A 288,358-nucleotide genomic window follows, 5' to 3' on the forward strand; every position below is an offset into this window, starting at 1 on the left:
CTAAAATCAAAGCATTCATCCATCCTTGACTGTGGGAAGTAAAACGTGGAGCAGGTCCGAGCGACGTGGGCTGGAGTGCGACCGGCACGCTGGTGTGGGGAGTGATTGTGTCCTGTCAGCCTCTGGTTAGTGTTCTGTTCTAATCTGCTGGGCTCCCTTTGTGAACCTGTGGACGGTGCTTCTGTTCCGAGTGCCATGTGAGAAACAAACGCTTCAGTTTTGAAATGAGAAAAAAAAAAGATGTTTTACTTACTATGTTATTTTGATTTACCTTTATATTTTTGTTCGTTTGTTTGTTTTTTGTTATCCAAGGGTTTAAAGTTCAAAGCTCATACTCTTATGTGGGGACTTGCCAACCTGCACTCCTCTTTAAATGTGATGAAGTCTTTCTGTTGGTTTAAACCATGTGTGCCAAATTGTATGTATATTCCTCTGTCCATGCTTTGAATATTAACAGTGCATAAAAAAAAATATGAAGAAAATTCTGTTGTTGGATGCATTTCCGTCAACCTTGAAGAAAAGAGGAAAAAAAAGAAAAATTCACACAAGTTGTCACATTGTGTCAGATTTATATCCCAAAATGCTCACAGGTGCTGACAGAATTTTGCTGCAGTTTATAAAAGGTTTAACACAATCTGTATTTGGTGATTGGTTGTAGTCTTGCTGAAGCATAGGCCTGCATTGTGCCTCTCTCCTTACCTCAATCTGAGATGTATTTAGTAAATGCTTTTCGCTGTGTTTTACCAGGTCTCACATCATATCAGCCCCAATAGGATGATTCCCTCTGTTGGTTTACAGCTATAACATCAGTATTACAGTGAAGAGGAACAAAACATGGTGGATTTAAGACTCAAAACTCCACCGCACCAAAAGACGGTCGTAAATCTGCAAATTTCCCCCAGCTCCAAAGCTCTGTGCTATTCCTCTCTATGGATTTCTTTTCTTTCAGTTTGTTTCCAAAATGGTTTGTATAACAAGTGAGGGACCAGATGTTTTTTACACAGCTGTGCAGGGAAGCCAGTACTGTAACACAGCTGAGCACAGCCTCTGCTTATTGGCTAATCATAGCTCAGTTCTGGCCTGCCCCAGACACAACATTTCCGCTTTGCAGTTGATCTCAGTTCACTCAAGGATTATTAAGAGTCATTCCTCTTTTCCTGTGCTGCATCTGCAAAACCTCTTGGCCGGTGCAACAGTTGCAGTCCAGCAGCCAGCCAAAAACTCCTCTCCATATCAGCCTCTTCCTTCTGCATACACATTCAAAGAAAATAGAGCATTACTTTGACATCTGGAATTTGAAATTGCATGCATTCATCTGCATGTGGAAAACAGATTAAAATCCCTTTTCTTTTTTCTTTCAACATTTTCCCCGGGGTACTTTTGAACTGAGATGCCTTTGACATGAACTCAATCAGCGGGGTGGGTGTTTCGCGTCTTGAATTCGGGTTCAAGTGGATCCGTCGGTTAAAGTAAAACCCACCCCTTCCTACTGTGGCCTGCAGCCTGAGAGCTTTTCCACCGTGGTGAAGCTGAATTGTAATCTCATCTTGAAATGGTTTCCCAGTCATTCCAGACACTTATGCAAGAGTACTTAACAACTCAGAAATGCAAGGGAGGAACAAAAAAAAAAAAGTATTTCAAAGTTTTCCAGAAAAATTAAAGTGTTTTGTTTTTTTGAACATTTTAGATTTGATTATACTGTCACTCATAGTTTTAGATCTAAAGAAAGTGAGTACAGTGAGTGTTGTATTTCCAGCAGCTACTTTTCTATCCGTCTTGGCTTGAAGCTGTAGTCCCTCACACCCACCCACCGTTTGCTTTGTGGTGATTTATTTCTTCTATATGGTTTCTCAGGTCATTCCAAACAGCAGTTTTCCCTATGTAGGAACCCACTTAAATCTCAATTTACTAACACACACATCATTGTTTCACTGAGTTAACTGCACAAACTGTCACACCGATTTTCCTTCACAGTACTCACATTTTAAGTAAGCTTTAGTGTTCTAAGTCAAAAAAGGGAGGATGAAAGTGGCTTAGTTCCACATTCAGAGCCACTGTGTTCGCTACACTACAAACTCAAACGACCACATCTGCCTGCAGCTATTATCCTTAGAAGTCGTTTTTGAGATATTGCAATGCAGCTGCATTGCAGAGATGCTAAGGAAGTACAACCTGGCTGGGCGTGTCATGTACAGTACTAGAATGCATGTTTAGTCAACAACAACAACAACAACAAAATAAGGCATGTGTGTATGTACCGTTCTGTGTCTTTCACATTAGTTTAGTAGTCATGTAGTTGTGTGGTGTGTGTGAGAGAGGAGAATGCCAGCCTGCTGCCCCCCTGCTGCCCCCCTGCGTCACCTGAGACCCTTCAGCATGGGAACCTCCATGGCAAGCTGGTACATTTACAAGACATCTTAACCTATCTCTGGGAATGCTTCAGAAACCCACTTCACATCCATCCTACTACACACCTGTCAGTGACCGCTGGTAACTTTCTACAAGGCATACCCAACAGGTTGATTTCTATATTTCCTATACTCTGTCCTTTCTTGTCTTGTTTTGGACAAGAAAGGACAGAAACTCTGTCCTTTCTTTTTTTTTTTTTTTTTTCCCCTTCTTTGTTTTTAAATGGTTGCAAACACACTTTCTCGTCTCAACTTTGTTTTTTAAACCCTTTGAATTGATGCTGCTTCTGTGCTTGACTCTGGGTTTACTGCGTGGTGCCATGTTCTCCACATGGCCTTTAGAGCTTGTAACGCTTCAGTGTGTAATGTTACCATATGCCTTACATGTTTTCCAGGACTAATAAAAAAAAGCATAATAAAAAAAGACAGGAAATGTGCTTTTTTTATTTCTGTGCCCAGAAGCAAAGACAGATTTTTGACAATTAATTTATTAAATTCAGAATATTTTACAAATTACTGTCTGTTGTTCCTAAACTAAATGATGACTACAATCACACAGTGCGGTGCAAATTATTTGGTCTATACAGTACTGTGCATATTGAAGACTTTAATATTCATTTGTTCTGCAAAATAACCTGAAACGGTATTTTAAAAAAATTGTCATGTGAAATACTATAGGCCCTTCACTCTTGAACAACTTGTTAAAAGAAAATTGGTAAAGGACGTTACAAAATTAAAATTCAGTCTTCAATGACTCCATTATTTAAAAGAGACTACAATTAAAGGATGGTCAGATATCAACATCTCACTATAACAAAGTGTGATTGTCAACTAATCAAAACCGCAAAACAGTGCTGTAAACACAAAGATCGCCAATATACTGCTATTTTTATATATAAAACAAGGAAGAAATACATTTTTTACATGTTTTAATCATGGGGCTTTTCTGTTGATTCCTCAATTCCAAGGGAGGTCAAGACCTCAGACAAGCGCGTCAAGTAAGTGGAATCTGGGTACCCATTCCTGAGAGAGACAAAGAGAACATTGTTCAGGTCAGGTCCATGGACTGACTATGACCTTTAATTCTGCAGCTCTCTCAGACATCCTCGCTGGCCTCACTCACCCTGATTTGCCTCCCTGTAAGCTGGTCTTGTGTGGGATGCCGTCCCAGGTCACCCTTGCATCTGTCCCTTTGCCTGTCACTGTGAAGGTGAGTCCCTGCCTGAAGGCTTTCTCCAGCCTGGGCAGCAGCTTCTTTGTCGGCTGACAGTCTGGAAAGTAGGCTTCAAATAGCCCTCCCTTAAATGGTTTTCCAGGAGATGGATGCCCATCCTGATAAAACGCAACACAAAGAGCGCAGTCATGAACAAGGTCTCGGTATTGCAGTGTATAAGCTGAAAGGCAGCCTATAGCTGCATGCTATTTTGCAGGAGAAGGTCAGAATTGTAACTGCAGCCTATTTTATTTTAACAACAAAATAATGAATACTGGCTGATATCTGCAGATCTCAGCCGATCAAGAAACACACATATATGAACTCATAGCAACAATGTGAATCAGAATATGCCTCTGAAGTTTAGCTAATTCTTTCTTGACACCCTGTAGGAGTCAACTAAAACACAGGTAAAAGACAAACTAATGCTTAAAATTAGAGAAATCATAACTCAGAGCTTTAATATGTCTGCACACACCTGATGTGTAACAAGGGCTCTGTACAGAATTGAACTATTTATAACGGATTTAAGAAAAGGTCCTAACTGAGCAGCCTTTCTTATTCTGTCTCATTTGTAGTCTCTGAAATGAAAGCTTAGAAGGTGCGCCAGTGTAATTTCTCATTCAGATAAAGCACAACAAAATATCAGCGAGAAATGTTTTTAAGCCACTCACCGCTTGGATACCATCAGGAATGCTGTAAGTGATCTTGATAGTACAGAACTTGTTGTAACCTGGCAAAGTGATGTTTAGTTTAGATTTTACAATTTTGCCCAGGATGCCCCGAGGTTTCTGCTCCGTCTCATGACAAACTCTGCAGCGGACATGTACCGTGTCCAAGCACTTTGAGCAAAAAGTAGTTCCACATTTTGTTCTCTGCACAGATATCCCAGTTTCTCCACAAACACAGATGTTCCCCAGCCTCTCCTGGCCTGGTTTGGCTTCCCCTGGGGTGTTCTGGATCTCTGCTTCTTCTTGACCTACACTGCCTATCTGCGTAGCAGGTAAGGTGGTCCCTTTCTCAGTGCGGGTTAATGTTGATCCGACACCATTCAGACCCCTCACACTATCATTTCCTGGTGTAGACTGACTGACAAATGACTTAGCCTTCTGTCCATCCATCTCCATTGGATCTATAGGCTTGACTTTCTCCTTAATGACATGATCTTGCCTTGCCAGACCAATAGATCCACTCACAATCTCCCTCCCACCAAAGTCACTTCTGTAGGTTGTCCTCCATTCCCGACTCCTACTTGTACCATCAGCATTGCCTGGTTGGCTCTCTCTAATCACCTGAGAGTTACTGTTAAAGTGCAAGCTAGTGCTTTTATCTTCATTCATTTGAAAAGAAGTTGGGGAATATTGGTATTTGTCAGGTATTTGAGCCGAGTCTCCAGAAAATACTTCCCGCAGGGTAGCACCTACCTGGGAACACAACTGCCGTGGACCAAGAAGATATAAGCTCTTGGCTAATATCTCGATAGTAACCTTCTTAAAGCGGCTCCGCACTTCAGAACAACAAGCTTGTAAGGTTTCATCTGCTTTGTCAGTGATACCCAGTTCAGACAAGGACACCTCCTGCACAGAGAAGTCTGAACTAACTGAGTCAACCAGCTTCTGCAAACCTAGATGACATGAAGTCACTTTGGATGAGTTTGCTCCTCTTATGGTAACAGTCAGCTCATGACTACCTAAGCTGCTCTCTTTTAACTGGACATCAGAAGCTAGATCTTCCACTCGGTAGCTGTATGATTCTTTTATATGTTTCCACATTATCCTGGATACTGTAAGATCTGCAGTATAGACTTCCTGCTTGTCCCTTCCTGTTTGGGTACTGAAGCTAGAAGACCTGCCCCTGGCTCTGACTGTGGACTTGCTGCTATCTTCTTGACTCTTCTGACTCATAACTTGAGCCTTCTGCTGAGGCGTTCCTGAGAAACTACTGGCTCGCTTCAAGGTGGATCTGGATCCAGCAGACTGAGGTGCAGGACTTCCTGACAAACTGGACTGTGTACCACTAAAAGGGGATGATGAATTCTTAGGTCGAGCATCTGTTAAATCTGGATTCAAAGAGGTTCTATTTTGAAGCGAGGAAGATGCCAAACTAGATCCAGTCTTGAACAAAATGTCTCCTCCTGTGTTTTGGGGTACTGCTCTGGAAACTGCCTCACCAGAAGTCCCTGCTGTTTCTGAGAGTACATCATACCCTAACATTGGCCCTTGGCGTGTTTGTCTGCTGGGAGATGAGTTTGTTCGTAAAGTGAAGTCAGCTGGTCGACTGCTTAACGCAGCTAGCCCAGAATCCTTAAACCGGGCAGCTAATTTATACCTTCTGGCTCCTTCAGCTCTTCGTTCATCTTCCTCTGACTTCAGCATCTCATCTAGCTTATCATCCCCCGATGCTACAGTGGAGGGTGTGGGGAGAGTGAATCTCTCCTCATCAGTCTGAGGGTATAAACTTGAACCATATGAGGGAAATCTCAGGAGACTAGCTACATCTTCCTTTTTATCTCGCTGGTTAACATTGTCCAGGAGAAGAAACTGCTTGGCCTCTGACACATCACTACTGCTTCCAATAATATAAATATTTTTTTCATCTTCATTCAGAATAAGTTTGGGAAGTCTGACACTTAAGTTCTCAATTGCCCTTTGCAGGCCTCCACTGGGGTGCAGGATAGCTTTGGGCAGCTGGGATCGACGGATTTTGGCCTCAATGTCCTCATGAAGCTGACTTATAGCCTTTCTGGCTATCTTCAAGCGCTCCTCCTCTAGACCATCCTCCCCAACTGCTGCTGTAACATGCAGAAACAGAGTGGTCAAACCCTGACTTGTTACATCCACCACTTCAACCCCATACTGCTTCAGGATATGCTGGTATTCCTTCCGGCAGTGTTTCTGTAGGTACTGAAACATGTCTCCATCCATAATTAGTGAGAAATCATCCGCAGAGGTTGTAGAATGCTGCAAAGCAGCTCCATCTGCCTGACCAGTGTCCTCCCAGGTATAACCACCAGGTGTCAGGTCTCTTTCTGAACTTAAACTGTAGTTGTCAGTTGGCCTGTCAATGTGATTTTTTTCTTTGTTGTCTCTTTGCTTGTTGGCTTTTCTGCTCTGATCTTCTGACTCCTGTGTATAATGCTTCTGTGCTTTTTGAACAGACCGGAAACCACTGAAAGTAGGCTGACTCAAGTCTTTTGAGTTTTCTGCTGAGTTTGAGCCTCCAGGATGACCCAGTAGTTGTGCCAAAGCTGCCTGCACTGTGGAGTAAGAGCCAAATATTGTAGAGCATTTCTCAGTAGCAGTATAGTTGATCTGGACATCGTGGTGGCTCTGAAGAAGGCTTGTCAATGCCATGATTCCCCCTGGAAGCTTGCTGTAGTCAATTGTTGCTGATAAGCTTAAGACGACCTATGATGATGAGAAAAAGAAAAGAGAAAAACAAATTAATTACTAATAATTTTACACTGTATCTGTTGAAATTGTGCAGAGCAGCAGCTAAATCTACCTGATCTGGAGCGAAATCTTCACAATGCTCAGTTACCGTGAGCTTATACTTCTTCCCATCCACATCCAGAACGTGTAGCCTGTGGTGAATAACTCTCTGTGCCACTGTGCGAGAGGGGTCATCAGAGAGAAATCAATCACAGTCTGTGAAGCATCCTGACTAAGTGTTTCTACAACTGGCCACTCCATTGACTTCAATGCCAACATTCCAGTTTAGTGTAAATCACTGGTGGCAGCAGACAGTGTAGTACAGTGTATTACTTTTGTAAATGAATGCCATCTTTGGTTGGTTTACAGTTGTTTAGTGTTAATACAGTCAGTATAATATGTAACTAATCCGCCCTATTTTCCTTCGGGATTAATAAAGTATTCTGATTCTGATTAATGAACAGTATTTTTGCAATGAAAGACCACTGACACAGAACATTTAGTTATTCAGACAGTAATCACTCTGATCTACACAGCAGATGAGGAGACGTGAACATACACTGAACCTACTGACCTCCGCTGTCCTCGAAGGTGATGAGAGCAGCCAGAGGCGTTGCCTTGAGGAAGGTGACAGAGTCTACTTCCCCTCCTCCATTTCTTTTTCTAAGGAAGTAAATCAATAGCTTGTCTTTCAGTGTGTTATCCTCGATGTCTGTGGGCAGTCCACACACCTTCACAGTCCTGCCTGGTTCTGCCATCTGCTGGAAGAAACACAATCACTGTTGCTGTGAGAAGGAAAACTCTCGAAGCTGAATGCAAGGCTAAACACTAAAATGTTTTCATTTTGCATTAATGGTGAACATGAAAATCAAAATGATGATGGCTAAAATTTAGAACATGACATCTCTCAGTGAAAGACCCCACAACTGTGAATAGGAATTGAAACATATTTGATAGTCCAACTCCCTCTGTTGGGGGTTACCAGGAAAGTACATCAACACAGAAAACTATCCTCAGTTTCCATCAACAGAGAATATTTTTCATTAAATTGTAGGGAAAAAATGTCTAGACACTTTGCAGCTGGTTATTTGAAGCAACAGCAGGCTAACACCAAAAAAATATATCATTGTAATGTCAAAACTACTGAGATATCCAGACTGCTATGTGGAAACGAAAGACTAGAAAACGCGTAGACTTCGTGTATTGCGTACATGTTTGTCCAATATCAACAGGAGTGTAAATTTCGTGTGTAAAATTGTACCAGTGAGGTTAACGCCCCTTACTCCCCTTCTTCCTGCTTCCCACGACTAGTCTGTAACTAACTGACAAATAATAAGCTGCTCTAAAATGCCTTTTTTAAACCAGATGTTGCTTGTAATACACGGCAGATGTTACTGGATTCAAAGTTGCCAACACCTGTGCTAATTGTAAAATAAATCTGATCAAATTAATAAAAAAAATTAATTCAACTTGCGAAAAAGAAGCGCTTTTGTGTGCTCGTGTCTACACGATGTGAAAACACATCTGCGAGCGTTAAGAAAAGCCACACTGCAGCCAGACGACTGTCAAGGAAGTAGAGAAAATCAAAAACATCTCGACTGCCAATCTTCTTAGCGCATATCGACAGATCTTCTATTTGCGCCCGAGGCAGTTACGGTGTGTCGCATTCTTTGGATATCTTTCAGATTTGCAATCATCACTGACCTTAAAACGCTTCCACGACCGTTTCTTGCTTTCTTTCAAAGATCGTCACTCTTTACGAGCAATGGAAGAAAAGTGAAACTACCGGTTGTGCGATTTTTCTTCCCCGCGCTAGGGGGCGACAAAGTGTCATGTGAGTCGGTGCGTGCAGAAGTTTGCGGGTCTATTATCTGTATCATACAAATTCCCAAACTGTTCCTTTATACGTGGTTATTATTATGATTAATATTAGTAGTAGTAGTAGTATTTGTTTGTTTGTTTATTTGTTTCTTCTTTCATCTGCCTTTTTTAGGGGTGGCTACGGTGGTTCATCTGCCATCTCAATCTGTCAGCACGATTTTTTGGGCTTAATTTGTGAAAATAAATTAATTAATTAATGTATAAAAATACAGGAAAGGTTCTGGTAGCCCACTGTCCAGATTTTCAAGTAATTATAAAACTGAAAGTTCTTGTTAATTCATAGAAAAAGTAGTTTTTTTTTATTTTGCTGTTGACTCATTGTAAAAAAACTGAAACAAGAACTGTCATTTCTTTGCAAATCTAATACTTAATTACATTAATGTAGTATGAAAATGACATGGTCTTTATCAGTAGAAAGAACTGTAAGATTTGTGAAAATGCAGGTAAAAGTCCAAAATTTATGTCCTCCTTCAAGTTTGCCAAATCAGTCTAAGGGGGCAGATTGGAGTAAGGCCCCCGGGCCTTACATTTGACACATTTGACGCTCTGGAGCATACCTCTTACCTCTCTTTTCCAGTTACACCCTACTCTTATACTAGTATTCCTACTACTACTACTACTACTACTACTACTACTAATAATAATAATAATAATAATAATAATAATAATAATAATAATAATAATAGTCTGACCTCCCTGACATCCTCTAGTTACAACAAGAGCCAAAACGTTATTGTCTAAGGAATGTAAAATACAGTCTTGAGTCTGAGTCTTAGTAACCAGTATACTGATGCTATGTAGCAATATGTGTTCTGTTTTCTACATTTTAATCAGTATAAGCCAAGAGCGGATGATAATAATGTATTTTAATTATATTTAGGCGAGCCGCAGTCAGTAGGTGGCAGTAATTAGTTTGAATACTGACTAAGTCATAGAAGAAGAAGACTGTTTTGTTACGTCCAATCAGATGCTTTGTTGCTTCATCCAGTGCGCAGGCGCTGTGTAGCAGATATTTCATGTGCTGTACGTCGTGTCCGGTGGAGGTCACAGACATCCGAGCAAAGTGAGGTAAGTTATGACATACGTTATGTGTGTGACAGTAAAATTACTTAACTTTTTATCGAAATGTCATTGTATTAGCCATTGGAAGTGAAACGGAGAGACGTTTTATGTGCTATTTACAAGACAGGTAGTGTTACAAGATTAAACGAACACGAGCGACCACTTTGCATCAGCGTGGGATAACATGCGTGCAGTCACCCGGCGTGCAACTTGGATTTACCTGTCGCACGCTTTTTAATCGTTTTACGTATCTTATTGTCTTATCTGTAGTATTGCATCGGCCTTAAATCTAAGCTGCGGTGCTCTGTTTAGTTATATGTGCTTGCAAGATGTCTCAGTTCAGTTAGTAGATAAGCTAATGCTAGCTAGTTAGCCAAATTAGCTAACAACCACAGCCTTGGTGTCAGTCCAGCTCAAGGCCAAAGCCAACTGTTATTTGAAAGAGGGGATTTAGCCTGGATTTCCAAGGTCCGTCACAGGATTATGGTGCATTGCGTAGGTGTAGAGGTGGAGATGTGTAGAAAGACATTCAAAGTGTTTTCATTGTCACCAGGTTGCTGTCATGGCCAAGTTATTTGAGTCCATTGGGAAGTTGGGGCTTGCCCTCGCCATCGGTGGAGGTGTCGTGAACTCAGCCCTTTTCAACGGTGAGTCCTAGAAAGATCCATGGTCTAATGGAATTTTACATGTATAGGAAAACATGCTCAGTCATCAAGCATAAAAATGATTCATTTGGTAAAAATATATATTTTGTATAAACCACATTTCCGAAAGAATTCAAGAGGTTTGGGAAGGCAGCAAAAGCTAATGAATAGCTAGCTACCTGATAGTGTTGCATGCAGATGAGAAAAGCAGTTGTTTTAGTTTTACGAACATATGTTATTCTGAAGTGAGATTTTGGTATTACACTTAGGGTTACACTTAACCTCTTTTGCTAATTTAGGATGCCTTTGGTCTACTCTGTGTAGCACCTATATTAGTTGCCTTTGTTTGGTTAAGCTGATGAATTCATCAGCATTCCAGATCATAAACGAGAAAAACTGACCTTGAATTTATTCCTATTTATTCTATTTATCCCTTTTGTATACTCTTTATTTATATATGTCTCTGTATTTATATATGTGTATATATGGTATTCTGCTCACGTTCTGTAACTTCTGTTGGTGCTGTGCTATTTGGAAACTGAATTTCCCAGAGGAATCCACCCGAGGGATTAATAAAGTTCTATCTTATCTCTTAATAAAAATAAAATTAAAAAATAAATTTTTCATGTTAAACTATTTTTTCTATATGTGATTCTCTGTCCTCCTCGTTGCAGTTGATGCAGGTCACCGGGCTGTGATCTTTGACAGGTTTCGAGGTGTTCAAGATGTTGTTGTTGGTGAGGGAACCCACTTCCTCATCCCCTGGGTTCAGAAACCTGTCATCTTTGATTGCCGCTCCCGTCCACGCAATGTGCCTGTTATCACAGGCAGCAAAGGTATGCAAGCACTCCAAGGAACTTTAGTTTCTGCAAATTAAGTGTTTGTCAAACTAAGAAGGCTTAGCTTTGTGGTGTGGCGAAGACTTGAATTAGCCACTCTTAAATGTTTAGTTTTTCTAACATTAAAAGACATGTAGAGAGGGTATGTCAGATGTTTTTGAACACTTAAATTTTCCAGTTGTTACTGAAATTTATATAACTCGGTGTATGCTGAAATAAAGTGTACAACAGTAACAAAAACATTTAGAATTAAAAAATAATAATAAATTAAAAAATCATGGAGTGCCATATTCTAAATTTGAGACACTCTTCAGATGAATCTTGCCATTCCTTCTACAGTGGCAGTGTAGCCAGATTTTTCCCTAGAACTGCGTGCTTTGCTCTTACAAGTTGTTTTGATTTCAACCCAGAATGCTGTGAAGTGGAATTAATGGGTTAGCAAGTTCTGTCTGATGGCTCAATTTTTAACTGGCTAGAATGCCATGGCAACTCTGCACTGAGATCTAAAATGTTCTAAAAGACATTATCATCAGTTTGTTCTAGCTGAAGTTATATTTTGTAAGAGCAATAAAGAGTCTTAACTGAGCAAATATGTTCATACACAAACCTCTTGAGCTGTGTCTTAGTAATATGAACAAAGAAAACCCATTGTTACAGTTGTGTGTGTTGTGTTGCATTCTAATGTAAATGCAGTAAAAAAAAAAAAAAAAAAAAAAAGAAGAAGAAAGAAAGAAGAACCACCAACAGAAAGAAAGAAAAAAAAAATATTCATATGGTAAAATAAGAATAGCCGTGGGGGCTTTCCATTAAGAATTCAAAAGTCTCTAAAGGGCATTACAAAGTGATGAATACTTTGACCACCTGTCAGTATTGTTTGCATTCTCACAAACCATGGTTATTTAAGTTTTGAGATCATGATGGTTTTGAGATCTATTATTCGACGTCACACTTGGGGTTGACCTACTTTTTAAATCTATCATCAGTTGTTTGTTGCACACTTGTTTGGTTAAGTTGGTGACTGTGTTTTCACAAGGTATGTGCTTATAGGGCTTTATAAATGTTTTTTTTTTATACTTTGTCCTGATTTATGGCAAAGTCTCTTTCATTTGATTTGGTCAAGAACTTAAGTGTTTTCAACTTGGCCTTGATTTGCTTAAATGGCCTAAATGGACTTTCTGAATGTACAGAATTAAATGGCAATGTTAAGTTTATTTATTTATTTGGTGAATTCATGACTACAATCATTCTAGTTCTTAGCTGTAGCATTAAAAAGCATTTATAGCTTAATGTCACATACGCCTCTTGACCACTGTTCCCTCTAAGCTGAGCCCGTGAGCAATCGTGCACTGCTGACACAGTCTACGCGCACAGAAAATCAGCGAAATAAAATAAATACATGTATTTACTTTCATTCCAATTCAGGCTGGATTTTTTTTTTTTTTTTTTTTTTGTGCACAGCGCAGATTTTCTGTGTGGAGAGACCATGTTAGCAGTGCGCGATTGCTCACGTACTCAGCTTAGAGCGAACATTGCTCTTGACTAAACTAGGTACATTTTGTACAGAAGAAAAGTGAAATGATGCACTCCCCCCTTCTAGTGTTGCGCACACACACAGCCTGATGAAGAAAGTCTGCCATGATATAAGTTCACAGCCGCTGCATTATTGGTTTTTCCTGGAATTGTAGGTTTTGTTGAACTAGCTAATACAAAGAAAACATTCAATTGTGTTGAATGTCCTTTGTAGTTTTGGCCTCAGTGCATCCCAAAACAGCTGAGGGAATTTAAATCTGGAGACTAAACTTCCTGCCATGTTCTACCTTTTATTTATTTGATTCAGTTGCCCCCCCCCCACTATTCTGATAGCTATATTATTGCCCTTATAATGTGTCAGAGGTTACTGTAACATGATTCATTGCAATGCTGCTTTTGTGTTATTTAAACTGTCACAGGTTTGATTTAAAAATGTGGAAAAATAGGAATGTTTGAACCCACAACTCTCATTTGATTTGATAACTGTGTAAACATTCCCAAAGGAGGAACTTGTTTGTTTGTATTTTACACAGAAAATTTTAGTCCATGAACACAAACACTTGTTTTAATGTGTAGGCCAATGTATACAGTGTGATTAAGGTCTGAACCATTCACCCTACAGATCTGCAGAACGTTAACATCACGTTGCGTATCCTCTTCCGGCCAGTGACAAACCAGCTGCCACGCATCTTTACCAGTATTGGTGAGGATTATGATGAGAGGGTGCTGCCATCTATCACCACAGAGGTCTTAAAGGCTGTAGTGGTGAGTAACAATCCATTAAAGGCCAAACAAATTGGCTGAATGTATAATGAACAGAGTCAAAAAGCGCTTAATGTTTCTCTCTCTCAGGCTAGGTTTGATGCTAGTGAGCTCATCACTCAGAGAGAGCTTGTGTCCAGGCAGGTCAGTGAGGACCTCACAGAAAGAGCCTCCACCTTCGGCCTAATCTTGGATGATGTTTCACTGGTATGAAGTTGATGGAAAATTATGCAGCATTGTTTTATACTATCCTTGGGTTGTGTGTTTAACTGCAGTAACCTGCTGTATTGTGTTCTTTCAGACACACTTGACCTTTGGCAAGGAATTCACAGAGGCTGTTGAGATGAAACAGGTGGCCCAGCAAGAGGCAGAGAGAGCCCGTTTCGTTGTAGAAAAGGTACTTCTAACATTGCATGTAATCCCTGTACTATGAGCGCATTCTAAAACTGTGCATACAGCTTTATCGTTTTCATTTTATCATTTTAGGCAGAGCAACAGAAGCAGGCAGCCATCATTTCAGCAGAGGGAGATTCTCAGGCTGCTTTACTCATTGCCAACTCTCTGATGGAGGCTGGTGATGGTCTGGTAGAGCTCCGTAAGCTGGAAGCCGCTGAAGACATCGCCTTTCAGCTGTCACGCTCCCGCAATGTCACTTACCTGCCCTCCGGACAGGGCACATTGCTTCAGTTGCCCCAGTGATAATGTCACACCCATGTCTACCACCTCCCCTCACTGTCTCCAGCCATTACATAGGCCATGGACGTGGTGGTTGGAGGATTCAATAAAGGATTCTCCCAACATCACACACATTCCTCCCACTATTTCTCTAACCAAATCAGGACTGGGCTCCGCTGATGGCAGTATGGTGGGAGACAAAGTGAGAGACCTATGATGGTTAAATTTATGAAGTCCTTTTATGTAAGGAAGTGAAGGGGTTTATTACTCTGTGATAACCTAAAATATATATATAGTACTCTGTTTTGAGAATTGTCAGTGCAGTAAATTCTGTCAAGATTCAAGTTATGTCAAAGTGAAAGCACTTAATGAGTGGAAAGCAACAGTCACTTGTACATCAAAGAAAACATGTGATTTCTTTAAACAATAAATGTGAATGGTAAATGCCATTCTGTTGTGCTTGGAAATTTCATCAAATTGTGTTTGTTTTGAAATCTAAATGAATTGTCAATCTTTCTGATGACTGCAAGGTATGTGTCTTGACATTGTTTATTCATTTGGCTTCAGTCATTCAGGCTTACTAGAGAATTTTATTTTAATTTTTTTAAATGTCTGCCGCCTTCTTTCAGATACCTTTGTCACACTGATGTTACTCCGAATCAATTGGAATATGCTTAGCAAGTGGTACAGGATGGTACTTGATTCTTTTCTTTGCTATCTTCAGTTTGTATGGAAAAAAAATCTAAGCCCCGTGTTGCAGAAAAGAATGAGTTATTAAATCGCCTTTCTGCCACTCAATTGTCAGTCTTTTTGGCCAAGGCACAGAGATGTTTTACACAGGCATAACTGTCACTGGGGTGGGGGGTGGCATTTATTTTGTCTTGCTTTAAGAAAATAAAAGGTACACCATTTTAAAAAAAACTATATACTAAAAAAAGTGTTTCAAACTGGAAGGAATAGTATTTTTTTAATTAAAGGGAAGATTTATTTTGTATTGACAAAAGTAAACTATGAAGATAATTTGATTCTTTAGAATGAGACATAGTTTCGACACTTTTTTTTTTCTCCTGTGTTCTTTATATACATCCATGCATTTTTTTTAAAATGTTTTAATATCGCAGAAATATGTAGTTCAGTCATTTTCCCGAGAGTCTTCATGGAAATAAACTGGAGGACTTGAGTCAATTAAAACAACTGTTACCAAAAAACCCCCGAATTAAAATAGAAAAGATATTAAAGTTTAAGAGTCTGTGATAAAAACTGATTGCATTTATTGTAGTTTTAGAATTTTTCCTCTGGGAGGATTAAACGGCCATCGGGGTCTTCTCATTATGATTTCATCAATCAAGGATTTAAGCTCAGCACGTGCGCGCGCGCCGTGCCCTGTCTGCTTTGGAGGGGAGACGAAAAGAATCCAGACCAGACAAGCTGCCGCGCGCCCATCCAGACAGCGGCCTGGATGCCTGGGATGAGCGCGGGACGACGGTAGTACACGCGAGAGCTTGGCCGGGCCACGTAGCGGGGTTGAGGACACCGGTGCGCAGATATCTCCGCAGTCTATAGCGGACATAAACAAATAAGCGCCCACATTTTGCACACAAAGACCAGTGGCAGTGGCCCGTCTAAATGCATATCCGTGAATGAAAAGAGAGCGAGAGAGAGAGAGGGAGGGAGAAATGCGTGTGCAACCCTGAATCTGTGCAACTCTGATTGCACGAACGCAAGAAGAAGGTCGCCCTGACGGAGGTAAGCCAGCAAACCGACAACAAAATATCGCTGTTTTAGTTGATTTTAAGCACTTACATGTGTGACACGCATGACAGCTGTCGGAAACGGCAGCCGTGGTTCGCCGGTAGTGCGGGGCCGAAGCTACGGTGAGAGCAGTCTGCGAGCCCGGCTAGCGCTGACTTTATGACAGTGTCGAGTTGAGTGGGTTTACCAGTAGAGCAGTCTGGGTTTTGTTGAGAAAGCGGCATTTTTCATACTGCACCACAGCAAGAGAGAAACACTGATGACAAAGCATGACATCAGCTTTTCGTTTAGCTTCACGAGGGTCCAAAAACTGTCAGACTTTCCCTTCGGAGTGCAGCATCGAAATTAAATGTATCGTTAATGCTAAATATTGACGTTAACGCTAGCTTTGAGCTAACTAGCACCAACCTGGGCGGTTTATGATTTTTTTTTTTTTAAAGTGAAACTACTCTTTTGTTGGAAGCTACTGCCTGTCTGCAAACACCAGCCTTTAGATTGTAGTGCTTGTGTATTAGTATGACTGTTATCCAAATGAAGTGACCTTAACTGCACTAAAACATCTAATGGCTGCACCTTGAGCTAATGTAGCCAAGTTAGCTTGTCATGTGTGTGCAGGTTAGTACCTATGGACTACTGCTAGCTAGCTAAGTAGCCTAAGTTGGCCTGGCCTGCACAACGTTACTGTTCGTTGTACAATGTTGCCTTTTTGTTTTAACCCTTTCTTTGCTTCGAACACACTGCAGCGTTAACAGCAAGTCTTGTAGCTGAATACGCTGCATCCAACCCGACGAAAACAAATTCATATGCGCATGTGATTTACTTCGTTTTGATGCATATGAAGCCCTTTTTTATTATAGTCACGTTTCGGTGTGTTTTCACAGTCTAAATCAGTGTCAAAGTAAGTGCTAAAGGCTACCATGTTTTCTTTCCTTATCCATAATAGAGATATCCCAGAAGTAAACAGCTCAGCAGTGTCTCCTAAAAAGCTGGTGTGGAAGAGATGGGAGCTGACATATTCCTTGACCACTTCGTGTAGTGCCTCAAATGATATGTGCTATATCAAAAACCCTAGGTACTGCTCTCTGACCTCGATTATGGGTTTGAGGGCCAAATACCTACCGAGGCATGGAGCACCCCTGTAGTGCACCACACAGTGAGCTGGTTAAGGTCTTATGAGTTTGGACAGAGTCAAGAATGTGAACCTTCACAAGGTCCTCCACAAGCTGCAAAAGGGAAAGCTCATTAAAGTCTAGACTCAAGAGGGTGCATGGATTTGAGTAGCACTGCTGCATAGTACGAAGCAAACGTGACACATTTTGACTTCAAAGGTCTCCTCTGCTTAACTGTCAAAGTTTAGCCAAGTACTTGTCAGCATGTGTACTATTTAATGCTGATGGGTTTTAAGTGTTGTATGCTGCCGTTGCAGTTACACTCCCATCCTGTGTCATACAAATATCTTAAGCCACAGTAGCATCTATCCGGTATGTGACTGGCTTTGTGGCTTACATATGAAATGAGTTCTGGCTTCTCTGAAACGTGATTGAGGACAGCTATGAATTGGCCATTGCTGAAAAAACTTTGATTTCTCTGCAACTTTTGCTGAGCATTAGTAATTCTCTGGCTGACAGGTCATTTCAGTAATCCAGACATTCATTGATGCTTTTTTTCTTTTTTTTGCATCAGGGTACAAAGTTCATCTTTGAAAGCTGTTAAAGCTTCAATAGGCAGTCGCAAAACGATCTACATTTCTAAAAGTTTGACCTCCCTATCCTACAAGGTGAATGTGTAAACGAATTACTCGTGATATTGAGAAGTCTGCGCTCTGCTTGATTCCCACATCAAAGGACTGCATTATTTCACAGAGAGCGAAACCCCAAAATGACTCATCGTTGATAATGATAAGCAATAGAAGGGTTATACTCAACAAGGTTGTATAACCACACTGTTTATGTGCTTTTTTATTTTTATTTTAAAAATGATCTTTTTAATCAGTTTTATATTGGTATAGTAATAAATTGGCTGTGTTGTTGTGCAAGCATGCCTTTTTTTCAAACGAGAATGTAAACCAGCATAATTGCATGTTTAGGCGTGGGGGTTCTCTTGCAGTTTATATTGCTCTGTCATCTAGACACAGGATAATCTATTAGGCTTTGTGTCTAGGACTACCATGTGAGTTAAGTTGCTCTGTCAGTGCCGAGCTTGCCCTCCCCTTGTGGTCTTAATGCTCTCAGAGCTCCTGTCCAATTCTCAGAAAGGATCAGAGTCAGCCTACACAGGAAGGCAGGTGTGCCTTATATGTGCATACCCAAAGTCTACATAAATGGCTTACTTTTTTGCATGCAAAATGAGGTAGAACCAACTGATTAATCTCTGGCTTAAAAAATTGCTTTAGTTCATCTTATCTCTGCCTTCACTGCAACATGCTTATCTACAGAGGATCAAATTCACCAGATATACGCACCAAGTCTTGAGGTGAAAAGACAATCTTTGGGAAAACGACCAGTGAATTAGAAAGAAAATGTTAAATAAGATGGCTTTAGCTCACATTAAGTTTGGATCACCAAAGTTTCATAGCCTATTTTTAATTAATCTGGTTTTATTCAAGATTATTTTCAGCAGGTGCAGCTTCTGTTGCCAGGTAGGATTAAATCAGTGGTAGTAAATGTAAGACACCACAAATTACACCAACAGTTTAACTGACAAATAATGATCTGGTTAAGCCTCAGAGAACTCATTATGATTAATATTTGATCACGGTAAAATAATTAGGCTTATGCCTTAATTACAAAGTGTGACCCATCGTTTCAGCTGCATTTCCAATTATTTGCACAGTAATGCTCCTTTTTCTGGCATTTACAGAAACTCTTTTCTAATGGTGACTTTAAATTAAACATCAGAACAAAGTAGAGTTCATGGGTGGAGTGGGGGTGTGTGTGAATGTGAAAGTACCTGTTAGCCTGTTTGTGATTTCTTTGTAGACGGTGGTGTGTCAGTTCTTGAAATTTAAGCATAAGATGTTTGTGAAGATTCTGAGGAGAGGATGTTTGCTGTCTCCTGGAAAGGAAATGTAATTTTTGTTTATTGCATGGGGGGAGGTTTTCTAGCGAGCAAACCGCCCTGGTGCACACTCAAAATGGTTTGTAGGGTGTAGGGTTGTTCGAGGTCAGCAACCTGTCATCCAGGGTCAGTTCCAGGATTACATTTACACCAAAGCCAACATCATACATAAGTAATACATTACTCTTTGATTCAATGTTTTTTGAGCTGTTACTTGCATGAGCACAGTGATAATACTGTTTGTTACAAGAAGTGCACTACTTCGGTTTCACTGAAAGGTTGACATACAGTTTCCTGTGGTTGTATTTGCAATACAAGCTCCTAAGCTGTGGTTACACTATACTCTCCAACAGTCAATGGGAGGTTTGTGCATGTGTGATGTTGAAGAAGATCTTGTGTTGTTTAATCAGTGTGCTTTAGAACTTGAATCTGGCTTTTGCTTTCTGAGAAGTATTTCTGTAAATGGTCTCTAACCACCACTGGAACACAGTTAGGACTGAGTGAGTACCAATTTATTTATTAAGTTTCAGATTGTTGGTAGTTTACAGTGATTGCATCTGTGTTTGTGCATAGACAACCGATGTTGTTTAACAAACAGGCTGTTTTCTGCTCTAGCATTGACATCGATCAGATCGTCTTTAAGAAGATATGTTACATATTTTCACTACTGAGAAGAAGTTGTGACTTGTTGCACTTTAGTTGATCTAAATATGTCCTTATTGCAAGCATGAATGTTGATGTGTCACTCTATAAAGCAAACTGTCTCTGCTTTATAATGAGGTGTTTCAGTTGTGGTTTAGAAATATTTAGACTGCTCATTTGTTGAAATTGAATTCACTCGCATTCATGTGTGAAAGCTGTGGTTTCCACTCCTACACACAACACTGAAACATTTGTGGCCAAGTGTGGCACTCACTGTTCAGAACTTGACAATATGGCTGTAGTTTCAGGTCACACGGAACACTCTCATCTATATTATTCTGTTTCTTTGTCTTATCTCATAGGTAATGCACAACAAATGGCTGTTCAAGCAAGACGCAGAGGTCCTTACAGCATTTCCGTTTTTGGTATTCAGCTCATCTTTACCTGCTCTGCTGTTTGAAGACTGGCGCTCTGCAGGGCAGCAGCCTGCAGCTCAACAACTGGAGGGGATAATTTTAAATGTTGAGAATCAACGTTAAGACTTTGGTTTTGCTTTCTGATTCTTAAGCACATGGTACAAAAGTTGGAACTGATTGTATGTCTATACAGCTGCAGTTCTTTGCTTGGACAGCATGGATGCTCTCTTTGAATCCGGTTGACTGTCTCTCACCTCATCCCCTCCTTCCTGTCTTTTCAGTAGAAGGAGGGTGGGGGATTAGTGTGGTGTCCCCTGCCTCTCCTTGTAGGATAGGCTAGTCTACCTAGTTACCACCGCTGTTACTCTTTTCCGTTGCCCTGTGCTCCTACTAACTGTACCCCCTCCATACCTTCTCCCTCTTCATGAAATCCTGTCAAAGCCTCAAGGAAGAGGTTTCCATCCCTAGTCTTGGCGGGATGTCACAGGAGGAAGGACGCAGGGCACCGGTGTCCCAGTCCTACTTTCACTCTCCTAACCCAGACCTGGACTTGACAGGAAAGATTTATAAGAGGGAGGTTGGTGGCAAGCCTTATTCTGTGTTAGTGGACAATAAAATGGCAGCCAAGACATCCATGGGAGATCAGAACATTGGTCAACACCAACATCAGCAGTATTTCAGAGAAGGGGGGGCTGGGCAGGAGGTGGGGATACAGGGGTCCCAGACAGGCAATGATGGATCCTCTGATGATACTGAAGATGATGATGAAGATGAGGAGGAAGAAGAGGGTGAGGATGGTGAGGAGAGTTTCAAGCGTGAGCAAATCATTGTGGAGGTCAACCTGAACAACCAGACACTTCATGTATCCAAAGGGGACAATAAAACTGGAACCACAGTAGATGACTCTGAAAGAGCTGGAAGTGATGATGACGACGATGAAGAGGAGGAGGAAGAAGAAGAGGAGGAGGAGGAAGATGAGAGCCCTGAGGAGGAGGAGGAGGAAGATGAGGAGGAAGATGATGTTGAAAGTCAAAGAACGCGGTCAAAGAGAACCCGTCGAGGGTCTAGTAGTGCAGCTGCTTCCAGCCAGCCACGGAGGAAAAGTCTGCGAACAGCTCTGGGTGCTACCCCTGCTGGAATGACCACCAGAGGGCGACGGAAACGCACAGAGCCTCCAAAGAGCAAAGGCAGGTCAGCTAGGTCAGCTCCCTCCTCTTCTCCTACTGTACCATCAGGAGGGAAAGCAGAGGTGGAGGAGAAGGAGATGCTGGCATGTGAAAAATGTCCTCGAGTATTCAACACACGCTGGTACCTGGAGAAGCACATGAATGTTACACACAGACGAATGCAGATCTGTGACAAGTGCGGCAAGAAGTTTGTCTTGGAGAGTGAGCTAGCCTTGCACCAGCAGACTGATTGTGAGAAGAACATTCAGGTAATCCAAACCTTTATCTGATATTTGTGTAGTTACTCTTGTAAATGTTATTCTGGAGAAAGAGGTTTAATATATTCTTACGTATAAAGATGTTTAGATAAATTAGAACAAGACTTTCCTCTAAGCCATGAGACTTGTGCACCTGTACTACAGCCTTATCTGATGCTCCAACCCCAGGCTCCTCTTTGACACCTGCGGACACAAATTCTTATGTATTAGTAATTATAATATTGTATTTTTCTGCATATATTTAAGTATATTTCTGGCAGGTTTCAGTTTATTTCTAAATTACATTTGAACTGAAATCAGTCATATTTAACTGATTAGAATTTGTAGTCATGTATTTAAAAAAAAAAAAAAATTAGGGGAAAAAAAATATATATATCCATCCATCCACCCATCCAATTTAACTGTAGTATTAAGTCAGGATGCAGTTTTCTGCCACTAAAGGTGGCTGCTTGTTCAAGAAAGGAAAAAAAAAAGGCAAATGATATGTAGTTATGTTTTTTTACAGAATTAACTGTAAATCATTTAGTGGAAGTAATGACCAAAAAATGACTTGGCTTTAAAGTGAGTTATTGTGGTATGTGAAAGCAATCACTTTGTTTAAAACTTTTTAATGTGACCAAACTTGTTACCTGATGACTATGATACCCTCTTGGTTGATGTTGGCATTTATTTTGTTAGAAAATCTAAAGGCAACATTTGACACTTTAAAAAGTTCAATTTTCAAAGAGAAAACAGTGATTGCTAAAAGTTTCAGTAACTTGCTAGCAGCAGCAGATTCGGAGCTCTCTCAGCTCATTTATGTGGCAGTTTGAATGTAGCGGCAGCTGAGAACTGAAAGTGGGTTTTCAGCTGTTAGCTCACAGGAGAAGAGTGTGGCTTTTTAATAACTAAGGTGGCCAACAGTCATTTCACGGGGGATGCAGCTTTCAAGGTGCTTCATGCTAGTGATTTTATGCAGCCATTATACAACATTCATCACTCACTAATTAAAACAGATATCAGTTATGAAATATGCAGAAAGGTCAGTAAAAAGCACATATAACAAGAAATTTAATTTAGCTGAATTAGATATTCCTGAATTCCAGAAGTGTTCGACTTGTCACATTAGCCATGATATTAACCTTGAAATTCTGCAGTATTTCTGTAGCTTTCTTTCTTCTTTTGATATTCATTAAGTTTTGAAAAACGTCTAAAGTTGTCATGGACTGCTATATTAAAAATTCTACCTAGACAATGGTAATTAGAAGTTATTACCATGAAAGTAAAAGCACACAAAAAATGCCATAACATTTTATCTCCTGAAACATAACTTAAGCTGCGGTGTGCTTTGAATGTTTTGAGGGCCATATTGTTTTCAGCCACCACAACAATACAGCTGTAGGAGTTTGTGTTGAATTTACTTCATAAGCTATTGATAACAACATCGTCATGGTTTGTGGTAAAATAGCACAGAAGATTTCTGTCAAATATGCAATCTAAAAATACTAATTGTATTTTGTTTGAAAAGTCATGTGTGCATTACTGGTAATGCTTAAGCAATATTTTAGATACAGGACATCTGAAACTGACGTTATTTAGATCAGCCATCTATTATCAAAAATATTTCAGTGAAAGAAGGTGCATTGTGGTTTTACTTCTCTAAAATTGAAAAAGGCGACTCAGCATCTGAATCCCCAAGGGTTATACAGCTGTTTTTAGCAGCTTTATTTAGCCCTTGGTTTGTTCTGCTTGATTTGCATCTGCAGTTTAAAGAAAATGTTATTTGAGCAGCTTCCTCTGAGCCACCCGAAACAGTTTGAAACAATTACAGGGTATAAAGAAACCTGTTCTCACGTCATGGAGATATAATATGTGTAATTGTGCAACTGTTTCTTTTTTTCTGTTTCTTTTTTGTTTGTTTTCCCCCCTTATTTTTTGTCCTTGAAGCAACTCTCAAATGAGTAATTTCTGTGCATGTGTACTAACAATCTAATTTAAAAGGCTCTGAATTATGAAGTTCAGTTTTTCCACTTTCATGTTTTCTGTCAGCTTTTCTGATAACCAGAGAGAACAGTAGTTATATTACAATATAAAACAAAGGGAAATTAGGAATCTTTTAAACATGTCTATACAACCATTTGTACTATGGCAAAATGTGGATCTTTTTTGAGTAGGCTGACGTTAAAACACGAACATCTGTATATAAACACACTTGTGATGCTACCAGCAGTACCGGTGGCAGCTGTGAAAGAGCTCCAGGGTGAGATGTAAGAGTATGTGCACACAACTGGTTCCACAGTGTTTCATTTTATTATTTGATTGATTTTTGTTAACATGGAAAAAAGGAACGCGTTGTTGGAAATGATTCACATGATATCTTGGCAATCACATGCTAAAAGGCAGCTGGAAGAAACTGTATTTTTTTTTTTTTTTTTTTTTTTTTTTTTTTTTTTGGCCACTTTGTTTGTGTGGATACTTTTTCACAGTTCATCTGGTTGTTATCTTGTCACGCTGCAAGATATTTTATTTTAGGGAGACAACAGCCTAATCATAAAACTCATGCTAGACAGAAATTACTGCAACGCCCAGTTTGATGTTTGGTCATGGCCAAACATCAATGTATAGTACTTGTCTGCAACTGTCCAAGTACCACTGATTTATACTTTGAAATTAAAATGGTCTTTTGATCGGGTTGCATTATGTTCGATATGATTTAAGAAGGAAGTATTACTATTGAAGTTTTTTGTTGTTGTTGTTGTTGTTGTTTTTTAAATCAAGAGTAATGATTTAGTTATGATGATTTGGCCGCTTCCGTTTTTACTTTGATGGTAGGATTTAGAGGGATTTCAGCAAGATAAACCCTTGCTGACTTTTTTTGCCCAGCAGAGGGCGCTGGAGTATAATAAAAGAATTCTGGCTGATCAAAACAAAATGCTTAAAATTAATATTTTTTTTGTCTTCTCTTTATACATTTTTGTTGTTATTGTTCTTCAGTGTGTTTCCTGCAGCAAGTCTTTTAAGAAGCTCTGGTCATTGCATGAGCACATCAAAATTGTGCATGGCTATGCAGAAAAGAAGTTCTCATGTGAAATCTGTGAGAAAAAATTCTACACTATGGCTCACGTCCGAAAGCACATGGTTGGTAAGTTGCGGCTGCTGTCTGTTACTGTGATATCTAGAAGTGTGAGACACCACATGGCTTTCAATTAAATAATATTCACCTGTACAAGATCCATTTTTTTTCTTATAGATACTCAGCATAGTGTCTTTAGTGACAACATGCTGCCTTTTCTTTTTAAATATTGTGAAATGTAAATTCTTTTGTATGATCATGTCTCATCATAACATTTATTCAAGCAATACCAATTTAGTTAAAACTTTAATTTGATTAGTTTGTTATGATTTAGCCATGTCACTTGCATTTTTTTCTCTTAAATCCAGCTCATACGAAGGACATGCCATTCACCTGTGAAACGTGTGGGAAGTCATTTAAGCGCAGTATGTCTTTGAAAGTTCACTCACTCCAGCACTCTGGAGAGAAGCCCTTTCGTTGTGAGGTAAGATGTCTAACAATAGACTTCAAACAGTGACCGAATCAGTATTTCCCCTACATAAACCATCCAAGTATATTTGGGTGTTATTATTTTTTGTTTGTTTGAGAGAACAATGCATCCACAGTCAGTTTACTTGTGGACAATCCTTTGACCTATATATATAAACTTCAGGGTCTGGGCTTTTCCATCTCCTGTTTTCCTCCAGTCTCCTGTTGTGGACTAGAGCTTATGGCTGTTGTCCTCCCACTCTGGAGATCCTGTGAGCTGAAGGGCTGTTGCAACCAGAACCTGTTTAGGGTGGAGAACAGATTCATGTGCCACTATAGCAAACTCATGGAGGCCTCAGAGGAGTATGGCTGCAGATGGTAGACCAGCAGTTCATCTGCATAATAAGAGACTTAGATGCAGCATTTCTAAGTTATTTATTTGTAGCACATAAAACTTAAAGGGTATTATTTGCTCATTGACTTATTTATTCACTTAATCCAGTGCTTTTGTGTCCCAGTCCCCACCACAACTAAAGTTTAAAACTGTGGTAAAACTTAAGAGGAAATAGATTATTGCTAATCCATGTATCTAGAGGATTTATGTACCTTAGGCACAGATTTCGTTGGTTGGCCTTCTTTGAGTTCCTACTTGTTATGGGGAAAAAAAAAAAAAATTTAAATCACATCGGGGCGATCATGGCTCAAGAGTTGGGAGTTCGCCTTGTAATCGGAAGGTTGCCGGTTCGAGCCCCGGCTCCTCGGTCGTTGTGTCCTTGGGCAAGACACTTCACCCGTTGCCTACTGGTGGCGTCAGAGGGCCCGGTGGCGCCAGTGTCCGGCAGCCTCGCCTCTGTCAGTGCGCCCCAGGGTGGCTGTGGCTACAATGTAGCTTGCCATCACCAGTGTGTGAATGTGTGTGTGACTGGGTGGATGACTGGATGTGTAAAGCGCTTTGGGGTCATTAGGGACTAGAAAAGCGCTATACAAATACAGGCCATTTTATTTTTACAATTTCACAGGGTTTTGTTGCAGTTGAAATATTTGCGTTAAAGATCATTTACATAACATGGAGGGCATATAATAGTGGTGGTTTAATTTACATACTGTCTTCAAATACCCTTGAACAAATAAAATTATATAAGGATGAAAGTGCAGTGGCTTTAGAAATTTTTATATAAGCAAACATTTAAATTTCACCACCCCCCTTCTTATTTATTTTTGGTGTGAATTTTACTGTGGATTTTATTTATTTTAATTCAATTATATGTTTTAAACTAGTTTGATCACTTGAATGGAGTGACAGAATTTTTTTTTTGTGTGCTGTAAAAGCAGACTTACACCAGTAAGTTTCAGCTAGGAGACATCTGTGTCCTGTGGTTTGTGAATAACCTAAAATAGTCAGTGTCTTCCAGATGTTGACTGTGCACTGTGTGTTTTGCATTCAGTGGACAATGTTCTACAGAGGAGCTGAAGCCAGACCATGTCAAATATTAGAAAACCACACAGGAACACAGTTCACCTATTAACTGAAGCGTTAAATAGCTGAAGGAATAAATGTTCAATGTATGCATGTGACGTCTGTGAGAGAAGCGTTTTGTTATGTTGTGTGACGTGATCGTTGCTTTGTTTTGTTTTCCCTGTTCAGCTGGGTTGGGTACAGTTGAAACAGTGTTTTACTTCAGCCAAAGACCTTTACATTCCCCAACTGTTTAAATGGGGGTCAAACCAGAACTATGTATGGAGGTGGAGTTACTCTAATCAGATGTTTGAGGTCGTCATCAAATATTCAACTTTATCCTTAATAAGTATATAGGCTGTTTATAGAAGCAGCTTTTCTTTTTCTTTCTTTTCTTCCCTTACTGACATTTATTTGGTCAGGTGGTGCCACATTAAGATTATGAATACTTCACTTCAAGAAAACCCTGACCAGGAAAGAAAACAGATTGCAAATACAGTGTTGCTCCATGCACCAAAATAACCTGAGCAGTGGTGCTGGATTGTGGAACTAACTGCGTTTCTTAAGCGTGATGCGTCATAAAGCAGTCCCTACACAGCAGTGTACACATAACTCTAAATAATGCCACACAACAGTTATATTTAACAACAACAACAGTTATGAAAATGTTAAATAATAACATTGACATTTTCACAAAATTATCATTTGGGACAAAACAAGGAAGCAGCCAAAAGCAATAAGTGATTTATTGTCAGAGCTGAAGCAGCTTTTGTCACATCAAAAGCTGTTTTATGATTGAACAATGTTACAGTTCTGTCTTAAACCCTTACTGATTTACTTGGGTTACGGTTGTCAAAATAAACATTTCACTTCTAAACTATTTTCACATTAGAAAATGCAGAAAGAGTAGCGCATGATAAATGTTTTATCTAAATCAGATTGTCAATTACTGTGTGTCAGCAAGTGTGCTTTTTTTTTTGTGTGTGTGTGTGTGCATGCTGTTGTACTGTGTGTGTGGACATGTTATCTGAACGCATCTGTTGTTTCTGCTGTAGAACTGTGATGAACGGTTCCAATACAAGTACCAGCTGCGCTCCCACATGAGCATTCACATCGGACACAAGCAGTTCATGTGCCAGTGGTGTGGCAAAGACTTCAACATGAAACAGTACTTTGATGAGCACATGAAGACACACACAGGTGAGAAACAAGTGTGGGTCTTTTAAGTTCCATAAGTGTTCTGGGAAAATCACACATGCCAATCAGGCCAGTGTCCTTTGGGATAATCCATATGGCTGAAACCTATGGACTTTCTGCAAAAATATGAGTGTCAGTATTAACCTGCTTTTTAAATGCAGGAAACCAATTCTAGTTTCAGAGCCCTTTTTAAGTGGTGAGGCATTTCTATGAAATCAGGAAGCTTTATAGAAAACTCATCACTTTGTTTGTAGAAACTGAACGAGGCTGCACTCAAATATAGTACCCTAGTTGTAGTTTCTCCACAGCAGGAGATTCCAGTTTCAAATAATGTAATGTCTCCACTGTGGATTCTTCAGTAAATAATGTCACTAACTGGTTACACACAACCCTCAAGTCTGATATATGTAAACAGTATTTTATTTTTTTTTGGCATTGATCATAATCTATATAAAAATAAAACTCCCTTTTTTTCTTTTTTTTTTAATTTACATTTCTTTTTCTGCAGTCAACTAAAACAAAGAAATGACTACTCAGCAGATACTTGCTACTTTAGTCGACAAATGTCTTGCCCTTTTGTTTTCCATGTTTGCATAGTTTCCTCCCAGCTTCTATTTAAATGCAGTCGTGCAGAAGCAAATTACAAAGACCAAGTTGGCCCAGCTATTGAGGGGAAAATTACATTTCATACAGACCAGTTGTTTCCTAAATCTTTTTTGTCCTTTGCTTGACGGTTACAGCACTTTGTACTCTTATTGAAATATAACAAAAGTCTCAAATGACTATAGATTTATTTTACTTTATAAATCTAAAGTTTATCAAGCATTTACCATCCTTCATTGGCCTGCTTTACCAGCCACCCAGTCACCATACTCATCCTAAAAAAAGAATCAGATGGGGAGTTGCCAACAGGAACATTATAGTGGTAAGAGCAGGAGACTTTGCCCAGAATTTTTAATGAGAGGGATGTTCACATCAAAGAGGAGCCTTGCATATACTGTGGCTTATAATGACTACCCAAACACATGCTGTATTACACCCCTTTGATTTTCTGTCTCTGCTGCATTGCTATTTCTAAGACCACTGCTAAGCAGTGATGCTTGTATGTCCTTCACTGTTTTTCACCAGCCGTGCCTGTCGTGGGTGGACACACTGCACTCCATAGGCTCTCACAGTTCTATTTGTGATGTGTAATTATGCTACCCTCTCCTCTCCCTGCTGCTACCAACCAATTTAACCTCATCCAGGAGGAGACACACCCAGTCATGCTCTGTAATAGGAAGCATACACTTTCAACACCCAAAGTTTGGTTCACTGCATACAGATTTTTTTTTCCATGTGAATTCTCATGAGTGAATGTAAGGTAACAGTTACAGAAGACTAGCACATTAACTGTCACCTTTTGATATTCATTTAGTGTGGAGGAGCTTCACACATAACATGCAAGAATAAGGCATTTAGAGAGCCCTTCAGCAGCCTGTTAATAGATGGCTGTGTGGGTGGTAGCAGGCACATTCAGTGGCTCCATGGAGGGAGGTTAATGAGAGCGACAATCCAACGGAGCTGCTGTTGTTCACTTTCACATCTCCTCTGCTCAAAGTGTGAATTGTAATAGCTTCCTGCGGAGTGGGTGGGTTGACAGCAAAAACTTATTTACATATTTAAAAGAGAACTGTTGCTCTCTGCAGAGGGAAATGGTTAAAGGGGAGGGGGGAGGACAGTTAACTTTGTTGAATATTTAACACTTTCTAACCCTCACTTTTGACACCGAATGATTTTATTGTAATGCATTTTTTCCCCCTGTGCTCCATTCTTCTTGTTAATTGCTAAAAACTGTTCTTTTTTTTTTTTCCTCATTCAGTGTTGTTGTTTTTTTATGAATCTATGCAGGGGAGAAGCCTTTCATTTGTGAGATCTGTGGGAAGAGCTTCACCAGCCGACCCAACATGAAACGCCACCGCCGCACCCACACAGGCGAGAAGCCCTATCCCTGCGAGGTGTGCGGCCAACGCTTCCGCTTCTCCAACATGCTCAAAGCACACAAAGAGAAGTGTTTCCGGGTCACCAGCCCCGTTGTTCTGCAGACTAGCGGCCCACCTGTGCCTGTCCGGATCTTTTCCAACACCTTCTCATCTTCCTCAACCTCTGGCCCTGGGCCCTCAACTGCCACCCTGGCCACCACCTCAGCAACCATGGGCCTCAACCCAACAGGAGGGTCTATTCCTCCTCAAGGCACTGTGGGGCACACATTTTCCCATGTGCCACTCCACTCAGCGCCCTCTCACCATCATCCCCACCCCTCATCAACCCAGCAGCACCTCTCAAGCACACCCCAACATGCCCAACCTCACCCCCACCACCACCTAGCAGTGCCCCCTGTCTCCCACCTCCCCCCACCTCCAGCTCTTTTTAAGAGTGAGCCCCTAAACCACTGTGGGCACGAAGACAGCAGCTACCTGCACCACATGGCCCCTCCCGATAAGGGCCCCGGAGCCCCGCAGCACCACTGAACTGTGCTGCTGGTCTGTAGGCCAGCACCGAACCGCGCCTTGTTCCACGTCTTCTCATAGTCCTGCCTCAGTTTTTTAGTTTCAAGGCCCCCAAAGCCATGTCTACAGAGAAGGCGTAGCGTGACCAGCACCATTACTCAGTATGTGTCTACACAGGAGACTTCAGGCACTGAAATCAAATGTGTGTTTTATAAGTGCTCAGAGTCCAATAAACAGCACTGTAATTACGTGCTTTTGTTTAAAACATTTGTGTATATAGTGCAAGTAAAACACAATGCATTACACAGTTGTGCTAACTGTTATGAGTACTTATCTTTTTCCTATTAGAAAAGGATGAGATGGATCGTGAAAAATGTGGTTGAAGCTCTTTCTGTGTGGACATAAAGCAAAGGTGCTCCTGTCGAACAGATTCATGTAACTCAAACTAAACTTTACACACCCCTGTGTGTTCTGAAGATACAGACTTATGTACCCTCAGTGTACACATCATGTAACACCTCTACTTTAATATCCTGCTCAACTGACAAATATTTTCTTCAACAATTTCTTCTACAGAAAACAATTTTAGTGCAAGTTCTCAGTCTGTACATTATTTTCATCAAAAGCTGCTGATGGAAGTCGTCTCATGTATTACCTGGGCTTCACTGATCAAAAGATCAGTGTCACTGATTTCTCCTTATGTCAACTTGACCATAGGGTTGCACATTGGTCAGGGCTTGAGCTTTCTGTGCAGGTCCTCCCCATAGCAATACTGCACCTGTCCTCCTAGTTGTACTGCAGAGCCTTGGGGCCCCACAGAAACGTTTAATGAATGTTGTAACTGGTTCTACCTGAGCCTTTCTCTGTCTTAAGGTCAAGTCCTGGCCTTTCTGTCAGAGGGGCAACAGAAGTTGTGCAAGATGCAGTGCCATAGGTTACAGTAAGGAAGGGGGGAGGAACTTTGTAAAAGGACATTTGGTCAAAAGATTTTGTAAGTGGTTAATTGAATCTGGACTTAGTCTGAGATTCATTACATGATAAAATGGTGCTTTCCATTCCAGTACATGAAATGTTTCTTTTGTTTTTGCTTTTTTCTTAATTTTCAGAAGTATGAACTACATAATAGCATTGTATTGTCATACAGAACATGTCTTGCCAGTTGAGCTTTTCTACTGCGCATCCAAGGTTTGACTAGATATTTTGCGATCAAGACAACTCTAGTTATGCAGGACATTGCCTAGGCGCGCACACACTCATTCCTCACACTTTTTCAAGCACACGCATACACACAAAAGACCACATGGTCACTGATTTATTTACTTTAATCAGTGCTGCCTCAGCTTTCAATACTGTTGGCCAACAGAAGCTTTTAGATAACGGATGACTGTCGAGTACTGCCACTGTGAGGGGCCAACCACGTGGCCCCATCAGGATATATCCCACCTCCCTTCGCTGCTGTCGATGATACGGGTTATCATGTTAAAGGTCAATTGACACACACACAGTATACACAACTGGGACCTTTACTCATCAAAGTTCTTAATGGGAAATTATGCATATTCCTCTCAGCCTATATTCCACGGTTTGGTGTGGGGTGGCGTTACTTTTTTATTTTCTTTTGTACTTTGATCGTACTGACATACTTTGATCCACACAGGCAAATGCATGTCTAAAGTTGCTGAAAGTTGCCTACGCAGAATGATGGCCGATAACTCATATGTATGTTTTTTTTGTTTTTGTTTTTTATTTTTGTTTGGGTTTTTTTTTTTTTTAATTTAATTTTAATGTCTTCTGCTCAGTTTTAAGCTAATGAATGCTTCTGTCATGTAGATATACTGTTATTAGCACATGATAGGAAATGACAGGATAAGAAGCAGTGGTCATACAACTTCTAATACTTGGAATTCTTGTATAGATAAGCATATGTTTGATCAAATCAGCTAAAGAAATTACATTTATTAATGTAATAGCCAACAGTGTGAATGTTACTTGTGTAAAAGAAGAAAAAGGTTGGCTTGCGTTGGAATGAATTTGGGATTGCTTGGTTTTCCCCTTCATCCAGTCTGATCGTGTGTTTAGAGTGTGTCTGTGTGCAAGTGTGTATGAGTGCATGCAGTCTGTGTCTGTCTGATTGTCCCCAGTGCTCTTGTACCAAAAGCTGCTTTTACACAGTGTGCCCCAATGTACGCCTATTTTGGGATACCTGACCTGAACAATAGCAGTAAATCTACCACGACCCTCTTTGTGTCATTCTAATGGTGTTCAGTCTGAAGTGGTTAAGCTCCATTGTTTAGTCTCTTTTTGGATTTGAGACCTGCAATTATCCTGCCATTTCTGTGGGTCTTAATACTGCTGCATTATTTGCTTATCATCCTGTCCCCTCTGGTTCACTGCTGTGATTCAGCATTTTGCAGTATGGATTTTTGTCTTTTTTTTTTTCTTTCTTTTTTTAAAAAGCCTTTTCACTTGTGTGTATTCTCTGCACTTTACTGCTGCGTGGGTGAGGCGCAGGGAAGGGAGAGAGGGGTGGGACTGACAATGCATTGTGGAACAGAGAGCAGTTGTGGCTGCACGGGAAAGGGCGGAGATGGAGGTGATTACTTTGAGTGGATGTTTTTTAGGCAAGGAAAGGAGGAGAATCCCAGGTGGAGGTGGGTAGTGTGAATTGGACCATGGCAAAATAAAGAACATTTTCTTTCAGTGTCTGCTCAAATCAAATCATTGAAATACACTTTTTGTTTTCTCCAGTATGGGCTCCCTTTAACGTGAAAGGGATGTTCCTCCTGCTTTGGCGACTTTACACTAGCCCCTCCACGCACTTCTTTGTTTTTATCAGTTCATGGAGTTTTCCCCCTTTTCTGTGTCATGTCTTGTTTTCTCGGTTTGCAGAATGATTCTCCTCCTCCTTTCTTTGTTATATAGAATGCACTTTCTACTAAATTTCTTGGGTAGTTAAGGAAAAATAACATTGTATATTCTTTAAAGATGTTTTAAAAAATCAATATACTTTTCCCCTTTGTATTTTTAACCACTTAATGTAGCATTGCGTATTTTATTATTGTATCTGGTACAAAATGTGCAGCTTTATGTCCTGGTTTGACGTCTCTTTTTTTTTTCTTTTTTTTTTTTTGTATGTTATCTGGGGATTGAGGAGAAGTTGGGGGGGGGGGGAAAGTTGGGCCTTTTTTGATAATGTACATTTAACTGACTGCTAACTTTAAAAGTAAAAACAAGTAGCCATGATTATTACATCTGAGTTTGTTTGTTTTGCTTTGCTGGATGCAGATGGTTATGAAATGCAGCAGGTCTGTTTAACTTTCATACCTTACTTTCCTGAAAAGTGTAGCTTGCTGCCACTGCGGCTCTTACTCTGCTATTTTTAGGTTCACTGGGTTCTTGGCACAACATGTTACCTAACAATGGCTGCGGGCTACACATGACCCTCAGGGTTCAACAACAGCTTTGCTTTGCTGAGCATTTATTTGACAAGAGAAGTTTTAGATCCTCTTCTTTGTGAGCACTTCCTGTTCACTTTAAAGTCACAGCAGGCTTTATTGTATTTGAGGGCAGTGATCTTGACAGTCAAGTACCCACATTGTACCTCTTAGATATGCAAATGCACCTTGAGGCCATATAACTACTTACATAGATTACAAGAGTGTGTTTAAAATCGACTTCTTGGATATCTCTTGTTGCATCTCAGCCAGGTTTATTCATGCATTAACAGCGTGCACCTCCACTGATGTCACATTAAGGCATTTATTGTTGCTAGAATACCTCCTAAAATGCTGTGTATCCTCCATCACCATAGGAGGTTTTAAGTGGTGCACCAATGAGTCACATAATCCTATAAGGTAGCAGAGCGGGCTGATGGGTAGAAAAAAGTGTGAGTGACTCACTGTTGGTGAGTGGGTGGTCAGGTACCAAGGCTCACTCCATGAGCAGGGGAGATAATAACACACCGTCTGTACATCTCCATTCCCATTTGGGCTTCAAAATAGTCGGCCTCCCCAGCTGTTAGTCATTACGCCTTGCGGTGTTGAGGAGGGAGGAGGCCCCCCCTCTGTCTGTCAGCAGGCAGATAAAGAGAGGAGGGCTTCATGCCATGTTTTTGTAGGCAAGTGTGCACCGCTCTGAAACTTGCAGTGCGGTTCATTAATCAGTATACTTGCAGGGTTTTATCTAGACTGCTGTCTCGTGGAGAAACAAGCAGGCAACACAAACTCCCTTGCTGCGATGCTAATGTTTCCCTGTAGTTAATAAACGAAAACACAACACTGCTCTCAGATGTGAAATGATTTCGTTCCAGTCATCCTCACAAATGTCTCGCATGTGGTACTTTGCCCCCGTTCCCTGTGCCGCCTTTGCAACAGAGTACTTATTGGCCGGAAATCCAGATCATCCTGGATGAGGGAAGGTGCTTGTTCTCTTTGTAAGAACATGAGAGAGCATTAAAACTGTTCTGTTTTAAGTGAATGTGGCTGAGTTACTTTAGCAAATTCAGATGAGATGGGGTTATTCAGATGTTATCCCTGATTCTCCACTCCAAATTGGAATTACACAAAGACGTATAAATGGGAAAACTTGAGAGCTTGACCTTGTCCCATTGACCTCCCACTGCTACCAGAAGTGCTTATTCTCCACAACTTTTCTTTTTTTTTCGGTAAATGCTCCATTGTGTGGATGTGGCTATGCCACGTTTGGAGCCATGTATAAATACTAATGGGCTACATTTACGAGACTGGCGCACATTTCTTCTATGGTTATATTCAAGGAACGGACTATTTACTCTCGATGGGTTTTTCTTCTTCCTTCCTCCCTCCCCCTACTCCCACAATCCCCTCCCCCCTCCACCTTTTTATATCGTGAACGCGCGCAATAGGCTGCTATTAAATGGGCGGACTCGGAGGCGCGGTCACGTTCAGAGCGGCTCCGGTGGGTTTGAGTGGCACATAAAAGTGCGCGAGCCACCGGCGGAACTCTACCTCTCCTCTATGAGACCGGATCGGAGCTGACTGACACCGGGGATCGGAACCAGAGCCGGTGACTCATCTGTTATTATTATTATTAGTAATAGTAGTAGTAGTAGTATTTTAAACCTCAATCCAGCGCACATCGCCTTGACTGCATGATGTTTGTGCTGCTGTTATGTAAAACAAAACCCTTCTAGATTAGCAGCTTGATAAGTAGCCATGGCTTTTCTTACTAATCAGTAAGCTTTTTTTATTATTATTATTATTTAAAGAAAAGTCTAAAATCCCTATTAATAGTTGTTTTGTTTTTTTTATGTGTGCTTTGAGCTCTCTGACCTTTTTTCGGCATTTGTCTGCCTTTTAAGTTTGTCCCGTACTGCGTTTCCACTGATTCAGCATTCATTGTATTTTTCTTCCCATAAAGGAACAAACCAGCTACAGTTTGAAGTCAACTGGTTTGATCTGGACATCCACTGTAGACATCCGGGAAAATCCAAGGTAAGCACACGTCCTGTGAAAAAGTTGAATAGGGCTGACCTGCCCGGATATGTAATCTGTAGCTTATCGTTTTGCTTGCTGCATAAGTGAGTCTTACCTTGTTTTTCGCTCTTCTACACAATACTTGACCCCCCCCCCCCCCCCCCCCCCCCCTCCACAAATCCATAATTTGCTGCCGCCTCTTGTCTGACACAGTTGTTGGTTGGCTGCTTTATATTATATTTATAGATTTTTTTCGTGCCTTTTCATTGAAATTATATTATTGCTATGAAATCTATATTTGACTTCTTTGCCTCCACCCAAACCCCCACACCCTCCTTTATTGCATTGATGTTTCCCAGAAGGTCACCCTCCACCTCACCGCGGCCCATTGCGTGGGATGCTGGAGAGCAGAAGAGCGGGGGTGGAGATTTGATGCCACTTGGCAATATTAAAAGTTGTGGCGTAGTAAATCATGGGGGATTCAATCTTCAACTGCTGTTATGTCCCACCCCATCCCCCAGGCGAGGAGGAACCCCAGAGACCCAGGCGCTCAGAGATCATGGCCTCCCACCCAGCTCACATCTCCCCTGACAAGCGCTTCCTGATCTTCTTTGACTTCGACGAGACCATCGTGGATGAAACCAGCGATGACATGGTCGTGCAGGCCGTCCCGGGTCAGCACCTCCCTGGGTGGCTGACGGACACTTATCAGCCCGGCCGCTACAACGAATACATGCAGCGGGTGCTGGCCTACCTGGCGGAGCAGGGGGTCACCGAGAGCGACATACGCAGCGTCATGGAGAAGATACCGGCCACACCCGGCATGCTCACCCTCTTCCAGTTCCTCCGCAACCGGCCCGCGAAGGACTTTGAGGTGATACTGGTGTCCGACGCCAACACTTACTTCATAGAGTGCTGGCTCCGGCGCATCGGGGCCCGCCAGCTGTTCCACCGGATCTTTTCGAACCCCGCGACCTTCAACAAGGACGGGCGGCTGGTGCTGCGGCCCTTCCACTCTCACGACTGCCCCCGGTGCCCAGACAACATGTGCAAGCAGGTGATCGTCAAGGACTACGTGGCCCGCAGGACGCAGGAGCGGGGGCGCCCGTACCAGAGAATCTTCTACGTCGGGGACGGAGCTAATGACTTCTGCCCCGCGCTCTCCCTCGGTCCCCGCGACGTGGCCTTCCCGCGGAGGGACTTCCCCATGCACCGGCTGATCACCGAGACCCACGAAGCCCAGCCAGGGGAGTTCAAGGCTGTCACGGTGCCTTGGGTGAGCGCGGAGGATGTGGTGCAGCGGCTCCGGAAACTGGTGGCAGATTAAAGGGCCACACACTTAGAGAGTGTAACACAGAGGGGGGGGGGTAATCAAGGGGCCAGCTGACACTTTAAGTCATATTCTCAGGTAAAATATTCCCAGAAATTGTTGTGCACGGCAATAAGATATTTGTACCATCTGCAAGGGTCATTGTGTCTATCTGGCAACCAAGACGTGCCTCAGTCCAGAATCTCACGTTTTTGTTCCCCAGCCCTGAAATAGAAACCCGGTTTAATCATTAGACATCAAGACCTCAGCTGTTACCCAAAGTGGGGAATCAAATGTAATGATATAAGCATATTACAGCATATTTCAGTATAACTATAAAGTTTGAGAGCATCTGATTAAATATCCTTCAGTGTGGAACATGGAGTGATCGTAAATGTTAAAGTGGGTCAGTGGTGTGAGAAATCACTGCAGCAGTCAATAAAAATCTTATAAATAACATGACAAATATATCAACCAACTGACTTGAGTGCTCCCGAATAGCAGTTATAACTGTTTTATTACAAACTGCACATTTTTGAATATGCAACATTAAATCCATTAAATAAAATTCAGACTTACACTGCCATGTGATGGCAAAGGGCATTGAAACTGACCAAACAGTATTTTCTACGTTCCCCAGACACTACCTTCTGTCTAATTGAGAACTGTATGAATGACCGTGTATCAAGAGTGTGTGTTTATGTTTATCAGTCTGTCTTTATTGTGTAGGCTTCGCCTACTGAAACTATCAACACCAGCAGGAATAAAGCCATCGACTGAAACTGTGTCTGTGCACTTTTTATTAAATTGCCAGAATCCACGAGCAGCAGCGAACGCCCCCCATATCGTTCATAACGGCGGGACATAGTGTCACATTTTCTGTTGCAACGCTGACAACTGCTAGGATATCCCTCGTCTGAAATTTTTAGACTGCTTTAACTCCCATCACAAACTCACACGCACCCACAATTTGCATGCCATAACAATTACAAAGTCATTTGAAAGAGACTGCAATTAAAAACGGGCTTGAAATGACACCTGAAAGCTACATTAAAACACAAACCAATGATTTTTTTTTTTTCCAGAATGACGTCTTATACGTTGATATTTGTTTTAAAAAAGTATTTTCATCCTTTATTAGAAGGCATGCCTGACTTTTAGTGTATAAAAATATTACAAAATGTCTTTACTTTCATCTCCTTTATCTCCTCACGAGCATATTCATTGCTGTCTAGTGTCCTCTTGTGGCTAAAGGGTGTAACTGCATACGCGATGTTAAGGTCTTCATTCAGGTCACCGATTAAGATTTATGTCTACAACACGGTAACGTTTACATTTTCCGAGTCTTTCGGCTAATATATTCTAAAAGCAGTTATCAAAATAACTCTAAAAATAGAGGAAGTTGTAGTTGCATATGAGGATCACCTGAGGGCAACAATTGCACACGGACGTCAGTGAAGATATAAAAAAATAAAAACAAATCATTACATAAATGCTCTGTGAGTACACACGTTTTATTTTGCAGCAAGTGTCATTTGTGGATGGTGAAGCGATTTAGCAATGAACCCTTCGTTTTGAAAACGTGTGCAGTAGTGGCTTTGTAGCCTAAATGGGGGAAGTAGTGAGCTTTGACATTCATTGTTAACCGCCTTCATATTAAACAGCCGAAGAAGAAAACCGGAAGCGTCTGGTGCGCATGGCGCTCTTTGAATAATATTTTCTTCTCTGCTTATAAACACAACTCTCGGTTTGCTCGAAATCGATAATTAAGTTATTCCCACAGGATACAGGTACGTGTATTTAGCAGCATGCAGCACTGAGTTATCTTTAACTAAAATCTCTGAACAACAACAACGTAACTCAAACGTCGCTTTCAAGCCATTCATTTCTGTGCTTGTTAGCCGGCTAGCACGGTCGTCTTAGGATCGCTAGTGCAGTAATAGAAGAGCTGCTTATGTCAAACGGAAACGTCTTAGTCAAGATGCATTTTCTGTGCTGATTATCTGTGGACCGAAAACTCGAGTGAACTTGATAAAAGTAACTGAACTGCGACCCTGCATGCTATGCAGCGGTTAGCGTTAGCATTCGCTTTAGCGGTGACTTACAGTGACATATACTTTTTCATGAATGTTAACCGCCACTGGCAGACAGAAAACAAGCTAAAGCTAACTTATATTAAAAGTACATTTCATTTTCCAGTGAAGCATTAAAGTGAAGAAGTTACTGATGTGTTATTGATGACTCAGTGACACGTTGCGTTTTGGCTAACTTTAAACAGCAATAAGATACGTTATACATTTTAAATATCTCGTCTTTTCCCCCTCTCATATATATATATATATTTCTGCTGAAACGTTATGCGTTTTGTATGCTACAGTGGATCGTATTTATTAAATTAACTTTGCCACCAGATTCACTTGCTCATTGATATATCAACCCCTCATTTAGTTCTCTGCGATATGGAGGCTGATTTGTATGACGAGTTTGGGAACTACATCGGTCCAGAGCTGGACTCTGACGACGATGATGATGACCTGGATGCAGAGGACAGAGACGTCGACGAGGTATGCTTAACACTCAAGAACCAGCAGTAATTACCAGGTAGTACCGAAGTTCGTGTTTGCAGTGTATACATGAGTTTGTGGTATTTACAATTTGCAGGGTGATGAAGATGACGAGGATGAGCCAGCGGATGCTGATGATGATGTCCCTGGCATGGAGGTGGTCCTGCATGAGGACAAGAAGTACTATCCTACAGCAGAGGAGGTCTATGGGCCTGAAGTGGAAACTATTGTACAGGAGGAAGATACACAACCACTTACAGGTAGGGCTGCTTAAATTGATCTAAAGATGGAAAAAAAAAACCTTGTTGACCAAAATCCAAGGTTTCTACATACAGAAAAGAGGTTTTTGCCTTCTCTCAACAGAAAATTACCAGCACCATGACTAACATTATTATAAATGTAAAGTCGGCATTATTTTAAAAATGGGCTTTAATTTAGTCAAAAATAAAAAAAATGATAGGAAAATGCTTAGACTTCTGTCAAGTAACAGATGCTCATGGCTTTAACTTTATGAGGACCAATCATGCTTACATGTGTAGTCACTAACGAGAAACCCCGAAGGTCTTGTCATCTTGGTCGAGCTGAACTTAACAGTGAATTTGGGTTTGTTAGGAAGCAGCATAAGTGGAAGAACATAGATGGATGAAAACAGGCGCAATAGTACACTGGGCAAAATTAAAGGAAAATGTAAATGTTTTGAAAACCCACAGATTCCCTCTCTGTATTTTCAGATACATTTTAACAGTAGACTGGATTTTTCTGTACTGTAAACATAGTCAAGGAGTGCAGTCTTAAAAATGCTTCTTTTCATAATCCTGTACACAATATTGTCTTTTTACTCCTTCCAGAGCCGATCATCAAGCCTGTGAAGAACAAGCAGTTCACCCTGATGGAACAGGAGTTGCCTGCCACAGTTTACGATATGGAGTAAGAAATTTTCAAGTGTTTCGTTGCATCTGAAAATGCAATTCAGCATTTCACAGACTGATCTCGTGTAATATTCTTTACACATTAGTCCATCTACATGCATTTACAGTGTGTCTTTAGCAAGCAGCATTAACCCTCTTCTCCCTCGCCAGATTTCTCGCAGATCTGATGGACGGGCCAGAGCTGATTCGTAACGTCACCCTCTGCGGTCACCTTCACCACGGCAAGGTTAGAGTCTGCCTTATTCCTGCTCCGGGCTCAGGCTTCTTTAAATATGCTCTTCCAGTCGTGGTCCTCCTCCAGCATGTAGCCAAGCGAACATGTGTTCCTAAGATGAAAAATTGAACAGATTTGGAACATTTTGGAGCATATGCTAATAACATGGCTGCACTTTAGAGCCGTCTGTGGCTCACGGGAATCTAATGAATGTGTTTATTCCATTCAGACCTGTTTTGTGGATTGCCTGATTGAGCAGACACACCCAGAAATCAGGAAGAGAGATGATGTGGATGTGAGTGTTGTGTACAATAATTCAAAATGTTTGCAGTCTGTTATACATAAATTCTGTATATGACAGCTGAGACCAACATGATCTGTTTTACTTTTTCAGCTCCGGTACACAGACATCCTCTTTACCGAACAAGAGGTGAGTGGCTTGGTTTAACTGCTGTAATGCTACATAGCATTCATTACTAAATAATTCTATCAATATTTATAAGTATCCAGAGTCTATTAAGCCTGAATATCTTCTTTAGAAGACTGTATTGATGTTTTCCTTGCTTTTGCCTGATCCATGTTTTTATAGAGAGGGGTTGGCATCAAAAGTACCCCTGTCACAATGGTCCTGCCTGACTCCAGAGGAAAATCCTACCTTTTCAATATAATGGATACACCAGGTATTGTATTCACACTGGATCCTTTAGTTGTTAGATGCATATTTTGAGGTTTTATAGAATGAGCTAAAAGTTGCTGACAAAAAACATAAAAACTAACAAGTCTACTTTTGTGCTTGTCCTCCCATAGGCCACGTGAATTTCTCTGACGAGGTCACATCTAGCATCCGCCTCTCAGATGGCGTTGTCCTCTTCATAGATGCAGCAGAAGGAGTGAGTCAACTCCTATTTGCGGTTCTCCCAAACCAACACCATCTATATCTTTTTATGTCATTATACGTGTGTTCTTCAGCTGCCCATAGATCTCACAGATATTTGTGTATCTCTGCCCAGGTGATGCTGAACACAGAGCGTCTCATCAAGCATGCAGTTCAGGAGCGAATGGCGATCACCATCTGCATCAACAAGGTTGATCGTCTCATTCTGGAGCTCAAACTGCCGCCCACAGATGCTTATTATAAACTTCGCCACATTGTAGATGAGGTCAATGGTTTGCTGAGGTAATACTGGGAACCCCTCGCTAACAGTGTCTGAAGTGTTTTATGTGATTTTTTTTTTCCCCCCCCCCAAAGGAAATTACCATAAAACTATTTGTTAATAATAAATATTATTGTCTTGGTGTATGTTAAGTTACTACGTTTAAATATTTTCTAATATGATATCTTGGTGGTATGAGGTAGTGTGAAGCTTGCTAGCACTGCACTGCTGACAATAGCAGGATTCTTTATTTTGTCAGGCGGTAAACATGGTCGCAGCAAGAATTTCTTTTAAAGGAAAGCCACATTAATCTGGAACTGACCACCCAGTGACACTGGTTGCTGATTGGCTATTTCTCTTCCCTCTCAGCACATATTCTACAGATGAGAACTTGGTGGTGTCTCCTCTCCTTGGAAATGTCTGCTTTGCCAGCTCTCAGTACAGCATCTGTTTCACCCTGGGGTCCTTTGCAAAGATCTACTCAGATACCTATGGTGAGATGACTTTTGGGCTTATAAAGTAGTGAAATCAGTGCTTCACTACAGCAGTATTAATATATTGCTGTTTTTAACCATAAAGCTTTGTCTGAATATAGAACCATGTGTATTTCTGCTATTTTGACCCAATTTAATTCATTTAAAACATGTAAATGCATAAGAAACATGGCATCCTTATACAGTTTATCTATTTCAGTTTTTATGTGTTGTTTATGTTTTGTTAAATGAACCTTTTTTGTTTACATAGCATAGTTGATGGATTAAATAATTTCTGGTTTCTAAAGTACATTCGATAAGCTAAAACCATAAGATTACAAAATACTCTGAAGTTAGGGGGCTTTTAGGTTGTAAATCTAACAAGTGCTTATGGCTTTTACTGAAAGCTGATGTATAATATATCGTTTTGATATTTTTCTGTCTTGAAAAATAATCTTAACACACGTGATTTTGATTTTTAAAATGGTTCAGGAAGCCTGAAAAACAAATGTCAGAACTGAAGAATCTTAGTTCAGTCTGGGGGCTTCAAAGCTTCGACTTTCATGTGACCAGCCCTACAAAAAGCCATGACTTTATTTCATACACTGCACAGTATCCTCTTACCCTTTCTCTCTCTGTTTGTAGGTGACATCAACTATAATGAGTTTGCCAAGAGGCTCTGGGGAGATATTTATTTCAACCCCAAAACGTGAGTAGCTAATGTGGATACGCAGCTACGCTCTTAATACACCATTACTATTATTACTACTACAGCAGTTTTCTCCTCTTCCTAATTCAGTCGCAAGTTCACGAAAAAAGCTCCCAGTAGTAACTCCCAGCGCAGCTTTGTGGAATTTGTTCTGGAGCCTCTCTACAAGATCCTCTCACAGGTTCGATGCATTTAACGTCTTATTTATTTATTTATTTATTTTTTTAACATATGCACAACCAGGTAGCTCGGTACATTCTGGCTGCAGGAAGGGTGGGATGAACTCGCAAAGCTCTGTGTGTAATCCTTACCTAAATCCTCTTTGTGCCTAGGTGGTTGGGGATGTGGACACGTCTCTCCCTCGAGTTTTGGATGAGCTTGGTATCCATCTGACTAAGGAGGAGCTGAAGCTGAACATTAGACCCTTGCTGAGGCTCGTCTGTAATCGCTTCTTTGGAGAGTTCACTGGTATTGCCCGATTTATTTATTTTGTTTTGTTTATATATATATATATATATTATTATTTCTTTCTTTTTTCAACTTAAAATACTATACAGGCTTGTATGCTTGGCTGCGTAATCAATAAAGTAGTAATAATACTATAGACTATTAGCTTGTCTGTATTTTGTAGCTGTAATCTGTAGATTAATGGTCATTCTTTAGAAAATCTGAGTCTCATATCTCCAGTACATCAAATATTGAAATCTTGGCGCTTTTCTTGCAGGCTTTGTAGACATGTGCGTGCAACACATTCCTTCACCACAAGAGGGTGCTAGGAACAAGATCGAGCACACCTACACCGGAGGTCTTGACTCAGACTTGGGGGAAGTCATGGCAGAGTGTGATCCTGATGTAAGTTTAATGGAAGGTCAGGTTTGTTGTGTGCTGAGAAGATGCAGCAGTTAATTACTAAAGGTGGCAGTCTCCTTCCAGTGGAATTCTTTCAGGTCTGATGCAAAAAAAGTCAAAGGGCTCCTTGAATTGCTTGAAAAACACAAATTGTTAATTGATACCTTTACTAAAAGTTATGTTCCAGTGTTTAAAACTTTCCACTTCTTCATCATTCCTCTTATGTTCTCATGTCTGTCGTCCTCAGGGTCCTCTGATGTGCCACACCACTAAGATGTACAGTACAGAGGATGGCGTTCAGTTCCATGCTTTCGGTCGGGTGCTGAGTGGGACCATTCAGGCAGGTCAGCCCGTCAAGGTCTTGGGAGAGAACTACACACTTGAAGATGAGGAGGACTCTCAGGTCTGCACTGTGGGGCGTCTCTGGATTTCTGTGGCCAGGTATACTTTTAAAGCTTGAATTCTTTGTTTTGTCACAAATCAGGGATTGGTTATTAAAATTTCAGTTCATCCCACTATTTTAGGTATCAGATTGAAGTGAATCGAGTGCCCGCCGGCAACTGGGTTCTCATTGAGGGCTGTGACCAGCCGATCGTCAAGACCGCCACAATCACAGAGCCCAGAGGGAACGAAGAGGTGGGAGATCGGCAGAAAAATATGCCCAACGTCTTAGAAAAATAAAAAAAAGAGTCAAATCCAGATTCTCATGTTTTTTTTAACTCTGCCTTTTAGGCTCAGATTTTTAGGCCGTTGAAGTTCAACACAGCATCAGTCATCAAGATCGCAGTGGAGCCAGTGAATCCATCAGAGCTGCCCAAAATGCTCGACGGACTGAGGAAGGTTAACAAGAGCTATCCTTCTCTCACCACAAAGGTATGACATCACACATATTTCAATAGTTTTCTTCTTTTCTTTTTTTTTTAAATAACAGCCTGAGCCTGTTATTTTAAAGTCAGTATGTTTTAAAAGATTTCAGTGTAGTTTTACCTTTGAAAGGACAAACATTGGAAGTGTCACTGCTCCAGACTGTAATCTAAACAACAGTTAAATGAATTGACTGGTGTGTTTGTCTTTCAGGTGGAGGAGTCTGGAGAGCATGTCATCCTGGGGACAGGAGAGCTTTACTTGGACTGCGTCATGCACGACTTGAGGAAGATGTACTCTGAAATCGACATTAAAGTAATTTTTCCTCCGCATTGCTTTACTAATGATGTACAACTTGTGGCATTTATTTCACGTCTCGTAATGACAACTTTAGGGACCACGAGAATTAGTAAGAAAATTTAAATGATGAGATTTAGTTTTTGCTGCAATTTCCCTGAAAGTTATTAGGCTGTAGCTGGAATGTTAGTCTGTTAAAGGGGAGGAAACGGTGTGTTATCCACTCCGCTGCCAACCCAGATGTGCTTTGATGTTTTTGAAGAAGTTTTTTATTTTGTGGTTTTTATTTACTTTTTTGGTAGAAAAATGAAACATTGCTTTCTATTTGTAATTTCGCTCCTCGTCCCCCTCAGGTTGCCGACCCTGTTGTGACTTTCTGTGAAACGGTTGTGGAGACATCGTCCCTGAAGTGCTTTGCTGAGACGCCTAATAAAAAGTACGTGTCGAGGGTAATATTTTTAGATCTTATCCAAACAAACAACAGCATGAGGGCAGTCTGGGATAGATTATTAATATAATTTAGAGCACCCGGCTCTAAAATAATTTTCTTTTTAAGTTTTAAAGTTTCAAATCTAATGCATGCTGTTTTGCAGTTTGTAGTGTTTGATGTTGAGAAGCTAAATATGTGCACTGTTCAGAGTGTTTCAGTCAGTCTTTCCCTTGAGCTGAGTGTCTCTCCAACCCATAATTAGTGATTGATAGATGTATGATATGATTGACAGGAATAAGATCACCATGATTGCCGAGCCCTTGGAGAAGGGGCTGGCCGAGGACATCGAGAATGAAGTAGTGCAGATATCTTGGAACAGGTAGGTGAAGACATTACTCTTATCCTCACACGTATAGAAGATAGAATGAACTAAAATTATGTAATTTACTTTTTTATTTTAGACGTGTTAATTTCTTCCTTTTCCTTCTAATATGATACCAGGGTTATAAAATACTTAATACTTCAGCGCCATCCTGACCAATATTTTATTTTCATTTATCTTATTGTAAAAGTCTACAGTCAAGCGGCGCTTCACAAATCTAAATAGTTTACAACATGGAAACTGCTGGCAACACTCAAGAAACAGAAACAGATCAAATTTAGATTTTCCAGAAAAGACCTAAAAAGGAAAGAAATGCCCAGTTGATTAATGGTTTGGGGTTTTTTTTATTTGTAAATGAAAGTAAAATGAACTCATGCCAGAATGGTGGGCACATAGAATGAAAAAGGAAGGAAAGAAAGGGTTCATGATCCAAACAATACCACATTATCTATCAAACGCATTGAAGGCAGTGTTATGTTAGCGGAATGCATGGCATCCAGAGGCACTGGGTCACCGATTGCTACTGATTTTGTGACTGCAGCAAGAAGTAGCAAGATGTTTTTAAGTTATAGAACTATAGTTTCTGCTCACATTCAGTTAAATACTGCAAAACTAATTTGAACATTACAAGAAAAGATGCAGAAAAACGCATTGGAGCAGCTTTTTAAGGTAAAAGACATGCACATGTTCTTAGATGGCTAACTCGGTCACCTGACCTCAATACGGCCGAGTATGATTTTGGTTTTTTTTTTTTTGTATATATATTTTTATTGAAGGAAAAAAAAAGGACTTGTTACAATAAGGTGCATTGCTATTATTTAGTTCCCCCCCCCCCCAAAAAAAAAAAAAACAGAGAGAGGAAAAAAAAAGAAGAAGACTTTTTCTTAGTCCTTTTGTTTTACATTCAGATAGCGAAGAAATGAACTCGGTGGCTTGACAGTACATATTATGAAGTTGAGGGTCAACCTGACATTGTACGATACATGGGAGATACACCAATTCAGGGCTGGTCTTACCTAAATTCAGGGCGGATGGGGGACACAAAGCTAATCCATTTATTCCATATTTTGTAGAATTTGTCTTTTCGAATTTTTAAAAAGAATGTCAATTTTTCCATTTCAAATATTTCAAAAAACACATTAAACCAATCCTCAAGTGTTAGCGGAGTTGGATTTAACCACTTTCTGGTTATTGGTTTTTTGCTGGCCACTAATAGTGCTTGTAAGAGCTTTGTGTCCCCTCCCCGGACCGAGCCAGCAACCAAGCCCAAGTACAAATTTACAAATTTATCTTAAAAACCTCACACAGAGTTTTATGAATTCCCAGCCAGTAATTTTTTAAGTTAGGGCAGTCCCAAAAGATATAGTAATGATGTGCCTCTTCTGATCCACATCTTCTCCAGCATTCCGCTGTCCCATTTTTATATTTAGATCTATATATCTATTTATTTAGATTACTGAAGCCAAAACTAAAAGCACAAGGCCAGGAAAAGCATCTCAAGAGAGAGAACTATTTTTTTGTGCCAGACTTTATACAATCAATGCTGGTATTTTACATTAAGGTATTAAAAATAATCCATGCATTTAAAATTTGGACAAACATTTTACAGTTGGTTCTATTGGTTTGTCGATTTTTCTAGCGCTTGCACAAATGAAGGGACACTGTATTAACAAAAAAAACCTCAATGGTCAATGAAAGTCTATATTTTAGTCACATCTTAATTGCCTCTTATGTTTCTTTTTCTTTAAAATGTATTACTGGTATTCAAGACTATTGGGTGAAGGAAATGTGAAATACAAAAGCAGCTACTGTCACCAATATATCTATTTAAAGTGTATATAAACAACTTTCTGTATTTTAACATTAAGGCAATATGAAGAACAAACGTCTGTGCATTATGAATGTATGTCTTCATTTTTTTTAAAAATCCTCCATGCTATATTGATCAAGTCACTTACAGTAATTGAATCATTCACTAAAAGCATGGATGAATTTCTTCCTCTCTCTGACATGATTACATGCATGAGTGTGTATGGTGCTCGAGAGAGGCTTCCAGTCAGTACATGTCTGAGCTCATTGGTACCCAGCAGAGCCAGCATGGGATACTCTTCCTCTTCCATTAACCCCTTTACCCCCCAGCGAGCCAATATCTTTAATGTTACACAGTTGCACAGTGGTGCAGCCCTCTTTTCAACTGGGCTCTGTTCTTTTCTCATGACAGGAAGAAGCTGGGAGAGTTTTTCCAGACCAAGTACGACTGGGATTTGCTGGCTGCCAGATCTATTTGGGCCTTCGGACCAGACACTACAGGACCAAACATTCTTGTAGACGACACACTGCCTTCTGAGGTGAGGTTTTAATTCAGCCATGCAGCTCAGTCACAACAGTGTGTGCGCCTGTTTGTCTATGCAAAGATTTAATGCTAGACGCTTTTTCCTACTTGAGCACAGACTCTTCAAAACAAAATAAAACTCTTTGACAGTTTAAAAAAGCATCCAAAAACATAACAGAAAATGGGGCTTTTAAAAGCACAAAATTCAAATTGTTTTTATGCAAAAGAATTTGTCATTTGAAAAGCTGAAACCCTGTGAGTATTTGGCAGTTTGACTTTTTTCAGTCTTGCCGAAATTCATGCATTAACAATAGAAACCCAGAGGAGCATACTTGCACCAAATCTCAAAATCCCCCATATTCATATGAACATCTGGATCTGAATTAGTTTGTGATACTTCAAGGTGATGACACTATTTCTTCACTTTTCAAATTAACATTTGTGTATATGAGACATATGGTCTCGTTTTTGCTCGATTCCAATCGGGAATTTCAATCACTTCTAAACTGGTCCAAGGTCCACATCTGGTTTAAAAAAAAAATCATGCAAATGAGCACAGTTTTTTGAGTAGCTTAGAGACCGACAAACTGAACCAATCAGAACTTGTTGGCAGTGCTCTTAAACCAGGGGTCTCAAACTCCAGTTCTCGAGAGCCGCTGTCCTGAAAACTTTTCCATGTGTCCCTGTTGCAACTCACCTGAATACAGTTAGCAGGTTATTAGCAAGACTCTATAGAACTTGACTGCATGCTGAGGTGGCAATTCAGCCATTTGATTCATGTTACAGCAGCTCATGAGTGAATGAACACGGTGCAATAAAAGAACTTTTGGAAGTACATTTTTCCAAACACTTACATTTACTTAAATTGACTTGAGTAGGGTTTGGGGTTGCCACTTAAGCATGCAGTCAAGTTTTGTTCTCTCTGAATGACCTACTAATTTATTCAGGTGTGTTGCAACAGGGACACATGGAAAACTTTCAGGACACTGGCCCTCGAGGAGTGGAGGTTGAGATCCCTGCCTTAAACTATGCCGTTATATGAAATTTGTGACAGTAGTTTAGTTATCGATGATTCATTTTAATTTTTATTCTATAAGATCAAAAAAATACATTTCAAAGAAACAAAAGTTTAGAACATCCACTCTTGGCTAACTGTGCTTAGTTTCTACCCGTCAAATCATACAAGGATATTGAACTGTCAAGGTTTTAGCCAATCCTCCATCAACTTGTGTTTCACCTACAGGTGGACAAAGCACTGCTTGGTTCAGTCAAAGACAGTATTGTGCAAGGCTTCCAGTGGGGCACCAGGGAAGGACCTCTGTGTGACGAACGTAAGTTCTCTCTTTGATCCCCGCACCACTGAAACACGCTGCTTCTATGGAGAAAATCTTTGTTTTGTTTGGATTGCATCTGGTGCTGGAATTTCCTCCTAACCTTGTAGAAACTGTACTCTGTCAAAATGTGCCTTTCCTCATCAGTGTTATTTAACCATAATCGTGTGTTTTGCTGCCTTCAGCCATCAGAAATGTCAAGTTCAAGATCCTGGACGCGGTCATAGCTCAGGAGCCTCTCCACAGAGGAGGTGGTCAGGTCATCCCAACAGCAAGGAGAGTGGTGTACTCTGCTTTCCTCATGGTGAGCTCATTCTTCCCCCGATCCCCATTCTTCTCATCTGCCATTAGCTTCTCCAGTTTTTCCTTTCACCTGCACTTTCTTTAATGTTCCATTACCTTGATTAGAGTATGGATCTTTGCTGATGTGCGGTCTTTTTAATTGCAGTGTGATAATATTTCTCTTTCATGATGTTGGCTTCTTTCCTCATCTTCTTTGGCTTGTATGCTGCTGTTTTCATAAATCTGTCAGTCAGCTGTACATGCCATTGCCGTATTTTTAATTTTTTTTTCTCCAGGCTTTTGTCCTTGCTTTAATGTATACTGTCCCTTATGTCTCAGGCCACTCCGAGGTTGATGGAGCCATATTACTTTGTAGAGGTTCAGGCTCCAGCTGATTGTGTGTCTGCAGTTTACACAGTGCTGGCTCGAAGGAGGTTTGTCTGTTTTCATTATATATCGATGTAGGGTTTAGTGCAAAGCAGTGCAAATATTAGTAAATACAAATTCCTTCTGCTTTTTAATTATTGGTGTCGTGTTTGTCATTAATCAGGGGTCACGTCACCCAGGATGCACCAATTCCAGGCTCTCCGCTCTACACAATTAAGGCTTTCATCCCAGCCATCGACTCGTTCGGCTTTGAGACAGACCTTCGCACGCACACACAGGGTCAGGCCTTTGCTCTGTCTGTGTTCCACCACTGGCAGGTAAGATTTAAAGACATTAACTTGCTTTCCAGCTCATGTTTGTTCAGTAAAGTCAGTAACAACATCAGTGAAAATCCAGGTGGAAATGCTAAGAAAACGCAGACATTCAAGGAGCTTTGGAGACGTCTAGAGGTGTCAGACTTACACATGGAGTTTGGTATGCGCTGTACTTTAATACAAGTAAAGAAAAAGCTTAGATTCATTGAGAATGAAATAATGGCCAACCCTCACCTGCTTGCACCTGAGGAGCGGAATAAGATTTTATCAAAAGAGACAAAAAAAACCCACCCCAAAGATACGGTTAATTTGTGAATTTCATAGTGAATATTCACTAAACGACAGCGTGATTTTTGGTTCGTCTGCTGAAACCCATGCACTTACTTGCACGGACAAACTCTGACACCACATAAAATTATGGCAGCTTGTGCAGCAGAGTGACCCACGTCGTGCACATGTCTGCCACTCTGGTTAAAACGCTTTTGATGTGGAGTAGAGGGGAGTGTTGAGTCATTACGTTTTAAGTATAACGTGGCTGTCCGGGTATCTTTCTGCACATGTCTGACATGTGTTTGTGTCTGCACTCTGCAGAGCTGTGTCAGGGAAAATTAACTCTACTTAGTGTAGATTAATACTTTGCTGCTCTGAAATTAATCTGAAAGAAAAAAGGATTATCCTGGATGGAAATATTAAGTATTTTTATACTCCTAAGTTTTGTTTTATCCTCTTGAGGTGAAAATGAAAGTGTGACAAGAAGCTAGGCATGAATTATTTATTCATAAGCTTGTTGAAATACTGTAAAAAGATGTATTATAGGTACACTGATCCTTTGGGACATGAAAAATAAATGAAACCCACTGATGACAAATGCACACAGGGTTTTTTTTCCTCCCTCGTAACTTATTTCAGTCAACTTGTTAGGTTCCAAAGTATTGTGTGTAGTTTTTTTCCCTGAGAATATAAATTACCCTTCATGTTTTAGGGCAGTTACCAACTCAGATTTCCCCTGGGAAAATTCCTAATTTTATTTTCATTTTTAAAACTGCAGCAGAAATATTTTGATATTTTGCAATTATGTGAACCAGTGTGATGAATTATTTCCACCTAGCTCAGTTGTAGAGTGTTTGGAGAAACCCTCCCTCAAAAAACAAGGGAAGTCCCCCCCAGCAGACTTCCAAGATGAAGTACCAATCACCATGACCACCTATCCTTTAATGACTCTTCAAAAGGCAGCCTCTCTTTCTGTAACCGATACAATCAACAGTATGAATGTTCACTGCTGACTAGTCCTGCCAGCACATATAGATTCAGCTGTCCCAGATAATAAGAATATAGCACAGTGAGCTATGCTGTTTGCCACATTTAACTCAAGAGGCTATATTGTGCCTCCCTCATTAGTTTGATCATGTAGTGCCAGTATTGGCATGCTATCAGTGCGCTGCTGACTTATTCTTGTTCGAGGCTCCCATCCATCTGTTGATTAGGCTTCAGCCATGCTATTGATGATATTTTTCCCCTTTTCCTCTACTTTTAATCTCTCCTCGAGGCTGAGAAAGTCTTAGTTACTTGCCTCACACTACTTACTTCAGATTCAAGCTTTCCTCTTCTTCCTGGATTTAAGAACTGTATCACATCTCACTAAAAACTTTCAAAGGTTATCCAATGAGTTAGTGGATTTAATAAATTGTTTAAAAACCTTCAAACTAATTTCTTCTGACTCAACTTGTTAACAAGACGCTGATGCCATGTCGGTCACAGACGAAAAGAGTGACAGCACTTTCACGTTGCGCTTTCCATCATGTTGATGGACGCACCCCTGACTCAGTAACAAAGGGACAGACTTGCAACTGAATCAGATATTTAATGAAATGCCCACTCAGCTTGTTAATGCTCTGAGTTTGATGTGCTTCGCGTTGTCAGATTATTTCACAGATTGTGCACAGTTGAGTAAAAAGGGGAAGAATTGCCATGTTGACCAGTCACAGCTGCCATTTGCTCTTTCTCTCTTTATTTTTCACCATGACGATCGTGTTTGTCTTTCAGATTGTGCCCGGTGACCCTTTAGATAAGAGCATTGTGATCAGGCCCCTCGAGCCTCAGCCTGCCCCCCATCTAGCCAGAGAGTTCATGATCAAGACCCGAAGACGCAAAGTGAGCCTTTTGACCACTTGTTCATCGATACTTCTATAAAATGTGCTTGTAAATTGTCTTATTTTCTTTATGCTATCTAATTATTTTTTGGGTTCTCCGAAGGGCCTGAGCGAGGATGTGAGCATCAGCAAGTTCTTCGACGACCCTATGTTGTTGGAGCTGGCCAAACAAGACGTGGTGCTCAACTATCCCATGTGAGATCACAGCATTCACTGCAAACTCCAGCAACACCACCAAGACCTCTGCTGCTCAATGAACAGCAAATCCTGCTTGTTTTAGAAGTTATGGGGTATAATGTTGCTACACCTTACCCATTGCAGAGCAGCTGTAGTTGTCAAACATCGCAGAAGTTTGTTGCTTCATCAATCTCTTGTATTTTTATTTTTTATATGTACAAACTGTCATTGTTTTTGTAGAGGAAAAAGAGACATATGGTGTTCGATCTAGCGTATGTCTAAATAAAAGTTTGTAAGTCAAAGGTTGAGATGTCTGGTTCTTTCTAGTGCTGCAATCTTTTAACTTAATTTTACATTTCAAAGTCAACGTATGGGTGTATTGGATTTGAAACACCTGGATGGGAATCTTCAGTGTTTGTGTCTGTGGGTGAAAATGTTGCTTAGTTGGACTTTTTGCTGATGGCTTGAGTGAGCGGTGCGTGTCTGTCTGGAACTCAGTGTGGGCAGTGACTGATAGGTTGTGGGATGATTTGAGGCAGCCAGGAAGGAAGCAAAGGTTAGGGTCACATGACCAAATAAAAGGGGGAACAAAGGAATGATGGAGCATATCAAAGGAGACAGATGTCATTGGATTAAATGTTTGGTCTTCCTTCATCTTGAGTGTGTGCTGTAAACTTAAAAGGCCTGGAAGTGACACAACCCAACAAATGACTTCTTCCTATGGATGTAGTTTCAATGGTGTGTAGAGAATGTGGAGTGGCTCAGGTAATTTCAGGTAATTAGACGAAGGGGTAGGGTTATCCAAATTTGTGTCAGGCTAATCAGCAGTACATTTACAGTGAAATAAAATTGGCCCGCTGTGTAACTTTTCTGTAGCTGTGAAGTTGTGTGAATTCAAATTTAACAGGAAGGAGCTAAGAATGTAAAATGAACAATGCCAGGATTTTTTTTTAAAGGTGTCAATAACTTATATAATGCTGTCATATAAAATCCACTTTAATGATGTGATTGGGTTTTTAAGGATGCTTCATAAATCATAAATCCATATATAATAGTTTCTAAAGGCCTTGGTTATGAGTTTTCAGTTGCCCAAGTATATTAAGAGCTCATCTATAGGCAGGATAAAATTTGGCAAACAATACAAACTGCCTTCTCAACTGATGGGATCACCAGAAGTCAGTTTATGTAACTTACAGAGTATAGCATTACTTAAATGCAGGTTTGATATTTTTGGGGGGGTTTTGTATGGGAATTGTTTTCCAAAAGTTTGGTGGTGCAGTATCCCAAATAACTCCTTCTGAAAAATCCAATAAAAGCATGAAGAACTGCCTGCAACTCAGCATTTAGGAGACCGTCTTTTTGAGCAGTTTAAAGTTACACAATGAGTGATCCTCCAGCCAAATCAGCAGCAGAGAAGTGGATAATGCTGCAGGAGCAGTTTGAGAGGCACCATCTGCTGTGAAACTTGATTTCAAACTGACCACAGCCACTGCTCTTGGTGAAAGATGAAACTTTCAAGCCTGTAGGGTGTAAGCATTTGAACACAAAACCTATATACTGAGTACATTATCACTCTAAAGAGCAGCTTTTAACTTCACTTCAGGACACATTGGTTGGCGTATCTTGTCACACCTTCGGAGCACAGCAGTGTCTGAACAGCTCGGTCCTTCATCACTCACCACTGACAATCCCTCAAACAGTCCTGGAGGTGATGGAGATTGGGAAGGTTAGCCCTGGAATAGGAAGAGTTGAAAATGGCAAGCTACTTTTGACATTTGGACTGAATGTCAATCCTGTTCAGGGTGACAAGTGATTTTTGTGTATTTATTTATTTTTGGCAAATGTGGGTAGATAGCAGGGGTGGGGTGGGGGTTTCTCTGCCCTTTACAAATGCTTCAGGGAAGGAGAATTGAAAGGAATTGGATATTTGTGAACAAGAACTCACTAATATGAGCAGCGAAGCTTCCTTTCTCATTGATGTATTTAGATGCAGGTTCTGTCAGAGGTTTACATCCAGTTACCTCTGTTCTAAAAGAATATGATCAACTCTGCGCATTTGTTAAGTAAGCGTGCACTCAGACACGGTCCCATCACTCCTCCCTTATGTGCTGGCGTGAGATCGTGCCTGGCCCCGGGCGCAGAGACGGATGGCAGCAGTTCTTGCCGGTCTGAACACAAGGCCCCGGAGCAGTCATTACAATCTGTGGTCCCTGTGCTAAATATAGACAGGAGCAAGGTTCTGCCGTGGTATAGGGCCAACTAGGGGCACTCTCCTCCTCCTCAGTCAGGCCTTTTCCTTTGCATCTTCATCTGATTTAAACATCTCATCAATCACCCTTTCCCACAGTTTGTCCGTCCTCTGCTCTTACTTTTTTATTCGTGCTTTCCTTTCTCACTGCAACTACACACCTCTCAGGCTCTGCCATGTGTCTATGACTCAATCACACTTGTCTCTTCCTGCTAACATCATGAGCGAATCTCTCCCTCTGGATTATCCGGCACAACGTGGACAGCTATAGGCACTGAGAGTCCAGGCAGACAGTTTCATAATAAGAATCTGTTTATAGCGAAGATGTAGCCACAATTATCTACTCGCTGAAGGAAGATGATGAAGGTTGAGTCAGCCTCCAAACAATGTCATGACTACAGCAACTACAAAGAAGGCAAAAAAGAAAAAAAAACTATACAAAGTGAAGCAAAACAAACAACGAGTACTTTCAGACTGGATGTCTTGCTGCTTTGTTGAGGCCTTTCATACGTCTGCACCAGGGGCCTGCTTTCTCATAAGTAAAAAAGGCCGTCGATCTGAACGATGTTTCCAAACCTTCCCAGAATATATCCTATTGCTCCTCCTTTCATATCTACCTTCCAGCAGATCCATGAAAATCTGAGGTAGGGGATTTGATCTGGCACACAAAGAAACACATGACTGTGTGACTCCTGCACCCGCGGGCACCCAAAGAACCAACAGTACTGATTCATTTCCTATCAGGGGATCCAGAGGTTAGTTCATGCCAGAGTTTAGCTCACATACTCATTGAGGCTGCACATGCATGGGTGCCTGCAGAATCAGAGAGGGTGGATGGACTCGTGAGCCACCCCGCCTTTAGAACAATGAAGCTGCAACCTCAAAGCTGCTAGCTGTCTCAATTTGCCAAATGAACCATATGTGTTCCCATGCTTGAGGCCTTCTAAACAAGCAGATTGAGACCAGACGTGGGCCCTCACTCAGTGGTGCGATTGAGATGGTAATGAATGGTAGAACACCTTGAAGTGATCCAAATCATTTCACGAATTACTCATCTGTAAGCCCCTTTTCACTGTAAGGAATCGAAGAACCCTGATCCCTTCAGTCACTTCCTTGGATATCGTTTTTGTTTTTTGCCCTTCTCCCCCGTCCCTCTTCTCAGCTGTTTTTCTTTCCCTCTTTCTTTCTTTCTCCCCCTCTTTCCCCCAGTCAAGTCTGTCCCGTATTCAGCAAGTGAAAATAAAATAAACAATAAAAGGTGAATCAAATGGACCATTACGGCAAGGCTGGGATGGTCAATTTGGTAAAGTAAATCCGTTGGGCATCTTTCTTCGGCTTTAGACAATAATTCTGATGGCAAAAGAGCCAAACGGGACAGGCAAAAAAAAAAAAAAAGGATATCATTTGCAGCCCAATAATTATTCATTGTTTTTTGTCAATGGTTAAATTAATTAACCTAGTTTTTTTTCCCATATAAAAAGCCAAGTACGTCAAATTGACACTTTATTTGTTCTTTATGGATTTGGACCACAAACGAAACTACACCAGACTAGACCAAGACTAATCTTGCTAAATAAAGACAGTTTTAACTTTGCATTTCTTTCTTTATTTTTTAGGGGTTTTTTTGTATTTCTCCAGTTTGCTTTTATGGGAAGAGAAGTGTCCCCCATTTGCTCTGAATTAAATTTCCTCTTGACTGCTGTAAATATTTTTATAATGTAAACAAAACATTTTTTTTAGCAAAACATTACAAACATTCTGAGCATGTTTTGAAATTTTTTGATTTTATTTTTAGATTTATTTCATAAAATGTCTTCTTTCAGACTAGCTGAAAGAAAATTCACACTCACCGGCCTCTTTATTAGTAACGCCTTGCTACTACTTGCTCTGTTGGATCCTCCTTTGCCTTCAGAACCGCCGTTATTCTTTGTGGTATAGATTCACCGAGGTGCTGGAAACATCAAGAGATTCTGGTTCATTTTGACATCATAGCATCACAGTTCTGCTTTAGGTTTGTTGATTGCACATCCATGATGGGAATCCTCCTTCCTGTCACATCCCTAAAGTAGCTTATTTGGATTGATATCTGGTGACTGTGGAGGCCATTTGAGTACAGTGATCTAATTTTCATGTTCAAGAAACCAGACTAAGATGATTTCAGCTTTGTGACATGACCACCATAATTTACATGGTGGTCATAAAGGAGTGGTCATGGCAGATCCATGTTTTCATGCTGTTTAGTATAAATTCTGATCCTATTTAAATGTTGGAGCAGAAACTCAAACTTAGACCAGGCCACATTTTGAAGTTTTCTGTTGTCCAGGTCTTGTGAGCTCGGCTGCTGTAGCCCACTGGCTTCAAGGTTCAGCGTGTTGTACATTCAGAGATGCTCTGCATTCTCTGTAAATCCTCGAGATGGCTGTTTGGGAAAATCCCAGCAGATCAGCAGTTTCTGAAATACTCAGACCAGCCAGACTGACACCAACAGCCATGCCATGTTCAAAATAACATATGACATTGTCTCCTCATTCCGATGCTCAGTTAGAACTTAAGCAGGCCTTGTTGACCATGCCTGATTGCTTCCATGTGATTGGCTGATAGATTAGATTTGCACTGATGAGTAGAAAACATGTTATTTTTATTGCACTATGACAGGCTTGCAAAACAGAAAGAAGTATAATTACTATAAGTCATTAATGGAGCAAAATCAACTGTGAGGACTATTTGTTGTTTGTGAAAAATGGATAGAATTTTCCCCAAAGCCCATATTTTCCCAAATCACGGTCAAAATACATATTTTTTTTTTTTACCCTTCTATTAAATTTAATAGGTAATAAAAATATATTTCCAAAACCGAATCTGTAAATCTTCCACCCCAGTGTGCCAACAAAAATGAAACGATGCCTTTGAAACTGGGTTTGAAACACACATTTTATTTATAATGCCTCATTGCCATACTAAGGAAATACACTTGCAGTACAATAGCACATTCCACCCCCCACCCCCCCGTCCCCGCCCCCAATATATCTGAGACCCCACCAGCGTCTTCCGTTAATTGTGGATAAGCAGATTAAGAACATAAACTCATGGCAATACTAATTTGAATAAATAAATAAGTATTACCTCTAACATTCCCAGTGCTTTTTTATAAAAATATATTAAATGTTGTATTCAAATGATACCATAGCAGATAATTATCCTATTGATTATTCCATTATAAAACAGCAGAAATACGCCGAGCCTCTAACTGTGATATCTGAACGGCTGCACCACAAACAAAGACTACAAGTACAAACTGCCCTTTCCTTAGGCAGATGTTTATGGACCCGAGATGTGTGACCTGTCGGGTACGCGCACTACCAAAGACACGTACGCGCAACATCGCTGCTCCCCTCCTGCAAAGATGGGTCTCCAAGCTTACAGTCAGAGACTCCAGCTGTCACTCATCGATATCCGCGTTCAGCTAATGTCAGACTGCATGTGGAAAACGGCGAAGGCTCCGTTCCCGATAAATACGAGACAAGGACACCGCTGGATGGAGGTGGACCTCCAGTGATCAACAGATCAGCAACTCCACTGTTCACTCCCCCTGTGAGGACAAGACGAGGAACCCGAAAGACAACGCTGGAGCCAAATGGCACATGTGAGCCGCTGACGTATTTATTAGCAAATTCTCGAGCCGGTCATAGTGATATGGACAAACTAGCGCTGAAGATTTGGTTTTAAAAAGCCGATACAGCTGTTATCAGAGCTGGTGTGGGTTCGGTTCTTGTCAAGATGACCAGACTATTGTTTAGCATCGCTGTAATGGAATGGGCCCGCAGGAATTTTGGCACCGGTTTTACGCAACAGACCACATAGTTGAATCGACGTAGCTCGACCGAAGACAGAATAGCGTGGCTGGCATGGACAAAGACTGCTTACACATCTCGTAGTGATGCTCTGAGACTAAATTGAAACCCAATAGTGAAACATCCTGCTGGTTCCTCCCGAGAAGTGGAGCTGATAATCAACGGCGGGATTCAAGTTTGGACCTCACCAAGTCCAAAACGACCTTTCCCTCCCAAAAAACGGATCATCTTATATCTTAAAGCATCCTCACAGACTCGCATAGCGGTAAGAATACGCCTGTCAATTGCTGTAATAGTGTTACAGTGTCCCTCCTTTGTTCCTAAAGGGGCTAATTTAACCCAGCGGGCACCCTGCTAAGGTTGCTTGGGGGGTCATAGACGCACCATTTGGCACCATAACGCACAGAAGACGGTTTCAGCTTTTCGTTTCATTTCTGTTGGACCGAATCTCCTCTGTTGTTTGGCATGTGTAACAGAGTGGTCAAGGCCAAGCTGTGAGCAACAAGAAATCAACTTCTTTGTACAAGTGTGCTTTGGGGAAGGAGCTGCAAACGACACGTCTAATTAATATAAACTGTCAATTCAGAGACACATATCCGCACAACAGAAAACAAATATAGGTTAAAAATCCACGCTGTGTATGCTTTGAGAAACAAAACCAAACCCATTTATTCTCAAATCATATCAGCATGTAGATGATGTAGAGGGCGGTGCAGGGATTCTCCTCAGGGTTTCGTTAAATCCCGCAGGAGCTTTTGAGATTAGTTGAATCGCATGCAGATTCTATAATGGCATTATTGGTAAAATCTTTGTTTTGTATAATTAATGAATTGATTTCACAAGTACTGGACGTATATGTATAGCTTTTAGGAGGTTTGCATTGATTTAAATTTATGAATAGAATTTTGGCAACATTTGAATTATTTAAATTAGACCAAAAATGTTATCTGCATCAGTAAAGCTCATTATAATTCAGGTTTATTTCTTATGAAATGTGCTTAAACTAAAAGAATATAACAATAAGGTTGTTCATACCATTCCAGATGTAAATAACTGTGTATTTAAAAAATATATATTTTAATATAAAAAAAATCAATTCAAATCAGAATATAAAGACAGCAAATTAAAAAATAAATAAATACCTAAAAGCACTCCCCAGGTTTTTGTGAGTGTCTTTATCCGTGGTGCTCCATACCTACATATATTCGCTGATTCAGGGATTATTTCATAAATCCAGAAGTCAATATATCAAAAGTAACATTCCCACCACTTAAAGCTGAGAAGCAGCCAGCACCCAGCATTATTCACCATGATGAGAAACCCTTTCATTGTGCTGGACGTCTTTGAATTATGCCACATTGGCTTCTCTGTCGAGCATTTGTCAATGCCATACGAGCAGTGTCTCACATATGAGCCTCCATAATGAGTTTCTCCCCCTGTGCTTCAGAAAAATCCTCGCTATATGTGCAGCTATTGTGATGGATTTGGGATATGGCCAGTGAAAGAGCTTAGGGCTAGTGAGTGATGCTTACTTTGCACATAACATATGGATGCTATGTATTTATTTTGAATTTATTCCTTGGTAGGATTCTAAGAGCAACATGTCAACCTCCATTTGCCCTCCATTCTTTGTTCTATATTTCCATCAAGTAAATGCAGTTTTGGCATTTCACAGCCTTGCAAACTATAGATTTAATTAACATTTTCTGCATGTGAAACTACTCTGCAAGGCAGTCCATCTGTGCTGTTGGATTCTCCCCCCACCTTTTTACCCTTGTACCCCACTGGAGACCATTATTTAACTCTCACTGTGCAATGGGGGTGGAACCTACGCCAGTATGGGAGGAAGGGAAGGGAAGTCCACCCCTGTGTACTCCAGCACTGCGAGAAAGATGAGGAGCACATTCTCTTTGGCAGCAAGAAAATGCCCCATCAGTTAGTATCATGATGAATGCGTTACTGTCCTCTTTTTATATTCAATACAATGCTTTTTTGCATTATTTCACCCCTGGGGACACTAAAGAAACTCATGACCTGGCAGATATAAGTGATAAATTGTGCATGGATGTTTACTAAATGACCAGAAGATGTCCCAGAAAAGTTGGAGATATGTTACATTAGGTGTCTGGTAAGTTGATTTATCCAATCGATCAAAGCAAAAAAAAGAGAAAAATGCAAAAAAAAAAAAAAGCAAAAAAATGAAGTAAGAAAGAAGAAAAGTGCTGAGCCTTTACAGTAATCCCCCCAAAAATGTAACTTTAAGTCAAGTCCAGAAGAGACAAACAAAAGAAAAGAAAAAGACCAAGCAGGCTATCCGCTCTGCTGAAAAAGCATGTGATGATTTCCAAATCGCAAGATCAAAGCTTGAAATTTAGAGTGTACACTACAGAATGTCACGTACCTGAAATGAAAGAAATGCACTAGTTATTGAGGACGTGTTAAGCTTAAGCTTTGATTATATATGCATTAAAATATGTATATTTGAATGTACCTGTACAAATATGTACATATGTAAGAAACATTTTACCTTTGTAGCTGGTGGACGTGGGGCTATATTCCTAAATACTTTAAAGCTGCACATTTTAAAAGCTCCATGTGTAAAAAATGAAAAAGTTAATACATGTTATTAGTCGGATTGTTTCAGTTGAATGAGTCTATTCCTGTTGTTTGGCTCAGGACCAAGCCACAGGATACAGTGTATTAAATGTTCATGTATAGATCTCATTATGGCTTACTATGAATGGTCAGTACTGCAGTATAATGTAGAATGCATTAGCATTGTCTTCTTTCAATTTACAGTTAAAATTTAGTATGATGCTCCTTAATTAAAATGAAGATGCATTCAAGTTTCTTGAGCCTTTGTAGGACTTTTGACGAAAACAATATTTTGCATAGTTTGAGGATCACAGCTCAATGGCGGAGAAGTCAATAATAATTTTTTTCGGATTCAAAATAAAATCTTTGATGCCAATATTACTACACAAGAGTGGAAATGTAAGAAAAGTTTATAGATGTCAGTTGGATGTTTGAATCATAAAGAAGTGAAATATGTTTGCTTCCGAAAGTCTACATACATCTTATTGTATGATTCATTATCTGTTTTGTAAAATTTCACAATGTATTTTTATTCTATGAAACAGGTTAAAAATTAGCAAAACATGTTTTCTTGTATTAAGTTATTTTGCATTAGTTTGATGCTCCTGCCCATTTTAGGTTTGACACCACAGTATTACATACTACAGTATTACATGTCTGTGAAGGTTCTCAGTCATCCAGGTCATCGTAGTCAAAGGAGCTTGCAAAGAAAAGCATCTGGACTTCTTTAAGTTACTTGAAGATGTTTCACTTCTCATCCGAGAAGCTTCTTCAGTTCTAAGGTCACTCCTCCAGATGGTTTGAAAGAGGAGTGAAAGAAGCCATCTATGTCCACTGTGAGCGACCATCTTTGAACAGAGGCGGTGGTTTATGACACCAACTGTCTGCCATCTATAATCCAGTTTTGAGTTCCCTCCCCAGACGCCTTAACGCCCACTCACATCCTGGGCCATCTGACCTCAGGAATTCACATGATAAGGTGGGGCCAGGTTTCACAATGAGCTCACCTGAAACCCTGGCTGATTGGGACCCACACCCAGATCATCAGGGGGTCCTTTTGTCCCTCTGTGGGGGGATACTCCCACTAGGCTTATATCTGGGACTCTCCACCATTTGACCTTAGAACTGAAGAAGCTTCTCGGATGAGAGGTGAAACGTCTTCAAGTAACTTATAGAAGTCCAGACGCTTTTCTTTGCAAGCTCCTTTGACTACAGTATTACAGTGTATTTTGTTAGGCACCCAAGATAACAGCAACAATGAAGCCCTGCAACTCTTCAAATGTAAATAATAGCAGTAAAGAATCATTAATACAAAGTAGTTTTAAAACCATGAAATTCCTCTTTTAGTTTCCACCGCTGAAAACTGCCTTAATCTCTAAAATATATTATGTGTATCAAATTATCTACCTTTGTGCTGTTATTCGAACGTTATTTTACGATAATCACTTGCAACTAAATCAGCCGTCTGCAATTACCATAATTGTCAGCTGAAATATCTGCGGGATGTGTTTAAGTCAATTACATGCTTTATGGCAGCTATCTTGAATAAATGAAGTAATTCACTTCCTGCTTTTTCCAGTTCTTTCCTTCAGAATGTGTGATGTGGAGCCAGTACAGTAAGAGCTAAATTTTATGCTTTCAGCCACTACTTCAAAAAAAACCTATCCCTACTTGCATATTAGAAGCAGGTGTTGTGCAGCACAAAACCGTCAGTCATCAAAACATGCAATGTTACTGGAACCTCAAAGAAAACTGTTTGAGTGACGAGGGAGTGCAGTGTAGTAGATAAAGTGGGAAAAATGTAGAGATGTTGGGAGATTCTTCGCCACTGCAGCGTCTCCTAACTGGCTTTGCCCAACATGAAACATCAAGGTATTATGTCTATATCTTGTTTAGCAGACGTGAGCACACAGGCAGGCTTAATCCTCAGAGTGCAGCACACTGAGGGAAAAGTGTCTTTATGCCTGCCAACTAGTCTGGATTCCCTCTGCTTGACACTGTGTACTCTGCTCTGCAATTTCTGGTTGCCAGTTCCTGTAAATGACTTTAAAGTAAGAGCAGAAGGAAGGTGGCTTGCTCTCTTTGTAATTACCGAGCGTTTAGAATTTTAAGAAGTCACCAAATGCAAATGATAGTTAGAGCAGAATGTGCGTTTTGCTGCATTACTTCCATGTTTGCTCTATAAATGCACATTTGTACTTTGTTTATAACTTGGCTGTCTTTGGTAGTACAGTTGGGATCTAATTTACGGATTTGCATGATGTGGTGGAAATGTTTCTGCAATGAGCAAATGATTCTGGGAGAATAATTTCATTTAGAAGATTTAGTGAAAATATTGAAATTTGTTTCACAACACTGATATAAAAATAACTGGTAACTAACTGCATCTGGTCTCTTAAGATAACTTTGAAGATTTTAATATGTTTTGCAAATACTTTTCGTTAAGCTAAACTAAACAGATTTTGACCTTCACGTGCTTCCCAAATTAAGTAAGTTCAGTGGTGAGATTATTGTAGTTTGATGTGTGCATGTGAGTGCAGTTGAGCATGCTCTGTGTCCTGCGTGCCTGATATTTAAGGGGAGACCTTAAATATTGGGCATCAAAGAGTAGGGGAGGGTTGTGCATGCTCTCTGTGACTCAGGATGACTCCTCTGGAAAACGAGCCCTGGAGTCGGCCCTGACCCCTCGCAGTTGTGTCGGTGCACGTGTCGCCGTGATGCCACAGCAGATCTCCGAATCTTTAGCTAAAAACAGGCGATGGGGAGTGTCTGATTTTGTCTAACAAAGGGAATCCTGAACACCAGGATTTTTGTGTCATCCTAGTTGTATTGCTGCAGCATGTCGTAGTCGTGCAATACACGTGTCCAGATCGCAAAGTCCCTGCAATGCAGTAGTGTTGTGTACTTTGATTTAAAACTGCAGTATTGCGATATAATTCTATGACACACTCTTTCCCTGTAGAGTTTGATTAATATGTTGATTAGTAAACAGGAAATTAAGTAGCAACAATTTTCATAAGTGAGCATTAATTCTAACTGTAGAATAACAAACTTAATTTATAAAGCAATTTCCCAATAAAGCTGCAAAGTGCTTCACAGAAAGAAAGTAAACACTTACAAAAACAACAAATAGGAGCAAAAAATAATATTAAAATATATATGCCATAAATCAAACATCTATAAAGCCCTTTCAATAAAAGAATTTTTAAAGTAGAATCTTTCAGGGAAATAAAGTTGCCATTCTGCTCTTAATTGGCAGATTGAAAACCAGCAGAATACTTTTAAAGATCAAGATAAATGCCCAGGTGGATAAGAGGTTAGTAGGTCTATGATGTATTCGGGAGCAAGGCCATTCAATATTTAATGATTCTTTTCAAATTAATGCTTTAAAATAATGAGTAGGATTTTATGAAGCAAAAAGCCAGTTCCGGGATCTCCATTGTGAGGATTTTTGACTTTTTCCCATTAACCCTCTCAAGGCAGGCGTTGCAGATTTGCAACAGTTAAAAACTAACAACCTGATTACCCCACATACATATTTTATGAGTTTTTTTACTCAGAAGTACCACTAAAGGACTTGGTTGTGCATTAGCAACAAAAGGTTTAATTTGAGCCTGAGAGGGTTAAAATATAACTTCCATTTTTTGAGTGGAATAACTAATGGAATAACTAATAATTAGTCACAGCACTAACTAGGTATGTCAACAGCTTTAGCTTGTTGGATTTTATAGTTTTTGAAAGTGAATTTTTCTGCCATTCAATGTGATGTAAATGCTAAGAAGGAAGTAAATTTATTCAGCTTTAATTGAAATAAATGGCACAGTTACATCCTTAATTACTAGCACCCATTCCAGTATGACATATTCAAAACAGACCACAGGTAAAATCATTTATACTGATGTGAAACAGAGAAAACTAGTAAATGCCTCCTTGCAGAAGGCACAATAGGGGACATTTATTGTAAGAGAAGAAGATATAGACAGACAGAGAGAACCCCCCGTGAGTGTGGATGAAATTGGATGTCACTTTCACCTACCCAGCACTCATGAAGACATACGGGCAGTCCAGCAAATGAAAACAGTCGTGAGGGACCTTCCCACTGGGAATGTCACTATGACATACTGGGATCAGCTTAGACATACATACCATGAGCCTGGAAACATACATGCAGATGTACCGAGACCTGCATGTACAGAGATGTTTGCGCTTCAGTCAGTGTTGCACATGCATATTCAAACTGATATGTCCTGCTCACGAATCTGTGTATGCTGACACATTTACATATGAGCATAGCTGTCATAGCCCAGGCTGTGATTCGGGGTGACAGGTCTTATGCCACTTCCCTCGGGTCATCGGAGGGGCGGAGTCACAACGTGACAGGGATGGGGGCAGAGAGATGTCTTTCATTCACTGTCACTCACCAATGACACAACCTTTCCTGTGGTTTACTCACATTCCCGGGTTCAGCAGTGATGAGGTAACGTTTGAGCTTCTGCACTGTGTGCTCATGTGACTCATACCTGTTGTTTTGGTTTTGTCTGCGGTTGCTCATCTTAATCTCCTCTTGTTGGTAAACTTGTATTAATGTAAAGTGTCAGTCTGACAATCATCAGAAGTTCTTTAGTATCTCAAATTATATATATGTGAAGGCATCTTTAATATATCTGACCAAACTCTCTTGGGTTTCTTTGCTTCCGATTATTAGAAATCTAACAATTACTGTGCCTGTGTATACTCTTAGTTGATTCATTAAATTTTTCTTTCAAAATTTTGGAAAATACCCATTATAACATTTTAAAGGCTGAGGGAATGTACCCAAAACAAAGAATTTAAATTAATCATCATATGTTTAAATATACTTGAAAAAAATATTGAAAAGCTCGACATTCTTCTTCTTCTTTGGAAAAAAGACTGAAATAAGTTTTTTGCAATTACCATAGAAAAATGTTATATTGAGTGTGTTTTAAACATGTTTTAGTTTGATAGAATGCAGGTTAATTTTAAGGAACATTTCTTTATGAGAATGAAAAGCTTGTAATGTTTTATCTTAAATTTTGTTTCAAAAATTGCCATGGTTCCCCCTAAGAGTAGTCAGTAAAGAGTACAGGAAGTATTGTGGCCTGGGGGACCTCTGACATCCCTCACATTACTCTCCTGTCTGTTCTTTTTAACCTTTTTACTCCCCATTTGAAATATCATTGTCTTGGGTGTAATATTTTTAAGGACAGATGTCATCCATGATAAGAAGAAATGAACATTAAATTCAAATAAACTTAAAATAATGTTATTTTGAAAAATGTATTAAATACACTTCAATCCATTAATTAAAGTAAGTGGGATCGATATTGAAAGAGTAAATGAAAACAAATTTCTGTGGGTAATGGCAGATGAGAGACTTAGTTGAAAAGCACACATTAAATATGTCAATTTTGAAGATTAAAGAAGCACTGTAATAATAAAAGGACATTGCATCTACTTTTTCTTCTTCTTCTTAAAAACGCACAGTTTGGATTTTTTACTATGAGTGTTGTTGGGATTATACAAATTGACTATTTTTACAGCTTGAGACATTTAAATATGCAGATCTCGTGAAATTCTGAACAACATAAATTTGTTCAGAGGAAAAAATAATGAACTACAGGGAAACATTCAAGGCATGCTTTCTACAAGAATAAGCATCTCTTATGTAAATGTATAAGGATAGGATTAAAATGAATGTAGATAATAACAGGTAATGTAAAGGTTAAATTTAAGGACTGTTGATGTGACTTTTCTTCAGTAAAATTCTTTGCATGGCGTTTATACTGTTTCCTCTGCATGAAGTGATCTCATTTTTTTCCAAGACCAACATGAAAAACGGTCATTGATATGATAAACTATCATTGCACTCAGATGAACCCTAAATACTACCTCAGTGAATGAGTTTTTGCTATATCTAAAAATAGCCATGTACTATTTCAGTGTATAACTCATCTTCTTCATGTGCTTTGTTAAAATAAAATCTAAAAATCACACAAATGCATTTAATGTCCTTTATTTTATAAATAATACAAAATTATTTTGTGTACAATAGACAGTTTCCCATTCAATGAAAAAATACAAAATACCACAATGATTAAAATCATGTTTTTTTTAATTAAATTTGGCAGAGCTGTATTTGAGGTTTCACAGAATGGGTTCAATGATGTCATCGTTATCAACTCTAATACATCAGCTCTAATCTACAGATTTGAATAAGTTCAAATTTATTCTAGTTTTCAGATGTCACTCTGACCTGGTGATGGAATTGTGGCCTCACAATGTTACAGCTGGATCTGACTAAATCTGGATGTGTTTCAGGTCAAAAGAAAAAGAAAAAAAAACGAGCCCTGGACAGTCACACAGGCCCAGAGACCGGTTGACAAAAACGGTGTATTTCAAACAGTTGCAATTGGTTGCTTGCAGTAACTGTAAAAAGTGATTGCTAAAGCTCCGTTCACACAGGTAAGCGATTCCCTGGTCACAAGGAAAAAGTGCTTATTCCACGAACAGTCGGCAAGTGGCTGCTGTACTGTTTATTGCTGGCAGTCACCAGTATGAAATTCCTATAAAGAGAAATATATCTCGCTGCATCCAAAATGTGCTTATGATTACTTTGGTTGCCAGCATACTCCCGCAAACTCCCATAGTTTTGTAGAAGGTTCTGACTTATGTGTAAACAGTCGCAAACTGCTCGACATGTGTTTGTGAAACTTAAAGAAGTGCAATGCAAAAAAGAAACTGAGAATGTTGACCTTCAAAATAAAAGTTGTGTCTTAATTCAAAAGAGACAGCTTTTCCTTTAAAGGCAAACATTCTCTGTCTCCAGTTTACATTTAACGGTGAATTTACATTGAAATTGTTTCACTACAGCTGAAAAATAGGTGAGGCACCCTTTGTTATTTTGGATAATTTGGGAAATCCTAAAAAAAACCCTCATTTTTGACCCAAAAGGTCACTGATATCAGATTTTGGAGGGCCATAATAATCAAAATCAAAGTTTTCATAGCAAACGCACATACGGTTACACTAGAAGCCTGTTTTTCAGCCATGTGATCACATAATGCTGTTAAACATTATCAGCACAGGTGCAGTGAAGGAGGGCACACATATTTTTTAATGAAACACACAGAGTTACCTTTATTATCTGAGCAAACACATGCAAGTCATCAGCAGAATGCCACTACAACTGTGGAGAGCATGTTAGGGGATCTGTGCCACAGAGCTGCACATGGCAAAAGGCATGCGCTGATGTGACCGTAAGCGCTCACGCCCGATTGGCTCAGCTGGGGCAGCCACGGCTGGGTGATGTCCCCCTCGCTCTCTGTCACAGGCGGAGCTAAACAGAGCAGCCAGGTTCACAGACCGCGGCCGAAACCCTGTCACTGCCTTGCCTGGCAGACTCTGCCACACTCTGAGAGGCACACACACACACACACACACACACACACACACACACACACACACACACACACACACACACACACACACACACACACACACACACACAAACACAGGCTAAAATGAGATGAAAGCTAGATGCAGGGCAGACTGCATGAAGTGCGATATGTAAGACGTTTTTTTTATTTTTTTGTTGCCTGCATGTGTAGTCTTAATGATTTATCCACAATAACCCTGTGAACATATTACTTCAATTTCATCCCACGCCTTCTTTTCACAATACCCCTGAAGGTCACCAGCTCCATTACTGGGTCACAAAGCTCATAATCATTAGCTGCTGATAGACTCACTGAGGTGTCTCCAATCATCATTCATGAAATGCCTTTATTGATGCATTCTTACATTATAAAAACCTCCAGCTCCGTCTTTTTCTTTAACGTGTTTGAAACATAAACCAGAATAGTGTCCCTTTGATTTACTTTTAAAGGAATTTTGTTGAATTGAACAACTGCAGGGGGTTACACTAATAAAAAGATAGAAAGAGACAAGCTAACACTGGGTTATTTTTAGCCACTGTTCCATATACAACATGTTCCTCCTGACACAAAGATGCTCTGGGGTCATGTTCAGTGTTTATACAGCCTCCAATGGAGATGTCATACCTAAGACTAACTGGATTATTGGTTAAAACTCAGACAGAGGAAAGTAGGTTTTGAAAATATGCTGCAACCTGACTCCTGGCTTCCTCTAATACCTGTGAATATATATTCATAATGACTGGTGTTTTCTGCTAATCTTTTACAGACCATGTGGATCAGGTAAGTAATGATAGAAACTTTCTGTCCTGTCTTCTGTCCCGTTTCGTTAACCAGTTAAATCATGAGAAACTCTTCTTGATTTTTGGAGTATGTTTTATTGCTAGACTGTGATAGCACCACAGAACTTCTACTTACATTCAGATACTTTACAGTTGTGTGAGGAAAGCCCCACACACAACCTCTCAGCTTCTTCTTGTCTGCATCATTTTTGGGCACCAAAACACCGAGTCTTTTTTTCCTCCACTTTCTTGTTACATCACCCACACGTGACGTGTCTTCCAGGACATTCCTGTCCCGTCCTTTCCTCTCTGTGTCTTCTCCTGGAGTCATGTTTAAACAAAGTAACATTCATACATGAGTGGGTTTCTATGACTACGAGGCCCCAGGATTTTTTGAGCCGTAGACCACCATGGTGCGATGGGTATAGGAAAAAGCCCAAAGGCGAGCACAGATGCTCTCGTGCTACTAGTGTTGCCTTGATAATAGCCTTATGGGCTAAAATTTGAGACTCCACATCTAAAATGAAAGAAAAAAAAAAGGAAAAAGCTGATTCACTTGACAGAAGTGCTTAAGGCCTAACTTTAAATAGCTCATTGCAATTTCTGTTTCCTCTTCTTCTGTTTTTTTTTTTTTTTGTCCTTCTGTTGGACGTAGGACTGTCTTTAACTCTTATGAAGCCTTAGGGCGGCCTGTTTAAATAAAGGGTAACTCAGGTGAAGATCATGTTTGTTCGAAATGATAATGATTTAGTAAATGCATGCGCAGACGGCAGGGAGAGCAACATCAGTTTCCTCGACTGGAACAGTGCAGTACTTTCTGGATTTTATCACAGCTCCTGTCTCCAGCTTGGTGTGGGAAAAGATGAGCAGTCTAGAACCAGCTGTCTGCTCAAACCTCCAGAACTAGTTCCCCTTAAGGTTTGAAAAAACATAATCCTTTATGTATGTACACATTCTTATTTGTGTTGTCTTTAGACTTGTAATCCCCACAGTTTCAGATTTGGCACATTTTGCATTACCACGATAGCAGCAGACAGCATAGTTTAGGACTGCTGCAGACAAAACAAGCCATTTCCACCCTGAAGGGGTCCCTGCACTGAAGCCAGTTTGTATCTGTTATTAAAGATACACATTGTGACCTTCTACAAATGGCATTTCTAGAGGGGTGCAGAGTGTGGCACGTTCAGTTAAGAGGCTGAATAGTACTAATATGATTCAAGTAGATACAGCTTTGTTATGCTTTAATTATGTTCGATCAATTTTGATGGAAATACAGATGAGACGATTGCATCAGGACTATATGATTTTAGTGATAATATAACGCCATTCAAAACAGAGATTACCCTAAGCTACTTGTGCAAATGCTGACATTGCTATACAAAGCTTTGATGGTGTTTAAAGTTTCCATGACTATAACAGCTTATATAAAAACAGGCAATAATAGGTCACCTCTAAGTGACATTGGTGAGTTGGCATGATAGTGTTTTCCTATGGCTCCTTTAATGAGAAGCAGATTGAGCCAGATGTTGCATTAGCATTAACAATCATAATTAGCAGGTGGACATCTGAATGCACACAATCACACACACTCATATAAAGAGAAAAATCAGAAAATACACTGTGTTGTTACTGCCCATAATAAACAGCTATAAAAACTTATCTAGAGAGTATTGTCTATGTATGAGTAGAAATCAAAACAACTTTGGTCTGTAACCCTTCTTACGTTTTGCACTCATCTTTACTTTATCGCTTATTATACCAGGAGCCGTTCATAGCACTAACAAGAAGAGACTTGATTCTGTTTACTTTATTCTTGATGTAGATACAAACATTGGGTTGTGTGGTCTTCAGAGTGATGAAGGAGATTTCATTAGGCCTTTGGTGGTTGTATAAGCAGGGTGCCTAGTCTGTGAGGTACCCTGAAGTATTTGCCTTAGGCAATAATGTATTTATGGAGTTAATATTTTTGGCTTAAAAAATATATTTTTCTTGAGCCACTCCTTAATAAGACACTTCTTTTTATAGGTTTACATACACATGTAACCTCAAAAGACCAATTTCTGAGGGTATAAAAACTGTTACTCTATTATTTTCTCTGTCCTTTCCCCCTTTTCCTCTTGTTGGGTAATTGTCGTTCGATAGTATCCACACTGTAGCTGTGAATGCAGGCTTTTCTTCTTTTACTCCTGGGTTTTAGATCCAATATCAGTGAGAGCACGATCAATTATTTTGCACAACCAGACCTGTCAGTTAACATGGCAAGCCCGATTGCATCATTAAACTTGTATTGGAACAAGTGTAACTGCAGGCAAGAACATATTGCTGGAATAGGGCTCGTTTTGTTCCCCTTTCCTTTCAGTATGTTTCCTTCTCAGCTCTCCAATCCTCTTATGCCTTTTCAGTCTTTTCTCTTCTCCCCCCTTCTGCATCCATAAAGTGTTTTGTAGGAAATTTGATTGCCAAGTTCCGTTTACATTCACCCACCATCTGCTGAAATTGGCTGCAACTGTGAATCATTTCTTAATATTGGCAGCTTTGCATTGACTTGCCTCCTTATTTTTCCTCCATTTCATCTTTTCCCAATGTCTGGCATGCTTTGACCTATTAGTAGTGAGCAAAAACAACTGTCCAATCCGTAACTCTCAATAAAAGACAGCTCACAGGAAGAACACTTGAACCATAAGTGGTTGGACTGTAGAGATAAAAGTTTTTTACTGGGAGTATATGCTAGCAGATCACACATGAAGTATGAAACTGTCTGCTTTTGAAGTGGTGCAGTCAATATTTTTCCAGCGAGTGATTCAAAGAACTCATTGATATTCATATAACACATTAAAACTACAGTTTGTTGTTTGTTTTTTTTACAACAAATCCATACTTAACTTTATGTTATTTATGTTATTTATGCTTAACATTTATATCATCGGTAGAGGATAGAGGATACAATTTGTGCTACTCTGTTACTATGTCACATGTAATATTACTTCCCTGAAAATACTATAAACCGCTGGGAAGCTTCATTTATCAAAAACATCACCTTTGAAACTCTTGATCTCATTTGTTTACATTTTTTAACAAAGCTAAAGTTGTACAATCAAGTACAACATTACAAGTACAACTATTATAAGATGCAGTTGAGTAGAAGTGGAAAGTAGAATCAAAAATGTAACTAAAGTTAACTCAAGGAAAGTAAAGAAAGCAATTACCAGAAGTACAGCCCTTCAGTAAATACTTTGGTATGCTTAAGTGCCACATCAGCATGCTAATATCCTTACACAATATTAATATGTGCCTGTTTAATGGCTTCTGCGTGCTATATGCCCACTATCTTAGATTACCAAATGTGCTAATGCTAAACAAACTAATCACAAAGTAGTGCCCTGTTATAAACCTTTGGTTAGAGTCATGTAGTTAAAACTCAATGTACTGAGTGAAATTGTAATCGGTTGTATATGGATGCTGCTATTGCATGTCATTAATTTTATCCGCTCCCTCCTATAGATTGCGCTCCTCTTTCCAGCTTCTTTCCCCCCTTTATCCTCAACCCAAGGTTTCAACTGTTCACGGTCTCTTTGTTTTAAAAGAGGTTTTCCTTCCCCACAGTCATAAAGTGCTCGCTCACACCTGACCGTTTTCTCTGGAGGTTCTTTGGCTTACATTATGAAGTGCTTTGAAATGACTATTATGAACTGGTACTGTATAAATAAAATGGAGTGTTACTTAATGTAACGCCATCATTAAGTCTTGAATGTGAAGGAGTGTCTGACAAATTTAGAGTTCTCGATCCTGTAGAGATTGAGATGCTTCAGATTGGATCATAGTGGCTTATTAAAAACCGACCAAGAGGCCAACATTGCCATAGCTACATCTGCACTGGTATCTTGGGAACAATTAAGGTCATTGCCACTCACCGTTACACATTTACCTCTTGGGTCTCACCTGTTAATTTGGTATTTACAGTGACCCGAGTGTCACTGTGTGGTGGCAGTTTGTGAAGGATTTTTTAGTTTGAACTCTATTTCAACTCTGTCTCTGAGTGTTATCCTTTGATAAACCTTGGCCCTTCCTTTACTCCTCAAGGAAAATACAGTGACAGTGGAGTGATCGCATCCATGGTGCAGTCAGATGAAAGTGAATGAAGGCTGATGAATGCTGTGACACTGACAGAGACTTGTTATCTAGATATTAAAGTATAATAACTTGAAAAATCCGTGTCCTCTGCCAGTCAGTTTCCCAGTGCTGGCCTGTTATATTTATGACTGATGTCTTCTGGATTTGTCAGATGAAACAGGAACAGGGTCAGAGTTTTGTGTTCAAATGTTTTGGCTGGCTGGTGCATCCTTGAGCAAGACACTTGACCTCTAACAGCTCCTAGCACAGGGTGAAGTATTGCCTCGAAGCAAACAAGTCATGAAGAGAGAAGATGCAGGGGGAAAGCAAGAGATCAGTATTCAGGGCTTACGAAAGTAATTCTAAGATTTATTATCAAATTTAATTATTAGAAAATTAAGATGAATTAAGGATTTCTGTTCAAAAGCTATTTTAAAACACTGAAGATGTTGGTAGTCATTCAGTATTCTGGCTGCACACCACAGGTGGCAAGATTATCGGTGTTAACTAAATAATTTATTCTAACAGAAGATTCAGTTGCAGATTATCAAGGGTCCGTGTCATTAACTTAACCCAAATAAAATCTTAATGAGAGCACTGGGAGCTCCTCTATGCATCGTGTGTGCACATGCTCCCATGCATGTTTGTGAATGCACTCACATTTATGCCACTGTGAACCCTGAATGCAGCGGGATCCCTCCTCCTTTCTCCACACAAACTGAGCCAAAATCATCATCTCGGCGTTCAGTCACTGTGATGGCAAGGATGTCTCTACTTATCTGCAGTAAACAAATTCAACCGTGGCTGGCAGTGGCATTTGGCCTCTGTGTGCTCTCCTTCCTGGCAGCATGTGTGAGTGGAGCTGCTGCAACTGGAGCAACAGAGGATCCTGAAGCCGACGGTTTCTCCTCTAACGTGTCTGATTTAAACAGTGCGGCGCCGCAGGCTGAAAGTCACATTTCATTAAACAATGCTAATTAATTTTTGCGGGAAGTCATGCGTGTTTCAAACTGATTGACTCATTGTCACACCCTAAATAGATGAAGCATTAACGGTCCACCACATGTGATGCTTTGAGTGTCAATTTCACGCCAGCTGTAGGGGTGGAAGTTATGGTCTTAATGTTTGTAAAGTCAAATTTTGGGTATTAAGAAAAGGGTAGCTTCATAGGGCCGCTGCTAATCAGTCACTCATTACTGTTGTTGCATTGTAATAATCCTCTGGGACCTGTTTGTGCTTTATGTTCCATTAACAGCGAGTCTGTCATCTGTATGGAGAGCGCTGACAGAGTTAGCTCTGACAGCAGGGGGGCGGATGAGCGCTGTTGGCAGGTATCAGGTCTGCTTTGGCTCGAGACAATGAGCTTCATGGTGAATCTGGGCTTCTGCACAGGAGCAGCCTAATGCTCTTAAGACTCCCTTCATCTCATTCCCTCTTTCCCGCTTTACCTTGCTTAACCCATATGTCTTTTCCCCATGCATTCCCACTATCATTCCTCTAAGGTCAGTGTAGCTGAGCTCAGGGACCCATTATTCATGGTCAGTCATAAGCCAGCTCTTTAATCATATGACAGAGTGCAAGAAATCAGTTTCATCAATAAGTGGAGAATTTGTGCTTTCTGTGTGTGTGCATGTTTGTGTGTGGTAATTGACCCTTGTGTTGCAGTTGGCATATCTTTTTGCACTGTGGTGGATTATTCCTGTCTCCCTGGGCTTGTTAGTGGTTTGTTTCACATCGGTTCCATGTCACACTGAAAGCACACAAAGCCCCGCGTGGATAAGAGCGCGATAGTGTGTCTGCTCTGGGTTCCATCGACACAAAAAAAAGAAGTTAAGAAAAAAAAGAAAAAGCCATAGCTAATTGACATTAAAACGGCATCATTTCAGCCTCATTTGTTCCTGAAAAACCTCAAGGCAATTTGTCTCCAGCAAAAAAAGTTAAGTTAATTGCTGCTTCTTTTATGCTTTTTGTGTGCATAGCTAAAGGCTTTGTTATCCCTCAACGATGCAACTTGTGGCTGACATCAAAATGAAACATTTTACAAAACAAGAAAGAGCTAGTGTGCCTCCATTTTCCTACTGCAGTGTCTGCTTTAAAAAAAAATATCATAGCGCAGCCATTACTATTAAAATGTTGCCTTGAATCACGGTCCTCTGTGATGGTACAGCACAGAAAAGAACGATGGAAGAATCCCCTCATGAAAACAACATTTGATTTTGACAACTTTACATTCCCCACTAATATACAATGGCAAATGTGTACTCACCAGCCACTTTATTAGGTATGCTGTTCAGTGGCTCGTTAATGCAAATATCTAATCAGCCAAGTAGACATGGCTAACAAGACCAGCTGAAGTTCAACTGAGCTTCAGAATGCCGCTTTCAGAGTCACTTACTTTGAAAGAAAATGGAGAAGGCATGGGTTTTGGTGCCTGATGGGCTTGTAAGAGTATTTTAGAAACTGCTGATCTAATAGGATTTTCCCACACAACCAGAGAATTACAGCGAATGGGCCGAGTGGGTGAAAACACCTTGTTGAGGCCAGAGATGAGAGGAGAATGGACAGTCTGCTTCGAGCTAATAGGAAAACAGTAGTAACTCAAATAAACACGTCTTACAACGAAAGAATAAGAAAGCATTTCTGACCTTGAAGTAAATGCACTATGGCAGCAGAAGACCACACCTAGTGCCACTTCTGTTAGCTAAGAACAGCAAACTGAGGTTACAATTCACAAACACTCGCCAGAAGTGGTCAGCATATTTCTCGCACCTTATTGAATCTATGCCACTGAGAATCAAGGCAGTTCTAAAGGTAAAAGAGGGTCCAGCCCACTGCTAGCAAAATGTAGTTAGCAAAGTTTCCAGTGAGTGTACATTAGAGAGATAGAAACAAATGAACACACTGTTTCATACCACTCTCCACTTTTATTTGAAATCTTAATTTACCAACGCAGCAGAGAAAAAGGAAATATTGCCCTTGTGAAGCAGGTGGCATTTAAGGAGTCCCCTACATAGTTAGCATCTGGAAAAAACAACAGCTCTATACTCTTTTCTAAACTTCAATCACATTTGATTGAGTGAATGGTTTATAAGGATTAGGAGGTGGGCTGAATATTAGAATAAATAAGGATCCATAATGGGTCCAGAGGGAAAGTGTCTCAGTGAGCTTCAGCCACACCGTCCCTCTGTGCTAGCTGAAAGAGAAGGAGAAACAGTGTTTAGAGGAAGGGCTTTGAGTATTACCAAGCAGGTAAGTGAAGGAGAATTAATATGACATGTGGTGTTGTTCCAAAATTTAAGTTGTAATAACCTGATTTAATACTTTCTATATCTGTAACACGTTTGGCTGTCAGATTAATAAAAATCTCTAGCATGATGTATTTTTTCTTCTTAGCCAATCAGCTTGTGAAACCAATAAAAAAATAGAAAGAAACCTTATTACTAGCATAGAGTGGACTTGAAAAGAGAAGACTTGCTGGCTAATTCTCAACTTTGGAGTTGGAATCCCCTAAAGGAAAACAGGAGGTGGCAGGAGGTGAACTTAGATTTGTGATTGCTGTTGTTAAGTTGCGCAGAGCAAATGCAAGTGCAGCACAGATACCCAATAAATGTTGAAGAAGTCCAAATCATTTAGAATTGCACCTGGATTCTTGTGCTCTAATATTAAAGCTGATTCACCAAATTGATCGATTTGTTTTTATCTTATGGGATTACACACTACACTAAATGTCTTTTGCAAACATTCTTCAGACATAGTGAAACAAGCAAACTGGATATTTTTTGGGCTTTAGGAAACGGTGACATGTTTTTTTTTCTAATAATATATGATTTAAGGAAAAAGTGTTTTTTTTAAAGGAATTTATTTAAATAATTCATAGTTGAAGAGGCACATCACATGTAAAGTCAAATTTGGACTCTAGTGTGAATGCAGCTTTTTTCTAAACTTGTAGTATAATTAAATTGTCTATATAAGGGGCTGTTGGCTTCACGTGGACTCAGACTAATGGAATAAGCCATTATGCAAATCAAGCAGTGTATCTGATATGTAGGAAGCGAGAGTCAGTCCTTATGGTTCTTGATGGATGATGAAGAGAAGGAAGTGGAAGAGGGGGGGATGGAGATGGCAAACAGCAGGAAGAGTGACTGTATTGGGATTTGTGGGGGTGGGCAGTGAGATAGAGCGGATTGTGGGGGAAGGAAACACTAGTCAGCCAAGTCCTTGCATTTCATTTATTATAATACCTCTATACTGTGAGCCAGCCTTTGAGTAAGCTTCATTTTTTTGCTGTCTGTGCATTGGCACTGACTGGGATGTTGCATGAGAGCGTTGTCTCTGCTCAGCTCTCAGTGCCATGAGCTGAAACAGGGGACTCCATTCATGCGCTCTGATTTTGTCTCATTAGCCTGTGGTTACCATAGTGGCTCCATAGTGTAGTAGCTTACAACGAGTGAAAGAGTCTCAGTTTGGATCTAGGAGGAGACATAAATCCCTTTGAGTTGCATCATCTCGCAAATCTGGCAAATCCAACATGCAGAGTTACCCACTGTGGCGGCCCCTTGTGAACACAGGTGGAACCTAAAGTATCTTAGACTGTGGGTGCCATATGTGCTGAGCTGCCTTTATGCATTTGTATGTTGTTTCTATAGAATAAGAGAATTTACATTGCTGGAAGTGTTTTCCAATTTATCATATTTGTAAACTGGACATATGTCAGCAACCATTATTTTTTTAAGATGGCAGACAGATGATAGCAACGAATCAGGGAAGGCGGGAGGAGCTGGTGTACTCGTTTCAATTTCTGTCAAGATTTTGCCGCCCTCTGGTCAAGAGTTTTGAAATTGACCCTTGTGTTCCCCTTGTCCAAAAAGCCTACTTTAGCTCTTGATCCGGAAGAGTGGTTTTTGTTTTTCCTTTCACACTGATGTCAAATTACAAGCAGCAGAGAGGGAACAAGTGTGTTTGAAACACACCATCAGAGCTCTCCTCTGGTTCATCTCCATCACCATTCTGCTCTTTGTTCCTATCAGTCTTTCAGACAGCAGAATGGCCCCTACAGTATAGACCGAGGCTGAAAGCTGCAGCTGCTGCACACACTGAGCAGAGGCGAGGGACAGCACTCCCCCAGTTACTACACACACACACACACACACACGGATGGAGGAGAGAGCTGCTCCTCCCTGTTTGTCTGATGTTTTGCTTTGCTTTAATAGCAAGACTGATGCCATTTAAAACTTTCGCTTCATTTCACTCAATGCAAATCCAGCTGCATTAGTGGGTTGCCAAAGTCCTTCACTGACATAGGACAGTACATGCAGTGGCTCTACACAGCCAGCTCAACCTAATTAGTCCTAATGTTAGTTAAAAAAAAGTACAGCTATGCAGAGACTTTTTTTTTTGCATATGACTAAAATCTATATTTAAAAATACCTTTCTTGCCCCCAGAATTATATTACATAATTTTAAATACATCACATCTACCACGTCCTGAATAAAGAATCATTAGTGTGTGAAATTAGCAGGGTTTTTTTTTCTTGCTGTTTGTTTTTCAACCAGACAAACAAAACTGAACATAAAAAACAAACAAAAAAAAGCTGTCTTCTAAGACCTTTTCCCCTATGTGCACATTTTGACAGTTGTTCAAGGTGACAAGTAATATTTATAATAGTTACTTTTAATAGAAATGATATCAACACTTAAATAAAAAAGAAAAAAACACTGACACTTAAAATGTTTGAGCAACTTTGCTGATTTTGTTAAAAGTTTAAAATGTTCTTATCATTGTCACACAACTTTGGATTTGAGGACCCAAATACAGACTACAGGGGAAAAAAGCCCCAAAAGTCAAAGTCTAAACATGAGGAGCCAAGGACGAAATGGAATACAAACTTGGGCCCAGCTCCAGAAGACAGGTTCAACAAAGCCTGAGTCTAATCCTTGGTGGAAAACTCTTAGTTTTCAGTTGCAGAAAAGCTGGAAAAATGAAGCCATCATCACTGGATTTCTGATAGCATTCACCATGACAATGAGTAAATGAAGAACAGCGGCTTCATTTTTATGAAGCTATGTGAATGATGCCATTTGGGCGATCGTGGCTCAAGAGTTGGGAGTTCGCCTTGTAATCAGAAGGTTGCCGGTTCGAGCCCCGGCTCCGACAGTCTCGGTTGTTGTGTCCTTGTGCAAGACACTTCACCCGTTGCCTACTGGTGGTGGTCAGAGGGCCCGGTGGCGCCAGTGTCCGGCAGCCTCGCCTCTGTCAGTGTGCCCCAGGGTGGCTATGGCTACAATGTAGCTGCTATCACCAGTGTGTGAATGGGTGGATGACTGGGCTTGTAAAGCGTTTTGGGGTCCTTAGGGACTAGTAAAGCGCTATACAAATACAGGCCATTTACCATTCATCATAAACACCAGGGGAGAAAAATGTAATTGTCATCTATGCAGTCATCCAAATTTACCTTTACAGGTAAAGGTGAAACCCGACCAAATTTTACTTTTGATCTTTAAGTTAAAACTATCCAGCTTCACCCTGACAAGGACAAAATGCAGTTCCTAAAGGACAAATATGAAATAATGAGATAAAAAAATAGATTACTTTGACATGCGATATTATTTAGATTCATTAAAATTCATTTAGTTTATTTTCAATAAAAACAATGGTTCAGACTTTGCACAACATAATTTGATGACTATATTTGAATATATGAAAATATTTCAGCATAAAATCCAGTGACACAGACTGCCTGTATTCAAAAACCTCACTTTGAACTACATTTAGTCTCACATTACAACTTTCAACTAAAATATTCACAAAATCTCCAACTGATAAACAATGACAGGTATTTATTCACCATTGTGACTGATACTACTACTTCTTCTTCTTCTTCTTCTTCTTCTTAAAATGCTGATGAATACACTAATCCATGCTAAATGTTTTAATGTAGAGAAACTAGCAGACAACCTGACAACTGCCTTACTGACCCGAGTCATGGAGATACAGACTTCATATTTTATTTTGCTATATTTTATTCAGCGATCATCATTTGTGCCCTTGCATAGATGACCAATTAGTAAAAAAAATGCTAATTATTAAACACAACCAATATCTAACCAGGGTTTCAGTGCTTGTGAAGGTGCTTGGACATCAGTTACACAAATGAAAAAGCAGGAGTGAAGGAGTCAAAGAGAAACTTTGTTGACCCTGGCACCTGACACAGTTCTTGTGGGGCAGGGATAGCTCTGTAGGTAGAGTGGTGGGCCCCATGATCGGAAGGTCGGGGGTTCGACTCCACTGAACGGCTACCCTGAGGTACCCCTCAGCAAGGTACCGTCCCTACACACTGCTCCCCGGGCGCTGCACTGGTGGCTGCCCACTGCTTCACTGGGTGAATGGGTTAAATGCAGAGGAACTATTTCCCTATGGGGACTAACACGCACACTTTACTTTACTTTACTTTACACAGTTTAAGTTTAAAGTCTCTTTCTAGAACAAAAAAGCCAGAAAGTTCTCTCATGTGTCAACAAACTCAGAGCTTTCACTAAACTTGCTTTCTGGAACAAAGCCTTGGGAAACACACTGAGACAAAAAGTTGGACTGGACTATATATACAGAGATCACTGATTAGGGATTAGACAAAGGAGGGGAATGAGATGCAGAGGAATGCAAATAACAACAGTTAATCAGAAAACAAAATAATCAGAGAATCAAGGCAGGCTGTCACAAAGCATCTTTAACTCAGGACATAGAAGAAAACGAACCTTCAAGCATTTAAAATCTGGAGAAAAAACCCCGGACAAAACAAAAGAGAGTACCATAGACTTGAATATTAACACTTAATAAGGGAACACAAAGGGACGAACATGGGAACAAAAAGAAAGGAAGGCAGACAGAAACAGAAACACTCGGGCAACTGCTGCTACTGACAGTAACAGACATGAACCAAAACACAAGATAACACAAAAATGAAGAAACAAAGCTCAAGAAAGGGATAAGATATAAGGCAAGTTTAACATAGACAAATTTCTTAGTTTCTTAGTTGTCTTCACTAAACATAAAACCTCAGAGATAATGAACATTTCCACACGGGCAATCGGTTTTCTTTGTTTTCACTAGCCCAGCCTTTCTTCTTCAGGCTCTGCTTGCGCTCACATAGAAGGGACGTTTGATGTATTATTTGACTCTTCTTCTGCACAATGTTGACCAGTTGAATCCCCCCCCCCCCCTAACTCCAAGGCAGATGCATTATTGGAGGAATGTGTGACAGAGCTCTCTAAAAGAAAAGAAAAATATAGCAGTAAAAGGGAAGATTGCCATTGCAGATTGGACAAGAGATTAATGCTGCAGATCAAAAGAAGCATGCAGAGAAGTTAGAAAAAATTTATATGTTAACTCTAGATAATATGCAATATTTATTTTATTGTGTGTGTTCTTACTTAATTCTGACATGACAGCAGTACATGAATTCTCACTGTGTCATATACTAATAAACAGGAGGTTGAAATCACTTACGCTTGTTGTCAGATTCTTCTCAAATTAATCTTACTGATTGGTGATAAACAGTCTACATGTTATGTGTTTAGCATGTGTTACCATGGTAACACCGTAAAAAGACAGCCATATTTGTTGTTCTGGCTGTTAGCTTCATAGTATGCCTCTCCAGGCCCGGTAATACAGAGCAACTCCAACACACCCAGGATATCTTTCCACCGTCTGGTTTCACTTACCCTGACAGCAGCAGTTGGGTTCAGGATCATAAGCAGGTTATTATCACCTTGATAAATCTATCATGGGATTCCAAATCTAGCAATCAGTACACTTAAAAAAGTGTTAAAAAAGTGGTGCTGACTTTACAAAGAAACTATAGTACTGTGGAAAAGTCTTGAGCCAACCTTCACTTCTTTACATTTTGTTTAAAAAAATGAGATTCTAACAATTCTAACAAAGTCAGCATTTGGTACGACCACTTTTATTCTTCAGCTCAGACTGAATTCTCTTAGTAAGTCATTCTTGTCATTTCGTTAAGTAGTCCTCAGGAACAGTTCTCAGGGCTTCTTGAATGACATTCGAAGCTCTTCTTTGTTGGGTGTCTTTTTTTCCATTCTCTGTTAAGACGATCCCACACTGCTTCCATAATGTTGAGGTCTTGGTCTGTCCAGGTGTGCTTTTACCACATTGGCAGTATGTTTGGGATAACTGTCGCCGTTTCCAATCAATTAATTTCTGGATCTGGCATCATGAATCAAAAGCTGATGGTACGTTGGAACATTTTTGTATTCATAATTTCATCAATTTTGACAGTATCCCCAACACCACTGGCTAAAATCCAGCAGCAAACCATTCCAGAGCCATTGTGTTTTACAGGTAGACACTCACTGTTATACCTTTTCTCCTGACCTCTGTAGATATTGATGATGGTTTAAACCAGATATTTGAAATTTGGATTCATCACTCCGTAAGTCATCTTGGCACTGATTTTCAGTCAACATCAGCCTTTTCTCCCTGTTTCCCTTCATTAATAATAGCTATTTGACAGCCACTTTCCCACTGAGACCATTTTGGGGGACATTTTTCTCTGTTATTGGGTAGTGCAGCAGTGATAAATAAACAAGAAGGAAGGGGAGACATGCAGTGAAGTGCCACTGGTCAGACTTGAACATTTGCCTTATGGAATATGGTCGCCTGCTCACCCAGTGAGCTAAACTGGCTTTTTTCTTTCTTACTTTCTTTTTTTTTTGTCTGGTCATAGCTGAATTTTTTTCCTTTCTTAAGGGCATCACTCTCATACATGGTTTTTCAACAGTTTATTTTTTTAGGCTTGCCACTTCTTCTTTTGTCATCCACTGTACAGTTTCTTCCTATCTTTTAGACCCACACTACATGCCGTTCTGTGTATGTACTGTATGGGGTAGGTACAAAATTGGCTAGGTACAAGGAGTGGACTGTAAACAAGACATCAATCAGCCAATGTCCAGAGAACAACTTTGAAAGACCTTTAGAAAGATTGGAGAACTATTGCTCACACCACTTAAAAAAAAAAAAGTCTGGCTTCTTGGATGCAAAATAAAGATATAATAAGGAAAAGATGGCGGGTTCAAGGCTTTTCTACAGTACTGCATACTACGGGGAAAGTATGAAGAAGTTAAACACAGGGGTTTTAAGAATTTTCACCAGTGGGCCTGAAAAAGATGGACCATATTAATAAAGTTTAACTTTAACCAGGAAGGAAAGTCAACAAAGATTCTGCATGGTTATATTTGAGATTTTGCATATTAGTCTATTTATATTGGCGTAATATATTATGCTTATTATGTGAACACAACTATGTTTAGAACTCCTTGTCAAAGACCAGTTTCCCCATGGGACAAAAAAGTTTATTTTTAGCTTATCTTAAAGTTCCCTCACTGTATCTGTATATTTACTACTAAGATATGTTCCAGGCAGGACCTTTTTCTTTTTTAAAGTAGCCTGTTGGGTAATATATTAAGCAAAAAGCCCGGCATACTTGACTCCAGACAATTCACCAGTCTAATGGGAGCTGAACCATTAAATTGCCTGTTAATTGGAATTTCAGCACTAACATTTAAGTATATATAATGTATTTAATATACCATGGCACAAAGAAAAAAACTGCCCGTGGCTTTCCTCAGTGTATCTGAAGTGTCAGATTACTGTGTAGGTTCTGGCTTTCAGAAGGCTTTACGGTCACAGTATACCTATATTGCGTATTTAATGCAGAAGTACAAATCTCTTGTTAGCATTTATTAGAGGTAGTCCTACTCCACTTGGAAGCTGTGACTCTTTTGTGTCACATAAAGCCATAAAAATACATGCACACATATTACCATTTGCATTAATGTGCAGCATGTTTTTGCCATCCCGCAAATTAAATTCCTATTTTGCAGCAATAGTTTGGGAACCAGTGGTGTGGTATTTATAATGCACTTCTATGTTTTATCATATTTAAAGAACTGTTCTCTTCCTTTATCTATCTTCCCTCTGCCCAGCTTTTCAGCTCCTGCGGTATTAAAGATACGCTGCTGTAAAAGAAGTCATCTGTAATCCTACATGTGCTGTATGGCCCCTCTAAAGAAGGCTCATCAAGGTGAAACTCTTGTATGATTTTTTTAGACACTAAAAGCATGATAGCAGGTTTTTTGGGATGAGAGGGAAAAGCACACACTGTGCATCCAGGTGTGTGATATTTAGCAGCAGCAATCGCCTCAGGAGCAGAACCGTCAAACAAGTGAGCGCACTGTAATGAAAGACTAGCCACTTCCCTGGAGAATGTGAATAATGTGAATAGGAATAAATGACATACAGTACTTTGCAGGAAAATACACACACACACACACGCACACACACTTTTTCTGCCCTTAGAACCTGTCACCAGTGGGTAAGGTGCTCCGCATGCGCACACACAGGCAAGCACGCACACTGAATACATCCATGCCTGAAGACACAACAAGAAATAATAATTGTGAGTCAGCCTCACATATGCATACAGACACACACATACAGTATATACACAGACACCGCCAATAGCCAATCTGCTTTTTCCATAGGAACACATTTTGTTGTTACGGGAGACATTATTTCAAATTAACCACACATTTTATTCTCATTGAGTGGATATTTTACACACCTTTGATTCAATAATACAGACCCACAGATTCTTCCTCAGCTCCATCTGCCCTGCTCCTCTTCCTCAGTCCTTCTCTGACAGGTCTCTATATTTGCAGGTGAGCCCGAGGAGATGATAGCAGTGTGTTTTTGTGTGCGTGGGTGTTTTGGGGACTTGCTCTGCATGATTATGTATGATAACATACGCATGCTGAAGTATCCATTCAACTCAGGTTAACTCGTCTCCTCAACACTAATTACAGATGTTAATCTAATCTGCGGCCGATGAGTTAAATGAGGCTTTTTATGGCGAGGCATGAGATGAAGTGTGGCTCAGTGATGTACGTGTGATAGGAACACACAACCTAAACCTTTTAAGAATTTACTATCTCAAAAAAAAGCAGTTGTCTGTTTTACTCCAACTAATGGCTGCACCTATATGAGAGTCAAACAGCAAATATGAATTTCTGCACTTTTTGTCTCTTTTCTATGCCATTTGCAGCATAGATTATCTCTTCTAAAATTAAAAAAATGCTGTCACTGGTTTGCAAAATCTTGTTCACTGTCACTGGCATTAGCTTGCTTTATAACTAATGCATTTAGAGTAGATAAATGCACGCCCATCTAAAGCCTTATTATCCACACAGCTATAACTGTGTGATGATAGCATTATAAGATAAAATACGTTTATTTTAAGATGTTTAAATGCAGGGTTTTTATGGTTGAATTCTGCTAAAAGAAGATATATGAAAAGAAACGAGCAGCAACAAAATGCAGATCTAAGGAGCACATTCAGAGAATATGTGGTATTAGCCTGTCTCCCCTAAAGCCTTTCCACAGAGCAGAAAGCTTTTCTATTGTCTGCCACCGTGTTGCCTCTGACATGCAGCAGAGCTTTATCACATGTGCAAAGATTCCTGTTTACATACAGCAATTGAAGAGGCAAAATGGGAACCTGTTGATCTACAGATAAATGTTCCACCACTGAGCTGTACTCCCTCATGATTTGTACGTGCTTTATCTGTGAATTCAGCTCTGTTTGATAATGAATTGTATCCACAAAGCCCGAGTCAAGGAGGCAGCCTCTCTCTGAACTGCAAATATTTAACAGCCCAAATGTGTTTGTTCACTCGTGAGTCTCTGCATGTTTGTGTATGATAATGAACCTGCGCTTGTAGCATCCATCCTCCCTCTATTAATTAATTTGCTCCATGGCACAGATAAAAATCAACAATAGTTTATTATTTCCCAGGATTTTTGCTTTTTATCGTGGAGGAAAAAAGGCTTTTAAACATTTCCACACATAAGATGAAGATACATGAACCTTACAGAGAACTCATATACAACATGCTCTATAATAGCCAATAAAAGGATCAGAAGTCACCTGAATATGAATGTAATTTATATAATGATCTTTAAAAGAATACCTGACACTATTATTTTTTTTAGCTTGAGAGATACAGTATGAACAATAATTAATTTATTTCTTTTTTTGGACATGGGCATTCTGTACTCTGGATTATATAGCAGGCTGGTCAGTTCATTACTGTTTAATGCTATTTAGAGTGTGCATTCATTTATGGCATGCTTTCTTAGGCTCCAGTAGTTGCCTGGAAAAAATACATACAAAGACAAATCTGAGTGCCCCCTGTGTTTACTTTATATGCCCATAAGTCCATGAGCGCTGCTTACGGTAGACTGAGGTTCATTTAATATTACCTCCTGTAGAGAGGCTGGAATGCCCTGAATGCAACAAGCAGGGGAAATTATTGTCGCAGAGCGAGAACTACTGGCATTGTTATACAGGACAGGAGATTGTATAACAACTCAGCCACAGGTGCCAAACTGGATCCTATCAACTTCTTAAAATCTGCAGTTTTCTGTTCTAATTTCATTTATTCACTGGAAGGGTTTTTCACAGAGGAAATAGATTTTGCAGATGATCAAATTAAACAGATGACTATAATGATCAAGCATTTTCAGACAAAACTGATGAAGCCCAGCTGAGTGACCCCACCCCCTTTTTTAAACTTGTGTTTAAACATTCATGCGTGATAATGTCACATTATGTGTGATAATGTCATAGTTAGAAAAGGGCATTTTGATCCATAGTCTGACGCTTTATCTTTGTGCTGTTCCTCCTTGTTCTTCTAATTTAGGGTTCACATATAGTTCAATCCATGAATAATGTAGAAAATTAAATTTCCCTTTGCTCTCTCTGATGTATTTAATGTTTCTATAGTGGTGGCTGCCTATGTATCCAGCTCATTTCCTACAAATCTAAGAAAAAGAGTACTTCCTATGATAAGGGTGATTTCAGAAAGGCATGAAATGATTTTTCGCTACAAAGGCAGCATTGATTGACTGGTGATAAAGATTCTTAAAGGAACACTGCAGCCTCTATAAGCACCCATGATTTTAATTAATATAGGATTTTTTTTTAAATACAAATGATCTGTTCTGCTAGTCATAACTCTAACCCTTTGCACTGCAGATGTGCCATACAGTATATGCATTGCCAAACTTCATTACAATAACATATGCTACGTCATCATTTACTTTGCAGCTTTCGGATCGTGTGATGTTGTTACCATTTTTTCATACTACCACTGTAGTGCAAAAAGGGGGCACCCAGATTTGAACTGGGGACCTCTTGATCTGCAGTCAATTGCTCTACCACTGAGCTATACCCCCTTGGTGTTAGCCCAGGAAATGACCTGTATATAAAGGCAAATGTAGATCAAACAAATGACGGGTTTTTACATGTTCTTCATTTGTAAACAAATAAAAGTTGTTTACATCCATGTAATGAACCCACTGACCTGCTGTACTTCCTGATTGGTTCAGTGGGATGGTTGCATCCACTTAAACTTTGGTTGTGAATATATAAAACCTATTAATCCCTGTGAAGGGAGACGAAAGTGGTAGCTAAAGTTAAACTGGAGCAGTATAAACTACTCAGACCACAAGAATGTCTCTTGCTCCCTGATTAATGTTAATCAGGTGAAGAAACTCTGCAATAGCACTAGAATGGACACAGAAGGCAGCAAGTAACCCAATAAGAAGAGGGGCTGGTTTGGTATTTATCGTAGAAATAGATTGCAGCTGAAGTGAAGTGTAGAGTCACTGGAGATGCCGAGATTTGAACAGCAAACCATTAAATTTAAAGGGAAATATTTTGTTTAATACCACCTTCTGCACAAGACATGCAAACATGCTTTCTGATACAAACTGCTAAGCCAACCCAAACATTAAAAAATGATACTTGCTTCTGAGTTTCTTTCTACATGCTGGCCCCATTAGATACATGGCCTTTAAAAGTAAAATGAAATATATATAAGATATCAAAGATTAAATATCTTTAAGTATCCCTATCTTTTCACAATTTTCCTTACCTACACGTGAGACTAATGTAGTAAAACAGAGAAAATAAGATCCCGCCACATTTATTGACAATGCATAAGATTAGAATTTAGGGAATTTTAAGGTTCTCCGTTTGCATTTTATTCTAAAAATCTAAACATGAATTAGAAACTCAAAGAAACTCGATCACTGAAGCACACACAAGCAGTCAGACCAGCCTCTCCTCTTTTTATTAGAACGTCAGAAAAAAAATGACAATTTATTCCTTGTTTGGTATTTTTTGTTTGTTTGTTTACATAAATAAAAACATTTCCACTACTAATTGATGTGGAAACGGCATTAACGTGAAAAAAAAAATAACTAAAATGAAATGTCAAACTTTCAAAATTTCTTTGAGGATGATCTCCTTAAATGTTTCCCTCTTGTTTAAACATCTGTGTGTCAGTGTGTCATCTCAAATTTCTGTTTGTTGATTCATATGTTTACAGCAACAGCCTGCCTCCACTCTGTGAGGTGTTCAACCCACCATTGAAGAGCTTAATTTGACGGCTGGCATTTGAAAAATTGTGGTACTTTAATTTGGTAAAATTACGACAGTCTTGAGAAAGTTTACCATCAGGAAGTCATTGATCAAATTTAACTAACTTTTGTAAACTTGGAAATTCCGCACTGCATATGCAAATGGGTCCAAAACACTCCACACATCTTGTACAATTTTTTCATAAAGCTAAACTTTTTGATGAAACCCATATTTTAAGATGACTCGGCTGTCTTGGGCTTCATGCATATTAATAGCTACTCATCATTCTACGGCTCTGAAAGAGAGTTCTTTAATGGCCCGGGTGGAAGTATGTTGCAAAAATACCGACAAGAAGCCAAATGACAACTTTGTCGCTTAAGCCTCTTCTTTAAGTGCTTCACTGTTTACATGGACGATACACAGTAAAATGAGCCAAATTAGTTTGGTTTATGCAAGCCGAGTGAGGGATTATGGGTGTTAAGCGGTCCCAATCTCCTCAATCCATCTATGAGCAGCCTGTGTTATGACGTGCTCATATATACACATTTTCTGAAGGCTGCTCATATGCGCTCAGAATATAAAATGCACACAGAAGACTTAGAAGAACCCAGTGTTGATGACTTGCCTCAAATGCTAAGCAGTGAAACTGTTGATTGTTTGCTTTGGTGCTGTATGGAAAATGAAAGGCTTTTCCTTTGCAGTATGACAAGATCTGCATGTTATCTAGCAGCACGCATGACTACTGCATATATATGCAAGCATATGCATGTGTGACACAGATGTTTGCAGTTCAAAAAAAAGGCATGTTATTATGGATGGTTTTTGCACATGCTATTGGTGTTAACAAATTCTGGTTTCTAGTTTACTCTTATTTGAGTAATTGTATAGTGTGCTTCACATAGGGTGCAAATGGAATTGCATTAAGGATCTCTTGATTTGATTTGTGTACTCACCTTACAGTATAATGTGTCATGCTGAGAGACGTTGTTGTCAATGTGGTGCTATTTAAGTAAATACTGAAATTAAAACGAAAAACTGTGGACAAGGGAAGCAGTTAAAAACAGTCAAAGTTTGTGGCCTTCACAGAGGGCAACCAGAGTTGAACTGGGGACATGTTGAGCTGCAGTCATATGCTGTAACCCACAGCTAAACCCCTCTGCGTGGCAAACTAGCACTGACAGTAACATGGAGTATGTCCATTTCATGTCAGCAGGGAAAAGAATGAAACCATCTCTCCCCCTCAATGTCTGTGTAATCACACAAACACAGATGGTCTTTCACAGAATGACTTACTGTGTATTACTTGAATGCTAAAGTTTGTCACATAGTCTGATTAGAAGTAGCTGTAAATCACGATAAGCGTGCTTAAAAAACTATCACAAATTTGACTTAGCTCCAGTTAAGGACTTGGGTGTTCATTCCCATCATTACTCTGAACTTCAGCATCAGCACCATCATTAAAAACGACTCAAATGAATTGACATCAAAGGAAAGAATGTTCCCAGAGTTACTACCAACATTAAAAAAGACTCACACATAGGAAGGAAACTTGGCAAAAAAACATTTTTAACCAAAGCTGTGGCTTTTGAGCGACATGATATGAATTTAAAGAAGAATTATACTCTGTGCTTTCTCAGCGTATGATCTGTGAAATTGGTCCGCTCAAAGGAGAGCGATAAGAAAAGAGGCTGCGATAGCGTGCAGTCCTAATTTGAGCAACCACCACTGGTGAGTGGATTTGGACAATATCAGACGAACATCTTTTATTGTTCGTAGCGTGCATGATTATGACTCATGAGGAAGCGAGGGGAGGGGAAAGAGGGAAGGAGTGAGGAGGGCATGTGGACGCTGGAAGAGATGGAGGATTATGATTGAGTCTTCATGCTTCTGAAAGCACCAACTAAAGTCCATAAACGTTGGCAATAAATGTTCATGTTTTATGTTTCCCAACCTTCAATCGAGAGTACACTTTGTTCTTTCATTGTTGCCCATATGATGTTGGGAAGGGATGGTGTGAGTGTGTGTGTAGTTATCCACTGACAATAACTGACTAAACCTTTGGGTCTGAAAAGTGAACACAAGTGAAGTGAAAAGCCTGTATGTGGGAACACTGGGAACTTCATTTAGTGTACCCACTTCATTAGATACTCTTTATCTTCTTGTTAATGCAAATATCCAATCAGCTGATCATATGTTGTAAACATAGTCAAAACCTGCTGAAGTTCAAACCAAGCATCAGAATTAGGAGGAGATGTGATTTAAGTGTCTTACTAGGAAGGCAACAGTAACTCAAATAAACACTACTGACAAGCAAAGTATTGAGTATTGTATAGTATACATACTAAATTGAGTATTGTTTAAATAGCACAGCCTACCTGAATGTTATTGCTGATCATGTCCATCCTGTGAACATAACAATGAGTTTATTGTGATCAAATGACCCACACAGTAACAAGATCTCCATCCAGCACTGTGGAATATCATGGAATAAGAGATTTGCATCGTGGATGTGCAGCCGACATATCGGAAGGATCTGCATCGTGTTTTATTTCAATATTAGGCCAGTTTTGAAGACAAAAGGGGGTCCTAACTGGTGCTAGCAACATATAGTGAATATAAAAAATAGTTTAGTGTGCGTCTACATTAGTTGTCCATGTCTATGGGTTAGTTTATGCTGGGGGAAAAAAATCGAACAAACAAAAACCCCACAAAGAAACAAAAGAACAAGTTCATGTAAAATTATTGTTTTGATTGTTGCCTTTATTTTTATTTTTTTATTGATTATATTCATAGTTTAGTAAGTGTTATGTTTTCTTCTCTTTTCTTCTGTCCTGGTGAAATCTGCAGCATTTAACATTCAGTTTTTATGGTGCTTTATAAACAGAGCGTTACTTCTGTTTTCGTCTTTTTCGTCTTCTCCTTCTTCTTCTAAATATAGAGCAAATGAAGCATGTTATAAGTCTGTAGAAGAGGGAATTAGTGTAAGTGTGAGACATGCTTACCTCTTTTGCCTCTCCTTTGCCTTTGTTCTGAAAGGTCACATAGAATAAACATGTAAAGCCTGTTTTAGTAGCTGTAGCAGCAAGTAGTACTTATGGCTTAAGGGTATAGTCAGTACTGTCACAGTTACTAATTATATGAGATTGGGCATCCAAACCAGGCAGCACGGTGGCACGGTGGTTAGCACTGTTGCCGCACAGCAAGAAGGTCCCGAGTTCAATTCCACCATCAGGCCGGGGTCTTTCTGTGTGGAGTTTGTATGTTCTCCCCGTGTTTGCGTGGGTTCTCTCCGGGTACTCCGGCTTCCTCCCACCGTCCAAAGACATGCAACTTGTGGGGATAGGTTAATTGGATAATCCAAATTGCCACTAGGTGTGAATGTGCGAGTGAATGTGAGTGTGAATGGTTGTCTGTCCCTATGTGTTAGCCCTGTGACAGACTGGCGACCTGTCCAGAGTGTACCCTGCCTCTCGCCCAATGACAGCTGGGATAGGCTTCAGCGTCCCCCGCGACCCTGAAAAGGACAAGCGAATGGATGGATGGATGGACATCCAAACCTCCCATGTCATGAACAGCTGACAGTGAACTGGCTAAACAACAACAGCTGGTTAAGCTGTTTTGCATTATTGTACTAACCAAAATAAAAATTTCCCCCTGATAAAGAGTTTAATTACATCCTCACAACGTATGAGACTTTATTTACCATGTGTCCGAGTGCAACAATGTTAGACCCACTTCAAAGAAAGTTTGAATAACAACAACTAACAGCAGCTAACTCCAGATGCTAACAGCAGTGGCAAAAGCAGTAGCGCTTATTGACATTGACAAGTTCAGGATATCTTCAACAGCTCATCTCAGTATCGCTGTCATCACATAGAAGTTAGCTTCACTAACTCTTCCACTTGTATTAGTGTCCTTTTACAAAGTTTTACTGCCTCTTCCTGATTAAATAGACATGGATTCATATTGACAGCTGAATTAAACGGTGGATTGACATCCGCTGTAGCTTGGATTATGCACTTGAATTGGGAGGGTTAAGAAAAAAGAATTCAGTTGACAGCAGTGAGGTTTCACATACTGTAACCTTCAATATAGAGATTAAATATCCTGTAGATATACAAACACATTAGTCATTTCAACATTCAGCTTTGTTTTTCTCAGTTCAGTTAAAGCAGACAGCACAACTTGTGGCCCTTAAACAATGCTGCAAAAGCACAAAGAGCTCTAATTACAAACCTACCTTTAGATTTGCTGAAATCCTCCTCATGTCCTGCTTCTCTCCAGTGGCTAGAGGTCTCACAAAATCAGTGAGTTGAGAATTATTTACCTCCAAAAGCCCTCCTATGTTTTGACTGTCTGTCAGTCCTAGACCTCCCCCCCTCCTTTACCCCTCCAAGGGGTATTAACCCCCCCCACCACCACCACCACCTCTTCCTCATCATCACCACACATACAAACACACCCCCACCCCCAACCATGACCCAGTTTGGAGGGGATGAGGGGGGTAAGTGAGGACCATTGTGTGAGTACCACAGGGAGAGAGGCAAGATGCTCTGCCTCTCTCATTCCTCTCCCTTTCAGGAAGGACTCACACTTGGTTAAGCACACACACTGAGACTCTTCATAAGAGAACGTCCAGAAAGCCGAGTGTTTTGTTGTGAGGTTTTTGTTGTCGAAATGCCGCTTTTGATTTTAGGTTAGGTTTGTTTGATGTCAGGCGAGGTTAAGAGCCTGTAAAGGAGACTATAAGTGAGACGAGGAGATAGAGATGAGCGGGCCTCATGTTGAGAGACAAAGGACACAGTACCTGGCATCCGGGAGAGAAGGAGTAGAGTGAGTATGCTGCTTCATCACTTTACTTTGCTCCTTGTGTTGTTTTTTATAAAATTTCCAAGTATTTTTTTAATCTGAAACGATGTCAGGTTGCCTGACCAAAGATCCAGTATTTCCAAAACGAGACAGCAGATGAATGACTTCCTGAACTTGTTTGTAATCTTCTGGAGAACTTACATTACTATTTCTAACAGCGTAAGGCACAGATGCACGTGGAGAGGCTGCTCCTGCCTCAGAGATTCTTCCTGTAACATATGGAACTAGTTTTCCGTTGTGTTCCTTCCCTTCGGAAACTATTAATGAGGGATTTTTTTCTTTTTTTGCCACAAACGCAGAGAGGCATGCTTCTTGAAAACCCGCCTCTTATATGTAAAATGAAAAGGACTTAATTTAAGCAACGAGCTCCTCATTTTGAGATCTCCTTATAGGCCGGGGTCCATGACCATTTTTCTTTTTTTAAAAAACTGTCAGCAGTTTCTGTTTTTATCTCTCACTACTGAGATTGATTTGAATTCCTTTATCTTTTCTGCTGCACATTTTATGAACCAGAGGCCCAAATCGGGGTGCAGTGCCTACTTAACTCTTTGGAATTCATAGTTTATTTGTGTTTCATGGCCGCCCACATTGATCACTCTGCAAGTAAGTTTGATGTCTGTTTGTATGTGTGTGTCTGTGTAGAAACATGAACCATAGAATCTGAAAATAGATGTTAATTATAGTGTTCAAAACCATTTGTCATTGAACCTAATGCTAAGTCACTCTTGATGTGCATGATTTTAATCACTTGAGAGAATTTTTTAAACAGAGTTACTGCTCAGGAAAAACAGAAGATAGTCAGAAAATGTTGGTAAGAATTTCCTTTTTAGCTATGCTGGATTTTTGGATGATTTGAAACACAGTACAGAAAATCCCTTTTCTACTTAATCCACACATTTGCCAGCTGTCAGTCCTCTACTGAAGCTGTAGACATTAAGATTTATTGTAATTATTATATCATGATATAGTTGTTATCTTTTAGTCAAACTGCAGATTCACAAAGCAGAAGCTAATGACCTTGTTGTGACTTAAATTTGGTGGTTTTATGTTCGGGTCTTATTGCTACAAAACAGCCATGATTAAACCCAAATATGACGATCCAGGGGGTTATCATGGACAGATGTCTGGCCAGCTACTGCGTGAGCAGATTAGTTTGATCTGTGCCGTCTGCGTAGGACAAGTTGGGACTGTGAAGGGCAACGGTGAAGCCTGAAGATGCCACTGGCAGAACAGAGGGAGAGGGCACTACGGTGCTGACCCCCACACAAGGACAGGCAGAGGAGTTCTGACTCTAGAAGATGCTCTTGGTTTTTCCTCTGATAACTCTGAGGCTTCCTTTTTAATGTTAACAGAACAATCAGCATTTATGGTGAATTGTGGAATAAGACATGTCACTCTCTTGGTATGATATAAAATGCAATAGCAGAAAAGACTAATGACAGGCTACAACACATACACAACTGACTTCACTGTGCCTGAATTCCCATTGCAACGCAAATTAATTATTAGCTGCAGTGTTCATTCTTTGGAAAGAAATATGTCTTTTTTGTGATTAAGCTTTCCAAGGACAGCATATTAAATTTCTGAACACACTACAGCATTTAGAGCACGGGCAGCTTGGAACTCAAGCACTGGAACTCCGCTGATTAAATTCCTGTTAATATAAAAAATTGAAAATGTGACTTTATGACAAGCAAGCAGTGCAATTAACTCTTCTCCCAGTGGAATAGTTCTTTTTCTCTTGCTGGTTTGCCTGCCTGTCAGCCACGATATTCTGCTTTAGCAATAATTGCTGAATGTTTATTTTCACTATATGACTTTGTAGATGTGATTTTTATTTGGTGAAAGAAGATAACCCATCAGCTCAACTCTATAAGTACTAAGTACTAGTATTGTACTTGTCTTGTTGGATTTAGTAAGTACTAAATGCAACAAAACCTTGACACGGGGCATTGTTGAAGACAAGTAATATAAATAAAATATAAATAAAATACAGAGGACAAAAAGGGAAGCAGACATAAAGTTTAGGTAGCATTGTTTTCACAACACGTTGCTCACCTAAAACTGCTGCAAAAACAAAATATAATACAGGTTGAAATTATTTAACCTTTTACATTAACATGCTGTGATTGTCAATGTGATAACGCTTCTGGTTAGATACTGAAAAGAAAGAGAAACTTTGTCTGCCACTAACATCTACAGATAGGTCCCAGAAGGCAGTAAAAGTTCAAATGAGGAGTGTTTTAAAGGCAGCAGTCCAACAGCAGATCAGCAGGATCAGGAGCCAAATCAGCGTCGACTGAATAAAACGCTGACAGTGATATTTTTTTTCTTTACAATCACTTTAAAAACACTAAGAGAGATCTAATTGATGATTAGCAGACTAAGAAAATTAATTCCCTGTGGGAAAACAGTCTGTACTTTAATGGCTGTGGACTGACTGATCAATGACCACTACTGTAATTGTACAGGTTTGCTGGTCTGTGAATGAGTACAGTCGGAGTAAAGTGCAATATGTTAATTATGGAAAATGTTCCCAAAAAAATCAATGCAATCGCAATATGCATTTCTAAATATGGTGACCAGTAATAGAGTCATGCATTTATACAAACAGAAACAAATGTATAAATATACGCATTAGTGTGCTTCACTTGATTAAAGTTCAACCAAACACTAATAAATCTATTAGCTTTACATGCGATCATTAGAGGTTTTTCTTTTCTCTGTTTTACAGTACATTTATTATTCAAACTGCCCTGAAACGTAGCAAAAAACCATTAGACATTCAGTCCTTCTTGTCAGGGTAGTACATAAAGTATAAAATAAACCTATGCAAAACATGATATATATGTAATTTAAGTACAGCGTTCAATATTTAAATGCACAACTTGCTCCAAAAATACTCCAAGTTAGTGTGTGCCAAGTCACAGGCAGGAAACTGAGGGGGCCTTTGAACTTGCAAGTGTGTCTGCTTGTCTGTCGGTCTACATACTATATCTGGATATGAGTCTCTGTGGATCCTGCAGGAGAAGAGTTAGTGACTGAGGGGATCCCTGCGGTGACGCTCACTGTAACTGTCTGTTTGATTCAGTACGTAAGGGCTGTGATGTGGAGTTTTCAACCCCCGAGAAGTGATCGTGTTAACTTCTGACCTTGTACTTCAGCGTGGCTCCGATATATCAAAGAGAGACTGATATATCTGTGTTTGTTGACCTGTGATTACACAGCCATGACCTTTTCGCAGATGGCTGTGGAGCCATTGATCCTGACTGTGATTCACTTTCAAAGCTCATTAGTTGAAAATTGCTGTGTTTACACTGGAGGGGATTTCCTTGTGACTCTTACCATTTTTAACTTTTGAACTAGAGTCTGCTGTGCTTTTTGACGTTTTCTTGTGTGACATGATTTCCACCAATTTGCTGTTCATTCTTCATATCAAAATTTTTGACAGAAAGTCTGCCTGTTGTGTCTGCACGGTGCTATTCGGGAGGCTGACTCACCTCGGTAACTTAATGCACAGAGTCAGCTTCTTACCCCTAACTGCCCCACTAGCTCCTGAAGACGTAAATTGGATGAGAAAGCAAAATGCCAGGTTATATGCAACTAAGGTAGCAGGAGGATTAAAAACAGGCAGCTATGTGCCTGGATCAGAGCATCTCTCCTGGTCAGGGTGAAGCTTTTCAATTCCTGGTGCAAAAATTACCTAAGGACTTAACACGGGTGAACAAGGGCCCATCAAAGGACATAGTGAAGTTCCTCTATTACTTGTGGATTTTCAATGATTGTTTTAACCTAAGCCTTAAGCTAAATGCATAAAAGGGTTGTCATGCATGTTTTACAAACCTACAGAACATTTTTTTAATCTTTTTTTGTATCTATAATTGAAAACTATGGTGGGTTAACTATATTATCAGTATGTTTGGATAAAAGGGTGCAGTATTGCTTTATGAGCTATAATGCTTAACCAGTAACACAATTTTTAACAGATGAATAACATAGCGAAGTAGAAAAACAGCTGCAGAAACCAAAATTGTTTTATATATCAGTCTGTGCTCTGATATAGATGTACTCACCTCTGCTCTGGAATTTGGGTATTTCACCACCTGAGTCAGTAGGAGTTAACTCTGTTTTAGAGCCAATTGAGGAAGTGCAGTTTTGGGCTTCATTCGCTAAATTTCTTTAACCACATGATTAGAATAGACCAAATAGAGCTTATATCAGATATCGGGGAAAAAAAGATTTGCAAATACAAGCCAGTAAATTAAATAATAAATAAAGCAAGCTTGCAGTTCAAGTGTCTGGGATCTGTAAAATTCAAAATAAATCAGCTCCATGACTAAACAAGTCAAAGTAGTGCTGGACCATAATGCATATTACTCTCAGGAGCTGTAAAGTGACCGCATATCAAAAATTACTGTGTGAATAACACCCCAAATCAGCAGTACCTGTTAGGTGAAGAGGTCACAGCAGAAAAGGTAAAAAATATAGCAAAAGGTCCGATGTGAAAATACCAGTACCATAAAATAAGAAGTAGAAAAGTAAAGAAAGTAGACAGAGAGAAAAGATAGAGTAAGATAGATAGAATAGCCTTATTTATTCAAACTTTCACCTCTGTGGTTGCTTTTTTGTCTGTGGAACTGGATATTATTAGCTAAAGGACAACTGTGCAGAAGAATTATGTAAAGAAATGCTGTGATGTAATGCAGGAACAGTCAGACAGAGCTCCACGATGAAAGGACACTGTTATGACTCTTTGTGCTTATGGCAACCTCTTGCTCCGCTCCGGCCATGTGCTGCTTACTCATATTTGTTGCTCACATACTCTTAGAGTTGGCGCTCTTTCAAGGACTTCAATGCTTACTCTAACTGCAAAAACACTCTCAGAAGGAGCTGTTGTGCACTCACGTGTTGGTAATACGCACACCGGAGCGTACTCACACAGAGGATTCCTGACATTTACCTCCTGTGTCTCAGGCATGCCCTTATATGGTCAGAATGATCAATACTTACGACATGTTTTATCACAAGCCTTCTTCCAAACATTCCCGCCCTCTTGACTCCTACTGGAGACACAAAGCAGAGGGCTGGGAGCTCATGCGTCTCTGCTATAGCTACATTTTCTCTCTTAATGTAGCTCATTTGAACTAAGCTCTCAACCTGCTTGGTAAGGATATCGTCCCTGGAAGCCCTTTAAAGCCCAAACTAAGCTCGTATTCATGCCTGGATTTTCCTCTCAGTCAAGCTGACAATAAGCCATGCGCTACTGTGGCTTCATAAGGGGGAAAGTTCTGTGGAGGTGCCACACTCATCCCCCAAAGCCACCCTCAGGGACAGCAGTGTTTGGGTTCAGCTCCACTGCCTGAGATAATGTGGGTCTGCTGTCTGAAATCCCGCTCCAGTGGCTTGTGCCTGGCCACCTGCTGGTTCTGCTAGTGAGGATGGACAGCCTGGAGCCCAGACCTAACCTACATAGGCAACATGTCTCTATCCCTGAACTGCACATGCACACATGCAGCAGAGTAGAGTTCAATTCCATTTACCTCCCAACCAGAACAAACCAGTGAAGTTAATACAATCCTGAAAACTGCACCTCATACAGAAGAAGGCTCACTAAGAGGATTTATTTCTTCTGAAAGAGATAGGCTGTTAAATAACGTGTGTGTGTATTTGGTGATAGCAAATTCCCTATTTGGATTATTTCAGCTCCTTCTCAGTGCTGTTTGATGGTATTTTTTTTAATACTGAGATCCTCTTTCCACCCTGTTTGGTCTGCTAATTCTCTAAAAAGCCCAAAGTTGACAGCAACCTCACTGTGGCACTGAGCTAAAATCAGTGGGCTTGCATTTGAAATGTATAGAGCAACAGATCAAATTAAGAACTTAGTGACTCCGTGAGATCAGAGGGGAACATTCATTTTAATTAAGGCAATTATTATGTCACACCCTTAACCATCTTGCTGCTAAACTTGCAGGGCTAATGCTATTTCTGCATGAATTAAAGTCTTATTAATATTTGGACAAAAGTGACTAAATGCTTTGATCGTGTTTTGAAATGTTGGTGATACTCGTGTGGAGGCATTTACTGTCAGCTCACTGTACCTTCCTTGTTTCACTCTTGTCTTGACACTTTTTCTCTTTCTTTACTTTCTCCAGAGTCTGTGAACAGGTGAGAGAGGGACACTGTCTGCCCCACTGTCCAGCGACACCATGAGCTGGAGCTTCCTCACGCGGCTGCTGGAGGAGATCCACAACCACTCCACCTTCGTGGGGAAGCTGTGGCTCACCGTGCTCATCGTCTTCCGCATTGTTCTTACTGCCGTTGGGGGAGAGTCCATCTACTACGACGAACAGAGCAAGTTTGTTTGCAACTCAGGCCAGCCAGGCTGTGAGAATGTCTGCTATGATGCCTTCGCCCCTCTGTCTCACGTCCGCTTTTGGGTCTTCCAGATTATCTTGGTGGCAATGCCTTCTCTCATGTACATGGGCTATGCTGTCAACAGAATTGCACGATTAGATGAAGCCAAAGGAGGAGCTGGATCTGTTGCTGTTAGGACAGGAGGAGGGGGCTACACGCACAGAAAACCTAGGAAAATGTGCTTTGGAGCAAGACAGCACCGAGGCATTGAGGAGACAGAGGAAGACCAGGAGGATGATCCAATGATCTATGAGGTGCCGGAGATCGAGCCCCCAAAAAGGCCACGGGACCCACTGCAGCCCACACCCAGACCCAAAATCCGACATGATGGGCGTAAGCGAATCCGAGATGAAGGGCTAATGCGGGTCTATGTTTTGCAGCTGGTGACTCGTACGGTGTTGGAGGCTGGTTTCCTTACAGGCCAGTATTTGCTGTATGGTTTCCGTGTGATGCCCATATTTGTGTGCTCAGGGAAACCTTGTCCACACAGTGTTGATTGCTTTGTGTCGAGGCCTACAGAGAAGACCATTTTCCTGCGCATCATGTATGGTGTCACTGTCCTTTGCCTCACACTCAATGTTTGGGAAATGCTCCATTTGGGCATTGGTTCCATTTGTGACATTCTTCGCCGTCGCCGCTGCCCACCTCAGGAGGATGAGTACCAGCTGGGCCTGTTGGGTACCAGTGGGGGTGTGGAGGGCTCAGTAGGGGCAGCAGGTCCTGAGGCAGGTTCTGAGGGAGGCGTAGGAGGAGATGGTGCTGCCGATTATGTTGGCTACCCCTTCTCGTGGAACACCCCGTCAGCTCCACCTGGTTACAACATTGTTGTGAAGCCAGAACAGATGCCCTACACAGATCTTAGCAACGCTAAGATGGCATGCAAACAGAACAGGGCTAACATTGCCCAGGAGGAGCAGCAGCAGTTTGGCAGCAATGAGGACAATTTCCCCACTGGAGGAGAGGCCCGTGTAGCCCTGAACAAAGACATGATCCAGCAGGCTCATGAGCAACTGGAGGCAGCTATCCAGGCCTACAGTCAGCAGCACCGGGCAGAGGAGCAGCTTGGGGACAACCAGGATGACAAGCCCCAAAGTAACATTATCCAGGCCCAACCTCAGCCACAACCCCAGCCTCAGAAAGAGCGCAAGCATAGATTTAAGCATGGGAAAGGCGGGAGCAGTGGAGGTGGAAGCAGCAGCAACAGTAGCAGCAGCAAATCAGGAGAGGGCAAGCCCTCTGTATGGATTTAACCCCAGAAACAGTGACCCGTATTGAAAACATGTAAATATTGGAGACTGGATGATGAGCTGTTGCAATGTTACTTGGATATTTAAACACCATTATGCCTTACAGAATCCTGCAAGCTGGAGAAGATGCGTGTTTGCGTATAATGGTGTGTAAAGAAAAAAGAGAGAGAAAAAAACATGTGATATTGCAGCTGACAAATTGTTTTGTCTGGGTAATCACTGTTTAACTTGAAACATCACACCAACACAAACTATGTTAGGCTACAGTCTGTCGTTTACATGTGTCGTTCTTCTCAAGTCCCAAAGCAGATTATTGACCTCTGTTTTCTTCCCGTTCACCCTTTCAGGAGAATCCCAGGATCATAATGTGTTCTCTTGCAAAATTAGACTGATTCCAAATTTCGATGATCACAATGTAAATGCAATAAAATGATGCATGATTCCATGGTGCCGCCCAAAGGATTGGCTTTATAGTGCAGTGAGAAGATCAGCTTCCTGAAGGTTGTGTCCTGTCACTCATGTTCCATGTCTGCTTCATTAATAATGTTATATTGCTGTGACTTTGCATTTGACCGTGTGTTTGTAAATGTTTGTTGTGTATTTTTTGATAACAGTAGTACACCAGCTGCTACAGAAACCTATGAGTACAGCTGGTGGATTTTTATCCAGTCTACATCTGAAATTATCTGTGAAAAAATAAATAATAAGGTGCAGAAGCAATCCAGATTTTATAGTTTATTCTTAAATATCTCATTTTCTCCTTATGGCTTTTCATGGCTCAGTACCATCGTTCCTCTATCTGCCTTGTGTTTGGCTGCCCCCTGGTGGTGTCTTCAATGGGGCTTGATACTGAGGAGAAGATACCAGTTGCCAATGCTACCTGCATCCAGCAACACCTTAACCAGCTGTAGTGTTCCTTTTCTATTGACAATACTTGTGTCACTTATGTCTTCCCAGTGCTACAAGTCCAGTGTTAGATGCACAAGGCTGCAATATTACAACATTGTAATGGAAAAGGTTTAAAGCCATTACTATAACACAGTGAGACCAAACACTGTCTGTGTGATGCAAGTTGTCAGTGCCAAGATTTTATGCTAGGCTGCCACGAAGCCTGGTTGTTTGTAGCTTTGGAATACTGTGGCCATGCTACTCCACTTGTGGAAATATGCCTATGTGAGACCAACCCTTTTGTAAAAGTCATTTTTCTTTTTTTTTCCTTCTTTTTTTGTACAACAGTATGTCTTGCATTTTTTCATATGGGATTTAAAATGATAAAACTTCAAAATGGAGTCAAATTTTATGTTCCAGACAGTGTTTTATATGAAAACACTCTGTTTTTCAATTAAAGTTTTGTTTTGTTTTGTAAAATAAATAAACAAAAAACAAGATCTTTTGAAAATGAATTAGCTGTATGAATATTTATGTTTATTGTGATTTAAATTGCCTTCTAATTGTAAAGAAAATGTTAAATAGGACATAGTATATTTTTATAATATGTTAACTACAGTGACTTAAAGAAGTAAAGAAAAAACAGTCTTTTCCTTGTATGTTGCCGTATCAGTATTTAATGTATGTAAAAAAAAAACCTCTGGGCTGTATTTTAATAAACAGTGTCACTCCTTTTTCAACACTGGTCTGAGATCTGCTGAACACCGTTGTGGGTCATTGAATCCAAGTGCCAAGTAATTCAAATAATTCGAGCTCCACAGTAGCTTCCCAAACAAGCTGTATGAAGGCAGGAGGAAAAACAATTAAAAAAGAAAGTAAATAAAGCTGATTTAATACATTTCATGTTAAAAGTCTACAATTCTCTCAGTAAACATTAAATGAGTTAAACAAAGCATCACTTGCGAAGCAGTGGTTGAACACATAGCTTTCTAAATATGGAATACAGTGCAGCAGAGTGCTTGAAAAACCTTTTTGGATTGTTCACCACTGGGCTGCATGTCTATTCATCAAGCCCAGCCATCATTAGACAGACATAATTCACCCGAAGCAATCCAACCAGCCTTACCCAAAGCAGTGATTGGCTTGTCTGAAGCGACCCTAATCCCAAAGAGCCATAGGTGATTTACTGAGAATTTGCCGGTCCCTGTCAGTCTTTTCCCTACAAGGCATATCAACCCTCATTACATTCTTCTCCAGTAAGCAAAGTTTCTCCACTGCTGCTGTTTTTTTGAGAGAAGGCAATAAGATCCAGCAGGGACCACAAGAGGGCGACATCCTGTTAAATAAATGACATCTTCAGGAGTGAATGAGAGCGAGTAAAGGCCAATCTGTTAGAGTGCCACGAGGGTACTCAGCGACCCCATCTGCTTAGATCTTGATGACTGCCAGCTTGTGTTTATATATTCAAAACATCTCCAAGTTGTATTGTTGAGAAACTGAGAAATTTGGCCAGCTATCCAGGTCAAAAGAACTACCCTGTGGCACATTTGTGTGTTTGGCATGACCTGTTTTCTATTCTGTGCTGAGTGACTGGAGAAAAAAAATAGAATACTAAAACAGAAAGTGTTCACAAATGGAGTTTATGCCCCTATGTATTCTGTCCTTGTTATCTACAGTAACATCCACTATTAACCAAACATCTCCAAAATCTTATAACAAGGGCTTTTTTTCTTAGAAAAATACAAGAAAAAAAAAAGTTAAGATAAACTAAGATGCCCTATCTGATACACAATAGTGTGAATATGTGTTTTAGCTTTGTGGCAGTGGATTTACAAGACAATAGAAAAAATTCTCAATACAAAAGTGTTTAATCCTCCAGCTCTCGCTGCATGTCTGTGTAGAATTCTTACATAAACGATTATGTTTGTACAAGTACTTCAGAAGCTACTTATCACAATTTTTGCACAACTATTTATAAGCATAGTGAGGTCAATAATTGTATCTGACTTTTTAACCCCTGAGCTACCAAGCCGCTTAAATAACTACATTATATTCCTCATACTGTTTCTATATCTGTGATAGATATTCTATTATATGTTAAATTAAATAATTATGGTCTTCCATTATTTTTTATATCACTGAAGATTGATAAAAATCAATCTTGATAGTCATGATAAAAATCTCTGACTTTTATCATGACTTTGGTCACTTTTAGTCATTATTCTGCTGCAGTAAATCTTGCTACTTTACTTTCTACTCTATATATATATATATATATATATATATATATATATATATATATATATATATATATATATATATATATATATATATAAGCGACAGCAATATCAGGAAGAAGGAACACGAGAAGCTGGAGAAATACCAAGGGCTCAGAGAAGAGCTCGAGAGGATGTGGAGGGTGAAGGTAACGGTGGTCCCCGTGGTAATCGGAGCACTAGGTGCGGTGACTCCCTGGTGAGTGCTGACACTCACCAGTCCCCGGCCCCCCTCACTCACCAGTCCCCGGAAGGAAGGGGGCCGGGGACTGGTGAGTGTCAGCACCACAGTCCAGGATGAGACAAGGAACATCCAAGAATACATTGGGAAGATGGCCCCAACTGACCAAGTGCTCAGTGAATACCTCAGGCAGCAGAAACCCAAGAAAGAGGAGGGAGACGAGGAACCATCATGGAAGGACAGGCCCCTGCACGGTATGTACCACCGGCAGATAGAGGAGGTGGCTGATATCCAGAAATCCTACCAGTGGCTGGACAAAGCAGGACTGAAAGACAGCACAGAGGCACTAATCATGGCAGCACAAGAACAAGCTCTGAGTACAAGATCCATAGAGGCTGGGGTCTATCACACCAGGCAAGACCCCAGGTGCAGGCTGTGTAAAGATGCCCCAGAGACAATCCAGCACATAACAGCAGGGTGCAAGATGCTAGCAGGCAAGGCATACATGGAACGCCATAACCAAGTGGCCGGCATAGTGTACAGGAACATCTGTGCCGAGTATAACCTAGAAGTCCCGAGGTCAAAATGGGAGATGCCCCCAAGGGTGGTGGAGAATGACCGAGCTAAGATCCTGTGGGACTTCCAGATACAGACGGACAAAATGGTGGTGGCTAACCAACCGGACATAGTGGTGGTAGACAAACAGAAGAAGACGGCCGTAGTGATCGATGTAGCGGTTCCGAATGACAGCAATATCAGGAAGAAGGAACACGAGAAGCTGGAGAAATACCAAGGGCTCAGAGAAGAGCTCGAGAGGATGTGGAGGGTGAAGGTAACGGTGGTCCCCGTGGTAATCGGAGCACTAGGTGCGGTGACTCCCAAGCTAGGCGAGTGGCTCCAGCAGATCCCGGGAATAACATCGGAGATCTCTGTCCAGAAGAGCGCAGTCCTGGGAACAGCTAAGATACTGCGCAGGACCCTCAAGCTCCCAGGCCTCTGGTAGAGGACCCGAGCTTGAAGGATAAACCGCCCGCAGGGGCGTGCTGGGTGTTTTTATAATCCAAATACATATAGATTGCTTTAAAAAACCTCCTATTATATCTTGTCACATCACTGTGCCAATTCATGTTAATGAAAAATAGTAGCAGTATGAAGCATTTTAACAATTAAAATGATTAACGATATATATCAGTATAAATCTGGGATCATAAATAATCCCACTTGGTCACTTGAGGGTTAAAAAGTTTCAGCAAACTAAATTAACTTGAATGACAGTGGCTGGATTGGCAGTACTGGCAAAATGATGAGGTGCGGGTATTTATACTCAAACATTTTATGACATAATGTAGTGAGAGAAAGATTTTGCAGTTAAAGACAATAGAAATTCCAGGAAACATAAACACACCTTGTGATTTTCAAGAAACTTTAAGGCTGAAAGACTCTCATCACAGTTGGAAGATTTTGGTCTCAGTTGAATTATCAAAGAAGAAGAAAGAGGTATGTGGGAACTTTTCTGGAAAACCATAACTGGTCTTGTCAGCATCTGGGGGAGGAGCAATGTTCGCACATTTAAAAAAATATTTTTTTTTAAATGGCTGTTTCGGATTAAATGTTTTGTGATTGTTCACAAAAACAGCTGTGTTGTTCCCTTAGATGTTTCCTCTAGTTAATTGTGTAGGTTGTGACAAATGAAAGAAAATGTGCTGAAAAACTCAGATTCTCATTTGAGTGTTTTTCTATGCCTTTTTGTAAAATATATATTTCTTTGAGTGCCATTGTTGTGTCCCTTTTTTCATATTCTTCAGCGAATGCATTTGATTTGCATGTGAAAGGGCCTATTTTACTATAAAAAAATAAATCAAAAGATACATTACATAAAGTCTCTGCATCTTTTGTTTTGGGTTCACAGCCAGTAAAATGGTTTCCCTGTCCTGACACACTGAGTGTTGTCCTCTTCCTGTTGTCAACACAAGATTTGTGTTTGATTTTGATTGGTGAAAAGCAGGAGGCCCCCACCATCCTATCAGGAGAATTACAGTCACACAAGTTGATATCACCGGCAGGAACAACCGACGAGATTGAAGAGATGTCATTTCAGTTTGTGTCACCCCTGACATTTTGTTTGTCGCTTTGGTTTGTCGTTCACTTGGTGAGTTTGTGAGGAGAGAACATGTGAGTCTTTGAGGCCTAGTGTTTCCTCCAAATAGCCCCTGACTCAAAAAGCTTTTATATAAAAATGAATATATCCTCACTCTCTTTTTTCATCAAGTTCAGAGTCTAGAGAATACACAACAAAAAATGGAAAGTAGACAGTGCATTTTTGTTATTTGCTGATATAAAAAGGGTCCCTGGAGAGAGTAGCCTGGGGGAACAAGTGGAGTGCTGCAGCTGGGTGTTCAAACAAGGTCACTGCTACTATGACTGGAATCCCACGAGCAATGTCTGGGATAGGAACTTGTGGCAGCGGGCTATTTTGTCTATAAAGAAACAAACATTAGAGCCCCTAATTGGCTAGATGCAGTGACCCTATTTGTATGTCATTTTAAAGAAATTTTACACAGTTTCTCTAAGCGGGCATGGGGCTGCCCTAGTAGCCTACTTTTGGAATTTGTTTTACAAAGTCTATGAATTCACAACCACATGTTTGAATGTGTGCTTCATTTACAAGAAGGGAAGAAGAATGTGCAGTAAAATATAGGCCATCAATATCACAACTGGACAAAAATATGATCAAATATTAATTCTAATAATAAATTAAGAACACAATGTACCCATCTTCTCCCAGCAGAATAAGAAAACATGTACAAAAAGCTCAAATAATCTCAACATGCCACAACTCACTATACGCAATGGCCTCCACAGTCACCAGATCTCAATCAGATAAGCTTTTGGATATGGTGGAATAAAACATTTACATCATGGATGTGCAGTTGATGAATCTCCATCACATCAATATTGAACACAATATTTGAGGAATGTTTCCAGCACTTTGTTGAAAGGTACTTCTGAAGTGAACAAAGGGGCTGTACTGTTTATATGATTATAATTACACATCACTAATCAAAATTAAAATCTGGAAAGCTGCACAGCACCTCACGATGAAACCTATAAAAAGAAATGATTCATGTTTCCTTTATTACCTACCTGGGGGATATAGCTATCTATCTATAGATAACATAGACAAAAGTCATACGTCAGAAGTGACCAAAGCAGGTGGGTCATTACAGTATATGAGAGATTTAAAAGTGAAATACTGTACATTATATATACAGTGGAGAATTTGCTAAATTTGCTGTCCAGTTTTGGGTGCTATGGGAAAGGGCATGATCTGTAACTCAGGAACAATAGGATGTAGCAAGCGGTTTGGAGATGAAGGAAATAACTGTGCACTCACTTAAATATGAGTGAGGGTTTAATATTTGATGTTATTTAAATGTTTTTGTATTTTTTTACTTCAAGTTTCTGATGGAAAGGATCAAGATAACATTCAAGTCATCTTTAAGCTGACAGAGTAACTATGCTCAAACAGCACTGCCAATCCCACGGTCAAAGTGCTGTGTTTTTGAGCAGGTGTATGTTTTTATAATGAAGTATGTAAAAATAATTTCAAGTTAAAATTTGGAAAATTGGAAACAACAATAACTTAAATAATAATTTAACCACTTGATTTAATGTATGCTGGTTTTACCCGACAGTAAATGTTAAATAAAATGGTTAAATAACTTAATACATTCTTAAAAGTCTTTTAATTCTTTTTTTAAATGAAAAAAGTTAATTTATGGTCCATTTCTAACTTTTGAAGTAAAGCACTGTGTGTGTGATCATTTCAAAGGTTGTGGACACAAGTAATGATTAATGGTTTGAGTTAAAAGTATATAAAACAGTGAAATAAAATAAATAATCTGCTCACTTGGAAAAGATGTTGCTGTCCTGCCAAAAACACACGTTTCTATTGCTAAATTAAAATACATCTTGCTTGCTTGGAAGTGCAAACAGTGTGGTATTTCTGGTTACAGTGGTTATGGACTGCATTTTTTTTAGCCGTGCGTGTCAGTGCAAATGAACCCACATCAAGATACCATCGGCCATCCTGACAAACTGAACCAACTGCATATAAATGTCTTTTCTTTTGCTTAAATTTCCATTGCCTTTGTTTGTATTGGCAGAATTTAGAAAATGATACCAGTCTATAGTGATTCTATTTATCACATTATAGTTTGCATCCAAACATCATGTCACATTTGGCCTCTGAGCTGAGTCTGTACAACATACTTGTGTTTTTGCTCCCTACCAAGAATTAACACCACAGTTCTTGACTGTTGCTCATTTTTGTTCATTTTTATTCTGACAGCTTGGTCCTTCAAGCTGGATCTCAACATCTCCCCCACTCGCCTCGGGAACATGACTGAAACAGTGCATGGGGGAGTCTGGGGCTCCTTAAGATAAAAGACCTCCACCCCAGTGGTTTTAAAAATGCTGTTTCAGGATGTAAAAAGCAGGACGTGATATATGCTGAGGTGTAACCTCTGAGGGAAATCTAAATATTTTGCAATGGATTTTAACTGCTATTTGTTTGTCCGGCTTGATTTGGTGATGGGCAATTTAAAGATTCTTCTCTTCTGAATGTCAAGGTAATCATGCAGAAGGAAAAGCCTCCATGAGGTTGTCTCCTCCATGGAATGTTTCATTACAAGATATAGTTAAATGTGCAAGTTATCCTCTGACTGTTCTTTATGATGTACCCATGGCTAAGACATAAACAATTTACCTTTACTCTGTCTTCTTGGAAGGCTTTCTGACATTAATAGGAGGAAAGTGGTTGTGCCAATACATCAGAAATTCCTTCATATCTGATAATCTGTGCTGGTTCTCCCAGTAGAGCTATTTTTTTTAAAGTTCATCCATCCATTATCTTCCACTTATCCTTATCAGAGCAGCAGAGGCCAGGAGCTTATCACAGCTACATATGAGCCGGGGCAAACCCTGGACAGGTCGCCAATGTGACACAGGGCTAACACAGAAAGCCACTGCAACCTTCTTGCTGTGAGGCAACAGTGCTAACCATCGTGCCACCACGTTGACTGCAAATAACAGATTAGTTGTATGAGGTTAAAATGTAGTGGCACATTGTTGCAGCAAACAGTCACCTCACAACAAGAAGGTTCTGTTTTTGAGTTCACTGGTAATTGGGGCCTTTTCATCTGAAGTTTGCATGTTCTTGCTCTGCCCCTGTGGGTTCTCGCCCAGGTACTCTGACTTCCATCCACAGTTCAATGACAGACCGTTTAGGAAATTACATTAAATCACATTCTAATCTCAAATCTCAGCAGGTTTTCAGTCTGTTAATGGCTTCACGACTCTAAATCATCAAATCATAATACTTTTTCTGTCAGTTTAGACAAGAGAATCCCACCACAGCCTTCTTACATGCTTTGCGTGATATTTATTAGCCTGAATGTAATTTTCCCTCCCATATTGTGCTTTTCATTAAAAAACATATACACACACTCACATTCAAAAACATTCAATTTTTTTTTTTATTTAACACACCAAGAATGACCAAGTTTTGTAATTTTACATTATATTACCAAAAATATTTCCTCACCAACATAAATAATTAAATCCAGGCCACTGCCCCTTCCAGGAAAACAGTACTTGTCTGTCCGCACTGTGCCAAGTCTCAGGTGGAAACATTTGGACATTTGAATTTGTTCCTCCCAAGGCCACAGAAATGGTATTGCTTCTGTTCTCTCGTCTGTCCCCAAGAACTAGTTGTCACCTGTTTTACAATCACCCAAGTGAAGCCTGAGCACGCCTTGATTGTGCATCTGCAACATCTGGTCAAATTCAGCTGGCATTTTATGGAAATACTTATTAACTTGTCTGTCATCATAGTAGTGGTTAGTCAGAGTCATGCCCATTTGATGCTTTCAGTAATCTGCAGTACCAGTAGAGGTAGATATTTTATGAAATCATGGGAAAGCTTTTAAAGAGACATCATTAAAACTTTTACATATAAATACATATTAGCTTAATCATTTCTGGCTATGGTTACAAGCGACTTCTTGCCTTTAAATATGGTAAATGGACTGATTCTTATATAGCCACATTCACCCAATCACACCCATTCTCTCAAGCACTTTTTCTATACTGAGTGCTTTTCTAACTTCATTCACACACATTCATACTCCAGTGGATGCATCGGAGAGCAACTTGGGGTTAGTATCTTGCCCAAGGATACTTGACATGCAGACTGGAGGAGCCAAGGGTCAAACCACCAACCTGACATGCATGAACTTCTGCATGCATGTCAAGTTCATACAAGAGAGAGGCAAAGCATGATAATGGATAAGAATTAACTGCAATTTTAGTGGGTGCAGAAAACATGTACAAGTCCCACATGCAAGGTTATTCTCTTTTATTGCACAGAGTACATAGCAGTAAGTCTTTTTTAAAAGGGTTGTATTCTATGTGTTAGCTAAAGTTGAATCAATATTGACAATTAATGCTGAGTTTACCTTGTGCCTTATATGAGTGGTCAATGGAGCTCCAATACCAGGATTCATCATGGAGCAAAGCCTCCATTTTAATCTAGTTGACCAAGAATATGAATATGTGTGGACCCTGATGAGGGAAGAATTAATTTTAATTACCTCATCATATACATCATCATCATAGACAGCATAAAGATTTGTGATACATTTGATTTTCAAATCGAATTATTCAGCTGTAACATGACAAACTGTACAAAATGAAGGTGACAGAAAATCAAGATAAAAATATGGGAAAACAGATACAATGCAGTTTGAAACGTTTATTTTTTTCAGTAATTATTCTGTAAAATTTTAATGGACTGATGGGATGTAACGATCTAAATCTGGATCCATGATCCTTATCCGTTCTGGATACATCTTGCAGTGCAAGTCGGCCCATACATCATTTGATGGTCCATTGTCATACCTGTGATACCTGCAGGTATCACACGTTCTGAGTAGAGCCACTGAGACTGATTTAGGTTTTCAGTGGAAAATATGTTGAGGTTCAGAATCAGAATTTCAGAAACTTAAAATGTTGTTTGACATAATTTAAAACTGAATCTCAATCTGTGAACTAATTTCAACATGAAATGTTCAGAACATGACCACGCTCTGTGCAGGCTGCATTTAAAAAGTATGTTTGAATTTAATTTAATTCCGTTTTAAAATCATTTCAACCTTAACTTCACTCAAATATTCACATCATCTCCAAACCCCAACCATCAGAGACATCTTTCCATTAGTGTGAACAGTTAAAACACAACAAATAAGTGATCAGTAATCATCAAACTTTACATGGATGTTGTGTTTTTGTTTTGTTTATTGTGATTACAACAGTAACTTACAGTAAGTGTTTCCAGTGCAGGGAAGCTGGCAGACAGTGTGACAGCTGCTTTACAGTCCACATGGAGTGATAAGTATGAATGAGGAAATGAGGGTTCATAAACTCACTAATCTTGATTACTGGAATGATGGTTTGACTACAATAAGATAGTCAGATCGACAAACATACTGACTCTAAAAAGTAATTCATCAGGCCTTTTACCACCACTTGATTAAATCCATGGCTGCAACATAAAAATTCTAATTTATTGATTAAGATAGACCTTCTAAGTTGCAAACTTTATTTTTTTGGGTTGTGTTGAATTAATAATGTTGGTAATTACATTGAATTAATTTTATATGTAATTTGAAATTAAATCCCAATGTTAGTGGGTTCAAAATAAAATTCAAGTTGTAATTACTTAAAGAAATTTAATACATAACTTATTTTTTTCCACTGTAACTTCTGATTTCAAATTCCCTCCCCTACTGACTTAACTAGCCCGGGCAAATTCACACATGTTGCGTTGCATGGTGCAAGCTTTTGTAAAAGACACATCAAGGTAAGTAACATTTCATTTACAAATAACAGTTCTACCAAAGCAAAACATTTGTGCTAGTCACCTGTAGTGGATTTGTGTATGATGTGATGCTCATACAGATAAGGAAATACTTTGCACTACCACATGTAGCTAATGCTAGCCATTCTAAACTTTAGCACAGCAGAGGATAAGACTTATAAAGTTTCATTTGACAAAAGTCTTCAGCTAGAGAGTGCAACTGTGGCTGGGAAAAGCATGGTTAAAGTTTTGCTACACAGTGCAATCTAATTTCGATCATAGGCTGATTTTGTTTTTCTTTTTACCAAAATTAGAAGCCTTTAAACTGTGAATAGTTTTGTCAGAGGGATAAAAAGAAGATAAAAAAGAAGCCTCTAGGTCCTAGAGGCTTCTTTTTTTCCATCTGGGGTAGCCTTAGATCACATCTATCCTCTTTAAATAATGTATTAGAGCATTCATTAATGCAGTATAGCTAATAGTCTGCAAGGTTTAATTCTTCTCTTTCTGTGGTCTACAGATAAAGGAGGAGTTCAAGAGAATAACCACTGTAAGCCTTGAATAGCTACACTTGACCATTGCACCCCAAAACTGATGGATGTCATTTTATCAAGGGGAGGAGCTAAGGGAGTGAGAATCAGGCAGATCAAGGACATGCTTCTTGAGGTAGGACAACTATTTAGACTTTGGGTAGCTTTGAAATGCACTTTGTTGGCAGTCAGCCATGTATTTTATACTCATACTTTATTTTTTCTTAAATAGCACAATACAATTGAAACACGCAGAGAAGTAGCCATCTGCTGCCTTATCACTTTCCTTGGAGAGAAGGAAGAGATCCTTTTCATGGAGTTCGGTATAAGTAATTCAGCATTGTGTGTGTGTGTGTGTGTGTGTGTGTGTGTGTGTGTGTGTGTGTGTGTGTGTGTGTGTGTGTGTGTGTGTGTTCCATTGATCATCTGAATTCATTAAGTTTCAGTAAGTATAAAAGTCTAATCTATAATTCACTAACCTATTAATTCCTTAACTTAAGGTTGGCCTTAAGTTAACGCCGAAGAACTTAAGGCCAACCTTGAAAGGCGGGTGATGAAAACTGCCATCATCAGTGACCGGTACACCCCTGGATCTAACCATAAGACTGCAACCATTGTGGTGGAGGAAACAAAAATCATGGAGGGCCAGAATTTCCCAAGGTGCTGTGTTTTGCTCATGGGCATAATATATGCTCTCAATCTGAGCTAATGCAAGGATCTGAAATATACTTTTGAAGTTGTTCAGAAGCTGTTCCTTGACCTTGATGGAACCATCATTATGTTAAAGATGTTGACTCTTTTTCAAAAATTGTTAACTGTTTTGAATCCTGTATGTGTAACATTGATCTTAAAGGTGTTTGCTGCATTGTGTAATAGAAAGATGCAAGATCTTGTAAAGTTTGGTAGGCATTGAAAGTTAACATTTACTGAACACTTGCATGGAAGTATTACTGTAACAAAATGTTTTCTAAGTAGATTTTTTTTTACCAATTGAACACATTTGTTTCTGTGGTGTTAAATACATAAAGGCATATACTATAACTTGGCTGAGATGGTATAAATCTAAATTTCTGGTTTATTTTCACTTTTTAAATACAAAGTGTTGAAATGCCTACAGTTAAAAAATAAAGTTTTTTGATAAAAAAAAATGTTGAATGAATTCCTTTCTTAAAAGCTATTACAATAAAAAAATAAGAGAAAGCTAAAATGATGATAATAATGATGAAAATCAGCAACTTAATATTTTAAATAATGAACTTTAAAAAATAGTTTTTGTAATTGCTGTAATTAATTACATAACACTTAAAAATCATTTTTAAATAATGTGGAAAAAGTAATTGGAGGAAGAAAATTTTTACGAGTAAACAACTTAAAAATATGTTTTTAAGATACCAAATATTACATAAATGGTAATTAAAATCACCTTTGATTATGGAGGAAAAGTTAATTCCCCTAACTCAATATAGTTTGTTGGTTCAATCTAATTTCAACATAAGTTATCGTAACTCAAAAAGAGTAATGGAAACTGTTGCGTTAATTTTTTTTTGTTGAGCTTAAACAATAGTTTTTAGAGTGCACTGCCAGTATGTCAAGACAAATATCCACACCTACTGTAAGGAGATAGTAGTCAGTGATTGTTAGAGACAATGTCATATTTATCACAGTTTAATAAAGTCCATTTTCTGAGTGATAGCAATCAAAAGGCTGTTGATGGTCACTGCTGGGACATATGCTGACTCCACAATTGTCAGCATTTTGTTTGTGTTATAAAAGTACATAGTACAGTTTGTATCAGACACAGTCACTATGATTGATGATTTACAATTAGAGTAATTTAAAAGTAGTTCACAGTGTTGGGGGGGGGGGGGGGGGGGGGGGTTGTAACATTAATAAACAACATATATAGATTTGCCAACATCTTCCCTTGGCTGCTTGCTTTAGGGGTTGCCACACTGGATCATCTGCTTTTAGCATGCAGCTCCTGTACGTAGGGCTCGAAGCAAAGAATAAAACAAAGCAAAGCTAAAAACAAACAAACAAACAAAAAAAAAAAAAAAAAAAAAAAAAAACCTTTCCACCTTATATATGTAACTACATCAAAGCAAAACAACCAAGAGTTTGAGTATTATTATTATTGATCTTTTCAGTTTTTTTTTTGTTTTGTTTTTTAAAGAAACCTGTTCCCCTTATGTCATATTGACTCTCTCTGACTTTAAACAGCTTCTGAGTACTGCGCCAAAGAAAGTTATTTTGTGCTTTATACATTATCTGTGCCATTTTATATTCAACGAAATCATAAAATTTCAGGGTATTCAAATTAATAAACAAAATGTTAGTTGGTTCTATATAACATTTTGTTTATTAATCTGAATACCCTGAAATTTTATGATGTGATGGCATGATGGCTTTTCTTTTGATCTGAACATTCACATTAAAATATGTGAATTCTCTCACCTCAAGACATGTGTTTAGACAAATTGAATACTTGGTATTGACTACATCATAACATTTAAATGGTTGATCGCTCTAAATACCTTGGATTCTGAAATAACTACCCACAAGTGAATGTCAACATATCCACAATTCCGAAATCTTTTGATAAGTACTTATTCACGTTCACTTAATTTTCCCTCTCCTTTCATACTGTTTATGAAACAACAACAGCCATGAACAGTTCCAGTATGACCAGAATACACCTAACCCGCAGTGCCCTGCCAACACACGTATCTGATATCCACATTCCTGTGTTGTTCCTGGATCAAGAGAAAAATGTTGGTCTAGGATCAACATTGCAACAGACAAATCAATGCCAAAACTTTGAGATTTTTGCTGAATTTGAATAAACTTAGAGTGGCGTTGGGCAGAAATACTGTGGGACTGGGCAAAAGTGACAGAAACGGGAGCGAGCAGTAGTGGTCACAAATTCAGCGGCGCTGGGATTTTAAAAATTGTTTTGCAAAGGACCGATAAAAAGATAAATTGACACAAACCATTACCTTTGCCTGCATCATATGTAGAAATAATGTGTAATTTGTACTATACAGAGACTATGGTGTAGCTTATGAAAGCGGCCAGCAAAGTTCTCTATTCAAGTTCATCCATTCCCTTGCAGTCAATTTAGAAAATGGCAGCAGTAAAAGAAGTAGCTGGAAATGCCTAGGAAATGACAGTACTGATCTAGCCAATCACAGTCATTGTAGACTTCATCCACTCAGTGTTTAATTTAATTTCAATGGAGGTGCAGGCTCAGTTACTGAATTATGGCATTGGGTTTCAGGGAGGTTTGAAGTTATGCTGTACATTACCTGTGGTGCAGATTTAACACAGAAGCATGAATCTCACTTAAAATCAGACAAATGTGGTAGTTGTGTGATATGATTTTTGCACTTTTATCAGGCACTATACATTTATCTTCTGCTGGTACCAAAGTACTTTTCATGGTTACATTTTTTAAGATATTGTCAAAATAGTCCTTAGAGTTTTGTTTTCTAAAAATCAAGAGAATGTAATTGAGGTATTTCAGAATACAGGGTGAGAGATATTTGTAATAAAGCACTAAAATGTACAGAGCAATGGCCTTATAAAGGCAAAAAAGTTACTGGATTCATCCTGAGGCTATAGAGAAGGCATTTGACTCTGTACTTTGCTTCTGTGCTGTTGTCTATCCCTGGGAACTATTTTTTATCTGATTTACAGTCTCCCAGGTGAAGCCTGAGTACCCCTTCAGTGTGCAGCTGCAACAAGTGTTCAAACTCAGCCGGCATTGCGTGAAAAAACGTTTTAACCGGTACATCATCATAGTAGTGGTTAGTCAGGGTATAGAGGTCATATGGGTGGTTACTAAAGGGCCAGAATCCATACAGATGTACATTTTCACACAATTCCAGGGCCATGCTAACCATAATGAATCCAGTGCTGAGCCGCCTTTCTTTCAGGCCTTCAGAGCTCCAGAATTGAGCCAGACTGTGGAGGTACTGAGCGTTGGAGAAAACAGGTCGAATAGGGCTTTCAAAGTCCTCTATTGTATATGCAGCCCGCTGACACATAGCAGTATTCCTGCCAAAGGAGAAGGCAGGAAGGAGCAGCAGAGAGTTGCCGTACTTGTGCAGACTCTCCACAAATGGAAGGCGACGTCCAGTCAGCGCACCATACCTGTGCAAAAGAAACAGCTGACTTTGAGCAACAACGCATACATAATGTGAGGTGACAAGTAGGGATAGGAATCGAGAGCTGGTTCTCTAAAAGAACTAGTTCCCAGTGTTTGCCTATCAGTCACATTTGTTGTACTTGTCATCAGCTGTTTTAAGTTCATGTGCCAGAGGAGAAAAAAATAGCGGTGTGGCCTACAGTGTAGATTTGGACATTTAATTATTTTTTATTTAATTATTTTTGTTTTTATTGGGAAATACCTCAAATATATACAAAAATTTTAACAACAGCATGCAATTAAGTTGCAGAATGTAATGTCTTTGACATGCTGCTTAGCGGTGACTCAATGTGAAAACAATGAGGACCCAACGAGCCTCAATAAGAGAGTTGATAAGAAAGCAAATTGGAAGGTGATTCTGATAATAGAATCAGAATCGTTAAATTCTTATCAGTTCCCTTCCCTAGTGACAAGGAATTATTTCTTTTGCTCACTTTTGGAAAATGATGCTTGGATTTGCTGTCACAAGGCTAGTTTTGCTGCCAACATCTTTCTCATATCCATTTTCCAAAGGAGGTAAGTTGCACCTGAACAAACAAAAAAGTAGACACAGAAATGGTTAAGTGGAATTTCCACTCTGGATTTGGTCTACATTGGACACTTTTCTCACCTGATAACAAAGTCAGCAGAATCAATCATTTTTCCACAGCCACTGTCAAACAGGATCCCACCATTCCCAACAACCGAACAAGTGTCCCATTGTTTATTTGAGAAAGGATTCTCCTGGAATAGACAGCGAAAGACAAGGCATTATGAAAACACATTTACATTGTTGCTGATTTCACATGTTGAAGGAAAAAGGATTTTAAAAAGACATTTTATTCTAGTTTTATAGTCTGATGCTTTTTATGCTTGCTATTGCTAATGATAGGTCTGTCGTTTTTATAGATTACAACCATGGGAATATTATATCCAAAAGAACAATGATCACAAAAGTGTATATAAATAGTCATAATTATTAGAAATTATTAAAAAAAATGACAAATAACTTTGTTTATTGTGTGGGTTTTTTTCTCTTTTGGAAAAAAAAATGGGCAGCACGGTGGCACGGTGGTTAGCACTGTTGCCGCACAGCAAGAAGGTCCTGAGTTCAATTCCACCATCAGGCCGGGGTCTTTCTGTGTGGAGTTTGCATGTTCTCCCCGTGTTTGCGTGGGTTCTCTCCGGGTACTCCGGCTTCCTCCCACCGTCCAAAGACATGCAGCTTGTGGGGATAGGTTAATTGGATAATCCAAATTGCCACTAGGTGTGAATGTGCGAGTGAATGTGAGTGTGAATGGTTGTCTGTCCCTATGTGTTAGCCCTGTGACAGACTGGCGACCTGTCCAGGGTGTACCCTGCCTCTCGCCCAATGACTGCTGGGATAGGCTCCAGTGCCCCCCGCGACCCTGAAAAGGACAAGCGGAAGCGAATGGATGGATGGATGGAAAAAAAAATTACACACAAAAGTAAATAGAGCTGAAACAGACTATATAAATACAGCGTCTTATAAATGCAATAGCTCCTCTAATGGACAGTGTATCAATTGGGATATGCTCTGATATTAAGCATCTCCAAATAAGATCATATTTAAGCTGTTTGGCCTTTTTAGCAGAGATGCAAAATGCTCCAGGCTTTTAATAACAATTTTGCTTAAATATGTTAACGGTACAGATTTTCAGACAGTTTCTCTCTTGTATGGCTCTGCAGACCGGTCAAGTTTGAGGCTTGAGGCAGACCAGACTACAAAACGTGTATAATTATATAATCACAAATGATGAATTATATTTGAGTTTCTTTCTGTGCAGCTATAAATTGATACAGAAAATGGTTCATCATAAAAATGTATGTTGTCATTGAGGCTGTAACATGTTGCTTTTCAGTTTCATAACCATTTTGATTTTGAGGTTGAAAAAAAATTCAATGCTAGGGACGATCGTGGCTCAAGAGTTGGGAGTTCGCCTTGTAATCAGAAGGTTGCCGGTTCGAGCCCCGGCTTGGACAGTCTCGTCGTTGTGTCCTTGGGCAAGACACTTCACCCGTTGCCTACTGGTGGTGGTCAGAGGGCCCGGTGGCGCCAGTGTTCGGCAGCCTCGCCTCTGTCAGTGCGCCCCAGGGTGGCTGTGGCTACAATGTAGCTTGCCATCACCAGTGTGTGAATGTGTGTGTGAATGGGTGGATGACAGGTTGTGTAAAGCGCTTTGGGGTCCTTAGGGGCTAGAAAAGCGCTATACAAATACAGACCATTTAGATTTCAGTAAATTGCAGATTGCAGTCACTTCAATTCTGTTTTCTTATTCCTCCTAGTTTGAGTGCATAATCCTTGCTATAACGGCTGCTATACAACAAACAAACTGCTGTTTGTGTAAAAATCTGTATATTTTAACCTATTTGAACCGAGAAGGCTGACAGAGAAAGTTCTATTTGCCAAATAAGACTGAAACCAATTAAGTGCAGTGCCACCAATACCCACTACATCATTTAATCGAGAAATTAGAATATTGTGGTCTACTGTGTCAAAGGCAGCAGTTAAATCAAGCAAGACCAGAACATTGTGGTTACCAGAATCAAATGCCAGTAGGATGTCATTAAAAACCCTTAATAATGCAGATTCTGTGCTATGTATTTAGTTATAAATACTATATACACCATATACACATGCAGAACCCAAGAAAATCAATTGAGATAAAAAAAAAAAAAAAAATACTGTTCACACTTTTTCAGGTTAGAACAGCACAAACAAAATTATCTCCAAAAGCTCATTTCAAAAGCAAAAGAGAGTTCAGTTGAAGATACAAAAAAATAGAAAAGTTGCGAAATAATCACTGTGTCAGTCAAATAAAACATAAGAGAACCAATGAAGATATCAAAGAAGCAGCACAAACAGTTTCCATGAATGAAAATGAACCTACCTTCAAAAACAAGTCGAATAAGTCCTTGTTCACCTGAAGAGTCCTCTTTTCCCCACTGTAAACAATATTCGATCCTATAGGAGTATTGTTCTGTGTCACAATGGCGTTGTCAAAGCCATTGCATGCAACTCTCAGATTAGTTCTGTAAAACAACAAACACTCAGTTAACACTGACTGACTTTTTACCAGATGAGTAGGTTCATACACTTCTGATGTTGCTGCATGTTTAACTTATGTTAGTAGTTATTGCCAACAAAAGGAAAGGTCAGTAATCTGTTTCTGAATGTCATGGCAAGGAACAATATTTTTTTCTGTTTATCATGTTCAATGGAAAGATAACACTCGACAGAGAGATAACATGGAAGGACACCTACAGAGAAGGGTGAGCAAACAAAAGGTTATTTGCTCACCTGTTGTTTGATCTTAACTATCCAACACCATCTTATTAAGATAGTTAAGATCCACAGTTAAACAAGGGAAGATGAAAAAAGGAGCAAACAAAACAGTTAGATCCAGTAAAAATAATAGCATAAAAAAGTTAACCCCATATGTTACTAGAATTTTCTCATTTTATTTTCTAGGGTTTAGATTAGTGACTACCACCACTGCGAGTGTTGACTCCAAAAGCTGTAAGCAATAAAGACAAATGCAACTCCTGATAATGTTTTTTCCAGCTCAAAACCTCTCCATTATATACTTATAACATCATTTGTCCATATGGCAAATATCTCTCTGCTCTTTGTTGTGCCATCAGTTTTCTTAAAGTTCCTCTGTCCTAAACTCCTTGTGCGTCTTTACTCTTTCTTTCTTGTCTGTAGTTGATTCAGTTCATATAAAAGGTGTATATATATGTATATGTATATATGTATGTATGTATATGTATATATGTATGTATAAACCAGCCCATCATTATCATTTCCCCTCCGGTTGATATACTGGATATCATAGCATTATATCTCATATGCAAGACTAGGCTCCTGTTTGCTGTATGGTAATCTTTTTACATCCAATTCGTATTCTTCATAGAAGAAATATTAAGCATTAGTACTTACCTGAATTTTAAGTAATTTTTCTCGTTCTTCTTCCAGGTTTGATTGTAACGCTGATGTACTTTGTCAATGATTTCCCTGTGACACACACACACGTCCAAACACAGTCAGCAGATCATACCTGTACAGCTGACATGACTTCATTTTTGATGATGGCATAAACAAAGAGGTTTCTCAGGGAAACAGTGTGACAAATCATGCTTTTTCTCACTTGCAGGGTTTGCAAATTTCTGACAGCTTTGGGGCATGTTTCTTTTGAGGAGGTGGTTGGAAAGGTTCCTCACAACTGCAAAAGAAAATATTTTGTTGACAGATCAGACAGTTGAAAAATGCAGATACTGCAGTTAGATCTGCACAATAGCTAAGATTACATATTACAACAGCATTTTTTTTTTACTATGGTCGGTTGAGCATGATGTCAAAGTGCTGTTTGAAATTCAACATTGTTGTGCGTTTCTTCATTTTTTCATTTTTTGTTTCGTATGTATTAAAACACGATTCTTTGATCCCCATGATAGAACAGAGAAAACCCGACTCATAGTGTCCAAAATATTTATAATTCTTTTTATTCAATCATCTTCCGGAAGAAAGAGCCCTGCACAGCCCCAAAAGCCAGTTGCAGAAACTCTAACATTAGAATTTAAAAACGTCTCACATATAGGTGTTATTTTGGTACTTTACACGTCACACAGTTTTGATACAAACACTCCTTATATGGTACAAGTTCCTCTTTTCTGTCTGGCTTCCTGTATTTATTAATATACTTGTATAGCTCTACACTAACTTCCTGTTTTTCAGTCTGGCTGAGCACTTAGTTTATGAGTCAAAAGTGGCCTTGCTTTACAAACCTTCATTATTAAAGTACATAAAACAATATAATAAGAAAATAAGCACTAAGGATATATTAATTACATGACAGTTCTCCCCCTTTTCGTGTTTCCTAAGAAACACGACATAATTTCTAATTTATCCCATTAAGTTTACTTGCATGTTAAAAAGCTAAAATATAACAAAAGAGATTATGCTAAACAAAACGAAACCTTTGAATTGCCCAACCCTGTCTGTCCCCTCAAAGGGTTGTATGTTTTCAATGTTTCCTTATTATTTTGTCATAATTACTTCTATCCACAACAAATAAATCAAGCTCTAAGACAGCACCTGTGAAATGTGAAATATCCTAAATCTACTTCCTACACCCCCTTTTTACCCAGAATCCCAATTTAAACCCACTTCTGACTTCCCTCAGTGCTCACTGTAAACTCCAAAAAGATACAATTAGCTTTTTCTGGTAAAAGGTCCTAGATTATTTTGTCAATCTTTGGAAAACATCCTCTATAGAGTTAACCCGTTTCATCTTTAAAACTTAGTCCTGGTTTCTTGGCCCCCTTTAACAGGTAGCGCATATCCGGACTGAACACTGTGTTTGGGCAATTTACATAACATAGAAATCCTACAAACTATTCAATCTACACAACAAATTGTCTGAAACTGGGTGATTCTCTGTGCTCTGTGCTTCCTTTGAGTCCCCCTTTCTCTGGTTGGTTCCATTCGGTCTGGGGCTTCCAGGATTCTCGCCATCCCTGTGGTTGCTGTGGTCCTGAAATCTTCTCCTGTAAAGGATAGAAAACAAAACGCCTCTCTCTGCTACACCTCAATAACCTACTGTGTTCATCTATTGTTCCCTTAATTATTCAAAGTTGGTTCAAAATATCATGTTCTGGGCTCTATCCTTTATATTAACTTTACTTAATCTTTACTTAATCTTAATTTACTTACTCTCAATGTTCTTTATGTGTGTTAGCAACACTTTTAATTTTATTAAACACATCCAGAGTAAGATATACACCATCACCATATCAGCATAAAAACAGACAGAGACGTTCCTCTTTCTGTCACATTCTTCCATACATGGCAATTTGTTTCACCTCCCTTATGATTCCTTGGGACTTACAATTTCTTGACTCTTCTAGGCAGCTCAAATGCAGTTAGAAGCTAAATGAATTCCAGGCCCTCCGCCTGGCCTAAGTTTAAATCATTTGTGTTTGTAAGCATGTATGCGGTTTAACCTTCTATTGCTCCAAGTCACTTACACAATAGATCGTCGGGTCATCGCTCCAAACGAAGCTTAAGACCTTGAATAGACTGAGCAACAACTCTTTCATGAGCACGATCTGCAATGTGTGTATACAATGATTATAGCTGCACCTTTAATAAAAGTTTTAGTCTGATGTCAGTAGCTTTAAAAAACATTGTAATGCAATGTTAAAGCCTATATTGCAGCAGTAAAATATTTTCTTTATTCCCAGGATTATCCTTCCCTCTCTTGACCTTTCAAAAAGAAATGTCACCGCACTTTGTGTCGTGTCACTCCTCGGCCCATTCGGTCCATCAATGGCATCATGGCCACCGGAACTACCGCTCCGGGGTCCACTGCCCTCGTTATTACCTTTTCCAGCAGTCCTCTGGCACAAGGAATGAGACAACAACCGCAGGTGACCAGTATCCCTAAAAAAAAAGCGGCAGTAGAAAACATTGCAGACACGAAAATCCCCTTCCATTTCCCAAACACGGAGGTCATCCAGCTGTCCAGCGGATTGTCGATTCCCGAGTGTTCATGCATGGTTTTAGACAGAGTTTTCAGCCCCTCCAGAACTCGGGTTACTGAGCCATCTGGAGCAGTATTGTTTGGGATGAAGGTACAACACGTCTCCCTCTAGTACCAGCTCTTTTAATAATTTACTTTTTTAAAGGGAAAAAACCATGGTCACTTGGACAAGTCTTTGTTATTCTATAACTGCATTTTTATATGAAAAGTCTAGCGATCCCCTATTTGACTCATAAATATTACTTGGGTTGTAATTATTTTCCTCTATCAAATTTAATTTACTGCTACAGTGGCCTGCTTTTGTTAATAGTAACATGAGTAACATCCAACATTTTCTCCCCTTTAACATTTGGTATTTCCCCACTATATAATGTACTACCATAATCTATACACCCAGTCAATAAAACAGAATTTTCTCAAAGCAAACATCAGCAACCCAAAATCAGCAGCCCCAGAATTAAGTCTTCCGCTCCTCCTGCTCATGGCAAAACAAAACAAAACAAAGCAAAGCGAAGCAAAGCATCCCCTTTCTCTTGCCAGCGTGGTGAATTGTTTGTCAACATTTATTCATCCCACCCTTGGTCCAGTCTTTATCTCAGTGTCCAGTCAGTCCAACCTTTAGTCCACAGCATCAGTCCAGTCACAGTCCATTCACACACATTCACTCAGATATTGCTGATAGTGGAGACTCCGCGCAAATAATCAGATTCTCCACCCTCAGCAACATGAGCTCATTCATTTGTTTTATTTTGTTTGTTTTTTTTGTTTTTTAGGAAAAGAGTTCTTTATGCTCTTGGACTGGATTGACTCGCTGCAATCCTTTTAGACAGGGACTTACAACCTGATCAGGTCCCCACAGGTAGCCTTTTCCTCGGCCCATTGTAATCTGGAAAAGCTCCCCTTAAATTTATTCTCCCGAAAATATTTACAGCGCTGTTAATTCAATCTTTCAGGCCTGCTTAGAACAAAAATGAGAAAAAGAGAGCTGATTATTAGCTCCTCAAAACACAAAACATAATCACCTGACAGGATTTCTCTTAAGTGCACTATTACAATTTTAAAGGGCCCAGTTCTAACCATGTCCATGATTAATAAAACTCCCTCTATTAAAATAAGAAAACAACCCCTCTGGCACAAGGAATGAGACAACAACCGCAGGTGACCAGTATCCCTAAATCAACCGACAGAATCAACCCATCACTAAAACAACAACCCCAAAAAATCTTAATCACAGCAAAGTTTTGCTTACTAATTTAACCATATGTTGGCCTCAGGTTCTTCAGCGTCCTGACAGTCTGAGGTCAACTGACATAATTTCACCTGCTAAATACACAGATAATCTTTTTAAAAGCCACAGTTTTGCACACCATTGATATTCTCATTAAGCCCTTTCTAAAGACGTTATAACAATCTATCATCACTAAATACTAAATTTCCTTTCCAAATTTGGACTACTGCACTTAGTCACAGACCTGACCACTTTATTTAATTATCCTGTATGTTACCAAGCCATTCTTCTCACACAGTCACAGTGTGTCTTTCAGTGCAAGCTTCACTCATCCAGTCAGACAGGAAACCCAAGTTCTCCTTTTTCATTTCCCGTCCCCAGTCATTCAACTAATTTGCATACTGAGTCAAATCTCAAGAAGTTGCGGTTTTGATGAATCTGTGCAGCAGCACTTCTAATTCACTATTCTAAAAACGACTTTAAGCTTTAATCACCTTTTCCTTTTCACAAAAATCACTCTATTGTCATTGAACTTCCCTGAGTTATTCCTCAACTTCAGGCTTTAAGTGTGTTAAATTCACACTATTTTAACACTAATGAAAGATAGCAAGCTGATTTTCATTCCATGTGTGTGTGTGTTATTAATCAGGTTTAATCAATGTCTATGCAGTGGAGCTGCAGATCCACCAGGGCATGTTCTCAAAGCTGCCTTTCCTACACATTTCTCTGCTATAATTGGATCATTTTCTAACTACTTTGCTATTAGTCCACTGGTCTTTGCATCACTTTTCATCACACTAAGCGACTTGGACAATATGATAAACAGACTCACATGCTCAAGATGCTGTCTAATCTTCATGAGCTCTCTTGTATTTGTAAGTGTTAGTAAGGTTAATACATTTTCTGTTTGTGTGTGTGATTTTGTATATGTTTCTTTTTGCAGTGTTTCAGACTCCTTCACAATTTTCCCACTTAAGCAGTCAGTTTTCTTTTTCCCAGGTTTGCTAACCCAAATTTTGATTTCCCGCATTAAATAACAGCATTCCAACAGTCCAATACCAGGCAGTTCTCTTTCCGCTTTGTCCTGCATTCTCAACTGTTTCTCTTTAACTGCCATGTGAGAGCTCGCTTGTCAGGTTTAGTGACACATGGCACTGCAAATAATTCAACCAGAAACTTGGCCTGAACATTTCCAGTGATCTTAACCTATAACTTTCTTCCAACTTCTGCTGGTTGAATTATTTACAGCGCCATGTGTCACTAAACCTGACAAGCGAGCTCTCACATGGCAGTTAAAGAGAAACAGTTGGGAATGCAGGACAAAGCGGAAAGAGAACTGCCTGGTATTGGACTGTTGGAATGCTGTTATTTAATGCGGGAAATCAAAATTTGGGTTAGCAAACCTGGGAAAAAGAAAACTGACTGCTTAAGTGGGAAAATTGTGAAGGAGTCTGAAACACTGCAAAAAGAAACATATACAAAATCACACACACAAACAGAAAATGTATTAACCTTACTAACACTTACAAATACAAGAGAGCTCATGAAGATTAGACAGCATCTTGAGCATGTGAGTCTGTTTATCATATTGTCCAAGTCGCTTAGTGTAATGAAAAGTGATGCAAAGACCAGTGGACTAATAGCAAAGTAGTTAGAAAATGATCCAATTATAGCAGAGAAATGTGTAGGAAAGGCAGCTTTGAGAACATGCCCTGGTGGATCTGCAGCTCCACTGCATAGACATTGATTAAACCTGATTAATAACACACACACATGGAATGAAAATCAGCTTGCTATCTTTCATTAGTGTTAAAATAGTGTGAAGTTAACACACTTAAAGCCTGAAGTTGAGGAATAACTCAGGGAAGTTCCACGACAATAGAGTGATTTTTGTGAAAAGGAAAAAGTGATTAAAGCTTAAGCGCATTACCACCATGCCACTGCAGTCCAGATTACTCTCACAGATGGATGTGCTAATCTGACAAACTAATAAAGGTCTTCAAAAGGCGAGGAGGACAAATAGGAAGAAGACTGCAGAACATTCTGGAGCCCACGGCCCAGGTAAGAAAAAAATGTATTTGTGTATACACTTTAGGGAAAATAATAATTTTAACAAAATGCTGCTTGTCACTCTATGCCAGGAGTATGTTGAAAATCACCTGGGATTTTCACAATTTACCCTGGGTGCTTTTTCTTTTACCTGCGTTAGAACTATGTGTGGAGTTCATAGTTGAACACCTCTCTATGCTCTGACAGTATTCTGCTTCTTTGCATGGAGATTTCACTTCATGCATTACCTTTTTAAGCATTCTGAGGACTCAAATCACATGCTGTAATGAATCCATTTTTGTTCACCTAATGTGTTAATGTTAAAATTTTTTGGAATAGTGACACAGATTGAAATAAGATTTGGTATAATGTTCTTTGACCAGTGTTCTGTTTAATTAAATTTTGGAATTCTGCATTTTCTAGGCCACAGATGAAGCCATTATCCAACGATCTAATAAGGAAACAACCATGGGAATTTACATCATAAACTTCAAGGACTATCCCAATGGCAGCCCTGAGGACATCGGGATAGTCCTTGAAGGCCAGAGAGTCTGGCAGGATTTGGATAACTATACCCTAGCAGCTGCAATGCTGTTTGGACTAATGTACACTTTGAACCTCACCTACCCACTGGAAAAGTATACCTTCGAGGTATTATAGAAACTGGTTATGGAGCTCAAACAGAACAGCCTTTCAAAGAAGGCCCAGGTTTTCAGGACCAGACTGTACGATTGAACAGTTTTCCAGTTATGATGTGGGAACAACATGTTTACCTCTTTGAATATGTACCATCCTTTCTTTTAAGCCAGCACTGGTAAAGTTGCAGTACATAGTGAAACTTATTTTTCTGGCACTTTTCAACTTGGGGCCTTTATTACTGCAGTTTTCACTTTTCAAGCCATTGCTCTTTTAAAAAAAAAGTCTAACTTTGAATGTCCATTTTTCTCAATGGAAATGGTGCCTTGCACCAATTTCACCAGTTTGCAATTTTTTTCCCAAGGTGCACCACTACAAACAGACATCGTGTAGTATTAGTGGTTGTGATGTTTAGTGATAGAAGCAAGCCAATACTAATCAGTTTAGGTCTCTTGGTTGTGTGCCTGTGGGTTATAATGTTATTTTAAGTCTCTTCTTTGTGTCATTTTAATAATTACACCCCTGTTGCCATATTACCTTATGGCTCTTACATTTAAAAAAACCATTTTTTACATAAGCGCGATGTCATAAGGCCCCACAATGTTGAATTCAGGTTACAGCAGATAACTTTGAGGAATGTTGTGGAATGTTTTTCAAGAGATGCATTGTACAAATATGACTCATGTATATTTTGGAAGCCTGAATTGAAAGTCCATTGTTACAACTGTGTAGTATTTTCAAAAATACAGGTCATTGTTCAAAAATGTTTTGCTTATTTCTTTGATTGAGAGAAAGTGTACAGTACATACAGTAAGATCAGCCTTAATTTAATTTTATTTATTGAACACTCAATTACACTGTAAAAACTGTGATTGGGGTTAATTAGAATCTAATAGGAGAGTAATAGTAATTATTACTCAGTAAAAACGTGTATGAGTAGTTTTAATCAAATCTAAGCAAAATTCAACAATTTTGAGATGTTCAGTTATTTAAATTTACACAGTTTTGTTTGGGGTAAATTCAGCAATGGTTTGTTGAGTAGATTTAAAAAAAATGTTTGAGTACTAAAAAAATTTAAGAAATCTAATAGATTTAACTGATGAAAGCATTTTCATTTTAATCATTGTACACTTCCGCCCATAATCCTTTGTGCCACGTGCAGGACACACGCGCTTCATGAGTGGACGTCTCCATTTTGTCAGAGGTAAGACTTCTTAATTTGTTCAAATATAAGACACGGTTTAAACAATAACGTATATCGGTTTTGAGTAAAGGTTTTAAACAGTATGATACGTCGAAATTTTATTAATAATCATCACTGTAATGATAGTATCGTATTTTTACACAAATGGCAGTTAGTGGACTGCTAGCACAAGGTCACTTTCCAAGCCTTCATGACTGTGTTACTGAACAGCTTTAACTAACCACATGTTTTACCGTATTAAAAAATATCAACGGTATATTCCGATGAGTTTTAACGTCTTTCATCCACGTTTAAAAGTTCATGAAAAGGTTTTGCGGTCAGTTGTGAGTGATTTTGTCAGCCACAGTCAGTTTTTCAAACTCCAGTTTCCAATAATGGCGGCAGCTACTAAGTTTTAAAATTACTCTTAGTAATCTTTCTGGGTCACAAAATAAACTTTTAACATATTTTCAGGCGCGAAAGTAGCTGTGTAAACATCAAATATCTGCTCGGTTTATCAAGATATCGCATGTTTGCAAAAGTGCTTCGACGTTTTCGGAGCATCTGCTACCCACCAGCTCGATAGCAAGCCGGGAGCTCGAGGGTCACTGAAGCCGCTGAGAACGGCACAACTCCCGGCACATCATTTTCAGATCACCGCGGGGTTTCGCTACTCAGTTTAAACGTAATGTATAAGTCACTTAGACAACCTAAAAATGTTATTGTTTGGTTTTTTTCAGTGTTTTATTTGTTCGTGAGTAAATCGGTTTGGCTGAGATTAAAGTTATTAGATTAGATTAGATAAAATAAAACTTTATTAATCCCCCGGGTGGGTTCCTCCTTGGTTTTTACACAGCTGACTAAACGTCAAAAATGATAATGTTGCTTTCCTTTCAGGTAATGGAAGATCCCTCAACTTAAATTCACCTGATCAGCATGGGATTGAAGTTGCAGGCTATCATAGCCAAGGTATTTTCCACAGACATTTCAGCTTGGAATTTTATTTAAAGAATTTTTTTGTCAAATTTCATTTGCATGGTGCACAGCTCCACTAATTTGTTTGCATGTTTTTGTCAGTGCAAGAGGACGCCAGGACGTCACTGATATAATTAACAACACAATTATGGGTTTCATGTTTTAATTGTATTTTAAATACATGTCTATTCTTAGTAAAAAAAACAAACAAAAAACAAACAAAAAAACACAAGTACAGGTATTGCTGGGTTTTTGTTTTGTCCCAAGAAGGAAAAACCCTTTCTGACTAACATAAACTAAATTAGATAAAAAAAAACTAAATGACTAAATTAATGTAATTTACTAAAACGACACATTTAAAGATTGAACCTGTCAAGCATGTTGACAATACCTTTGTGTTGACTGTCAGCACCCAGGCATGTGCATTAACATCAGCTAATTATCGCACATAATGCTCCATGTGATGATAATTTGATATTTAACAGTTTTTTTTAATACTGCCAATTCTCACAGTTTTGTCTTAATAAATGGTCACTTATCTGATGGTAATTTTTGGAATTCTTGCTCATTTTCAGTCACCAAGCAATCCTAGCAATAACATAACCAGAAATCTGGTTATTCAGTGCTTGATGGTGTACCTTGGGGAGTCCATTGATCAACTGATCAAAGAGTACAGTGTAAGTGTTGAAGTAGAAACATTATTCTGTTTTTGTTATTCATATGTGTTTGTCAAGTTTCAAATAATTTGAGGCATTATCATGTTTTATTTGTCATTCAGCTACAGGATGTGTCCAGGAAATATTTCATGTGTGCAACTACAGTCAGAAAACCCATGTGTTTGTTGTTTCAGGATGCTGATGAGGATGGTGTGTCACAAGATCTTTCTGAACAGAGGATGAAAATCTACAAAATCAAGGCTGTTGGATCTGAGGAGGATGACATTGGCATTGTGCTGGAGGGTGTGAGAGTTATGCCTGCTCTGGGCAATTTTCCAAGAGCATGCGCAATGCTGGTTGGATTGACATATGCAGTCGATCTTGCCTATCCCAAAGAGCTAAAATACACCTTGGAAGTATTCCAGAAACTTTTCCTTGAACTGGATTGTGCTAAGCTCTCACCAAAAGTGAACAGCCTCAAGAACAAGTTATTGGCTTAAACGAGGACTCTGAAAGAATGAAAGGGAAGTAAGCTCACTGAAAACCTTTGGTTTGTCTTTGTTAGATGCAGCTATCTTTTCAGTTTTTAAGTTAATTTCATCTTATTCATATCTTACCCAAATGACCTGCAATGTGTCAGGCTGTATTTGTGCTCTTCATTTTAATTTTGTTTTTTATTACCTACAAGTTTCTTAGGAATATTCTGTTTGAAAGGCAGCAAATTGGAGGAATCACTAGTGAAGCTTTTCTTTGTTTATAGTGTATGTTACTATAAAACATTGGTTTAAAACAACTTTAAAATTTAACAGAAGTGCAGTCCTGTAGCTGTAGAAATGTTACTTCCTCTTACATGTGTCTTAGATTTTCTCAGGTTAAACATCCAAATTGGGATAAAAGGTTGATTTACATTATTGATATTCCATGTACATGAGTGAAAAACCTTTGTTCTACAGTTATATTGAGTGATTCAATTTAACAAAAGATTGACAAACTAAAGTTTTTGTTTGTCAATCATAAATAAGTAACAGAGATAAAGGAAACGGTAAAGGATATTCAAATTTCATGTTCATGTTGATATTACAGTCTAAAGATTAATTTCTTTTTTACAAAACTGGTTTACATTCATGCAGTTTATGTTGCTGTTGCTCTGTACACAAAGCTGTGTGATAAACTGTTTATGACACTAAAACAAATTTACAGCAGAGGAATGTATTTAGGAGATCAGGAGATTGTTGATGAGAATTCAGTGTATACGAGCAGAAAAATGTTATATTATAAATTACTGTGTTTTATTTTCCACAATAAAACAAATTACTGTTTTGATGTTTTCTTTGTGAAATTGATTCATTTTACTCAGAAAATAAGTAAAATTCATTTCATTTTCTCTTATTATTCAGTCATTATTTTTAAGGTTTATTTGGAAAATTATTGAATCCAATTTGAGTTTTACTGAAAAAACAAGAAGATTTCATTTCTTTGTAATGGATATTTTAGGAAGTTTTTACTAAACCTTTGCCAGATAGTTAGTAAATTCAAAGTAATTTTTCTCAGACACTTATTTCATATCAATTATTTTTTTTGGTAAAGTTGGGCAATTTCAACCTTCAGTTTGAGATTTTGACCCTAAATCCAACACATATTTACAGTTTAATTCTATTAATATCTACTTTTGTTTTCTATTTGAATTTAATTAACATTTTCTCTACATTTTACATAAATCTTTTGAAATTAAAATCTACTTAATTATTTCAAGTGTCACTTTGTTGCCATAACTTTTTTAAGTAACCTCTAGTCACAGTTTTTACAGTGTATATATTAGATTATATATTATATATTAGAAATTTGTTATAAAATAAAATAAGCTTACCATAAAATAATCTTGTCAATATAACACATAGTAGTCCAATACAATTAACACAAAAAGTTCATGTCTGATAAACAAGTGGTTTCTATAAATATTTGACCGGAATGAAAAACATAACAACAACATAAAAAAGTCATGTTCGTGTTACCGGAAAAATGTCTGCAGGTATAACATAAAAAACTAAGGTTAACCAAATATAACTTAATTTCGTGCAACCGCTTACAATAATTTTTTTATGTTTATCCCACTGATTATTTTTTTCAGTGTAGGTCGGGCCCTTGTTCGCATGGTACTCTCAACAACTAAGTGATACACCTATCTTTTGTCTTCCTATGGAATCACAACAATTAAATGATACCCGCGGTGGGCTTTTGCAATCCTGAACAATTTCAAACAATTAACCGGCTGTTGAAAAGACGGAGCGGGTCTGTGCGACTGGTTTTAGAAGTATCACTGCAGCGTTTATTTTCTAAAGGGCTGAATGTTATTTGTATGGAAGCCCGTTTCCGCCACTAAAAAAAAAAAAAAAGGATCCATAACTCAAAATTTCGAGTTATTTTCTCGAAATTTCGAGTTATTTTCTCGAAATTTCGAGTTATTATCTCGAAATTTCGACATATTAACTCAAAATTTTGAGAAAAGCAACTCGAAATTTCGAGTTAGCGCTGCCAATCAGTAATCTACGTGAATGACGTCATTTCCATGTTACCCGGAAGCTGAAGCCCTCAGCTACAAATGCTACAGCTAAGCTACCGGTATTACATCCAGTCGTGAATGCACAGATTGCTAAGTGTTTTCAGCCTGGCTTCACAAATGATGAAATCCCTGTGTTATTAGCTGATTCACATGGTGTTACTATCAGCAAACATACTTTAATTTGTTGGGATCCGTTTTTGAGTGCGTGGTCCTGCGCCATATGCTTCCGGGTAACAAGAAAGCGACCTCATTCACGTATATTTTTGATTGGCAGAGCTAACTCGAAATTTCGAGAAAAGTAACTCGAAATTTCGAGTTATATTTCTCGAAATTTCGAGAAAAGTAACTCGAAATTTCGAGTTATATTTCTCGAAATTTCGAGAAAATAACTCGAAATTTCGAGTTATGGATACTAGCTTTTTTTTTTTTTAGTGGCGGAAACGGGCTTCCATATATTTGCGACCATCTGTTGTGTTAAAAACTATTCTGAAACCATGAAACCCCTTACGGAAGAAATTCCCGTTTGATCCATTTTTAAATAAATAAAATGCTTGCATCACTGCATGCTGTGACATCAGAATCACAAAATGAGTGTGATTAAAACACAATTAGTTTGAAAGAGCGATACTGGCTGCTTTGGGGGAAAAGGTGACATCGTGTTCAATGTGTTTTAGAAGTAGCCCAATAGCGTTTATTTTCTAAAGGGCTGAATGTTATTTCTGACCATTTACTGTGTTAAAAAACTAGCTGGCTCTGTCTCTCTCATAGTTCAACATTCCGAAATCCCGATTTTTAAATAAAATGATCGCATCAACCCGTGAAAAAAACCCCAGTAGATGCGTAAAAACTAGTTAGATTAAAAACTAGTGGTTTGATTAAATGAAACGTTTGTGAACAGGCTGACATTGCCCATTCAGAAGAAATTCCCATTTGTGCCGTTTTTAAAATAAAATGCTTGCATCGCTGCATGCTGAGACATTGTCAGAATCACAAAATTAGTGTGATTAAAATACTGCTACCAACACTTTTGACTAGATGTAAATAAAAAGCATTCCAGCTTTGTTAATGCGCACTGTGAAGCAAAACGGCTTCCACCCCGCCATACAAAAACAAAGAATTGCTCTTAAGAACACATATGTCTGCATAACTGAATGTTGAGGCACGCAAAAGCCATAAAATAGTTTAATTAAAAACCCTATGGTTTGTTTAAATTAAAACCCAGTTAAAAACACATAAACTCATATAACCTCTCTGACGCCCTGTGTGTTTCCACACATGAACTCGCGTACCCAGAGCACACCTGAACGCGCACACGCACGAAACCATCAAACAGGTTGCCAACCTTTTGCCATCGTTTTACTACTAACACTGAAGAAGCGCTTTACTTTTGACACTTTAATTAATTTAATGATACTGTGTTTATTATAATACTTCTTCAAGAGCCTCTTTAGTTTTTGCTCTTTGAGCACAAAGGTAGTTATGTACTTACTTGCTGTCCAACATGTACCAGACAAGGGTGGTCATCACGGTCCCCAAACTGAGGAAAGTGAACATGAAAGACAAGAAAGACTTCATACGATGTCCTCTCATACCTCTCCCCTCCTGTTAGTCTTACACTTCAGTCTGTCCAAATTTTCTCTCCCCCTCTTCCTCCTTCTCCCGCTTTTACCTTTCACAAAACTCACTTTTTTTTATCTGCCCTATTCCAGTTGCTTAGGTTTTCAGTTTTTTCCCACTCCTACTCAGATTGCTCTACCTCAAGCATTACATGCCAGCTCAATGAAGACTATGAATCCCATTATGAACCCTAGCCTGTTTGGCGCCCTGGGCGAACACTCCCTCCCCAATGAGAACAGGACAAATCAACAATTGACAATGACTAATTAATACTAAAATCTGTAGCATATTGTATTGTTTGGAGTTTAGTCTGTTACTGTTGCTAGTTTTACCATTTCTTCTTGGATCGACTGTAACCCACATAATTTCCTTAGGGATTAATAAAGTATTCTGATTCTGATTGTTTCAGGATACATGAGCTGCCATTATCCAATCACACATCTGCTTACCTGTATCTTTTGCTCGTTTCTCCTTCTCCTCTTTTCTATTTTTTTCTAAACAGAGCACCTGATGGCTTTGAACTTTTCTTGTCCATCTTCCATTGATTTTCATTTTGCACTCCAATATGAACACCCATCTCTCAACCCGAGGATCACCACAACATAACCTAACAGACCTACACCTTAGTTCACAGATTCACTTTGTCTAGGGTGCATTTCTGAGATTTCACACAACCCAGGATTCAAATCATGAATACATAATGGTCTTGGATTTACAACATTATAAATGAAATGTGCTCTATTTGGAAGCAGCCGGCCTTTTCGACGGGTTGTGTGTGAGACTTTAAATCATCAAACTGTAAATTTTAAATTGTTATTGATCCCTTTACCCCGAGTCCTAAAGCGTATATTTATTTTCTTACTCTTCTTATATATATTGTTTGTTTACTTGCACTGCTGTAACTGGAGCCTCGTCGTCTCGTCTCTCTGGATTGTATGTAGCGGAGATGACAATAAAGTTTACTTTGACTTCGGCAGCAAGCAGGCGCACCGAGGGCTCTCGCGCTCACTTTTCGCGTATAGGATTTCGAAAAAACATCAGTGCAAATTATAAGTCTGTATTATAATGTCTGGTGTTTTCGTGTTTGTTGTTTTGTTTTTATTTTGTGAGTTGGTTATTAGATGCTGCTCCAGCCGGTCAGTGAATCCCCCGCCGCCCCGCCCTCTCCTCCCTGCGCCGCAAGCAGCAGGCGCACCTCGCAAACGAAGGGCGCCCTTACTCCCCGCAAATGGGCGATAGAAAACCGATCGGTGCGTATGCCATTCCCAATGTGTGCTGGCTGACGTCGGGGGAGCTTGAGTACGAGCATTTTTTATTTTTTTTTTGGCCAATGCCCGTTATGCCGCCCAATCAATCAGATGAACTCTTAATACCAACCAAACGCTTATGAACACATAAAAGCTTTCAGCTGGTGTTTCTCTAACTAAGTAACGAACAGCTGGAAAAATGAGAGAAGTGGGAAGTGATGATTTACTTGCTCTCTGTTGCCAAATGACTAATGTTAGCAGAATTAAATTCTTGCAGTGATTAGATTAATACTGGCAAAGCACTTTTTTCAAAATTAACTTAAAAAAAGCATGCCTTTAAAAACACATCTGATAAAGTATTAATATTTTAAAATTGTATTATATTTTACTTAAAACTACATTATACAAGCATTTCACATATCAGTACATGCAAGTGTCCACTTTGTGGCAGCATTTCTTCATCACTATGTTGTCACTGTTGCATATATATTATACCTGCACATTGTTACTGCTCTTTTGAAACAGATGCCTCCCAAAACAAATATTTTTAATAATCAACTATTTGCTCAAATTACCACAGATATTCAGATATTCTTGTGTATTATGCTTTTGGTCCCTACCAAGAACTAACGCCCCAGTTCTTGACTGTTGTTCATTTTTGTTCATTTTTATTCTGACAGCTTGGTCCTTCAAGCTGGATCTCAACATTTCCCCCGCTCACCTCGGGAACATGACCGAGACCGTGCATAGGGGAGTCTGGGGCTCCACCCCAGTATTGTTTAGAAGTGCTGTTTCAGAATGTAGAGAGCGGGAGCTAGAGGCAACTGAAAGAGTGACGAGAATCATAAACCAGAGGAGCAACTAGAATTGGGAGCAAGTGGCCTGGGACCGCGAAAAGGAAACCTCACATGGAAAATAAGATAGGCCTGCTACTAGAATCCTAGAATCTGACTTTTCTAGACTTTTCTAAGAGAGACTAGTCATTTAAAAGGGTGTGATCAAAGCCCAATGCTCAAACACCACTTGTTGTAGAGACCCACCTTTTGGCACATCCCATTTCCTCAAATTCTGTTCCACAGCAGGAACCAGGACCTTCAACAGAAAAGGGTGAAGCCAGGAGACTGGGTGTTCCTTAAAGTCATTAAGAGCAGTGAAAATAGTGGAGAGAAGAACCTGGATGTGTCTAAGCCATTGTAAGTCTGCCACACACGTCAACCACAAAGACAACAAATAAAGCTGAGGTAAAGCAACACTTTCAAATGCACTTTAAAACTATCTATGCAATGGAACCTGTACCTGTGCCCTAGTTTATCTGGTTATATCTTTTACTGTGGTTTTAGGCCTAAAGGCAAACACTTTCTCACAAATTCTATAAAAGAGACCTACCCACATTTGAATGGCACGTGTATATATATATATATATATATATATATATATAAAAACACCCAGCACGCCCCTGCGGGCGGTTTATCCTTCAAGCTCCGGTCCTCTACCAGAGGCCTGGGAGCTTGAGGGTCCTGCGCAGTATCTTAGCTGTTCCCAGGACTGCGCTCTTCTGGACAGAGATCTCCGATGTTGTTCCCGGGATCTGCTGGAGCCACTCGCCTAGCTTGGGAGTCACCGCACCTAGTGCTCCGATTACCACGGGGACCACCGTTACCTTCACCCTCCACATCCTCTCGAGCTCTTCTCTGAGCCCTTGGTATTTCTCCAGCTTCTCGTGTTCCTTCTTCCTGATATTGCTGTCATTCGGAACCGCTACATCTATCACTACGGCCGTCTTCTTCTGTTTGTCTACCACCACTATGGTGGTTGGTTAGCCACCACCATTTTGTCCGTCTGTATCTGGAAGTCCCACAGGATCTTAGCTCGGTCATTCTCCACCACCCTTGGGGGCATCTCCCATTTTGACCTCGGGACTTCCAGGTTATACTCGGCACAGATGTTCCTGTACACTATGCCGGCCACTTGGTTATGGCGTTCCATGTATGCCTTGCCTGCTAGCATCTTGCACCCTGCTGTTATGTGCTGGATTGTCTCTGGGGCATCTTTACACAGCCTGCACCTGGGGTCTTGCCTGGTGTGATAGACCCCAGCCTCTATGGATCTTGTGCTCAGAGCTTGTTCTTGTGCTGCCATGATTAGTGCCTCTGTGCTGTCTTTCAGTCCAGCTTTGTCCAGCCACTGGTAGGATTTCTGGATATCAGCCACCTCCTCTATCTGCCGGTGGTACATACCGTGCAGGGGCCTGTCCTTCCATGATGGTTCCTCGTCTCCCTCCTCTTTCCTGGGTTTCTGCTGCCTGAGGTATTCACTGAGCACTCGGTCAGTTGGGGCCATCTTCCCAATGTATTCTGAGATGTTCGTTGTCTCATCCTGGACTGTGGTGCTGACACTCACCAGTCCCCGGCCCCCTTCCTTCCGCTTAGCGTACAGCCTCAGGGTGCTGGACTTGGGGTGAAACCCTCCATGCATGGTAAGGAGCTTTCTTGTCTTTATGTCAGTGGCTTCTATCTCCTCCTTTGGCCAGCCTATTACCCCAGCAGGGTACCTGATCACGGGTAGGGCGTACGTGTTGATGGCCCGGATCTTGTTCTTACCATTCAGCTGACTCCTCAGGACTTGCCTGACCCTCTGCAGGTACTTGGTGGTTGCAGCCTTTCTAGCGGCCTCTTCATGGTTCCCATTCACCTGCGGGATCCCCAGGTACTTCTAACTGTCCTCTATGTCTGCAATGTTGCCTTCTGGTAGTTCAATCCCCTCAGTTCTGACTACCTTCCCTCTCTTTGTTACCATCCGACTACACTTCTCCAGTCCGAACGACATTCCGATGTCATTGCTGTATAGCCTGGTAGTGTGGATCAGTGAATCGATGTCTCGTTCACTCTTGGCATACAGCTTGATGTCATCCATGTACAGGAGGTGGCTGACAACTGCTCCGTTCCGTAGTCGGTATCCGTAGCCAGTCTTGTTAATGATCTCACTGAGGGGGTTCAGGCCTATGCAGAACAGCAGTGGGGACAGAGCATCTCCTTGGTAGATCCCACACTTGATGGTGACTTGTGCTATGGGCTTGGCCTCTAGTGTTGTACGCCACATCCCCATTGAGTTCCTGATGAAGGCTCTTAGGGTCCCATTGATCTTGTACAATTCTAGGCATTCCAGTATCCAGCTGTGGATCCAAGAAGGCCTATGTTGAGTCATAGGCCTTCTTGTAATCAATCCAGGCAGTGCACAGGTTGGTCAGTCTGGTCTTGCAGTCTCGGCTGATTGTTCTGTCTACCAGTAGCTGGTGTTTTGCGCCTCTGGTATTCTTGCCAATTCCTTTCTGTGTCCCGCTCATGTATTGACCCATGTGCCTGTTCATCTTAGCCGATATGATGCCTGACAGGAGCTTCCATGTGGATATCTGCCACTGTGATGGTTACTGGACCCTGTTCAGGGAGGTCGCTGTGGTCTGCCCTCAGATCCTCTAGCCACTGAGCATTGCTGTTATGGGTTGCATCCTTCTCCCATATGCTCTTCCAGTATTGCTCCGTCTCCAGCCTTGGTGGTGCTGTTCTCTTATTGTTCCCTTGCCACTGAGAGTACACCTTTGCTGGTTCTGTGGAGAACAGCTGGTTTATTCTCCTGCCTTCTATCTCTCTGGTGTACCTCCTCAAGCGGCTTGGCAGTTTCCAAGGCCTCAGGTATGGACAGCTTGCTGTATTTCTTAGGCACCTTATTTGTCGCACCTTTCTGCAACTCCGTTAGTTGGCTAACCTCCATGCTACTTTGATCTTGCCCTCTTGCCTCCTTCTCCATGGAGGGTACTGCCCCTTGTCGCTGTTCAACTTGTAGCCAAGCATCTCACTGATCACTGCTGCCGTATTGTAGATCAGCTTTTTAGTGTCGGTAATCGTGGTTGTAGGTATTGCCCGTAGTGCTGCATTAACATCATCTACCAGACCTTCTGAGGGTACTTCACGTAATCTTGGTAATCGGCTACGGGGGATCCAGGTTTCAAGCTTGGCCATGATCCTATTTTTCAGGTCAGTTCCTCTCGCACTCAATGATCCTTCTCCTATCGCACTTGGGGCTATGTACCCAATCTCGGGTGGGGGTGATGATATCGCCCCCCTGACCTGGCGTCCTGACTCCTCCTTGCCGTAGCATTTGTGTTGTACCTCGTCAATCTCTAGCTGTGAGAGCAGTCCCTTCGAATGTTGGAACACTGAGCTACTAGTTGTTTCGCCGTCATTGTGGATGTTGGGTATCGAAGAATCCATAGGTCCCTCATCCTATTCATGTAGCCCCTTCTGCCGGGGTTACTTGCGTAGTAGCATTCCAACAACGCCCTGTTTTCGTCTCTTGCCCACCGATGCCTTCTTGTTCCAGTAGCCCACTTTTCGTCAGGGTGCCTCAACACCTGACGCGGACCTTGTTGATCCGGGCCACGTCCGAGCCGGCATGCCTTCATATTTATCTGTCTCGCTCATGTCTGCGGTAGGCTGGGGGTCTAGCCTTAGGACCCTTACTGGATACAGACGCCCCAGGCAGGAATCGAACTTGCGATCCTCTGTTCCAAAGGCGTGTAGTCTAACCACTACGCTATCCAGCTGCTTATATGTGTGTATATATATTGGAGATATATATATATATATATATATATCTCCAATACATATACACACATATAAGCAGCTATATATATATATATATATATATATATATATATATATATATATATATATATATATATACATATACATATATATATATATATATATAGACCCCATGGGGGTTCCAAGAGGACTCCCAGATGAGTTTAAAGCAAATAACCAGATAGCTGCAGGGTTTTAATCCATGTTCTGGTAGCTAACTATTGTTAAAATGTTGATTGGATAAATTAACTATATTACAAACAACAAAGATTCTTGAATTACTTTAGAGTTGCAAATAAGAGACTTTTGGAAGAGCAGAAAGATAATATACTTTAAAGGCATGTTGAAAGTCTTATCTTCAAAAATAATAAAAATAAATAGAAGCTTAGCAAGAGAAAGAACTCTTACTCTTCCCAAAGAGCCTGAAACAAGAAAAGTGGAGAAAATGAGGAGGAAAATCTTGTCCTAAAGGAATTGCTAGACAATATAAACCCTTGTTTTAAGGGGCAAAAAAGACAACATAATTCCAAACTTATTAGACTATAGTGGGCGGGATGCAGATGTTGAATTCATCTATCACAGGGGTGGGGAACGCCAGGCCTCAAGGGCCAGTGTTGGCTCATTTTTGCAAGACATAAACCTGAAGTACAATAATCATCAATAATCATCTTTAACTCTGGGAATGGGACCTTTTTATTTATTTATATTTTTCTTTTTAGATTTCCACCTGAATATGTTACTCTAAAATCATCTCGACAATTCTGGAAAACAAAACCAGCGTGGGTTAGCTGCCAGTAAAATTATGCCATGATGTCAATTTTTGTAAAACGATATAACTGATGTGCATGATATTGTTATGAAGGAAGATCAGGTTATTAAAATGCTCGTCTCCTGTTGATGTGTCATGTTGTGTTGTCCTGCATGGCGTCGATCAGCAGAATCTGCTGATGTGCAATTGAATTACCTGCTACTGAAGGTGGAAAACAAATCATCCTACACTGTGACTTTGTTTGGTCTTATGTGAAACCTACAAATATTTAATCAAATCCAACATGTGACATCCTGTCACAGAGTTATTCTGATAGATCAGGGGTGGGGGAACTCCAGGCCCCGAGGGCCGGTGTCCTGCAGGTTCGAGATATCACCCTGGGTCAACACACCTGAATCAGTAGTAATGAGTAGTTCATTACAAGGCCTCTGGGAAACTTCAAGACATGTTGAGGACGTCATTTATCCATTTAAATCAGCTGTGTTCAAGGACACATTTAAAACCTGCAGGACACTGGCCCTTGAGGCCTGGCGTTCCCCACCCCTGTGATAGATGAATTCAACATCTGCATCCCGCCCACTATAGTCTAATAAGTTTGGAATAATGTTGTCTTTTTTCCCCCTTAAAACAAGGGTTTCTCTCTCAATCTTGCCAAGAAACATCTGGAACTTATTACATCATCTGTACCTTCAGTTAGGATTTTCTCAAAGACAAAGTTAGTGAGCTAGAAAAGAAGTACAAGAAAACATTTATTTTCCATTAATAATTTGTACACTTTATTTTAAAAAGACACAAGTGCAATAACAGGGAAAATGTCTTATTATATTATTGTTTCTGAACAAAAAAGTGGAGTGTGCCATGTGAGATTTAGAGCAACAAATACTTCCCTAGCAGTCTGTCTAATTAAATATCCAGGCCTAGTGTGTGGTTTCACCTCATTACAGGCTACAACTTGGCATGCCAACGCACTCAGTACACTCTGACAGCGCCTCAGACAGCAGCTCCATTACAGACTACGGGAACCTGGACACCAGTATCTCATAAGGGTGGAAGTACAATACTGTACAGTAGAATACAATAAAACTTTCAAAATAAGATCCCACAGGTTTCAAAGTGTCCGTGATGGGGTTGAATTAGGATTGTGATTTCATGCATGATGTGGGAAGTTGTAATATCTAAAATATTTGGCCAATAATATTTAAGAAATCTACTATCAGATCAATTTATTAGACATGCAGTTCTTTAAGGTAATCAAAAATGCACCTCTCTGAGAGAATCATACATTGTCGTGGTCCCTCGGTCCTACCTGGCTGACATATCAGGGTTTGTTTTGTCTCTCTCTAGGCTTCCGTTTCTTTCTCCTCTCTTCTGTCTGTTATTGTTTGTTGTTGTCTGTGCTGTGAGGCAGTACTCATTCGTGTTCCTACCCTTGAGTCTACACACCTGAAGATAATCAACCCCCTCTGGCCTCTGATCTCATCATCAGCCATTACTTAAGGTAGTCATTACTGGATTGTTGAACTACCTTGTTAGTTAAGCACTGGCTCCTAGCTTGTATTTTGCTCGTGTGTGTTTGCCTCAAAGGATCCGACATTGTCTTCTCCCTCTGCACAGACCTTCCCTGGATTCCCCTTCCTGGACTGTGGTAGTGTGCCTATTTTGAGAGAGTATTGTACTGGAGAGACAATTGAATGTTTTCGGATGCAGTTTCACCATGGACCCCTGGAGACCCATTTTTCCACCTGCACTGTTATTTATAGCATATTCTGGTGAAAACGCTGTAAATAGAATGCACTAAACTTTAAAATCATAAAACATAAATTATCTGTCTGCATCACTAACAGCTTTAAGCATAAGAAAATTAAGTTGTTGTGAACCCATGCTTTCATTTAGTGTGAAACATGTTTAACAACCATTTAGTAAATACAATAACTGAGGCCTTGGTTATAAATTCCACGTTACTTTCCATGTCCGCAGGTCTGCTGGACTCTACTTGAGTCAGAGTGACTTAACTTCAGGAACAGCTATGAGGGTGTGTGCATGGCATCATGGGCCTGCCAGTTTTTTGTCACTAATTGCACATTCACCCCAGATGGCAAACTTCAGATAAGTATGACGAACAGTTACTCAGCCATGGTGTCTCCAGCTCTCTGCACCAAGGTTTAAGTGACTAAGCTCCCTTAACCTTATAGTTAGAAGAGAAGGTTGTATGTTACTTTTCTCTGGTAGGGTGTCCCTAGGCAAATTAGACAATTTTCATTTCTTCCTATGTTTCATTGGCAACCTAAAGGTTGAATGCATAGCCATCTATCATGAAATCTTCTGTCTATTAGGAAGTATCTCCAATGGTATTAAGTCAAGTGTCTTAGTGCCCTAGTGGTCAGTATATTGATAGGAGTTCCACAGAGATATATTTTAAGAGCTCTATTATTTACCATTTATATAAAGAATAAATATGTCATGTATATCTTTACACTATTTTATATGCCACTTGAGAGCTTTTTCTTTTATCTGGACATTGCAAAACTGTTGTATTCTTTTGCTATATTTCAAATCTACCAAGAAGAGGCCAAGAAATCTATCAAGAAATGGAATGCTCATCATTGCTACAGTAATTACAATCGCTGGTCATAGGACTTTCTAATATTAGCTGTGCTTCTTATTGAAATCTGTATTTAAAAACACAAAACAGGATTATAAAAATAATAAAAGGGAAACAATGCATATAAATATATGTATATATATACACTAACCACAAAAATGCCCAAAAGACAGCAAGTTTTTAAGCACTTGAGATACTAAATCTTCCAACTGAGACATCCAGATAAATCTTTCCCCACCTGGTTAGAGAAGTGAAAGGCGCCACACTTTTTGATATTTATGTATTCATTTGAATTTCATTTTCCTTTTATAACATACTGTTAAAAACAAAATATACAAATGTTCACAATATGTTGCCGTTGCTACAAGAGATGTCAGGTGTGATAATTCACAGCTTTATAATGCAGTGTTATGCTAAGAAACCTTGCATAATACTCCACGTAACTTGGCATGCACCTCACAAAACACGTAACTACACATCAGCGCCAATGTGTAGTTACACCAGAGGATACCCACAAAGGTCTAATGTCTCTTGTGGAAGCAAAAGCGGGACCTTAATGGCAGGAGGCATGTCATTTTAACATCGTGGCTTATTAGGGGCATTTCTGCATGACAAAAATCAATGCTAATACTTTAAAAATACCAGCCTAAAAGGCAACATTCCCACCTACATCAGACACACCTAAATACTGGTACAAATATTGCATAAGAAATTGTTCTGAACAGAGGTTTTCACTCTAAGTGCAAATTTTACAATTACATTTTTACATTTACAATTAACAATGAGATAAAAAGAACTTACACAACTAACATTTTACCAATAAATGTATGTTGCCACTTTGTGGCAGTAAGTTTTTTATCACCGTCTGGTCACTGCAGTGACGAAGCATAACACACATTTGTGTGATTTTATATCAGGCACTACACATTCATTACCAGCTGGTACTAAAATACAAAGTGGTTAATAGTTTAAAAAATGTCAAAATAGGCCTTACATTCAGTGTATTCGTTTTCTTTCTAAAAAGCTTTTCAGCACGAATGTCTTCATGTAATAGAGGTATTTCAGAATATAAGGTGAGATCAATCTTTCATGAGGCACTAGACTGAGAGCAACTGCCTTACACAGGCATCAAACAGCATTAAAATCATTTCAGACTCCAAATGGAACATCTGTTTAATAAATAGGGTTAAAGAGGCACTCATCAGTGCAAATGTCTTGGTTGCTGGAAGGTAAGGAAGGTGTCTATGTGGCCATTTTCCATCTTTCCACTAACCAAAAATAATGTCTAAATTTTCTTAAACACATATGAAATGAATTGAGTGTCTAACTTCATCCTGAGGCTATAGAGAAGGCACTTAATTCTGCACTTTGCTTCTGTGCTGTTGTCTATCCCTGGGAACTATTTTTCATCTGATTCACAGTCTCCCAGGTGAAGCCTGAGTACCCCTTCAGTGTGCAGCTGCAACAAGCGGTTAAATTCAGCTGGCATTGCATGAAAACTCGCTTTAGCTGGTTTGTCATCATAGTAGTGGTTAGTCAGGGTATAGAGGCCATATGGGTGATTACTAAAGGGCCAGAATCCATACAGATGCACATTTTCACACAATTCCAGGGCCATGCTAACCATAATTAATCCAGTGCTGAGCCGCCTTTCTTTCAGGCCTTCAGAGCTCCAGAATTGAGCCAGACTGTCAAGGTACTGAGGGTTAAAGAAAACAGGTCGAATAGGGCTTTTAAAGTCCTCTATTGTATATGCAACTCGCTGACACACAGCAGTATTTATACCAAAGGAGAAGGCAGGAAGGAGCAGCAGAGAGTTGCCGTACTTGCGAAGACTCTCCACGAATGGAAGGCGGCGTCCCACCAGGGAGCCATACCTGTGCAAAAGAAATAGCTGACTTTGAGCAACAACTCATAAGTAATGTGAGGTGGCAGCAACTTTTTTTCTTGCTTACCTCTGTGTGAAGATGCTTGGATTTGCTGTCACAAGGCTAGTTTTGCTGCCAACATCTTTCTCATATCCATTTTCCAAAGGAGGTAAGTTGCACCTGAACAAACAAAAAAGTAGACACAGGAATGGTTATGTGGAATTTCCACTCTGAATTTGGTCTACATTGGACACTTTTCTCACCTGATAACAAAGTCAGCTGAATCAATCATTTTTCCACAGCTGCTGTCAGACAGGATCCCACCATTCCCAACTACTGAACAAGTGTCCCATTTCTTACTTGAAAAAGGATTCTCCTGGAATAGACAGCGACAAATAAGGCATTATAAAAAAAACATTTACCATTGTTGCTGATGTCAAATGTTGAAGCAAAAAGGATTTATATATAATCTTTCCTCTTCAATTCACACATGTTTTCTGTCAATTTAAACTGATACTGAACTAAATCAGCATTTGTTGCTTTGCTGGTTGAGATGCTACTATATCACCTTAGCTTTTGTGGTTTGGTAGCTTACATATTTTTATATCTCTCATTCTGGATTTGACTTTATTTTTGAAACACTTCATAACAACTGACCGAATTGCAGTCGAAACAGAGTAATTAAAATGTTTAAAAAAAATAAGATAACAAGAACAGAAGAATAAATCAGTACAGGTACAAACAAAGAGCAAGAGGTTAAACACAGATAACAACTCACACTGGGTTAAAAGCCAAGGAGAAAAGCTGTGTTCTTAAATGATTTTTAAAAACAGCAAGAGATGGAGCCTGCCTGGCAGCTCATTCCACATTTTAGGAGGCAAAACTGCAAAGGCTGTGCCTCCTCTGGATTTACAAAATGTCTACGGGACAATCAAAAGCATTTGGTTATCTGATGTAAGAGCGTGAAGGCATGTAAAGGTGAAGCAGCTCAGACAAATAAGAAGGGGCAAGACCATTAAGACACTTAAAAACAAATAAAAGAATTTGAAATGGATGAAATGACTGCATGTCTGTTATTACTATGCAGTTTTTCTGCTTCTCCTTTTTTATACTGGTGTATACTTTATACTTAGTGTTGGAGCTATTTGTTCTTTATTTTTGTTTTTGTTCTTATTTTTGAAATTAGTTAAAGTTTGTTGTTAGTTTACTTATATTTTGGGGTTTATTTGTCGGTTAATATTTTGTTTTAAATGATTTGTTTTGTTTGTTGTTATTTTGTTAAATTAGTCAGTAAGAGCTGTAGGGCCATTTTGTTTCTATAAATAAAGAGACTGGTATAGGACCAGCATGCATTGGGGTGGGCCTATGGTTTTTTACCAGAGCAGGAGAAGCAGTAGGAAGGATCTTGTTATTGCTTGCCAAATGGATAAATAAACCAAAACTCTCAACTAAAAGGTTTGGACAATGGACTTCTTTTGCCTGCGTACGAAATATTACCTCAGTGCAGCAGTGGCTTGTGGACTTTAAGTTGTGGGACGTTTGATCATACAAAAGTAAAGGAATTGCCACTACACAAAGTAAAAAACCTTCCCGTGGACAAAGGAATAATCCTTCATTAATGGATATAAGGATTTCAAGGATCACCGTCGAACTCGAATAAAAGTTATTGGATCGTCTGGTGAGTAATCCAGACGGATTTGATGTTGAAGCCTGGATCAACATGTCACTCGTTCGTCAAAGCTGGTGAGTGATAATATTGTTTAAGCCGTAAAGGAAAACGGTGAAACTATTGGAGTTTAAAGACATAATTTCACTACAAAGACTGATGAACTGAGTTTTGACGTACTAAATTGGTGCATAATTGGATCGCTAATTGAAACATGCCAACGCCCTCCGTGGAAATGTTTGTTCGCTGCAAAAGGCAGGTAAATGGATGTCATGTTTGTACTTTAGGCTATGGATTCTCAGTGTGCTGTGCATCTTTATAAAGTTTGAAATAATCCAAGAGGACAATAAAAATGTCGGATATTAAGAGTAAACGAGAGGATGACACTGAGATGCAAGCAGAGAAAAGAAGCGTTAAATTTACGCCAAAAGGTTTGGATTTGTATATAAAGACATGCCAAGAAAAGCGCAGTTCAATGTGTAAGCAAGCATCTAAGTACATGGGGAAAATTTCCGCTTTAATGACCTCACATGAAAACGTTAAGGAAGTGTCTTCTGAATTTGGGAAGTTTATTAAATGCTATCAAGATGCAAACGCTTTGCAAGAATCCTTTTTAAGTTTGCCACTGCCAGAAGATGAAGTGAAAAGGCAAGTTGCACATTTTCAGTCGAAGGTGACAGCATTCTCTGTTTTTATGGACAAAGTAAAGGTTTGGTTGCAGGAGGCGGGCGAGCCGTATACTGAACAAAACAATACTGTTCGCAATGATAAAGCTGTTGAAAGTTTGGATGAAATAAAACCTGAAGACAGTGTCTCTAATATCTCAAGTGTAAAACCACCTTCAAAAACCTTGTCACAGCAAAGTCGAATTTCATCAACATCTTCCGCATGCATTAAAGCTGCGGCTGACAAGGCAGCGCTCATGGAGCGACTGGCTGCATTAAAGAAAAAACATTCTATCGAAGCGCAAGAGGAAAAACTGAGAAAAGAAAAGGAGACATTATCCTTGGAAACAGAGCTGGCAGCCACTAATGCAAAGCTTCGTGTCTTAAAAATAAATTCAGTTTGTAGCTCTGAGCATTCTGATGGAATGAACTCTTATTTTGAAAGAGGGCACGTACAAGAAGCGCCTAGTTTAAATCCTTGTGCCGATACATTTGTTCCAACATCAAGAGATTACTCTGGTATAAATTCTGCATCTGAATCACAAGTAATCGTACCTAGACAAAGTCAAACCCAACATCAGGTTGATGATTCAGCTCAAGTGACGCAGCAAACACAGCCTCAGTCTCCTACTTTGACTGGGACTTGCACGAAGGAGATTGTAAATATTATGCAAAAACAAAATGACATCACTACTTTGCTTGTAAAACAAAACTTATCTTCTGTCCTCCCCGCCAGAAACATCCCTGTGTTTGATGGAGACCCTTTACAGTACAGATCATTTATGAATGCCTTTGAAAATGGAGTGGAAGCTAAAACTGATAACTGGAGCGACTGTTTGCATTTTTTAGAGCAGTTCACTAGGGGGCAGCCTAGGGATTTGGTGCATAGTTGTCAGCACTTACCACCTGAGCAGGGCTATTCCACAGCCAAAGATCTTCTTGAAGAACATTTTGGGAACGAAAATAAAATTGCCTCTGCATATATGGAGAGGATTGTGAGTTGGGTACCTATTAAAAGTGAGGATGTGAAAGGTCTACAGTCATTCTCTCTTTTTCTTCAAGGATGTTCGAATCTAATGCAGCAAGTTGTTTATATGAAGGAGTTGGATTTGCCCTCAAATATGAGAATGGTTGTTATGAAACTTCCATACAAATTGAGGGAAAAATGGAGAGTTGTTGCCTATGAACTGCAGGAACAAAATGGTTACAGAGCAGTATTCACTGATCTGGTTACCTTTATAATAAAACAGGTAAAAGTAGCATCAGATCCAGTGTTTGGCAACATACAAGACTCACAATCTGGAAGCAGCTTTAAAGCTTCAAGTTCTACCAAGCAAAGAAAAAAGGGAAGTAGTTTTGCCACTAATGTCAGTACAGTGCCAGGAATCAAAACTCAATCAACTGGAAGCAGAACAACTTCCGCCGTTCTGCATAGTTGTTTGTTTTGTTCACACAGCAATCATTTACTAGAGAATTGTAAGCAGTTTAAAGCTAAAACGCATCAGGATAAGTTGACTTTTATCAAGGAAAGGGGAATTTGTTTTGGTTGTTTAAAAGTTGGTCACACAAGCAAAGACTGTAGGAGTCGTTTGGATTGCGACGTGTGTCACCAAAGGCACCCAGGGGTTCTTCATATAGAGCGAAAGGATCCAGGTGCGTCTTCGGAACAAACTCAACAGAGGACAAACTCTAATGTCAACTTTTCAACTGCAACCACTCAGACATGTGGGTATATTGGGGCTGGTCATGAAGTTGATGCAATTTTTTCTATAGTTCCAGTTCAAGTTAAGAGCCAAAAGAGTAATAAAATTGTGCAAACTTATGCGTTTTTGGATCCTGGAAGTTCAGGTACATTCTGTACAGAAACTTTGGCAAAAAGGCTGAATGTAAAAGGTAAAAAGACCAATATCTTTTTGAGAACAACGAGTCAAGATAAGATTGTTAGTACACAAGTTCTGTCTGGTTTGGAAGTGTCTGGTTTGGAAGCAAATGATTTCATGCCATTGCCAGATGTTTTGACTCAAAAGACTATGCCAGTTTCTACAGTTAATATTCCCCAGCAAAGCGACATCGATCAGTGGCCTCATCTTAAACCTGTTAAATTGTACAACGTTAATGCAGATGTGGAACTACTGATAGGCACTGATGCTTCCAATGTTTTGGAGCCATGGAAGGTGATAAACAGTGTGGGAGGTGGACCTTATGCTGTAAAAACAAAAGTTGGCTGGGTCATAAATGGTCCCCTGCGCACTGGAAGTAACAGTGGAAATAAAACCAACTGCACTGCTGTAACAGCCAATAGGATTTCTGTTGAGCGTCTTGAAGACATGTTGATTAAACAGTACAATCATGATTTTAATGAAAGATCATCAGAGGAGCAGACTGAAATGTCTAGAGAGGATCTGTGTTTCATGGATATTGTTAGTAGTTCAATAAAGCTTATTGGAAATCATTATCACATTGATTTGCCTTTCAGGAGAGAAGGTTCCAGTTTGCCAAATAACCTCTGTGTCGCGGAGCAGCATCTCCAGAGTCTCAGACGGAGATTTGAAAAGGATACTCATTATAAGGATGAATACACTGAATGTGTAAACAACATGCTTGAACGAGGATATGCCGAGTTTGTGCCTGTAGATGAGTTGCACAAAGATGATGGAAAGGTGTGGTACATCCCTCATCATGGAGTGTATCATCCCACAAAGGGCAAATTAAGAGTTGTATTTGACTGTGGAACAACTTATAAAGGAGCATCATTGAACAGTCGGCTTCTACAGGGACCTGATCTCACAAACTCGCTGGTTGGGGTTCTGATCAGATTTAGACAAGAGCCTGTTGCATTAATGGCGGACATTGATTCCATGTTTCACCAAGTTCACGTCTCAGAAAAACATGTCAACTTTCTCCGTTTCCTGTGGTGGCAACATGGCGACACTTCAAGGTCTGCACAGGAATGCAGGATGAAAGTGCATTTGTTTGGAGCTGTATCTTCGCCAAGTTGTGCAAATTATGCTCTACAGAGAACTGCAGATGATAATGCACAACAGTTTCCAGCTGAAGTGGTTGATACAGTCAAAAGAAACTTTTATGTGGATGATTGTTTGAAATCTGTTGCTTCAGAAGAGGAGGCAGTGCACATGGTGAAGAGGCTGACAGATATCTGCGCTAAAGGAGGATTTAAGCTTTCAAAATGGATCAGCAACAGTCGCACAGTGCTCATGTCAATCCCAGAGGAAAGAAGAGCAAAGGAAATTAAGGATCTGGATTTGGACACAGATCAACTTCCAGTTGAGAGAGCACTGGGTTTACAGTGGTGCATAGCAACAGACAAGTTCCAGTTCAGAACCTCCCTGCAGGACCGTCCAACAACCAGAAGGGGAATTTTGTCTGTGGTCAGCTCACTGTATGATCCTTTGGGAATCTTGTCTCCCTTCAGTATGCCAGCTAAACTGTTGCTACAAGAGCTTTGCCGACAAAATTTGAAGTGGGATGAAGTTATTCCCCACTCTCTTTCCCAGCGGTGGCGTGATTGGCTGGAGGATCTCCAGCTGATTTCAAAGTTTAAAGTGGAACGTTGCATTAAACCAAATTGCTTTGGAAGACCAGATAGGGCACAACTTCATCATTTTTCTGATGCAAGTCAAGATGGGTATGGAACGGTGTCATATTTAAAGTTGGAAAAGAATAACGTCACGCATGTTGCTTTTATCCTGGGAAAGGCTAGAGTTGCTCCTCTCAAGCAAACTACAATTCCCAGGTTGGAATTGACGGCTGCAGTTCTTGCAGTTCGGGTGGACAGGCTTCTGCAAAAGGAGCTGCAAGTCAGGTTGGAAAAATCAGTTTTTTGGACTGATAGCACAACAGTACTGAAATACATCTCCAATGAAACCAGAAGATTCAATACTTTTGTTGCAAACAGAATTGCTGTTATTCGGGAAGCAACAGATGTGAATCAGTGGAGATACGTTTCTTCTAAGGAGAATCCTGCAGATGACGCATCCAGAGGTATGAGAGCTGGGGATCTCCTCAAATGTAGGAGATGGATAAAAGGGCCAGAATTTCTCTATGAGTCAGAAAAGGAATGGCCTAAACTGGATGTGGAGTACAGTGTAATTTCTGCAGATGACCCAGAGGTCAAAAGGGACCTGACAATGAATGCCATTGTGAGAGAATTACAAAATCCTACCAGCTATTTTATCCTCTACTTCTCGTCTTGGGCAAAACTTAAAATCTCTGTAGCCTGGCTTTTAAAGATGAAAGAGGTCTTGGTGTTGTTGGCACAGAAGAGGAAAGAGTTGCTTGCTGCAGGTTTGAATAAGAATGATCCGGAAGGTCAGAAAGAAGTGGAGATAAGAATGGAAAGATTTAAGACCACTTTGAAGAAAGGAAATCTCACTCCAGAAGACTTGGCAAAGGCAGAACAAGCTATTCTTCAATATGCACAACAACAGAAATTTACGACTGAAATGGCTTTAATCCGCAATGGCCTCAAAGGAGTCTCTAAGGGAAATTGTCTCTATAAACTTGATCCAGTGTTGGATGCAGGAATCCTCAGAGTGGGTGGCCGATTGAATAAAGCAGCCATGCCTATGGAATTAAAGCATCCTGTAATTTTGACAAAAGATATGCATGTGTCAACACTGATTTTACGCCATATCCATCAAAGGTTGGGACATGCAGGAAGAGCACACATGCTGTCAAAACTAAGACAAAATTACTGGATACTAAATGCAAATTCTGCTGCCAGGAAAATCATCTCTCGTTGTGTCACGTGTAGACGCAACAGAGGAAAGTTTGTTGAACAAAAGATGGCGGATCTGCCTGAAGAGAGAGTCCTGCCAGACATAGCTCCATTCACAAAGGTTGGAGTTGACTATTTTGGACCTATAAGTGTTAAAAGAGGACGAAGTCTCCTTAAAAGGTATGGAGTTCTTTTTACCTGTTTCACCAGTCGTGCAGTACATCTGGAGATTGCATATACACTTGATACGGACTCTTGTATAAATGCTGTGAGGAGGTTCATCTGTAGACGAGGCCCAGTTTCGACCATCAGATCTGATAATGCTACAAATTTTGTTGGGGCGAATCGAGAGTTGAAAGAAAGTTTGACTAAGCTGGACCATGCCAAAATTCAAAAGGCTTTTGTTCAGGATGGCATGAAATGGAACTTCAACATTCCAGCAGCCTCTCACCAAGGTGGTGTGTGGGAGCGTCTCATTCGTTCAATAAAGAATATTTTAGCCTCAGTTCTTAAGGAGCAAGTTCTGGATGATGAAGGACTCCACACAGTCTTCTGTGAGGTTGAAGCTATAATGAACGACAGACCCATTACTAAAGTTTCAGATGACTCAAATGATCTTGAAGCACTGACACCCAATCACTTGTTGTTGCTGAAAAATAAACCAGTTTTTCCACCAGGACTGTTTCATCCAAGTGATTTGCATGTCAGGAAAAGGTGGAAACAGGTACAGTACATGGCAGAGTTGTTCTGGAAGAGATGGCTTTCTGAGTACCTACCTCTGATGCAAGAAAGACAAAAATGGATGAGGACTAAAAGATGTCTTATACCTGGAGATGTTGTTTTAATTGCAGACGCTACAGCTCCAAGAGGATCATGGATGATGGCGAAAGTCTTAAATGTAAACCAGGATGCAAAAGGCTTGGTGCGTTCTGTGAGACTACAAACAAGGACCAGTGTTTTGGAAAGGCCAGTGACAAAACTTATTTTGCTACTGGAAGCCTCATCGTGAAGAAAATCCTCAATGAAAATTAAGGATTTGTTTAAGGGAATAGCTCCTCCTTTTGGGACTTTAAAGTAATTGTGATTGTATGCACAATTAGGGGCCGGAGTGTTGGAGCTATTTGTTCTTTATTTTTGTTTTTGTTCTTATTTTTGAAATTAGTTAAAGTTTGTTGTTAGTTTACTTATATTTTGGGGTTTATTTGTCGGTTAATATTTTGTTTTAAATGATTTGTTTTGTTTGTTGTTATTTTGTTAAATTAGTCAGTAAGAGCTGTAGGGCCATTTTGTTTCTATAAATAAAGAGACTGGTATAGGACCAGCATGCATTGGGGTGGGCCTATGGTTTTTTTTTACCAGAGCAGGAGAAGCAGTAGGAAGGATCTTGTTATTGCTTGCCAAATGGATAAATAAACCAAAACCAAAACTCTCAACTAAAAGGTTTGGACAATGGACTTCTTTTGCCTGCGTACGAAATATTACCTCAGTGCAGCAGTGGCTTGTGGACTTTAAGTTGTGGGACGTTTGATCATACAAAAGTAAAGGAATTGCCACTACACTTAGTTTGTATCTGTTTGAGGGGGTGTAGCATTTAAGTTCCTGTTTGTAATACTTCTAAAAACATATTTTTAAAAGTGATGGTGCATTACTTACATATGGCTGTGTATGTATTTACATAAGCAAGCCCCAGCCCCTCCCGCCTCTCTCACACACACACACACACAAACAAACAAACAAACAAACAAACAAACAAACAAACAAACAAACAAACAAACAAACAAACAAACAAACAAAAACAAAAAACCCTACCTTTGTAAAAATGCTGAACAGCTCTTTGTTCACCTGTAGAGTCCTCTTCTTTTCCCCATCATAAACGAGCTTCAACCCCACTGGAGTGTTATTCTTGGTAATGATTGCTTTGTCAATGCCATTGCACTTAAGTCTCAGATCAGTTCTGGGGAATATAAAACACTTTGTTGACACAGGCTAGCTATTTACCAGACAAACCGGTTCGCAGTTATTAACTGGGAACAGAAATATTGCTTTTCTCAAAATACAAGCTATCTGGATTGTCATATAATTTCATATTATGCAGTAAATTAGAAGAATATTTTAGGAAATAACATTAGTTTATTAAAAACATGACAATGGTTGGATCTCGAATAAAAATAAATTTTAATGCCATTATAAGAAATGCATATTAGCCATGTGTCTGAAAGCCTGTGTGACATCTAAGAAAACTGTCAATATTTAAAGTTGATGCTTGTTTAATTTATACTAACAGACATTGCCAATCTAAATGAAACCACTGCTATCGGTCCCTTAACGTAATGCCAAGGAATACCATTTCTTTAATGCTTTTGATTCTCTTCATGTTCATTGACGTGTTCAGTGAAATAGTTCAGTGTGAATAAATAGACAGAGAGAGATGAGACATCAGTACACCCACAGGGCAGGAGAGCATACAACAGGTGAGTGAGGGGAGGAACAAACATTGATCAATATAAAGTTAAACAGGAAAAGGTTAAAAATAAAATAAAAGAGCAGTGTATTACAACACAGTTAGCTTTAGTAATCGGTATAAAAAAATCTTTCTTTCAGCTGTAGGTAACAAATACAACAACAACTCCTGTTAATGTTTTATGCAGCTCGAGCTAATAGAAAGTCTCAGTCACATAGTCTTAAAGAGATATTTACCCACATGGTAAATATCTCAAGTATTCTTTGTTGTGCCTACAGAGATATTATGTCAAAGTCATCGTCCCTCATTGCAGGGCTCCTTTGGTTTAAGCTACTGGCTCACTGACTCCTACATGAGGCTGATGACACCTGATACCTGATAGGCTGATACCTCAATCAAATCTTTGCATAAAAAAATCCTGTTATCGATACACTATTTGAATATATTGTGGTAGGGATCATATTATGCTTGCAGAGCTCATCTGTGACTTTAATTTTATTTTATTTTTAATTAAAAATTTACTCGAGCAGACACACACACTCCTATTTAGTAAACCATTTTACTTTGATCTGTAATTTCTATAGAAAAAAATTGGAAGTGTTTGCAAATTGGTTCTTACCTGAATTTTAAGTATTTCTCCTCCTGCTTCTTCCAGGTTTGATTGTAACGCTCTTGTACCTTGCTAATGATTTCCCTGTGAAACACACAAACACACAGTCAACAGAATCATATCTGCACAGCTGACTTTGCACAGCTCATTTTTGACGATGGCATAAACAAAGAGGTTTCTCAGGGAAATTCTGAGACTGTTATGTTTTCTCTCACTTGCAGCCTTTGCAAATTTCTGAGGGCTTTGCGGCATGTTTCTTTTGAGAAGCTGGTTGGTGAGGCTTCACATGTCTGCAAAAAAACACAAACAAACAACAAAAACAAAGAAAACTGGTCAGATTAAGTAATACAGATCAGGAAAATGCAGAAAAAAGAGATGACATATTATAACAGCATTTCATTGTTGTTGTCAGTTGTTCACACATCCTGGTGTGAACAACTTAGTGATTCAGAGTGACGTATTGTTCCAGTCAGTGTCAAGCACTGTACTTAAAACTTGCTTGTTGTCCTTTTTTTCCAGTTTGTGCAACTAAATAATTATAATACGTAATATAATATAATTATATTACATCATATCACAGCAACTGTTCCTAATTTTTACTCAACTAAACTGATCCGACAACTTAAGTAATTATTTACAAAGGACAGTTGGACTGAATGATATGTTATCCTGGCTGTTATCCTTCCAACCTCCATAAAGATTAAATAATCTTGCATGCAATTGGTGTTCATGACTTAAACACTTCTTCGTGCAAATGATAGCCTCAGTTTCCTGTTCCTAGCTGGCAGCAGTGACAGTGTGTGGTCACCTGCTGCTGTAGCCCACCTGCTTCAAGGTTCAATATGCTGTAAGGAACCTTGGAGTCATTTTTGACCAAGACATGTCCTTCAATGCACATATTAAACAAATATGTAAATATGTAATATGCTTTCTTCCATTTGCACAACATCTCTAAAATTAGAAATATCCTGTCTCACAGTTACGCTGAAAAACTAGTTCGTGCATTTATTACTTCCAGGCTGGACGACTGCAATTCATTATTATCAGGATGTCCTAAAACCTCCCTGAAAAGCCTTCAGTTAATCCAAAATGCTACAGCAAGAGTTACTGACAGGGACTAGAAAGAGAGAGCATATTTCTCCTATATTGGCTTCCCTTCATTGGCTCCCTGTTAAATCCAGAATTGAATTCAAAATCCTGCTCCTCACATACAAGGTCTTAAATAATCAGGCACCATCTTATCTTAATGACATTGTGGTACCATATCACCCCAGTAGAGCACTTCGTTCTTGCACTGCAGGCTTACTTGTTGTTCCTAGAGTATTTAAAAGTACACAATATCTCCACTTTCAAGATTAGGCTTAAAACTTTCCTTTTTGCTAAAGCATATAGTTAGGGCTGGACCAGGTGACCCTGAATCCTCCCTTAGTTATGCTGCAATAGGCATAAGCTGTTGGGGGATTCCCATGATGCATTGAGTTTTTCCTTTTCAGTCACCTTTTTCACTCACTATGTGTTAACAGACCTCTCTGCATTGAATCGTACTTGTTATTAATCTCTGGCTCTCTTCCACAGCATGTTTTTATCCTGTTTTCCTTCTCTCACCCCAACCAGTCACAGCAGATGGCCCCGCCCCTCCCTCATCCTGGTTCTGCCGGAGGTTTCTTCCTGTTAAAAGGGAGTTTTTCCTTCCCACTGTCGCCAAAGTGCTTGCTCATAGGGGGTCATATGATTGTTGGGTTTTTCTCTGTATGTATTATTGTAGGGTCTACCTTAAAATATAAAGCGCCTTGAGACGAGTGTTGTTGTGATTTGGCGCTATATAAATAAAATTTAATTTAATTTAATCTTCAGTGTACCCTTTCAAATAAAGATGTCTATAGCAAATACTTCAGCTTCTACACCTCTTTTCAGAAGATAGTTCTGCTTCTGCTTTTTTCAGCAGAAAATTTCCGCTACACAACATTCTCATTGCATTTTCACAGGAAATGCAACTTTTTCTAGTTTTTACGATTACTATTGTTGTTGTTGTTGTTAAATAATGATAAAAAGAAACATTTTATTGCTATTAATAGTAGCTATGTGATATTATATCAAGACTTATGTTTGGATAGGGTTTAAAATATTTAGTTTAATGAATCAAAACTAATTCAGTCCTACCTAAGTGGTAAAACGGAATATACACAATAATGCAACAGCCATCATATACAGCACACCATATCTATGTCAATCTTTGACAGGGGTGCGTTGGTCTAAATAAGGCTTGCTATTCAAATAATAAATAAATAAAGCAATGCATATTTACATTTACAAATTTAGCCACAGTTATAAAACTATAGAATTATCTGTCTTAGATTGCAGAAAATTTGTTTTGCAAGCTGATCGATGAATATCTTTCATTTCATAGAGACTTGGGGGGTATTTCTCAAAGTCTGTCCTGCTTAAGCTCAATGTATGTCTCAGTCCGGGGGTTACGACTGCTGCAGAAGGATCGAACTAGAGTGAAACGAATTAAACTGAGCAATGAATACAAAACTGCATGAATTAGTGTAACTTACAGTTTAAGTGTATCAGCAGAATTCAGCTAAAGGGCCACAGTAACTTTCCTGGGCGAGCCTGGACTCCCGAGGTCCTTAACCCTTACGCTGTCTCACTCAACAGCCTAATATCTAAATGTAGCTTTAATACAAGAATTTTATCATGTCTTTTTCAACACTTAACACCTTTTAATTTTCCTATTTCAAAAGGTTATTACATTTTCATATTTCAGATTTGAGGTATATTTCTTCAGCTCCAAAAAGGCTGAATATATTATTTAAATATCTAGGCTACAGGTCCATATGTCCCCAAACCTTGACCCCAAAACGCTGGCAGTCGCATTATTTATCAGAAAACATCATAACAGAAATACTGAAAAAGTCCTTTACTTTTGACACTTTAGCTTCACTTTAAGGAAATGTGCTTAAGTGTGCCTATGGCACACTTATTACTATTTGGCAGATTTATTATTGTTATTATTATTATTACCGTTATTCCCACCCCATGCAGCAGACTGTGACAGCACTGAGCAGCTCCTTCAGTGGGAGACTGCGGCACCCACGGTGTGGGACGGAGAGATTTCACAGGTCTTTCCTCCCCACTGCTGTCAGACTCCACAATAAAGACTTTAACTGATCAAACGCACACATCCACACATGTGCAATAACACTAAGTGCAATAATCTTTTCTGGCATCGTTGTTTTTTTACTCAGTTGTATATAGCATTTGTATTCTATTTTTATCTTATTGTATATTTTTTTCTACTGTATATAATATTTTATTTTATTCTATTCTGTACAGTTGTGTACTGTATTTATTCTTATTGTATTCTAATTTTTGCTTCATAACTTTTGCACTGTCCACTTCCTGCTGTGACAAAACAAATTTCCAACATGTGGGAATAATAAAGGTTATCTTATCTTATTCCGCTTAAAATTTTGATCACGTCCCACAGCTTTGAGACAACCCCCATATTTATTATACCGTTTCATACAGCTCGATAGGGAATGGTGTGCTATGGGCAGAGGTGGAAAGAGTACTCAAAATTTGTACTCAAGTACAAGTACTGTTACACTGGTTAAATTGTACTCAATTACAAGTAAAAGTACTGGTGTTAAAAAAATACTTGAGTAAAAGTACAAAGTACTGTTCTCAAAAACTACTCAGAGTATTAATTACTTTTTAACAGACTGATGTTTTATTCTGTTGTCAATAGCAGGCATTCAACTCGATTCACCAGTATAAATATTTATGTTCAAAGCACATTTTTCAGATGAACAAGGTATAGAAAGGTAACTTGTTTTGTAAATAAATGTAGATATAAAAGGAGGAATTTTGTTTGTTAAAACAATGACAAAAATGTTTCTGAACATGCGTAGAACCATTTAAACTTTTCCCCATACACTGAACAACAGGCAGGTAAGTGTCTTAAAGTCTTAGCATTTCTGTCACACTTTACTTTCTGAACCTTTTGTTCAGTTTCAGCAAGAGCTGGTTTTCTAAATTAACAGAGGCAATCCGACTTCGTTTGGCAGTGAAGAGTAGACCAGCACAGCTAAAAAGTCGTTCACACGCAGCAGAAGCAGGCAGAGCTGTGTTCAGTTTAAGAGAGAGGTTTTTGATGGCTGAGAAGGAGTGCAGCAGCTCCATGGTGTCTGTGGCACAAGCAAGATAACCATCAAGCTCAACTGCACTTTGCAGCCTTCTGGAGATTGGTCTGGAGAAGAATTCATCTTCATCAGATGACTCTCTTTGCTGATCCTCACTCTCATGCTCTGTCGTTTCAAGATGTTGTTTGATGTATGTCAAGGCTGTAATTGCAAGTAGATAACACAATTTTGTTATTTAAATTTCAGTGATTATTCCTGAACACAAATTTAAAATCGGCAAATTCTCAAAAAGGATTGTTTAGTATTCAGGACAGACCATCAATAACTTACAATGTATTAGGTGAAATACTCACTTAAGCATGTGTTCAAATGTAAAAATACACAAAAATGGGATCACATGAATCCTTACCAGCCTCTGTTACATCTGCTCTGTCAGTCCAGGAAGTCTTGAACTTGGGTAAGAGGACTGCAGCTGCAGCCAACTCTGGATCCTCCATCATCGCTCCAAAACGCTTTTGAAGGCCATTTTGCAGGGCTCTGATGAGTGGCACGCATGTCTTGCTTGATGTCTCCAGCCTGCTAAGTTTGGACAGTAGTTGTTGGATTACTGGCAGGAGCCATCCCATAAAGGAAGTGGACTCAGACTGAAGGATGTTTGAAGCTTTCACCAGTGGCTTCATGGTGGTACAGTACTCCCTTAGGAATGCAACTTCTGCAGGACTCAACCTGTAAGACACAACAACAAAACCCACCATGACTATAATAGGGATCTTCTGATTTAATATTAAGAGTCTGCTCACGTTTTTAACCATCCATTAAGGAAAATTCACAAAATTTGAAACCATATTGGTAGGTGTCCAATTTTACTCACATTTTCACCTTGAACTCCTCACAAATGCTCCTGATGGCATCTTCCCCCTTCTCATCAATGATGCGTATTATCCTTTCAATGGCAAGGTAGGTTGAATTCCATCGTGTTGCATTGGGACGAATGATCTGTAGCTCACACTTGTCCTCTACCACTTCATTAGCCAAATGAGATCGGCCAGTTTTGTTCCAAATGGCCTGGCATTTTGCAAAGGTTGCACAGGAGAGCCTCTTGTAGGTTTCATTCATGCTCTCTGCTAGGGCAGCATCAGTTGTTGCCACAAGGTTTAGCAGGTGACATGCACATCGCTGATGAGGCGGAAGTTGATACTCCAAACCAGAGTCTTCATCAAGAATTGCACTTGCCTCATGGTAGTCCCTATGGTCAGTCAGGTCAATAATTTCTGGGTCTGCTTCATCTTCAGCTTCATCTGCATCATTTTGTGCCCCAAACATGTGGAAGGCCTTGACAAAGTTGGATCCACTATCAGTTGTGGTTCTTACAACTTTGCCTCTAATCTTGTATTGGCAATGGATATCATCAAGCGCACCAGCAAGCATGTCAAATGTGTGAGACCCTCTCAATCTTTTGCATGCTAGTGCTGCAGATCTTCTTTCCAGGGACGCTTCCTCTATCCAATGGCATGTGACTCCAAGGTAACTTTTCTGATGAGCTGACCAACAATCAGTAGTGGTAGCAACAAATTTGACTTTATCCAATGCTGCAACCAAAGTCATCTTCATGTGATCAGCAGCTTCACAGATTCTGGCACGGACAGTGGGTCTGGAGATGACTTTGGCTTGAGGTTGTAATGTGGTAACCAATTCTTTGAAAGATGGCTGTTCTACCACTGCAAATGGCTGTAGACCCTCACATATGAAATTGATGACAAGCTTGTCAACAGTTGCTTGTGGAACATGTTTGTTTGCAGCTCTCAACATCAGGGGCCCGTTCTTCGTACGTCGCTTACTACATCCAAGATCAAATGACACATCCAAGATCAAATCATCGCGCTAACCGTGAGCTCGCTAATCCGGTTCCCCGAACACACCTGCTGTTGACGATTAGTACAGCTGGACGCAGTAATGTGACATCACTGGGTGTCGTAAAAGGGGCCACGCATCGATAGTAGAAACATTGATCGGCAACCCTCTGATTGGTCGGCGAAAATGTCGACGGAGCGCGCTCGGCTCGGTATTTTTCGGCAGCAGAGCAAGAACTCTTGAGTGAGGGATTTCAGGAGTTTCAGAGTTTAATCAGAACGCAAGGGAACACTGCAAAGGCTGCAAAAGCAAGGAGCGAGGGCTGGCAGGAAGTTGCTGACAAATTAAACTCGTAAGTAATTTAATAATAACAATAATAATGGAGTGGATTGATATAGCGCTTTTCAAGGCACCCAAAGCGCTTTACAATGCCACTATTCAGTCACTCTCACATTCACACACTGGTGGAGGCAGCTACAGTTGTAGCCACAGCTGCCCTGGGGCAGACTGACAGAAGCCAGGCTGCCATATCGCGCCATCGGCCCCTCTGGCCAACACCAGTAGGCGGTAGGGTAGATTTATTATATTACACTATATTATCCAATATTATATTACATTATATTATAATATGTTATATTTTATCCTCTTTCACATTAGAGCCACGACAGGACCCACTAGAACATGGGAACAGGTAAAAGTGAAATATAAGAATATCCTACAGAATGGTAATATTTATCACTTATATTGCTTTTAGTCTCTTGGAAAGAGACCCTGGAATAATCTGTTTGTTTATAACAGCAACCAAGAAAAGGGCAGAGCAAAAAAAGACAGGTGGTGGTCCTGCACCCCCTCGTCAACAAGTTGGTTAAGTGAATAATACCCTCACGGGAAAATCGATATCTCTCTATGAGCACACTGTCGCGCTGAGCTAAAGGATCCTGTCTATCCCGCAATATACGCTGAATTCTGAGGACTCTCCTTATCAATCTTGCACCTTCCGCAATGGGTGGCTCGCGTATACGGACAGGACATGGCTGCGACAGGCTTCCCAAATCCACCTTCGCTTTTATAGCCGTGGTCTCTCATCTTGATTACACGAAGTAATTTACAATTGCTACTCTGAAATATGAATTAAATCTGTAATAATCACATACATGTAATAGAATGTTAATAGTACATTTCCCTTTTTTAGGAAATGACCTGTGTGAAATCAATAAAAGGATCAAGTGCTGCATTATCTTTAGTTACATTGATGTTATTTATTTATGGTGAAACAGTGGTGGAATATCGCTGTTGCTTTCGTATGATGACGCGGACATACCTGCGTGGCCGCGATCTAATCCTGTTTACATAAAGTAAACCTGCTCCCGAGCAGGTTTACGCTTACGGCTCTGTTGCTATGACAGCAAGTCCCGGATGAGCTTCGGGGAACCGACTGATCCAGGATCACGCGAAATCGTCAACAATCTAATCCGGCTAACCTACTTAGCGAGGTACGAAGAACGGGCCCCAGGTCTGGTAACTTGGCTTGTGTATTTGCTGAGAGCTTGTTTGGTGTGGCTGTGGTCTTTCGCTGTCGAGATGTTGATGCCACAGTGATATTGTACTGCTCAGACTTCGATGGATGTTTCCTCTGTAGAGATAAATATTATCATACGTCAGGTTCATACATTACTTCATAACATCACTGTGATTAACACTAAAAGAAAACACATTTTTAAAACATTATTCAACTAGACTTGAGCTAATCTTTGATTGTTGAGCATAGTATAAAAGAGTGGTGAATTGGTCAAATTTTGCAGATATATTGCTGTATTTATTCACAAGTGTAAACCAATTTTGAACGATCATTGCAAAAAACATGAATTTCTGTATACATTCTAAGTTCTGTAATATGTATACTATCTGTAAAAAGAGTATCGACCAATGTATCAGTATCTAAATTTTTAACTCCTTTTTATCAGTATCACCCTAAAGTTTTCAGTATTAGTCAGGTCCTAAAAATACTAAGAGAGCAAAATATGTGTATCTAGCAAATCTAATTTAAGAAAAGGGATCACATACACAAAAATGCTGCCCATACAGCTAACAAATAAAACCAATCCACATTATGTTCTTTAAAAAAAGATATATTGGGAAACATATAACCCTACTGATTAAGAGCCATGTCACTATGATAGACCTATATCAGGCCAATGATACTGATCAACTGATCCATCAATCGGGCTCTGGTACATGTCAGCTGAGAGCTGGAAGATTAATTTGAGATGCAGCTCAGCACTGTGTTCAAGTTTATTTGTTTTTTTGTTTGTTTGTTTTTTTAAATAGGCCAGCTGATTGTAGGCCTGTGAGTTTTAAATGACTACAAGTTTAATTTATTGTAATGACGGTGGTTATCCAAATAATAAGCTAAAACATTCCTACGAATTGTAGCTCAATTATGCATGCACACACGCACATTAGCTAGCTCCGTCTTATTTTAATATCAGGCTAACCAATGGCGGTGACAATATCTTAGCCAAACTAGTAACCTTAACACACATGAAAAATAAGAAAGCAATATCATACACGTATAGTTGTAAAACCTCTTACCTCAATGTGTTTTTTTAGATTAGATGCTGAAGTCTTGTAAGCTGAAATGACTGTAGAGGTCAAACAAAGTTTGCACTGCATCTGGACGCTGTCTCCTTTTCTTCCTCTGTACACGAAAAATTCCTCCAGGTATAGCCACGGGCACGCGTCCTCCGTCTTTTCTACGTCGTTTTCATGGTTGACAGTGTTGTCCTCTGTCTCCATTTTGGCTTCTTTGTCTCCAAATCTTTCGTCTATAAAGTAGTTTATACTCCACCATTTAGCACCTCCAGACACCTGTGCCTGCTGCTGCAGCGGAGTTTATTCTTTGCTTACGTCTTAAATTGGCGCGGTTGCGATTGCACGGCCTTATTGGCTGCAAAAATGCAGACGAAAGGTTTGAATATTAATTCAAATTGTGGGCGTACTCAGTAGTGACTTTTGATTTTATAAGTAGCGAAGTAGATTACATGGTGTAAGTTGTACTCAAGTATGAGTAAAATTACACACTTGAAAAATTACTCGTAAAAGTACAAGTACCCAAAAAATGTACTTAATTACAGTAACGTGAGTATTTGTAATTCGTTACTTCCACCCCTGGCTATGGGAAAGGGCCTGAAAAAAGGTCCCAACCCAGGCCACTTTGAAGGTCCACCGCTCGGCCATACTTTGTCATAGAAACATCATTTAAACTTCTACAGGTCACAAGACTTTGGACTTTTATTGACCAAATCCATGTTGTGAGTCTGGAGAATAATTTGAAAAAAAGGTCTTTCTCTTCCTTTCCCACCCAAACCGTTTGCCCTACATGTATAATTTATACATCAAAACGTAGCTATCGTTGTCTACTTTCATCCAGTGTCTTCCTCACTGAGATCATATTTACGGTTTTCACACAAATGCCATCAAAGCGCAGCCTCCTCCCTCTCTGTCCCCATAGACGGCCATTCTAAACCTGCTCTCAATTTTCGGTTCAAATTTAACATCAGAGCGTGTCTTTACACTGTCACCACGTCAGTATAATACACTCTACAGGCATGGAAATTTATTATGTTGTAGTCTGGAAGTTCCTACCACTCACAGTGAAAGAATCTTTGTGATCGGACCTACAGTTTTCTCCTGGGAACAATTTGTTTCAGAGTTTAATTCCTGTTTGCCGTTCTCTGTGTTTGACCCCAAATGCAGTGTGTGTGTGTGTCCCAGCGCCTCCTGCCACTCACACGAGTTACTATAGCAACCAGCCTTAACAGCTATGAACTGATGACTTTTTAAAACTCAACAGTTTTTTCCTCCAACCACATAGATCCTGTCTTCTGACAACTACCTTTGTTAATATGAGCTCAAAACATACTCTGACGAGTAAAATTAAGTGCAAAACCGTCATACCATTGTGAATGTAACCTACAAGCATACTTTAACAGCAAAAATTAAGTGGCAGATCACCCTACCTTTGTTAATAAGCGCTAGAAACACACTCTGACGGGTACAATTAAGTTCCAAGCCATGCTACTTTTGTGAATGTGACCTACAAGCATACTTAAACCGGTAAAATGAAGTGGCAAACCGTCCTGGCTTTATGGATATGAGCTACAAGCATACTCTGATGGCCAAAAGTGGCAAACCGTCAAACCTACTTAAATTTATGCTGGAATTACTCTGTGACAGCAGAAATGTGCATAAACTACTTACGGTAGGACGTTTTGCCAAAGTAGGATGGTTTATCAGAACACCGGCATAGGCACAATTAAAGTTTATTCAGAAATGTTCGCTTTCTAGTTTCACATCTTTGTTGCTACTTTTATACGGTGAGCACAATCGTTCTTCCACGGCCTCTTTAGTTTTTGCTCTCTAGGCACAAATGTAGTTATGCACTCACTTGCCGTCCGACTTGTACCAGATGAGAGTGGTCATCAGGCTCCCCAGACAGATGAGAGTGATCATGAGAGACAAGAAAGACTTCGAGAGCTGTCCCCTCATACCTCTCCCCTCCTGTTAGTCTTTCCCTTTAGAGGCCCACCTTTGTCTGTCTCTCTCCCTCTCTTCCTCCTTGTCCTGCTTTTACCTTGCGCAACACGCGCTTGTTTTATCTACCCTGTCCCGTTGCCTATGTTCTCATATTTCCAAACTCGGTTTGCACTGCCACGAAGTACTTCACAAGCACACACGCCGGCTCAGTGAAGGCTGTTAATCTTTTTCCTCATGCCTGTCTGCTGTTTTACGCACTCATCACTCCCGCCTCCCTCGCTCACTCTCTTCCTGTCTCATTTGCCTCTGTGGTTCAAATCCCTCCTCGATAAATTAAGCACCAGAAATTCAGTCATTTCTCTCTGTCTAGTATGATTTCTTTTCCGCCAGACTGGTCGAGACAAGTTTGAGCCCCTGTGCGCACTTCTGTTACTCTTGTTTCCTCTCGTTACACTTTGGTGGCAGTCAGCCGAGATGAAACCGATAGAACGTTCCTCCACATCCCTCTTAAATTCTCGCCACTTCTGCTTTGCTCGTCCGTTTCTTTATGTTGTCGCGCACCTTTTTTGTCATTTGCTCACACGATGAAAGTCCGCCATTTCTTCTCAACTACAGCTCTGTTTTAGCCCCATTCTCTCGGGCTTCTGTGTGTACTTTCCCCTCCCTCTGCCCACATTGGCTAAACCCCTCTCCCCTCTGCACTAAAAGCACGTAGTAACATGAGTGCCCTGTACTGAATTAGCTCACAGTTGTCTCTTGACTCGACTGGTTCGTGTGTTGGTGAGTGTGTGTGTGTGATAAGAAAAACGTTCAAAATCAATGAGAGTCAGAGGAGGCAGGAGCCTATGATCGCCCCTCCAATCAGAGGGGCTCTTAAAACCTACCAAACTCTTATTAACGCACACAAAAGCTTCTTTGATTCGCGTGTGAAACTTTGCAAGCTTACAGCTGGTCTTTCTCTATGTAACTAACAGCTGGAAAAAATGAGAGAAAGAGGAAGCCATAATTTCTAACTTTTTCTATGTTGCCAATTGTGTGGTGGAAGTGGAATTAAATTCTTGGAGTAAATCATAATGAGGATTATGTTAAACTAGTTACATTTATGGGAATTTTTTTTCACAATAAATAACCATAAACAGATGGTTACTCCCACACTAATTCCAGTTGTCAGTGGTAAATTTCTTTCTCTCTCTCTCTCTTTCTTTGCAATAAAGGCATAATTCCTACATGCTATGGGATACCAGTTGTATATCACAGCAACTTCACTTTAAGTTTTTTAAGTTCTTTGGAGTTTTGCATCCATGTTTATTATAAGGCGTTTTCTGTTTGGTTTCAGCTGCAGCTCATAGGAGATGATGTCATTTCCACTCAAACACCCCATTAGCTATTTAAGCACATTAAACATTCATAATGTTTTAACAGAGGAGTTTTCCTCAGCCTTATGCAGTCCTGTGCGTGTAAGAAGCCTCAAGTCTCTCTAATGATGGAGGATTGTGTTGTTAACTTTTTATTGTACACCTGTCATGAGTAGTAATGAACAGGGTTGTAGCTGTGAATGTCTATATGTTCCCAAAGCTGCTCTGTTGGATTAAAATCTGATAATTTTGGAGGCCATTTGAGTACAGTGAACTCATTGTCATGTTCGAGAAACCATTTGTGAAACGGCATGTTATCCTACTGAACATATTAGCAGATAATGTACACTGGAACATGGTTAGCACAAACAGGGTGGGGATTTGAGACTTTGCTCAGTTGGAACTAAAGGAGCCAAAGTGTGCCAAGAAAATATCCCTCACATTGATACACCCCGACAGCAGCAGTCTGAACTGTTATACTGTTGATACAAGACGGGATGAATCCATGTTTTCATGTTGTTTACACAAATTCTGACTCTACCATCTTAATGTCACAGTAGAGATCAAGATTTTTCCAATCTTCTTGTCCAATTTTGCTGTTCCTATGTGAATAGTAGCTGCAGTTTTACATTCTTTGGCCATGATTATACTCAGCTGCAGACACTGACGCAAACAGCTGGAGGCTCCAAGTCTGAGTAGTCAATGGCGATGTCAGCGTCAACCTCAATTTTATTTCTCTAGGACATTTCATTGTATGAAGACATAAAGATAAAAGCATGAAAATCAGGTCTACAATGGCTTAAGGCAATAAAATAACAACAAAATAAAACTTTACACAGATAAAATACAATTTAGTGTTCACATACACGCACAGATACACACAATTTTTGACAGTAGCCCCAACGTGTGAGAATAAAAAGTGTTTGAATATGGGTTTTTTTAATGTAGATAAAGTTCTAAGTCAGTGGGCAGATTGTTTTTAAGAAACAGTAACTGAAAGCACCCTGAGAAGAGTTTTGCACCTGATGACCTGAGGGTCCAACTGGGTTATAAACACTAAACAGTCAGAGATGCACTCTGAGAGCAAACCACTGAGTTCTTTATGAACTAATACAGCTCTTCCTGTTGTATTTCTTTGAATTCCACTGCCTGAGGCGAATGCATAGTTCATGCATGGTTCATGATGCTGTTTTGTTTGCTTTAAAGAACAGTAACTAATAACATGAGTGCATCATCTTATCTTTTTAATGATTGTTTGAATTTTTGTTTTTTATTTACACTACAGGGCTTAATAAAACTAAATAACTCTTCAAGTCATTCAGCTTTATGAGATTCATGATTCCTTTGATTTCTTTATTCTAAGAATGAGTTTGATTTCTTGTGACTAAAATGTTGTTTCCCAGTCATGTTTTCACAGTTATTGTAGAAAGATGACCCTAGTATTCCAGTTTTGTTTCCTGTCAGGTTTTATGGCATTTGAGATGCCTGATAAATAGGTTTCTGTTTAACTTTTAGTTCAGAATTGCTGTTTTTCAACTCCTACTTAGAGTTTATTTGTGTTTAACTTCTTTAGTCTGTCTTGTCTTCCTATGGTTATACTTAGGGGTGTGAGTGTGTGTAAAAATGATAAGGCATGCGTCACTGGGTGAATGAGACTTGATTTTTATTTAGTTTAGTTCTTTTTTTTTTGTCGTGCATTTGGTTCTTCCTGCACACCCTCCAAACCCATGATTGGGAAGTAAAAGCAACATTTAACCCAATTTGTACATCAAATACACAGTGATTTCTTCACTGATAGACAGATCATGTGACTCCGGACTCCAGTAAGCAGCTGTAATGTGTTTGTCACAGTATGTAAAACTTCCAAGTGTCAAGTGTTTTGCAGATAGCTAAAGTCCTGGGAAGATAATGTGCATTTACACTTGGCATACATCATGAGGCACTAGCAGAAACATAGGTAAAATGTTGTTGTTGTTTTCCATTTGCATGGAATAACCACAATAAGGACTAGGCCACGACTAGAAAAGGGGAAGCCAGTGTCACTAGGTATCATAGGGCAGTCAGACAAACACTTTGCTTCAGTTGCTGTCTGATTATTCAATAACCCAGACGTCTGGTTTTCCATCATTACAGGCTGCCCTGCTGCCTCCCACAGCAGTCATTAGCTTGTTACAGACAATGCCAATTCCATCCAAAGACTCCATTAGCAATTTAACCACATTAAAGGCAAAGAAGTAACTTTTCATAATGACATTCATAATCTTGTAAAACAACAGAGTTCCTCACCACCGTGTAACCCTGTGCCTGTGTGAAGCCCTCAGGCTCTCTAATGACATAAGATCGTGTTATTAACTTTTAATTATACATATGTCAGGAGTAGAAGGAGAAATTGGCAAATAAATAAATAAAAATAAAAAAGTTCTGTGCAAATTTTTCACATGTCTAAATTGGCTTACACAGGATCAGCTGTGAAGGTCTGTATGTTCTTAAAAATTGGTAAACACAGTTAAAATGTGCATGTGAGAGGACAAAAGCAAATTTATTACAGTTTATTGCAGCAGGGAGGGTGACAGTGGATGAGCGATGGGTTGGAGGAAGCAAAGGATGGAAGGTGTGCAAAGTACTTCCTCCATAAAGTCATGCTATATGCAAATGTAACAAGACAGAGATTCTTTGTTGTGCAACAAGTCACCTTTTAATAACAAATAACTTGCTGGTTATCTGATTCCTCTGTAAAACTGTGTCATTAATGGTGTAATAAAAGACCAAATGTAAGCCTGTTCCTCCATGTCTATACAAGGTGGGACTTTTGCTGAAAGTACACTGAGCTTCCTTTCAGGCTTTTAAGGTCAAGAGGCCGCATGCTGCAAACATCACCAATCTGCATGTTTCCTGCCAGCTTGCATGTTATTCTTTGCAGTGCATTCTCCTTCACGATGCTTTAATAGACAGCAGAATTCATGGCTCCATTTAACACAGCAAGTCTGTCAGGTCCCAAGGCATATAAACAGCCCCAGACCATCACACCTCCACCACCATATTTTACTGTTGCTATGATGTTCCTTTTCTGAAATGCTGTGTTACTTTTACACCAGGCCTCAAACTTTCCAAAGAGTTCAGCTATTTTCTCATCAGTTCACAAAATATTTTCCCAAAAGTTTTGAGTTTCAAATGTGAGATGAGCCTTTGTTCTTTTTGGTCAGCAGTGGTTTTCTCCTTGAAATCTCCCATGGATGCCATTTTTGCTCAGTCTGTTTCTTATTGTTGTATCACGAACTCTGACCTTAACTGAGACAAGTGAAGCCTGCGGTTCTTTAATGTTGTTCTGGGTTCTTTTATGTCCTCCTGGATGAGTTGTCGATGTGTTCTTGAAGTAAGTTTAGTAGGCTGATCACTCCTGGGAATGTTCACCACTGTTCCAAGTTTTCTCCACTGTGGTTCACTGGAGCCTTAGAAATAACTTTGTAACTCTTTCCAGGCTGATAAATGTCAGTGACTTTGTTTCTCGGGTGTTTCTTTAGATCATGACGTAATGTGTTGCTTTTTAAACTCTTTTGGCCTGGTTCACTTTGTATTTACTCAGGCTATCTTTGTCTAATATTTACAATTTGTTTAATGATCTGAAACATGTAAATGTGACAAATATCCGAAACTCTAGGAAATCAGGAAGGGGGCAAACACTTTTTCACACCACTGTATACATCAAATGGGGACACAGTATATTTCCAGAGTTTCAGAAACACAACCAAAACACCAAAATAAACAAAACAAAGAAATAATCTTTATGTCCAAGCAAATTAATCATAGCATCTTACTTATCAACAATTACATGACATGCATGAAATATTACTTATCTTATCAACACAAGGGGAAGTCCCAGTGATTCTGGTGTTGGTGGTGGTGATAAGCGTGCAGTAGTAGTAGCCAAATTAGTTATTAGATATTCTGGTTCCAGCTTCTTGTATGTAAAGATTTTTCCATCTTTGTTATAAGCAGTATTTATGTGGGTTGTTGTTTATAAATTCAGGCCATTCGTGCTTATTGTTACTTTTTCTTTTTACTAAATTTTATTCTATTTATTGAAGACATAAATGCAGGATGTTGATAACACAATTAACCTAAGGCAAGCTTTTAATGCTAATGACAAAGTCCAGCAGGAATCCAGGAAACTCAGGACTCAGGAAGACAGAATGAATGTAAACACCCAGGCAAGACTAGAAAACCAGACATTGGAAACACAAAGCTGGAAACAAACAGCAAGCATCAGAAAACAAGGAAAAGAGAGGGATGACTCAACAAAGGATCAGGGGAGACAGAGATAACAGACACTAACATGCAAACTTGGCACAGAAGTGCAGAAAGGGGAAAGCTAAGGAAACAATAAGAGAATGTACAAAATAAATCTGAGGCAGAGAACCAAAAACTGACAAAAAGACTCTGGATACTTAGAATAAATAATAATTATCAAACTAAAAACCAAAAGGAATGTTAAATAATAAAAAAGAATTCAAGCCCTCTTGAAAAACCCTCTGTCCAACGCCCAGGACCACGACATTCATAATTAATTCAGGTTTGGAACAACTAAACCTTATTTATTATTTTGATTGTGCTTTTTTCTCCCTAATTGGTTCCATCTGCCGAGGCTTGGCTCAAAACTTTCTCTTGGATGTCATTATGGCCTTTGGGACTTCTTGGTCACTTTATGGAATATTTGGTGGATTTTCTCAAGCTGCAATCCTTTAAATTTAAATTGTCAACTTCCACGGCTGTGACTATCGAATGTCTCCACATGGGAGTGTTGCAGAAGACATGGGCCTTAGGGAGGGAATATTGGGGTCGTGTGGTTTGGAACAGCTGATCCTTGTGCATTCCAAAGCTGTTTAGTGGTTGGTATTTTTATGCCTCAGTGATCTATTGCCTCCCTGTACAGCTCAGAAAAATCACAACCAAAACACAAAATAGTCAAATGATATCAACAGGCAAGCACATCTTGAAAAGGAACAAACAAACACAGATTCCGAGAAACAGTAGTTCACTGTGCAACGCAGTGCACCTGCAGATGCGGTTCATTTAACTGTGGTTAAAAGTTGCAAGAGTGAAACATCTCTGGCAGGTGGTTCAAATCAAACTTTTGAGAAATCCCATGCTGCAACCACTAGATGGCAACAAACCTTGAAAATTAACAAAGTTTATTTGCCCATTTATGGATCAAAATTATGTACACATTTGACAGGTTCATTGAGAACACATGGAAAATCCATCAGTTTGAGCTGGTTTGGGTTGTGGGTCAGTAGAAGTCATAACAGCGGCCTAAGAGAGTTCACTGAAGGATTACTGTTCTTCAGAAAGCAGGAAATAAAATTAATCACAACAGGATTAGTCACGGGGGGAAAGGCATAGGGGATGAAGTTAAATTGTATAGCCACATGGAAAACTAATTTAGAGAGAAACATGACTAAGCAAGTTCCAAAGGATGTGAAACCCATGATCCAAACATGGATCCACAAAAAACAAGCACATTCATACACATTCAGTCAGTGACAATTTTCTGCTTCTTAAGACTTACAAGTATTACAGATTTTATTTACCTTTGTGATTTTTCTCATTTTAATTTTTCTACCACAAACAACTGTAAAAATGAAAAAAAAAAAAAAAACATATCTTTGTAGAATGCAGTTTCTATACTGAATAAATAAAACGATAGATGGATAGATATGTTGAATTGAATTTAAGGGGTAATTTGCTGGTTCACATTCATGTCCTTGCTCACAAGATAGATATTTGCCCTGTGTATGCATATCAGTGTGTAGGTATGAACATACTTGTGTTTGTGTACATGGGCGACTGACAGGACAGCTACAAGTAAGATGAATATTGCTTTCAATCATTAAACAGAATGCACTGGCCCCCCCGGCCATGAAAATGAATGCTTGTTTACTTTGGAAACATCAGTTTGACAAAACAATCAATTTAAAGGCTACTTTTTTTAACCTTTTAATAACATTTTCTTTTCATCATTAAAATGATAAGCTAATTTTGATTGAATTCTTTTCTACCAAAGTTACCCAGGATGATAAAGGAGGTGAAAATTTAGTGCTTAATAAGTGTGCGACAGTCGTTGAGAGTACTTCTTGCTTTTCTAACTTTCAATGTATAGCATGGTGCAACTTTCAAGTACAATCTAGAATAATACAAAAACAGTAAGCACTGACTGATAGAAAGAAAAAGAGCAGCAGCAGATTCTTATTTCACTACTTAATATACTACTTTTGTAAAATAACTGGGTATAAAATATTACAATTATTACAAACACACAAGCCTTATATAAACTGCATAGACCACCTCACAATTAACTTTATCCATCCAGGTCCAGAGCTGCATCGTCCTCCACCAACAAACTGCAGTATGGACAAACAACTCAAAGGTTGACTGAGTTGTTTCAGTAATAGTTCTATTTCTGGTAAAAATGCAAAGCTGTCTTTCACAGTGTATACAAATTGATACTGTTAAACATTTTAATTTGCATTACAAGCAACAAGCAAATATGCTGCTTAAACATGTTCACCACTATGCTGTGTGAACATGTAAACTCCACCTATACTGTTTTATCACTGGTGTAACTCTGTTGCAGAGTAAATTAGGAATAAGGCCATATTGTTACAGCTTTGGGAGCCCATTATCACTTTGTGGAAGCTAGAGTAACTTAAATAATACAAGAACTTCTTTCATTGCCACTCTGGGAACTACTGATAGCAGTGGTTAACTTTGGGACCAGCAATGTTGTGCCACCCTGCTGGGTTTTGCTTTTTTTTTTTTTTTTTTTTAAAATCAACAGATCCAATATATTTTTATATACATTGAACCAGCACTAAATTAAGTGGAGAAATGCTAAACATCAACTTTCAGCAAAAGAATGTAACCACTTGGCACACATACTTCATAACAGGTGTTATTAAGTATATGCGTTTGGTTTTTATTGCCCATTTATTGAATGTACGTGCACAGACAGATGAATATTTGGTCGCATGTAATAAAACATGTCACCGTGTGTTAAGCCTTCAGGTTTTCTCAATTAAAAGATATTGCTAATGCATTAGTGCAGGGGTGGGCAATTCCAGGCCCTGAGAGCCAGTGTCCTGCAGGTTTTAGATCTCACCTTGGGTCAACACACCTGAATCGCAAGATTAGTTCGTTACCAGGCCTCTGGAGAACTTCAGGACATGTTGAGGAGCTCATTTAGCCATTTAAATCAGCCGTGTTGGTTCAAAGACATCTAAAACCTGCAGGGACACCGGCCGTCGAGGCCTGGAGTTGCCCACCCCTGCATTAATGTCATCATGATGGAAGTAAACACACAAGACTACTGTTGTGTTTATGTACACTTTTATTATCAGCACTTGACAGGTGGCAGTCAGGCAGGACATAAAAAGCCAGATTACTTCTTTGTCTCCTCCTCCTTGGACAAGTTCTTGATGATCTCCTCCTTCTTGGCCTGGAGACGCTCCTCTCGGCGCTTGCGGGCCTCTCTTGTCTTGGAACGACGAGCCTCGGCCTGATCGCTGCAGGACAAACAGGAGAGACACCCGTGTTCATACAGTGCATAATCACAGCCACCACAGCTATTTTACCACAGATGTTTAACATCAGTGTGTTTTCTTTTTAGTTGACTAAATCCTTAAAACTGACACACTAAAGACTGAAAACATCCTTTATGTAAGGGCGGAACAAAAACACTGATCTTTTAGTTCTTCCCTCACAACTGCTAAATTATATAAAGATGCAGGTATAGTCAACACAATCCACAGATCATTAGCATTGCTAACACCCAACAAACAAGACTCCTTCACAGTCGCTATGGAGTTTTTCGAACAAACCGATCTAGCGTAACCAACCCTCTGCACTTAAGCTGCACAGGCAGCAGAGCACTTTCTCTAACAGACTGATTTAGGTTTTTTTGTCACAAGAACAGACACCGGAAATCTTTCAGACCTCAAGCAGTAACTCTCCACAGAGCACATCTGTGTAGCAGATAAATCTCTGCTCTTGTCTGAAGAGCTTTATTTCAACCCTCCACAGCTACTTGTGCTTCTGTATTTATCGAGCCATTTTACTTCAGGTTTTGCCCTGCAGTTGATTTAGATTTTAATTTGCTGAGCTTATTCATTTCTATTTTAGCTTTTCTTTTGACTTTACTGAAATGTTTTGTTTCGTCTTTCTAGACTTTTCGTGGTCAGGACACATGTTTTAACCTGGGCTTTCAAAACAATCCAGATGCCACAAATAGACGTCACTGTGCCAATTAAAGATGTAAAAATACTTACGCCAGGAGCTTCTTGCGGGCCTTGTCTGCCTTCAGCTTGTGAATGTGCTCCATAAGGATGCGCTTGTTCTTGAACACATTACCCTTAGCTCTCAGGTAGAGGCTGTGGTACCTGAAACGGATCATGTGGAAAATAAATGAAGGGCATCACAATTAAATAAAACAAAAAACAAGAACAACGCCCACCCACACAAAGTGAGGGAAAAGGATTTAAAAGCAAATTCTTTAGCCCAAGAATAATTCTATAAATACCAGCACATTTCACTGAGCTGACTTTATTAACTAAAAATCAACTAGATTTTAGAGTGTTCAGAGAGTCTTTATTTAACCACTGCAGAACCTACATGTGCCTGTCAATCTTCTTGGACTCCCTGTAGCGACGCAGCAGACGACGCAAGATCCTCATGCGGCGCATCCAGGTCAGCTTCTCGGGCATACGAGCGTTGGCAGTACCCTTTCTCTTACCTGGACACGCAATAAAGACACATCAAGTACCGATGATAACGCAAACAAAATTTAAATTAGCTTTGTCTTTCAATTTCATCTTAAAAATGTAATCACTTTCTGCTTTGCTTTGCAAGTTTTAACCTACCGTAGCCTGTGTGTCTTCCCTTGCGACGCGCTAGTGTGTTCTTGCGGCAGCGGGCCCTGGAGTGGACCGTAACAGGTTTGCGGATGATAAGACCATCCTTTACCAGTTTACGGATCTGCTGGCCTGAAAATGGAAGAAAATAAAATGAGACGATGGGATGCAATGAATACCACCTTTGTGGTTTCTACCTATCAAAGTAGTGCTGAGTATGATCCTCGGATATCCGCAATTCATTCACCAAGTACAGAAGAGTGTTAACTAATATTAAAAATTTCCACCCCCAAAAAAACCAAACTAGAAAGTAGAACTGCTCCAGAGCGCTTATGCTGCAGTTAAATACTAGATTATGTACATCACTTCATACTCATGTCACTGACTCATATTGGTTTAATATTGCTCCAGTAAAGCAAAAAAAGATCATAATTGTTTTGGTCAACACTGTAATGAATTACTTAACAATCATTAACCTAACAAACTATTAAATTATTGAAATTTTAAAAAATGAAACCAAGATTAAATATTTAGCAGCTCCACCTAAATCCCTTCAGATGGGCGTCTGACATAAAAACTGCCAAATCAAACTGAGGAGGCCTGCTGCGTTAGTTTCCAGTGTTGATACACATTAACACTGGAGTTCACCTGTAAGATTGTGATGTTATAAATTCACTGTGCATCGAGTATGCAGGGCACTTAGTTTATTTAGCTGAGCTGATCCTCTGGCTCAGTTTTGGTCACACACGTGTAGATAACTTTGCATGAGCCGGTGAACTTTTAAACTGAGCCGCTAACAAGGCGTTAAGGACAAACTACAAAACTACTTTTTGTTCTGCTTACGGGAGTTGGCGTTGGCGATCTCGTTGGTCTCATTGGGGTCCAGCCAGACCTTCTTCTTGCCGCAGCGTAGTACGCTGGAGGCCAGCCTCTTCTGGAGCCTGAGCATGCTGCGGGAGGCACAAACAACCACCGGTCAGAATTACAGCTGAGATTAGACCCCCAAAATTTGTTCCTGTAGTCTTAAAAGCAGAATGTCTTTTTAAGGCTGTAAAAGTGTTGTTAACACACCAAAGAATTACGAGAGGATTAGTTAAAAGCTAGCTGTACGGCTAACTACCAGCCGGGCTGACAACATGGCCTCTCCGTCTGCTACATCGTGTTACACAAAGCACCGTAAAAACATGCCATGCTAACTTTGGACAGATCTATAAACTTTATATATTGATAAAAAGGGACTTTGCGTGTCTTAATAAAATGGTACGATACTGAAAGCTGCGCATTTTAACGCTTAAATTTTGACTTTTACTATGGAATCGCCTCGGCTCCTACCTCATGGCTGCTACTTCAGTAGGAAAAGGAAGGCTTCAGAGACGGACCAGAAGCTACCATTTCTGAGGAGAGTCCATCTCTGATCTGTGAAACAGCTCGATGTCGACCCATACAATAATGGACATTATTATCACTTTAATTTTTACATAATGATACTATATATCCATATTGGAGCAATAAATACATAGGAAAGTGACAGAGAGAAAGGAAGTCTTTATCGCATTTTAAAAGTTTATACCGGTGACATCCCCTTTTGCCAAATAATGGCACTGCCCGGCATTGCTGCACTGCATTATGGGTGGAGAGGTAATTGGGTGTTTTCTGACGTTACACCACATGATAGCGGTGTTGAGACAAAAACTCGAACAAACCATGAACGTTAAAAAATATTTAAATACATTTTTCTATTCTTAGTTTCACTTTGAATCCTAAAGGTTTGTTTTTCCTTTTAAAAAAATTACAGGACAGCCCCCTTTTATTATCCTGCAAGTGGCGTTGCGTTCGAGTCAATGAAAGGACAACGTAACTAAAATGACAATGACATTTTTTTTAATATTAAAAAATTAATATGACATATAGTAGTATATCATCAAGTCATTAAACGTCTGGAATATTGATGTGGTCATATTAGCAGTTGTTAATCAGTTTCAGCTGCTTTGGTGATAATCAAACCAACAACAGGTGCACTAGACGAGAAGCAATGAGACATAACCCATGAACAGGAATGGTGTTACAGGTCACTGACAATTTTTCACTCCTCATCTTATCTTTTGACTCTTTTTTCAGTAATCTCACATTTGACTAGGGTCAGTGTTAAGACAAACGCAAAACCTGGACCATACCGAAGTGGCAAAGGTATGGTCAAGGTTTTGACGTCAAGTCCTCAGGCCACCATCATGAGGAGTATTTGTGATTGCTTAGGCAGAGACATTAACACCAGTGGCCTGCTGAAGATCATTTTGTAGGGCTCTTGCAGTGCTCAATCTGTTGCTTTAACAAAAGACCAGACACTGGTCATTCAGATGGTTTAAGGACCTTCTTCAGTTCTGTCTAGCTCTTCAGAGAGCTATGTTGGGAGAGACTGCAAACCTTCTGGCAATGGCATCCTCTAATGATCCCTGTGCCTCTCACATATCAGAGTAGGTTCACACTGAGCACACGTGATAGATCTGGAAGTGTCTGGAGAAGCTGTGGAGAACGTTATGCTGCCTGTTACATCATTCTTCATGACTGGTTTGGTGGTGGTCAGTGATGTTGTGGAGAGACATATCCATAGAAGAACACACAGTGCTGGTGCAGTAGGTCCTGGGTTCCTCTTGGCGCATAACAACGCCCAACCACGTGGAAACAGTATGCACTCTCACCTGACTTAAATCCAGTTGAACACATCTGGGTCATTATCTTTCTGTCCATCTAAAACCACCAAGTTGCACTCAGACAGTCCAAGATCTCAGTGATGGCTTGGTTCAGATATGGGAGAATATCCAACCAGAATGCATCCTTCATTTATTAGTTTAGCTTTTCTCACAACATTGTCAGGCATGCACACAAACACGTAGGAACCATACAAACTACTGAGTACCATTTTGAGTTGCTGCAATAAAAATTTGACAAAACAGACTAGCCTGAGGTATCGCTGTTCACTTTTATTTTTTATTTTTTATTGGTTATCTTTGAATTTAGCCCTCTGTAGGTTGATCATTTTCACTGACATCAAACAATGTGGTCTCCTTTTGTTCCATAACCAGTGTAGAAAAATAATTGCTATTTCCAACAAAAAGAAATTGCAAGGAGAAACGTTTCCCATAATATTGCACAAAATATAATTATCTTCACACTGTCTGAACTGTGAGTGATGTAGTGTGAAATTCACCATGTAAAGGTGTAAAAGCCGCTGAGTAAATAATTAACCTGCTGAGTAAAATAGCAAAAGTGTGATTGAGAACCAGGAGTGTCAAGAATGACAAATAAAGATCATTTTCAGCTACTTGAAAACATATAGTTTGAGCTTTGTTATTCTACTAGAAGCAGTCTTTGGAAGATGGGTACACTGTGCTCATAAAGGGATGAACATGGTCAGCAACAATACTCAAGTAGGGTGGTATTTGAATAATGTCTGATGGGCACAAAATGTGCCACAAAGTATCCCCCATACCATCACATCACCGCCAGCAACCTGAACCACTGATATACAGGATGGGCCATTTATATGGATACAGCGTAATAAAATGGGAATGATTGCTGATATGATATTAAAGTCCTGTTTGTGGCACATTAGTATATGTGAGGGGGCAAACTCCTCAAGATGGGTGGTGACCATGGTGGCCATTTAGAAGTCGGCCATCTTGGATACAACTTTGTTTTTTCAATAGGAAGAGGGCCATGTGACACATCAAACTTATTGGTAATGTCACAAGAAAAACAATGGTGTGCTTGGTTTCAACGTAATTTTATTCTTTCATGAGCTATTTACAAGTTTCTCTTTGTTCACAGCCATTGACATGTCGAAGAAGTTAACACGTGAGGAGCGGATCGAAATTGTGTTGATATCTGGTGAACGCACTAACCGAGTCATTGCAGCAGATTTCAATGCAAGACACCCTACGAGACCACCCATCTCCCATGCTACAGTTAGCAAACTGCTTGCTAATATTCGTCCAAAATGCAGCTGCTCACCTTCTTACAGAACCCATAAGCTGAAGCATATCTCCCCTGTTCTGGCCTCCCTTCACTGGCTTCCTTTGTGTCTTTAAGCATTTATTGTATGTTTTTAAACCCCTTAATGGATTAATATTACCTTGCTGATCTTTTAACACTTATATATCAACTTATATATGAGTGTCTTCTTTAAAAATAAAGTTGGTTAGTGAGTGGGATTCTTGTGAATAGACTTACAAAAAATAGCCATCTGATACATTACCATTTGACCGGCCACTTAGTAAGAATGCTGTTATAGTATCCTCTGCTTTTCATCCACACCAGGAGCAGCAGCCCATCACTATGGCAACACTGCAAACCTGTTGTGTGGGTGAATGAGGACCACTTGTGTGACTTCTTCACCTCAGGTAATACGAGTGAAAATCACTATCTGAGGGGGAAGTTCAACACAAAGTACTAGATCATCAACTCTCCTCCTCACTGCAGAGGAATGTGTCATCCAGCAAGAGAGAAAACAATCTATAAACTCCATGAACTTTGTGTTGGGCCACTGTCTGCCCAGGAAGAGAAGCAATATAGCTCATCTGAACTGCCATAGCTTTTGGAGGCCTCGGTGCGTAGTCTCTGTTGTCCTCTGGTGCAAATAACACCCCAGTTTGAGTTACGTTTTTGCTTTGCAGGGGAAACAAAAATGCCTTCCCTTAACAAATATCGAACAAAAGGCTGCTCATTTGCAATGCAATCTTGCATCTAATTAGCATTATTGGAACCTAATGCTTCAAACAAATTATAATAATGCCAATCTTGATTCTATCTAATAATTCAGTAAATGTGCATAGATGTACAATGAGCATCTCTCATTTCTTCTGAATCCACAGCTTAGAATAAATAAGTGTTTCCATAGCATTTGTTCACTCACTCCTGACCGAGACACATTTTCAAATTTAAATCAGCCCTGCACTCTTGCTTCCCTTAAGATTTGAATCCCTGCCATTAAGAGGTGCAATTAATTGGCTGTTGTTATACTTTAACATTTAATGGGTCAAAAAGTATTGATTTGTCTTCTGTAGTATCAACATCACTGAAAGTCTTTCTTCACTGAGCCAGTAAGGAATCTACTGAATCCTCCTATGAGCACCGGGATGCTACAGTGAGTGATATTTTTAATGTTGAAATCATCAGGATGTCAATCATAGTGAGTTTGAACTCCTATTTGTGAGATTTCATTCATATTGTTTATGAAATCATCACTCACATAAAAGGACACAAAAACACAGCAGGCAGAAACCAAAGAGCCGAGAAAATCACCATGTACTGAATTAAAATGTCGTGGCTGCACATTTATTATAGTGTTGATCCTTGTGGAAAAGTAAATGGATACTAGAGCTGACTACCTTGAGCTACCTTGGGTAGCAGTAGAGAGATTAAAAAAAAAAAAACACGAAAGGCTAGATAGAAAGTCCTGTTCTCCTGCTGCACATTATGTTCTTCTTGAAGGAGGATGTCAGCCAGTTGCTGCAGGAGAGTTAAAGGGACTATTCAGAGACATGACTACCATAATTTCAGTAAATATGTAAAATATGATAAAATATGAATATAAGTAAAATATGATCCGTTTTTGCTCCTTCCTCCTATGCAAAACTGAGCTCAGCGGAAGTATGACCTGCAGCCGCAGAGGACGATCTTGTGAGTGGGCATCAACACTGAATCAGGACGTCACACTGATTTCCCCCCAGAAGGGCTTTATCAAAGACTGCTGCAGGTGTGGGGTTCATTTTCCTTTATGACTGGTTGATACAAGAGGAGGAGGTGGATGAATCATCCCTTTGTTTATTCAGATTTACACGAATATCATCAATGCTCTTGTAACAGTTGCTATCGTAATGCAGTGTATCACCACATGGCGGCGCCTCCTGTCTCACGACTGGTGTCACCCCCTTTTTGTTCTTCTTCGCACTCCTCCTGTAATGGATGCTCCCGTGTGTACGCGGACTAGTGTGCTCTTCAGTAATGTGTGGTAGAGGTAGCACTTATTTTTGATATTGTAAATAAATGAGTACTTTTTGGAAAGTCAGAAGCTGTTGCTCATTCGCTATCCACCTGCACACCTCCGCGGCTGGCTTCATCTCCACCGCACGTTACACTCTGTGAACTCAGTGTTTATTACACTTCCGTGACTGTCGTCATCTAAAACTCATCAACACCCAAACCTAACGATAATTTTGGGAACCGGCTGCTCATTTCGATTTCAGCCATGCACTTGAGGTGGGAATAATTCGCTATAACAGTTGGCCGTATAAACATCTGAAAATGCCACACTGAATAATATGCAGGAATCAAATACCAAATGGACCCTCAGAGACTTGCACTTGCACTTGACTTTTTACAGCCTTTTAAGGTGTTTCGGGTCCTTTTTTTAGGGGACGCTCTTTGACTTTACAATCTCCATGAAGTATCACAGAAATGTGGAAGTTTGCATCAATAGATGTGAGTTAAAACTGCATGATGAGCTTCAGCGAACAGCTAAAAAAGCTGAAAAACAGATGCATCAGACAGCATGAAAAAAACATTTTGAGATTAAACTTTTCTAAAGATCTTGAATAGTATAAATATTTTTTGGTCAGATTCAGTATACAAGACCTTTATTGTCAGTGTGGAAGCAACGTCACATAATGTATAGGAACAGAAGTGTTGGACCACACCACTTAATCTTTCAATTAAAGCAAAGCAAAGTGGATATTTGTAGGAGCCAAAGCAACTCAGACACAAAGTGGGAGATCAAATAAAGTTAGTGGGTCCCTAACTAGTGTGCAAAAGTGGCCAACCATCTGCTGACAGAGTTCTAAATGTCCTTTGTCTTTAACATCAGCAGAAAAACTGTGCACCAAGTGCTTCATGGCATGGGTGTCCATGGCTAAGTAGCTTCTGGTGCACAGTTTTTGTCATACACCGGTAAAATTGAACATAAGAATATTGCACATCAGGACTGTACATGAAGTACAGTTCAGTGGTGTTGCAGCTGTTGTGAAGAATTTGAGTTTCAATCTGTTTGTGGATGCTTTTATAGCACTAAAGCACCCGCCTGCTGCAAGGAACTTGAACAAATGGTGTCCAGCATGTGTCTTTGTGAAGTTGCTCAGCACTCTTCAAGCAGTGAGTGATGCAGAGATGTTCCAGAGATGGCTGGCAACAATGTTTTGTGCTGTTTTCAAAACACACTGGAGTGGCTTTTTGTCAGCTTTGGTGCTGCTACCTTACCAGGCTGTCATGCAGCTTGTGAGCGCAGTCTGTAAAATTTGGCAAGCCATTATAGGGGGGAGTTGGCTCTCTTTGACTTTTTTAATAAATAAAGGTGTCATCATCCCAGGAAAGGTGCTCAGTGATGTGAACCCCCAGAAACCAGAAGCTGAGGGCTCTTTTCATGGTCTCTGTATTGATGTATAGAGGTGTCTGTGGTTTTCTTTGTAGTCCTTGTTTGGTGGCATATTTGGTGTGATTATGTCCATGATTTCCTCAGTAAATGCATGCTAATAATTCTTTATTACTGAGGTGGGAGTACTGTACAATAACGTTGTTTTTTTTGTTTTTTGTTTTTTAATATATCAAAAATACTAGCGGACAAGAGAGTAGCAGAGGAGGAATATTCCAGCATCCAGAGCACATTGCCAAAAAAAGAATTTCTAAAAAAGAAGAAACTAAGAACTGTGACCTGATGCCTGAGTCGAGTTCAGCAGAACACTTTCGCAGCATTTTAAAGAGAAAGACAAACCAACCAAACCCTTCAGCAAAGAGGGTTTAAAAAATAGTTTGAACAGCGGAACAGCAACAAGATCTGTACTGTCCTGCATGTCAAAGACAATTTAATCTGTCATCAAAAGCAAAGGCAGAACAGGATGCAAATTAATGAAATAAATAAAAGATTTAAGTAATTAAAGTTGTACTGTTACACTGAGTCTCTACTGTGGAGCCTGCACTTATTACAGTAAACGCAGTTAAATCAAATCATGAGACTGCAAAAGTTTCCCCTCTACTCATGTGTCATGCTTCTGTTACTGGCTTCCATCTAATGTCTGTCCAACAGATACATTTAATATCGGGGCCTTAGGCTAAATAACGCCATCAAAAAGTCAAATCTGAGCAATTGAAAGGTGGCAAAAACTTTGCTTTCACTTTCGGTCTAAAACAATGCGCCTTAATAAAACAGGTGCATGCTACCTGCTCAGCATCAAATGACAAATCGGGAAATAGCTAGCTGAAGAGCTGGTTAAGGCATGGATGTTTTTAAGTTAGAGGACAACAAAGATAAAATGTATTGTTTACTGGATGTGTACTCATGGGATGGTTTGCCTATGCATCTGCCCACAAGTGATGATTTGCATTTAGCTGTCCACTCGTTTGTCTTTTCTGTTGTTGTTCCAACTCCAAGAGACCAAAATTATGTTTAGTTTGATGATTTTGAAAGCTTTAAGTTAATCATTTATAACTTTTTTACTAGATACATTAAAACTGTGAGATGATAGTGATTCGTTTTTTAAAAAATATTTCTGTATTTAGCTAGGTAACGCTAAATTTGGGCCCTCCTAGCAAATCAGACAGTCTTACCTGCTTCTGGGTCAGCATTATAGCTCAAAGTTTATTTATTTTATTTTATTTATTTATTTTACCCAAGGCCACATCAACATCATTCTCCTCTTCTTCAAATCATAGAGACGTAAGGCATTGAGACTCCCTGCTGCTTCAACAAACTAGCTGTCAAATTGAACTATTCTCACCCCCCATTACAGCCCCGCAGGACCTTTGATTCCTGGATCCCGGTGCGGGGACCAGTGGCTCAGCTTGACAGCCTATCCACACCCACAGCATCCATCGCTGCGTCTCGCTTCTCTCCATCAATCGATAAATGAGGGAGGGGTCTGTTCAGTGGGGCGTGGATCTCGGCTTCCAGCTGGAGTCTGTTGAGTTGAGCGCACACAAGGAAAAGAATCGACGTCAAGACAGAAAGAGAAACACAGAAACCCGAGAGTAGTTAGAAGATCCTGCCTTCAAAATAAAAGCCTGCCTGCGCTAGGTCGACTGATTTTGTAGCCATTAGTTTCTACTGTTACATCTTTCACAAATATAAATTTAACAAAACTGGTACCATGTATTAGTTTTAGCACAAGTGTTTTGCATTGTTTACACAGTGCAAACAGTGAAAAAAAAAACATATTGTACTTAACCTTGATGTTGATAGGCAGGTTGTTTCAACTCTCAGGGAACAGTTCATCTCATTGTTCTTTTTTCAGCTGAGTGTAATTCCTTATGGCCAGCGTTGGGGTTATTATTCCAAAAATGTGACATATTACATGTTAATTACATACTTTTAAAAAGAAAAAGCCCAAGTAACACACTACGCCGACACGGCTTATGACTGGTTGTATGTTTGGGCCTATTGTCCTACTGCAGAGTAACACTTTGCATTACCGATGCATTTGAGCATTTTGCTAACCCTGAAAGCGCATAAGGACCACAGGGGTCAAAGTTCATAGGTCGTGCTGGATCAGCTGTCCCCAAAGCATCCCTTAGTTGCTCTGCTGTGTGTTCAGGCTCTTTGCAAAAGCAGGTTCTGCCAGAGGTCTCTTACTGTGAAAAGGGAGTTCTGTCTCCCCACCACTGCCAAATTTATTTCTCTCTAATATTCTACAACCTTTACCTTCTTATACATAACAAACGTAGTTTTGAACATGTGCTATGCGGAATAAACATCGAAAACTTTCAAACAGGTAAAAATAACAAAACTTGTAGTGATGCTTCTTTCCTATTCAAAGAATTTTGTTTTGAAAGCAGGATAACCGGATGTACCCGTGCGTCACACCCATAACTTGACTCTTGTGTAAAAGCCTGGTGCGACAGTGTGTAACGCTATAGGCTGGAAGGAGGCAGCTGTTGCCATTATATTATCAACCAGCTTAGACGCATCAGCGGCTTCATTCTCTCCGAAGGAAAAAAAAAAAAAAAGATGAGTCGATCGACACCATCGTAAACACACGAAACTAGAAACTGAAATTAGATTTTTAAAAAGTTAAATCAAATGGTACAGAAAAGTAGTATGTCCAGGACGCCTTCGACCTCAACCCAGGAGATCCAAATGGACATGTTCGACCATCACCCACACACACAGGTAAGACCAAGACACGGGAAGAGGGTAAAGCTTAAATATTATGGGAGTATTATGTTAAAAATCCCACGTCTACTATTTTGAATTCATACTCTATATGATGCTGGTGACCATTAAAGCTGCTGCACTTCTGAAGATTAACAGGTTGTTCTCCAATTAAGTCGATAAATTTGCCTTCGGGGTGCCGAGACGCTCGTGTACGTTGCACGGATGAATTTAGTCAAATTAATGATTTTAAGAAGAAGTGAAATGGATGAAATATTCTAGTTTTTTGATTTATAGCTACATCCTTGTTCTGTGTTTAATTTTTTCTGGCGTTAATAAGTCTGTGCTATGTAACTGTGATGTGACGCTTGTTTATATGCCGTCTGACCAGAGGGTTCCCAGGAAAACCACGCCTTTGTTTAATTGATGTCTAATTATCGAGTAACATGTTGAATTGACCAGCTTCTTCTTTTTTGCGGGGGGGATTTAATAATTTCCATAAATGAAAGAGCGACTTGAGTTTTTCATAGGTGGAGTTGGTTTATGTTGTTGACATTTTTCCCATTTTGTAACCCCTCCTCCCAAAATACCAACAAATAAACAAACAAACATAAAATAAAATAATAATAACTCATTGATAGCTTTTATCTCCCCATGATGTCACCTGTTTTACAGCCACAAATACAGAGTGGCTTAGGAAGTGACATGACGTTGTGGGCATGTTTAGACATAAATGGATGACAAAAAAAAGAAAAAAAAAAAGATGAGAATATCTAGAACAAACACACCCACGCTGGGCTCAGTCATTATCTCTCTGGAGAAGGGGAAAAAAACAGAACACCTCACCATCACAGACAACCAGCGCTTCAAACCCTGCCAAGTCCCGCTCTCTCCTCTTTACTCCCACTTCTCCCCCTCAGCTCTCCATCCACTTTGAATGTGCCACTATGCCCATCCTGCTCTCGCCTTCTCACCTCATGTGAGATGTCTGTTTTTAGAAATCAGATCTTTATCTGCTGAGAGGCTGTGGTGAGAAGCAGATGGGCACGGCCCTTGTGCCAGGCAGATTAGATGTAAAGTTCATGTTGACCTGCAGTGGGCTACGCTGTTATATGCACTTGTGTTTCTGCTGTAGAGAGAGAAGAAGAAGAAAAAAAGACACATTTCTAATATCCTGCAGGAAATGGCCAGAGTTCTCTCACCAGCCAGTTCTTTAACACGGAAGAAGAAATGAACTGTGTGCCGAGAAATTATCCAGTTTCGGAGCCTGAGGGCAGCTTAGATTAAAGATTGTGTCTGCTGACCGCTGTCACATTGCAGATCAGTTGGGCTCTCTGAGCACAATATTGTATAGAAGGTTCTGGTTAAAAGAATGAAATATGTTTGTGATACCTTTCAGTGTGCCACCCTCCACCCCTTATACTCCCTGCCTTCCTGCTTTCATAAACAGCACCCTCCTTAATTATACACTTAATCTGGGAGGATGTTTACCAGCAGGAAGCTTCCCATCCCACTTCCTTTGGCATTTCTCTGCTCTTTGGTGACAGAAATCAGCTCCATCATGGCTCCAATCATGCAAACATGCATGCTAATGCATGTATGCACCTGATATCACACACGCTGTGAGATGTGATAAAATTTACCAGCTTAATTGCTGACAAATTTAGTGGCACAGGAGCTTCTCCAGCATAGCAAACAGTGGGATCGGGCTGTGAGGCTACTTTTGGGTTCAATTTCAACTTTATTGTCCCCAATGAGAAATTGATTTGTGGCATGTCCACTCATCAAACAACACAGATATTTTATTATTTAAAAAAAAGAAGCTGGACCTGAGTCCTCCCTAAAATCTTACCAGTCTGGTCCTATTGAAAGGCAGATTACCATACAACCAATGGTAAATGGCCTGTATTTATATAGTGCTTTACATATCCGGTCATCCACCCATTCACACACTGGTGATGGCAGCTACATTGTAGCCACAGCCGCCCTGGGGCGCACTGACAGAGGCGAGGCTGCCAGACACTGGCGCCACCGGGCCCTCTGACCACCACCAGTAGGCAACGGGTGAAGTGTCTTGCCCAAGGACACAACCACAGAGACTGTCCAAGCCGGGGCTTGAACTGGCAACCTTCCGATTACAAGGCAAACTCCCCACTCTTGAGCCACGATCACCCCAATGATACAAAACATTAGAACAGATTCTATAAAACCTTTATTTTAAAAAAGGGTCAACACTTCAGGTGAAACATTAAAAAAAGTTCAGCCATTGTTGGACTTTTTTTTGTGTGTGTTGTAGCAGCAAAATGTGACTCAAAGGACAGAACATTACCAAGAAAAACAGGTAAACATGACAGTATATTTGCACACAGGTCAAGAACCATGGATTTTGTCTTGTATCGCTAGGAAAACGAAGAGTGTTTAGCTTGTTTCAGTGAGTACGCGGCTGCTGTTATAAGAAAGATGTGAAACTGAGACTATCCAACCAAATTATCTTACTACTGCCTGGATATCAAAACACAATCACCTCTCAATGTTAGATGATAACTCACACAAAATCAATAGGATTAATTAAATTACACATTATACATTTGAGTGGATTGGCGGTTATTTATACTGGATCCATATGTTTGAAATGCTGTCTGCAATATAGTTCTTCATGACCCTGATGAGGGCCGCAACCTGACATGGTAAGGTATTAAAGTTGTTCCTCATCATACAATTATTGCTGGCGCTTCAGCGTCTTTAGGCGATGAGCCTTCTCCATGCACCTTGGAAGTAGGTGTGTTGTGCCAGAAATTAACTTTGTGTTTTCACTATGTGGGATTTGCCAGTTGGACGCTCTAAGACTAACATCCAAGCAAAAGGGGGATGTGAGCAGCACCAAGATTAAATGTTATCAGCTGATGCACAGAAACTGTAGGCTGCAGAGATGTAACAGAGCAGGAGCAAGACCCATGCATGGAACAGAGGGGGCATTAATGAAAATACCGACAAAGTCAGATAAACCGTGAAAAGGATGAGCTGATGTGAACGTGGGTTGCAAAGCGGCTTACAGAAAACAGCAACTGTAGGCAGAGTGAAGCACCCCGAATAGCACATCCTGTATGCCTTTTACTGATGTGGACTGACATTGTGATTGTGAATATTCTTCTAAGTTAAATATCCGAATACAAACCAACATCTGTTTGATATTTTTGCGTGACAAAATATTTTCATGAACGCACACAGCACATCTTCAGAGAAGTCATGATTCTTGGATTCTTTCAGTCAGTGTAGGTGGACAGATTTGCCAGCAGTGATGTCATCCTCTATTTTTAAATCTGAGCAGCACAAAGTACAGCTGCCCATCCACATCATTGACAATATCTTGTATCAACACTTCATATTTCATTTCAATATTAAAAACCCACTACCCATGTTAGCCGAACATTGAAACACAGTAATTGTTGTGGGTTCATCAGAGGTTGTCTTTTTTTCTGTGGAACATCCTGTGGTGTATTCATCCTATCCCATCAAAAATACTAAATCAAGCATACAACAGAAGGCTCTGTAGATAATTTTTTTGCGCTGCTGGAGGCTTAAGATTGATTGAAATGGATTCCTGAGCTGGATTTTTTGGAGAAGAACATGTAACAGATGTGTTCCCTTTTATTTGTTAACACTGGAAACCTCTCGGCCGCAGCGTGCTTTTATGTTCGCACCAGTTGGCGCTGGTGTAACAGGTCATGTTTGTTTAAAAGCAGGCGTGACAGCATCATTCATCCAAGGGCCTCGGTTTGCCCCGTTGAACATAATGTGACAGTGATAGCAAAATACTGAGTCGAGGACACTCACTGTTGGCTTGTAGTTAATCTGTCTCTGGATCCCACCTGCCAATTCAAGATTAGCCAATATATACTGACATTTGGGAAGTTTTGAGGTAGTTGTTCAGTGTTTACAATGGTGAGCATGTTTGTGTACAGGATCTGGGGGGCTGATTGGAAACAGTAGCAGGTAAATGCAGTTGTTTCTCATGGGAACCATAAAGCAAACAGATGGTTTATTAGAGTGTCACTGAAGAGAATATGTTAGGGTTTCATGCTGATTACTGACCTTTTGTGTATCCTTTTAAGAAAACTCACACCTCTTTTGAATTTTTAAGTCTTTTTTAATCATAAGTCATATCTTTTCATGTCATGAGCAACACTGGAAATATTTATGATGATCACATTTTAGTTTTTATTTACAAAATTCTTTCATTTTAATTGGTCAAATATGTGTATAAAAATAAACAAACATCTTCACTGGTGAAACTGGCTTTGTATTGGTCCAAATCAGCTACCTGCTAACATGGACAGATTAGCCAATTGTATCTTAGTCACTAGCAAAATACGATTGGAATCCATATCAGCTTTTATTGCTTTATACTTTTGTGGATCCAAATAAAGGGCAAAAAAGGAAAACTCAAATTTTTTTTCATCCTTTTTTAATTTTACTGATAAGTTTTAAGCTAAAATTAGCCCATGTTACTCATTTCATAGAAACTCCATGCCAGTTCCCTCAGGCTGTTTGAGACAACCAATACCTCTTTTATGCTTTTATTGTATTGTACAGTGTGTTCATACACTCGGGATTATGGGCATTATGGGGAAAGCAATCCTGAGAGAGATAGTTTATTCTGCTGTGTGATAGTTAACATTAACAGAGGATAGTTTTCACTAGAAACTAGAGTGAGTGTTTTGGAGTGGCTGTCTCGAGCTAGTTTCCTGTTGGGTTTGTTTTGTAAACTAATGTGAAAAAAAGAGAAAAAGAATCAAATAGACATTTAGTGTGTTTTTCTCAGGAATCACATCAGATGCAGATGACCTGTGTAAACAAAATAAAATACACACCCGTGCAGTCCTTTAATGGGAAATGCCACAGCTGTTCCTGCTTAAACATGCTGAAAACTAGGGGGCATCCGGATTTGAACCAGAGACCTCTTGATCTGCAGTCAAATGCTCTACCACTGAGCTATACCCCCTGTGAGCATGCAGCAACAGGAGGATGATTACCTGAGGTGTGTATTAATGTGCTCTCTATGTGGTAGCATGTCTTTTCTGTATATTAATCGACTATGTTTATTTCCTTATCAGCAGTTCGCTTTTCATGCTGAAAGAACAACAACGCCATCCTTCTGATTGCAGACAAATGCGATTAGTCGGCATTGCGTTCCCATGACAATGTGGGCAGGGTGGGCTCATAATGCAATGTGTGGCCTCTGCACAACCCGGACAGGCCGTTTGCCAGGGGTCTACCAATCAGATTACAAGGTCCCAGTTTGCATCACAACATGAAAAATGACATGTAATGAAGGCAGTTCACGAACACGCTGGACACATTTTCTCTGCTCGACTTCCTCTACGGTCTGGGACTTGGGCTGCTTTATCTCTGGCTCCATCTAACCGCCTGATCATATTCAGAAGCTTTTACAAACGCTGCACCAAATGTTAATGGCTGCCATGCTCCTCGGAAACAAGGTTTTTCGAGAAATATGTCGAGATAATTATCGTAAAGGAACATAATTAAACCTTTTCTGTTTTTTTTTCTCTTTTCTCAAAACCTTCAGGGAAAGTACGCCAAGAGGAAGAGCCGATTTAAGCGCTCAGATGGAAGCACCTCATCTGACACCACCTCAAACAGCTTTGTCCGACAGGTAACATTTCACACCTAATCCTTCCCTCAGATTTAATGAGGGCGCCAGACTTGGCCTCATCTTGTTTAATGAAGAATTACAAGTTTAATGGAATCAAGTGAGAACTTTTAGTGCCTTTGCATTTCAAGAGTTGCTAATGAAAACTCGTGGTTTATTGAATTTATTAAAGTTTTTATTCCCTTTTTTTAACATATGCAAATTGAAATGTTACAAGAGATTATTTAAATGTGTAAATCAATACAAAACACAACACAGTGAACACATTGTAACAAAAAAATAGCTAACATATATCTGTAGTACAATATGAAATAAAAGTGTAAAACACAACAGGGCAAAGAATGAAAAATAAGAAGATAAAATGAGTTAGTGGTACTGTTAGTTTATCACATATACTAAAAAAAGAAAAAATACTTTGTATTAAGTCTGTCCAAAGCTCATAAGAATTTCCATGGAAATTGTTAGCCCTTGTAATTAATCCTAATCTGACTCTTCCAGTGCCAGAGAATGACTGCAAAGCTGTGTTAAAGCCTGCAAAAAAATGTTGTTTAGATACATTTACATTGGCAACAGTAATCCTCATCCACTTTAACATGTGTATAATAACAATATCTATGGGTGACTTTATTGCACATAAATTTATCCACCGCATCCACAAGTAACTGAAAACATCAACAACATGATCCTCATGTAGTTAGATATTCTATTTAACCTCTCATTCATTTAGTATTATAGTTTTTCACAACTACCATACAATGTCATTTTTATTAAAAAAAAACAAACAAACAACCAAAACCACATTTTTGGTCACATTTTGTTTTAGTCACATAAAACAAACTATTTGAATATGTGAATTTTCCAGATAAGTAACATTTATCTGGAAAATCATCATCACTTACAACATATTTATATTGATACAGATTGATTGATATATTTATATTGAATACATCATTGATGCATTTAACGAAATTTACTGTAAATTTCTAAGTTAAAATCTGTAAATTTTGTAGTAACCTGTAAATTTGTATATTTTACTGTAAACCTACTGTCATTTAATGGTCGGGCATTGCACAGCTATTAGCATTTCACCTCATGTCATACTGCGTATGGTTGTGTGTGTGACAAATAAAATTTGAATTTGAATTTGAAAGGTGAGCACTGAAAACATGTTTTTCTGAAACATAAATTGCCCAATTATCAGAAGTATTCAGGATTACTGCATCATAATCTGTTTGTTTCTGAAAATCAGAAACAAGAAACAGTTTTGGATTCTAAACATTCTCACTGTATATTTTTCTCTGTATTACTTATATTTCATTCTCTTCAAAGTAAAAAAAATATAGTTTTTATCCCATACATATGAATTTAAGTGTAATGGTTGTAGACAGGTCTAATAAACAAACATAATATTTAATATAAAAAAATTGTTATGGCAGCTAGAATAAGTGTGGAACCAATAAGTGTTTTATTGCAGAGTTAAGAGTAGGTTACATTTTTATGTTTGCAGTTCTTTCTCTCTTTACCTGTGCATGTCACAGGCAGCACACACACTATATAAATAAACATTCATGATATGATAATATCTTACTAAAACCCCTGTGGATGCAGCTGTGCATCACAGCATTATTCTCAACTAGTTTGAGCTGAGCAACATCTGCACAGATTCCTCCAGGTCCGACTGTGAATCCCAATCCCCAAGTCTTACTCATGCCGAAGATGTTAATGTTCCTGCTCGGAATGACTGAAGAAGCCTTTCTTCTTGAGCTGTGAACATTTCTTCTCCTCGGGGGGTTGAAGGAGTTGGTTTGGGTATCACACGCTCATGACCCACGCAGCAGTCCTTGTCTGGCTGTGACATTTCTCAAAGACATGCTGCGCCGCAGCTAAATGAGCCCCCCTTTTCCACCTGACCTCTTCATTTGAGAGAGGGAATGATGCGCCGCGAGCTGAATGACATTTACCTGTTCAGTACTGGTGTTTCTTCAGAAAAAAAAAAAATCTCACTGCCGTGTGGTGAACACAGGGAGCTCAACTCCCCTGTGGTTTCTAAAGGTTAGCCACATCCCTTGCCTGCACATACCCCCCTTCCCACTGCCTTGTTCTTCATTAAATTTGTGACGGTGGACTACAGGTAGACAGGGCTCATATCACCCACGCTGTATAACGAGCGCATTACCTATATAGTAAGGATGATTTCATGCTTCATGATATAAATATGCTCCCATGCCTTACACTACTGCACATCAGATCCACTCATCAGAGTTGTCAGGGTTGATGTTGAGCTGCCAAAATGTTGCACATAATGTAAAAAGTGATTTAGCAACTCAACTGTTAAGTGTATGGAGTGTTTCCACACATGCACACAATTTTTTAAACTATGTTAAGATATTTTTTTAAGGTGTTTATTCCAGAAAAAGAAGCATAAAGATGCGTTATATAGGTTTTTCATACATATAGCCCTTATTAGCCGAACAACTGAAAGCAGAGCCCTGTATAGGCTTTACATTCTCACACACACCTACGCAAGTGCACACTCGTTCTTTCACACACACACACACACACACACACACACACACACACACACACACACACACACACACGAGTAGACGAGAGCCACAATCAACCAACAGTGGAGCGGCTGGTACACTCGGCCTGGTTTCCACGGCAACCGGGCTACTGAATCTCTCCTTGTGTGCAGGCACAGTGGGATGGAGAGACGAAGGAGAGCATGTTTAGATGGGGTTGTGTTTGCTCGTGTGTGTGTGTTTGTGCGTGTGTGTGTGTGTGTGGGTGCAGCCTACGTGTTTGTGCAGTGTCAAGTTCAACAAAAACACACTCTGCCTTCAGGTGTGTGAATACAGGCAGGGACTGTCTGCTGCTGCTGTTGTGTGAAGTTGGGATTATTGTATTTGCTCCAGTAGTATTTGGTGATGATGTCAGTAAACAAAATACTTTTTACTTGCATATTTATGTTCACCTTTTTTGGATCAATCATGCCATGATCTCAAGCCAAAACACCCTCATCAGGGACCTCTAACACCCCCACCATGGACTGCTCTCCCTGCTGGAAAGAGGCTCTGCAGCACTCGGTGCAGGACCACCAGGTTATGCACTTGCGTTTTTCCCGAGGTCATCGGAAGTGCTGAAATCTAATTTGATACCATGTTTCTATATGTTAATTTCACCGGTTGCTTTAAGCATTGCATTTTATATGGTAATTTTGGATTCTATATATTTTTATATATTTAGCATAGGTGTTTATACTTTCACCCTGTGCTGAACCAACTGCAGTGAAATTTTGTTCCTTGTACGCTTGCTGTACACTGAATGACAACGAGTCTGTCTGTCAAATTAACAACCCAAAAAACAGACACAGCCATCACTGCTTCGTGATGCAACATCAGTTTAGAAAGGCTGTTATAATAAAAACATGACTTCTAATAAGGACACAACAAGATCCTTCGGACAATGTGAAATCCAGCCTGAACTTCCTATTCCTCTCTAACCCTAAACGTCTACATGAAGCATCTCTTACAGAGAATGAACCCAATTGTATTTTCCGGATTTAATCACCAGTGATGTCCAGTAGTTTAGTTTTTAAGCCGATGCTGATACGACTTCACGTTTAAAAAGAAAACAAACTGAAAGACAAACAATCTGCTAAATGAGGATGACTATATTCAAAAGAAGACTGCTATTTCCCTCTGCAGGAGGTAATATTTGGCAGTCTGGCCCTGTTGGGGGGGGCCTCCCCACCTCTCCACATGCTTAAGTGTAAACCATAAAGTGTAATTTACAGTACAGGGTTCAATCCCTACAGTATTGGACAATGTTGTTGTTTGTATTTATACTTGTGTGCTGGTATGTCTACATTGTCTGCCCACAAGTAAAACACAGGTGTTCATAGTGGACTTGAAATCCAATAATCTTGAACAACAATTACTACAGGACAGAAAATGCCAGAAACCATTCTGAGCTGTCGGAGCTAGAAAAATTAATAAAACAACATATCTTTTGTACACTGTCAGAATACTAACTATTGCATTACTGTAGTGAGCATGCGATTAGTGCTTTTACTGAAATATTATCCTTGAGCTTGTCTGCATACAAATCACAGTAGAGAGCAGCAGCAAACCGATGCACAGAACAGAGTGAGGATAAAACACAAAAGGTCCTTTTGTTATACCAGACATAGCATGAAAGTTGGAGTTGAGGTGGAGGTAGGTTGCAGATGCAAGACAGCAAATCTTTATCAGAATAGCTATGAAAAAACAGAATCAAGCTGTTGCAATGACCCAGTCAAAGTCTGGACCTCCACCTGATTGAAATGATGTGGAGAGCTGTGCATACACGAATCCCTGCTAACCTCAAGCAACGTTGTAAAGGAGAGTGGGCCAGAATTCCCCCGTTTTCACAGTAGTCCCTGCAGTCGAATCAAATTTTTCTTTTTAACATGCTCTGTGTGATTAATGTGATAGATAACTAACTGATAACTGCTGTTGAATAAATTAACATTGTGATATGAGAACTTCCACCTGAATAAGACTCACCTCAGTGCAAAGTTCATTGCATTACGGCAAAGATATGACATATTTTAGTAGGTTGAGTGCTAAATTTGCATTACAAGACCTGCAATATTGTTTCAGTTAGTTAGTTAGAGTTTTGCAATATTTGAAATATGTTTCACTCATCAAAAAAAGCCATATAGGAAAATTTATCTACAATTTGAATGTCTTAAAAACTATTTGAATCATTTAAAAAGTAGAATAAGTCAAACTTGCATGTGGTTTTGCTTTAAACACAGATTCATTTCTGACATCAGAATACCAAGACCCATTAATCTTCCCATAGACAAATCCTGGCTTGGTTGCCATATATGAAGACTTTGAGTGTTTAGATCCCGGAGAGATGCAAGCCGTCCTCCTGTCAGATCTGACATATGAATCCCAGCAGAGAGCCCCAGTTGCTGCTGTGTTTGGCTGCTCGAGGAGCCAGCTGGTATATGTGTTAGCAGCTCTCTGTTTTTTCACCGTCCCTCAGCTGACTCTGTTGTCACCGGTTACAAACACAAGTCAGGAAGGGGTGGTGGGGCCTATAGCCATGAAGAAGCCCCTGTCATTGTGTCAAAGGTTGCCCTCTGGTGGACACAGTAGACTTTTCTACCTGCTGCCTCCACAACACCTCCACCTACAAGTATCTGCTCTCCAACTGCCTCCTTTTAGCCTTTTAATAGTGTCCTATTTTGGATAATGTTTAAAATGTAGAAGGTCATGGGGTATGAGCGGTAACTATTCAACAGATGCTTCAAAGGCTCGAGTCATCAAGCGCCAGTTGCTTCAAAGTGTTACAGCCCAGATCGCTGCTCTTCATGTCCTCCATTCCCTAATGCTGCACTGACTACCTCTCTTGTCTGTTTTACCTCTGCTCATATCCATATTATTCCTCATCTGATACCCCTGTTTCCAAGAGATAGACAAAGAAACAGAGAGAGCTAGAGAGAGATTGGGAAGAATGAGATCAGGACAGAGGCAAGGGGGACTGAAGCAAAAAAGAGAGAGGGGAGGGGGTTTCCCTGGGCACTGCCCCAGTCTTCTCCCACGTCAGCTGGGGCACTGAATGGCTGACGACTGCATACCAAGCCTCCTTCTGGGTCTCAGTGTGTTCACGTCCCTGTTTCTGCCCAGCCAGGGCTAAATATATTTCCCCAGTTTGCAAATGTAGCACAAGTCCTGCAACCTGACCCCCAGCCAGTTCCAGCTCCCTTCCTCTACACAAGGTTCACGTTCCTCTGGGTTGTGGAGGTGGGGGGTGGATATGTGTGTGTGAGGGTGTGTGTGTGCGAAAGGGTTGGAGGTTAAGAGAGCGCTCACTTAGTTTCGGGCGCACGACACTCTTTTCTGGCTTTCTCTCCTGTCACACACACACATACACTCACAAATACACACATACACTCATGCACTTGTTAAGCTAGACACTCACACTAGGTCCCACGATATACACGTTACTCTGTCGGCGGACTCTGGCGTTGCCCCCTTGGTTTGCCGTGGTGTGGCGAGTGTGGCAAACGAGGTATGGAGAGGACTGAGAGGATTCAAAGGCCTGTGTTGGTAAGAAGGATCTGGATTAATCTACAAGCTGTGCACTTTCTGCTGTGCCTGACTCAAAGTATGTAATGCAAGTGTGTATCAGTTTCCTTTCTGAATGGACTAACTTTTTGAAAATTCAGCAGAGGCTTTGAGATATGACTGGAGAATATAACTTTGTGTACCGTCCTGATAGCGTTATACCCCCTGCTCTGCGGCTTTCTTTGCTCCCCCTTGACTATACGACTGTGCGATTCCATTTTGGGCCGGGCCACAGCTGCTGGAAAGGCGCTGTGTTTTTAATTAGACTTCCAGTCCTCACCGTTGCGTTTGCAGCTATGTGGACTGCCTCTCAGACCAGGACTGTGGCCATTTCAGGGGGGTTTCTTTTACTGCTGTCCCTCAATCTCTGGCCTCGGTTGAATTGTTGATCACTGGTGTTGGAACTGCAGAATATTTTAAGAGAACTACGACTTGATATCGTCCTTGTTGCGCGGGTTTCCATTATGTTTGTAGTTGGTTTAGGGCAATAATTGAGTTAAACTTCAGTTGAATATTTTTGTAATGATTTGCAGCTAAAAAATGTTTCCTCTTTTTATTAATCAATTTATATCAAACATTTGATCATCTACTGTCAGTAAATAACAATATGGGAATGAAAATACATGTTGAAATGTTTCAATTTTCTAGAAAGAAATCCTGAGATTTGTCATTTTATCTGATCTCAGGTGTGATTGCATTAACCCTTTTTTATTAGAAAGTAGAAAGAATAAATGGCACCACTGTGACGTTTCTGTAAATTGAGTATTGACAGATGGACAAATGAAACTTATATATTGTGTTGTTGTTTTGCAAAATTATTTTGTCTAATTTAAATGAGCAGTTTTGTACATAGGGACGCACATGCGCCCACATGACACAAGTCATCACTTTGATTCATTTATGTGCAAGTGAGCACTAAGGACTGAGGCTCAGGAGTTTCCAAATTTGATCTTGATTTAGGCTGTTTATGTTGCATTGCTAACATATTTAATTAACTTACACAATGTTTGTATTTTGTGTGTATTATAGCATGTATATGTCTCATTAAAATCTGCTAATGAAACTATGATCTTTTGCATAAGAATTAGCTTTAAATTGTAGCACATTTGTATGTAGCACATTTAAACACAACAGACATTGTCCAAAGCGCTGCACAGCAAGTAAAATTATCGAAACAATACAAATCTTTTAAGAACAATGAAAAGAGTCATAATGATGGTAATTCATGTATTCAGCTGTACAAGCTTCAGGAATTAAAAACTATTAGAAGCTACTGATCAAGAAGACCTAAGTGAGCAACATGAGACACAGACATTGTAAAAGATCTCATAAATAACCAGGAGCAAGCTCATGCAAGCCAAGCACTTATATGTGAGCAACAGTATTTAATTAATTAATCCTGTACTTCACAGGAAGCCAGGGAAACGATTTAAGAATTAACTGTGATCACGCTTCTGTGTCCTTATCAGGAGGCTAGCAGCAACATTTGGAACCAGCTGTTTTTGCTCCGTCCGTCCGTATAATTTGTTGCAATAATCCAGTCCAGATATAATTAAAGCATGAATAACTTTCTCTAGGTCACTGATAGAAAGAATTTTTATAGCTTTAGTTTAAGGTCCTAATTGAAAAAAGCCGGCTTTAATAAGTGATATGTAAACATATTACCAACAAATTTCATTACAAGTGAATTTTTGCACTGCACAGTAATGTCTTTAGAATTATTTTGTTTTTCCATCTTACTTACATTTACACAGTTGGTTCATTATGTACACTATATACATTTGGTCCCAGTCTAATGTATACAGGCAAATATAATAATCTTTATACTTTAAAATAATTTGATTTTTAGATTTCTAGGGAGTTTAAATGCCGTTAATAATGATCACAGTTTTGTTTCTATGGTAAAATAAGTGAAAGTATAACAGAAAATCTAATTTTTGTCTTCTCCCTTATTCTCGAGGATCATCACAGCAGATGTCCTGAGATTGATCTTTTGCTTGTGTCGCTTGTGTTGTAAACCTTTTCTCTACTGGTGTCAGAATTTGGCAGCCTGTGCTTTCTTGATTTATACGTCTCAAAAGCAACGAAGAAAGATTTTCAATAATGATAAACTCCAAACTCCAATGGGTTTTGTCCATCAAACAGTTCAGTATTAGAACACTTGCTTTTACACTCCAACGTTTGCTTGTTTGTGGGGATTTCTGATGAGTTCACTCCATGACTCATCTTGTCACAGTCTGGCGAGGGCAGACTGTATGAATTGAAAAAGGACCCAAAATGCAGACTCCAAGGAACAGGGAACAAAACTTGAATGTTAACAAAAAGCGAGCCGTTTAATATGGCTGGTAAAAAAGGTACAAACAAAGGGCAAGGCAAACTGAAGCAAAATTAACACAAACCTAAACTGGGAAATCTAAACAAACAATAAGAAAAACCTAGACAAGAAACTTGGAAGCATGGCATAGGAAACATGGCGTGGACAACAGACGACCTGACAATCACACACTGAAAACAGAGGACTTAAATACACAGGAGGTGATTAGGGGAAGTGGAGACACATGAGGAAACAGCTGGCACACATGAACATAATGACGTCACAGTGGGAGAGTAAAACTGAACATGATGAACACAGAACACCAGACCTCTTCACAATAAAACAGGAAACATAATGAGACATAGACATGACAACCCGAACTTGACAACGTAAGACACAGACATGAAACGCATGAAGAGCAGGGGAGATTTAACATGGTTGGAAACACGAGGGGAAAATAATAACTAGAAACACTTAGGCATAATAATACAAACTTGATAACATAAGACACGCAGCATGAAACACGAAGGGTGAGGGGAAGCTTAAATACAGGGGAAGAAAACACAAGGAGTCTAATAACCAAATGAACTTAGATAACCTAATGAACAAAATAAACTCAAACTTAAAACGCTGGGTCAAAAGACCCAGGACCATGACACATCTTTCTGGTAATCTCCATTCTCCGTCCATCTGGTTGCCATGACACTGCTGTGACAGAGAAGGGGCCATGGCCATTTACAGCCACTGGCCATTAGCTTCAGCCAGGAAATCTTTGGTCTGTGAATAGTAGGTTTGTGAGACATATATTTTGCTACTTCACCATTTCTTCCCTCCTACCTCTCTTACTGAGTTAACCTCGCCCTGGATGTGGTATGAATACACAGTTGGCTCTCAGACTTCTTACTTGTATCGTTGTGTTCTTCTTCTCTTAACTCTTTGATGACTGTGGCCCCGAGGAGACACTGAGATAAAGCGGATAGGAAAAGAATATTAAATCTTGTGGTTTTTCCATGCTTTTTTTTTTAAATTTACACATCTTCTGATGTGACAATTGTGAATGCATTTTTATCTGAATAATTACCAGGGCAGAGGATCACAGTATGTGTGAGCTTTCTGAGGGTAATTATTTCTTTCTAACCCATTGTGAAGTCTGACAACACCTGTGGTGTTCCTGTTGTTTGTGATACTCACAAATTAACATGTTTGACCTCTGCACTGTTGCCTTGCATAACAGAAAAACACTGCTGATGATCTGCTGTGTTTTTCTAAAGATGTTAGGAACAAACATGGGGACAAATACAACATCAATGCCAAACGAAGAATTTCATTTTGTAAGCTGAGGCTTAATGCATGCTACTAAAATATATTTGCTACTACTACTACTACTTTATTTCCCAATTATAAGTAACTGCAAAACTCAGCCAATCAACTGATCTCAGTGCAAAACCACATCAGATGATTAGTCAGGTAATACCCATCTATGCATCCAGTTAGCAAACATCACATACGGTATGCTAGTTAAAGGGGACCTCTCTTTTTTTCCTTTAATGTCCCTGCGTACAATTTATAAAAACCCCATAATAGATTGATGTGTACTAAACTGTTCCCATGAGGGAAATGATTCAAAAGCAACATATGGAACTACATTTGTAGTTCTCTATGATGTCATCGCCGACACACAGCTCTGGCTGTAAGCACAGAAGCCCCACCCACCTGCTGTTCGAACATTTTGAAGGGTGGGAGCTAAAAAGGTTATCTTTAAGCTGCTTTAATAGTGTCTATTAAATAAACATGAAGTTGGAAATGAGCACAAGAGGTCTCCTTTAATGTGATTTAGTCTGGATTAGCTGCATGCCACTTTGTAACCCAACTCCTCCTTTTGATGCTGGGCCAAACTCAATCAGGAACTTCAGGTTTGTCGCTGCTGGTCTCTCCGTCAGTGCTTGCCTGTGAAAGGGCGAGGAGATTTCTGAACAGAGCCGACACCAACAAATATAAATTACTTCAGATGGAAAGAACAGCTCTTTTTCCTTTTTTTTTACCGTAGTATTAACTGATTTCCTTACTGCAGGGTGACTCTTTTCAACCCTCATTATTCAAAGCACTTGCTTTTACCATCCCGCCGTCGCTCCTTATTCTATTACCCCCCTACGTTCTGTTGCACTCCCTCTTTACCTCCCCCCCTCCATTTATTCAATATCGATGCTAAGGAGGTGTAAAGTCATCACGATGGCAGCCACTGTGCAGAAAATGGAAGGAAAACAGTTCATGTTCGGGACCATTACTGAACTTTACCTCCCTTTCTTTTCTTTTTTCCCCACTATCTGCTCCTTCTGTGAACAAAGGTTTTTGGAATTTCATCCATTAGATGTGGGAAACTGTAGCATTTAAAAACATTGATATTATATCTGCTACATCCCTTAAAAAGCTTACCCAAAGCCCATAATGTTTTGTTATTGTTATTGACATGTTATACTAAGGCCTATTGACTAGACTGCGGTCTCCCAGTGTGAGAAAATACCACATTGATCACCTGTTGAAATGCTTTTATACAATTTCCCTGCCTCTTATTTCACATCAGGGCATTTCATTTACTATTGATTCCCATATCTTCTTTCTGTATCTCCTTTGCAATACAGCGCTTTGTGGCTGCCAGTAATAAGCTGCAGCCATGGTTACTATGACACTGCTGGGGTCTCTACTAGTGCCCGGCCAATAGGAAAGCAGCTCTGCCATCAGGTGGCCTGTAGCTATTTTGAACAGGAGCTGTATGTGAAGTGAAGCAAGCAGCTAAATTAGAGACGCAACTCATTGACTTCAGAGAGGGAGACAAGGAGGAGGAGGGGAGGGAGGGAGGGAGGGAGGGGACTGTGGAGGTGGAGGAAATTAGTTCATTTGTTTGCTCAGTCTGTCCACACATTTTGATGGAATTGATGGGAGAAAGGTGTAGAAAGGTTATCAAGTGGTTTCTATTTTTTCTTTTCCTCGTTTCCACTTTTTTTGGGATAAAATATTGACTTTTGTGTCCTTCACATTTATTCCTGGCTGTGTGTGACATGAATCAAGTTATTCAAGCACAACTTCATAGTGATCTCTTGTCCCTCCCACTCCCTCTATATTTTGCTGCATCACCGACCTGTTGTACTGAGCGTGTTATTCACAGGTAGTTTCCAACGTCATTTCGGCTCTTATTCTCTAAAAACATCCCCCTGGGTTCCCTTCCAGTGTCTGTTAACCTTCTCTTAGGCAGGGCTTCACATTGGGATGCACTTCTATGGTGTAGAAAATGACTCAGAGTCACTAAGTACAGGCGGCTATCCTCATTAGATGCGGCGTACCACTCACAGGATCATTCTTCCTACTTGAGTGGGATGTGGGCGCACCGCTTTGAGTGTTCGAGTAAATGAAACAGGAAGTGTGGATGGCTTGTAAATGCCCGAGGACACAAGGAGTCACTGGCCATTGCCTTGGAAACAGGGAGGAACTACATTTAGTGTGCTGTTGCCAAGTCACAGAGGGCCTCGGTATGACAGGTGGCAGAGCTAGAATCAACATTAGTATGTGTAGTTTCATTTCAGATCATACAGAGACACGTGAATGCTAATCAAAGGCATAGAGGAGCATTAACTATGCGTAAATGGACGTGCAAACATTCAACCACCACATGATGCTTCACATATGAGCAGCTTCTTTCTCTGAGTAGATATGTTACAATTTATATGAGTTGTTTATTCCTGTTGAACAGACAAATTAAAGGTTTAGGAGCATACAGTTTGTGTTTCTGAGAGCAGTAGTCTTGGCTCCACTGGTGCTGCTATGTTAACTTTTCTTTTTAACCTGTAATCGAAGGTTTTTTTGCTCTAACTTGTCATTATAAAGTAAATGTTGATTGCACATTGCAGTGACTGCAGAACTGTACAACAATAACCCCGCCTGCATTTTGATTGGTTCCCGTAACTCTCGCTTTTACCATGCAAATTCAGTAAACCACCAGGGATGATATTTTCCAGGAAAATGTAGTCTAAATTTACTGCACAAAGAAAGTGTTTGCATTTTGTACCAGAGGTGGTTATGTCATGTTTCTCTGCTCATTTCTAATATGAAATCAAACATCTACCTTCGTCTTCTTTCCATTTTCTAAAAAACATAACACGAAACCAAACCTGCCTGCTTTCTTGTGATAAGATAATCTGCTTTGATATTTTCCTCATTCAATCTTTAATGTAATCCCTTTTAAAAACACTCACTGGCCCCTTTATTGGGTGCATGTGTTCAACTACTTATCAAGTAGTTCAAACTGAGCATCAGAGTAGGGAAGAAAGGTGATTTAAGTGACTTTAAATGTGGTGTGGTTGTTGGTGTTGTTGGTGCCTGGGTAATTCAGAAACTGCTCATCCACTGGGATTTTCCCATAAACCATCTCTTTGGTCACTTTGGTCCTGTGCTGGATATTTTAAAGTGCTTTATAAATAAAATTGGATTGGATTGGAATTGGATCTCTGGAGTTTACAAAGGATGGTTCAAAAAAGAGAAACTATCTTTGATATCTGCCTTGTTACCTGCAGAACTTCACTGTAACCTCTCTATACAACAAAGTTACACAGAACACCGTATCTGAATGCACAACATATCAAAACTTGAAGTAGATGGGCAACCTTAGCAGAGGACTGCGCTGCAAGCCACTCCTGTCAGCTAAGAACAAAATTGGACAACAGAAGATTGGAGAAGCATTGTCTGGTCTGATGAGTGCTGAATTCTGTTATTGCGTTTGGATTGTAGGGTAAGAATTTGATGTAAACCCAATGAGCGTTTGGATCCATCCTGCCTTGTGTCAGTTGAACAGGCTGTTTTTTTAATGTGTAATGTAATTTTCTTTGCACAAAAAGGGGCCAACCCTTATGACCAACTGAGCATCATATAATCTAAAATCTTATGGAATGTTTCTGGCACCTTGTTGAATCTATGCCATAAAGAATAAGGCAGTTGTGAAGGCTAAAGGGAGTCCAATCTGGTAATTACCAATTGTACCTAACAAATGTGTGTATGTGCCTAGTGACAAGAGCAAAATAATTGTGATTTCTCATTGTGCAGTGCTGCTAAGATGGCAGTGTAACTGTATTAATATTAGCATTGGTGAGTCTGTAATTGGTGAGTCTCAGTTGCAGAGGCGGGCGAAGTCATCACACTTTCTACAGTCATTGCAAAATAAGAGGCCCCAAGCAAATATGTGAGTTTTAGACTCATTCATTAATGTTCTGTAGTTAATAAGAGGAATCAGATCATTTGCGCTGTCTAATTTTAACTTGTTTTATGTTCATTTATATTAGAGTGTCCTTGGGTGTTTTTAAAGGCACCTATAAATAAATTGTATTATTATTATGATCATAAAACTTACATACTGACAATTCACTGATTGGCATCAGAAATCGTATGAGCCTTTGAAATACTGAATGCAAAAGGTTTACTTTAATTGAACTAATTACAGCTTAATTATTTTAGGGAAATGTTGTTTTTTTTTACTAGATATTAAAAATTAAAAAATAATGTAACGTCCCACCTGCTGTACTCCAAAGAACTACTAGGTGTGCTGCATCTATTAGACCCACTGGAGAAACACTGGAACAGTTATTATAAAAGTGTGGGAAAAGCCTGCAGGTGAACTCCTGCAGTATAGGAAAGGAAAAATCGATATTTATTATTAGGATATATATTTATATATCTATAGTTATATTTTAAAAGAAACAGAAGTGATTGATTACATGAAAATCATTCTTTCTTATTTAGACAATATATAGTCCTGATTCGTCTTGTGTCAGTTTTGGAAAAGAAGTAACAGGATGGAACAGATGTAACAGTAGCTATCAGGAGCCTGAAGTAAAGCTGTTAATGGGTCTATTTCCATTAACAGTTTTTCATAATCACTGAGAATACAAACTTAGGCCTATGTGATGGTTGGATTAAACTAGATAGTTGAATAAAATCACACAGTTACTTCTAATGTTTTCTTACCATTAACTTTGCAAAAGTAGGATAAATCACATGTCCTGTGTTGTTGTTGGTTGCTAAGCTTTAAGGAAAACAGAAAGCAACAGCAGCGCCAACAGTAAGATTTGACCAGTAATGCACTGAGTGTAGTTACACAGTGAAAAGCACTGCTAGTATACTCACGTTCTCCAATCTGTGGATTTATAAAAAAAAAAAATTTGTTGACATACTTTAACTCTAATATTGGCATCAATACCGAAAGAAATTCCTAACAATAGCCGGCCACAGTCCAAAGATATCTGTTATACTCACTGTTTGTCTGAGTACACATGTGCAGGGAATTTTTCATCATCATTGCATATGCTGTATGTCATCTTTGTTCATTCTCACCTCTATTTTAAAAACCCACACCTAGTGACTCATTTTTTTCTGCCTGGAACATTCATTTGTCCACATTTTTGTCAGTACCTCCCACAAAGCATCAGGCAGCCTGTCAGCTCAAAAACGAAAACAGCAACAAGAGAACAAGTGGGATTGTTATATAAATTGAACACTCGAACACTTCAGAAGTTCAGGCTGCCTCCCTCCCTGCGCTGGACATGCTGAGCAGTACAGCGGGTCGACTCTGCAGGCTCGGAGGAGGCTCGGGTTTTTGATTGTGGCATGGGTGTCTGAAAGAGGGTCAGCAGGAGAGAGTTACAGTGCATGAGTGGTGGATGTGTTAGAAACTGTAGCCACTTCATGAGAAATTTATATCCTCGCTGATATTATAAACAGTCCTCGAGCCATTTTTTTCCCCTCTCCACATCTTTCTGTCTGTACTTGACACACCCACACATGCTGAATCTATTGTGCCTGTGCAAAAAATACGATTTAACACCCCGGCCGCTCTCGATGCTGCGGTGGAAGTGTCGGCAAATGAAAATGTTATGCATCCTTCCAACCTCGAATAACACAGAGTCAGCTTCATGCAGTGTGATGGGCGGGGTTCTCTTTGTGTTTATTTAGGTTGCACTTCACAAGGTGGTCTTGATATTATAATCTCAGGATATTAAAAAAACAGGCTGCAACCTTTACTCCTCATATTGAGGAGCAGCTGAAAGACACATACCTGGATTTAAGGTGCAACACGAGTGGACTGATGGGCATGCAATTCATCAGTTAGACTGCAAACCTCATGCTTATTTGGTCTAACTCTGCTTTCGTTATATGAATTCTTTGTGCATTTCAGGGCTCTGCAGACTCCTACACCAGCCGACCGTCGGACTCGGACGTGTCCCTGGAGGAGGACCCTGAGGCTCTGAGGAAGGAGGCCGACAGGCAGGCTCTCGCCACACTCGAGAAAGCAAAGGTCAGAGATCAAGCCTTTCACATCCATCTCTTATGCTGTGTGCTCATCCTTATTGAGTAACTGTCACGTGATTAAGTGTTTGGACACAGTTAAATCTCTTCAGCTGTATCAGGCACCTCTAAAGTGCGATTTAGTGAGCTGCTCTGTGCATACTAATACCTTTTCTCCCATCTTGGCTCCAGACCAAACCAGTGGCATTTGCTGTGCGTACAAATGTTGGTTACAACCCAGGCCCCAATGATGATGTTCCTGTGCAGGGCATGGCCATCTCCTTTGAAGCCAAAGACTTCTTGCACATTAAAGAGGTTTGAACTTATTTCATTCTCTTATTATAGAGTCATTTCAGTACATTTTTCACACTGAGAGTAATTTCTGTGGCTTAGAGCACCAACGTTAACTAAAGTTAATGCTTTTGAGTTCGAGTGAGGATATTTTGGATTTTGGATGGTATTGGGAAAAGAATGCCAGTAGCATATTGGCCCCATCCAAAAACTGTCAGTGGTGGTGGGTGGGAAACCAATGAGGGATCATGCTACAACTTATTGCACTGCCTCCTTCTTTTGTAAAGCCTAGCCAGGCCATGAGTGGGAGTTAGCTGCAATACAAGCTGCAGTGCAGTGAGAAATAGGTGATCCAAATTTGGGAAAAAAATGGGAAAATATTTGCTAAATAAAAGTAGTGCTCTGATTTGTTTAATACTGTTTGATACTTTGAGTGACTCAAGATACAGAATTGTGTGTTTTTACCAAGTTTGGGCTGTCATTTAGCTTGTTTTACACTTTATATTTAGTCTAAAGTTTCATATAAAACCTTAATAATCATATTCAAAAAGTTTTAAATGATGAAAGTTTTAATGCAGCCCTATTTGGGAAAAATTTCTGGCTGCAGAAATGCTCTTGTGCTCTACTGGAGAAGTGATGATTCACAGTTTAAATTAAGCCTTATTTAGCTTATATTGGACCTTGGTGCCGGCCCTCTTCTGTTTGAGATGAGACACTTTAACTTCTCTCCTTTTAAGGCTGCTCTCTCCTTAAGCCATTTCTTCTGATAGTCCTCCCCCGGCATTAAGAAGGTTTGAAACTATAGCCATGTTTGTACAATGGTGGATTCTCATGTTTAATATATCCATGGCAGAAAACAAGGGTCAAATGGTAAAATATATTTGTATAAAATGCTGCATTGCCCTCTGATGCCTGTCTGTTCTGAATACAGAAGTACAACAATGACTGGTGGATCGGGCGTCTGGTGAAAGAGGGCTGTGAGGTGGGCTTCATTCCCAGCCCGGTCAAACTGGAGAACACCCGTCTGCTGCAGGAGCAGAGGATGAGGCAAAACCGACTCAGCTCCAGGTAACAATGAAGAGCGAGCTCTCTGTGTCTGCGTTATCAGCAGCACAAACAAGAACCCACTCTTTAAAACAGGTCACACATGAGTCACACAGCACTCAGCGGCAATGTAAAACATACTGAAATAGACAAAAGCACTGCTGTGAGTCACTCTGTTACTCAGTGCATCTATAGTATAGTATGTACAAAAGTCTCTATAGTCTCTGTATTTACACATGCAGTAGAGGAAACAGATTTTAGTATACATATTAGTTGAATATGAATTTCTGCACAGTCAGCAGGTAATTTAAGCAGTTTTCCACGTGTTCTCTTTGTTTTTTAATGTTTACATTCGCATCATCATATGTAACAATTTGTGTCTTCTTCTTTGTTTAAGGTAGAAAATAAAAATGAAATCAAAAGGAATCATGTATCGTTCTCCAAGCTATGATTTGTGCCCGTTTTTCTGTATTTCAGTAAATCTGGAGGAAGTTCTAGTCTTGACGTTGCCACGGGAACCCGCAGGCCTACTCCACCTGGAACAGGTGAGGTCACAAGGTCGCCCTGTCACGTGGAAACATAGTGCCTGTCTGTGTGTGTGCGTTTGTGTGGGCACCTGAAAGGGTGAGAGAGAGCGAGAGAGAGATAGCAAGATGAGACGGGCGCCTGATATTTAGATGAAAATTTTAATTGGCTAGTTAGTCAGGCATGATGATGAATCACAGCGTGTCTCAGTGGGTTGCTGTGTGAAGCGAGAAAGGTCTTAGGAGGTCTGTCATTAGCACACAAGACGGGACTGAAATAGAGCCAAAAATGAACTTCACTCATTAAACTTGTTAAGTACGTCTGGCTGACAGAGAGAAGGAGAGACGGTGGAGGAAATGGGTAAACATAAACATCTCTTGATTGACTTTAAAAGGCTTTGCATATCTGTGTAACAGAAAAATCATCTCTCTAACACACCTTGTACATCCTAAGTTGTTGTTCTGACTCAAAGTCAGAATTTGACATAGATTCGAGATATACTAGAGAGAGTTAGATATACACACACATTTTAATGAGCTACAAATTTGTTACTTTTGTACAATTTTGTTACAATTACTCAACCCTTCCATGATATACCTTTAAAACAAGACACCTGCAAGGCCCCATTCACCCTCCCTCATCCCTATAGCAACACACACCCTGTCTCCACCCTAAACTTCCCTCTTTGCTTGATTCCTTCTTTCCTACCTGTACCTTTTTCCAGTTCCCGCTGCAGCCATCCTTCTCAACGGTTCGTTCACATCTTTACTTCAGGTTTTGTTTCTTTCTCGTCGCACCAAATTCACTTTCTGTGCTCTGCCTCATAAAATTGTGGTGTGTTCTTTTTAAGACTCTTGTAAGTGTCGTTTCCAGTTTAAATCATACTCTGTGTCACTTTTTTCCAGTCTCTGTGCCATCTCTTGCCTCTCTCTGGATGCATCTCACACTTTATTCTTCCCCCTCTTGCCTTTTCTCCCTTCTGCTATTCTCTCTGCTCTCATCCTTTTTCACTCCACCTCATCTCGCTTTCTCCTCTTTCTCCTGTTCTTTTGTTCCGTCTCTCCAACGTCCACCCTTCCCATCATCAGCTCACGTAGACATGTCCACAGTGGCCTTTGACGTTGACCCCCTCGACCTGGAGGCTGAGGAGGCCCCTGAGTCCCAGGGTGACCCTCGCTCTTCCAAGAGCATGTCAGGCAGCGTAACATCCCCCCAGGCCAACATCCACCGACTGCCCTTCTTTAAGAAGGTAACATTAGAGGGCAAGGTGATCTCTCTCCTCCTCCGTCCTGCATTTGCCCCCCTTTCCTCCAAGATATCCAGGTTTAAGCTCTCCTTCTTCCACTCTACATCTCTCACTAACCTCTCATAACTGATCCGTCCCTGCTGCTGCTATAGATCCAAAATCTAACACTGTTTGGCCCCTCAGGCTCCCACGGTTACAGTGATATGTTTGGATGTGCGTTTCTGTGCTTGTTGAGCTGGGAGAGGCGTTGAGCTAACTGATCCTCTCTGAAATAGCTGCTGCTGGATATCAGTCTGAATATGAATTCACAGAGGAGGCAGTCAGTGTAAACTCTGCTTTAATCAACAAACAGCTCCTCTCCCAATTCCCCCACCCCTCTAATCCAAACCTGTCAATAACTAAATGTGCTCTTGTGTTTTGTGCTTTTTTTTGTCTCCTCTGGCTTTTGTGTGGATTGATACTGTAGGTGGCCCGGCTAAACAGAAACAGAAGTCGGTGAGTGTGGCTTGTCTTCAAGACTAACCTCTAGCATTTCGTCTTTTTTCCTCCGTCTCCTCGTCTTCTGTTTGTTGTCTCCTCTTTTTATTCTGTGTATCACTTCTGATGCTCGTTAGCGCAAAAATATTCACTGGATCATTTGTAAATTGTGGTGACACTTCTGTCATTTCCTCAGAGCGTGTATCACAGCTGTTAGTGTGCAGATGCAGGTGCAGAGCCGTCCCAGACCCTGTTAGTCAGCACGTGGCTATAATGCATCCTGACATGCTTTCATTTTCATTTGTGATGGCTGATTTGAGTCACAGTGGCCCACAATCAGCAGTTTTTATGCTTTTCAGCACAATTTCAATCACACGTAAAGGCTGAAGGCTGTTGCGGTAGGAGTAAGAAATACAAGCAACACCATTCGCACAGCAATACTTATCACAGCAATATCTCATAAGGTTTAAAATTCATTTCACGACATATTGTTATCAATTTTTTTATTCATTATGCACTTTTAGCCCACTTTAGGACATTTGTAACTCCCAGTCATTTCAATTAAAAAATGGAAATTGCACAATAATAAATGAAATAACTACAGAGCACAAGAGAAAAGAAGCCTGAAAGGTTTAATCAAACATCCCACTCACTGAAGAGAAAAGACATTTTTATAGCTTATTGTTATTAACCTAGTGGGGGGGGCAGAAACACTATATTCACAAGAGTAAAACACAAAAATGAGGAGTTTAGCTAAACAGCTAGGGGAAACAAACAGGAGAGAAAACATGATGAGAGTATAATCAGACATCTTCAGTGAGGACAAAGGGAAAGAGGCAACTGTGGTTGCAGCCATATAGTCAGTTTCAAGGTTATTAACTGAGCGAAGTATCTACATAACAGCCGTAATAACATCTGTTCATCTTCTCTGTATACTAAGAAAAGGTAGTTCAGTACTTACTTTATTACCCCCTTTAGCAGCAGATATATTGGACAAGGAAAGAAGATAAGCTGTCCCAGAATTCATAGCAAATACATCATCATACCATGACGATCAACAAAAGTGCCAAAGTGAAACATTTTGTGTAAAAGTTTTCATTTTGTACTATAGGATGCTAAAATGTTTCATATTTACAATAGCAGAGTGTTAAACCCACAGCTAAAGCGATGAAGTGATTTGAAGGGAATTTGACTTTACTCAAGGAGTAAAATTGTAAAATTGAGAAAAGTGGTTATACTGGCTAAGTCTTTAGTAAATGTCATAAGAAAATAAGATTTATTTCCTAAAGACCATAAGCTTGCTTTTCTTTAAAGTATGAGTTATGAAAAGAAACGGGAAGTAAAACTGGAAGAAGAACCACCTTTAAAGTAAAAGAGGAAATGACAACTGGGGAAAACAGGTAACAGGTACTGATATACAGACAGGAGAAAGCAAGTGAGGGAATCCTCAAGCTACACTACTACTATTACTATAATCACAAGAAGAAAGGACACGAGCCGAAATTGAATGATATCAACAACAAAAAAAACTGAGATTGTGACATGAAAATAATGCAAATGGGATTCATTTTCTCCCTGGCTGACTAAAATACTTTAAGTTCTTTCTTTCAATTTATGTTTGAAACCTAAACAAATATGGCTCGGCTCCCACAATAGACTGGGAAAGCTATCCAGTTTATACGCCACCTTTCACCCTCTGACAGCTGGGATAAGCTCCAGTCCTTCCATGGCTCTTAAACTGGATTAGCAGACATGATGGATATGCAGAAGCACATGTAAGATCATTGAATATAAATAAGATATATTTTATTTACGCCAAAGCTGTGAAATTTCTTTGTTACAGTAGTTAAAAATGAAGTAAAAATGAAGCCGGGGTTAATACCCATCAATTCTTCCATTCCCATCCAATTCTGGAGCTGAATCAGTGTCATAATAATATTATTACTTATTATTGCAATATAATATAAGGGAAACTGCATATCTAACATTAAAGGATGGGTAAGTCGGGTAATTTGATTTCAGCTTTCCAGTTTAATCTTTCGTCTACGAGAGCTCACACGAGTTTTCTGTGTGATACCTGATGGAAATTCGCAGTCATCCTTTGCATCATTTTTGAAAAGTATTGGATATAAATTCGATTTTTTTCTGTTGTATAAACATGAAACTGTGAAACCAAATATCTACACGCTGGAACTGTATAACGTGTGATTGGAGAAGAACAATAAACCGCGTGTCATTCCTCCCCGTGCTAAATTGTTCCCTGCGCTCCTGTTTTTCCCGAACGAATGAGTAGTGTTGTGATGTTCAGGGCTCCAGCGCTGCCCCTTTATAGACAAGAGCCATTTGGAAGCTTTTATATTATTTATTTTTAGCTTCTGTGAATACAAATTGGGTGAAATGAGCTTCCGTTGTTCTGCTTTATGTAATGTAATGTAGAAGCGGGACACTCCAGCACTTTCTCTTGCCTGAAGTGCTGTACAGCGTGCACAGGGGCGGGGGCGTGCTTGGAGTACAAATGTAGAAAAGGTTAAAAAAAAAAATCCAGTTTCATTGTCAGAGTATATCGGACATGTGACTCCTTCCATCCATTTCTCACTAACAGAGGACAGAAACTAATGGATCAGTTGATAATTTACTAATGAGCCTAAAGTTCAACAATGCAGGTGGAAATTTGATTATAAATGCTACACTGATTTTTTAGTTTTAGTTTTTTTTAAATATAAGAAAGTTGATTTTTTTTAACCATAAAATACTACTCGTACTGCAAACAATACCTTGCAGTAATTATGTGACAGTGCAGAAGGAAAAGAAAGAGCTGCAAAGGATGACGTTTGTCTTAAGAGCTGTGACGCAGTCGTGAGATTTCTCCTGACAACCTGGCATCTGGGTTAATTACGGGCACTTTAATTATGTGAGACTGCAGACTGAGAAGTAGAAGCCAAGGCTTTCGGTGAGAAATTGATCCCTGACCCTGAACATTCATAGACACTCAATAACGCAAATGGACTCCAAATTTCTGGAACTCTCCATCCATCAATCTGACTGCTCACAGAAGAGAAGGAGGGTTTATGGGGAGTGGGTGGGGCTGTTTTGTGTCAAGTTAATGTTGATTTGTGTGTGAGTATAACCCTGTGACTGCAGGTCTTCTAAGGTCTTTGGAAATGTGCTGAGTGTATAACGTGACACCAACTCACGTGCTGTGTTGTCCATGCTCAGATGGAGCATGTCCCCCCTTACGACGTGGTTCCCTCCATGAGGCCCATCGTCCTAGTCGGACCTTCACTCAAAGGCTATGAAGTAAGGAGAAGCAGCGCATTCTCGGCTTGTAATTTCTACTTTCATTGGATTTTACTATTAAATATTACTTGTTTCTGATGTCTGATGTTTTACTAGGTGACGGACATGATGCAGAAAGCACTTTTTGACTTCCTGAAACACAAGTTTGAGGGCAGGTAAGAATGGAGGCTTACACCCATCCAGGATTTTTGTTTTTTAATGATTATCCATAATCATATACACTCCAGCCACTTCATTAGGTACATCTTGTCCAGCCCTTTAACCAGTTTGCACCCGATAACTTCCTCAAGTCTTCGTGGCATTTATTTAACAATGTGCTGGAAATATTGCTCAGAGATTTTGGTCCAGATTAACATGAAACCAGTTCCAGCACACCCCAAAGATGCCCTATTGGGCAGAGATCTGATGACTGTGAAGGCTGTTTGTTTGTATTTGTGCTTTATTTGTTTTGTGGGGGGGGGGGTTTTACATCAAATTCTGACCCTACCATCCAAATTTCACAGCATAAATTGAAATTCAGTAAGACCACGCAACTTTTCCCCCCCAACATTCTGTTGTCCAGTTATAGCCTCAGTTTCTAGTTCTTAGCTGGCAAGAGTGGCACCCGGTGTGGTCTTCTGCTGCTGTAACCCTTCTGCTACAATGTTCAACATGTTGTGATTCAGAGATACTTTTCTGCAAGCATTGATTTTAACAAGGGGTTATTTGAATTACTGTTGCCTTTACTTACCTCAGGTTACAGCTTGAAGTAGTCTTGTCATTCTCCTCTGACCTCTGACATCAGCGAGGCATTTGTACCAAGACAACTGGATATATTATATTATATTATATTATATTATATTATATTATATTATATTATATTATATTATATTATATTATATTATATTATATTATATTATATTATATTATATTATATTATATACTGGATATTTCTTCTTTTTTGGACCATTCTCTGTAACCCCGAGAGATGGTTGTGTGGGGAAATCCCAGCAGATCCTGTAGATTAGCAGTTTGATAGCTGATTCCTGTATGGCATCAACAATCATGCCACGTTCAAAACACCTAAATCACCTTTCATCGCCATTCTGATGCTTAGTTTGAACCTCAGTATGTCATCCTGACCGTCTGCATGCCTAAAACACTCCGATTAGATACTTCGATTAGTGAGCAGTTGAACAGTTGTACCTAATAAAGTGGCCCATCAGTGTACATGACATTACTGGATCATAATATTGATTCATTAAGGTGTATATCCCTTAAATGTTATAGCCTGAGATGGATTACAGAGATCAGTATTTGCATTAGAAGTGGAAAGCACTGTAACATAATTGCTTAAATAAAATAAAAGTACAATAAAACTGTATATGAGTAAGTGTTTGTAGTTACTTTAGATGTCCTATTTATGCCTTCATCCACTGATATTGAGGATTGAAAGATGAACAGTACGCTAGTCTAGTTGGCGGTACAAAGGAAGGCCAATCATATTTCTGTGTCACTCCATGCCCCTCCCCCCTCTGGACACACCCTTGCAGCCATGATAGACTCTAAATTTAATAGGTTTCTTTTTACTGACCCACTAATGTGCTGGCTCTCTGTTTCAGGATATCCATCACACGGGTGACAGCAGACATCTCTCTGGCCAAACGTTCAGTCCTCAACAACCCGAGCAAACACACTATCATTGAGCGCTCCAGTACCCGCTCGAGCCTGGGTAAGAGGACGCTTTTGTTATCCACAAACCACAACAGGCAGAATCACACTGAGAAACGCAACGCAGACAGTTCGTGACAATTAGGATTTAATTTTTACTCTTTCAACAGCTGACATATTAAAGTTTAGGGAGAATATTAGTGTAATGTATTTTTGTTCATCACATCATGTTACTGAACATCTTTCACTGTCCTTCATATCTATATTTCTTTAAGTGTGTCTCTCTTTTATTTAGACAGACAAGAGTCCATTAATATTGCGTTGTTGTTGTTGTTGTTGTTGTTGTTTTTTAAATACTCAACAGCAGCTGGGAAATTACATTTTTAGCAAATGTTACTAAAACAGGAGAAACATTGCATTTGCTATTTTATATCAGCCACACAGGGAATGTTGGACTGATCAAAAAGACAGTGTGTTTCTGTGTGTGGACATATCTCACACAAGCTGACTTGTAAATGATTAAAGGGATGACTGACCCCAAAATCACATTTACATATTTTCCTCTTGTCCGTAGTGCCAATTATTCATCTAGGTTGTTATGGTGATTTGCCATTTTTTAAGATTTTAAAGGTGTCTGCCCTCGCTTGCATATAATGAGACTAGATGGCACTCAGCTTAAATTTCCCTCAATCATGACCCAGTTCCCAAAATATGTCCAGAAGTCTTGTTATAAGCAGTTTTATCTACAGTCATGTGAAAATACTGCTTATGTAGGACTTAAGAGGGAAAGTAGCTGCCAGATCCTGCTAATCAAATCCATAAGCACCAGTGGTGGCAGTGATTGAATCGATCATGAAGTCTAAAGTCGAATGTGAAGCCATCTGCCATCAGCTAACGGTTGGCCAAAATCAGGTCATGCAAAAGAATGACCAAAAAGGCATAAAAGTGTTGCAGTGGCCCAGTCAAAGTCCAGACCTCCACCTGACTGAAATCCCGCCAGTGCCTTAAACAAGCTGTGCACAAACAAATGCCAACTGCCAATGGCTGCCCCTCTCTGAGCCTGGTTCTGCTTGAGGCCTCTTCTTGTTAAAAAGGAGTTCTTACTCTCCACTGTCACTAAATGCTTGCTCATACGGTGTCATATGATCGTTGGGCTTTTCAGCATTTTTTAGAACTTCTATCCATTCATCCATCTGCCACTTATCCAAATCAAGGTCGTGGGGGGTTAGAGCGTATCCCAGCTGTCATAGGGCAACTGAATAAGGTGCCAGTCTGTCATAAGGTTGACACAGAGAAAAAACAATCATTCACCCTCATACCTATGGCCAATTTACCTTGGAGATAACAGGTAAGCATCACGCACAAGGGCTGGTATCTTGAGATCTGAGGAGCTCACAGAGAAATGGCCTAAATAAATAAAAAGCACTGCAGGCACTACACAAGTTAATATATTTGATTATGGGGTGAGCTATAACTTGTAGTCTTTAGACCAGCGGTCCCCAACCCCCGGGCCTCGGACCGGTACCGGTCCGTGAGTCGTTTGGTACCGGGCCGCGAGAGTTGAGGCTCAGGTGTGAAATGTATAGTTTTCAGGGTTTTTATCGGTTTTCAGTGTTATTTTGTTATCGTTTTTATCGTTAACTCGGTTTTCCTGGGTCTTTTCACGTGTATTATGAATAAATCTTCTTTTTTTCGGTACCGGTACTAGTTTTATTTTGTTGTATTTATCCGCGACACCTTAAAGGCCGGTCCGTGAAAATATTGTCGGGCATAAACTGGTCCGTGACGCAAAAAAGGTTGGGGACCGCTGCTTTAGACAACAGTCACACTCTTCTTCATACAAATATCAACTTTAAAGACTTAAAGACAGACTTCTTAAAATATGGATCAGTCTGTAGCTGGGTTTAGTCTTTTTATTTGACTTCTTAATAAAAAGACAAATGTAGAAAATCATCAGACTTAATATCTTTTAAGCTTTACACATTAAGAATATGTGTAAAATAGCATACTGTCTGTATTCAAGCACAAAATGAAGCTCTTGAAGCTGAATGTTTGAGAAAAACATTTCAGCATCTGTGTTGTCAGAGGTGTGGTTATCAGTGACATCACATGGAGGACTTTTCTTTCAAATGTATACATGATAAATCGGAATATTTTAGGTTAGATAATTACTAACGATCAGTTCTAGCAGTTAACGTACTTCAGTTTCAAGTTTGAGGTGTATCATCCAAAGACACGAGACTGTCACTTATTTTCTTTTTACACCTGCTCTGATTGCCTGAGTCTGATCTGGCCTCCTCTCTCTCTTCATCCTGTCTACACCCATCCTCCCCCCTTTCTCTCCCACCACCCATCCTCTTCCTCCTCTGTCTTTTGATTCAGACGTACTGGGTACGTATGCTCTTCCCGCAACAAAACAATGAAGCATCTCTTTCTCTTTCCTTCCCCTCCCCTTTTTCTTCTAACTATATTCATCATCTGCTCATACATCGTTGTCTGCCTGTCTGCTTGCCTGTCAGTTTCTCTGTTCCTCATACTTCTGTGTGACAGCCTGTAGTCTCTTAACAAAAAGAAACCAATTACAAAACCCAAGCAGGAAGAGATCCGTGGGAGGGCAGCAGAGCGGCTGGTAGCAGAGAGGGAAGACGATACTCTCCCATCCTGCTGTCACCCTTATGTTGTGACTCATAATGCTGTTTATCTTCAGTCATACCCAAGGATAGCATCTATTGCAGCTGGACCTTGCCTTTTAAATTCACTCTTGTCATCACGGGGGAGCAAACGTCTCTCTGAAGTTAAATCCAAATTCGCAGAAGGCTTTGTCGAGGTTAATGGAAACCTTGGCTGCTGTTTCTTTGTACAACTTAAAAGTTCACGTCTCTTGTCATTCTGCAGAGACCCCGTTTCGCCTCCGGCTTTAATTCTCTATCCTTTAGCCCTCTGGAGGCTGCTGAAATGTGCGGGCCACGTCTCTGTGCAGATTGCCTTGCCCCTGTTATCTCTCTTTGCCACTTGGGTTGGCAGCGCACAGACACCTCGGAGGCGCTGAGGGTTGACCAGACAGACGAGGAACATTCTGGTTTTCGGTTTTAATCTCGCTCCTTACACGTCGACAGGCTGATAAAAAGGTGGAGCTGTCTTCGAAATGCTAAATAACCAGCTTTTATAGGCTGCTGTTGAGGAACAATGAACACAACGTTCAGCATTCTACAGCCTTGAGTGGTGCACCTGATAGTATAATTACCGCTGTGCCTATTAGTGCTAACAAAACAACTAATGTTCCACTTCATCTATTTAATGAGGTTGTTTTTTTTGTTTGTTTGGTTGTTTTTTTGTCGTTGATGTTTCTGTTTTAGTTACATGGTGAGAACTTGTGCCCTTATTGTAAGTTATTTCAAGTACCACAGGCATCTCATTCTTAAGTGCCTCCTTTCTCTGCACCTTTTAAAAAAGCATTAAATACATATCTGAAATGTCAGGAGGGGGCAGGAGAATGAGGATGTTCGAGCGCTCCATTTAGCTGTGCATAAATGGAACTTTTAACTGTGGTCCAATCTGATTCATACGCTTGGAGCTGTTTTGTTTTCCTCTTAACTCCGACATGCATGAGTAAGAACTAACACGTCTGTTATGTACTTTTGCACAAAGTTAAGGGAGATTGGCTCACATGCAGTGCTTTAACTCCTCAAACAGAGATCATGTATCTGTTTTGTTGTCTCACTGTATTCACGTGTCTTGTCTGTTTCCTGGGCATTCAGCTGAGGTGCAGAGTGAGATCGAGCGTATCTTCGAGCTGGCCCGAACTCTCCAGCTTGTTGCTTTGGATGCCGACACCATTAACCACCCCTCTCAACTGGCTAAGACTTCCCTGGCTCCCATCATTGTTTATATCAAAATAGCTTCCCCTAAGGTATGCCTGTTTCATTCATTCATTTAAACCGATTCTCATACTTAATTTTGGAATGACTCTACCGTCTTCTGATTCTGATAGCAGTAAATATTGTTTCAGTTCAGTGCTCTGCTATCTCCCTGCAGGTTCTCCAGAGGCTCATTAAATCCAGAGGGAAGTCCCAGGCTAAACACTTAAACGTGCAGATGGTTGCAGCAGACAAGCTGGCTCAGTGCCCACCTGTGAGTTTTGCTTTGCGACTTGAGCTTTTTTAACATATTCTCATCCCCGGCTCATCACACCCTGACACTCAGTCAAATGAATTTGAACTCATCAAGTACCCCTTTGGGATTATTTTCCAACGGTATCTGACGATTAACAGCTGAAAGAAGACAGGTTCGAGGCCCTCAATTCAGTTTAATTCAATTTTATTTATACTGCCCCTCATCCAACAACGGCTGCTTTTATTCTGAGTGGGGGCCCTACAAAAATAACAATCAGACTACACCTTATGAGCAAGCACTTGGCAAGTGCTTTTTCCATCACAGTTTTTTGGGGGTTTAGGCATAAAACCTACTTGGATGGATTTCAGGAAAAGATGTAAAAACTTATATCACAGTACTTTCCGGTTTTACAGAATAACACTTATGCATCTATCTTTACATGAGCGGACTTTGACATGATTTTACAGAGCAATAAATGAGCTACTCTCAGGCTTTGCTAACAAATGATACATTTTTGGCACAGAGCTATAGAATCGCTCCTTAACAGGCTGCCTGTTATGCTTTTACGATAGACCTGATCGTTCTGTCTTGAGTAATATTTAGTCATCATCCCAGCTGGTTCCCTGTCGCTGTGTGTGGAGGAGCATAGAGACCATAGTCTGTATATGGCTGTTGTGTCAGCCATTGGTTTAGGACAATGCATTTTGAGTTCTGTCCACCTCCATATCAGTTTTTTTGAACGAGCGGGTTCTAAGGGCGGCACAATGATTCAGTAGTCAGCAGTGCTGCCTCACAGCTTTGCCTTTTTGTTTGGAGTTTCCATGTTCTCTGCATCCTCTAACAATACAAATACATGCTTGTTAAATTAATTGGTGACACCTAACTTACTCTAGGTTGGATGTAAGTGTGTGGTGTTTGCATATTTATAAAAAAAAAAAAAACAAGTTATAAAAATGCCAAAAATATCTTGTAGAATTCAGAGGCAAAACAGAAGACAGATGGAGAGGCATTTTCTTTAGGTTCAGAAGTGGCTTAATGAACTCATGTTGACTGTGAGCTCACATATCCACAACGTACTTCCGCTCCTTTTGCAATTTTCAAGTAGGGTCTTGCTTTAAAACTAGCTGCACATGCTACCTAGGCTTAAAGAAAAGTTGAAAATGCTGACCTCTATAGGCCACATCATTCACTGTCTTCCCCTGTGATGCTGGTTGCCATGATTTCTGCAGAAGCACTAAACTGCAGTGAACTGAATAACTACATTCGGTTGAACTCTCACTGAAATAACTGATCAGAAATATGGTTGTTTAAGTTTTTCATTATCAAACTGTATGAATTAGTGTAACTTACAGTCGAACTTCCCCATTAGAATTCAGGTGAGGGGGAACAGTGACTTCAATAAAATAAAATAAAATACCATACAGCTGTTATGAAAGGGAAAGCTAGATATAAACAGTTTTTTCCAGCAAACCGTAAATCTGCTTTTTAATACCTTTTTTTAAAATGCCTGACTCTTTTGTTGGGTTAGCCTCAAATGGCTACTAATTCCTTTCTCACCACTGGCATAATTTTTCAGATAGAGTTACCACTTGCTTAAATGCTGAGGCATTCTACATATGATGTCTTGAAAGGCGGAGCAGATGGTTTTGTGATAAAACAATTGGCTGTTACTAGAATTCATGTAAAGACAGAAGGAAAATTCACTTTGGTACAGTGAAATAAATGAAGAGCTGTTTTTTGTTGCAGGAATTATTTGACATCATCCTGGATGAGAACCAGCTGGAGGATGCCTGCGAACACCTGGCTGACTACCTTGAAGCCTACTGGAAGGCAACACACCCTCCAAGCAGCAACCCTCCCAACCCTCTGCTGAATCGTACCATGGCTACGGCAGCCCTGGCTGCCTCCCCAGAGCCCGTCTCCAACCTACAGGTACAGGTCCTCACCTCCCTGCGCAGAAATATGGATCCGTGGCCTGACATGGACGGCACTGTAGCCACTGAGGGGAAAGAGGAAGAACATGCTCTCTGAAGTCCAGTAGCACAGGGGGGTGGGGGGCGACTCCGGCAACTCAACCCAAACTCAGCAGCCTGTTCCTTTTACCCTGGAGTAGGAGTGCACTAATAGCCTGTTTATGCTGTATATAGGAAACCGCAGATACATCTGTGCAAGAAATTAACACCCAAATGAACCAACAAGGATCCAATTTTCCACACATGAACAGCTAGCCTAAGAACACCTACGAGTAAAAATGATGTAGTCTGCATGTTAGCAGGTCAGCTTTTCCTTCTGTGCACTGTTTAAAACTGTGAAAACAGCTCAGCTGAAAGCACACTGGACTCAAGGAATAACCTCAGAAGGTACCTCTGCCCCCACAATCCCTTCTATTTTACTGTAATCAGACGTAAAATAGCGTCTGCTGCCCCCACCCTGCCCTCTGCAGCTCTGTGGCCTCCTTTTCTTCAGCGCTTCTAGAGGCTGAAATCCAGTTTGCTGTCCTCCTCTCTGTTGCCATGGTACCACCCCTGAAAACAGCAAGTCATGTCCGCCTCTTCAAATAGAAACGCTTAGTTTGGTGGAGGCTGTTGCTAACACTCTGTCCGGTTTAATCAATTTATCTTAAGAGTGAGAGCAAAATACTAATCAGTTTTCATTCTGTTCTTCAGTTGCTACTGGCTCCTTATCAGCTAACATGAGCTGCATGCTGTCAGATTAATTACATGGCACACAAGCGACAGTCTTGCACCGAATGGACACAATTATGCAGGGATCCTTGACAAAAATGAATGAAAAGTATTTTTTTTTTAAAAAGATTCAAACTGGATTGAATTTTTAAATTTAAGGAAAACTGTTTCAGGATAAACATGTGAGCTATATCATTTTGCTGCTTTGTTCTGCCATGAGCTCAAACAGCCAGCAGATGGCACTATTGTAATTGTAGATATATAGTTTAGCTTCTTTATAAGTTGCTGGGATCTGTTTTCGTTTGTAGGTTGATATCATCATTTTATAACAGTCAATTAGCAGAACTAAACAATTTCTACTTACTGATTAAATTGTGTTGTTTGAGTATAGACTAGTGTGAGTATGCACAATGTTAATGTGGAATGTGTTTCATATAAGTATCTTCAGCACTAATGCCTTTAAAGTCATGGATTCTTAAGCTAGAACAAGTATGCATCTTTGTTCTTTCTGCCCTGTCTGCTAACCCTGCTAATTAACTGCTGACACCTTGGTGTGCTGTTTGTGTCTCTGCATGCTTTTCGTGTGGCATGGGTGCGGCTCGCTGCAGGGGGCGTACTTGGTGCATGGTGAGCAGAAGCGGGAAGGGCCTCTGACAGAGTGTGGTGGGAGCGGCACGCTGCATGACTATCAGACAGACCTGGGAGGGAAGCCCCAGCAGCAGCACCAGCAGCAAGCATACCTGCGCTCCTCTCGTGGCCAGCTACGAGGAGGCAGCGGGCGAGGCCTTTCACGGCAAGACACCTTCGACTCGGAGACCCAGGGCAGCCGGGACTCGGCCTACACCGAGGCCGGTGACTCCTGCATGGACATTGAGACCGACCCCTATGAGGAGCCTGAGCCCTACCGAGGAAGTGGGGGCAGCCGCCTCCACCTGGCGCAGCATCTCGGCCGACAAGCCTCCTGGGAAGACGAAGGTGCCGAGCCGGACCAGGAAAACCGAAACCACCCTCCGATGCCGAGCCAGACACATCCGCATGGACGTGCCAAGCTGAGGGAGCGTTACTGCCAGGATCCTGTGGACACAGGGGCCAACATGAGCCGCAACAAGAACCAGGATGACTGGGGGAGGGACGTCTACATCCGCTGAACGGTCATCATACCACAGAGCCAAGGAAGCCCCTGGACAGACTGAGGACAGAGGGAGAGGAGGGGATGGAGGGGAAATGCTCTGGTTTTTGGGTTCAACAGGAACTGAAGTGTAGGTTTGGGGCCATGCCGGTCAGGCTAACAAAAAAATCTGTTTACATCCCAGTACAATGTAAAGAAATACATCAACTGCCAGATGCCATTCTCATCAAGTTCTTCTTGTAATTCAGTTTATTTACATTTAGAAAAAATAATATTGGTCTTTTTTGTTTCTTATGTTAATACTGCATGAATATCATGGATTTCTATACTCACAGCACAAGGACAGTAATTGTTACGACTCTGATCTGTATGATTCGATCCTCTCTTCGATTGTAAAGTGCAAAGGTCGGTAGAGCCGTAGTGTATCACGTCTGTCCTCTGCAGTCTTAAACAGGGTCTAATGTCACGGTTCCCATGTACGTACAGTGTCAGGGTTTCTCTTTACCTTAAGCTCACTCAGTGCTTTTGGCTTTCAGGGTTTCCTCCCATACTGATATCCAGAAGTTTTGAGTCTCTCACCTCCACTTTCTTATCACCCAGACCTTAAAAAGTTGGTGGAGAAGTTGCCATATTTTAGCACGTAAATTTATCAATGTTGCTATACTCATGTCAGTGCGATAACAATGAATAATACACTCCAAAGATGTTTACTTCCTCCCTAACCTGGTTCAGTCACCATACCTGACTGTATATGTCTGACCCAGTCCTCCCATTTCTGTTATCCTCTTCTTCATGGGTGCTGAGGGCACCTCCAGTTGTTCTCTGGTTTCCAAATGTGGTGCAGATTCAAAGTAGTTGTGTGAACGAAACGTCCTGCCTTAGTCACTCCCACCCCTTATTTCAAGAAAACTCCAATCACAAGTGCCGGAATGTCTCGCCAAGCCATGTCCGCCGCTGCTGCGGTGGGATGTCTTAACTCTTGTTACACTCGTTTTCATACCATATCTCTGTCTCTTTGTGTCTCGTGGCTGCTCCGTCCCAGCTCGTTGCTCATCTCTTTTTTCTTTGCACCAGCTTCGTCGTCTGTTTTTCAGGGCTAACAGTTATATAAAAAGTACTTGTACGTGTGGTTAATCACTTCGAACTTCCACCCAAACAGCTCGCTTGTCTAATATTAAATACCACTCTCTTCTTACTCCTGATTTCTGACTGAATTAGTGTTGGGTTTTTGTTTTTTTCAGTGAACATTTGCATTATTTTTTTCAATCTTCAGTTCTTGTGAGCTAGTGAGAGGAGTATAAAGTGGGCAGTGGGGGGGATAGGATCAGCTTTGGTCTTTACACAGTTATCTATAATGGAGAATTCATGAATGTCTTTGGTAGGCTGCTTTGGCCCACCCCCGTCTTCAGTTGAATAAATAAATATTAAATAATGATCAGTAAATAATGTTATTGTTGCGTTATCGCAATTGTTAAAATGATGAAATAACATGTATCATTGGTGCCTGATTGTAGCTACATTTTGCTTTTTCTGCCTTTCATTTTTAATCTGTGGATAAATTCGTATTTTAATTAAAAATCGAATAAGAAAATGCCATTGTGTCATTTCATTGTTACAGTGAGATGTGATGAACAAAAACAGCTGTCAAAAATGCTAAATGTCTGCACGTGTATGTCTGCGTCGTGTTGTTTATTCCACTGGATACATGTGAACACATAGTTCAATACAAATCATAGAGTAGATTAGTTTTTCAATAAATTACATGATAATTAGTCAAAATTGATATGAAAAGCAAAAGACAGGCTTGCTGCTTCCATAGGAATTAAGAGGGTAAGTAGCAGCCAGGTACTGCTAATCAAATGCACTTAATTAATTAATCATCAGCACCTCTGTGGAAGCAGATATTTTGATAGTTTGCTGGTCTGGAGCATTCAGCTGGGTGTTAACACAATGCCACAATTTCTCCAGGAATGGATGTCTCAACAAATTTGCCCCATGTCAGAAAAATACCCAAGAGCTACATCTCAAACTTGACAGGCTTCTGTTAGCAATGCTAAATGCTAAAGTGCATCATAGAATAATTAGAATTAGAATAAAGAAGGGTATGAATTGAAAGTTCGCCAACAGAAAGCCTCTTCTCTCTAAAAAGAACACAGTATCATAGCTTCACAAAGATGAATCTGAACAAGCTACAAGAGTTGTGGAATAATGACCTTTGGATAGATGGGACCAATGTGGGAATGTTTACCCATAATGCACACCACCAGTTTAGCACAAAAACATCATAGCAACTGTGAAGCACAGTGGTGGAGGAGGGGGAAACTGTGCTTATTTTGTTTTTGCAGCAACACGACCTGGGCACCAACCATGTAGTCAACCATGACCGCCTCTGTATACGAAAATATTCTGGACACAAATGTGAGGCCATCTGTCTGACAGCTACACGTTGGACCAAACAAGGTCATGCAACAGGATAATAATCCCAAGTGCAGTAGCAAATGCCTGAAAAGGAACAGAATCGACTTGTTGAATCAACCTAAGGCCTTTAAAAAGCTGTGCAAAAACAAATCCCTGCAAACCCCAATGAGCAGAAGCAATGCTGTAAAGAAGAGTGGGCCAAAATTTCTCTATAATGATGCAAGAGACTAACAAAGTCGTGCTGAAAACAACTACTCTGCATTATTCTTGCTAAAGGTAGTTATACAAGCTATTGATTCATCAGGTTGTACTAAGCTTTTTCATATGACTGTCTTATTTTAAAAAAAAAAAAAAGCCAACACCACCCTGAATGTAGAAACTATCCCATACTTCTGCTGGGTGTAAACCTGCAAAACAATGAGCCACAAGAATGTTGACAGATTCTGAGAATAAAAAAAACAGTTTCACTTTGTATTCACAGAAACGTAATTTCCAAAATACTCGTGTCAAATTGCAGCACATTTCAAAACACCTGCATTTTCTGAAGTGCAGTTATGAAGTGCAGCTGGCTCACTCCAGGATGTGGTTTTTGTCATCGTCGAGCTGATGCTCTGCACAGGACAAACTGTCACAGACCTGAGACACGGTTTCCATCTGTAAATCGAAATGTGAGACTTACATCAGAGCGTTGCTCAACAGGGTCAAAATGACTGTAATAACAAACTGCTAAAAACTGACAGAACGGGACAGAACAAATATGTAACACATGTTTGCATGTATAACTAAAACTAAGGGTAAACTTCCATTATTATAGTTAAAGCAGGATAATTTTAAAGAAAAACACAAAAAGTTATCTGCAGTATCACTGCTTCAGATTTTGAAGTGTACACATGTGGAATGACATCTTTCAAAGTGTTTCTGATGACTGTTATCTGATCATCTGTATTAACAATAAGGACCATATCACGGTTATAAAGCAGAGTTAATTTCAAGTATATACTGTCTGACATGCAAGTTAATTTAAAAAAATCACATCGTAGATCCTTTAATGTAGCAAACAGAAATACTGGAGAGTGATAAGGTAACATTAAATGCTTAATTATAGTGGAAAAGAAATGTGCAGCGGTAATAATCACAATAATAATAAAAATGATGATGATGATGATGAAGATAACAGATACCATAACTGTATTCCTGATGAGAAAGTGTGCTTATGTGATTACTTTTACCTCAATAAACTAAAGAAAATGCCTTTCACCTTCAATATACATTTATTTCCAGAATGAAACCTGGCAATTAATTTCACTTAAAACACTTCAAGCTATAAATAAATTATAGGGAAATAAATACAGGTACAATACTTTGACTGAGGTGAATATAAGTATGCCTCATTACTGAATCTCTTATGGGTTTGAAATTAAGACAAATCTGTCAGATCAGAGGCCCTAATATGCAAAGAGGTCATCAGTGTTGTGATTGTGTAACTGGAGAGTTGAGAGTAGAACTGATATAAAATTGCTTGGACGGTTCAGTGGAAATCCCGGGGAATTCTTTGTTTGAAGCCAGTTTTGCTTTCTGTTGGTTTTTACAGGCCGATAAGTTCTATGGTTTCTCAGAAAGGAAGGTACATAGTTTTACTTCTCTTTCCATATATAGACCGGACATACGCGTGTCACCGACTGCGTCATTATCCCACTCGTGCCGTCGGTGTGGCAGGACTTGTAGGTTGCCTTCAGGGACTATAGGTGAGCTCAGATTTTCGATATTTAAGGAGGTAAATAAATTGCATTTAATGTACGCTAATATCTCGTGATGACGAACGATGATTTATCTAGGATTTTTCGGTACTTATTCGGCTTTTACAAACATATTCTTCCTCAGTTTGGAGCACAAGTAGTTTTCTATAGACCTGATAAAGAGGTCACTACACAATGAACGGGGCAAAGAAAGCGATTTGGGAGACATTTAAAATATATTTAGAATATTTGGCCCAAATAAAAACAAAGCAAAACAATAAAATCTTAAATGCCTTAAATTACTTTATTACCCCAAAGTAAATAATCACATATACAAAGAATCAGAAACAGAAATATTATTAATCCCAAAGGAAATTATGGGCAAGGGCGGCTGCTATTTCTATATTTTTTCCACTTTGTTAAAATGAGGGTAGAATAAATAAAATTCTATATAGTAGAATATAGAAATGCCAGGGTATATTGTATTACAGCTAGGACAATATTTCTGTCCAGGGTGACAGGGTGCCCCATTTATTTGGTACAGCCCAGTATTTCACTAATATTCTCAATTATGGAGTCAGCGTCTCACAATTTAATTGGCTCTATATAATAGTGAACACCTCTCTCACACTCGTGCAACAAAAAGATATGTGCTGATCTGTGACAGCATCCCTACTAAAAACACAAGCAAGTAAATGTGTGAAAGTACAAAGACGACCACACATGACTCCAAAACAATCTCAGTCTTCCAGTGATGCTTTTAAGATGTTGGGAAAATCTCATCTGAGCAAAATCTTTAACTTACAATTATTTAAACAAAAAAAAAGGAAAGAAAAAACAGCCTACCCACTTGCATCTGTAACATAATCCACACCGTCCCACACAAACCCCAACTTACTTTGTGGATAATCTAGCCCTTGGCGAATCCCTCACCGGCCCACGTTTTGTATTCCCCACAGCACTGAACGCACCATCATTACTATCTACGCTGCTCGTGACTCACTCGGCAAAAGGTGCAGACTTTCTGAGGAGGAAGCGCCGCCCACAAATGGTATGCCGAGGCAGAAACTGATAATAGATCCCGCAGCAGAGTCAGTCTGACAGTCAGCTTCTAATCGATACTGAAGTCTGCTTCCTCTGGATTTCTTTTGTATTCATCGCTCACACCTGTTGAACATGGGCTATCTGCTGTCTAAGATGATGGCTGTGTTCGGGGACAAAGGTACATGTGCTTTAATTCTTGTGTTCGTCTTGTTATGCCTGCATTGTTGCTGTTTAGATGAATTATAAAAGCCCGTCGGTGTGTTAAGCTCCTGTATCGGGTAATATGTGATAATTGTGGTTTGATCACCTTACTAAAAACTGATTTCCTGACACAGTAAAGTTTCAGTCCTTTCTTATATACGACACTTAAACCAAGTGTTGGACGTGTTTTACTGCAAGAACAGTCTTTTGATAAGAGATGTGAATCTGTTCAGCACATCACCCTCATGTACCTGCCTTTTATCTTATCTGTGTGTACATTTATCCCTTGAGGCTGAATTTGCAGTGAGCATGCAACTTTAACATGTTTAACTTTCCTACAGAGCACAAAGTCATCATTGTGGGTTTGGATAATGCTGGGAAGACGACCATCCTCTATCAATTGTGAGTGATCTGACTGCTTTCTGAGTCTTTCAGCAGTTTTTTAAAATCTGTTCTCACAGTTTAATCTAATTCTAAATGCATCTTTTCCCTTTTTCAAATACATCTAGTCTGACAAAAGAAGCCGTCCACACATCACCAACTATTGGCAGCAACGTCGAACAGATCACCGTTCGGAAGACTCACTTTTTGGTTTGGGATATCGGAGGACAGGAGAGCCTGCGAGCTAGCTGGTACTCCTACTATGGCAACACAGAGGTATGGCTCACCTACACTCTTCAGATCCTTTCTATCTCTAAAAAACTTTTAAAACACAGTAAATCTTTCATTGAAGTGCATTGGAAGTGATATTAACAGTTCCCAAAAATAAATCCAGAGAAAGTGAAAGCTTTTGAAGTGCTGGCTGCTAATGCACCTGCATCTGTTTTATGACTTTTCCTGTGATCCATTGTTTACAGGTACTGTATCTTTAATAGAGCATTGTAGACATGCTGTGCTCCCTCTTATGAATCAAGCGTCCCATAGATTGGGTCCTGATAAGAACGACCTTATAACAGGTTTAATAACTATTATTTCCCTTTCAGATCGTCATTCTGGTTGTGGACAGCACTGACCGGGAACGACTGACTGTAACCAAAGAAGAACTTCACCGAATGCTCGCACATGAGGTAGGATCTTTAAAACATAGCGTAGAGACTGACTTTATTAAAACATTTAGGGAAGTTACTTGGTCATAACTATATTAAAAGTGCCTTTTAACATATTTGAATACTGCTTACGGATGATAAACAGGTAGAGGAGGGTTGATCATACTTTGCTTTATTGTTTAAATATGAAGTGTTTTGCCTGTTTTCTTTGAGAGCTGCTTTGACGTACAATCACATTGTTGTTTTGTGAAGCTGCCCTCTTTTGGCATTTGTGTTTTGGTGTTTGACGTTCCCTCCCGCTTTCAGACAGACACTGATTGCGTAATAGATGTGAAAGCAGATTACTCACCCATGACATACTGTGATGAGGAACTTTCTTCTTATAGTCAGCATGTCTGTGCGTTTCTATGTTCCGCTGAGGTTGCTGTTTGTTTTGAACAACATCACATGTTTCCAGTGGAACCTGAGTGCAGACACGGTATCGGTAACCCATTTTTTAATTCTTTTTAGGACCTACAGAATGCAGCCGTTCTTATCCTGGCCAACAAACAGGACATGAAGGGTTCCCTGACAGCGGCAGAGATCTCCCAGTTCCTCACGCTCGACTCCATCACAACACACTCCTGGCATGTTCAAGCTTGCTGCGCCCTGACAGGAGAGGGGTGAGTCTAACGCACCTCCAGCTCTCAGTATCACCGACTATTACTCACCCTTCACAAATATGTGACGTAGCTAACAGAAACATGCCTCTGCATACCACTGCTTCTGTTGAAATAATAGCCTTTGAAACACTTATCAAAATGCTTCTGATCTCTCCCTGCAGTCTACCTGCCAGTCTGGACTGGATGAAGTCGCGGGTTGTGGCAAACTAGAAGAAAACAATGGATTAAAAGTCCTGAAACTGAACCAGCCTCTCGGGCGCTGCAAAGGCCGCAGTGTCAGGATTATTTACAGTGTTTTGAGCCTGTGACCACAACATCTGTGACAGAAACTGCCTCACCACGTCTACAGTATGACTTACTGACAATGTGACATCCTGAAGAAACCTGCGTTGTGTGTACCTCAGCCTCGGAAACATGACAACAGACAAGCTTCAAAAACTGTTTGATTGTTTGATTATATTTTAGTAATCTGGAGGTTGTGCACTGAGGGAGAGAAAGTGTTAGTAATGTATTGACATAAGTGGCCTGTGTGTAAATGAGAACAATGTTTGGGCAAATTATCCTACCTCACCAGAAGTATCACGTTCCACTTTAACTGTCAAGAGTGACTAAAATGTTATTATTTTATTATTAGAAAGGAAAACAATAAGGCAGGTTGACAAAGGACAATGATTTATAACACTAAGTCATATATTTTCCTATTAGTATCTTAATTTTCTAGAACTGATCCAGTGATTCCACAGACGCTTTAAAACAAGACAATCCTAATTTCATTTTGACTTAGTTCTCATAAATGAAGATTTTTGTTCTTAGTTCACAAACTACTGATTCATCACAGTTTACCAGCAAACAGTAAGACTATAAAGAAAACAAACAAAAGAACATTATGCAGCTGCTGTGGTTTTCCTTCTCAGGATTTCTGCAATGTTGCAAAAGCCTACAAGCCTGCATCTGATGTTAAAATTTAATTTAACGCCAGCAAATGATTTTAGCTTCATTAAACCTGAATATTTATATTAATTTATTCTTTTTTTAATGCTCTTGGACTGTGTACTGTATATGACAGCGATTTCTTGAATGGGAGAAGGCGCTAGCTGCTATGAGTCATAATTTTGCAATGTACATACTGTATAGTTTGATTTTTTTTAAATAAATGTTATTATTGCTATGTGTGTGTTGTTATTTTAATAAGCGATGGGCAGCATGCTATTGAGGTTGTTAACGCTAGTTTACCTTTGGCTTCCTTTGTCTTTACCATCCTTGTCTCTGTCCCTCCAGCCCTCTGTATACCCTCCTTTACTACATTCACGAATCTTCTCTGTGGTCTTACTGTTTTCGTCCTGCTTGACAGCTTCGTATTGACACGCTTTGTTCTATATAACGTTTTTCTTGTTTATTAAACAATAGCGCCTAAACTACAACGTTACGATAGCACTAACACGACTTCAACAACAAACGTGGCGTTTTTCACTGGCAAAAGAGCAAAATTAGATTTTAGGGGGCATCCGGATTTGAACCGGAGACCTCTTGATCTGCAGTCAAATGCTCTACCACTGAGCTATACCCCCGCACGCTACGACGAGCGGCCCGCTCCTGCTTTAGATACAATAATAATAATTCTATGTTCTTGTTTTGGACATTCTGTTTTTCATAATCACTCGAAAATCTAAATTCGAGTTGATTTTGACGACAGCCGTGGTATTTAATCGCTAAATAATAGACGGTTTTCTGACCGCTAGAGGGAGAAATGAGTTTACATTTATGGCTGTCACTGTAACTGGACGGCGAGAATAAGAACACGCGTCACATTCGTGACAATAAGCACAAAGGGGGTAAGTTTGCATATTTATTTAGGCAAAAAGAAAAAGAAAATGAAAAAAAAAAACAACGAAACTTACACACTTTCATCATCACGTGGTTTAACATCACACGGAAAGTTATTAAACATACAACAACAATCATTCTAGATGCAAACATCATCAGCTGTTTTAACAATGACTCAGCATAAATGAAGAAAAAATTGATGTGCAGAAGTGACTTTTTTGTGAAGTGAAAACTGTGGTCACCTCAGCACTGTGTGACTATCACCACAGCTGAAGACTTTGTGATTTTTGAAGTAGGGGAGACCGGGGATAGTTGTAACATTTTTGACATTTCTGTCTGTAAATTGAAGCTCTTTTAAGGTAGTGGATTCAAAATGTAATGCAAAGTATTTACATGTCTCTGCTATTAAATAGTGCAGTTATTTTCTCTGCAGCACAATTACCCATTGCATGGTATGGTCTCAAACACGAAGAGTGAAATGTTACAATTAACCCCATAGTCTGGGTTAGTTGTAACATATCCTGGGGTGAAATGTAACACAATGAAATAAGGGTACTAACAAAACATTAACATGTAATCTTTGTTTATTCAACACATGAATGCACTTACATCCATTTATGTAGCTCTGTGTGTGTGTGACAGAATGCAGAAATCTAGCTTTTGAACATATTCCAACCCCCCAAAAAAGACAAATTATGGAATTTTCTGAAACTGAATATTTCATTAATTTTGGTTGGTCTTCCTTGAGTTTGGCCTCATTGGCTCAGTGGGCATTATAACCTACAACTCTTGCACCAATTTTGAACATAACAATGAAGCTGAAAAAATGTAGTTGTTCACCAGCATCGCAATTCCATTACTTTTTATCATGGCTTACCTTGGTGTGGTTTGCAAAGTGCTTCAGAAAGATGAGGAAATCTGTTTCTTGCACCCATCCTGACTTATTTCCACTACCATAGACATACAAATAACATAATTTAAGTTTGATGAGTTTAACTGCAAAGCAGATAATGCTATTACAAATTGAAATAAAGTAGAAAAACTTACTTTTTGGCATACAAATTACTTTTTTTCATGTTAAATTGTCTGTGTTTGACAAAATGTGCTGATTTTTCACATGTGATAGCAGAACTGAATTGGGCATGCACAGGATGAGTCACATCATTTGAAACTTAGCCCTGATTGGAGAAATTGGAAGTGTTACAACTGACCCACGTTACAACTATCCCCGGTCTCCCCTACCCGTTGTGGCTGAGGAACAACCAGTGTAAGTCTTAAGTCACACATGTTTACCTACCACAGAGTTTGGGATTTTTTTCTTTAGACATGAAGCCACAATTTTTCTGTCCTTTTTAAAATTTCAACTGTAAACGGTCATGCTGACAGGAGCAATCAAGTAAGGAATGTTTTTCAAGTCCACATTCGATTGCCAAATAACATTTTTCTTAGACTTTTATTCTGATATGCCACCTTCAAGTTACTGAAATACACACATGTGAAGGACAAATATATAGGATAAGGTTGACTTTTTGTCCCCTTACTCTTTGATTTGTTGGACCTCAGCGAAGCCCTCGATACAGCTGATCATGGGACCTTGTGTTGTGGTAGCTGGTATTTAACATATACTAAACTGGTTCACTGTGATAGTGTCATACTATCACAAGTAGCTGAGTAAATTTTTGATCAATCTTTGATTTTTGAAGTTCACATCAAGTCTCTGACCTGCTCTTTTTTAATTTTTCCATTTAAGAAACATGGCTAAACTCCTAAAAAGTTGTTCTCAAAAAATGGACTCGACTGTTCATCTCTTGCTTGGAATGTTGTGATGTCCTGTTTTTTGTGGTTGTGTCCTAATTTTGACTTTCCACAAGTTAGTTTTATTGATGCTGCTGTCAAGAACTTTGAGATTTTTTATCTTGAAAAGCATTATATAAATAAATGTTACTTTTAAACTTAAATCAATAGGCTAAAATAAACACAGATATACTACTAAAAACATATCAGGCCAAACTAAAAATTCCAAAAGGTCACAGGAAATACCTAGAAACATGAAAAGTACCATCAGGACAGAAAACAAGGACTCGAGAACAGGAACTGAAATAGATAGGCAACTGAAAAGAGGAAATGGGAGCGCAGACAAAGGCAGCAATCAGAGGGTTTCCAATAACTGACGACAGCAAAATACCATTATGCCTTCGTGAACTTTCCCAGTCCATGTTAATAAAAGTAGAATATTTTATTTATCAAGAAACAATGTGTGATTTAAATGTTCTTTTATGTTTTGGAACAGTGCATACAGTATATATACCAAAAACTATACTAATAATTCAACACAGGTGATACTAATGAAAGCAAATGCAAAGCAAGGAGAACTGACAAAGAAAGCTGTAAGTGACCAGAACAAAAATCCACACGCAAGTGACACAAGCAAATTTAACTGAAGCATTTTGCTACAGCTACTTGAATTACAGCACATAAATAAACCCTTTGATGAACGTTATAGCCTAGGCTGGATCAGGTGACCCTGAGCTATCCAGTCATGCATCTTTATCCTCAGGCTGCTGTGAGACTCTCCGTGATGCACATACCTTTTCACTCCCAATACTTTTATTTTGCACTGCTGCAGTCATCAACTTTTGTAGTTGTCCTGTTTGTTATTCCTGGTTTCTCTCTGCTCTTCGTTTCTCTCGTCTCTGTCAATTCACCCCTAACCCGTGCCTGGTTCTGCCAGAGATTTCTTCCTGTTAAAAGGGAGTTCTTCCTTCTCATTGTTGCCAAGTGCTTGCTCATAGGAAATTCTGTAATTGTTAAGATTTTCCCTCTATTATTATTAATAATAATGCTATTTTTAGTATTATTATTAATGAAACCGTTGCTGTGATTTGGCACTACACAAATGAAATTGAATTGAATCTTGCACACTTATTTTCTTTTTTCCAAGGTGATATGTCAAAATGTCTTTTATGAAACATACCCATTGAGCTTGGAAGGTTCCTGTCTGAGGCTTCACTTTAGCTTTAACTAAAAGTCAGAAAATAAAAACAATAGCAATATTTTTAAAATGCATATGGGTATGTCAGCATTGTTTAAAGAGAGCCTATGAACCCAAATGATCCTAAGGGATGTTTAGCAGGCAGCAGTTCCTCTTTGCACGTAATTGCAGTAAGTTTCAAATAACAGGATACCCCTTGTGAATGCAGTAGGTTTTTAACCATTGTGAATATTATGGACACCAACATTTTAATAGAGGAAAATTTGGAAGATGTATATTATCCGTTTATTTACTGTCCTCACATTGTCACTGTGTGAAAACTGCCACCTGCTGCTGTCATGCTGTATACTGTGTTTACAATCGGGATTATGAGACATGGTACTGATTATCTCTCCAGCTGTGAATCTAATAAACTCTCAGCTGTCATTTTCCCTGCCAAAGATTCCATGTTTGCTCGCATAGCAGATAGAGATAATTAAATAGAGAGGTGGTGGAGTGAACCGCATTACTTGCAAACTTTGCTTTTTGCCAGTTTGCATGTCATCTAAAGCAGGCCTTTTACAAAACCGCTGGAAATTAAATTCCTACAAAGAAAGTTTTGTGTGCCATGTGGGCTACGAAAGGTTAATGACAATGTTTAGGTTTTAGGTCTGGCCTTGTTAGCATCATGATCGCCACGTCTAATCTAAGATGTCAGATTTCTGACCGTCCTCACAGCCCGTTTGGACAGAGGGAGGCGCCATTCTGCTGCTGCCATTGTTGGTCTTACTTTTATTATTTCTCTGAATGATGCTGTGATTCCAGAGAACTTCACTGACGAATGAGCAGAGTTGCTGTGTGGTTAATATAAACAGAAAGGAGGCAAACTCAAGGTCCAGACCTTTTGTGGACCCCAGCGAGCTGATCTCTGTGTCTTTGCAATCACCATGGCAGCAGGGGAACAACGTTGAGGAGGAGAGAAGGGGTGTAGTTACAAACAGGGTGGTGTGCGCCGGCAGTGAGATCGAGAGTGGAGAAAGAGGAGAAAAGAGGAGCAGAGACGAGGCTGTCATTTTTGCTTTTGTCTTTTTCAGGTCAAACATGTGTCTGAGGTTGGTGATGCTATTTCTCTGTCTCTCCCAAACACAGCTTGCTGAAGTTTGGGTTCAGCAGCAGACAGGTGAGCTCGGTGTCTTTTTCATGCATCATCATTAATGCTTTTGTTTATTTTGCCTGATTTTGTCGCAAAGATGCTTAAGCCTGCAGGTGATTTTTCTCTGGCAGCTTCTCCATATATATGTTTTTAATCATTTGCTGTATGCTTTGAAGCCAGTGCACTGGTATTTATGATTCGCAATAACAGTTGTTTTCTCATTTACTCAAAAGCTAAGCAAACATTTGCAATTTTTATTTACAGAATGTGTGTTTTTAACATTTTCATCCTGATGTTGCACATGCGACTCTGCGTGTTAATTTAATTTGCTCTAAGCCACAGAACATCAGTAGGAATCTTTATGGAGCAGCAAATGGGTATACCATGCCCTTTTCATTTTACACACAACAAGTGAATGAACTAGTTTACAATAAAGGGCACAATAAAAATACCCTCTTCCACAAGCATGCGACAGAGTCTAAACAGCAACCCACAAACAGCCCGTCTCAGGTTAAAATTAGATTTAGACTTGTTTTTCTTCTTGCATCCCTGCAAGTTTGGCACAACTTTTTACGAGCCTGCTGCATGGACGACGTGAGTCTATCGCTTGCATTTCCATCGCGAGATATACAAATATGTCGAGTAGTGGTTGGGAAACATGTTAGCTGATTTGGGAGTCTGAATCTCTGGAAACTCCCTTCTTGCATCCCAGCTCATCCTTTCAGCGATTCCTGAGCTAAAACAGCTGTCTGAGAAAGAGATATGATATAAACTGAAAATTGGTCATACTTTTTCTTCCTTGGGATAGAGCTCATCAGAAAGCTTATTTCATTAAAACAGCGGAAAGTTTGAGAGTTCTTCTGCATCATAGTGTTGCAAAGGAGGGACTCCGTGTTCTTGCAACATTAGGGGTCAACTGTCTCTGTTGATCTAGCATAATCCTCCTTTCCTTTTCTTAATAGTTCTTATCTGCACTGCCACTCAACATTATATACAGTTCAACCTTTTTAAAAAAAATCACTCTGGCCCGAAAGCCATCAACATCATCTGAACCAGACTGTAAAAACACAGAGCCCTGAGGTGAAATGAATCGTGCACCCAGAAATGACCTCAGTGTTTGGCCTCTCATCATTTGTCCTGCTGAGAAGTTTGCTTAACAAATAGCCTGAAGTTAATCCAGGCATTTTGGAGCAAAGTATAAAAAAAATATTACAAGAAAGAGAAACAAAGTGACAGATTGTTTTCTAAGACTGAGCCACAGATAGGATGTTATTGTCTGCGGGCCCTTATTTTATAAAAGTCATGTGTAATGTCACTGGCGATAGCAAAACACGGATGTGTTTTAGGAAAGTGGCAGGAACAAAAACAGCCATCTGCCAACAGCTGAGCAACTTTGAATTATGTAGTTATTTGGAGAAGGCTTTGTATATGAAATAGCTGCGGTCTGAGCTTTGTCTCCTTAATTCATTTCTCTTATCTGAAAATGAAAAGCAGAAATGTTTTCGTGTCTTGAACGCAGAGATTTTGTTTCTCCATAGCAGAAGAAAAGTGAGGTAATCAGTACATTTGTTTTCTTAACAAAGACTTGTCTCTTGTCTTTAAAGGCTCAACATGAAATTTGTTGCACCCTCTTGGGGTTATCGTTTGACATGTTTTATATTCTGGGTGTTATTTTTAAAGGATGTTCCTCTAAAATCATTAAACTATTGCAACAGCATGCCAGCACATGAGAGCGAGTCCACTTATCAGCTATCTCATTAGAACTGGGAGACTTCAAGTTTAATATGTGCTTTCTATTGAAACTGCACTTCTACAATTCAGACACGCTCTTTGAAATGAACCAGGGGACGTTTGGTGCTTCATGCCAAATCCTTCAGCCTCTGCACAGGAAGGGTGTGTCCTCTCAGACCACTCTGAGCTGACCACTTGCAGAAAAAGGCAGCTAAATGTTGTGGTTTGGTAGCTCCTAAAAGAGTGGGCAGAGATCAGTTTTCATTCCAAAACATCTGCCTATTTAGTGCAGGGGGGAAAGGTTTCTCTTTTACCTCATGAGGCTTTTATTTGGTTATCCTTTATCTTATTCTTTTAAACTTTAACCCAGCAAACAAACCTTTTTTAAAATAATCAAGTTAGACCAAACTCCATCTATATACGTGACCCGTTGTGGCTTTCTTCTTTATTATCTCTTTATCCAAACTCTGTGCAAATGTTAATTTTCTCAGGTATTACCTTCTAACCAGGGAATCACCCGAAACTGCACAAAGCCAGAAAGACGCACTAAACAAATCTCGATGCACAGTCACTACTCAATCCTCTCTCTGTTGCACCTCCTTTCTTGTGTGGGTCTTTTTGTGAAGTAATAACATTTATATGCTAGGTTTCCATTCATTTTCTAAAATGTTTGGCCATATGTTTAAACATTTTAATGAAAGGCTCAAAATTTTTAGAATCAGCCTAACCTTAGTCTAAACAGTTTTTATAGCTATATCTTGCAATTCCAAAGACAATTCCAGTGTTACAAATTAGTTCAAGTGAATCTTGAAATTAAATCTCAAAGCATGACTGAAAAGGGGGGTTTCTATTTTCTTCCACTGCACAATCTTCTATTCCAAGAAATGTTGTTAGACACCAAGCAGACTGGACTGCATTATGCAGTTTCAGCTCACTTGCAGAGTCTGACTCAAATCTCACTGCTTTGTCTGCCAGTAAATTCAATAAAATGCCTAGTGGGGGTCATGATGACCCAAGTAGATATCATAGCTTCATATTCAGTACATGCACTCCTCCCAGCTTTTGTTATACTAGAATATGTCCATCTGCTGCACTGCAGACATCCTTTGTGCTCTTACCTCATAGATGCCACTACAGGGTGGATCTGGTGCTCAGCGATCACACGTCTAGGCGTAATATACAAGCTGCCACGAACACATTGACGCAGCACTTAATTGATTGAAAGGGTGGAGAGTAGCATAAATACAATGAGTTCCCTATGAGGTCAAAACATTTGAGCTGCCACTTTAGAAACTTGTTAAATGACACAGTGTAGCTTTGGTGACTGTGGAAGACATCAGCATTATAACTGTGAATGCAGAGCGATGTTTAAAGCAGGCCTCGCCAGTGTCCCACACAGTCTGAACTCTGGGGGTTTGGCACAAGACAAAGCTGAGGGACCAGCAGGCCTGAGCTCTCCTCCCACACTCAAGACAGAAACGCAGGCATCAAACCAACATCAACTGACATTTCGCTGGCAAGAGAGGAGCTCCACTGGGTACTGGCACCCATTGAAACTCGGTTACGGAATTATGGCCAAATTGAAAATGTCTGAGTCAATATATAAATGTTGCTTTCCTGATTATTGTCTGACTTTTCTTTGCTGAGGCTTCTTTATGGAAAACTGCAGCAAGAAAGGATTCAGATCTACTCTGTTAATTTTCTCATTAACACAAGCTGGGGTGGGAGGTGTCTGCATGCAAAGGAGCCCTCCCATTGTCCTCAATTAGACTTGACAACATGAGCACAACAAGAGTTAAACAACACACACGGTGTTTTACACTGAACAGATTGAGTTCACTCTTCAGCTACATACACCCTTTCTGAGCTTTTGAAAACAGTAAAATCGGTACTAAAATTTCCAGGTAAATTACAATACACAGCTGTGATGTTAGGCTGCATTACGCTATATTCAACTCAGGTGTGCAAGACTGAGTCACTGCAACAGGTGGCTTTAGCTTGCTTTTAAAACATGACTATCATTCTTTTCCATACCAACGCACTAGCAGTTTCTATTTTGATAACTAATACAAAAGAGTGTAGGCTGCAGGTGGCTAGCCTGACTTAAGCTGAAACTAGTTTCTACTGCTGCAAAGAAATAAATGCATAGTATTGTCCCAGCTTCAATTCAATTAACGATGAAGCTGCAACATTTCAGCAGTGTTAACGTTTAAGATCTTCTCTGTCGCGTTAGCTCATGGATGAGTTAGCAGTACTTGCTAGGATTAGCGTGACCTGGAGAGCAAGCAGGTCCATATTACCTAAGTAACAACCTAAATTATGGCGTTTGAATGTTAGTTTACGGAGTGTTTGAGCGTAGGTTTCCCAGCCGGACCACTGCAGGCCCGGCAAGTTACCTTGCTCATTTTTAATCTGCTCAATTGCGAAGACTCCCTGCAAGAAGTCACCGGAGCAACAGAGACGAACTCTTCGCGGCAGCCGGGCTGACCACGGCAATACATTAACGGTGATTCTGAAAGGAAACTGAGCTTGACGGGGTGATTAAATTGGCTTTTTTTTTATATAATCCGAGACCTTTCCAACGCTACTTGAAAAAAATCCCCTGTAGTTTGCTGAAAGCCCAAAACAGCAAACGTTACGTACAGGCGACGACCCTCATTTAGGGTTAGATGAGACACCCCGTAAAGAAGTGGCACTGCCGGGGGTTTATATAGGCTGCTGCGTGACGTCATCGTCGTGTCCCGTAATCTAGGTAAAAATCCCGCAATCAACTGTCGTAAATAGAGCAATGACTGTAGACAGATGAATGTATCTTACCAGGTTTAATTTTTCAAGGCAGGAAAACTGGCAAAAAAAAAAAAAAAAACATATTGCACGAAAGGGTTTGCCCTTGATGTTATCCCCTAACTAAACAATGCAAGCTGATTCAAACCAGAATTGATTGACAAATGCCAGCAGGAAAACATTTAAATCACTTTATTTTGAGAAACTTGCTAGTCCCTAACTGAAATTCATTAGATGGCACCTACAAAACACCAAAGGCAAGGTTAACAGTTAGGAGACCACTCTAGGATGCTGAAAACGTAGCAGTGTATTTTGACTAGGCCATAAAAGGAAAATATTAAGACAGAGGAACTTAAATATAGGCCTAGAAATAATTTTGAGAACTTAGTAACATCTGTTAAGCATGATAGAAACACATGATTGATTGGGGGTCCTTTGGTAGCAAAGTGAACTATCTGAACTGCATAATGAAGCCAGTTTCCTCCTACAACAGGTCAATGGCAGCTGCAAACTATGCAAGGACTATTTAGAGACATTTTTAAATTTAATTGTATTTATTTATTTTTGCCATTATCTTTGAACTGATTCTTTAGAGCTGAGAGGAGACATTGTTCATTGTGTTGCTTCATGTGTAGACCTGCACTGGTTCCAGACGTTGTGCAAGGACAAAGATGTCCACAGGTTTACATCCAACTCTCAGTATAAACATACCAGCAGACATGCATTTTCCACACTCCATAAGAAATTACAGGATGGTGTTAAAATAAACACCTAAAATTAACCAGGAATTTGTGGCTTGAAAGAAAGACAAGTTGTCAATTAAAACACCCAGAATTTTAAAACAAGTCCTACCTACCCCAGTTTGCTTACTACAGTATGGTTTTCTTTGTTTATAGGGTCTGACAGTTCTTTCCAAGCGTCAGTAAATATTATTTGTATCCTATTTATTTTCATTCAACAAGGGCATTTAACTGACAAGGCTACAGCTGATACCGGCTTGGCTGACTGACTGAGCACTAAGCATGACCATAACACCTTCAGTCTGAATAAAAATGAAGTGTTTCATGTGCATTTTATTTTTGAAGGCAGTGAAATGAAACCAGCAGGTTTATAATCTGAAATGCATCCTGACTAGGGCAGCACTGTAAAATCATATGCATTATTTTGGACAGATGATTGGTACAGTGTGGTCCCACAGCACCACGAAGAGTCTAATGGAGGTGACAGCAATGCTTATAGAACACTGAGGTCATCTTCGGGCCACACTAGAGTAAGCAGGGCAGTTCTGGGTGGAGGACTAAGCATCACTACCCTCCCAGACAATATGACACGTGTAGTGGTAAGTTATACACCACAGTGTTCCTTATTACTGTAATGGTTTGTGGCGTTTAATATGTTCTTGGCTCTTACCTGGTTGTATTTGTTTTACTTGGAGTTAAACACTGCCCTCTTTTGGAAAGAAGCATTTACTCTTCTCTGCTTACGCGGAGAAGCTGTGCCTAACACCTGAAATTTATTATTTAACCGTGTTCTCTGGGAACTTTTAATCCTTTTGCAACATACTCTGTCAACACACATCATGCTTTTAAAGCTCTAATCTCTTCTGTTTTCTGCATGGAAGGAGGATTCTGGCAAATATTACACATGGCGCATCTTTGGTCCAGAGGACCAACGTACTGAGAACCTGTGGATAGACATGAATGATGTCCGGCATGGTCAAGTCAGAGTCCATGGCATTCTGTCAAATTCATACAAACAGGCTGTGGTGAGTCTCACACACAGACATAAGTGAACCGTCTTACTTTCGGTTTCTTTCTTAACCCATAAAAACCATATTAATGAAGTAAAATTTTACAGAGTTAAAAATTAAAATGATTTGAACCCTTGAATAGAATTTCTCCTGGTTTGTAGACTAAGTGGCTCACTACAACATTTCTTTACACCTGGTCTACAAAGTTGGTATTTGTGCATGGGGGTATAGCTCAGTGGTAGAGCATTTGACTGCAGATCAAGAGGTCCCCAGTTCAAATCTGGGTGCCCCCTACATATATATGCACTGCTTACTTTGTTAAGCTGAACTGCTTCTTTACTTCCATGTTCAAGACAACCTGCTGGAAGCAAATGGGTGACAGAAACAATACAATTCATGGGAGCTCTCCAAAATTGGGCAATAGAACATTTGAAAAAAATTGCCTTTTTGTACTCCAACATTTGAATGGTATGATCAGGATTTGGCATTAACAACATCAAGGCATGAATCCTTTCTGCCTCACCACTGCCAATATTCAGGCTGGTGGTGGTGTAATGGTGTGGGCGAAATTTTCTTGGCTACACCTTGGGCCCCTTACTACCAACCCCAACTGAGCATTATTTACATGAGTCACCTTGCATATTGTTGCTGACCATGTCTATCTCTTTTTGATCGCAGTGCACCCTTTTCAAATGGCTGCTTCCAGCAGGATAACATGCCACAACATAGCTCAGATCACCTCAACCCTGTTTCTTGAACACAACAGCGAGTACCTCTGCAATCAACAGATTTAAATCCAATAGAATACCTTTGAGATCCAATAAATTTGCAGCAACTGTGTCCTTTAATGACAATATGGTCCTTAATCTATGAGGACTGTTTCCAGCATCTTGTTGAAATTGTGCCACAAAGAATTAAAGCAGGCAAAGTGCTGAATCCAGGCAAAGCATTCATCACAGCACTAGCAAGCTGTACCTAACAAATTGGCCAGCAAGTGTCGCTTGCTCCACATTTTTACTGTATTTTTTCACCATATTTCTTTTAAAACTGACAGTTTTGGTTCATCATCCAGCTGAAGTATAAAAAGAATATGTTCCTGCAACCTGGCAAATACTTAATAATTCTACATTAATTAGAAATACCTGAAAATTTCCTTTAACATTTGATATGAGACCAAGCCAAGATGAAGTTCCCTTGTAAATATGTGGTTGCATGGAAGCTGAGGCACATTAACATATTGGTAAATGTGAGGAGCTGCAAAACTGAGATATATTAATACACTTTAAATATAGAAAGGTGAAAACTACAAAGAGTGAAGACTGATGGTAAATGGTAAATGGTCTGTATTTGTATAGCGCTTTACTAGTCCCTAAGGACCCCAAAGCGCTTTACACATTCAGTCATCCACCCATTCACACACACATTCACACACTGGTGGACTGATGGAAAAAACAGAACTGCAGCACTTTGCCACTGCAGATGTCCAGGTTATATATGGTGAAACAGCACTTGTTTCACTTCTCAGATCACATTGAAAATGTATACCTCTGTTAAGACAGAGTTGACAGCCATTTGGAAAGTCCCAAAACAGCTTAAGCGTGTTTTGATGTTGCTGCAACTAAAATTGAACATGATAATTTTTATACTTGGTTACAGCAGGATCATGTTCCCGCTCTTGATCCTAATAATAATAATAATAATGTGAGTTTTAGGCATGAATTATAGTGTTTTGGATGTTAGTTATTTAGAAGAATATCTGCTTTGGAAAGTTAACACCCAGCCAGTTCAACTGTCTGTACTTACAAAGCCAAGTTGTTGCTATAATTCAGTTAGTACACTGAAAAACAATTACATCAGACAGCATGCTGGGAAAATGTTAATCACAGACAGGCTGCTTCCAGTCACATGTCCAGATCCTGTACACCCAATGTGTTGTGATAAGACCAGTTGCTAAACTCACATGTAGGGGGTATAGCTCAGTGGTAGAGCATTTGACTGCAGATCAAGAGGTCCCTGGTTCAAATCCAGGTGCCCCCTTATTTAGATTTTGGTCATGACAAACTGATGTAGTTCTTGTAAGATAACATACAGGATTTTCGTCACATTAGAAATACAGCTGGTTGTAAAATTGAGTATTGTGCTCATTTACAGTTACATGTTTTTATTATTGTACTCTATCAGAGAAGCTCAGCATGTTGCCCAGTTCAGAATGCTGCATATTTATCTTATATGATCTTTCATGTAGCCGTGCAGCTCCTTTCCCATAAAGCCACTCTCCTTTTAGGCCATCATTTCTTCTGATTAGCGGCCCCTCAGCTGTGTGCCTGAGATGACCATATTAAATATATTCCTTTGTTCTTTCTCATTCAGAGGAAGAAAAGTAGAAAAGACTGTGTGAAACAGAGCAGTCTGAAAGTCTTTTTAAAAAACAAAGTAGAACAAATCTTTTTACTGAGAGATTTGTCCAAAACAAAGGTTTTCCCAGAGATTTTGAAGCTTCTTTGTACCATATAAGGAGCAGCTGGGGTGCTTTTAACTGCAGAATAACAAATCAAAACATGACAACAAAGAAATTTCTTCAATCTGTTTTTTTTTTGATGACAGATAAATCATTTTTTTTTAATCTCTTCTTTTGTCTGTGTCTGTTTGAATCTTCTCTTTTTGCAGCGAGTAGCCCTGTCCTTTGACTTTCCTTTTTATGGACATTACCTGAGGCAGATTACCATAGCAACCGGAGGTACGTTTTGATTTTCTAACAGATGTTCAAGTGACCTTCTGCAGTGCAGTAAGTTGTACACAAGTCTTACATATTTTTCCTTCTGGCCTTTTTCCAGGGTTTATCTTCACAGGGGACATTACTCACCGTATGCTGACTGCAACACAGTACATCGCCCCTTTAATGGCTAATTTCGACCCCAGCTACTCCAAAGAATCCACTGTGCAATACCTTGATAATGGTATAATACCATCTGACATTTGAACATGTCCTTGAGTATGAGATTGTCTGATCTTTCTGTTTGATTTCTATTTGGCTTTCATTATCTTCAGGTGAGGTCTTTGTGGTCCAGTGGGAGCATGTCAGAATCCCCGGCAAAGAGTCAGTAGGAGGTTTTACCTTTCAAGTTGCTCTTTACAAAACAGGAACCATCACTTTCAGCTACAGAGACGTGAGGAACATTTCTGCTCTTTGCTCTTACTGGCATTCTCAGATCAGGTCACTTGATCTTATTTTTGCAAGTATTAAGTGAAACTTCTTTGTGTTTACCAGATACCTCTGTCGGTAGACGTGATCAGTTCAGCTGAGCACCCAGTGAAAGCTGGGTTATCTGATGCCTTCATGGTCATGTCGCCGTCTTCTCAGTCAGCAGGTCAGCAATAATTGTGCACTACAATAAAGTGCTACCATAAAAAAACACATATAAATCATAATATTTCCATTTCAGATCTCCCACGGCAAATGATCTATGAGTACCATCGAGTTGAGATAGACGTTACAAAGATTACCAACTACTCTGCTGTTGAGTTCACTCCTTTGCCTAGTAAGTGAATATCTAAATCTCCAGAGATTTCTTTCCACAGTCAAAGATTTAAAAATCAGCAGTGTTTTCCTTTTCTTTCCCTGTGCAGCCTGCCTTCTGCATGACAGCTGTGAGCTCTGCCTCTCAGCCAGCCAAACCTCTGGTTGTAGTTGGTGTCACGTACTGCAGAGGTGAGTGGGGAATTCTGCAAACCGACAGTGTTAGAAAAATAATCATTTTAATGTCTCCTGTTTTAGATGCTCAGACGGCATGGACAGACACAGACAAGAATGGCTGGATTATGCTTGTGCAGAAGAGGTATAGTTGGACTAAATATCAGTTTATTGTATTGTATTGTCCACGTTTCAACATGTGTTTATCATTAATTGCACTGTCAACTGTATTGGCAGAGCCAAGGCGCAACATGTGAGGATTACTCCAGGAATGACAACTCCACTGGGGCCTCCATCACGCCAGAGATCGAGGGCATTACCTTTCTGACTCCACGACAAAAGGGCTGTGACAGTGACGGTGAGAATATGGAACTAAACTCTGTGTGTTTGCTCAGTAAAAACAACAAACAGAATCTACAATGGAATAAGTATTTAAACTTTTACTTTCAGATGAATCTAAACATCAAGTTGGTAGTGGTGAGTACCACTTGTAGAAACTGGTAAGATTAGGTTTGGGAATGAATTCTTAAGAATTTGTCTTAGTTCCAGATGTAAAAACTGATTCTTCAACCAAGAGCGTTGGGTTTGCTAACACTGGCTTGATCGCTGGCTTAGCATCTGCCCTGGTGCTGCTCTTGGCCCTGATACTGGTATCTCTTTACATCAGCTACCATCCTTCTGCTGTATCACCACTTTACCTCATTCAGGTGAGTTCAAAACATATCCTATACATGTTCAGTCTGAGTCAAGCTGATGTTCATATTCTAAACAATGATAATAATATGAGTATTATTATTACTTGATGCATTTCAGCGACGCAAGAGCTACTGGCCCTCCTTGAAGTTTCAAAAGCAAGAGTCTGGTTACACGGAAGTGGAAGGAGGTGGTCATGAAAAAGACAGCATTGTTGAAGCCGGGCCATGTTAAATCCATGTGAAGGGAATTATGGATCATGCATGTTGTGCAAATAACTACATTGGAAATTGAGTTCCAAATAAAGGATTAAAAGTCTTTTTTAAAAACATACCTTAAAGGGATGGTGCTGTTGTTGAACATTATTTAGAAATGCAAGGTTTTCATAGTCCCTCCACTGCATTACACTGTAAAATGCATGCCATTAAGCTGACATACATAAACTTTGCAGTTTTTTCATCAGATAAGCAAAGATATGAGAAAGTGAGCTTCACTTTCAGTTCCTGCTGCTCTTGATTGCGATTGTGATGCTTTTGAGTTCCACTTTTTTGTCTTGCTCAAATGTAACCCTATCATTTCCTGAACAGTACTCCCGCTTGAAATGCATGCTTTGTTGGGGGGGGTGTAACTAAAGATTCTGCATTTTTCTTCTATGCTGTACATAAAATAAGTGTAAACAAATAGTCTAATGTTGCAGCTGGCTACACACATTAAATAATGTAGGCCGATACGCAGATACAGTGCAACTCTTTTGTCAGCAGATGTCACTCTAAACAAAAGGATCACATGAGCAGTGAAGTAGGGTATGTAGTGCAGTGAACGTGGCAGATGTGTAAAATTTGATGTGAGAAAACTGGACTGGTGAAGCACAAAAAAAGAAAAGGGAAAAAACCCTATAAAGATGATCGCACAAGTTTTCTATGCGAGCACAGATGGCGCAAATACGGTTAAGTTTGATATGCAAATGCACAGGCGGCGATTGGACCTTCATACTGTTACAGAAAACTGAAATAATGTTGCTTCATTTCCAAGTAAAACAGTGCTATAGTCCCAGTTAAATATATAAATGTACGAATGTTCTCGTTCCTTATTTTGTAGTAATATTTTTTCTTTTTCAGAAATAAAAACAAACATAAAAAAAAACAAAAAAACGGATCCTCCTACACAACCTCTTCCCTTTCTGCTCGGACACGCGCAGTCGAGGGAGGAAGAGAGGGGGGCGGCGGGAGCGCGCTTTCCGTCTCTGGTTAGTGGACTGACAGCCAGCTGTGCAGCTACAACGACAACAACCTCCTGGATTTCCTACATACAACTAGATTAGAGTTGGTCTGCTACTGCTTCTAATCATACATTATAGCTGTTTTTCGGAGCAAACACTCGACGGCACACAGCTACGACCAGTATCATCGGCGTTTTCTGTGCTAACTAGCTAGAAGAGCATTCCTCCAACATGAATCCGTTGTGTAGCAGATGTAATCTAGTCGTTTACCCCACGGAAAAAGTGAATTGTCTGGACAAGGTAAGAACCGAAACCTTCTCGTTTTCGTATCTTTCTTTCTTAAATTAATGCTGATACACTGCCGTGGAGTGGTGCAGTGACTCAACTTATTTCAGCACCCCAAAAACTACAAATTTCACATATTTTTGTGAATGAATCGAACACCCCAGCTGGACAGGTATTTCGCTAGCCTTGCAGGCTAACGGCTAACTCACGTCTGGAAGGCGACGGCACAACAGTGCGTACACTAAAATCAAATTAAACCGCATTGTGGTATTGGTGGGTTATCTTAAGGGACCGGAATTTGTATTTTTGTCCCAAAGATGATAGCCTCAAGCTGTGGTACGGATTTACCCCAACCAGCACTTCACAGTGCTTCCGGAGAGCCATGTCTAGTCTAGGCCTGGCTCCAACCGCTGCTTTGACGAAACCTGACAATCAACGTTTTTAGCCTCGATGGCAGATTCATTGTGTGTATTTAAAAATTATCTATTAACGCACGATATATAAAGAGAACGGTATAGTCCCGTTGTCATATTTTTCGTGTCCACTGTTGTTGAAGACAACGTGGACTGATGTGGACGTGTCTGTGTCTAATTCACTGGCTAATCCAGGTCAGGGATGATTAGTCGAGCCGCCTAGTTAGTTTTTAGGCAAAGTAGACGTATAATCTAATCAATTGTAGCCACAGTGGATCTGTCGAAGCTACCAATTTACACGGGAGCAACAACTGGTGTTAACATGGTGCTGCACGTCGTCTTCCTCTTTCCCTTTCAGCTTTGATGAGGCAAAGGTGTCCAGAATGTGTTGAATATTGCAGCAATCACTTCTAATGTAAATCTGTAAAGAGAGATTGCACTCGCTGTGTTGATCAGGGTGGGGTCTGGTTGCTTGATATATGATCCATAGGTTATATCTGACCAAAGAAGGACCTGGGGCAAGTACCTAATTTGTCTAATTCAAGTCTGAATGGTCAATGAAAATCAATGCCTGTTGAGTTGTCTTATCTGTTGGGCTTAACAGATGGAAAAGGTGTAGAAAGACACATTCACAAAGCAGTTTATCTAAAGGAACATCAGCTCTGACTGGATACGTTACTGCTCTGCTTCACGGTTGTCTTCCCCAAGTGCCCTGTATTCAAATACATTTAGGTTTTCCTGCATAAGCACCGTAGTACAAGTCATTTTAGCATGCTAGAAAGTTAGTGTAAATGTGAGTCAAATTGCCTGAACTACAGCTTGAATGCAGGCTGTAATTCAGCCTGAAGGAGCGTGCATTCCAGCAGACAGACACTCCCGTAAAACGTGCTCTGTCAGTGGCCTGCTGTGCTATCTCCCTTCTCTGAACTGAGCACAGAAGTGTAGCCCGCCGTCTGTCTTAGCTGCCATTCCACATCAGCGCACACCCCCTTTTAGACATGCCAAAACAACCTCCCTTTCCCCTTCTCCATGGGACACACACACATTGCCATTCTATTTTTGTTTTAAGCAGCAGAGTTGACGATTTTTTTTCATGTACCAGGCTAGCTCAGGTGAATGCTCAGGGGCCTAAGGGCTCTGACACGTCTGTGTTTTTAATCTAAACCAAGTATCTTAACCTGACAAGCTTCTTCTTTTAATATCCCTCTTTTGAGAGGCTAAACCACATAGGCTTTTTTGTCTGACAGCTGCATTCCTGTATAGCGGGGTAGGGCCCCGCGGGCAGCCGAACACACGTAAAGACAGGAAGTGAATTTTAGTTCAAGCTGTTGTTGGTAACGGTTTTGCCTTGTCATTTGGCTTCCTTTGACTACCTAAAATGCTTGCTGGTAGTAATGAGACGAGATGCATATTTGGCTCTAGTGTCCGACTCATATCTACCAGAGTGGCTTTTTGTCGCTTGAGTTGAGGGCAGCTTTTGAACTGTAGCCAGTGAAACTTTTAACAAGGAAGTGTTTTTTAAAAGCACAGGCTAATATGCAAATCACACTAGGTTCACTTTAAGTTGATATGCAATTCTTGGATAAATAAAATTATTGGTGTGTTTTATTAAGCGATAGATTCAACACTTTAGCGGGAAGTGTGGATTTTCAAGTTAAACTGAGTATCTGTGCAGAGTCACAGAAACACTCAAACAAGCTTTGCAGGAGTGTCTGTGAATTTATCATTGCCGCATGCTGTCTGCGTTTTGTATGACTGAAATATGCAAACTATTCCCACCCACAGGTGAAATGAAAGTTCTTGAACATCTTTAAGGGGGTTCATTAATAATTAACTGTGACGTATGTGTGGTTGTGTTCACAAACTAGCTGAACTGGTTAATTAGTTCTGAAGTTTAAAGCTTTTTCAAATGTATGTAAATATTGTGAGAGTGTGCGTTATGACGGCTTGTGTTTTATTAAGTATGTAAAACATGCACTACTTCGACATGTTTGGCTTGTGAGCCTGTTAGTTGGGTCAACATATTTTGATTGTTCTTTGGAATTTATTTGTTGAAGCATGTCAGACACAGCTTTTATGCAACCAGTTATCTCCCACATTGTATCAAGTTTAGTAGGTAAGTCTCAGCCTAACTCTGAACAAGCAACCTTTTGACAGAAAGCCAGAAGATATACAGATTAGCCAAAGCCAGATGGGAACTTTATTTATATGAAAATGAAATGGAAAACTTTTATGGCGCAAACAAAGAAGAAATAGCATTGTATGTGCTTTATAAGTGCTTTTTATTTGTTATTTTATGTTTAAATGATTTCACATATTTAAACTGTGAGAATAGTGTTCTCGCAAACTGGGGAAAATTGAACAAATATCATGTCTTAATATTTGTACATGGCAATATATGATGCTATGGATATCTCTTTATTCATATAAGTAAATATAGACATGCAATACTGTAGTCACTCTAATTAAAACTGACATTTCATAAACATTTCATAGTTTGTTCATAAAAGCAGGCAGTTTCCCAATGACACGTTTTGGTTTCTTTGAAGTGGGACTGTTTGAGGACCTGATCCACAGTCTGTGTGTTACCTACAATGATGGTTAACGGCTCAGAAGCTAACCAACATACTGCTGTGGATGGAGTCCACACCAAATTGCATTTATCCTCCTGAAAAATCAATACTGCTTTTATGTATGCTATATTTAGAAGTTTTTTACTGCTTTATCCACCATTAGACACCTCTTTCAAACGAGGAACTGAAGGCGCTGTGCTTGTAAAAGCGACCAGTCTCCATTGAAAAAACAGATCTACCACAGTCTCTGCTCAGTTAATGTTATAGTGTGACTTTAGTTTTTTAATAAGGTAACTTGGGTCCAAACTAATATGCTAAACATAAACATTTACAGCAGTAGACCAACACCACCTGTTATCTGCTTGGAAGAACTGCTGTTTTCATCAACAATCTGGTCGTTTCAAAAAAAAAAGAGCAATTTCTTTCTTAATGTCTGGTTTATAACTTCGCATCTGACATGTTTTGTTGCTCTCTAACCAATCTTTTAGAGTTATGGCTAACTTGTGTCCCATTTTTTTTTTACTGTCATTGTTAACAATGTGGTTAGTGTGTAATTCCTCTGCTGTGGAACAATAGTGTCTAAGATGGGAGCTTCAGTTGTACTGCTCCCTTTCAATCCCTGGAAGTTGTTAGAAATCTGGTTAATGGTAATGTTGTTCAAATTGAGGTGCTCTGTACAGTTTATACTTAAGCGTGATATAAACTCTTCTTATGTACCGAAATGTGGTTTATAATTTATAAATTGCTCCTATTAAAAATCACAATAACAATTTTCTGGCTTGCAGAATAGTCTCCCTACTTCTAACATTAAACACCTTACTGTTTGTAGGTTAGTCTTATGCAAATTTGTAATTCTGCAAAAGCTACACAATGTTGTGTAGGTTTAAAAAAAAAAATCTTAAAGGTAAAGTAATGTCTGTATTTTCACTCTGTTATTCTTGCTCCAATTTTTGCTCCTTACCTTAGTTTCAGAGGAACCTGTCTGCTGCCTTTGCCTATATTTAGACAGATTATTTTGAGAGCTGATTCATGTTATCCAAATGTCACAAGAGTTGAGGACTCTGTGCAGCCACTGCCACCAGTCACATCTCTTTGATGACTCAGAGTCACAAACACGCATTAAACTCACAATCGCCTGAGGTGTTGACTCGACATCAAGTGGCCAGGTACTTCTGCTTGGTGTGAAGAAGCCAGTGCACATGTGGGGTTTGTTTTCCCAAACTATTACATGCTTATTTGTACCTGCACACATTTCTTGACTATAGGGGTTTACATCTTGATTCTTGGGCCACAATTTTTGTTCATATTTTTGATTTTCCTTTAGAAGGGATTGGGGGAAAAAGAGGGAAAAATAGTTTTCCCGTACATCTGATGACTTGATCATGATTGCATTCTGAACAAAAAAACAAGATTTCAGCTGCTTTTTGGTCAAATTATTGACCAAAATGATTTTAAAGGAATGCGAAGAAGTATGTTCTGGCTTTTTCCATACCAGCTCACCTGGGTTCTTCAGGTTCATGAATTTTCTTGAACCTGAAAAAAACATGGAAATATCTGTTCATGGTACATAGCAAAATTCAAAAAGAATACCTGGCCATGTGATTTTCAGCATTTTTGAGTTTCTTGTGAACATTAGCCAACATATATTGTTTATTTTTGTCTGCACCAAGGGACAACATTGATAAATTCCTGCATGTATTCAAATAGATAGATGCCACTAAGTGTTTTACAAAAATCTAAATGACCTATCTAAGAATCTTAGGTTAGAGAAAGTTAATGATATACAAATGTCTGCTGCAGGAAATTAAAAACTAGTGGATATAATTATTATTAATGAAAGCATCTTTTTTCTTCTAATATAAATGTAAATAACCTTTTACCCTCAACAAATCACACAAAATTTCGCACATTTCACATGATTAGAGAGTTTATATGCAGATTATTTACACTTAAGCAGAAGTGTTTTGGCATTTCTTATCAACTCTGTCTCTTGTCTTTTCTGTAGTTTTGTTTCCCACACAGAAATATGTGTATGTTACACATTAGTCTGGTGTAGTTTGAAAAGTTAATAGCATACTGAGGCATAGCCTGTCAAATCACAGTCTGCCTGCTGGACAGCAGCAATGCCCTGGGCCTGGGTAAAAATTAATGGTATCATTTGGGCTAATAATTAACCTGCCTACATTAATTCGTTAGTTTCCTATAATAGCACCAGCCAGATGTGTGAACTTTGTCTTTAGGCATGTGCTATCTTGTGGAAGACTAATCATTCACACTCGCAGAGCTGCTGTGCACTGTGGTGTGTGGTGTGTTGGTTTTGGCCACTGTTGGAGACAAACAGCCCTCACAGCATGTTTCAAACTATACCACTTCCCAAATTGTCTGTACTGAAGTTTAATTTCTGGATATTTAGCCATAGGTAGGGAAATATTTCATTATGGTACCAGGAGACATCCTTGGGTGCACTAAATTCCTCTCATGTCTAATATGGTGATTAACAGAGGACGGAAACATGCATATTCACTTAATGTGGAACATAGATAGTAATGAAACTGTTTTTGTGTTAAAGTGATAATGAGACTGTCAATTAATCAAATGGGGAAAGTAACACCAGCCAAGCCCTTGAAAATGTGTCTGCTTTAGTGTCACTTAGGAGGTGCCCAAATGGTGTTTCCAACCAATATTTCTATTGAAATCTATTGAAAGCAGTCATTTGGTTTTGTTTGGTTTACTATTGGACCATGGTGAGTGAGTAATCTGCCCTAATTATGTGCTAAATGTGAAATCAGAAGTGGTTGGCACAACAGGCCTGGGGTTGCTTAATGCTTTAAGCCGGGCACTTCTATCAGAATATTTTTAGTATGTTATTATATGCATCTGGTCAGACTCTCAGTAAGTTTCCTCCTGATTTGTCTGCATAGACTGTGTGTTTAAAGGGTTACTGACCTTCCATACATCTACATGGGATTTTACTTGGTCCATTTGTATTTGACTCTTACTGAGAGGATGCTGTGAGGCTGAGTGAACGTCTCGGCTCTTGGCTCGATCGTTGGGTCCACACTGACACAAATACATCATGCATTAACACATATAACCTACATACAGTAATACACACATCCACCGACAGGGTTAATTCTCACGCACACACAGACACAGGCGTACATACACAACTGCCCTTGAGCTGTGCTGATGCAGGGAGACGGAGCATTTTTTTTTAAAAATGGTGTTTTATTTCTAGGGCTCTAGTTCTGCAGTGTCCTCATTTTACAGCTGACTGCCAGATCCTGTCTTGGCACCCAAGAGCCAGGTTTTCCTGGAGCTGGACAGGGCTAACTGCAGGATGACCTCGCTAACACATGGCTGGAATGTTTCTCTCATTCACATATTTTTGTTTGTCCATTTCTTTCTGACTGCTACCTACTCATCTTTTCATAGATAGGTGGTAGCAGTTTGTTGGTGGTGTTAAAGAAGGCAGGGTAGAGTTGAGGGTTCACCCATGGTGCTATGTGCATGTATGGGTTTTTGCAAAAGGGATCTTATCAGTTGCCTCCCAGTGAGTCTTTAATCCTGCTGTTCAATGCCACTACCATTACCAACACTAGTCCTTGTTCAGCAAGCGTGACATAGCAGTACCTGAAGCAGTTTTGCACCTGCTGCAGTTTCTTGTTTAGAGTAGCTCTCCAGGTCATGTAAAAAGCTGCAGTCCAGCATGGTGGAGATGGAGGTTGGTGTACTAGTGTCGAGAGCCACTGGTCACCCAGCAGATAGGGAAGGCCTTGGTTTAGCTGGTTAGGACCAGGGATGACCATGATATTTCAGTTGTAAAACATTATAATATTTTCACCTCAGTATTTATCTACTTTTTGTCTAAAATACAAATGTTCTTTTAACCAGTGTCTGGTTGGATGCACATTACCAAAATAATACAGGAATTAAACTTAGACGCAGTGTTTTTGTGACATGATAAATACGCCATTCACAGAGAACCTACCTGGCTCTACCTTTGAATGTATGTCAGTAGTCTTTAATCCCACAAAAACAGTGTTGCACTGTATTGCCAGGGATAGATTTCTAGAAACAAAACAAATCCTGTTTTCCTTGCTTTTCTAACAATACCACTGAAACTTAGTCAGCTCAGGCATGATGTCACTTCCAATTCTGACATTTGACTTCAGAGGAAATAAAAAAACTCAGCAGTAAGAGAGAACTTAATCCAGCATGAAATGTACCAGGTAACGTTATCATGCTCCAAATCTGCCTTTGGGATAGTTGGGGAACTTCGAAGTTAAATAGTTGTGGAAGAATATCAACTAGTATTTTTTTTTTTTTTAATGCATAAAATGCCCAGCCACAGTTGGCAGGTGACACATTTCCAAATAAAGAGGGGGTTTTCCACTAGTAAATCAATCACTCTGTTCTCTCAGATAGATGGGGGGAAAAAAATAACCAAACACACTTGGAGGAGTGTCATTGTAACTAGGTGAACTACCCAAGTAAAGTCAATATATAAAGAGTGTGTTCATATATCATACCATTACTCAGAATGTTCAGATTACACTAAGATGAGTGGCTGATATTTGCATTGTATCACATATTGGTGTTGAGTGACCACAATGATGTCATCTATGGCCACTGCTACGCCTAAAGATATGTCTGCTGTGGGCAGTAGGCTAAATGCATACTAAGCACTTAAAGTGTCATTGGTGGTCCTTTACTCTGTCCATGATGTTTAGGCTATAAATTTGAATATTTAGATCTTGCTGGAGCTGTATAATTTCCCCTCTTCAAAAGGCTTTGTTTCCTCGGTGCATTTCGGCACCTGTTTAGAGTCGTCTGCAAGTGATTAGATCAGTTGAAGAGACTGTTTGCTTTGAACTGCCTGAGTAGGGTGTCTGCCACCCGAGAGGGTCATGTTGTCCAAGCAAAGGTCTCGCTTGATGAGGGTTGCCATGGTGGAATCTGGGTTAGCAGGTTGGGCAAGACTTAGGGATAGTTTGCTAAACAGATGAGTTCAGCAAACTTGTTCTCAAGGTCAATATTTATTCTAGGAAACAACGGGAGTATCAAGGTCCATGCTCCGCTCACGTGTGTGACTCAACAGAATTTTCATTTACACTTGTCTATTTAGGCTCCACATGGATAATTTATTACTAGTTTATTATTAAAGAATTGGGGGATTTTGGAAGGGATAATAATAGAGACTAATTAATAGTGACTATGATACTGGGCTGCTGCGTTGGAAGTAGATCAACCTGCAAAGATGGCTGCCAGCACAGCTGCAGATCAGCTGAAGCTATAGGAAATGGAATCTGCTTGCAGTATGCTGTTGTTTGTGAAGGGATTTGCCATTGTAGTTCTAGACAGAAGAAGGAAGAGCAGGAAAAAGTAACATGTGTCCATCTGCAGTTCCCCCAGGCTTCAGCTGGGTTGTAGTGGGATAAAGAGTTTGCATTCGAAGGCTTGGCACAGTGTGTTTGGCTGTGGATCACAGCTCCGCTGAGGAGAGCCGAGGCCTGATTTCCACTGTGTGCTGCTTCTTTTGTATGCCTCAGTACAGTATTGCTTACCCCCAGCTACAAACACCCATGCCAAACACATTCATACACTTGCTTGTTGTCAGTACACACCTCTCTGGGTGGGCTGTTAACATCCAGACAGAACAAAAGTTGATCTCAAAATCAACCTGAAGCCATATCTTTTGATTTGATAATTTCTGAAGCCTCCATTGTGCTGCATGTTTCCACTCATAATAGTGCCAGGATTGCATTGTCGATCTACAGCGTACATATGCAATAACCCTCAACATCATAGTGATTTATTCCAAGCACCCTGTAACACATCAAATTGCACTGCACACAACAGAACCTGATGTTGTATTTCCATATGCTTCTGTGGTTTTATCCTCTGCTTTGAATCATCTTTTCCTTGTTGTTTGTTTGGAAGACTAGTGTTTAGTGTATGGGCAGTTGGTGTAGAAAGTGATAAAGAGTAGGTGAAAGAAAGAGAGGGAGGGCAAAGCGCCTCAAGGCCATGTTAATAAGGACTCACTCTTTCTCTCTCACTCTCTCTTCATGTCTCTGCACTCCTCCCTTCATTCCCTTGATGATAGCAGGAACAGCCAGATCATTGCTTCACTGTCTGGCGTTTTCTTTCTCTTGCCCACCCCTCCCAAACATGCTCCCTTCCTCTTGCTTTCTCCAGCTCCTTACTTTCATGTTTCCTCCCTCCTCTCGGTTTTCTCCAATCTTCAGTCCCTCTCTCTGAATCTTCAGGCTGCAAATCAGCCCAGTGCCAGAAGAGTGAAGAAGAGGAGGCATGAGGGCGAGTGGGTGGTAGGAAGGGAGAAAGGGTGGCTAGGGAGATGGAGGCACAACATCTTGTGACAATGGTAGGGGAGTCGAAGAGTGGCCTGCACACCAAGCAGAGTCTCTGTAGCAAGTATATCGCTGCTTTCTTTGCACTTAACCTCATAGCTTATGGTAAAGGTGGGAAAATTTGTGACCACAAGAAAATAAACACATAAACTGTACAGCTATCCTTTTTTCGCTCACACAAGAGTATCGAGACCTGCTTATAAATAGCAAATACAGTTTGGTAGCAAATAGGGCTGCCACGATTAGTCGACTAGTCACGATTATGTCGACTATTAAAATCGTCGACGACTAATTTAATAGTCGACGCATCGTTTGAAGCTTTGTAAGATCACAAAGGACGCAGGAATGAGTAGTAGGATTTAAGAGTGTAATAACGGACTGAAACAGAAGATGGCAGCACTGCATGTACAAGGATGCCAGCTGCCGTTAAACCCCGAAGAAGAAGAAGCTGTGTCCCAGAATTCATAGCGCAGCTGTCGACAATGGCGGCAGCTAGTTAGTTTTAACTTTACTCTTATTATTCTTTCTGGGTCACAAAATAAACGTTTAACATATTTTCAGGCGAGAATGTAGCTGTGTAAACCTCAAATATCTGCTCAGTTTATCAGGACACCACATATTTTCAAAAGCGCTCCGACGTTTTCGGAGACGTCTGTTACCCACTAGCTCGTTAGCTAGGCGGGGGCAAGGCTAACTAGAGCCGTGAGAACACCGGACTCCCGGCAAATCGTTTTCAAACCCACCGCCGTCTTTCGCTAGTCAGGTTAAACATATATATAAGTCACTTAGATAACTTAAAAATGTTAGTTTGGCTTTCTTTAGTATTTTATTTGTTCCTGAGTAAATCGGTTTGGCTGAGATTAAAGTTATAGTTTTTGCACAGCTAAAACTGTCAAGCAGACAGCTGATTATCAGAAGTGTGAGACGCTGGAGAATATACTCCGGTGTCCTGTTATATTTTAGAAAGCAAGGAGTTTATTAAACTTCACCGAAACAATCTGCAAATTTCATTAAAAATTAATAAACTACCATCTTGTCTTTATTTTTAGTTAGCACAAACACTTCAAGCTGTAAGCTAATGATAGTTATATAAGACCAGATGCTGCTGGTGCAATAAGCTGTATGCTGTACGTCCAATGGATGATGATCTGATTAGTCGACTAATCGCAAAAATAATCGGTGACTAGTCGACTATCAAAATAATCGTTTGTGGCAGCCCTAGTAGCAAAGGAGAAGTTGTTTTGTTTCTGACTCTTCAGTGCCAGCTGACACAAAACTGCATTGCTTCACTTTTTTCACACAGACCTAACAGTTGTCCTAACTCTGTCATTTCACTTCCCTCTGTTTGCTGATGTATCAGCGTCTCTTTGTATACAAGTAAAATAAATCGAACTCTCCTTGCTTAACTTATTGTCCTCTCTGTTTTGACAGTATTGGCATAAAGGATGCTTCAGCTGCGAGGTCTGCAAAATGACTCTAAACATGAAGAATTACAAAGGCTTCGAGAAGAGACCATACTGCAATGCGTAAGTTGTCCCTAAGTTAATCACTTTGTGTGTGTCAGTGAACATGTCTCATGTTTTGCACTCAAGCAATTCAGCTTGCATCCCTAAGACAGAGTGACAGCAGTGTTTAATTTGTCCACAGCCTGAAATGGGACTCTGTTTGTGTGTGTGTGTGCTGCGACCCAACTAAGGCCCCTCTTTCCCTCCCTTGCCGGTTATCTGTAACTATTCCAGCTCCCCCTTCAGAGAAAACGCCTCGATGTGGTGTGGGAAAGTGCCTCCCTCCCTTCTCCTCGGTAGGGAAGGGGGGGGTATCAACAAAGGAAATTCCTGAAGTTCCTCTACAGTGACACAGGCGGACACTGAAAACTACCATGTCTGCTCACGCTTAAGCACTAAAGGCTCATCAGGAATTTGTGGAATTCCCCTCTCTCATTACTTATAATGATTTTCTTCTCCTCTGTGTGTGTTTGTGAGAGCTTGAGTGGAAGTTCAGAGAGAGAATGAAGGCAGGAGGCGTGGCTTCATGTTCTGACAAGCTCTTTTGCTGAACTGCCATTTTATTGTTGAGGAAATGACTCAAGACAACATGCTACCATTGTCACTTTCAACTTCAGTGTGAAAATAGAAGTAGTATGCTTGTTATTGTCAGCAGTGACATGTAGGATTTAGCTTCCTTTGTGATTAAAACCTTTGTTCGTTGGGGTTTTTGGGGGTGTACATTGACATTATAATATAGCCATTCCAGAGTTAAATGCTTCAAAGTAACTGCAAGTAAGTGCCAGAGGTTTCAAGATGACTGTCAAGCCAGAAGGACTTTGCAGTATCTCTCGAGCAGCTGGAGGGACACGAACATGTCGTATGTTTCATGTCATGGTGCGTATTGGTGCAGAAACAGAGTAAGAAAGGCATTTGAGAAATTCCCTGCCCCACCCCTTTTAAAAAAAGAAACTGAGATAAGAAAACCAAGTGTTGAACTGATTTGCTCATTTGATTAGAACTGCACAGTCCAAACAGACAGGAGTGTAGAGTCTAACTTGATCGACTGGTAGAAACATACAAATGCTAAGGAAAAGTCTAAATGTTACGGTTTCATTTTTTGTTTTGAAACCACATTTTTCTTCTCAGTGTATTTGGCTGCTAAAAGTTGTTGCCTGTGCATGTTTTTTTTTTTTTTTTTTTTTTTTAAATTTCCACATAAGCTGCTAACAACCATGTGCCCTGTCCGGTAATACAGGTGATGGCAGCTTGGTGTGGCCATTTAAAAAAAAAAAAAAAAAAAGTTTCCTTGTCTTTCTGTTCATTGATCTGAATCTGATTCCCTTTTTTCTCTGAAGTTGGAATATGTCTAACTGCTTGGGAAGCTGCAATTTAACCTGAGAAAGCGAGTTAGAAATGATTAACTGCCAAATGTGATAAGCAAAACCTGCCTTTAAATGCAAATCATTTCTGGGTTAAACTGCTGTGTAGGTCAGCCAGTTTATACAGTAGACACGTGTATCTATCATCATATTTTGACCTTTTTTAACTGGAGAAGCAAAGGTCTTACTGCAACAAACAATAGCTCCAAGCTATAGTGGACTTTGAAACTGAGCCAACCAAATTGAATTGAACCTCTGATGTTTAACAGTTAATACTTGAGCTTTTCCTACTGAAACATTTACATCGTCTCTGCATTTTTGTTGTCCCTGTATATAAATCAAAACTGCCATGTAAGCAGAACAATTAAAATACAATTAAAATAAAGCCATACAGGTGCTGTATACTCGTACAACTGTGCCTCCTCTGACTTTCCCTGTTGGCTTGATTTCAGCTGAGGTCTAATTATGCCACAATGAGTGTAAACACCTGTTTATAGGCCTAATTATAAGCTTATATATGATGATAATATGTGGTAATGTTAATGACTGTTATTAGTCGTAAAACATCTGTTCTTGTTTTAGTGTGTAACTCAGACTCTTATCACTACTTCCATTCACATTTATATTTAGCTTGTTGGCCTCCTACAGCAGGTGACATCTCATCCTACTATCCCATTTGTTTACTAAAAATTAAAATGGCCTCTTCTTTTCCCAATTTCTGCTTCCGATGTTCCCTTGGTAAGGCAGGGAGGCCCTTCAGAGCCTGTTTATTATGCCTCTTTCCGTTTGTTTAAAACAGCCTTGTTTGAGTAAACATCATCAGTGGAAGAGCTTGCTGCTACTTCAAGAAAGGAATGCAGCTCGCATCCCCTGTTATTATTCTGTGGGATAACGACTTTATCATTACTCCTCTATATTTGTACTTAGTAAGTGATATAGGCGCTGTTTATTTTCTCTGTATTCCCATCCACCTCCTCCCTGAGAATCTCTGGTTAGATAGTTAGAAGTGGTGGGAGATTAGGAGGATAAGTAGAGAGGATAATTCATTATTCCCCCCAGAGACTAAAGGAGCCAAATAATAGGATACTACCTTAATGGCTGATGTGATATTCATTTGAGCATCACACAGTGTTGTTATAGCATCTCATGATTCCTTGATTTACTGTTATTTTTACAATGCAATTTCCTTACTTCCTCTGGACTTGGGCAATTTTCTAAGTATCTCGCCACCCTCATGAGATCGCTCATAACCAATAACCACCCTCCATAATATACATACTGTGTTTACATAAAATGAGCGATTTAGATTACTGTAACTCTTGACTATAAGTGGGTGTATATTAGCTCAACAACTACAACTGTAAGGCCTCCATTTGTCTGGCTCTTGTTACTTTCCCCCATATTCTTTGGGCTTATATGTATCTAGTATCTGTGTCTACATTTTTATGTGCATAAAACAGCACACCCTCTTTGCTTTTCACCATGCTGTCCCCCCAAACACACACAGCCAAGCACACACTATCAGTGCCTCAAAGAGTTTGAGAGGAACTCTTCAAAAGGAAACGTTTAATAAGCACTACAAGCTCATTCATTCCAAAGAGGGCAGAGTTGCAAACTTATGTTCTAAGTGTCAGTTAGAAATTTATCACATTAAATTTTGCATTAATGTAATAATAATAATAACAATAATAATAATAATAGTGATAGTGTGGAATTAATGTACAAATGTAACAACAAGTTCTTTAAAAATCCCCTTGATTGTCACACTGTAGCTGATTATAGTAAAAATAATAATTACTATTATTTTGGTCAGTATGACAGTCCAAATCATATTGCACTTGAAAACTGTTCTTTTTAGTTAGGTTTTGATGATTGTGTCTTTTGACTCTGGCTCACAATAGCACCTCTAGTCTTTGTTGGCTCACCTCCACTGTTTGAATGTTTCCGGGTACAGATGGGGGTGAAGAAAGTCCTGGGCCACGGTCGAGCACCGGGTAGAAATGAGAGCTTCGTGGCTAAAATGGATGCAAACGAGTAATCCTTTTAAGCAGATTATTTTGAGTTCATAATTGATGCGGAAAAAAATGTAATTGATATTAAAATCTGATTTATTGTCTAACTCTATTGTCCATTGTCACAAGATAACTCAAGTTGATTTATTTTTATGCTGGAAGCTGACTGACAAAGAGACTGTTATCTGTTGCACATAGTGCAACTGTGTGTGTGTTTGTGTGTGTATTTTTGTGAGGCTGCTGTTCAGATTTCACAGTTAGCTGCCCCTCAGTTACGCATTGAACTTGTTGAGTAGGATGCTGTGTAAATGTAGATGAAATGTTCTTGCTGAATGATTCATTACAACCTTTCCAGGTCTCACAGGGTCAAGCTGGCCACAGCATCTCCTGGTTCCACTATTCAAACAGGCCTCTCCTCCATCACAGTAGGCAGCTTGAGTGTGTGTGTGTGTGTGTGTGTGTGTGTGATTACACATGCGTGGCCTCCTGACTACCCCACTCCCCTCCATTTTGATCACTCCCTGTTTAGCATTTGTGCATGTGTCACCCCTTTCCGTTTGCGACTTATTACCTTGTTATACAAGCTGACAGACAGATGAGTGTTCTTTTGACTCATTCATAGCCTCAAACTTGCACAGAATCATAAGCTTGGTTATACACACCGACAGAAAGACACACACACACACCTCTCAGATCTCACTGAGTCACTAAGCTTGTATCTGAAATTTAATAGCCCTTGAGTGCAACAGTTTACAGATACAAAGGTGACATAAACACAGTTAACACAGATCAGTTGCAAACTAGACACGCCCAGCTTTAGAAACAAAAAGCACATATTAGTTTCCCAGCTTTGATAAAGGCACACATACCCGGACAAATTTAAGGGATAGATTGCTTGTAAAATGACCTGTAGGGATGCTTGATAGCAGCCAGTTTGAAAAAATTTTCTCCATACAAATAGGCATTTGTCAGTGCAACTAGCATACTCACAGAAAATTGCTAGTATGTACAAAGTACTGCTATTAAAAGGACAGATTCTTTAAAAATTATTTATATAGGGTCAAGGATCTGTAACGTTGTTGATGGATAAAAAAAGATTAGAGCAATAGTACCATGGCCTTTTTTCCCTTTAGACCACAAGGTTTTTTTTGCTCCTTAATTTAGGATTTAATGTGGTAATTAATGTATGCACTCAGCTGTGAGTTGCTTGTGTACGATAAACAAACGAGGTTAGTGCGCTTCTATAGGAAAATGCCTTTTTGCTTTTATCACTATATGTCCGAGAGCAGTGAAAGTGTACTTTAATTTGCATGATTTGATTAGCTCACCTCGCCTTAGGTGCTAGGATAGCAAACCACTACATCTAAATGTGTAGATAAATGTTGCTTCAGGAAATTGAGAGCCGTATACCTCTGTGTGTAGATGGACACAGAAACGCTGTTTGGGTTGAAATTCCAGTTCCAGTTTCTGCTGTTGTCCAGATCTGACTACTTTTTTTCTACTTCCCGTTCTCCAAAATTGTCCCTTTTTAAAATTAGCTGGTGTATGCTGTAATTAGCTGTTGTCAAGGAAACCGTAAACATATTGCCTAAGTGGGTTACCCAGAGGCATGAAGACTGGTTAAAGATTTTTTGAGGTCACCCAGTGCTAAGAGGCAGGCTGGGAACTTCAGTTCATATGAGCAGTTAGATAAGCTGTTTGGGCTCTTCCGCTCCTGCTGGACTACTGCCATGTTCTTTTGCAGCCTTAAGGACCACACTGAACTGGCAGGCACAATTATTTGTGGACCTGAAGGCTACTTGTACTCAGAAGCCTCCAGTGTATAAAAACACTGAGTTATGCCACATATACACGCAAATGCACACATTAACTAGTGATTGCAGTTCATGCAGTCATTATGTAAGTATGTAATGAACAGCTTTTGCTTGGTGTGCTGCATGTGAGCATGCTTATGCTGACCAAAACAGTATTTATATTTGCTGTATGTTTTCCAAACAGAGCATTTTCTCCTAAGCAGCTGGAGTTCCGATGGTTGTTACGGATCTGAGACTGCCAAGAAGATTCCCAGAATCAGTTGAGGGGGGAAAAAATGGTCCCTTTGCGGTTTGCTGAAAGGAGCTGCTTATGACATCATTCACACTCGCCCATGATCTCTTTGACTCTGTTGCTGTGTTGGGTGCATGCTGTTCCTCTAGTGTGCCTATATGTGCATATATGTGTCAGGGTTTTTTCCACACCTGCTATGGTTCGCCACAAAACATTGCAACCTTGAGCCCACACCTAGTTTCCTCTTTCTCAGAGTACCTTGGCTCTCACTGACAGAGCGTTGTGTGTTATACTGACATGCTTTTTGTATGCAGGGGCTCTTAACTCAACCTCAGGACCACCTTGAATAACAAATGACCCCAGAGTGGGGCCACAGACTGCACACTGCTTGACTTGTGCTGTTTTTCTAGTCTTGAGCGTCACAGTGAGAGTCTCAGTGGAAGCTGGCAGCTGCCTATGCGTGTCTACTATGTATTTACAATCTCTGCCGTTCTGTGTTTATTTTACAGACACTACCCCAAGTCAAGCTTCACCTGTGTGACTGACACTCCAGAGAACCTCCGCCTCAAACAGCAGAGCAAGATACAGAGCCAGGTAACCCATTGGGAATATCCATAATATTCACTGCTGAACTAAACTTCAGCTGTACAACATACGAGTATAACACTGTGCCATGTGTTTGTGCATAAGAGGCAGTAGAAAAGTATGCTTAATTTAAAAATTCAATGATGGTTAAACTTGGTAGTAAGTCTAACACGACCAGCTTTCAGATTACATTCTGTCTTGCTCCATTTTAGCGTCCGTCTGCATGCTCACTGCTTTAAAACAAAGCCCTGAGAAATCAAGCATGAAATTGACACAAGTAACACATTTGAAGCTGGGAGGCCCATAGTCATGCAAACTAAAACTGAGACAAACTAGAACAGAAACAACTCAGCATTTATAATCAAAAGATGTACAGACTGGAACATATGAAAAGGGGCCTTGCTTAAATGTGTTTTGCAAGAATTTCAGTTTCCCTTTATTGAGATTTGAAGAGAAAAAGTCTTGTTAGACAAGAAGACGTTGCGACATTTATGGCTGTAATACTGAATGTAAGCTCATTTGCTCAAGGACCTCATTATACCCACCATCCAGTGCATGTCAAAAAACACTCTACAACAAAGTTCACATCAATTTGCCCACTTTTTTCTGACCGCTGTTTCTGTTGTTCCCTTACATCTTTATTTTTTATTTTTTTGCTGTCTAGTGTATTGTCCACTTCCACCACAGCTGGGTGGGTGCATGAGCGTATTGTGTCAGCGTTTGACATGCTCCCATGAATGTCCACTAAACAAAAGACTAACTGCTTATTTTAAATAGTTTAAATTTAGCTGATTCTTTTTCTTTTTTTGTAAATTAGGCTGGAGGCTGACACCTATAGTCAACCTCACTTTTTCTAGCAGTGATACCCACTTGGCAGTGTTTAAAGTGGGCAAGATAATTGATTCCACTACCTTTATGTTGAAGCTTTGGTTACTAGTTATTTTGCAAATTATTCATATCAAATGTAAATTACTAAAACAAATATGCTAAAATCTGCTAGCTTAGCAGTATACAAAGTGAGTTGGTTCAAGAAGGGCAAACTGTTGCATTGGACGCTGTCCGTGCAGTTGTTTCCAAACATCTAGGTTAAAAGTGTTCAGTGTGTTTGTAGAAGGATGTAAACGGGGAGAAAATAAGGTGTAGTATCTAGGCCTTTTTTAATATCCTGCTTGTTTGAGGATTCCCCTTCACCAGTGTTCATGTGTTATAGTCTTTTGTTTACCATTTATGATGGTTACAAACTGGATTATATGGACTTACATTTTTGCGCTTTTATAGCGTATCATATTGATGTGGATACAATTTGCCAACATTCCTGTACTTTTAAAACCACACCAAATTATTAATGCAGTTTGAATACTTCTTGTTGTACAGCAACACTCAGGGTTCACTGAGCTACCCAGTTTCTCTGCTCCTATTTTTCTGCAATTAGTAGCTTATCTTGGTCTAATTTGTAACCACAAAAAACACTATGGTTGTTCTTGCAGTTGCTAAAATTACAAACACCCAAATGAATTATAATATGTTATAAAAAAAAAAAGAAAAGAAACCCCACTGACCAAAATATCCTCCTTAACTGGGTCATTCCTTATTGCCTTAATAGAAAAGAGAAAGCCAGAATAGAGAGTCGGGGAGATTTGTGCTCGCTAAAGACTGTTTTCCTCTTGAACTGCTTGCAGTTAATTTTGGATGTCAAATCATAGAGTAAGTTTAAAATATTATCTCTGTCCACAAACTTGTTATAGTAGGCATTCCACTGCCTTAAAATTTGTCATTTTCAGTTTCACTTCTCCAAATAATAGTAAGATGTCTGGGCTTTGTATAATAGAATTCCAGGAACTTGTCTACGTCCACTAAAGTAAGCACAGAAAAACACAAAAAACAACACACATTAATTCAGACGTACACAAAGATTAGAACAAATCTTTCAGCACAGTTTTAGTCTCTAATTAGAAAAAACTATGTGAGAGGTACAGCTGTTGAAGCCTCTTTACTTTGGAGAAAGAAAACGACACACAATCTACCAGGAAACCTGAAGGAGAAGCTTGTTTTTGCAGCTTGTTGTAGAAGAGAGAGCGCTGTACAGAGAGGCAGGCAGGGCATATCCATATCTTATCCAAAAGTCTGTGTCAAACACTAGAGATGAGTGGGGTGTGGATGTGACGGGGGGTTTTGCAGAGTATAGGGGTTTGGATAGCGGTCATATGGGGAGGGGGATGACTGAGGAATCAAGGGACAGATGGTGTTTTTCTACATGGATTGTGCATCCAAACAGCCCCCACAAAGACTCCATAATACTGAGAGAGTGTTATGCTAATTGTTTACTGTATCCAATAAGATCCATATAATAAATGCTAGTGCATGGCTGAATTTTAATCATTTTTTTTTCTATAGCATTTCTTAACAGTTATAACATGCTTCATGATTTGAATGAAACACAAACATCAGAAATGTGCCTTAAATGCAGTAAATGCAGAGATGCATTCAAGCATGAATTCTTATTTATGATATAAATCGATGTTTAAAGAAAGGCTACCATATAAAACGAGTTTTCAGCAGGTGTTTGAAAATGAACCACTGAGTCAGCTGAACTGATGAATTGTAGATTTAGGTGCAACAACCTTAGAAGTGCCTCTGGATGTGAAAAATGATCAAGGAATAAGGTCTTCGCGGGTCTGCTGTATAAGGAGAAGTCTGGCCACTGAGAAGTACATGTGAAAAGTGAGCTACAAAAAACTGTATACACCCAAGTTTTTGGGTGACGGTAAAGGTTTGATTTTCTCAGTTAAAAGGAAAAGTTTTGCTGGTGATGACGGGTCAGTTTAACCACCGACTTCCACAGTGGAAGTTTTGGGGGCAGGAATTTCAGTTTTATCGAGGTTGAGATGGACAAAGAGTAGTGTGGGATGTTGTGACTTTTATTTCTCCTCATTTGCAGTTTAATGTCACAGTGGACAGGAAAATATGATTTGTGACAGGGGGGGGAAAAAAAACACATGAACCTTAAATTTGTCAAAAAGATTTATTTTTTTTTTTAATCCCTTTAGCAAAGTTGTCACCTCCGTGCAGACGTTTTTGTGTTTTTTAGCTGAAGGGGTTGATTGTGCTGTCAGTTCAGCAGACACCCTTAAAGAAAAAACATCCTGTTAACTGCTGAATCTTTTGAGCTAAAGTTGTGTTTTTAAGGGCACTTTTTAGGTGTTTCTGTGTCATCAAATTAAAGTTGAGGGGAGGTTTGTTTGTGGAGATCGGTAACTGTCTAACCCCTCACCACCACCACGCTGCCGCTACTGCGTTGCTACGAAACCTTATTGCTATGGTAGCAGGGTTTGTCACACCTCATTACTAGACTTTGTGGGGGGAAGACAGAAAGAAACAAGACAGAAAAGGAGAAAAAAAACTAGAGAGAAACGAATTGGGAAGGAGGAGAGGAAGAGCTATGAATTGCACATGAGAAGAGACGGGACGGCACCAACCAGAAAGAGGGAGGAGTGTGTGGTGAGAGAGTAAGAGATAAAAGTGAAATTCCCTTAGGAAGGAAGGCTGGTGGAATGCAAATAGAAGCAACGAGAAAGATTATAATGAGGAAAAGCTCCAGCTCTATGGGATGACTGACTATTGCCGTTGAAGCAGTAAAATATGAATGAATGAAAAAGGAGCACAGCAAGAGCAGAGTGTGGGTGGGGAAAGAAAGCAGAGGTATGATTGGAGGAGAAGAAGCTGTTGCATAGATCCCAAAAGACAAAGGAGACAGGCTTGAGAAATTAAAAAAAAAACATAAGGGGGATCACATATTGAACAGAGAAGAGCAAGGAATGAGGGACAAAGATGGGTCGAGGTCACATTAATCTTCTTATCTGTGTGTGCATGCCTCAAAGCTGTATACAATTCCTCACTGAACGAGGATCAGCTATAGTTTTGCCTCATTTTCTCAGTGGACGTCACACCGAGGGTGACGGCAGATATGGACCAATTACAGCGCATCACCTACGCACTCGCGCACATTAGCTGTGAATCACAGTAACATTGTGTCATCACAAGGCTCCGGGAGATGAGAGGGAGGATTGGTCACTGTATTGAGCAGTGTCAGGCATTATGTGGATATCTGGGGGAGAGGATGCAAGGGTGAAGCTTTGTTTCCTGGTAATGGACTGTGCAAGCAGGCGCCCTCAGTCTTGGAGGAGTGCAGGAAATCAGTGCAGTCACCATGGAGGCAGGGACAGAGTTTCAGTGTGGGGGGTGGAGTCTAAAATTCTCAGAAAAGATGACAGAGAGAAGCGCTAAAATGTGTTACAGCTTTAGTTCAGAAATAAAACGTGTTTTCCTGTTTCAGGTTTGTTAAGTGGTGTATGTGGTTGTGGCTTTGAGTGATCACCCACGGTGTAGCAGTGAGGGAGAGCTTTGTAATTTCTGATTCCCATCTGACGTTACATGGGCAGGACGTTTCCTCCTCTCTGCCCCTTAGGGTCAGAATAGGGTGGGAAGGCTGGAAAATAACACACACACACACGCTGACACTGTTTGTTGCACAGTACCTCTCATTTTAACCATATATGGTTACTACCACGTCCTGCATGTAAGGCCTTCACTCACTCAAGCAGGCAGGAAGTTAACGTCACCACAGAAGACAAAGCAATATATGCAGGGCAAACCCTACTCAGTTTGTGCATACAACACAAACAGAGAGCCTATTTGATGCGTACAAGATTATTGAATTTGCAGAAAACGTAAAATTTGACTAGTAAAGGCCAAAAGCAACTTTGTTGTATTGTCGTCAAGCTTATGCTTTATAGTGAGAGATATAAGTAAACAAATACGGTACAATTAAATGGTCATAAAACTATAATTAGTAGTTTATGTGATTGATCCAGTTTGCGGATAATTGTGTCCTGTAATTTTTTGGGTGCTTTTCCTGTGCATATCAAACTGAAAAAAGGAAAAAATGTGAAACATCTTGTCCATCTCAAGAACATATCACAAAATAATCCATATTCAGATATTCCTCTGGATGCAGGGCCCCGAATCATGTGTGGTGTGAAGGGAATTTTCAGCCTCAGAGGCAGTGTGTAGATTTGGGCTGCTGTTGTTGTAGAATCTGGTACATTTGTTTAAATTTCAGCTAGCCTTCTTATGGAAATACCCAAAAAAGAAGATGCAAAATATAAACGAATGTCAGTTTCCCAGAGACGACTTGTCAACATTATCATGTTAGTCCATCGCATGTTGTTGAGCTGTGGTTGAGCTGTGGTTGAGCTGCCAATAAAAGAATTTTCTTCCTTCCTTCCAAAGAATTTTATAAACCCAAAGCTTTAGTTCAGCAAAACTCAGCACTGACATTAGCAAAACCAAGAATTTTATTTCACGATTTTTAATTTTTTGTTACTTTTTACAATTATATATGAGTTGTAAATTGATTTCAGAGGTGCAGGAAAATACCAAGTCTCCATTATGAATCCTCAAAATGTTGAATATGATTTGTTGAAAGAATCTAGGTCACTGCATCTATAAATAACCATTTCCACTGCATTTGCTGGATTTTCCTTGTTGACTCGCTAAACTGAAACTGTTGATGTCAATGTATAATTCATTTTACATGTAATTTGCCTTGCGTGTTGACCTTGCCTTTATTTCTAACACGATCCTGTTTTGTTGTGCAGGTTCTTTACAGGGAGGATTTTGAGAAGAATAAAGGGAAGGGTTTCAGCGTGGTCGCAGACACACCAGAGATGCAAAGAATTAAGAAAACGCAGGACCAAATCAGCAATGTAAGCGTCACCAAAGCAAGTACTCCATTCACTCCACTTGTTTGTTTATTTCTCAACATCTTAATAATAAAGCAGACTGAATATTTGGAGCTCTTTCTGCGTTTCCCCCCACCCTGACAGCCTGGTATGAAGCCAGTCTGCTCTGTGTTGATTAGTTTCCCTGTGTGACTATAATCTCTTTGCCAATATTGAACTGAGGATTTCTTCTATGGAGAATGATTGGTCTACATGAAGTACTCAGCAAACGGCTCTTCAGTTCTTTAAGATTTACTGATTTCACTGCTTTAAAGGGAAGCGGTGGCATTTTTAATCTTTTGGGTGTAAATTTTTAATTGGGACCAAAATGTTTGGAATGGGTCCAGTTATTGAGTGAGGACACTGTGAATGGCTACCACAACATAAGATTTAAGATCAGCCAATACGATTAAAAAAATAAATAAATCAATATTTCTGCATTACCTCGTTGTCTAAAGACTTTTGAGAATCTTGAGAATCCACCAGACTCAGTTAGTCCACTCCGAAGTTCACTTGACTTAGTCTGAATTGTTTTCCACACTCGGAGTCTACTGAGACAGCTACTGTGGTACTTAACTCGCTAGGTTCTCCACGTTGGTCAGTCATCTACTCTTACCAGTTTCAGTTACAACTCCCGTAATTATTCATCTTCTGTCACACTAAAATAAATACCACTTTATATGCATCTATTGATCTAATCTAGTCATCTATGGTTTAAGACAGCGGTCCCCAACCTTTTTTGCGCCACGGACCGACAATATTTTCACGGACCGGCCTTTAAGGTGTCGCGGATAAATACAACAAAATAAAACTAGTACCAGTACCGAAAAAAAAGATTTATTCATAACACACGTGAAAAGACCCACGAAAACAGAGTTAACGATAAAAACGATAACAAAACAACACTGAAAACCGATAAAAACCCTGAAAACTATACATTTCACACCTGAGCCTCAACTCTCGCGGCCCGGTACCAAACTACTCACGGACCGGTACCGGTCCGAGGCCCGGGGGTTGGGGACCGCTGGTTTAAGATATGGCCGCCTGCTTATCAAAATGTCTCTTACTAATGGATAAGCATTGCTAGGCAACTGAGCATGCCATGATTGTTGAGTGCAGCATGGGAAATTAGAAAATTGTACAAGGAAAGCAAAACAAATAATTTGTTAAAAATGTAGCAATTTATATTGAGGAAGGAGCAACAGCACCAATCCTGAAAACAGGCATCTGCAAAACAACTGTAAATCCCAGGGGACAGCTGTCTGTGCCACGCCAGGCTGTAATCACAACAACACATTTTTATTTTATTAGCATTTTTACAATCTCTGTTCAGATGAGTGTTTTGATACTGTTTTAGAAATAATCTCAGCGCGTAATAACTTGCCCTTAAACACGTATTACATGACCTTTAGCGAGTGCTGGAGATGAAGCAGAGTAGAGAAAGTAAGTGGCAGAAAATGTGAAAAATTAAAGCCAAGGTTTATTTTTTTATTTAAAACAAACAAAAAAAAAAAAACTTGATTTCCTTTAAAGCTTAGTCATTATGCTTCAAATGAAAGCTTTGGAAGCCACCAGAATAACGTGGCACATTTTTTGTCATCATTTTCTGTTACATTACCTAATTGGTCTCACCTCCTCCAGCTCAAGCCTCAGAGAATTTCCCCAGATTAAGATCTCAAGTTCTACAATTTTTTTTTGTATACTGTTGCTTTTAAAATCTTTTTGTCCTCTTACTTGCTCTTTATACATGGTAAAGGAGTTCTCTCCCATTCATTTTTCATTGGGTCCAATCACCTTCACTTTCCTCTCCCTCTGCCCCTGTTATTGATTGATTTGCCATTTCTCTGTAAATACACAACAGGAATGTAGAAATGTTTATATTGTTCACCTTGTGTCCCCCAATCTGCTTAAGTCAGCTGCAAAGACCTTTCTTTCTATGTGAAACAAACTGACAAAACAAAGACACCTCTTCATACATACCGAGCTCTGCACTGGCCTCGCTAATGGCATAATTGGTGTGGAGGGTGATGGATAATTACAGTTTTCATGTGATGAAGATCTTGCATGTTGGAGATTAAGGAAGTCAGCAAAGCAGGAAAACAAACACATATATTATATGCGTTTATGGGCGCGCACACAAGCCACAATTTCACTGTTTAAGGATAGATTTAAGCGCATCGTGAAGTGGCTTTAGTTGAAGCTGATAAACGAGACCTCTGCTTGCAATCAATTTGTCATTCACAGCCAATCATAAAGGAGCCACTGCAGATGAACATTAGTGTCTTTTATTTCTCTTCTCTGGACACTGAAAAACAAAGTGCAATAAACCCTCTTCTAGTCTCATCTCTGTTTTGCCCTTCTCTTTGCCACATCTCTCGATCCATCCTTCTATATTTCCTGCCACCAGCAAAGATTGAGATGAATCAGGGGGGATGGTCGGGGGTAGTTCAGCAGCAGCTAGGGCAAGTCCTGTAAATCCACACACAAACACACCATCTGTTCAACCTGCTTCTTCAAAACAAACTAAAATAATCTCTCTCACACACTCTCACTTAGCATATTGCACTTGAGAATAGCCACTGTGTTCTCCCAGTCACTCGCTTCACTGTCCTTACACAAACACTCCGTCGTCCCATCCAGTCGGTGAATACACTCCTCACTGACGCCAGCAGCACAGTGGGCTCTTTGAGCCGGGGCATAAGCGGGAACAGAATACAGGGTTGTAAATCTTGACCGAAGAACTGTTGAGTAAGTCTGTTATCAGTCTGGTAATAAGGAGACGGGTTAAATAGAGCAGTCACTCAGTTTCTGTTTCATCAGTGCTGCCTGTTTGATTTTGAAACACTGAACACAGCCTTTGTTGCACTGGCTGGAGAAATGGTCATAAAGTCTGCCTAAACATCTAATTGTGCTGCTTTTTTGTTTTTGTTCAGTTATAACTCAGCGTATGGCTTACAGAATGAAAAGAATCCATTTTTTCTCTATTCACTTACACTTGAGACTGTAGTACTTTAATTTAAACTTGATTCCATTTCATATGCTTAGTCATACAACCCCACCCTTCTCCTTTTCCTCTCAGTAGTTCCTTTTGAGTCTTGCTCTGTCATTCCAAGCGAGTGTGTAAGACTCGGGGATTTGAGTGACTTGTTCTCTGTACTCCTCCTCTGCTCTTTTTTTTTTTTTTTTTTTTTTTTTTGGTGTGTGTGTGTGTGTGTGTGTGTGTATGTTTCACCTGTCTGATGTGTCAACAAGCCGTTGCTATACACCTACGTCCTTACACTGCTTCCGGTACCTGAGATGTCATTTCCTCTCAACATCAAGCTGCTTCCCTGAGCATTTGCTGCAAATAGTGCGCCCCACCTATCTCCACAGACACTGAGAAGCTAGAGAGCAAGTGGGAGACCCCTGGTGGATAGAAAAGGAACTGTACAAACTACAAGTCCTTTTTGAATCTAGAAAAGACTTGAAAGGATTTGAATCTCCTAAGAGAAGGTGCGTTATTCCTCATCTTCATGAATGACCTGTTTGTGTTTGTGCATTGCAGATTAAGTACCATGAGGAATTTGAGAAGAAGAAGATCGGAGGAGAGGGTCCACAACATCTGCCAAGCAACCCCAGTGCAGGTATGACCAGCAATTACTAGTAAATGTAGCAGAGAAGTAGAAGGCAGAAGTGAAGAAAGCACTGTCTGAATCCACAAAAATATCTGTGTAGCTGGAAAATGTACATGAACTAGAGAACAAAAAGCATTACATTTTTCTTTAGCTTTCTTGGCTTGTCTGCGCTTGGTTCCTCCCTCCCAGAGGCTATAGGAGCTCAAGTTCTTCACTGCACTCTTCTGCTTTTTAATCTTCTTAGCCATAAATGACTACATTACTGCAAGCATAATTCTGTTTCACAATCACAGCTGAAATCATAATTGTACATAATCTGTTTTTATTCATTACTCAAGTCAAACAATTGTTTGCTGAAGCTCAGACACAGAAACTTTGCAGTAATAATTGCAAACAACAACAGGAGCAGTTATGTCAGAACAGTGCTTTCAGCATTAGGAAGAGGAATGACTAGTCAGCCTGCTATTTGTATTTCGTGTGCCAGTTCAACACCTTTACACAGAAGGTCATTGTTTAGAGGGTTGTGAATCAAGAGCATGCGTGCCTTGGCTTGCCATGTAGGGGTTTTTTTTTTTTTTTTTAGCATTTACTGTAAAAGAGCTTTTGCACAAACAAACAATAAATACACAGCTTGTATGCATAGAAAATACATGGAAATGAATATCTAATTATAGACTGTACTGAGTCAATGTTTACAAACTTCTGAATTTAGCCTTTGTGGAGCTTTTTACATTTTCTCAGTGTTCAGTAGTCAGATTTTTCTCAGTGCTTTTTTTTTTTCTTTTTAAACCTGCGTCTTAATATTCCTACACGTATTTATTAGTTATTATAGTCATTTATCTAATTATTTATGGGTCGTGTACCTGAATTGTGTAGTTGTGAACTTTATGTATGTGCAACCTACTGTGCGTAACCAAGTCAGGTCATTTCTGACCCCATTATTTTATACAGGAGAACATTTTAATAGGTATTGTGTTTATATTAACTATACTGTTACCTGTTAAGCGAGATTTTTTTAATTTAATTACAGTTCTGTCATTTTTATGCAAATATGGTATTGTACAAACAAAATGACCTTTTATTTACACAATATTTTTATTGTCTCTCGCTTCTTAAAAGACAGTTTCTCTTCATTTTAGAACTGCTAGAGAAGAAATGCATTTTAAACGGTAACATGTGTTTGAGTGGCACCAAAACAAAGATGAACTGGTGACTCTTTAATAACGTTAGCAACAACAAATTGACTAAAGTATTAAGAGTGTTTTGTTTTTATTTTTCGCATCCTTTATTACTTTGTTTGTAGTTAAAACAAAATGTATGCAAACATCTTGAGCTTGTATAATAATTAAAATATTTTGTGTATTAAGTGATCCCACTCTCCTTAATCCTTGCCACAGCAATGGGCAAGTGCTCTTAAAACTTTGCAAGGTAGCAGAATTTGATGCTACTTCTTATGATTTAAAAAAATCACAGAGCCGCATACTGCCATAAATGACCTTTTGTGTAGGTTAAAGCACCAATTATAAGTAGTACTGCTTATGATTCTAACTCCTTCATTATCCCTGTACTCCTTCACCAGGTGGTTACCAGCAGCCTGCAGCCACTCAGAACTACCACTATGATCCTGCTCCTGAACCAGTGCGCCAGGCAGCCGCTGCCCCGCCTCCCAGTGCTGGGGTACGTCCTTCACTCTAATCTAATTAAATTCACCGATTCCAAAACCTAACAAGAATCAGAAGATTTGTTGTAATTTAATAACACAAAAGCAAAACACATTCTTTCCAAGATGATTAAGCTCATTGTCAGCAGACTGTAACCGTTTATAAACTAACCAAGCTCATTCTTTTTTGCTGACAGAAGCGATACAGGGCAGTATATGACTACTCTGCCGCCGATGAGGATGAAGTTTCCTTTATGGACGGAGATGTGATCGTAGACGTGCAGCAGATTGATGAAGGCTGGATGTATGGCCGCGTGGAGCGTACCGGCCAGCAGGGCATGCTGCCTGCCAACTACGTGGAGGCCATCTGAGCTAGAGGAGAAGAAAAAGAGGGAGAGAAAAAGGAGGAGATAGAGAAAGGGAGGGAAAGTAGGAAAGGAAAAGCCCAGTGCCATCTCATCTTAGCGCCGCTTTCTCTTATTTTTACTCTTGTTCCCTAACCTGCCCTGAGAGACCCTGAACCCCTTCCCCCTCTACATCCCTGCTCTGCTCTCACTGTTCGCCAGCCACAGACACACACCCTCTATCTAGCTGTCTGTCCTTCTGTCTGTCTATCTGCCTGCCTGCTTCTCTATTCGTCCGTCTGTGCTAATGTCTCTCTATTTGGATGTTCGTCATCCTCTTTGTCTTTGTCCCCATCCTGACTCCACTCTCATGCAGCTGCAAGTGGGAATGGAAAGTCCTCAAAGATGAATTCACAGTTCATTGCAGTATGTCAGGGGTCCGTGCCGTGTCACACAGCTCCATCCTAGCTACGCCACTTAGCAATCCTACCACTAAAACATGCAAAAATACTGAAGAAAATGTTTGTTTGTTTTTTGAAAAAAAGATATCCCTGAAGTGAGTAAACCTGCAGACACAATTCAGTGAAGAAACTAGCTCAAAGTGTGTTTGAGTGGCGTTTTAATGGGCCCATTTGTCTTTTTCTTTCTTTAATTTTGCAGCGTGATCTTGGCCAGACTGGAAAAACAGTGTATAGAATCTCAGTCTGTCTTAGTGATTTTTTTTTTTTTTTTTCACTTGAGTACATTCCTTTAACCTCCAACGCTGTTGCTGTTGCATCAGTCAGCCAGTTTTCAGTCTTAACAGAGAGGTTTTTTAAATATATTTATAGATGGACACACATCTCGCCAGTCTGCTCAAGTAGGCACCCTCATGTTCAGCACTGTGCTGTTGTCAAACTGGAATAATGACCTAACTGTAGAGCACCTCCTGTTGAGCCTTACACAGGCTTCCTGGATACAGGAGGGATCAGGGACACGTTAGGGGACTTCATCAGTCTTTCTCTTGCAGTTACACTGAACACACGTCTGCATGTACAGTATACACGTTTATTCCTGATTTTGCAGCCTAAATGCCTTCAGTCCTGTGAGAATCACAAAGATATGGTGATCAAGATTAAGCTGTTTTGGGGGGGAAATGGCTCTTCCCCTTTGCTAAGAAAAAAAAATATCACCATCACAGAAATCCTTTATAAAAGACGAGGCCAAGCACAACTCGATATTGTGAATCGTTTATTTGAAATTCATTCCACCGTTTTTGAAAGAGTACATTCCAGTCTTTTTTTTTTTTTCTTTTTTTTTTCTCATTTAATGTGAGATTTTTTTTTTATGGCTGTGGTAGATGTTGTCATTTTTCTCGCTCTTTTCTTCCTGAACTGTCCTTGTTGTTATTAGATGTTTGTTTTGAGAAAAAAAAAACAGATCTGTGTATTTAATAAATAAACCAGCAACTCAGTTTGCAAGACAGAAAAGGAGTAGTTATGGAGACTCTTGTAGTCACTGTATTAGATCAGTCATGGGATAATTACTTGGAGTTTCAGGACAGCGCTAACTGTTTGTTGTTAAAGACAGTTTCATTGTTCTGCAGCTTCAAAGAAGGGAGAATTTAGAAAAAGAATCATTTAAAATACACCTGAAAGTTGATTTTTATCGTATGCTCTGTTCATTTTAAAGGCAGCTGCCACCTGAGCCAGGGCGGCACATGTGGCAGGCCAATCCCAACAACAAGCCAGCCACCGCTCGCTGGCAGCTAAATGTTGAAACTGGTTCTTGAGCGTAAAATGAAGCGTTTGCGTTGCTGGCTCTTCCACAGAAAGACTGCGACACAGTATTTCTGTTAAAACCATAACACGTGTAATTGTCATTATTGTTGCCATTCCTCTGTGGTGTAAATAATGTCACAGGCCCCTGACCTTATGCACCTTTCCCCTTTTCTTGCAGTTTCCTTCTCCTGTGATGCACTGTGACTGTCACAGACATGAGCGATCAGGGTGGGGCCATCCTTACAGTGGAGCTGGGGAGCGGGGAGGGAGGGGATTTCGGCTTCATTAAGTGAAACAAGGCTCTCACTATGTAGCTAGATGACATTGTACAATTGTATATGTATCATAAATGTAAGTTAGGGGGAATTGTTTTTACAGGTCACGGTGCTCTGGGAAGTGGCTTGCCTGCAGATAAAAGCGTTTCAATATTTTTGTGAATGTGGAGAAGTTCTGTGATTTTTAAAAGCTGACTCACGGTTGATGCACGTTGTCAGTTGGTGTTGAACAATCAAACTCTCTAATGTCATGAATTGTGACAGTGCTGATGGAAAAAAAAAAGTCACTGAATTAGAAAAAAGACTCTTCTAATCTTCTAATAAATGAGAACGAATGAACACACTGTACAGCATCTTTCCTGCATTTTGCATTAATCTCTATTCGACAACAGGATATTTGCAAAACAGACGCTAGATCGGAAAGCTGGTTTAGAGCTCACGGTTGTGTGTATCTCTGGGGTAAATTGAGGAATTTTGTGGTTTGGCTTTGAGTGAAATGATTGTTGTTCCTGGCTGATGGTGCATTTGCTCAAATTTAATTATCAACGAAACTACTCACACTGGTAGATTCCGGATTGCGTCCAGTCCAAACTTATCTCAAGTGTGTTGATTGTTGTTAGGTGGTGGTGTGGATGAAATGAGGGAAGGAGGGGGGGAATGGCCAAAGACAGCCAGTATTGTTTAAGTGTGGCTCAGGATGGATTTGTTAAGGCACTGTGTGTGCGAAGATGTAAGCGTGCGAGGCTGGGGGGAGAGGGGGCGACTGAGGGTGGCGATCCTCTCGATTTCCCAGTCTGTGAGAGGCGGCAAGTTGTTTGTCTGACCTGGATTTTAGTCAGGAGTTAACCTCTTTGCGCCAAATACCGCTCCTCTGCTCTGGCATCACTACTGAACCCTAACTTCATATCATAACCCTGCTTCCATTCAGTTTCTGTCTTCTTATGCTGTCCAACCTCCTGCTGCAGTTCCTCTTTCCTTCAGCCTTCATCGTAGGCTCCTGCTCTTCTGATGAATCATTCCCTGCTTCTATGATACTGGTTATATACTGTAGACTTTGCAGAGTGAAATCATATAATCCACAATTGCAGGTTTAGCATTCAGACCAGTTTTTGTGCATTCCATCTTAAATTGTTTTTGATATAATTTTGTTATTTTTTTAAAGAAAAAAAAATATACCATATGCATATTGACATACACATGTATTCAACACTCTGAATACATCCTCAGATTAAGGACCTGATATCATCTCCTGTTGCCCTGATACAGCACTTCAAATTGTACTTATGATTCTGCAGATTCAATAAAATGTCATTTTTTTTTCTCAAGACTGCTCTGTCTGTACAGTCTCTTCACTTGGACACATGAATAGCAACGCAAACGTAAAAATCTACATAGGTGTGCAAGGCCCTTTTTCAGCAAATGTCACATTATGTCGCTTCTACGAATTTATGATGCAAAAAAGGACAATTGCTAAATAGGAAAACTTTTTCATGTTATGTTGTCATACCTAAAAACCATTGTGCTGATTAATGAAGTAATATGTTTAGCTGAGTCTTTTGGGGGTTTGGTTCTAAGTCTCAAAATGGTTCATTAAAGGACCTTCATTAGCGTGCTTGTGCTAATAAATTCAAGCTATTCCACGTGGGAAAAGAAGAAACAGTATTTCATACAACAATTTTCACCACTCCCCTTGCAGAAGAGGGAAAACCGGCTCCAGCCAGAATTCAAAAGAAGTGGGAAACACTGGTGCATAACTGATAACACAGGCTCCTCAGAGTCTCTAATTTAAGACCTTGAGAATCTGGCAGGTCCTGAACTGCTAGCTTTATTAAATATGAACTGCAAAGCACCCTTCTCACCATTCAAGAAGTGAATCAGGAATGTTTCCATATCTAAAACCATACTGGGTTTGCACTAAATCTGTGGAGATGCCCTAACCAGGGAGAAATGGATTAATATTGTCCCTCATTTGGCAGGTCTGTCAGAGAAACTCAGAACCGTAACAGCCCAGTGTGCTTCAGACCTAACAACACAAGACGAGACAAAACAACACAAGTGTACATTGTGCAATGTGTTGAGGAGCGTTTGGACTTTTACACGGGCGAGACCAAAGAACCACTCGTGACACGTCACACAACGCAGTTATACATCTTCAGCTAAAGCAGAGAGGACACGGGAATAAAGGAGGGTATTTATGTCCACACTGAATGACCGCTGTTAGACTGCTGGTGTCCTAGAGCACCAGTCATCAGTCACCTATAACACAGTCTGGAGATCCCTTTCCAGGTGATTCAATCCCCACTCACACCATAACCCATGTGACCTTAATTATTTCCAACATGACATGGTAGGACAGTGTCTCCAAAGGGATTCACACCTTGGCCTCTGTGACAGTAATGACCTACCTTGATTCACACCTGGGCTCATGTAACTCACAATGACAAAGATGGTGACTCTCAGGATCTCTTCAATGGAGACAATCCCACAAGGGGTAAAATACCCAAGACTCTCCATTAGTTTCTAGAACTAAAGAAGCCACTTGGATGGGAAGTAAAATGTCTTCACAAGCAGAAAGAAGTCCATTTGCCTTCATTTCAAGTGCTTAAAAAAACAAAAGACCTCAAAAAGGAAAATTCTGAACCTATTTGTGAGAGGTGAGACAACTGAAAAGATGCTGGGGGGAGTTTGATGACCTCTTTCAAGCATAATGGGGGGAAAATGTGGTAAATGGGAGATTTGTGCAGATTAAAAGGGATCTTCAACGAGGATGGTTACTGCTCCATTAGGCAACAAGATTTGAACATAGTTTGATTGAAGCCAGTTTACTTATAAAGCAGGAAAAGGTCAAAACGATGTAGTTATCAGGGAGAATTACTGGTTCAGTTGTGGTATGTGGAACATCCTGATTGGCTATTGTTGTTGTTGATCTTGTGAGAAATAAGAAAAACCCATCAAGCTAATTCAACTTGTGGAAGGTTCTCTACTTCTGTCACACCAGCCCTTTGGATGTCCTCCTTCACTACAACCATGAATCTTCTCTGTGGTCTTCCTCATTTCCTCCTGCCTGACAGCTCCATATTCAACATCCTTTGAGCAGTACTATCTCTCCTCTGCACATGTCCAAAACATCTCAGCTTTTCCTCTTTGTCTCCAAACCGCCCACCCTGAGCTGTCCCTCCGATGTGCTAATTTCAGCCTTGGCCATCCCAATGAAAATCTTAACATCTTCAACTCTGCCATCTCCAGCTCAGCTTCCTGTCTTTTTATCAAAGCCTTTATCTCCAAAACCATACATCATAGCAGGTCACCAACATCGCCTGCTAGTCTTCTGTCACAAATCACCCCTGAAACTCGTCTCCACCCCCTGGCTACGCTCTCTGCTTCACCTCTCTTGCGACTGTCCGTTGCTTTGGATGGTTGACCCCAGTTATTTACACTCATAGACTCTTTCTACTCTTTGTATGTTCTCTCTTGCTTCTCCTGACTTAAGACTTTATTGACTTATTATTGATTAAAGCTACAAACTGTCCTTTTGGTAACAAAGTAAAGATTTTGGGGGAAGTCATCCATGGAGGCCAAACACGCCTTTCTTGGGCAAACGTGCCTGAAAGCCAAAACTCCGGGTTAGAAAATCACATTTGTTTTCTTTTCCCCCTTGCACGTTCGCTTTTTGTGTAGGGCGGGGCGTGTGGAGCTCTCCGAGTTCTTCCGATCTGTTCCGATCTTCGCCGATCTTCTACCCTCGGTGGTAAGGTCGCTGTTTGTGCTGCGTGTTCTCCTCACATCCGCACAGTCTGTCTCCGACCGAGCTCCCATCATGGTGGACATCTTGGTGTTGATGTTTTTCGCCGTTATGGGCCTCGTCTTTCTCTCCTACATCATCTACATGCTGTGATGAAGATGCGTCCTGGTCAGGCGGTGCTGGAGCCTAACGGAGGGTGTTTGTTTTTCCTCTCCTGCATCCCCGGTTTACGCCACAAACAGAGGTGAGTGTTGTATTTGCAGGTGTTATTAAGCGAAATCCTTCTGTGGTGGAAAATGAGTGCATATACCCGAGAAAGGCCGGTGTTCCTGTTGCTGTATCGATTTTGGGATGATTGGTTTCTTTCATCGCCGTCAGTGTTAGTAAGTTGCCAGCGACAGACCTGTTAATGCTTCCCATGTTTCAGGGAGTAGAGCCACGGCCAGGCCATGATGGTTCCCTTTGGAGCTTTCATGTGGGGATGAGAGGAGCGATCCAGGCAAGAGAGGAAAAACAAATGGAGAAGAAGTGGAAGCCAAACTGTTTTGCACTCTGCAATCATTCCCCTCCTTCCTTCTTTGGAACAGTCAGATCTGACCAGGATGCCCAAACAGAAATTATAACCCTCATCATCATTTTCTGTGGTACTTCTGTGTCAGTATTACTGTTTAGAGGAGTAGCGATGTTACCTGCACATAAGGATCCAGGATGGCATTCATAAAGGTGTAGAATTTGCCTTTTTTTTTTCTTTTTTTTTTTACGATGTGCGATTATTTATTTATTTATTTTTTAAGGATGGATTTGATTTGAAGTGTTCAGTTTGACAGTATTATCCAGATGTTTTATCAGCTCTTTTTGCACAGGTTTGTGTTTCAGCAATCAGTTGGAGAGCCTCAGTCACTATACTTTCCTTCTCACTGTAATCATCATTGTCCACTAAATTAAGAGGAATGGAAAGGTATTTGTTGCACTATATCAGTTGCTTTAATGTTCTGAAGCTTTGCAACTACATTGCTCTTTTTCTGTTTTTGTCCTTATTTTTTTTGGCCACAGATGACATCCACAAAGAGGTGTTGTTTGTGTATATCTGAGTTTCATATTATCTGTTATTTTTAAATAATGTTCACTGATGCGCACACACAATTTTCTGATAATCGTGAAATGTCAAATAAAGATGATTCCAGTAAACCCAGCTGCCTTCTCTTTCGCTTTTTGGAAAGCAAAGTTGAATTCATCCTTTTTGGGCATTATCAACTGTCACGGTCAGTTTTCAAGAAGATGACAAGCATTTCATGGTTCGAGCTTCTCAAATAGATGGAGGCTTTCCTGCTTATTCTTAGGTGTATTAAGTTTAATACATTTGCTCTTGGAGTGACAGACCAAATCACTATTTGTTGTTGTCCGCAGATACTTTTATTGAAATTTATATTGCTTGAGTGGTTAATAAGCAAAAGCAGGGCTGAGGTTGCACCAGACCACTAAAAGTGGATTGTGTTGCCATATTGATGTAACCACAGCTGGAAATTACAGGAAAGAATAATCCTGGGGGGGGGAATAAGAAGAACTGTTGTCCTCCGCAATTCAATATTAAAAAGGTCTTCAAACAAGAGTCGAATGTAAAGGCAGAGGCTTTAAAACATGTTCTAAACCACTGGTTAAAGTCCAGAACAATAGGGTCAGGTTAAACTTTAGCAGAAAACCTCTAAATGAGCCCACAGAGTTCTGAAAAAGAATTCCTTGATCCAAGCAGATTGAAGAGCAGAGTGTGGCTCATGACCATAGCATTGTACGCTTTTTGGTCACTCGAGACACGACTGAATATAGAGAGAACATATTTCATCCCTCTGAAAATGGGGGACTATGTACAAAACTCTCTATAATTTTTAATTAATACAAAACTTCTATCAAACTCATTGAATTAAACCTGAAAGTCTGCTCTTCAAGTACATGTTGATAGATTTAAAATCCACCGTGGGAGGTATCCAAGGGCAAAATTACAAAAAAAATAAAATAGACCTAATTATGCTTTTATTATGAAATTTCTTAGGCAATATACTTCACAATTTTGTAATTTTTTTAGTCTGGTATGTTTATTTCTCTAAATAAAAGGCATATTGCACACACAAAAATTCCACTCGAGTGTTCTGTGAAGTAATGTCATGCTGTAAACTCTGCACATCACATCCACATTTCAGCTACTGAGAAAACATTTGAGCAGGATATATATTTTTAACCCTTGAGCATGTTGGAAAAATATTCATTCTTCTCTAAAAAGAATGGGTATGACCTGAAGGATGACTAACAGTACCATATTCCATGCACCACATTTCCTGCCAAACCCGCCCCACGCTCTGTAGCTGTTGTGGATTTTTGTGCCAGATGCTCTCCTGCAGATGGTGCTGTTGACCTATAGCAGGCTGTGGGGCCTGACCTGAGAGCAGCTTATCTGTAAATAGATCAGAACAATCCAGATGCATATATGGAACAACAGGTTACAGGAGGTGGGTGGATAAAGAAAATACTCACGTGAAGTTTTTCAAGTTGATCACAAAAATGCTTGAATTCCAGCTAAAGGCATATTTTAGTCGCTACTCAAACCAAAGTGTACTGTTACACAAAACAGGATTTATTCATAATTTTCTATTTTATCAACAGATGAAGGCTCCTCTGTCTTATTTCTCAATGAGGACTCTTGAACATTTGCATCTCTCTGCACGGTCACAGGTCAGCTTCTGCATAACAGTGGATGTCTTACCCTAACAATTATTTTTAATGAATCCTGAAAACACGTAATGTCTCCTTTAAGTTATATGAACTTAAGCTAGTTAAGCTAGATTAGCACAAAGTGTAAAAACATGGTAACATGGCTAACCTGGTTCACCCCTTACTCAAAACGTTTAACCTGTATGAATTACACAAATATAACATAATATGTTAATTTGCGAGCTGTAGAGTTGCTGGTATGTAGATTTAGTTTAGCTTTTTTTCCTGCTTTGTTCTCACTTTTATGCTAAGATAAGCTAAATATCAGTAGCCATGCAGTGTAAACATAAACTGTAGCAATTTCAATCATATCCTTTCTGAAACTATATAAATCTATTTCCTAAATGTTAAACTGGGATGCATCAGAGTCGACCCTGATGAAAGCGTTGGTCAGTCAATAAAGTTGTTCCTCTTCCCTTAGGTGTTGCTGGAGTTCCTGCATTGTGAATTGTTTCATCCTCTCCATGCACCTTGGAAGTAGGTGAAGTTGTGCCAGAAATTTTTGCTCTAAATGTTAAACTACTCATTAATTCATTCCTTCCCACCTCCTCAAAGCACTTAGCTAAAGTTTCTCCCACATAGGCAGATAGAGCCCCTCTGGGGAATGATCAGAATTCCTCTGCTGATAGTATAAGCTACCGCTCTCACCATTACAATACACCCACTGTTTTATCAGAGAGCACACACACACATGTGCAGTCATTTTACTTCAAACAGCATCTTTGGCAC

At 39.8% G+C, this 288,358-nt stretch overlaps 15 protein-coding genes and 5 non-coding genes across 26 annotated transcripts; 11 read left to right on the top strand and 9 right to left on the bottom strand.

The window, feature by feature from the left end:
• Positions 1-2,677: 2,677 nt before the first annotated feature.
• Positions 2,678-9,068, bottom strand: LOC146672031 (uncharacterized). Of its 2 annotated transcripts, none has more exons than XM_085404490.1 (6): positions 8,757-9,068; positions 7,627-7,810; positions 7,126-7,229; positions 4,296-7,028; positions 3,532-3,740; positions 2,678-3,431 (listed from the first exon to the last, which is right to left on the bottom strand). In XM_085404490.1, the coding sequence occupies exons 2-6, from the start codon at positions 7,808-7,810 to the stop codon at positions 3,338-3,340; spliced, it is 3,324 nt and encodes a 1,107-aa protein (XP_085260616.1). In that variant the 5' UTR covers positions 8,757-9,068; the 3' UTR covers positions 2,678-3,337. The 2 variants fall into 2 exon arrangements, with proteins under 2 accessions (XP_085260616.1, XP_085260617.1); XM_085404491.1 differs by having other exon boundaries at positions 7,627-7,813.
• Positions 9,069-9,936: 868 nt separating this feature from the next.
• phb1 (prohibitin 1) lies at positions 9,937-15,238 on the top strand. Its single transcript, XM_085404493.1, has 7 exons — positions 9,937-10,001; positions 10,549-10,642; positions 11,314-11,475; positions 13,631-13,773; positions 13,861-13,977; positions 14,072-14,167; positions 14,257-15,238. The coding sequence occupies exons 2-7, from the start codon at positions 10,558-10,560 to the stop codon at positions 14,467-14,469; spliced, it is 816 nt and encodes a 271-aa protein (XP_085260619.1). The 5' UTR covers positions 9,937-10,001; positions 10,549-10,557; the 3' UTR covers positions 14,470-15,238.
• Positions 15,239-15,848: 610 nt separating this feature from the next.
• Positions 15,849-33,567, top strand: znf652 (zinc finger protein 652). Its single transcript, XM_085404494.1, has 6 exons — positions 15,849-16,191; positions 20,259-21,747; positions 24,730-24,877; positions 25,177-25,292; positions 27,788-27,932; positions 29,820-33,567. The coding sequence occupies exons 2-6, from the start codon at positions 20,737-20,739 to the stop codon at positions 30,437-30,439; spliced, it is 2,040 nt and encodes a 679-aa protein (XP_085260620.1). The 5' UTR covers positions 15,849-16,191; positions 20,259-20,736; the 3' UTR covers positions 30,440-33,567.
• A 1,734-nt stretch (positions 33,568-35,301) lies between these two features.
• On the top strand, positions 35,302-37,975 carry phospho1 (phosphoethanolamine/phosphocholine phosphatase 1). 2 transcript variants are annotated; one of them, XM_085404496.1, is made up of 3 exons: positions 35,302-35,461; positions 35,816-35,889; positions 36,231-37,975. In XM_085404496.1, exon 3 carries the CDS (start codon positions 36,344-36,346, stop codon positions 37,196-37,198), a length of 855 nt encoding a protein of 284 aa, XP_085260622.1. In that variant the 5' UTR covers positions 35,302-35,461; positions 35,816-35,889; positions 36,231-36,343; the 3' UTR covers positions 37,199-37,975. The 2 variants fall into 2 exon arrangements, with proteins under 2 accessions (XP_085260622.1, XP_085260623.1); XM_085404497.1 differs by having other exon boundaries at positions 35,305-35,461; positions 36,393-37,975.
• An 840-nt stretch (positions 37,976-38,815) lies between these two features.
• eftud2 (elongation factor Tu GTP binding domain containing 2) lies at positions 38,816-53,320 on the top strand. The gene is made up of 28 exons (XM_085404498.1): positions 38,816-38,970; positions 39,629-39,744; positions 39,842-40,004; positions 40,593-40,671; positions 40,824-40,899; positions 41,117-41,182; positions 41,282-41,317; positions 41,477-41,567; positions 41,695-41,777; positions 41,898-42,064; positions 42,411-42,535; positions 43,160-43,223; positions 43,314-43,404; positions 43,556-43,691; positions 43,948-44,075; positions 44,320-44,513; positions 44,597-44,708; positions 44,805-44,945; positions 45,150-45,251; positions 45,587-45,669; positions 45,956-46,042; positions 48,267-48,393; positions 49,621-49,708; positions 49,894-50,012; positions 50,330-50,424; positions 50,541-50,694; positions 52,735-52,842; positions 52,945-53,320. Exons 2-28 carry the CDS (start codon positions 39,640-39,642, stop codon positions 53,038-53,040), a joined length of 2,916 nt encoding a protein of 971 aa, XP_085260624.1. The 5' UTR covers positions 38,816-38,970; positions 39,629-39,639; the 3' UTR covers positions 53,041-53,320.
• Positions 53,321-58,652: 5,332 nt separating this feature from the next.
• Positions 58,653-103,696, top strand: gjc1 (gap junction protein gamma 1). The gene is made up of 2 exons (XM_085404499.1): positions 58,653-59,382; positions 100,577-103,696. The coding sequence occupies exon 2, from the start codon at positions 100,631-100,633 to the stop codon at positions 102,086-102,088; it is 1,458 nt and encodes a 485-aa protein (XP_085260625.1). The 5' UTR covers positions 58,653-59,382; positions 100,577-100,630; the 3' UTR covers positions 102,089-103,696.
• Positions 88,295-88,366, bottom strand: trnac-gca (transfer RNA cysteine (anticodon GCA)). The gene has a single exon. It is a non-coding gene; the product is annotated as a tRNA-Cys (tRNA).
• Positions 103,697-116,286: 12,590 nt separating the features above from the next.
• LOC146672038 (alpha-2,8-sialyltransferase 8F-like) lies at positions 116,287-135,504 on the bottom strand. 2 transcript variants are annotated; one of them, XM_085404501.1, is made up of 8 exons: positions 135,404-135,504; positions 126,158-126,164; positions 122,234-122,301; positions 122,026-122,100; positions 120,974-121,115; positions 118,693-118,805; positions 118,517-118,609; positions 116,287-118,027 (listed from the first exon to the last, which is right to left on the bottom strand). In XM_085404501.1, the coding sequence occupies exons 1-8, from the start codon at positions 135,502-135,504 to the stop codon at positions 117,550-117,552; spliced, it is 1,077 nt and encodes a 358-aa protein (XP_085260627.1). In that variant the 3' UTR covers positions 116,287-117,549. The 2 variants fall into 2 exon arrangements, with proteins under 2 accessions (XP_085260627.1, XP_085260626.1); XM_085404500.1 differs by lacking the exon at positions 126,158-126,164 and having other exon boundaries at positions 122,234-122,308.
• Positions 135,505-142,959: 7,455 nt separating this feature from the next.
• LOC146672039 (alpha-2,8-sialyltransferase 8F-like) lies at positions 142,960-168,013 on the bottom strand. Its single transcript, XM_085404504.1, has 7 exons — positions 167,244-168,013; positions 157,013-157,087; positions 156,807-156,881; positions 155,536-155,680; positions 146,921-147,033; positions 146,745-146,837; positions 142,960-146,666 (listed from the first exon to the last, which is right to left on the bottom strand). The coding sequence occupies exons 1-7, from the start codon at positions 167,342-167,344 to the stop codon at positions 146,189-146,191; spliced, it is 1,080 nt and encodes a 359-aa protein (XP_085260630.1). The 5' UTR covers positions 167,345-168,013; the 3' UTR covers positions 142,960-146,188.
• Positions 160,776-162,928, bottom strand: LOC146672040 (zinc finger BED domain-containing protein 4-like). The gene is made up of 3 exons (XM_085404503.1): positions 161,817-162,928; positions 161,355-161,671; positions 160,776-161,146 (listed from the first exon to the last, which is right to left on the bottom strand). The coding sequence occupies exons 1-3, from the start codon at positions 162,752-162,754 to the stop codon at positions 160,791-160,793; spliced, it is 1,611 nt and encodes a 536-aa protein (XP_085260629.1). The 5' UTR covers positions 162,755-162,928; the 3' UTR covers positions 160,776-160,790.
• LOC146672041 (uncharacterized) lies at positions 163,339-167,244 on the bottom strand. Its single transcript, XM_085404505.1, has 2 exons — positions 165,389-167,244; positions 163,339-164,429 (listed from the first exon to the last, which is right to left on the bottom strand). Exons 1-2 carry the CDS (start codon positions 165,590-165,592, stop codon positions 164,256-164,258), a joined length of 378 nt encoding a protein of 125 aa, XP_085260631.1. The 5' UTR covers positions 165,593-167,244; the 3' UTR covers positions 163,339-164,255.
• Positions 168,014-176,053: 8,040 nt separating the features above from the next.
• On the bottom strand, positions 176,054-178,948 carry rpl19 (ribosomal protein L19). The gene is made up of 6 exons (XM_085404506.1): positions 178,923-178,948; positions 178,434-178,540; positions 177,600-177,722; positions 177,352-177,472; positions 177,009-177,119; positions 176,054-176,246 (listed from the first exon to the last, which is right to left on the bottom strand). The coding sequence occupies exons 1-6, from the start codon at positions 178,925-178,927 to the stop codon at positions 176,123-176,125; spliced, it is 591 nt and encodes a 196-aa protein (XP_085260632.1). The 5' UTR covers positions 178,928-178,948; the 3' UTR covers positions 176,054-176,122.
• An 8,546-nt stretch (positions 178,949-187,494) lies between these two features.
• On the top strand, positions 187,495-227,199 carry cacnb1 (calcium channel, voltage-dependent, beta 1 subunit). Of its 3 annotated transcripts, none has more exons than XM_085404507.1 (14): positions 187,495-187,740; positions 193,310-193,396; positions 209,049-209,168; positions 209,351-209,473; positions 210,381-210,517; positions 210,971-211,038; positions 212,107-212,267; positions 215,958-216,038; positions 216,135-216,193; positions 217,640-217,749; positions 221,447-221,598; positions 221,724-221,819; positions 223,548-223,733; positions 225,094-227,199. In XM_085404507.1, the coding sequence occupies exons 1-14, from the start codon at positions 187,651-187,653 to the stop codon at positions 225,631-225,633; spliced, it is 2,010 nt and encodes a 669-aa protein (XP_085260633.1). In that variant the 5' UTR covers positions 187,495-187,650; the 3' UTR covers positions 225,634-227,199. The 3 variants fall into 3 exon arrangements, with proteins under 3 accessions (XP_085260633.1, XP_085260634.1, XP_085260635.1); XM_085404508.1 differs by lacking the exon at positions 212,107-212,267 and adding an exon at positions 212,731-212,759; XM_085404509.1 differs by lacking the exons at positions 187,495-187,740; positions 193,310-193,396 and adding an exon at positions 199,224-199,500 and having other exon boundaries at positions 225,094-227,198.
• Positions 192,653-192,724, bottom strand: trnac-gca (transfer RNA cysteine (anticodon GCA)). Its single transcript has one exon. It is a non-coding gene; the product is annotated as a tRNA-Cys (tRNA).
• A 3,600-nt stretch (positions 227,200-230,799) lies between the features above and the next one.
• arl5c (ADP-ribosylation factor-like 5C) lies at positions 230,800-233,856 on the top strand. The gene is made up of 6 exons (XM_085404512.1): positions 230,800-230,990; positions 231,355-231,415; positions 231,523-231,670; positions 231,997-232,080; positions 232,570-232,721; positions 232,883-233,856. The coding sequence occupies exons 1-6, from the start codon at positions 230,945-230,947 to the stop codon at positions 232,929-232,931; spliced, it is 540 nt and encodes a 179-aa protein (XP_085260638.1). The 5' UTR covers positions 230,800-230,944; the 3' UTR covers positions 232,932-233,856.
• Positions 233,857-234,217: 361 nt separating this feature from the next.
• On the bottom strand, positions 234,218-234,289 carry trnac-gca (transfer RNA cysteine (anticodon GCA)). Its single transcript has one exon. It is a non-coding gene; the product is annotated as a tRNA-Cys (tRNA).
• A 222-nt stretch (positions 234,290-234,511) lies between these two features.
• On the top strand, positions 234,512-249,887 carry LOC146672047 (plexin domain-containing protein 1-like). Its single transcript, XM_085405278.1, has 15 exons — positions 234,512-234,553; positions 238,611-238,696; positions 244,357-244,523; positions 244,806-244,949; positions 247,602-247,671; positions 247,769-247,891; positions 247,983-248,101; positions 248,203-248,302; positions 248,378-248,473; positions 248,562-248,643; positions 248,710-248,770; positions 248,863-248,983; positions 249,076-249,102; positions 249,169-249,332; positions 249,439-249,887. Exons 2-15 carry the CDS (start codon positions 238,618-238,620, stop codon positions 249,550-249,552), a joined length of 1,467 nt encoding a protein of 488 aa, XP_085261404.1. The 5' UTR covers positions 234,512-234,553; positions 238,611-238,617; the 3' UTR covers positions 249,553-249,887.
• trnac-gca (transfer RNA cysteine (anticodon GCA)) lies at positions 245,156-245,227 on the top strand. Its single transcript has one exon. It is a non-coding gene; the product is annotated as a tRNA-Cys (tRNA).
• On the top strand, positions 246,900-246,971 carry trnac-gca (transfer RNA cysteine (anticodon GCA)). Its single transcript has one exon. It is a non-coding gene; the product is annotated as a tRNA-Cys (tRNA).
• Positions 249,888-250,528: 641 nt separating the features above from the next.
• Positions 250,529-281,529, top strand: lasp1 (LIM and SH3 protein 1). Of its 2 annotated transcripts, none has more exons than XM_085404513.1 (7): positions 250,529-250,837; positions 261,614-261,708; positions 267,616-267,700; positions 273,349-273,471; positions 277,016-277,094; positions 278,665-278,762; positions 278,943-281,529. In XM_085404513.1, exons 1-7 carry the CDS (start codon positions 250,769-250,771, stop codon positions 279,114-279,116), a joined length of 723 nt encoding a protein of 240 aa, XP_085260639.1. In that variant the 5' UTR covers positions 250,529-250,768; the 3' UTR covers positions 279,117-281,529. The 2 variants fall into 2 exon arrangements, with proteins under 2 accessions (XP_085260639.1, XP_085260640.1); XM_085404514.1 differs by having other exon boundaries at positions 250,532-250,837; positions 273,349-273,456.
• Positions 281,530-288,358: the final 6,829 nt, after the last annotated feature.

The sequence above is a fragment of the Rhamphochromis longiceps genome, linkage group LG4 (genome assembly GCF_057381845.1).
Source record: "Rhamphochromis longiceps isolate RC_006_pf linkage group LG4, R_longiceps_female_GT1.1, whole genome shotgun sequence".
In the NCBI taxonomy this organism is placed as follows: domain Eukaryota; kingdom Metazoa; phylum Chordata; class Actinopteri; order Cichliformes; family Cichlidae; genus Rhamphochromis; species Rhamphochromis longiceps.

Coding starts and splice junctions, on each gene's coding strand:
- LOC146672031 (XM_085404490.1), bottom strand. CDS start 7,810: ATGGCAGAACCAGGCAGGACTGTGAAGGTGTGTGGACTGCCCACAGAC. Junction 7,029..7,125: donor AAGATTTCGCTCCAGATCAG/GTAGATTTAGCT, acceptor TCATCATCATAG/GTCGTCTTAAGCTTATCAGC. Junction 3,741..4,295: donor TTCCTGATGGTATCCAAGCG/GTGAGTGGCTTA, acceptor GCGTTTTATCAG/GATGGGCATCCATCTCCTGG.
- phb1 (XM_085404493.1), top strand. CDS start 10,558: ATGGCCAAGTTATTTGAGTCCATTGGGAAGTTGGGGCTTGCCCTCGCC. Junction 10,643..11,313: donor GAACTCAGCCCTTTTCAACG/GTGAGTCCTAGA, acceptor TCCTCGTTGCAG/TTGATGCAGGTCACCGGGCT. Junction 14,168..14,256: donor CCCGTTTCGTTGTAGAAAAG/GTACTTCTAACA, acceptor TTATCATTTTAG/GCAGAGCAACAGAAGCAGGC.
- znf652 (XM_085404494.1), top strand. CDS start 20,737: ATGAAATCCTGTCAAAGCCTCAAGGAAGAGGTTTCCATCCCTAGTCTT. Junction 21,748..24,729: donor ATTGTGAGAAGAACATTCAG/GTAATCCAAACC, acceptor ATTGTTCTTCAG/TGTGTTTCCTGCAGCAAGTC. Junction 27,933..29,819: donor GCACATGAAGACACACACAG/GTGAGAAACAAG, acceptor GAATCTATGCAG/GGGAGAAGCCTTTCATTTGT.
- phospho1 (XM_085404496.1), top strand. CDS start 36,344: ATGGGGGATTCAATCTTCAACTGCTGTTATGTCCCACCCCATCCCCCA.
- eftud2 (XM_085404498.1), top strand. CDS start 39,640: ATGGAGGCTGATTTGTATGACGAGTTTGGGAACTACATCGGTCCAGAG. Junction 40,005..40,592: donor AGATACACAACCACTTACAG/GTAGGGCTGCTT, acceptor TACTCCTTCCAG/AGCCGATCATCAAGCCTGTG. Junction 43,224..43,313: donor ATTTATTTCAACCCCAAAAC/GTGAGTAGCTAA, acceptor TTCCTAATTCAG/TCGCAAGTTCACGAAAAAAG.
- gjc1 (XM_085404499.1), top strand. CDS start 100,631: ATGAGCTGGAGCTTCCTCACGCGGCTGCTGGAGGAGATCCACAACCAC.
- LOC146672038 (XM_085404500.1), bottom strand. CDS start 135,504: ATGAGAGGACATCGTATGAAGTCTTTCTTGTCTTTCATGTTCACTTTC. Junction 121,116..122,025: donor AAAAATTACTTAAAATTCAG/GTAAGTACTAAT, acceptor GTTGTTTTACAG/AACTAATCTGAGAGTTGCAT. Junction 118,806..120,973: donor TATTCGACTTGTTTTTGAAG/GTAGGTTCATTT, acceptor TGTCTATTCCAG/GAGAATCCTTTCTCAAATAA.
- LOC146672040 (XM_085404503.1), bottom strand. CDS start 162,754: ATGTTGAGAGCTGCAAACAAACATGTTCCACAAGCAACTGTTGACAAG. Junction 161,672..161,816: donor GAGGAGTTCAAGGTGAAAAT/GTGAGTAAAATT, acceptor TGTGTCTTACAG/GTTGAGTCCTGCAGAAGTTG. Junction 161,147..161,354: donor AGCAGATGTAACAGAGGCTG/GTAAGGATTCAT, acceptor TTGCAATTACAG/CCTTGACATACATCAAACAA.
- LOC146672041 (XM_085404505.1), bottom strand. CDS start 165,592: ATGGAGACAGAGGACAACACTGTCAACCATGAAAACGACGTAGAAAAG. Junction 164,430..165,388: donor ATCTAAAAAAACACATTGAG/GTAAGAGGTTTT, acceptor TTATCTCTACAG/AGGAAACATCCATCGAAGTC.
- LOC146672039 (XM_085404504.1), bottom strand. CDS start 167,344: ATGAGGGGACAGCTCTCGAAGTCTTTCTTGTCTCTCATGATCACTCTC. Junction 155,681..156,806: donor GAGAAATACTTAAAATTCAG/GTAAGAACCAAT, acceptor TATATTCCCCAG/AACTGATCTGAGACTTAAGT. Junction 146,667..146,744: donor CCAAGCATCTTCACACAGAG/GTAAGCAAGAAA, acceptor TCTTTTGCACAG/GTATGGCTCCCTGGTGGGAC.
- rpl19 (XM_085404506.1), bottom strand. Junction 177,723..178,433: donor GATCGCCAACGCCAACTCCC/GTAAGCAGAACA, acceptor TTCCATTTTCAG/GCCAGCAGATCCGTAAACTG. Junction 177,120..177,351: donor AAGAAGATTGACAGGCACAT/GTAGGTTCTGCA, acceptor GATCCGTTTCAG/GTACCACAGCCTCTACCTGA.
- cacnb1 (XM_085404507.1), top strand. CDS start 187,651: ATGGTACAGAAAAGTAGTATGTCCAGGACGCCTTCGACCTCAACCCAG. Junction 210,518..210,970: donor CAAAACCGACTCAGCTCCAG/GTAACAATGAAG, acceptor TCTGTATTTCAG/TAAATCTGGAGGAAGTTCTA. Junction 211,039..212,106: donor GCCTACTCCACCTGGAACAG/GTGAGGTCACAA, acceptor TCCCATCATCAG/CTCACGTAGACATGTCCACA.
- arl5c (XM_085404512.1), top strand. CDS start 230,945: ATGGGCTATCTGCTGTCTAAGATGATGGCTGTGTTCGGGGACAAAG. Junction 231,416..231,522: donor ACGACCATCCTCTATCAATT/GTGAGTGATCTG, acceptor AAATACATCTAG/TCTGACAAAAGAAGCCGTCC. Junction 232,722..232,882: donor TGCGCCCTGACAGGAGAGGG/GTGAGTCTAACG, acceptor CTCTCCCTGCAG/TCTACCTGCCAGTCTGGACT.
- LOC146672047 (XM_085405278.1), top strand. CDS start 238,618: ATGTGTCTGAGGTTGGTGATGCTATTTCTCTGTCTCTCCCAAACACAG. Junction 247,672..247,768: donor GATTACCATAGCAACCGGAG/GTACGTTTTGAT, acceptor GCCTTTTTCCAG/GGTTTATCTTCACAGGGGAC. Junction 248,644..248,709: donor TGGTGTCACGTACTGCAGAG/GTGAGTGGGGAA, acceptor CTCCTGTTTTAG/ATGCTCAGACGGCATGGACA.
- lasp1 (XM_085404513.1), top strand. CDS start 250,769: ATGAATCCGTTGTGTAGCAGATGTAATCTAGTCGTTTACCCCACGGAA. Junction 250,838..261,613: donor AAGTGAATTGTCTGGACAAG/GTAAGAACCGAA, acceptor CTGTTTTGACAG/TATTGGCATAAAGGATGCTT. Junction 273,472..277,015: donor GCAATGTAAGCGTCACCAAA/GCAAGTACTCCA, acceptor TGTGCATTGCAG/ATTAAGTACCATGAGGAATT.